Raw genomic sequence first — 288,358 nt, 5'->3', positions numbered from 1 at the left:
TACTTAAGAAATACTTTATAATATACTCTATTAATTTTTATCGCGAATTCAGGATTTCTTAAATGATTTTGCTAGCATAAGTGTAACACGTACAAGATGCATAAGTAGCACGTATTTTATAATATTTATGTCAATCAAAAATTGATTTTTATCTGGAAGATTTTCTATTTAGTGGCTTGCAAAGAAAGTTTTTTTTATATAAATTTTAATAAACCAGAATTATCATGAAAAAAAACGCAATATACTTGACCAATTAAATCAAATGTAATTAATTATTCATGTTTCGGAAGCAAGTGTTATGATTTAAATAAAGACATTTAATTTTATAAGTATTGACATTATTGTACAAAATTAATATTAAATTTTATAGATTCTGTGACAAATTATACTCGAATTTTAAAATAAATTTTTATCTTTGCTTTTTTATGAAAATTTTTCAACCGAACAGGAATAAATGTAGTTTTAAGCGTTTATAGATTTTGTTCTTCAGCTGAGTTTTTATTGTACATGGATACAGGCGGATTCTGTGGTTTTTATATTTTATAATACTGTGCAGATTTGTTTCTATTTATATAATCGTTGGATTTCAAAACCGCAGTAATAAATAAAAGTTAATAGCACGGTTGAAACAATAAAAGTTGATAAGAGCGGAGTACTTTATATACCCCGCATCTTAGTAAAACAGTTTCTTACGCTTACAAATTGTTACCGATCACATTGTATATACAACAAGGTAGGCTAAGTGATGGCAACAAATTTTGCATATCGAGTTTTTGGTGGAAACGCACTTCTTCGTGGAAGGGAAGTTAAATAAACTATTTTTAGCCACCTGTTTTACATTGTTTTTGGACCTATTAACGGGTTTGTTTCATATTTTTGATCATTTTGAAGAAATCCGCGAAAGCTCATAACTTTTGGAAGAAATAAGGCGTCAGCAACTGGGCGTTTACTACGTTCCAAATATACATATTTCGTATATAAAGAGAAATAATCAACCGATTTCGTTGAAATTTAATATTTAAATTGAAGGTGTTAGAACAATAAATCTATAAATTTTTTGGAAACATCAGGGTTCGGAAACTGATCTGGAGACCGATTTTACATTTTTTAACTACGGATTTTTCTACGGAACGAATTAATGGAATTTCTTGAAATTTAATATTTGAGTTCTGGTTATTACCGAAACTAACTGGCGAGCATTTCAGGGAATTCGAGTGGCACAAAGCGAAACTGTACTAAGAGCCAAAAATACATTTTTCTAGGTGTTAAACTAAAAGCGTATTAGTGTTCTTAAAATTGTAAAGAGACGCATTTTCATAATCTTATACAATACTTTTACTAATCTAGACAATATAAATTGCGGTCCACATCAGATTTTTTTTTTGCCATCGACGGTTGCTATAAATTGTAATTGAACCAATTTATTCAATGGGTAGCTGCCATGCAAACCTTAAAGCTTTGGCAGTCCTGTGTGCAATTACAGCTCATTATATCCTTAAACGTTTTGTGGTATGCAGCAACATATTTGGTAGGTAACAAAAAAAGCCAATTTGAAATATTTCGAAAACCAGTTTTTATATTATATAATTATCAACTGTCCATCACGGTCATGTGATTTCATGCTTATCTTTGTTATTTTTGTTGAAGCCTCTTTTGTTGATTTTGTTAGGGCCTATTTTTGTGTACTTACATCTCTTTCTTCATTTCGATTTTAGTTTCGGAAAACAATACTTATTGCTCATGTATTTCGTGATATTTATAATTTATCGATTATTTTTTTTTGTTTTAATCAAAATAATTTAAATTTTAAATCGAACGCTTAAAAAATCAGTCATTGCATTTATTTTCAATTTCGAAATCACGTTGCACCTGCTTTTTTTTTGCAAACTCTGTTATATTTGAAGTCTTAAAATGTAATTAAATTATGTATAGTCACTTGCACATTTTAATGTTTTAAATTAAGTTAAACATTTTAAAATAGCATTTTAACCATACCTTGCAAGCTGGTAAGAATTTCGATGAAAAAAGAAAATGTAATTCTAAATATAAATTTAAAATTCAAGTTTTGTGTTGCAAAAGTAAATGTGTATTTTTTATTCTAATAATATTGCGGTAATTCCGTATAACAGATTTAATTTTAAATGATTCAATTTCATGTTTCCTTTACTTATTCTTTAATAATCCTCATAGCAATAATATTGTATTTTATAAATTAAACTCAAGTAATATTGAATTTCGTGTGTTATAAAAAAATTTGAATGAGAAATTAACATAAATACGCATTTACCTACGCATACACATATAAATTTGAATAATAAGAAAATTTCTAAAATCAGTGTTATATAGTGGTTAATTGATTTATGAAATTAACTCATACTTTTTTGATTACTTTTATATTAGCAACAAACTGAACTGATAAAAAGATTTTAGATTTATAATTCTAATTGAGATAATACCGTAAATCAAAATAGATTTAGTATCAATTTTTTCCTTTATTAAATTCTTATAGTGTGAAGGGGTTGGATTGTTGCAATAAGAAACCGGATTTTTATTTGAAAAGTTAAAGAGAATTGTAAAGTAAACGCAGTGTGATTTAACCTTTTTTATGTAAAACTCTCTTATCCCGACTACAAATATTCGGACGAACAAAACATTGATTATATAGGTAAACAGTGAACTTGTTTAGGTACGTGCTTATCAAATAACTTTTTTTTTGTTTTGTAATATTCAAAATCTTTGAATATTACAAACCATTAATTCTAAGAATTAATTTCATTATTGCTAATGAGATTTTTGGATCATTTCCTTTCATTTCTTGCCTAATTATGATAACAATTGTCTTTAATTTATTGCTCCCGGTGACGTAAATATTTTATTTATGTATACAATACATTTATATAGATATGTATGTATAGGTATAAGAATTTATTTTTATTTTTTTTTTAATCATTTAACATAATTAATATTGGGTTTAGGATTTTTGTTTTTGCGATTAAAGTTGCGAAAAATATCCCTATAACTAGGCAAATGATTTTGTATGTTCTTCTTAGATTTAAATTCAAAGAAGGTTAATAAGTATTATGTCGAATTTGTTTTTTGATAATTGAGCTTTTTGAATTTTGCCATATTTTTAGAAATGTTAGTCAAAAGTAATCAAAACTAATGAATGAAATTAATGGTTCCACGTTTTTCACTGTGGAGCGTTGAATTTCCTAATTTTTATTATTGAATTCTTATATTGAAGAAGTTTGAATAAAAACGAAATTATTCACATTTCCTGTACCCCTATACAAATTTGACAGATTTCTATTAAATATATACATATAACATATACATTAAATATACACATAAGTATACGTATAAAAATATACTGAAAAGTAGAACATTTAAAGTGAAAAATTTTAGAACAAACAGCTCAATTTTTTTGTTTTTTTTTTTGTGGTTTCTTTGAAAATTTTGTTTACTTACATACTTATTTTTTTAATTAATTTATTCAAGTTTGAAAATTAATCACGATTAACGGCATAAATCATGAAAAGAAAACTAATTTTGTACTTAAATTTGTGCAATACTTCTTCGTAAAATTTCTCTTTTAGTACAATTTGCGTCTTGATTATCATTCGCTGCTAATTTATGACAGATGGCATTTAAACATGTCACAGATTTTGAAGTTTCTGGAGAGCTTTTAATAATATGTGGCCAAACCATAACCATTTAGTTAAATTCCGAAGTTTTTTTCCAGACATTTTGCTAGATCCAGACATTGATAGGATACCGTGTGAAATCAATTTAAAAAAAAAATTCAAATAATAGTTGGGGATAATTCCAAGAGCTTTTCAACAGCATGCTGTATAACCATATTAATGAATTTAATATTTTTAAGCTATTGCAGCGCTGAATTTTAGAAAATTCTCGAGAAATATATGAAGAAATTTCCGAGTCATTTTCATCAATAAAACTCATGACATTATTTGTTTAATTTTTCAAGGATCTTAGCGTTGTGCATTTAATAAAAATAAGGCGGATGAGAATTTCTTGATCAATTTGAAATTTGCTCGCTAGCAAGAATATATTAATATATTCTTGAATCTGAAAATGCAGTCAATCCAAACAATTTTCTAGTTTTCTCGACATTTCATTCTGCAATATGCTAAAATTTTACCCTTCCTGCTTTAGCGGTTGGCTAAGAGATAAAATATAAAATGTTTTAGAAGATTGTTATTCATAATTACATTAGTGATTCCTCATGTACATACAGTATTATGCATGTATGTACGTGCTTTTGGCTGTAAACAAATTGACATTTTTCGTACAGTGTCACATGTTTTTGCTATTGCAAGATGTTTTTCTGTTCTGCAACACTTTAAAATTTTTATTATTAAAATTTGTAAACTTTATTTAGTTTTTTGTATAAAAGAAAAACAAAATTTTTTTAAAGAAAAATAAAATTAAGTGTAATTTCTTGCGAAAGAGGACATCTCTGCCTTGCTTCTTTTGTATTTTTGAAAAGAAATATTAGTTAATGAACTTTGAAAATTGGGTCATTTAGAATATAAAAGAAATGAAATGAAAGAATTTTTTTCTCTTTTTTTCATTTTTTTGTGACATTTGTGAAAAATCATTTTCTTGTGACATAAGTATTCCATTTTGCAAATGGATGAATTTTTAGTTTTTTTTTTAAATTCTCAAATTTTTGATACAATATGGACTCAATTTTAAATATTTTTTAATATTTGTTTTCTAATATTATATTTTTAATTTCTTAAATGTTTCTCTTTCCCAATTAATGTCTAAATTATTATCAATATAATTTTAAGCATTTACAAATTAAAAATGTATTTTAAAACAAGCATAACAATTAGAAGAAAATGTGTTAAAGTTTTTGAGTATTTTTGAGTTAATTGAAATAAAATACTAAATTATACATATTTGTATACATATATAGTATTATACATAAATACATTTGTATTTACTATAGATGTACACTAATAGTTGACATAATAGTTTTAAAGTATAAAATATCAGGTAAAATTTAAAATTAAGCTTTGTAGTTAATTTTGTATTACATTTAATTGCGGTTTCGAAAAATTATTTCTAGTCTCATTGATATATTGGTTCGATTGCATGATAAAATTTAATTTTAGATTTTCATTGTGGTTATCATTTTTCCATTTGTCATTGATATATATCAAGACGGTCTGGTCTCGACTTGCATCTATTTTCAAAGATCATAAGATTCTTATTTTTTAATACATTGTACCGTCATATAGATATCATATTTAATGGCAGAAGATATTCCGATGTTATTCAATTGCAAAATTAATAGGTTGTAGGTACATACTCTTATTATAAGTAAGCATGCAATCTGAAATTAAAGTGTAAAGATATTAAATATTTGTTTACCTACAAACGAAAATAAATTTAATCGTTCACCTCGAAGTTTTGATATCAATTTGAAATTTTAAGTTCATCGTTAAATGAAATTTTAATCTTTAATGAAAATATTTTTGTCCTACAGTAATATTATTTTTTTATTATAAATTTAAATATAAAAATAAATTTATTTTTAAATTAATATATATGTATGTATATATGCATACATTCATATGTATGCATATATGTACATTAATAAAGTGAATTTTTTTTATACACGCAATTTTATGTGTATTTGTATTAAATTTTCAGTTTACTGCCAAAAACTAATTAGCTAGTTGTAGTAAAATGAAACAAAAAAAAATATGAGTTTTTGACACTTCAAATCAAAAATTGAATTAAACATTAAAAAACAATATGTCGTCTGTTCAATGGTTCTGGCATAATCTATAAAACAATGTAGCAACATTGTAACAAAATATAAGCAAGTAATGATCGACACAAAAATGCAATTCGACATTAAAAACATCATCTTCATATTTTCGACATTATTTACTGAAATTTTTTAGAAATTTTATTTGAATTTTTCTTCTAAATATATTTTTTTTGTTATTCTAAACAAATTTTCAACACATTTTTTTTATTCATGTACCTCGATTGTACCTCGACTTTTTTATTCATGCCTCGATTACATAATAATTTCATATATTTACCGGTTGTATTGCAGATTATGTGATGATGCAGATTGTATGATGATAGCATCAAATTTTGCACACCAAGTTTTCGGTGTGAACGCACTTCTCCATGATTGGCAAGTGTAAATAAACTATTGTTACAGATATGTCGATCTGTCGGTCTGTGTGTGTACGCGTTTATCTATAGTTCGGCTGAATCAATTTTGTTGAAAATATACATACATGAGTTAATTTCGGCTATATCATGGATTAATCAACTTTTGAGATATGTCAGGTTTCTGAAACTGGGCCTTTTTGCGGGCCGATTTTACATTATTGCGCGCATAAAGGCAAATAGTCAACAAATTTCGGGATGTTAAAACAATGATCATGTAAATTTTTTAGAAAGATGAGAGCTCGGAAATCAAACTAGGGTCCGATTTAACATTTTTCACTAATAGATGGAATCTCTTGAAGTTTAATATTTGAATTCTTGTGGTTACCGAAATTGACATACTTTTTCTAAGACCAAAATTTACATTTTTCTACGTATGTTAAATAAAAGCTTACCAGCGTCTTCAAAATTGGAAAAAAGTGTTTAAAAAGCATTTTCACAATCTTCTCGATTGTAAAAATGCTTTTTAAACACTTGTAGTCGATTATGTGTTAATCACATTGGAGTTTTTTTTATGTATGTTCTTAGAGTTTTCGTTGTTGTCTTACACGATTTGAGTTTGTAAGACATATTCGTTTGGAAAGAAAATTAAATCGAGCATTCAAAAAATTCTAGAGTTTTTTGAAAAATTTCGCCAAAATTCATTTTTTTCTGTTTTTTATATTTTTTGAAATTGTTTTTTGAAAAATAGGAAAAAGTTTTGTTGAGAAATGAAAACGGAGAAATTATTTTAGTATGTACGTGTGTGCATGTGTTTTTTGTTTTTTTCAATTAAAGTATGATATTGAACGGCGTTTAAATATGAGGAAGACTCTCATCGATCAATATCAGGTTAAATTTTAAATTTCGGGTTTCTGACAACAACATAAGCACCTTTAATGTTTTTTTGTCAAGAAGACAAATTTTCTGATGTAACGACTTTCGGTATGTTTAATTTGTATGCGTTTTTACTTTTCTAATCACTCTATAAAAACCAATAAAATGATAAAAAAACACGTTGTAACAAATAAAGAAAATTCTCTATCTTTTAACTTTCAATATTTTTAAATGAATAACAACAACAAATTTTTTTTATCTATAAAACTATTTCTTTTTTCATGCCTACTTTAAGTGCTTATTGTTTAGTTGGTCATTTAATGTTTTTTTTTTTTTGTAACCTCTCATGATTCAAAATTTTGCATAAAATATGTGGGACTAGATATAAATATATACGCATTAGCAACATTTTGGCAACGAACATAATGTGCATTTTTTTAAAAAGTCGAATAGATTAAAATTAGAAAGCTTTTAAATAACCGCATTGTATACAATAAGGGAGGTGATATGATAGTACCGTAATTTCTCTATAATAGAGAGACGTAATTAAACTGCTTTCGCAGAAATGCCGATCTGTGGGTCTCACCATTTACATGCATTCGTATTCGCAATATATTGATAAACTTTTAAGGATGTATATATCAGATCCTAAGAAAGGTCGGTTTTATATTTTTGTCTTATAGAAAATAATCAAGGAATTAAATTCAATATTTGAACTTTGATTTTTGAAACAATGAATAATTGACACAATTTTTCGAGATCGGCATTTTAAATCGATTTCCTCTAGTGGCCGATCTTATATTTTTGTAGCTTATTTAATACATATAATGAATTTTGAAGGTAAACGATTGCATTTCAGAAAGTGAAGTTCTACGATGAACCAAATTAACATTTTTCTAGGTATAATAACTATAAGGTTGGTAGCTTTCTTAGAACTTTCAAAAAATGTTTAAAAAACATTTTCATAGTCTTGTGTAACACTTTCTAACCTAAAATATATACTGTGTGATCGAATATGTGCCGATCGTATCCGATTTTATCACATTATAATAATTTTAATGAACTAGTGTTGACGACACTTAGAGTTATGAATTTCTTGGAAATTTTCACAGTATAAAAGGAAGAAAAATCGTTTTTTTCTTTAACTTTTAAATTGAAAAGTAAAAAGAGGTTTATTTCTCAAAGAACTTTAATAAATTCATATAAAGTACATTATTTTAAAATACGTGAATCATAAAATAATTTTATAGCTGTAGTAAAAATTTTTTTTATTATGTATAAATTAAAACTTTAGTGAAAAAAGAAAATAGCCTATTGTGAATCAAAATTTTTTTAAGAAATATTTTTGTATTTTGATTATTTTTATTTGATTTATCATTTGTGTATATGTATGTATATATGTATATGTGCAAATCTATGTTAATTAAAATTTTAATAAATAATATTAATTGAAAATTGAAATTTTTGTGAATGATTTAATATTTATAATAAACTCAATAAAGTACCTTTTGATTTATATTTCGAAAATTTGAAATGCTTTTACTCTTTTGTACTTTTCAAAATAATTTATTAGAGACTGTTTTTATTTATTTACTTTTCATTTTTAACAATGTAGTGGTATGTTCGCATTTTACTATTTACTTAATTATGATAACTTAAATATACTACAACTGATAAATTACAGACTTGTCTTTAATTCTGCAGTAAGAATTGCAACAAAGTATTTTTTTTTTCTTTGCTATCTTTTGTGCAATTAGTAAGTGAACGTAATTAGTATTTATATAAAAAGCATCTATTTGATCTGGTAAATATCATTTGTAAATAAAAATTTTTAGTTATAGAATTTTTAATATTAGCACACTTTTGAAGAATGCCATGTGCTTTACACAAAAATATTCTTTATATTAGTTATCTATTGACGTGAAGTTCTGAAAAATATGGTTTCAGAATTAATTTTTATAAAAATATTTTTTTATTAATTTAAAACAATAGTACTTAATGATTATATCGTAATCAATTATTACAAATTTACATAAGTAGGCTCATGAAATTTATTCGATTAATCAACATAGTAATAGTGTTCCAATTAACTTACAGTACATACTCGTTACTTAAGTAAACATGTAGCGGTCATTACTATAATTAAAATAAAACTTATCCTGCCGCCTATTCTAAATTTTTATTATAAATGCAATATGTTTCTATTTTCACTGTTTCATTATTAGTGCAACAATTAAATAGTGTGAACTGTGATGTGCCACTAGGTATAATATTAATTAATTAAGCTTGATATAATATCTAATTTTATTATTTAACGTAAATTTTACAATACATATAGTAATTAATGTAATTTAATAAGCGAATTTTATTAATTTATTTTAATAGACGAATTCTACATAGTAAATAATTTGTGAATTTTGAATGAATAATAATTATGTGGTGATATAAGAGCTAACGTTTGGAGTAGTTTTCAAATTATGTACATAATTTTTGGATAATCAAATTTATAAGAAAGAATATTCGAAGTCATCTCAAATTTCGAGATTATACAATATAATAGAAAAATTTCTATTCAACTATTATGTAGGGGGTAACATGTAAGTGTTGGACTTACAAGTGTCATGATAAATTCATGTATCAGGCTACCAAATTTATAGGAAAATTGCAAGGGTTCTTGTAAATTATTTGCGTTAGTCAAATTGATTAATATGTTCTTAACTCAGCTGATTCTACATATTATTTGAATATTAGACATTCAAGTTTTTAAAAAAAATTAATTTCAAATTTTGACGCATCCGAACTGTTTTTAAATGGAAGGGCACTAGATTACACAGAAATTCAAAGCAACTTAAATTTTTCACACTTTACTTCTGTATATAAAACTTAGGAATATAACACTTTGAAATATAAAACATTAACCATTGTTCCTGTAAATTATTTTACTTCGAAATACTTTGGAAAATAATTTCGGCTTGGTGCTCTGATAGATATACTTATACGCGGCAGATGTTTATGCAAATAAGGTGCATCATAGAAGTATTACGAGCCATCTGACATTTTTCAATTCGAATATAGAAATAAAATTTTTATTAATGGGGGAGTCATTTTTATATTAGTAGATCAGAAATCCACATTTATTCAAGGCCCAGTTAATAATTTTATTAATGTTTTAAATTAATTTCTAAGTTTCTGCTCCTCCAATTATATACATCATTTAAACGCCAGAGTATTTTTTTTAAATTTTTCTAATTTAAGCTCATATTCTATATAATCGTTTAATTTTCAATTGTAAAAATCACGACTAAGTACGTGTTAGTAGTTAGATTAAAAAAAAGTTAATAAAGTTATCTTGTTATCACATAATATTGCATACATTTAGGGGTAATATTCAAACAATATTTACAAATAATCATCTAAAGATAATATAAATTTGATTGCTTATAAACTTTGCTCTTGTGATCATATTTTTAAATTATAAAATTCGATTACTGACACATTATAGCTTTAGTAGAGGAGTAGAAGGTTTTACAGGTTTCGGAAGTTAGAGGTTGATGTATTATTAAACTATTCAAACAAGTTGTCGTATAGAAAGAACTCTAAAAATTAAAGCAAAACTAGTTTAAGATAACGGTTAGTTTTAAGGATTATTCAAATATTCGGAAATTTACTTGTGATTTTTTGGAATACAGGAAGTAGTGAAGAGTTATGGTTTTTGTTGAACTATCAAATTATTTTTGGCTTGTTACCAAAAGTTATGATAAATTTATCAAATTATCGAAAATGATTAATTGATTTAAATTAATAAACTATAAGTTATTCGGGCAATAAAAAAATTCTGAACGTCTTATTAAGTAAATGAATCTCCTGACGAATTTTCTGGTATATGTGTTAGTTCGCTTCTATACGAGTATACAAAAGCATCCAGATTCAAAAAGTAAATAAATAGTAAATTTGTATATACTCGTATGTATGCATATAACTGCATGCAAAATTTTTGAACGAATGTGGAATCAAAATCATTAAGTGTGATTATATTTTAATTTTTTTGTACACTTTCGTAATAATACTCTCCTTGTTCTTATTAAATTTTCTGTTGTTTTAAAAATAGTAACCTAAAATACTTTTTTGTGTGTGCATTCATTGATTAACACCATCAAATTTCATTCATAAACAAAATCTTTTTACATACATACGTATGCGTGCATATATACAATAAGTTTATTTATTTACAAAATTAAATTTATAAAATATTTGAAAATTATAACCAGAAACATTTAATTTTTAATAAGTAATAAGAATAACATGAATTGTATTTGAAATAATATTAAATTATAACTAAGTATGTAATTTATTGCAAAACAATTCAATTTATTATTTTGTGATCCAAATACAAAAATAATTTCTTAATTCAATGGAATTTTTTGTTGTAATTAAATAACAAACACACGCCATCTATATTTGAATTATTTAATTTCTTGGAAAATATTATACGAATATGAAAGTTGATATTTGGAAGAAGTAGGTGGTATTCCTATTTTAAATTAAATAATTATGTTTAACAATAAATCACGTAAGAAAATTTTAATATGATCTAATTTTAATATTTTTGTAAATGTTCATGTACAAGTACGTGTGTATATTTGACTAATTCCTAAATAACAAAATATAATAAAACTAAGTAATCCCTAAGTATAACAACTTACTTTAGGGTTGGCAGGCGTTCAACATAAAGAAGCAATTGAATTAAAGATTTTGGGTATTTATGAGGCTTCCAAAAAATTTTCTGAACAGTTAAAATATGCAATTATAACAATTATTATAACTTTCATAACTAACTTATTTCGCATTTTGAATTTTTTAAATTAATATTTAAAACTGCTAGAGAAAAACTAATTGGCATAGCCAAAAACGCCAAAGTCATTAAAGCATTTTAAAAACGCCTTTATATCTATTTTGGTCAGTAAATTTTTTTTAAGGTCAAATATCAATGAAATTTTTTATAGTTTAATCATTTAGATAAAATAGAATTATTGAAGTATTAAACAACAATAACGGATTTTGTACTTACTTCCCAAAGAATACTAAAACATTAATAATCCTCTAGACTGGCAATATATCGTGGTGTATGGGGAATACACCTCTATTTAACACCAAAAAAAAATTTAAAATATTTTACAAGTAATAGAAAAAATCTACCAAATTCATATTACTAGTTAAAAAATAATCAGCCTTTTGAAATGTCAGAATGGCTTTTGAAAATAGTCTACATTATTTGCAATTGATAGTAGTGAAATAGCATTTTTTGAATTTCTTTGCAAATTATTACAAAATTTCGAAAATGTAGATGATGCAGGGTTCAAGGAGTCTCGATAATTTGTAAATTTTAAAAAACCTTAATCAATTGTGTTAAATATCTTGACAATGCGGATGAATGAATAATATTTGTGTTATAAGGCGATTACTCTAATTCATGACGTGTAAGCACGTGAAATGGTTACTCAGAAAAACTTCCATTCTAATTAAAAAAATTTATAATCTTATTGATTTTTATATTTACAAAAATTTTTGAATGAATTTCCTTCCGTTTTGTAATAAAAATTAGTGGATGTACATGAATATGAAACATTTTGAATAAAATTTTGAAAAAAGTGATGGAGTATAAAAAATTTTCCCTTAAAAAAAAAGAACATGTTTGCATTGAGTACGGTTGACAAGGCTAGCATAATGCATATGCATCTTTAAATTTCTGAATGGAATCTGTTATTTTCGTGTTCCTTAATAAGGGAAGCTAATAATTTTTATTTAAATATAAATAAAATCAAGAAACAGAAAGAGAAGAGAAAAAAAAAATTATATTATTAACACGAGTGAGTACCTTAATTGCCAAAAAATTATAATAAAATTGTATTCAGTACGTCAAGAATTTAGAGTAATGACCACACAGAAATAATTCAACATAGAAATATGAATCCTTTAAAGAAAGAAAAAAAAAAACATAAAATTTACATAAACACTTATACATACATGGTAATATATATTTATAATTTTTAACTCATTCCTAATAAATTAATACTGATACTTAAATAATACCGTCTACATTCATATAATATAAAAGCATTTTAATACGGAGTATTAATAATTGTGTATTTATAGTTTTTATACGAATTGTATTGTCTGGCTTGTAATTTGATACCCTAGCAAACGTACAATTTTCTGTTTTTATTTCAAGATACAATAAAAAAAAAGAGGCAAAATAAAAAAGTGAACGAGTGATTCGTAAGAGCATTAAACGATAATATTTTGATTGTATATTCTCTACGGTTACAATTTATGACCTTACGTTGAGTAGGTATACTTTATATGATGATGTTTTTAAAAGTATAAAAATTTAGCGCGTGTGGGTCATGGTATTGTTACAATAGTTTTAGAGTATAAATACTTTTAATATTCGTTAAAAAAAATACAAAAGAAAAAACATTTTGATGTTATCAATAAAATATGTAGTGCAACCCGTTCATAATGAATTCTCTTGTGTTTTCTTACGATTACACTCGATGTATAACTACACAACACACATAAATAATTATATATATATAAATTTACATGCACATATACAAAAATGTATACAAATAAAAATATAAAGAATATGTAAATAAAATTAAATCCTTCTCAAAATAAAAAATGTGTGCACAATACTAAAATATGTTCCAAAGGTATTTGAAATTAATCACTTCTTCCGTAACGCTAACAAATAAATTTATTATTATTGCTTGGTATCGAATCCTAAAATGATTTGTTTATATTTGTCCGAAAACTTATGCAAGCAACGATTTGAAAACGCATTAATCTATAGTTAAATAATATTTTAACGGAAAGTTTTTCCTTTGTATAAGCTTTTACCCGCATAGCTCACAAGACTTACGAAATAAATTATTGTGTGTCTTGTTTTTGTAATACTGGAAGACCTATTAAAATCAAAATGCTAAAATTTCATACGAACAAGTTTATTTACAAGGTCCAAATTCTGAAATAGAATTTAGTGCGATTCTATGAAACATTCGTATGGGCGGCATTACAAAAGGTTCATTCAGTCCAAAATAAAGAATTCATTATATAGGTACTGCATTATAATGAAAAAAGTTCGAGATAGAGAGGTGACAGCACAATATTTAGAAAAATACGTCCCGCGAGCATATCTTTCCAAATTTATTTAATAATTATTTACGGAATTATGTAACAACTTATTTGTTTATAAATGACATAAAGAAAGTCTGATAAATGATTATATCAAACAATTAGTAGCTTCAAATACTTTAACACGTATCACCGTTTCTTTTGATTCATAATTTTATTATACAATCGCATGTTCAAAATAAATCCATGTAAGATGAGTAATTGAAAGTACCATTTCTTACAGGAGAATTTCACATCTTCAATGGACTTAAAGTTGACACGATCAACTCTACTTTTTCCCATTTAAATGTAAAAATAATAATTTAAATACATAACTTTATACATTTGCAAACATAAGTATACGCAATTTATTTTTAAAATTATTATTATTAGTAAAAAAAAAAACAAATCTACTTTTTAGTTCTAATTTGAAATGTAAATTTTAATAACACCAAAACGTCGCGTTGTATTACGTAGTAAATGCACCTATGTATTGCCAATTTTTATGCGTGTCATCATATTTTCATTCTTTAATCTAAAAATTCTTAGTAACTTAAGTACTTTTAAATTGTACTCATATGTATTTGAATTAAATTTTCTTGAATGGTACTTTTTCTAAACAATTATTGAAATGTTAAAGAGGTACCTATAGAGGAAATTTCAATTTGAATATGAATTAGTTTTTTTTCTACATATGTGTTTTTTGTTTTGTTTTTTGGTACACACTTATGTAGGTTATAAAACACAGTGAACGCTTATATAAAAAGACTTTTATGCTTTGTAAGGTGCCCTTTCGATTGGCGTTAAATGGTGGCGTAAGATATTTGATGACAGATTTTAAATTTGACAGAAAAAAATTTTGTGGGCAATTGACGTTTTGTTCTTTTTATTAATTTTTTTAAGCATTTACATACGTACATACCTGTAGCACAAATTTCTTATTTTTTATGTAAATTATTTTTAAATTCAATTTTAAAGGTTGTTTTAATAGCAAATTAAAAAAAAAAGACAGTATTTGGATGATCATTTCATCAAATCATCTTAAAATGTTTCCTTTTAGACAATTTTGATTCACCACTTTGAAATATCTGAAAGTTCCGGTTTCCACTTGGATTAGATTACGCATAGCTTAAACTGTATCCTGCTTTAATTTATCGTTCCTTTGGTCCAAAACTTGCAGAATACGAAAATATTTCGAAATTTCAGTTTCAAAATTTTCAAAATTTCTTAAAAAAATGATAATTCTTATTTGACGCCAATTATCTTTGTATAGTACTAAAATTTGTGGAGTTGATAAAACGAAATGACTTTTAGCGTAATCGGGCTCTGTTAACTTTTCATTAAATTAAATACATAGTTCTAGATTGCTATACTATGAGTTTTTGAAAATATTTTCATTGGAGTCTTGCCTTATTACTTTATTATTTGCTTAATGTAACCACAAAATATATTTTTATTCAAATATTTTACAATTAAAAAACTTGTAGATTTAATATAAATTGGTTAACTAATATTTTTAATATAGTTAATGAAGAGTTGGTGCTTTCATACGTTTCTCAAAATTTTTTACATAATAGCACAGTTAGAGAGCGCATATTTCGGAGCTTTGGAATAAATTTTTCGGATAATTTATCTGTTGTTTTAGTAAATTACATTGTATGTACAATTGTGTTTCAACGTAATTCATTATACTGGAACTTGATATATGAATGTTGTCATTAAATAAAGTTAACAATATAAAATTTAAATCTCAATAATACAAACGACCTAAACTGATGAATGCTTAACTTTTACAGAAATTTTGAAATTAAGTATTTATTTTAAGGTCTAATTGCAGTGAAAGTCTTCTTTTATTTTTTTCTTGTTTCAAGTTTAATTTATTGATATTATTTAATTTTATAATATGAAATAAATTATAATTGTAATTGAATATATTACAATTGGTTCGAAATTTAATAATTTGTATTGAGAAAACTGTTATAATCTCGTATCAAGGTTGAATCGTATAAGCAATAAGTGGTGTATATTGCAAAATTTGCCAACAAAATTTGGAAAATTTCATTTATTATGCAATCTTAAACGATAAATGTAAAAGATAAGTAAGACACAAATTCATTTAAAATCTAAAATCCAAAGTATAGAGGCAATGTATGTGTACTTGTGCACATTGTGTTTCTCTTTAACAATAAAAATGATAAATTAAAAGTGATTTACAAAATATAAATTGAAAAAAATAACTAAATAATTGAATAATGTAAAGACATGATGCTTTTGTAAAATTATTTTTAAGATTTGATGGTGAATTTATGGGCAGTGAAAAGTTTTATTGAATTTGATTTAATTGCGTACGTATATTTTTAAGTGTTTTGCATACAATTGTAATTAAAAGAATATGCAATTCATTTGATGAGAATTTTGAGGGCACTTTCAGTAATTTGTGTAGTAGGATGAAGAAAATTGAAACTGAAACCTTTCGATTAAGTTAATTTAAAGTTCAAGTTGAAAAAAATTATTTTTTTTTTTGAAAAAGCATGTAAAATTCAAATTTGAGAGAGTAATTGAAAAAAATAGTAATTTTAAACTAATTAATTTTGTCTTTCACATACAAAAAAAAAATACGTGGACGTCTTTATTACAAAAATTTACAAAATTTTCATAAAAGCCGTTTATTAAGCTTGCGTACAATAATTGAAACTTTTCTCTATCCCTTTCTAGTACAAATAAAGCGGCGCTTGTCAATGCAGTCAAGTGTACATTTGGTCTGTCTTAATGTTGACTTGGATTCATGTCTAAGTATATATCAGGTCCATTTTTTACAATTTACAAAGAAATATGTGAAAAATCAGACAGTAATTGCTAAAAACAGTTATAAAAACTTTTGAAATTTTAAAACATGAAAACAATAATTTTAAAAAAAACAGAGCTGTCTTCATGCCACTCATTTTTCTTAATATACGCAACATCATTTTGCCAATCAGTTCATTCTAGTTCACATCAATTTACTTCTCTATCATCTGTTAATTTGACACTGTTAAAAGTAATAGGATAACCCCCCACAATTGCTTTGCTACTTCGTTACGTCAAAACCCGAATAATAAGAGGATAATGGTGCTTATAGCTTATCACTACAAAAGAGTAAAAATTAAAAATTAATTTTGTATAACAAACTAATTATTGCTCTAAAAAATTTGCATGTTATCGTTAAAATAGAAAATAATTTACTATTAAAAGAACTTAAGAGGAGATTAAAACAGCCTCATGAAATTTTATTTATTTTGCCTAAAAATAATTTTTAACTTCAATTAATTCGATAATAATTACTTTAAGTACTCCGACTTGTTAAATTCACTTACTTATTTTTTTAATATTACCTGTTTTATTTAGAAATCACTCAATGAAATAATTCAGCGCCAGCTGATTACATACATACAAATTAGATGATTTGCCATCAGCAAATTAAGATAAGAAACAGTCACTTAGGCGCATGCATTATTTAAAGAAAATCATTAATTGTTTCATTTGAAAAATGGGCTACATATACAATTATAGACACATATAATGTGAGTGTATGTATAACTTTATTTTACTTAAATGAAAAAGTTAAAATATTGTGAATTAGTTCTTTATTGAATACGGCTGCTTATGGCGCTTATCTTAAGAGTTTAGATACACAAAGTCATTAAAACGGCTTTTTCTATTTTAATAAAAGTAATTTTTTTTTTCTTCAAATAAACTAGTTAAGTGGATATTTTTATGATTGATACGGGAAGAAAGTTCGTATATATAATTAAGTGTATGCCGCATCTCATTACATCATTACTCACATTATATTATTGTTTGATAAAATTACATAGCAGGTACGTACAATATCAGCGTGGTTATTTTATACTGCTGACGAAAATTGTTTTAAAATATTATTGATTCTGGGCTAATAAAAATAGAAATATTATGGGATTTGTATTATTTACAAAATGCATAAAAACAATGAAAACAAATACGGAATGCCAAATTTTAAAATTCGCATTAACTTTATACACGTTTCCATATAATTTTTTTGAATTTTACTGAATAAAGGTAAAGTTCAAAGATATTCCAACGAGATTTGAAGTTATTTCTTTAAAGGTGTTAAGGAGTGATATGTTCTAAATTTAAAATATTTGCATTGACATTGGAAATTTTAAAATATTCTACTTTTTTTTATAAAAATTAGTGCAAATGTTGATGCCAATGAACCAAGAAATGTTGCTGGAATTTGAAAAATTGCGAAGCTCTATATAAAACTATTAAAATTTGTTTTATTTTCTGAATCTGTTCCAATTTTAATAAAGAAAAATATTTATATATATTTACATACATAGTTAGGAAATACCATCGACTTTTTACTTTAACCACATTAGTGACCCTTACATCTGATACTTCACCAAGCCAACCTCAATAATTATTTTATAAAATGCATAAATGTTTGTTTGTTTTTTTCTTTTTTTGTGATACAAATCGTTATTTTTTCGTGCTGTGCACAGATACGCAAATGCAAAACCAAAATGTTATAGCTTGTAGGATAAGTATAATAAATTTTTGGTTTCTCTTACAATCATGGGAAGACCTTTGAGATTTTCATGTAAGTTAAAATTCTCAGTAGCTTTGAGATTTAAAATTGGTTTTGGTCATTTTTGTTTGCTCGTTCATTTATACGGCTATAATAGAACAATAAATTTTTTGAAAAAAAAAATCAAAAAGTATAAATTTTATTAAAATATATTGACTTTGATACTTTTCTAATATAAATCAGTTTCTAGTCTCTGCAGATCAATGCCTTTATAGACAAGACTTGAATTAATTAGGTTGCTTCTTGATAATTTCGAAGTTTACTTCTGACTTATGATCGAAACTTTTATTCAATTTGTATCAATTTAATTCAAAGTTAGTTTTAAGTTTAAAAAAATTCAGTCAATTACTTTATAAATTTCAGTATAAACTAATTTTTTTTTTATTTTAACATACTCGTTTCGTTTTAATAAAAAAATTTTAATATTTCAAGTTAAAAATACCAACTAAGTTAATGGAAAGAATTTCATTATTTTTTAAACTAGCATACTGTCGGTCGTATGAGTACCCTATAATTTACCGGACCAACTGAGAAATTTTTTATTAGACATTTTGCATTTGTTTTGCATTATCTATCTGTGTGTATCGTTGTATATTTTGAAATTTATTTTTAACTAATTTAGATTTGTAAACGGTAAAACATAATTGAGTTGATATTTTTTGTGTTTCGGTGAAATCGTCAATAAGAAATCACTTTGAATATTTTCAATTAAAACATTTTAGTGATCTTGATCCATAAATTTTGAAATTTGTAAAATTTTTATTCAAAAATTAAAAATAAAATATTAAAATTTTCAAGAAAAAAATTATTTTCCTGAAAAATATTTTTTATATTTTCTCAATGATAGTTTGAATAGCTATAGGGGAACAGTAACTAAAGTTGGGAAGATCAAAGAATTTTGAGGAATGCCACAATATTCAAATGAATTTTTTATGTATATTTTTTGTTACAACTTTTTTTTTAATTAAGTATAATTTATTCCAGAAAAATATTTCGAAATAACTAGTACATTATTTGTGCAAAATTTTATTTTTATAGGCCTATTATGTATGGAGAAATCTGGCGAATGTGAAAGTTTGATATTATGTATGCCAAATTTTTTGACGAATTCGAACAAATTCAATCGTCATACGTAATATACCATGCTGACTTGTTTGTCAACCTAAGAAAATTCGACATAGGAGCGAATTGATTCTTATAGAGAAGTTGTAACTCAACTTAAAAAAATTGACTTTTACATTCGAGTTTGTACTTTAATGAAAGTGAGTAAAAAACATAATTTTTGCTATAAAAAAAAAATTGAATATTGACAATGTCATTTCTATGAAACACACACATAAAAAACTTTTACCTCCCGTAAATAAAAAAGCAATATCAAAATCAGTACTTTTGTCATATCGAGATTTTAGTTGGCAAGTTGGCTTTATATTTGTTTTTCTACTGTGAGTAGTAATGAATTTATGAATTTACTTGCTGATTAATCGAACTAGAGTTACGATTAGCGCTGTTAACGAAAATGTTCTTCTACGAAATGCCGAAATTCGGTCTTTTAAAATAATAATTTGTGGGAAAGCGTTGTGGAAGTAAATATATTAGAGGGTAATAAATGTTGTAATGTTTTCCTTGGCAGCAAGTCGAAACTGATATTAACAAAATTTCGACTTTTTAATTGAATACGAAAAATAATATAAGAAAGCTTTTTTAAACTGAGTGAAAGAATATCGAATTCTAAATCGTTGATTTTATGTAAATGTAAATGAAATTAATAAGAAAAAAAATATTCTTTAAAAAATAACAACTATGCAATAAAGGTTTTTTGTCATCTAAAATTTTATAAAAATTTCAATAAAATATTTTTAAAAATTCTTTATTAGAATATGTTGAATAAAATCTACATTGGGAGAAAAGAATTTTTAAATTATTAAACTTTAAAAGTATGAAGTTTTATTATACTTAGAGAAATGGAATGCTCTAGAAATGTAATTAGAAAATTTCATAAATAAAATGCCTTTTTACGCATGTAGTTATATAAGGGCAACATAACGATATTCAACTTAAGTATGAAGCTATTTAAAGCGAATAAAGCTATTGAACTTTTATAACCTATTCATTTAATATATAGAATGACTAAATTTGTTTTGTAAATTTATTTGAATATATTTTTTAGTACAATAATAAAAAACATAAATTTTAGCGACTAATCGTTGAAAATTTTAAGATTTTTCTTAAAATAATTTTTTATTCTTTGTGTTTTTCATATATGAATATGTAAGAAATAGAGGAACTAATTTTTGTTGGAATTCTCACTAATTCTATATGTCATATTTTTTTTTTCTTTTGGTTTTTATATATTATTATAAATATTTCGAAATTATCTATTTTTAAATTACAGATTTTGTATTTTTCTTTTTTGTTCTAAATGAATTCATAAAAAAGGTGTTAAGAGACTCATTTTGGTTTTATATATAGGTAGCGCATAATAGAAATTTAAAAAAAAAAATAATTTTTTTTTTTTGTAATTTTATAATTTTTGTTAAAACTTATAAAATGTTGTAAAATTCATTTGAAGATTTAAGAAATAAGAAATAAATCTGTCAAATGTATGTGATTATGTACACATGTCAATATTTATCAGCTTTCAATATGACGAAATTGGCAGCATTGGACTTATGATTGTGGTGTGAACTTTTAAAATTATTTATAAGTACTTAATATTAGATTTTTTAATTTTTTAAAATGAATAACATTATTATGAATAATTTAAATAGTTTTTCATTTTGTAATGATTAAAAATTTTTAAACTATCTGATTATTTTATATTAATATTTAATTTAAAAAGCCACCGACCCTGATAAACACCAGATTCATAATAACACCTTAATAATTATGTTATTCATCTTGAAACTTAAAAACCAATCAACCTTAAAATATTGATGTAATCGAAATCAATTAGATTTAATTAAAAAATTGACCAGCACTACGTTATTATTTGTTTTAAGCTTCAGATAATAATAAATTCATTTTCATATTATGACGAAATTGTAACACTATCTATCACTTGTAAAAAAAAAACCATTTACTTTTGTTAAAACTTTTTTTTTTTAATGTTGTTTTGAATTTTAAGTGTTAATTCATGAAAGAGGAAGAGAGAGGGAGAGAGAAACAGCAAAAATTTACTATAAAAAAAAGGTATGAATAAAGAAACAGCAACGGTTCAAAAATTTTCTATGTTAAAGTTTTTATGTATATGTATATAAAAATGTCAGTACAGTCTGCACTCATTTATAAGCACTAGACGTTTTATTTTCGTTACTTACATATATCTATCCCATTTTTTTAATATAAGCAAGTTCAATTTGTAAAAGCAAAAGTTGTTTCTAAACGAGCTTATTTTAGTCTAATTGGCGTTCAAATCGGGATATCTCAAAAATTTTTCTTTACAATAAAGCACTCTTTGGATTTGTTGAAATTTCATTCTTTATAAACTAGATTAAAATTTTAAATAACAAAAATATTAATATTAGTGCAAATAAAAACAGTTTTGTGTGAACTTTTTTTTATAAGTTAAATTACTCAAAAAACAACACTCTTCAATCAGTTAAATTTAAAAAAAAAAAGAATTTTGGAGCGTGCAAGCACATAGAATTCACGCATAGAATTATAAAATATTAAAAAGGGCATAATGGCATCACTGATCAAGTGAGTTAAAGTTACTTAATTTTTTCTTATTTTGGAACATTTTTAAAATATTTTACATAAATTTTTATAAAATTTTTGATTTTTTACCTTTAAGTGCATAAGTTTTTATTTTATCAAATTTCGTTTAAATGCAATTTCCGATTGAATGTCAACAAATTGTCATTTACTCTTTAATTCGATAAGTAAATATTATTTGTTTATTTTCTATAATATGTAAAATATTTGATAAATTTAATTGAGCGCGAAATGCACTATTAATTTCGAAAATACAAGTACAAATAAAAATATTTGCGAGTAATTCAATGAAAAGTTTTTCATTTGACATTTTTAAATACTTTTGTATTGAAATAACTAAAAAATAAAATTAGATCCAATAAAAATCAATGTTTGTAAAGAAGCAGTTTTTCCTTGAGATAGTGAAAATACTGCTTTTAAAATCAGTCTATAACAACGGTCGACAAACTTTTGTGGATTGTGGGCAAGCAAGTGTTATATGAGTATGAGCAGTGCTCGAAGTGAGGCGGGATGGAGTGGGATGCCATCTCAGTACTTTTAAATAATTGGAAATCCATCCCACTACTTAATAGGAGAGAAAAATGCGTTCCGGAACATGTTTTTTAAAATTTAAGAAAATTTTCTAATTAATTTTAAAAATCTTTTTAACAAAAAATTAAATATATGTAATTTTAAATAAGACCAATTTCAAATCGTAACGTATAATTTTTTTCTATTAATGAAATTTTCGTTACTACATAGTAGTCTATGCATTTCTTTGGTAACAGTTTGCACAGTTTTTGATTCAATTTTTAGTTGATTTAATGTTGAATATAAATATTCTCGTTAGTTTTCTCCAAAGTTTGGTAAATTTTGTTTAGTTATTTTTTTAAAAAACAATACTTTTTTTTTTTTTTTACCATCCCACCACTTTGCGTATCCCACTTCGACCACTGAGTATGAGTATGGGTTGCCTACAAGAAGAAATGATATTTTCAACTGATTTTGTTAATTGTTTTGCTTTGACAAATAATAAATTTGTACGGAATTCTATGTACTTATGTCTATTATCTATTATTAGGTTCTATGAAACTTTTTTGAAAAATTTTAATATTCACGCTTGCTGTCCATAGGTCACACTTTGCCGACTGCTGGTGTACGATGTTCAAATTATTTTTACATATAAACGAAAATATATCAATTAATTGCATACTTTTAGGATTATCGAAAGAAGAAAATTTAAAGAAGTGTTAATTAAATTATTGTTGAATCATAAATTCGGAAAAAACTTGTCTTAAGGGTAACATTTTATTTTAACTGCCCTTCTGTTTTTTAAAATTTAATTGTGTTATGCCGTTTTAGAAGAAGCATGTTCTTTCCTGAGCTTACGGACAAATACGCAGAGTAAAACCAATAAGAACGTTTTTCAAATTTTTTTTTTTACAAAGTGTCTTAAGGCTGTGTTTTATAACCACTGTGTTTTGTTCAAGAACAGTCTTTCCCTCAAACAAGATATAAACTGACAAAATTTCAAGTAAATTTTAAGCCAACAACAAATTTAACATAATTTAATTTAGATTAATTTTTATAATAGTTTTAAGTTTTTATTTGTATAAATATCATAATTAATTTAAATTTTTTTTTTTTTATTTTTCAGAGTATTTACTAACGAAAATTATCGTATTTGAAAAGCCTAATTTGATAAATAAGTGTAAGAAGAAAGTGTAATTTCATATGGAAGCTAATTTGTGTAAACGACTTTTAAACCACCATGCTTGGGAAAGAGAAACAACGAAATATTATAAAACACATGAATTTTTAACAACTGGACAAGACAACATTTTTAAAAAAACGAAAATAAAATTTTGTCTAACCTTTTTTCAGCCGAAAATCATAAGTCATCAATAATTGTAAATAAATGGAGTAATTCTTCTTATATTTTATTCATAAAAAATACGAATATTATTTGAAAGGAAGAAAAATTTCATTATTATTTTTCATTAATAAATCTATGTTATATGTTTATTGTACATGCTGAAAACTCAACGGTTAAAATTGAGGGTCCTAGCTTTTATTGGCTGGGCCCTCTTAATTATGACGATAACAAGTATAAAACGTCCAGTTCTATCTATACCAATGCCTTTGGTGCAAACTGTAAATTCAAATCTTACTAATGATACTTTAAAATTAATACCTGCATTAAAAGTTCCAAAATTATATAATTTATTAAAAAAATCATCTATATTCTCACAAGATTTATCATCATTATATGAAACATCATCGTCATTTACATTATCATCATATGTTAATAAAACATTATTATTACCTCCATTACAACCATCCCAAAATTTTTTATATTTATCTGGAAATAATAGTTGTAAATATTTATCAAATAATTGTAGTCATTCAAATAATTTAACTAAACAAATTATTAATATTAATGATTATGAAATGAATTCAAAAAATTTTTCATCAAAATTTGATATAATTGAAAAAAATTTAACAAATCAAAATATTAAAAATAATAATAATAATAGTAATAATAATTCAACAATATTAACTAAAAGTGATAGCAGAGAAAAACAAAATAAAAATGATGAAATGAATTCTTTAGGAATTGTTAATAAAAATAATACAAAAGTAATAATTAAAAAAATAAAATTTAGATCTAAAAAATTAATGTATAATAAGAGAAAGAGAAAAAAATTTTCAAAAAAACTTAATGATTTAAATTTAAATTTAAATAATACTAATAATAATAATCTTAATATTACTATTAATAATAATGATAATGATAATACAATTGACAATATAACAATAACAGCAACAGCAAAAGAAAATATTTTAAATGATAGTTACAATAATAATAATAATACAAATAGCAATATTGTTTTTAAAAGAAGTTATGAAATGTTAAATATTTTAACTATGTTTAATAAAACATTATTAGATTATAATAAAAATAGTAGTATTGTTTTTGATAAAACGGAAAACGTTGACTTTTTAAATAAATATTTTAATAGTAGTTCTAGAACTTTTAAAACTCCAATTGAATTCATATCAAAAAATGATTCAGATAATTTAGATTATCAATTAAATAAAATAAAAAATAATTTAAATAATAATAATCTTGAAAATGGATATTGGAAAGAACAGAATATTACCACACATAGTACTCATTTAAAAAAATCTATTAATAGTAAGAAACATAAAAGACTGAATAATCATAATAATTTAGGACGCAATGTACGATCTGCCAATTTATCGGTTAGTGGTTCAACAAAAAAGATTCAGCTATTTATTAAAAATCGTTTCATACAATTAATGCCAGATGGGATTGTCAATGGAACTCAAGATGAAACGAGTGATTTCAGTAAGTAACAAAAATGAAATTTATAATTTTTTTTTAATTAGAATCACTTAAACTTTCCCCAAAGCCAAATATTAATGTTTGAGTGAAGAATCTGAAAATATTCGATTACATTTACTCAATATTTAAGTATATTAAGGTATAACTTTTATATATATATAGTGCTAGATTTTCGATATTCTAATATAAACTTTTATAATAAGATAAATTTTAAATTAATCTATTTTATTAAGATCAAGGGTTTATGCCGATATTATTATCTGAAACAATTGTATTCTTTTTTTAATTTTAATTTTTTTGTGTTGACTATTAAAACTTATTAGTTAAATTTGCTTTACCCATGGAAGCCATTATTCATGCGATTTAAGTTTGCATTATTTAATAGGATTAAAAGTAGAAAACTAAATCAATTATTAGAATTAGAATTTGCGGTTTGAGTTCTTAATACTCAAATATATGTATGTATTTATATTTCGCAACAGCTCCAAAAAGAATTGACATAAACTGAACAAAGGCTTATCTTAGATTAGATAACTTAAGGATTTATTTTATATATAAAGTAATTGTGTTTTTATTTTATTTTTCTGAAATCTTATTTGCAAAACTTGTATTATTCCATATCACATTAATATTTTTTAAATTTCTTTATATTGTTTCTCAGATTCTTACTAATTCACTTTATGTTGGATTTGCTTGTAAAATAGATATGTTTTTAGGTGTACAAAGTTGAAAAAATAGATATACCTATGTATTTTTTCCGCGCGTATGCTTACAAAATTTTTTTCTCACCTTTAAAGATAGAAAGCTGTTTTGCTTTACAAACAAATTTTGCATAGAAATGGATCTCGCCTATTAGAAACCGATTTCTCTACAGAAGAAAGAAAGTTTTCCCTTCTCTAAACGTTGAAATTTTTTAAGTCTCGGAAATATCTTTTTTTTACACTTAATAAAATGCAAAAAAATGCAACGATTTGTTTTATTTGACGTAAAACTATATAGGACACATAACAAGGAGAAAATTACAATGAGTAGGTTGATTTTAAAATTTATAACTTTTTGACATCTAAGATTTTAACAATTTAGATTTTAAAAATTTAATTAATAATAGATTATAACAATACTTGCAATTTTCAATGGCATTTAATTTAATTTTAGGAAAACATTCTGTATGAGTCTTCATAATAGTTTGTAAAACAGTAAAATAGGCAAATGTCACACATATCTATTGAATTGTCCGAACACACCCGGTTTTTTTAATTTTTCTTCTTATCTGAAAAGCATGCAAAAAGTATTTATTCCAAGATATTGATATGTTAGTGAGAGTAATTTAAGTACTTATAGGAAGTTATTTTCAAATAAATAAGTTGGTGATTTCAACTTGTTCAAAAAGGAATTGTGCTACTCTACAAACCGATAGTTTGATTTGAATTGATTTAATTAAATATTTTTTGCTGGCGATGAAGTGATAATTTAATTTTCATTTCTCACTATTTTTACATAGATACACGAACTTTAGTAATAAATCAAAGTTAAAATATTCAAAAATAATCAATTACTTTACAAATATGCGTAGGTATTTGGGTATTTGGTAATGAAACAAGAGAATTTAAAAAATTCATTTTTTTTTGTCATAAAAACAAAATTTCTTTGAAATTTTTTTTACCAATCATTTTGCAATTAATTTAGAAATTTTGATTAAATATCATGTTTTTTATTTTGATTCACTTATGAACATTTTCTCACTTTTTTACATTTCTAAATAAATATTTACATATATACATATATGTATAGGATTCAAACCATGTACGTATTCGAAATGTACGCTGGCATGAACTTAATTCCAAATTGCTATTTCCTGAAAGGGCGACTTAAATAATTGATAGCATACCAAATTTAGTATCGATAACGAAGTATTTATTAATGTTGCGTTTCATAAATCATTTTAATAAAATAAAAAAAAATACAAAATTGCAACCATAAAAAATTTTTCCTTCGTTACAATGTAAGAAAATATTATCATCGATCGACCTATGTGTACATGCACATAAATATTAATTTTTTTTTTTTGAAGTATACATACATATTTATCTTTCTAATTTGTTGGTGATGTTACTTTAAGACATTTAATTGGCATGAATATTATTTATATGTTCACAGAGAAAAATTTAGTATGACAAAATACACAGAGAAAAAATGTATTCAAATTAATATTTTTATTATCTTAGAACATAGAATATTATTAAAAAAGTATTTTTGAAATAGAAAAGTTAATTCATTAATTTGTTAATCGTTAATGTGTTTGTAGCTTTTTGGCCAAAAATTTAAGTTAAAATGTTAGGGATTGATTTCGGTTTTCTGTTAGGATTTTACATATTTTACTAACCACCGAATTCGTTTATTAATTTTTCTTTAAGTGAATTTCAAAAAATTTGTTCATTCGAATAACTAAAATATAAGTTACATACATATAATATAACAATTTGTTAACTGTAAATTAAATCAAATTTATTTTAGAATTATCAACAAAGTTTCAGATTTTATCTATATAAGTATGTATAATACATATATATTATTATTATGTATATGTATGTTAATTTTGTAATAATAAATTTATAATTTAAATAAACTAGACGTAATTATAAATATTTTTTTAATTATTAACAGACATGAATAGTTATATAAATAATAGAACTATTTAAGAAAAATAAAATAAATAAAATAAATAAACTTGAACATTTAATATACAAATTATTAAACACAAATACACGAACAAGCACACAAATTCAATTCTGAAGCTAGTTATTGCATGCTAAATGAATCGTAATTGTTGTTATTACACAGTTATTTATTAAAATATTACAAATGATTTTGTTTCTAATTGCTAATATGTTAATAATTAATATGAAATTAAAATAGCTACATGAATTTATAATTGAGACGAAAAATATTTGTGCAGATTTGATTTTAAAGTGATATTAATGATCTTATTTTTCTTAAATTCTATATTAAGCAAATTTTTACTCAATTTTTTATTTTATTTCAATCATTTTTATATATGTTGTTCTATATGTAAAATGTTTTAATGCTAATGAATTGTTTACATACGAGACAAGCCTGACTTTCATAAGCCTGATGAAAGTCGTATACGTATATACTTATCAGTAAAGAGTGTTTGATATTAGATTTTGTCTGACGACAATTGATAAAAGTTACTCTAATGACATTTGCTGTCATATTTTTTAAAAGCAAAATGGCGAAAAATTGAAGTTTTAAAAAGCAATCAGTTGATTTTTATTTTGGTTACATTTTTGAAATGAATGCAAAGAAAAACAATTAAATTTTAAAGTTTAAGCTCCATCAAATAATTTCAGTCTGATATTTAAATCTTCATTAGAATTTGTCGTAGATTCAATCATAAATTTTGCTGTATATATAAAAAGCGCCAAAAGTTTCAGAAAAATTTGTATTAAAATAACTTTTATTAACTAAATAGTCATGTTACGTTTCAATTTCAAATTTAACTGACATATTCGTAGCTAATTATATAAGTATACTGTCTATTTATTATGTCATTTACTATTTATAATTTTATTTGCAATTACTGCACATGTAGTAACTTTGCATTATTAAACCTTAAGATTTTTTTCACTTTCTTCACTTAAAATTTAAAATTTTGAATTTGGCCTTCCATAAAATTTTGGGAGCATTTGTTTTTCGATTTTGACCATGACTGTGACTTGAGTATTTCTGACATAAGAGTGCTAAAAAATTTTGACGTTTCGATTTTGCAGTGTTAGTTAATAATGAAATTTCATTGTTTTTTTTTCAGTACGCAATAATTGTAAGGAGAACCGAATTATAAAAATACCGTCACCGTGTTTTTTATTATTTTAATAAATAAAATCTTTTATCTTTCACTAATTTTAAACTTGAAAAGGTCAAAAAGGTCTTAAAAATGATAAACATAATACTACTATGGTAAAATACTGTAGAACGCAATAATTAACCATAGGAATTGTTTTCCATACTACAGGAAAGCATTGTAAAAAGCAGTAATATGTATAAATTTTGTTTTTATTTCCTAAAACTGTTGTACTTCCTTTACCAATTCGTGCCAAATCAATTTAAATATTTCTATTATCATTTTATGTTCAAAATTTTATTGGTCTACTTAAATTCCAAGAAAGTATTTTACCAATTTAATTGAAGTACTACTGTATATGTTACGTAATAAGTTGTCATTAAAATTAAAAGTTGCTCCTAATGGTCTGTTAAAAAACAAATAAAATTTCTATACTTATTATATATTTTACATAGGTTTGTATGCGTGCATGTATTTTATTTACTTTAGAAAAATAAAAAGTTTGTTCCGTGCAGTGTTTTTTTAAGTTTTATAATAGAAACAAACATTTTTTATGGGCTCCGATTATGATTGTTTTTTCTTATTTTTTGTATTTTCAAAATAGATAAATTGAGTGAGTGGTCAAGTTAAAAAGTAAATAAATAAAAACTCATCAAACTTTCAACCGCATAATTACTACGTATTTAAAATTTTTCTTCTTAATTTTATGCAATAATGCAATAATTTCCTCTGCCCAAATCCAAGAAAATAATATTCTATTAATAAATAGATAATGTGTGAGTTCACAAACACATGGTTATCTATAATTGTGTGTATTATCTATGTATAACGGTATTTCAATAGAAATTTTAAAACTTATTATTCGGAAAGAAAAAATTTAAATATTTGATCATTAATTTTTTTGAACTTTTTCTTAAGTAGGTTAATAATTAACATTTGAAATCACTTTGTTCTTATTTATTTTATATTTTTTGTTTTGTTTTCATAAGATTTCAATTAATTGTGTTAAATATTTGCAAAGAAAATTGATGGATTACATATTTGGTGCTCATCAAGCAAAATACCAAATAAACAATTTGAGTTGCTTGTACGCAGACGTATGCACAAATGAAAAATGTCAATTGAAAAATTGATTATTCCTGCAATGATCTGATGAATTTTTGATTTATAATCTTTGATTGATTTCTTTTGAATTGAAAAAATTTCGTGTGATTTATTTTTAAAACTTGTTTTTACTACTTTTTTTTGATTGATCGATATTTTTATTTTAAAGTGTCAAATGTGTAAGTAGCGTAGATTTGCTGAAGTTTTTAATTTATTTGTTTTGGCATTTTTTTATATTTGAAGTAGCTAATGTTGATTTAATTTGAAATATTGTTGCAACACTATATAAATATGTTATAAAGAGTACGTATGTGTGTATATGTACATCTGATATGCGTTTGATTTTGGGTTCCAATATACTTTTACATCTTATGGCAGTTACCTACGCAAGAGTCATAATTTGAAATTTCGGTATAAAAAGATCATAGTAAAGTTCATTAATTTCTGTAAGTGTTTCTGTACAAAATTATTGAATTGACTTTTACATTTGATTTTTCGGTAGAATTGTTGATAATGGATAAATTTTTAATTTCAGCTACAAAACATACGTGTACATAATATATTAAATTTACAAATTTTTTTTTAGTTTTTTAGAGAGTGCTTAATTCAAGTGTTAGATCCTCCAGATTTATTTTTTTTCTAAGATATTGAAAGGTCGAGCAGCATTCATGATAAGTAATAAAATTATCTTACCACTTTGGTACTTAAATGAATTTCTTAATAATTATACTTTTTTTATACTTCGTTTACTCATAGACCTTTTCAAATTACTATACGTACTTTTGCATATTCTTATACACGTTCTTAAAATTGTTCTTAAGTGGGTTAATTTATAAAATCAGATACACATTTTTTTTGCTTTTTATTTAATTTTTTTTTGTTTTAAATAGAAACGTGATTTCTTTTATAATTCCGCTGTTAATAGATGAAATGTTAAAAGAAAGTTCCGATTCTATAATTTTTATTCTATTGTGCTTTAAATCTATTTTTTTCTTTTTCTATTATTCGAAAAATACTTTTAATGTATTTCAAATCATTTTGTCACTTTGAAGTTCTTAAGTGTGTAGGAATTCCACATAATCCGATTATTTTATGAATCAATTTAATTTAATTCTCGGCAATATTTATTGTGTCAACACAGAGTCATATACGTAGAAACAATTTCATTTTATGTCAGTCAAGCTCAGAGTACCTACTTTAATATACTTTTGTGAATAAGATGAAAATTGTTTTTTTTTTTTTTTTTTGAGTAATAGTGTAGATTAGAAATTATTGTTATTGTAAATATGGAAATAATTTTATCAATAATGTAATTTGAGGATAAATGAATGGTGGGTACTTGAATAAAGAATAAATTTTCTAAATAATATTAATTTTTTTGGAAAGTTTAAGATGGCGAAATAGCTATGTATTACTTTATGTGCAAGGGAATAGTTTTGTATATTTGAATTCAAATAATTGAATTTTATATTCGCAACAAGGAAAATTTTGATTTTTTTTTAGCAAGGAATATTGAGTATAAGGGAGGTCTTACTTCACTTTTACTACACTATTTTGCGAATTAAAAAATTTTATATGCTAAAACTGTATTTGTTCCACAGTTGTAAACTTAAATTTTAATCATTACCTGTAACAATACCTTGATTTATTGCTCTTATTCGGCTCTATGGTTCAAATGTAGCAAAATTTCCGATAGAATATTCATATATACTTTTTTCTGCAAAATTCTTGATTTTTGTATACACATATATGGAAAAAATTATAGAAAAAAAAGCTTTCTTTTTTGTGTTTTCTCCCGAAATTTTAAATAAAAAATTCGATTCAAATCAATGTAAAATACTACATGCACTTGAATATACTAAAAAGAGAGGGGGGACAAAAATTTTCTTGTAAAAAAATGGGTTTCTCAAATAAATCTATTTGAATGTGCAATTTTAGCTTTTTATTTTAAACGATGTAGAAGTTTTGTATAAACACCGGGTTGCAACACCGGATTGCTATATATACAAAGTAAAAGTTTAAAATGAGCGCTAAAAATAATAAAATTTTTTTCCAATTTTTCCCATTAAGTGTTTTCCAAAAAATCCTCTATATATATCTATGTATATACAAACATGCAAACAAAAAAGCTAAAGGTTCCAAGCTTTAATTCTATAACTAATCTTGCGATCTTAGAAACCCAGTAGGGTGCCGAATAAGTGAAAACCGGGCCTGAACCGTTGAACGAACGAATAAACAGAGTGAGCACATTTTTTTGTTCAAATGTTTGAAATCTGTTAAAAATTAATATTTTGTTTCGATGCCATCCATTACTTATTATGGATTTGGTTATAAACTTAAAATAGTGGGAACTCTAAAAATTGTTATAATTTGAAGTAATTTTTTAATATAAATTACCGTTTTATTTAATAATACATGAATACATGAGTAAATCCATGCATATACTCTCATTAACTTTTAAATTATGTTTAATATTTGATATGTGTATGTTTATTTGTAACATATTTATACAATAAAATTTAATTCAAATGCCTTTAAAAATATGTACTGTGAATTTGTTGAAGGTTTTGGTGCTCTGCTAATATAATGAATCGCTCATTTAATTTTACAATTGTTTCTTCTCATCTAAAGGTTCTTCCAAAATCATTAATGAGGAAGAAGACAAAAAATAGTTGCATCAAGCGTATTTTTTATATTTTAAAGTGGAACGTTTAGGTTATTTTTACATTTCTGTAATTTTTGTATCTTTTATTTTATTTGCTGTTTTTTTTCTGCTTTTTGTTTTGTTGCCTTTTTGTTTTTATTGTTTTTGTAATAGATAAACAAAAATGTGCATGACACATTTTTGGAAACTCTAAAACAATTTGCTTGTATTATTGAATTGAAACATGATCTTTTATTTTGGTCTGCATAGTTGAAAAGTGTATAAAGGGGGAAAAAAATCAAATGTAATATAGAATAAAATAAGTAATAAAAATTCAATTGTTTTTTTTTATTTATTAAAAGCTGTTTAAGCGACCTGAATTTTGATTTGCAGTCTGACCTTTCGTCATTTAGTTATTTTGATGTATAGCAGACACTATAAGTAATTCAAAAACGAATACTAATAATAATATTAGTTTAAAAATAAAATTGAATGCCATAATAATAATAAAGAATTAAAAATAATAAAAACAAGAAAAATAAAAAATATGATAAATGTCAAAACAAAAAAGACATAAGGCCGCCTTGTGAGATTCTCTTAATATAGTTGTTCTCACGTGCTTTTGATTCTTAATCAATTTTGTGCATTTAGTTAGATCCTTTTTCTTTTTCTCATAAACTGCTTACTTAATATTCCACAACATTCTCTTAACTCATAACACAAACATATTTAATATATTGAGACATACTTAATATGTAGATTTGTATATTAATAAGCCAAATTTTTAAAAACAGAAAGTTTTCCATTAACATTCTTTTGATATATTTTTTAAGGTATTTACCATCTTTTCATATACATACAAGTGAAACTTTATTTTAATGGAGCAACAGATTATAATATAAATCACAGGTTCAAATAAATTTTTTTCTTCTTATTTCATAAAGTATGTGCATATATATGAGCTTATGTATGTATAATAAACATAAATTACAGAAATTTACAAAAAAAACTTGATTTGCGAATTCGCATTATGATAATCAGTTGTCAAACTCAATTACGAAAATGAAACGTGATATTATCGTACATTTCGTTAAGAAGTTATTTTGTCTGGGTATACTTAGTGAGTGCAATTTAAAATATAATAAAAATGTGAAAATAAAGTAAATATTATATTAAATTAACTATTTATGTTGGGTTTTTTAAGAAAAATAAAATAAAATAAATTTATTCATTTAAAAAATTGTTTTTTAAAATGGTAAAATATGAAATTCTACCTTTTAGCCATCATTCGTCTACTACTTATACATACTTATGTACAAATTAATTTAAAATTTAAACAATTTATTTAAGTGTTATTATTTTTTTTTAAATAATAAAATTCTTTAAATTTTAAAGGAAGTCATATTTTAGAATTATTTGAAATAATACTGAATGAAAATAAAGCAGTTCATTCACATAAACGAAAACTTGTACTTAATTTCAAAAAAAATTATATATCTACATATACGAGTAATAACGTGATGTGTGTGTATGTACAATATATTTTTATATCGGTATTTATTTATGTATGTATTTACGTATTATATTATTTATAGCAAGAGAACAGTTTCATTAAAATAAAATTTTAAAAACGAAATGAAAAATAGAATAAATAAATTTATTTAACAAAAAAAAAAGTTCTACAAAAGCTTCTCAATTCTCATTTTATTTTTAGCAGCTTTACTGTATTGCTTCGGCGACTCTAATTTTGTATAACGTACATTATGGTTAGTTTTCTTCTTATGCTAAAATGTTTGATCATATAATAAGTATGACGTTTGTTGATTATTGTGTTTAGTGATGGGACCATCAATTGTGATAACGATAACGTAATAATATGCATTAATCGTCACTACTTACATAATTTTCGTATAACAATTTCAAGTTATACGAAACTTACTTCATTTTTTAAATTTTTTACGATTGTTTAAAAATAAGTAAATCATTTGTAAAAAAATTTCTTTATTTAAAAAAACAAAACATTTTTTTGTTTTTAATTTCTGCAAAATTAAACAATATAGGTATTTAGCAAATCTCATATAAGTATAACATCTTTGATGTTTCAGTCAAATTTAAAAAGTGCAAATGTTTATTATTAAAATGTTGGTACTTCATTATTGGAAAATCATGTTAAATTGCATTGAATTATTAACATTGAACCAAATTAATCAAAGATTCCATATTTTTGGCCCGACATCGGCCATATATATAATATTATACATGGATTTGTATTATAGTCATTTTGTAGTGTAATTGTAATACATAAGTAATATGTTCTGTTTTTGGTAGTGTTTAATTGACATTTCTATAAAATGTTAAAAACAATTGCAAAAATTCTAACAATGATAAAATTCTAACAACTCAATCACACAAACGCCTATGTCATAAATAATGCTAAACATTTTTTTATATTTTGTTTGCAATTTAAATGCAAAACTAAATATTTGCCGATTTCTTTATAAATTTGCTTTAAACAGGAAATTTAAAGGTGTTAGATGAATACGGGGAAAATATGTGAAATTATCCTTGGTTTTTGACATACAATAACACGCTGGTTTTTAGTAGAGAAAAACCTTTTTTTTTTAAACTTGAAATACAATTGAATAATACAAGTAAATATGTACATGTATGTATGCGTATATTTATCATTCCGTAATCATCAGTAATATGGAAATTATAACCCGAACATTGTTCCAATTTTCAAATGTTGTGAAAATTAGATAAAAATTCTAAACATTTAAGTATACAAAAAACAAAAAAAAAAATTAAATCGTTATGACCGTTATGATTTACCTGCTGTGATTTCATAAACAGAAAAATTTTCTCTGAATATATTAATTTGCTTATATGTATGGTTTATTTTTTTAATTAATTACATAAAATTGCAATTACGTTTGTAATATTTAAAAGAGAGAGTGAAACAATTAATTCAAATAAAAAGAATTATGTTTTCTCTTAATATTTTCACCAATTTACATACATATGTACATATGAAATATGAATTGACAACTCCAAATTTAAGATTTTGAGTAAATGTCAATCAAAAAATTTATGTTATAAAATATATTTCTAATATACTCGTAATGTTATAAAATCACTGTAATAGCTGAAAAAAAAATATGAAAAGTGTATTAAATTACTAACGTAATGAAAACTAAAATTTGAATAGATTTTTAATTTAATTAATTTTCATTAAGTAATTAAAATTTTTTGAACTGCATTTGGATCAAAAGACAAAAAGTATTTATTTTGCAAATTTATCTGCCCTTAAATTTGTAATAAGTTCTCTCTAGTCACTAACGCTTTTAGAAAAATTACGAAACCTACATACATACATATATGTAAATCATCAATTCTGAATAGGCAAATGACAAGTGCAATACAACAAAAAATAGCGTCACCGTTTCACAATGCGTAGAAAAAATTTGGAGAAATATGAAAAAATTTGAAGAAATATGACTGTGGTGAAAATTATTGTACTACAAAAGTTCACATAGAAACCTTTTAAAAATGGTTGTTAAGTTTTATATGGCGCTCTTTTCTGTTCGAAAATTATTTTGTGAAAAGGAAAGAATGTAAGTCGAATAATTATTTTCTCTAATATTTCAATTAATTTTCATATATTTTAAATTTTTTATTTGGTTATTTATAAGTGAAATATTGAAAAGTTCTGAAGATCAAAATAAGATATTTAGAATAAACTTAATAATGCACACTAGGTCAACATTAAAGCAAAAATTAGCAAGAAAATATTTAGAGTTCGCACTTCCATTGTCAATATATAGATTTACTTAAATTTTTATAGCAGATTTCTTTAAAATGTTTGAAATATTTTTGTTTTATTAAATATTTGCAATTTTTATAAATTCCTTACTTACCTAATTCCATTTTAAGTAATGATTTTATTTAAAATTAAAATACTCGTCGACATATAAGAAACATATTTTGTCTCTTTCTAATTTAAATTAATAAGTATAATCAAAAAAAATTATTACGAATTCCTTCATAGTTTGATTATCTTAAAATTGAACAGGTCAACTGCATTTTTTTTTTGCTTTCAATCTAATTTTTGCTACATGTTTAAAAAAATATATTCTTATTGCATTTTAAGTATTTAATCGTGTAAAGTGTATGTATGTGTGTATATCAGAAATGTGTACACTCATAAGGAAATAATATCGACCTAAACATGGACGATGGATGATCTATCGAATGTTTTTACATATTTTTTTTCTAGATGTGTTTTGATCTCATTTTTTTTTTTGACGTATCAATCGTAAAAGCAATAATACGAGTTGAATTCTTTTCTTTTTTAGAATTATTAGATAATAAAATTCTTTCGAAGGAATAAATAATTTTTTGATGTTTAATATTATAAGGAAGTTTAACCAGTTGGAAAAGTTTTGAATAAATACTAAAATGATGATGAAGAAGAAGAAGAAGAAGAATAACAAGAAGAACAGGAAGGAAAATTTGTACTTTAATGTACTTTGAGTGTTGCCACTATTGATTTCTTTTCTGTTTTCCTTTTCTTTTTTTGATTTTTTTTTCGATAACAGTGTAATTTTCATAGTTTTACCTCCTCTCCTGTCATCATAAATTAAAAAAATGCGGCAATATAGTAAAAAAAATATTTTTTTCTTTTTTTTGTTTTTTTTTTTTTCTTAAATCTTGTGTATGCTTATTTTTTTTTTTTAATTTTTTTGTATTTGTTAAAAAAAAATTTTTTTTTTTCAATCAGGGACTAACAAAACAATTTTTGTATTTTTATTTTTTATTTTTATCACACCACTGATAGAGAAATTGATTCATAATGAGTTGACGTTACCAATTAGTCTACGTGCTTTATATTGCATAACGTCAACGAATTAAATAGTAAGGGTAAAATCTCTATGGCATTTTAATTTTTTCTTCTTTACTTAGAGGCAATTTGATTTTTATCTCTGATTTTCAATAATTTTAATATAAAAAAATTCTTATATTATTGACGTAAGAGTCGCAAAAGTAATCATCATCGTTTGTTAGGCAATTATAGGGGATACATGTATATACATTATTGTATTAAATTCTTTACAAGCCAATTTATTTCTATAGAAGAATATTGCAAAGATTCGTATCAAATATAATTGTATAGTGTAAATTATTTATTTTAGCCTGTTTTTAATAAAATTTTAAAGGAAACAAGTAATGAAACAAAATACATAAGTATATGAAATGAGAATAATTAACAATATTTTTTATAATAAAATATTTAAATTGCTTGACAAGTTAATTGAACTTTTTATTAATAATATGTTGGCATCGAATTTCCAAAATAATTGCGTTAAAAGTGTAATAAAAGAAATAAAAATAAATTTTCTTTTTTTATCACATCATTAAAAATGTTTATGTATGTATGTATGTACATTTAAGTATGCAATGGTGATGATGATTTCAAATTAATTAACGATTTAGTCATAATTAACTTGCCATATGAAAATTTAATTTGTGCGTTTTTTTTTTTTTTAAATGATCGAGTGACAAAAATATTTTGTGTTTTTATGAATTTCTGCTTTTTTTTCCATAAAAATTATTTATATAAATGTTAAACTCATATTATAATAGTCTCATCAATTATATTTAATAATTTGAAATGAAATGTACATATATCATTTTTTTTATCAAGTTCAATTGAGATATGAGGCAGAGTAATTTTCTTTAATATTTTCTTAAAAAAAAAATACAAATCAAAAATTATTATGTATAAAAATTTCTATAGATACAAAAATATGTAAGTATATAGAAGTATTTTTCTTAGGTCGTTGTACCTAATCTGATCGGCGTTTTGTATTATCTATATTTTTTTTTTTTTAAATTTATCATCGAGAAAATCCTTCAAAATAGCTGTTCTGAACTTTTGTGACAAACAAAACATTGGTATTTGTATTCTTGTCATAGAAATAATTTTCATTTATATATGTACATTTTGAAACATACATATGTACATACGTATATACGTAGTGCTTGTAGTTTATATATAAACTATGTATGTCATAAACACATGTGTGAGTATTGTAAATTTGTGGAGAGAAAAAAATTATAAAACACTTATGCTTTTTAAGTGTTTTTTCTTTTTCAATATTATATTTTAAATGTATCAAAATAAAAATAAAAATAAAACAAAAAAAGAAGACTAAAAAATAAGTGAAAAATTTTTTTTTTTTTATTTTTTTGGTGAAGAAAGCAAATTAAAATCTGCCAGAGCAGTGATGAACAACATTTTTTTTACAGGTTGCAGAAGCAATCGAATTTTTGAAATTCACAGAATATTTTTGGAATCAATTTTTTTTTTTGATTTCCTTTTTATTTCTTTATTTTTATAATGTTATATAAGTAAATATATTTTACATACAAGCGTAAGAATGCATGTAAAGCACATACTTGTAATTTTTAACAGTTTGTTTGGATTTTTTAAAAATATAATTTCCATTTAATAAGTGTGTAATAAATTAAAATTTTTATTGTATTGGAAAATTCCGTATAACAATGTTGAAAAGAAAAAGAGAACGCTTATATTGTTTATAAGTAACATTGTATGTATGTGTGTATGTATGTATTTATAGTGAGTTTCAATAAATTAATCAAAATATTAAATACAAATAAAAAAAAAACTATTTAAATAACATAATAAATTATTAATAAAACATAAAATTGGGAATTCCAATAATTTTTTTTTCAGCATATTTGTGCAAAATTTAAAATTAGTAAAATAGAAAATTTAAAGTTTAAAAGGAAAAAAAGTGGAAGTAAATAGCTATTTTGTGCAAATTTATAGTGGCTATTAAAATGTGTGCGATTTTTTATTTTTAAATATTACAACAACTTTATTGTATAAATTTAAAGTTTGTTTATTCAGACATCTGTTGTTTTTTTTTTAATATTTATGTTAAATAATTTTTATTGTTATATTTTGTGTACATACTTAGCTATCAACTTTTTATTCAGGTTAGATTAATAATTTTGTGATATACATATGTATGTATGTATGTATGCATACAAACAAGTATGATGTTGTGATGATAGTTTTATTTTGTCAAAATTTTTTTCGCAGTAATGCGGAAGGCGATGATATTTGTATGTATATATATATGTGTATGTATGTTCATATATAATAATTATTATGACTTTTTTGTGTATTTTAGTTGTTTGAACTTCCTCAAAGCTTGACGTATAAAAGATTCTTTGAGGGCATATTGACTTGGTATAATATTTGATAATTTTTGATATACAGTGCAAGTCGTTTATAATCACTACGACTTATTATCATAATTCGTATAAAATTGTCAACATATTTTTTATTATATTTTTTTGTATTTTTAATTGTTTATAGTCACAAACGTTTATAATCACAAACGATTATTAGCTTACATTTTTTGTGAATAATTTTCTTTACTTCATATATTTGGTATCGTATAAGTATAGTCAAATACTGCGATCGCTACTTTTTTTTAAAGCGGTAAGTAGTTTAAATAAAAAACTTTCTGGCAAATAGTTTAAATACAATACTTATAGTGAAAGATTGTAAATTCGAATTTTCAGCGGCAGCGGAATTTTCAGTAAATAGTGTAACAATATAAGTATTAATCACACAAGTTCTTCATTTATGGTATTGAGTTTTTTTATTCACAATTTTTTTTTTTGTTTTTTGAAATTTTAATTTTCTGAGGAAAAATAAAAAATATAAGTGCTTGGATTTTAGTGTATTTTAAACTCATCAAAATGTAATTGCGTAAACATTTAGTAAAAACGAAAAGGTTTTTAACCAATTTTTTTTTTTGTTAGCTCATTTTCGTCATATAGTCTTCATTATATTTCCCGGTAAACTACATTTTGAACATTAAATTTCAAGCCTCTCAAAAGCGGCAATTTTTCTCATTTAATAACTCGCTCAAGCGAAAATTTATAAAAATGTGTTAATTAAATGTATGTATGATGTGATAATTGCAGCCTATAAATAAATTCGATTGTCAACAAATTTTTGACGCAAAATTTATGCAATATTGTAACATTATAAAAGTATTATTGTATTCAAATCGATTTTTTAGAGACTGATAACGAATTTCAAAAAAGTAACATAGTGTGCAGTTACCCCTTTCATAAGTTCTAAAAAAACAACCAATATTTTTCTTTTATAAAATTCATTACACATACTTTAAACTTTTGTTAAATTAAAATATGAAAATTTATGGCACACTGATCATAAAAATTATGATGATATTTATACAAATATATTGGGTCGCTTTAAAAACTACTGAATTACCTCTGGCAAAATAAGTTATCAAAATCAAACAGAAGTAAATAACGGTAAGAATTGAAAAAATATTAATGCACTATTTGTGGTTTGATTTTCTATATGCAAATAATTCAATTACTATTAGATTAGTCTGAAAAATGAAATGGGAAAAGAAATCGGTTTATTTAATAAATAAAATTTCATATTTCCAAAACAATTTATTTTTCCTCTCTTTCACATGATGACTTGATGTGTAAGATATTAGCTTACTTTGAAATTTTATAAAAAAAATTTATAACTGTTATCGATATTTAGATTATGTCAAATGTCTTAACTTTTGTGTTTATGTACAAAATACGTTTTTGTTCGGAATCGTTCGTGCTCCTTATTTTCATGTTGGTTTTGGTTTTTTTAGCTAAAAATAAAAAATTACAAAAATTTTTGTTTTTTTTTTTTAGTAGAAAATTAATTGTAATGTTGTCATATTAGAGTTATTTGAATTTTATTTTATGCCTGGTGTTTAATTATTATGATTTGTGCGTTTGTGTTGAAAATTTTAATTTGCTTTTTATAGTTTTTTTCTTTATGTATGATTTTCGCAATTTATGTGTGAACATTGTACTAATTTGTCAGGATGAGGAATTGAGAGCTAAACGAGTGAATATAGGCCTAATATGATGGATTAGACTTAAAATATGTACTTATAGGAAATAAATAAAGACAGGGTATTTAATAAATAAGATAAAAGTTAATTTTTTTTAATTAAGAAGTAATGAGAAATTTTTTTATGGTCTAATAATAAAAAGAAAGCCATTATGTTAGAAGAAGAAACATATTTTGTCATAATATGTGTAAGAAAACAATAAAGATCTTTCAAAAAACATTAAGTTTTTTTCAAAAATAAAATTCAAGAATTCTTATCCGCACCTTACTGGTATTAAGAGAACCATTATAAGTGTTACCGAATATATACGAGTATGTACAAATGCCGAATAAAATAAATTATAACAATAATATAGAAAATAATTCATCAAATAAAATAATCTTTAAAATTTAATAGCAATGAAATATAATTTAAATAAAAAAATTGAAAAATATGAAAACTTTGAGAACATTTCATTAATATAAGTGTTTAGATAACAATATAACAAATGATTCGAATAAAATTATCTAAGACTATTTACATAACCAGACGACTTCACTTGTCTCCTAAGAACACTACTTAATGTTGGAGATTTGCCTAGTATGTAATGGGAATTCATTATAAATTGTAAAATATGTCGGTTCAATTATGTTCTATAGGATTTTATTTTGAAGCATGTGAAGGAGTAGAAATTTAATTTTTGACTTTAAAAATTATGCCATTGAAAATATGTATTTAATAGTTGATCTTTTCTCTGAGTACTTAATTTAAGATTACTATTAAATATGATAGGAGTACTTAAATATTTAACCACATTCACTAAACCACACAAATAACGTGCCATTAACATGGATATTATTATGACCAGTGAAGTGAATGCGTTGGCGAATCGAATGAACTAAGCGAGACGAAAACACTTCAAATTACGATCGGTGTATGCACACAAAATTCATATTTGCTTAAAATTTGGCCGATCATAATATGGTAAACTCATATACGGCAAAAATTTTATTTGCTTTAAAAGGGTAAAAATTCTGAACACATCGATAACGAAAATTAAAATTTATAAGTGTCATTTACATAGATCAAGAATAACAATGGCCAAAGAGTAGAATCTTGCGGTACCCCAATATTTGATTTTCTTTTACTACACTGCACATTATCAATACAAAGAAATTTTTGCATAATATTGAAATAGTTTTGCATGAGTTGTATAGCTGCAGTAGAAAAGCCAAGGAATGATAATTAGTTTTCAGTTTACTTAAGTCAATAAAAAGTCCCGTTACCATATTGCATTTTGAAAGCCAAGCCTGGTTTCACACATCATCTCAACGAAACTAATTAATGCATCCTGTGCAGCAAAGAGGTATGGAAACTCAATTGTTAACGAAGTTTATTATTATTGTTTTGGTAAATACAGTGTATGCCCTGTGATTTTCGAAAAAGGTAATATTTAACTATTAACTATTTTCTTTAAGCAAATATTTTAAAAAAAAGTGTTTATACTTTACAATTAAAAAAGAACTATGTGATTTAAAATATTTTGAAAGTTGGTTTCTATAGAAAGATCAAAGCAAAATATGTGAAATATTAAAAAAAAACAACAGTCACACGTCTGAAAGACATATGTATGCGAAATTACGATAATGTCACGTCATCATACAACAGTAAAAATTTTTCGTAAAAAAATTATGCTTTAGCTACTACATATTAGTTGTCTCACACACATATTTAAGCACATTCATACAAATACTTTGAATATTTCATACAAATATGTTTGTGTAATGTTAAAGCGTTTCGAATAAAAAATAGGTGAAATTTTTTTTAACTAATTTTTATAGTTGAAATAGTCTAGTTACTGTTTTTTGAAATATGTAAATGAAGTTCAAGAAAGATTTATAATGTTAATTTTTACTTTATCACAAATTTTTAATCTATGCGTGGATCAATTTTGCAGCCGTTGTCCTTTAAATGCGGTTGCCTTTGTTGTATGTACATACATTTTTACGTGCATATAAAATATTTGCGGAATAAACACTGATTAGAATAAATTTTACTGACATGCAAAACTTTTATTTTCTTTGACATTATTCAAGTTATAATATTGATTACGATCCTTAGTTAAGTAACGGTGAGATTTTTTGTCAGTCAAGTCTCTATATTAGGTGACAACAATATGCAGTAATGTATGTACATAAATATATGCCGTAATAGATTGATTTGAATATGAGCACAAGACAGAATTTTTTTATTTTTATTTGACTTCTATGTATAATTTCTAGCGACGCGTTTCATGAATTGACAAGGTACTAACAATAATATTGAAATCTTGATTTTGCGGTCGTGACTTGCAATTTTAATTAAGATAATTTTTGCAGGTTTTAAGATTAAATCAGTTGACAGTGAAAATATTAAAGGAAATAAGTATTTAAGGTACAAAAATTATTTACATACGTCCGCGCTTATGACTGCTTATTTTAGCGTTTTATTCTTATATAAAGCGAAAACATTATAAAAAATTTGAAGTATTCTATTTCAAACAAAATAATTATTTTGGTGCATATTTTAAGTCCAAGCTTTTGTTAATGAATACAAGAAGATTGTCAAAATTTACGGCTGCAAAATAATTTAAATCATCTACTTTGCCAAATGAGCTAATTATTCGGCATTTGTTTTTTAAAATGTTTTTACATTTGATTTTGAACTTTGCATGACAACTAAAAACTACTTATTTTTTATACGCTAAATTATTTGAAGGATGAAATATCGCGCTATTTCTCTACAATATTGCCTTTAAACGGAACTTTTAAAAGTGTTGCAGTTTGACTATTATTAGTTTTTCCTTCTCTCACAAAAATTCTAAGAATTTAAAAGATATTCCAAATTATAGCAATAAAACCACCATATGATTTATAAATGTAATATTTGTTCTACTGGTTAAGTCTCCGTTTAGTTTGCAATAAGCATACGTTTTTAGCAATTTAGCTTGTTTAACGTATCTAATTTATTGAATTGTTTCCTTAATAAACCTTCTTACGTAATTATTGTTCACTGATCCAAAAAATATTAGGAATATTATCCACAAACTTATTGGCCTATCTTAGTAATTATAATTACAATTTGACAGAATCCTGAACTTGGTAAGTAAGTACTGGTTCAAAATATAGAAAAAAGGATACCAATTGTTACTCTTCGAATTTTTAGAAAAAAATATGGTTTTAACGTTTAACTATTTATGTTCTATTTATTGTTTCAAGAATTCGTAATGATTAAAATAATGAAAGTAATAAATTTAGAGAAAATATGACATACTTATTTAGAGCAAAAATAGTTTTTATATACTCGAAAGAATTTCGTGTTTTGTAAAAATAATTTTGCAATATTGTGCGTGATGAATCGCTTAACATCAAAATACTTTTATAAATTTATAACCGTCAGGAATATTAGCAGAAATTTATTTTTATGATATTTGCTTTCTGTTGGCATGTTATTCAAAAATCAAAAGTAAAAGTTATTAAATACAAATAAAATGTTTGTTAAATTGTTTAAGTGAAAATCAATATAGAATAAGGAAAATTTCTGAAAACATACACTGCTTTGATGTACTCGTATGTTTAACGTGTACCTAAACGTAACATAAAATGTACATACACATATGCCAATGTATTACTTAAATGTTAAAGATAAAATCTAAATGTGTTTAATTTTAGTATGTATAATTTGCATACAATAACAATTGATTAAAACAACAGATGACAAAATGAATGAAGTTCACAACTTTATTTCCAACGACATTGTTGACAGAAGAAACTACATAAATTGCTTAAAGGACTTCAAATTTAATATTTTGCGTAGTTTTATAAAAAGTTTTAAAGTGTACTTTTAATTGAAGATTAATGTTTGTGAGTTTATTTTTCAAAAAACAGTTTTCAAAAAGAGGCCCTCTGCAAAAAAATGTAGATACTCAATAAACTTATAATTATTGCAGTTCCAATATCAAATGTGTCATTTACCATATAATTGCCGAAGTAAGAAAGAAGAAAAATTTAATAATTATATTAGTTTGAGGAATTATTACTCTGAATCTATTGGCATTGCTTCTAAGAAGGTCATTTTCTTTACATAACAATTTTGAATAATCAAAGTGTTTTCATTTGACAAACTTGTTACACACAAATTCACTTATTGTAAAACCAAAAATGTCATTTGTTGCATGTGAAAACGCGATATTCGTGTTTATGTTCTTGCCAATTCACCCAAAATAAATCAAAATAAAGTTAGGTCAAATCAATGGTTTGAAAAGTGCATAGAACTTTTCTCTTCAAAAAGTGAAACTACTGCTTTTAAAGGTAATCTACTCGTACTACATTATTTAAGTTTAGTCTCATTGTTCTACTATTGAATACATATTTGCTCATCTTAAACATATATAAAATTATTGCATACATTTAGGATGAGCAAAAGGAAAAAAACAAAGAATCATTAACATAATGGTTGAATTGGACTAAGCAAGTGAGTTAAGAACAATAATTATGTATTTTGATGGGATGACAGGGCGATAATTTGAAAGGAGAGTAGAAGTTGTAAACAGATATATATACGAAGAAAGTGAACTTTATAACCATTTTTTTTTCTATTTTTTTCTTAAAGTGCTGAAAAAAACCGTCTTTATATTATAATAAACATTTTTACCATATCTTATTTGATGAAAACAAAATTTAGCCTTAACAAAACTTAAATTTAAGTTTTTAATATTAAAAACTCGTGACGAGTTAAATGACGTTTTACGAAAACTCTTATACTTATTACTTTACATTTGTTTGGATCTCAAAATTTTATTTACAGTAAAACCTATGCATTCATGAATTTAAAAATCATAATTTCATCAAATTTTTTTTCAATCAAACAGAATTCGTGTACAATGGTTGATGTGTAAACGTACCTTAATAATACCAAATATCCAATTCCACGCACATTATTTACCTAATTTGTATTAAATTTTATGAAAATTATGTAAAAAAGCCCAGAGAACATAATTTTTTAAATTTATCACACACATTTAATGTTAAATAATGTGCATTCATATATGTACATATACGTTTAATGCACTCTTACTTTTCTCTTTTATAAAAAAATTAAGTTGTAATCAAGATATGAGGAAACTGATTAAGTGATGTTCCATTATTATAAAAATGTCATAAATATTCATAATATTTTTTGGTAAGAATTTTTTATGTGAGCAGCTCATAAATTAAAATAAGATGTTTATACATACAGAGAAGAGTGAGAAATTGAATGAGCCTTTGAAGTTAAATTAGGGAAACTAAATGCATTGAAAATTATGTGTAATATTTAATAAATGCATTATGATTTACTTTTAAAGTGTTTCCTGGTTTTTTTTTCCCTCTTTTGAATAAATTAATTCCCCAATTGCATAGCCAAAAAACCTTGTTTGTCCAATGAATAATACAAGTTATTATATATGTACATATTACGTATTTTTTTTTTCATTTTTCCTTTTTAAATAACATCAAGACAATTTATGTCCAGTTTTGTTAAAAATAAAGTGCTATTCTATGCAAATTTCCGGATAATTTCTGCTATAATTAAACATCAAAAGTGTTTCTTGTTTTCTTTTGATTTTCTAGTGACTCAAATTCTTTTCCGCAGTTCAAAAGGTGATTATGTATTTTATATAATATGTAAATGAGGGGGGGGGGAAATATGATCGGTTCACTGGTATTTACATATGTTTAAGCGTATATGGACGAATACTAGTCTGGTAGAATTTACATACATGGGTTTCTCTTTCCTAATTCAATAACAAATCTTGAGAATAATATAAGCTTATTCCATCTTGTTATTCCTTTAAGACTAACAATAATATGAAATGCAATTTTTATTATTTTTGCTTTTAATCTTCTTTGGTCTGATATTTTATCCTTCTTCTCTATAAAGTGTATTGGTATAGTATGGAATGATAAATATTTTTTTGTGTGACCATTTAAAACGGGTTTTCACTTTTGTTGAACTGGAATGAATTATATTCAATATTTCTTATTTTAATTTGTATTCTTGTTCTTAAAATAAATTTTGTAAATTTTGTCTCTAGATACACCTTCTATGTATCATTCTTCATTTATAATGCATCAATGTAATTGAGTACTTAGTTAACCTTAGAAAAAAAATATTATTTTACCCTTCGGTTTTAAGAAATTTTCGTTATTGGAATTCGTTTAAAGACAATTAAATTAAGTTTTTAATTGTAGCTCTGATTAACAACAAACCAGCGGTCAAATTCTTTTAAATTTGTAGACGAATTCAAATGTTAAAACCATGCGCTTGTCCTTTATTTCATTTAAGTGGTTTGTTTTTGTTTGAGTGCCTGAATTCACTTATTTCATTGGTATGTAAAACGAAAATATTTTAATAAAATTATTATTTAACTATATTATTAAAGTTCCTATCCTAGAACATATTCCTATATATTTGACTTAGTTCTAAAAAATATGTCAATTATATAATTTCCAAATTTGATTTTTTCTTTACATTGGTTCATTTTCACTGCATTTCACTCACATACCTTCAATATACACACATATATATATACATATGTATACATGTGCATTAATTGTTAAGATTTATTTACCTATTCACCTTTTGAATGGTTTTAATAAGGTGTCTGCTTTAACACCATTTGTACTTAAATATATACATGTTTGTGTATGTGTATATTTACGAATATAAAATAAGAATGCTTGTTTTTTGTTTTATTTTGCTAATACTATTAGATAAAGCGCGTACATGTGTGCGAAATTTCTCACAATTGATATTCAATTAGTAATCGGTTCCATAAATAATAAAAAAAAAAAATAATGAAAAACGGGAAAAAGAACAAACTTTTGAATACAGTGAACTTTTTACTGCCCTTCAACTCTAAAGAATGAAAGATTTTAATTTTTTAGCATTCAGGATTTTAATTTTATTATTCAGTCACACTTTTATTAGTTTTAAAGATTCAAAGGGCATTTTCTTTTTTTTTTTCAAGCAAAATATCAGAATTAGAATTCGTTAAAATTTTTTTATTTTAGTGTTCGTTTATAATTTTTGTATATACTTTGTTAGAGTTTCCAAATCAAAATGTGTAGAATAACTTGGTTGCTTTTTATTAACGTACAAACGTACATAAAAGCGTTCTGTAACTATAAATGCAAATTGAGTTGTCGTTCTTTTTTCTCTTATATTAATGAAAATTATTTTTAGGTTCGTTTTCAGGAGTTTTATTTTTTTTTTTTGAAATCTTGATTTGATTAAGTATATTTTCAGTTCTTATTTATAGTGATACCATAGTACGAGTAATAATAAAAAAAATATATATAATTTCGATATTCTCGATTTGCATAAAATTAATTTGAAAACCTTGGGATAGGATTAAGATTTTGCTTGATGAAATTGCGTGTATTGTAGTTAAGAAGTGTACGTGTAAGAAGTTTGTGAGTTGAAGCAATGCAAATGAACAAAATTGTACTTTATTATAACAAGTGTAAATTACAAGAAAACTGAATGTTTTTCTTTTTCTTGTTGTTGTCATAAATTTAATTTATTTTTATTAAACAGTTGATAAGCAGTTATAAACAAAATTGATGAAAACTACACGTATTCTTAGTTTTCGCGTTTCTTTTTTATTCTTTTGTATTAATTTAAAGGAAAGGTAACCAACCAACCACCACCCGTAGAGGTTCATTTTTTTGTTTGTTTTCTTGTTATTTTTATTAACACTCGAAAATAAAAGTTGAAATGCAATGCTTTTTGGTTGTAATTAAGTTTTTTTTCTCTTACTTTAGTGGAAATTCATTAAATTTTGGTTTGGCGTATTTAGCCTTAATGAACGTCAATTGTCATGTGCGAATATATTAAATTTTTTCTTTATTTTAGAGCTTTTTGAATATTTTTTTTATCTATTATTATTTTAGTTAAATATTCTAATGCCCACATAAATTTAACCACGTCTCTGCCCAAAGGTTTTACCTACTTAAACACGATATCTTTAATTACTTTTTTCCATTTAATAACTGCTTTGTAGTTCTGAATTCCAATAAATTTTGTTACCGAACTTTGTTATGTCTACTATCTTAAAAATGAAAGTACTTATAGCGCAAAAACCTTATGTAGAATGTTATGAATAAAATATTAATGTTGAATATTTGTGTCTGGATTTGAATAAAACTCCATTTTAAAATTTATCATTTACCGTATCATTAAATTAGTTCATACCGTTTCCCACTTGTGGGAATTGAAGAGATAAGTGGACAAAGGGGTTAATTTACATTTGCATTGTGACAAATTTTTTCATTAACAAATTGTAAAACTATTAATGTTTTTGTTATTTATCTCATGTGCACTGTCAATCTCGTCTTCTATTAAGTTTCTAGCTATACGAGTAATCACATAGTTGAAAATATATGAAATTTAATGATGTTCTATCCGAAAAGCTCGATTTTCGTCAAAATGTTAGTTAACCCCTTTGTCCACTTAATACTTCAATTGTCTTCATTTATTGTTACAGTAGAATTTATTGTATAACAAATTTAGATTTTTCGGTTGCTTTTTTTGTTATGACCTACATTATTATTGGCCATTAGCTAAAAATTTATTTGGACAGCACCGTTATACCACCAATTTGTAGTTTGGTACATGTACTTTATTAAGCACAGTTATCTTTCGGATATTGAATAAGTATCATACATTTAGGGTTATTGTTATAATTATAGGTGTTTAAATTATAAACCACCTGACAGATGATCATCTGAACGTAAATTCCATAGAAAATTATCTATATTAAAATTTACTAAAACAAAGTATACGTATTTACATACACATATATGTGCATATATGTATGTATGTGTTGTGCACTGAACGTTATTTTTAAGCTAAAATATTTTCGGTATAAAAAAAGACATGTTAGTAAATTCAACCACTCTTGTACATATTTACATACATATGCCTATATTTTTTAAGATATTCAAAATAAATGCAAGAACACGGGACTCTTAACAATAAAATGTCCCCAATTTTTTTTTTTTTTTTTCTTCTTTCGTATTGAATATTTGTTTTGAGAATCAATGTTAATTTTATTAAGGTGATGTATGTATGCTCAAATATACACACTTTAAGGTGTAAATGTGCCGCACTGGATTTTTTTTTTATCTTTTCCATAGATTTTGTTTTTTTTTTCGAAATATTTTGTTAGTATCCTCTTATGTTTAAAAAATTTAACTTTTTTTGAGTACAAAAAATTTTAATATACAATGAAGTACTAAACTAGAACAGCGTATATTGAGGCGTGATATTCACGGATGTACTTTAAATGTTAGTTATGAAAGTTAAGCACTACAAATGCGCCTTGGAGGACATGTGTGAGGCATATAAAGAATCAAATACATGTATTTAACTATTCAGGTGTGCAAAATATTGCAAAATTATGTCAATTGACGATTGTAAAATATTATTGATAATATTGAGTACTGTCGAAGAGATTTTCAAGAATCCTTTAAATTTTAAGAGATTTGTTTAAAATCTATGCAACGGCACTTCATACCGTTGAACTTATCCTCTGAGGCAAACAAAAATTTTCTGAAAATGGTCCGAAAAGTATGTCATCCAGTCTTGTTATGTTAAAGTTGTTCATGTTTAGTTTCCGAATACGTTCGAGGAAAATCTTTGTAAAAGTTGTTGTGTATGTGTAACATAAAATCAATTTCCAATAAATGCTTATATTTCGTCAACTTGTCTTGAAGTATTTCCGGCTAAAACGTATTATTGATTAAAAAATCATGGTTTCTTTATAGAGATCAACTTGTGCCCACCTTAAAAATTATTGTTTTTATAGCAGTGGTCCGATTTATTTTTTGATTCACTGTATTTGCATACCATACATACATGTACTAAATTTATAACACTTTTATTTAGTTGAATTATTAAAATGATGGGAAAAAGTTGTGTAAAAATAAACCTTTAGCTTATAAAATGAAGCTACCAATTTTCAAAATAAAATAAAAAAAAAACCCGTGCAAACAACAAAATTGAAATACCGTTAAAAATTAATTTGATATTTTTTATGAAAAATATTTAAGCGCGTGTTAGTTTTCTGATATTTTGTAAGAAATAAAATCTTATTTAAGTGACACATTTGAACTTTTTATTTTCTTTTTCTCTACTTTGCACTAATTTAAGATTCATTTATTCATTCATTCGTAAAATTATTAATGGGGGTACACAGTATTTCTAGATACATATTTACATACATAGTTGCATATAAATGTATAATATGTTAATAAGTACATACAAACATACAAAAATTTATTTTCCTATGCCATATTAGAAAATAATCGGGGAAATGTGTTTATTTTTTGTGCCATTTGTATGTAAATCTGCAAAGAAAACAAAAAATAGAAATATAAAATTTTTGTATATAATTATGCAGATACATACGTATATGAACATTTTATTTAAATACATATATGCATATGTATATGTACATATTGTGTATAACAGTTTAACTAAAAAATGTGTATTATTTTTGAATATTTAAAAAGTTTCTTCAATTCATTTTAGTTTTGTTTCATAGTTTTAAAGTTTCATTTATTATAATTTTATTTTAATCGCGGTAAAGATTGAAAGGTACCTACTTATGCTTACGTAGTTAGTATAAATTTTGTTTTTTTTTTCAATAAAACAATTATCATAAATAAAATTTCAATCGTATAACAAAAAAAAAACCAAAAATAATATTAAAGAAATCTTAAAAACAAAATAAAAAAATAAAAAACACGAACAGAAAATCAATACGAAATTTAGATTTGAAAAAAAAAAATGAATTTCATTAATCAAATTTCTAATGAAGGTAACCGTAGTAGCAATAGTAACATGACAGTGTTGCATACGTTCATACGTAATAGTGTCTTTCATTCGTAAAAGAATAAATTCCAAACGCGATAGATGGAAAAAAATTTATAAATGAATGTTTGTATTTGTTTTTTACTCTTACTCCCTATAATTTCAAAATAAATTTTTATTAGTTTTTCGCTCTTATACACAAATATGAATATATTTTGAGCCTTAGAGATGATGTCGAACTTATCAGCATTATTCCTGTCTTTGCTATTTGTCATTTGCAGGTAAATAATAAAGAAAATCGTGGAGGTTTACAACCAAAAATTAATTTGTCATATCTTTAGAGACTTTTTCCTTTTCAAAATTAATGTTATATACAAACTTACATATTATTATTATATTTATATACATATTTATATGTATACAGATGTACATAAGTGTATCATACACAAGTAATATTATGATGAAACTAAAGATGTTATTACAGTAAATTCTTTTTTTAATTCTCTTAATAAATGTCAGAAAATTTGTAAAGATTTTTGAACAAATTAAATAAAAGATTGACACAGTAGCACTGGTATGGTAAAATACTTATATTGCATACGAACTGTATTTAGGTCAGCATATTTAGTTTTGTGTAAAATAAAATTCACTTGTCAAATATTATGCTCTAAATTTTTTTACAATTAAAATTTAAAATAAAAAGATTGAAAATATGCATTTACACACAAATTTATATTTAACAGATTTGTCAAAAAAAAAATGTTACAAAAGAATTGTCAATAAAGTGTTGCAGCCATTAAAGCCACTAATAGTTTGTCATAGTTACTCGTATAAGAAGTTTCTTTACGTTACCTTTGAACCAATAATTTTTTACATATATTTTTCGTCTGCTAGGAATTATTAAATCAAGAGTAAAATATTTTTCTCAATTTTGTGCTATCACTTTTTTATCTTCAATGTCTTTCATTCTAGCGCAATAATTACTTGTCTTAGATTAGATAGACTTATAATAATTTCAATTGACATAGAAAAGCTCAACTGAAACTTAAAAAAATTAACTAGTATATAATGGAATGTCAAAAAAATGCAATGAGCAGAAGATACTCAACCGAACTTTACTGTACCATTGTTGGAAAGAAATAAAGAAGAGCCTAATTTGAGAGAATTTTTTACATGGATTGAATTTTTTTTTAATTCAATCTATTTTTTCGTAATTAGATAATCAATTTTCTCTTCATTAATTTCAAATTATTTTATTAAAGTTATGCAATAAGGAATTTGAAAATTTCTAAGGAATTTTTAGTTTTTTTTTTTCAATAAGGGTTCGTTTGCTTTCTAATCTAGATATAAGAAATTGGATCACGATCATTTAAAATTTCATTGTACAATGTACAAAAACAACAATCAAGAAAAAAAACTAATATTCATAATGAAGAAGAATGCGGGTGTTCTTAGAATAGAATAAGTAATTGTACAATTTGGTTTAAAGTATTCGTATTGGTATTTGTATTGGTTTTTTCGTTTTGCATGTACAAATAAATAGGTGTACGTGTTTGTATATGCATACTCGTATACTTATTTATAAAAAATTTTATGCTGTTATTTCCGATATTTACACCTTATATATATATTTAAAATTTTGAAATTAGAATGCGGCTTGAATATTATTACATATACATACATAAATATTTATGTATTATTTGCATAATAAACATTTACATAATATTAATTTAAAATCTATAAAACAATGTGTTAAAATTAAAAATAATGTATAAGTATATATAATTTTATATTATTATACACATACATATTTACTACATTATATGCATTATTGCTCAGTTTGTTGAAATTAATTGAACGTGTGTTTAAAGAGCGTATTGCTGGGCGGGCAGTTAAAATCTTTTGAGTTGTCAAAATCTCTAAAAAATGTTATACAAAACATAATTTTGAATTTAGTGAAACAATATTTAAATAAATAGAATTTAATAAAAAAAATAAAGAATATCTAATAAATTTTAATTACAATACATACTTCTAATGCAGGAGAGGAAATTTGATAATAAAAGCTTATATAGGTATATTAAAAGTAAAAAAACATACGTATGCAATATTGCGTCTGCATTTCGTTTAGAATAGTATACAACTGCTATTTGTAAATGGAATGCTACTTTGTATAAAACTATTTTTATAAATAGGAGTAAAAATTTATACTTATGAATTTTATTAATTAATTATGATTAATGACGTTTATGATTTAAATATGCAAATGAAACCAAAAAGCAAAACCATCTGGCGGAATAAATGTGCGTAAATGCTCTTCTCAATCATATTAAATACTCCTTTATTACAACTATCTACATAATTTAAGAAGACTGAAGTGGAAACTGTGACAAAAAATTTTGATTGTTCTATTCAATTTTATTTACATATTCGTACATGTGCTAAAAATGTTTAAAAATATTAATTAAAACCACTCATTAATCTATATTAAGCATTAAAAGATATTAATTACATCAAAGACAATATTTTTTTTTTTTAACTTTCACAAATTAACAAAATCAGCGAAGCATAAACTACTCATTTTTTATAAATATGTCGTCAAATTTTACACATAAAATTACAAAAATTCACAATTTGAAGTAAATGTGTACATATTAAGACAATATTGGTATGTGCATATGTGCGTGTTTATCTATTTTGATTCAACAATTTTTATAGTAAAATATTTTTATTTTAAATAATATACATATGTATGTATTCGAAATGGTTAATTATGTTGTTTTCTTCGAAAAATTGGATTTTTGATTACATTTTGAATTGACGTTATATTTATTATATATTGACGTATTACTTATTAGGTACATGATCCCTTAAGCCTTTTGGCAGCCGCAATGAATTTCAGATATAAGTATGTATGTGTATCTTTGTACCAGTGTGGACACACATTAACTTAATTATAGACAATATTACTGATTTGTTAAATTCTATTACGTTTTTAACACTTGTATATTTGCTTGTATGTGTTGTAGGCTAATGAAAACTCTTAAAACATACGTACATATCTGGCTTTAATGTGTCCAACATAATTTTTACTCTCAATAAAAATTAAATAAAAATATTTTTTTCTGATTTAAAAATTCAATTATAAAAACAATTTTTTGGCACATCTCTGAATCTATTTTAGTCATTTATGGACTTTTATAAATAAAGAAAGAAAGTAAATTTTAAAAACTAAGAAGATTAGAAGAGCTAGTAATAAAATCTTTGTTTTTTTATTTTTTTCTCATAAAAGAGGAACAACAAAATAATTTCATTAACACAAGTTAACAGTCGCGGTAAAATATTTTTTTTAAATTATCAAAATTTAACACTGTCAAGTAGGTGCACTTAAGTGCTATCACTACAAACTGTTTTTTTAACAAAGTGTGTACTCTTTTGTTGAAAGTCAAATTAGTAGCTTGTGTAAGAAATTTTTTTTATAATTTCATAAAATATTTATTTTATTTTTCTTTATTTTTAATTTTGTCATTCATCATGAATTATTTAATTGTTGCCGCCTTAACTTTTTTCACGTGAATACATTTAGCTACATTCGTATAACAAATACAAAATCATCTTGTATTTAATTTTTTTTTGTTTTGGTTTTATAATATATTTAAAATATTTTACAAATTAATTATTTTTTATTTTTTTTTTTGTGATAATTAACAAGTTTTATTGAGTGGAAATACGGATTCACTGATTTGTTTACAGTTTCAATTATGACGTGAATTGTGACATTAAAAAATTTACGGAAATATAAATTAAGAGTTTTAATAGTTTTTGGAATAGAATAGACAACGGTATTATTGTGTTTCAGGACAGAAAAGTACTAATATAAATGTAGGTCATTTTTTAAAGTTTAAATTTTAGGGTGTTTATGTTTGTAATTAAAAAATTATTATGTTTTAGTTTTATTTATGAAAAATGTAGTCAACAAATCCGTGGTTTGCAAAACAGCACAATTTAAGTCTTTTTACAATTTAATTCTTGAAAGCGTATATTTGTATAACTTAAGATCTAAATAATAAAAACGATTTGGTGAAAATAATTTTCTTATTGCCATACCATATAATTTTGCATTTAGGGGAAATATTAGAGTAAAAACTCCAAAATTTGTTTAAATGTATAGGTGGAATTTGTTTTGCTAATTAATTTAGTTAAAGCATAAGATGTCAGTTTCTGTTACATTCGGATTTAACAGAAATTCGATATTACTGGCAATGTCCGATAAATAGGAAACCAAAAGAAGATTTAAATTGTACACGTAGTAGTAATCTTATTTTATTTTCTCGACTTTGAAGAGCTATAACTTTTTGAAAATGGAGAACATGAAAATAATTTGCTGTAGGGAAATATTATCTTCATAAGGATTTATTTGCGTATAAAATTTATTTTTTTTTGTTTATATTGAAAGGTGTAAAAATTTTTTTAACAAACGGACAGATAGACGGAAGGAAAAGTAACTAAAATTTTTTGAAAATATTCCAAAAAGTAATGAAATTATAAATTTAACTTTAAAATTATTGGTTCTTTGTGCAGTAACCAAAACATTTATTCTTATATCTTACTTGAATCTATTAGAAATAAATTAACACAGTCACGCATATTCTTTCACCATTTTATGATTGTTAATTTTTGATTATTTGGCGTTTTTAAATGCAATGCTTTCAAAATATTTTGTTTTTAGGAATAACTGATTTTGTTTTCGAAAATGTTTTTGATTGTCAACTCGGTAAGAACCAGTTTTAAAGTTTGTATATTGTTTTTTACTTTTTTTATAAAAATTTATTTAATTAATTTTATAATTAATTTACAAGCACACGCTTCTTAAAATTAAATTTTGTTTATAATAATGAATTGAGCGGTTCTTTTATATTGAATTTATTGCTTAAAAAAATCCAACTATAAAAAATTCTTTTTGTAATTTTTAATAATTTTTATACCCGCCTCTAACATACACTGTTTTATTGTTTTACGCGTATGTAACACCAAGAATGAAAAATTCTTTCTTGATGCGACTTCAAGTACTATATACTCGTACATATATACATATGTGCTTGTTCAGAATCAAATTCCAAGTCGATATAACTATACCCGTCCGCTCATCTTTGTGTTAATTTGGAAACACAAAGAGCTGGAAATTTGGAATTTGGCATATCAAGAAATACGAGTATGCACATTTTTATTGCACGCACTTCGGTATTGGAAATGAACAAAATGTACACCCACACTCGGTAGTGGTTTTAAAAAATTAACAAAATATGGTCATGCAACGTATTATTGAAAAGCTTTTGGAAGACTCAACAAGTTTTGTTGGAAAATTTTTTTGAAGATCAATACTAAAAGATCACGATTTCTGAAAAGTCTAATACATTTACCGATTGTAATAGTTCTTAAGTTTTGAGTTAAGAAAGAAAAGTCAATGTTGAATAGGCGATTATAAAACTTCACCCAAATTGAACGTTTTTACTCGGTTTTTTTGAATAAATAAATACGTACACCTTCTAATAATAACTAAACTCGCAACGGCTACATGATAAAGTCAAAATGATAGTACATTTTATTTATATATTTGCTGGCTATGTAGCCATATTTTTTTTATAATAAAAATTGAAAAAAATTTAAAAATTTTAAAACTAAATTTATTTTTAGTTTTCGAATCAAAAAGCATGCCATGCCTCTTTATTTTTTTATTCCAAATTAAAAAAATTGAATTTAATTAGCATTTTAAATACAAATTTGTTGTCATTGAATAAATTTTTATATCAAATTTATAAAATTTTAAAATTGATTTTATTATAAAACAATTTCCCCCAGATGGATTAAAATCCAAATTTTGTAAAACTTTACGTTTGCAACATTTGTGTAATGAAGCGAATGAGCACGATGGATCTTTATGTTGCTGTGAAAAATGAATACTATGAAATTAAGTTGAAAAACTACAGAAATTCGAAAAATAAAATTATGAATTTATGAATTGTTAGATCTAGAAGCTTCTAAGAAAAGAAAAATATTTCATTCAAACAAATCAAAACCCATTGATTATATTGTTGGTCGGTCATTCCGCCCGGTTGGTATTTTTAGTTTTAAAATCATACTATTTCTTATAGACAATTTTTGGACACTGTTGCACTGAAACAAAAACAATCATAATAAATTTTCAATTATTAAAAGTTGATTATAAATTTAGAATTTTAAAGAATATTTTAAAAATCGTGTATGTGCAATAAGTTCCATTGCTCCCTATAGTTTTAAATGATTTGAAGTGACAAGTTATTAAAATTTTTTACAATTTTAATGTTTATTTATAAATTTTCTTATGCTTTTTTCCTTTGATAAACCAAAAAAAAAAAACAAAAAAAAATTAATGCTTGAAATGAAAAATTGTGCATAATAAGTTTTATTTGAATGTGTGATACTTTCAAATTTTTTTATTTTTCAAGAAATCCCATTAAAATAGTAATACATTTTGGTATTTGTGACATGGCAAGTACAAAAATAAATTTATTACACATTAAAACATCTTCAAGAGTGCAGTATTACAAATAAAATTTTCATATATTATGCATAAATATTAAAATATTCATGTTCACACACATCTAATGTAGCAAGTATGATAATAGTTTATAGCAATAAATTATTTTATTAGAGATTAGAAATTTATTTGTTGAATCAAAATTTTAAGAAAAAAATAAATATGTTATTTTCCATAATTATATAATTTATTCGGAGGAATAGTAAATTATGTCTATATGTCATGTGTTCCCAAAATGATTCAGATCCTAAAAAATATTTTGCTAGATTAATAAATTAAAAAATGTTAAAAAAAACTGCATTTTATAAGCTAGGGGATTCAAAATTACTTTGACGAATAGTAGAAGATTTTATATTTATAAAAAATCTTAAATTATAAGTATGTGTTTTTATTTTTTTTTTTGGTTTGACCAAAGTTCAAGTATTTTTTGATAGACTGGCGTATATTAATTTGTCATAACAAAATTTGGCATTTCAAAGATTTGTATTTAGATGCTTTTGAGGGCCTTTGATTTGACAATTGAGTAAAAATTTCTTTTTAAAATATATAGTTATACAAAAGCTTGTTGAAATTACACATTTTTGTTTAAAAAATCACAAAAGAAATTTTAAAGCCAAGTACGCCAAATTATGCAGTATTATAAAATAAAGTTGGGTCAAACCAATGGTTTGTATTGTAGCACTTTTCCCTTCAACAAGTGAAAATACTGCTTTTAAAAACAGTCTATGTATATCCACCACACTATTAAAATTATTTTCATTTATAAACGAAACTATTTCTAGGATTGCATGTATTTAGGATGAACCATTTATGCAGTCTTTGAAATAAAGCAAAAATTAATATAAACAGGGGTTAACATAACGTTCGATTTTGAGGGTTAATTGTATGAGTTAAGAAAAATAATTATATTTTTTAATGTCATGGAATTTACCGTTAACTTTTTGCGTTTATACAAATTTGAAAAAGCTTGCGGTTTCAGAAATATAAGGTGCCAAAAATGCAAATTTTACAAATTTCAAGAGGCCATAACTTGAGAGGCGGTGGAGATGGAAAAAAATTTTCTTCTAACGAAATGAACTACTTGTTAATGTCTAAAAGCCCCTAAAATTTCAAGCTTGTACAGGCTGGGGTCTAGAAGAAAAACGACATCAAAAATTTGGAAAAAAAGGATTTTAGATAACGGTAAATTTGAACGGCCATTTTGTTTTTCTAAAGTTTAACTATAGTATACCGCGGTAGGGGAAGCAAGCTACTGCCTTTCTGCGTTGGCAAAATTTCAAAAATGCTTATGGTTTCATTGCGACAAATAGTTAAAATAGGCCATTTTTAGTGCTTTGGGGGGGTATAACTTATAGAGGGGGGGAGATAGGTAAAAATTTTGTTCTACGAAAATAAGTTTCTAGTAAAGATCTATGTACGTATTAAATTTCAGCTTTCTATCTTTAAGAATGTAGAAGTTTTGTAAACAGACACACGGACAGACGGACGGACGGACGGACGGACGGACAGAGTGAAACTAATAAGCACTTTTTTTCAAAATTTTTTTGGAAAAGTGCTAAAAACATGTAGGTAGATCATAGACTGCCTGTCATATATTATTTGCAAATGCGTCATAAGAATTTTTAAAACGCGTACTTAACATTCGTTAACATTTCGTAATTAATTTATTAATATTTATTAAGTTTTTATAGAGACAAGTTCATTACATTCGGATTTGAAAATTGTGGGAATTTTCAAATAAAAATTTATAGGAAATTTAAATATGTAAAATAAAATTTTTATTTTACTGCAAATATTAATGATTGCTATTATCATTGATTAATTGACTTTTTAATGTAGATAATAAAAATTTTGAGGTTAAGTAAGTTGGGAGTTAATGGGATAACTTTTGATAAATTTTTTTCTTGTTATAAAACTGAAGAAAACATTAGTGTTTGAGTAATAAATCTCATAAAATCACGCTAATATTTGGAAAGTTTTCCGTTTATTATTTAAAGATACAAAGCAATCAATTTGAATTTATTATACAATAAAGTAAAAAGTTGTTTTTGAAATTTAAAATTTACTTCTAAAAAATTTGAAACTAAATATAAAATTTTGTTATTGGAGTTTGAATACATTTTATTTTTTTATTTGTCAAATAAAATTTCTATCTTCTAATAATCTAATGTATTTACATCGCTTTTTAAAACCATAAAATAAATTTAATATAAAATGCGTAGTGTTGTCGCACTGCGATGAAAAGTATTTTGTATTAATTTTTGAGGGTCATGTTATTATAAAAATTAAAGATTTTCTACAACTTGTACATTTTTACCATAAAAAATCTTAAAAATTAACTTAATATTATCTGAATTTCATACATAACCTTAAATTTAAAGAAAGAAAAAAAAATAAAAAAAAAAATTAATTGTTTTATATTAAGACAACATCAATCAACTATCAATCAATATAAATCGAAAACATGATAAATTTATTTTGTAATTAGAAAAACCGCGTAACGTACGCGAAATGTACATAATTTTGTACTTAGTTACTTTTTATTTTGTATTGCAATTAACGCGTTTTCTGTCGAATTCTTAATTATTTTTAAATAACAATACTTAAGTCAAAAATTTAAAATCTTAAAAACATATTAAGACATCTTAAAATTGCAAAATGTTGAACAAATACGCTATGTCAATGATGTCAAATAATATGTAATAAAATTACGTTTGCATCCACATATATATGAAGGCGAAGAATCGATATTATAAATATATAGATTGTAATTCACATGGATTATATTCTTAAAAACGTCAAATTTATTGCACAGAACGCAGACTATTTAAATTTTAAGTCTTATGCAAAAGGAAAAAAATATACTGCAATTTAAAATTTAACGCAAATGTCAAATCACTTTAGCATTAAGCACAAAACATTTTTTTTTTGTATTCAAAAATTAATGGTAGTTTTCGAAATTGCAAATCTTTTTTAATGTTTTATTTTATTTCTGATTTAATATTTAGAAAATATGAATATTAATGGTAAAATTCACAACTTAACTTACGCCATACCAAACGCAATTAAATGTCATATTAAGAACATAAACAAAACTGTTAATAGGCAAAATTATTTATAAGTAATTTATCGTGTTTTTTTTTCTATTTTCTTAAATTTTTAATTTAAAAATAAAATTGAATATGAATTTTTCTTTTTTTTTTTGGTTCTTTTTAGCCATACTACAACGCACCACAGTTGAAATCGGACAAATAAAGTTTCAAGGAGTTGCTACATGCTTATATTTATGCATGGATAAATGTGGTAATGTTTTTGGATCGGTAAGTAAAGGTTAAATATAAAATTAGTATAATATAAAAGAATATATTGTGGGTAATTCACTTTATAGGAATAAACAGAAGTTGAATTTAAATAGATTCAGAAGTTGTTAATCCTTTATTTTCTAATTATTTCGTTTTGAATGGAATGTTTTTTCGCATTTTTAATTTTTACACTTCATAACCGATTTATTAGAATTTCCAATTTATGATTGACTTACACAGATTATGTACAATTACGGAAAAATTTACATAAATTCTCGAAAACTTATGCAACTTTGCTTAAAAAGCAATTCTATATTTCTTTCGAACATCAAATTTTTGTCCCATCAATTTCATTTTAAATTTTTTGTCAAAACTTAAACAAACAGAGATATATTTAAGTCTGCTAATCCGCTATGGGGACACTCATGCTCAAAATACAATTTCGAACTTTGTTATTATTTAATAAATAAGAATGCGATTCGAGGAATACCTTATTTCACCTTTTCGGTCTTTGAATTCTGATGTTTTCTTTCGATTTAAATACAGAACATTTGAGAAATCACTTATTATTATTAAGGCTTTATATGTATGTATGCTATTAAGGCTTTATATAGTAATGCTTTACGTAAATCAAATTTGGCGTTAGTTTCGATTTGTTTTAAAAACAAAATTAATTATTGCTAATTATTGCGTATATTTTTTTGATAAATTTAACAAAAAATATAATTAATTTCTGTATATACACATAATGTCGAATTAAAATAAATTTTAATCCTTTTAGAATGAATTTTATATAGAGTTCATTTATTATATTAATATTTAAAATAAAATAAATAATAAATTAAATACTTAGTGAAAGGATTAAGATTAATTTTTCTATAAATCAATAAGTATTTATAAATAGATTATGCAAGTTTAACTAGAAAACTATAATAATTCAATTAATGTTATAAAAGAATTTGAGTAATTTAATGTAGCCATTTGTCATTGATAATCAGCTTTAACATTTAGAATTGCCATAACAAATTGTTATTAATTGAACTTCCTGCGTTACAAGTATGTTAATTGTGTTTTTCTTTTTATTTTTTAAATATCAGACAACTTTTGATAAGTTAATGCATTATTAGGCATTTTCGTATATTTAAATGATTTATTAAATAGTAATTAAGCAAATGTTTAAATTTATTATTATAACATCAACTTTATTTTATCTACATTACAGTTTTATATTTTATAATAATGCAAATAAAATTAATGATTTAAACTTTTAAAGTAACAATAATTAGGAATTTTATTTTATTTAAGAAATCAGTCGCCATTTGAGTCACAGTACATTTATTTTAATTAGAATTATAAATTTTAAAGTAATGGAATGTGATTGTACAATGATTATAAATAGGTTAGAATGACATAAATAGGATTAAATTTAAACATGAGATTCTAAAAGATTTTTATTTTTTTTTTCTATGTTATGTTTTTGTTATACTCTTTGAGTTTGAAGTTAATTATAGTGTTATAAAAATTTTAATTTTAATTGATTCAAAAATTTCCTGGAAAAATATATTAAAAAGAGCAATAATTCTAAAAATCTTGTTTTTTATTATTAAATATTTTAGCTCCAGTGAAATATGTAATTCAATTACAACTTTTGAAGTAAAACAAATAAAATAAAAATGATTAGTTAAAACAAACACGTGTTTTTCTAAATATTATCGTTTATACTCAATTACTTTTGGTTATTTATTGAAAAATGGGATGAAATTGCACTCATATTTCAGTTGCAGTCGATTGAAATTGCACTCGCGTAAATTACTTTTGTTTACACTTACATAAATTATTTGTTATAACACTTTATATTTGATATAAACATGTAACTGCCAACTTGTCAAAAATTTTTAATTGCTATTATATTTCTAAAAATGACTAATATTAATTTATGTAGCTACTTTTTATTAAATAAATGTCAACATTGACTTTTATTTTATTTAGTATGTGTGTTTTTTTTACACCTAAATTGTTGTTACTAATTAAATATGTTGTAAATTACAATCAAATCTTGTTGACATGCTATTGAGACAAGAAATGAAGGTCGTTTAAGGTGAAAAACTAATTTATTATTATTTGTTGTGATTTAAATTTAATTTATTCATTTTTAATTTATCAATAAATATATTACATTGAATTTATAATATATACGAGTTAAATTTTGTATTATGCAATTTTATCAAATAAATTTAAATCAAGTTACCATTTTTGGATTCAATATCAGTTAAAATTAAATAAGAGAAATTTCAAAAATAATTTGAAGAATAAAACGGAATTAGTTTCTGAAAAATTGTTTAGCAACGAATATTTTATTAATATTAATTTTGGAGTCGGTTTTGACCTCTATAGTTGAATATCGACACTTACAATTGGTTACATGAGTCAATTAGTTTTTGGAAATAAAACTTTTCTTTATTCAATTAATCAACTGTTACTAAATTGGACCCTTTAATATAAATTTTGAGAAACTTTCAGATTTTTTAATTTTCTATTTCTCATAAACAGAAAGTATTAATAAGACAATACTCGTATTCACTGCATGTTCAGAAATTTCAAAAAAATATTTTTATTAAGATCCAGCGTCCTCTCTACTTTTCTGTGATTCAAGTGATGAGTACACACATATAAATAGACAGAATATTGATTTGTTTTGAAAACATCGGGTACTTGTTTTAATTTTGACTAGCGGGTTGTTCACACAAATTAGAAGTGTAGATGGAGTATGTAAGTGTGTGTTCGAAATTCTGTAACATATTTTTGCTTTTTATTTGAAATTATGTTGGATCCATGTGAACCCGATTGAGGGTTAATACATTAAAAAATGTAAAAACCTTAATATATGCATATTTTAAAAAGATATTTATGATAGCTAGAAACAAAAATTTTTAATTGCGAAATTAATAAATAATTTAAATAAGAAAAAAAATTTGTAGTTTATAATACAAAAATATTTCGAAAATTTTTGTTGTGAAATACAAATAGTAAAATTTTTTGTTTTATCCGAATTTATTTTTATTTCTAAAATTTATATTATAGTGATTTGAAATTGTATGTTTAATATCAAACTCCGCAACGTAATATGAAAGTTGTGCGTTATATATGAGATGCGCATACTTTTAACTCGATAAAATTTGTACCACCAAATTCCAGATATTAGGGTAGATAAAAATATAAATAAAGTTGGTTCAAACCAATGGTTTGTATTCTAGCACTTTTTTCTTCAACAAGTGAAAATACTGCTTCGAAAAACAATATATACGATAACCACACTGAAAATAAATTTTCATTCATATACGAAACTATTTCTAGGATTGCATATATTTAGGATGAGAGGTTTATGCAGTTTTTGAAATAAAGAAAAAATTAATTTTAAGAGGAAATTAATTTTAAGAAAAATAATTATATTTTTAATAGCATAGGATTTACCGTTACCTTTCTGCATTTATAGAAATTTGAAAAATCTTGCGGTTTTGCTTATATAAAGTGCCAAATATTCAAATTTTACAAATTTCGAGTGGCGATAACTTGAGAGGGGGAGTAGGGGGAAAAAAATTTTCTTCCAACGAAATGAACTATTTATTAATGTCTGAAAGCTGTTAAAATTTCAGACTTTTACAACCTGGGGCTTAGGAGAAAAACGACATCAAAAATTTGGAAAACATGAATTTTATATTACGGTAAATTTTAACAGCCATTTTGTTTTTTTAAAGTTCAAGTATAGTATGCCGTGATAGAAGAAGTAACCCTCAACTTTTCTGCGTTTGTAAAATTTGAAAAATGCGTATGGTACTACTACAATAAATAGTGTTGAAAAATGGCATTTTCAGGGTTTTGGGGGGGTATAACTTTTAGGGGTGGAGGGAGGGGGTAAAAAATTGTTGTTTACGAAAATGTTTCTCGTAAAGATCTATGTACATATAAAATTTCAGGTTTCTATCTTCAAGGGTGTAGAAGTTTTGTAAACAGACACACGGACGGACGGACGGACAGACGGACAGAGTGAAACTAATAAGCACTTTTTTTCAAAAATTTTTTTTGAAAAGTGTTAAAAATGAATTTTTAGAACAAATCAATACAAAAGTTATATTGACAAGAAAAATGTATATTTGTATACCTAATACTTATAGATTAAAAATTTGTACTCTTAATTTTGTAATAATTACATAAACCAGTTAAATATATTAATTTTCTGTCAAAATAGTTGAGGTGCATATTCAATTTAATAGGTCCTAAATATAAAGAAAATTATTGAGTGCTAATATATGCCTTGTTTATTTCAAATACAATACTTGAACCAACTCGGATTCACTTTACCATCCACTTCATACACCACCAATACGATACGTTACGAATGTGAAAATATGAGGGTTATCACAAATACTGATAGATTTTCTAATATCAAATTTTGTAACAAAAAATGTTTCGAAATCTTAAAATTATAATCTAAAAATTTTAAAATAAAATTTTCCCGTATTTTCGAATTTGCTGTTTACAAAACCTTAAAAAATCATGTTTTGGAAAACTGATTCCGCCGAAAATAAAAAAATTTTGATAGATTAAAAACAATTGATAAATATTTGACATTGACACTTTCCTAATTTAATTTTGAAACTCAAAGACTTGTAAACATCATCGTATGAATCGTACACCTACATACGTATGTACGTGCCTTATTTAAACACACCCAAGTTTTTAAAATTGAATTGCAATTTTTTACTTTCACAAAAACGGAGAAATTTAAATTGTTCAAAGAAGACGAAAATTATTTCTATTTAAAATTATAACAAAACTTTATTTACTCAAGAACTATAATAAGTTTGCTTCTATATGTAAGTATATATGACTAAAAATATATGTAAACAAATACAATTCTATAATGTCAGCATGGCGCTATCGTTTTAGCTTTTTCTTTTTTTTTTGAAATTGAAAAATTTTGTCAATTTAAAACTGAATTATAGCTTTAAGTGGTCGCGGTACTTCTGTTAGACTACTAACATTTATTCACTGGTGACTAGATATAAATGTTTAAATATTTTATTTGTAAAATTAATAATAAACTTCTATAATATTGGCTATTATCTTGAGTGTGTCTCATACCCAGGCTATAAAAAGAAATGTAATATTTTTTATATTATTACTATTTTCTTTTCTTTGGGATTGTATAACAACTCCTTGAGATTTTAGAGTCATGCATAAATAATAATAGTGTACATTTTTCATAAAGAAACTCTGTGGTATAGTGATGACTTTAAAAATATTTCTAAATCTCACATACTTTTAATAAAATACCAATGATAATTTTAATTCGATTTTAAGAAATAGTTTAAATTCTGCTACATATGTAAAAACGATTCGATATTATCGATATGAGCTTTAAATTTTTTTTTTAGTATTTCAACGATTCGGGATAGAAGAAGCTATTGAGAAAGAAATGGTACATGTATTTTATGTGTTTGTGTGTGGTTTTTTGAAAAGAGAAATAGAAAAATTTGATTGCATAAGCATAAGTTGTAATTTTTTAACATATTTTTTCTTTTTCTTTCTTTTAAAATCTCTTTTAAATGCATTATTTTTTTTTATCTTTTCTATTAAAATTCTTCAGATAGCTTCTTCATACTTTAATATAACTGCCAGCTATAAATTCGAATTCATTCAATTTTTATCTTTGAATGGTGAAGAGGGGAACCGCTTTTATGAATCTTTATACGTATGTTTCATTAAATTATGACATAATAACGTATAATTATAATAATTAATATTAAATCAATTATAAACTCTTCTTATCGAATCTTAATAATAATATTAAAATAATAAAATTAATATAAATCGAGATTGTTGTTATTCTATTAAAAAAATTAATTCATGTTTCTCATTTTCATTGGGTTCTTTTTTTTATTAATGAATTAAAAATATTTAATAGAAAAGATTTGAAATGATTTGGATGGAAAACAATTTATTGAAAAAATTGATGTTGATCTATAGAAATTATAATTAAGCATATAAGATTGAAAAATAGATTGAAAAATTTTAAGCATGCATGCAATTCGTAAAATAAAGTGTTTATGAAAAAAATCTGATGTGGTCAACAAATAACTGAGCGCAATGTAAATTGCTTAGTTTAGTAAAAGTGTTACAGAATATTATGAAAATGCATTTTGAATACTTCCTTGCAATTTCAAGGGCACTAGTTAGCTCTTAGATAACATAACTAGAAAAATGTAAATTTGGCTTTAGTAGAATTTCGCTTTGCGCCACCCGAGTTCCCTGAAAAGAATCACAAGTTAATTTAACAAGTAGAACTCAAATATCAAATTTCATTCGAAACCGGAATATCATCATATTCCGATTATTCGAAAAAATATTATAGATTCATTGTTGTGACACCCCGAAATTAAATATTAAATTCCATGGAAATTGGTTAATTATTTTTTTTGTATACGCAAAAATGTAAAATTGGCCCGTAAAAAAGTTCGGTTATCGAGGTCTGATATATCCCAAAAGTTGCTCAATCCGTGCCATAGAGGATAAACTCACATATAAAATCATCAAAATCAGTTCAGCCGAACAGACCGAACTGTCTATAAAAGTAGTGTATTTACGCTTCCCTACTATAGAGAAGCGCGTTCCCACCGAAAGCTCGACAATTTTGACAAAGCTCCAAAATTTGGTGCCATCATATAAATTATCTTATTGTATACTCGTATACAATGCGATTGGTAAAAATTTAGTTAAAAAAAGTTAGTTTGAGTGAAGATTGAATTTGAATGAAAATTTGAGCTAGAATATTAATGTTTACTGTTAAAAGATCAGGATCTGTGTAGTTGCAAGTTTGTTTAGGACGGGTTTTATTTTGAAACGAAATTGAACTGAAGCATTCTATATGTTAGCATTTGAAATTTTGACATAAAAATATTTTTTAATTCTGTTCATGCAAAGCTTTTCAACCTATTGCTATAAAACACAATTGTTATAATGCACAATTTTTATAATATCTACCATAACCTTTTTGATCCAAGTTTTTCCAACTAAGGCTGTCAGTTAAAGTAGTATATGCAACATGAAAAGAGGTGATCATAAAACCTGAATATTTTAATAGATCATTTGATTAATTCAATGATCATAAACTCGAAATTTTCAACAAAATTTTAACAAAAAATTTTGTTAGTTTTTGTAATCGTTTTACAAAAAAAAAAAACGCAGGTTCAGCCAGCCAAATTACTTTTTCAATTATTCAATCAATTTATAAAAATTTAAATAAATTAATTTAACCCGCAATTTTGTTTAACTAATTGATGTCGGCGTATAAGACTCATTGTCGATTAAATAATTACTCTCTTTTTTTTTTACTGAACCCTCTATAATTTAAAAGTAATTTTTTTATTTTTTCTTAAAAAAATCAGAATAAAAAACTGTGAAAATCGTTTTTTAACATAATACAATTACAAGTAAAATGCAATTTCAAATAAAAATTAATTATTATAATTAAATTTTGATAAAAACAACCTTTTCTTATACAATTTATATGCTTTCACTATTAGAGTTATGCGTTTTTAGTGTGAATGAGTTTCCTTCATATTTCTAGCTTTTGCAAAATTGTAAGCCTTTAATTCAATCTTATGCAGTGATGAATTTAAGAAATTGTTTTTTAAGTCTATGAAAAGTAAATTTGTATGAAAAAAATTACGTATTCGAAAAAAATTCCTGTTTCATGATCTATTTTAGGTCATGGTTTGAATACAAAAATTTTTTTAAATTTTCTATTTTAGTTTAATAAATCGACATTTAATAAATTGCATCTTTGTATGTCAAAGCTATTTCTCTAAAAGAAAACTTTTATGTACCCCTTCCACTTTAAAAATTCTAGTTTGCTTCTTAGAGTCGTAAAAATTATATTTTATGTTTTACCATTCTGTAAAATTACATTAATCAGTTTTTTAAAATCAGCAAACGCAAAAAAATAGTAAGTTACTTATTCTACCACGAAACAGTAGAGAAAAATATTACAATGAAAAAATGACAATTTTTGACATCCATTTTCTTTTAGGCGGTAAGTTGTGGCCAGTAAACAAAAATTTTCCCGTCTCAAGTTATCGCCAAGTTATCAAAATTTGGAAAATTTCAATTTTTGCATAATAATTTTTGTTGTAATGGTAAGCATTTCAAATCCTAAAAATATAATCATTTATATTAACTTATTTAAATAGCCGCCGCCAAATTCGACTAGTACATTAATGCTTTTCTTGCTAAGTTTTTTTCTCATCTTGAAAGTATGCAATATTTTTTATTGCATATTGTTTTCCTCTTTTAAACAAGATTCTTGTTGTTAGATCTTCGAAAACCATTAGGTTTTTCTCAATTTATTAACAAAATCTTCTTTGTGGTTTAAGTTAATTTTTGACAAATAGCTTTGCCATACAATTGCTGCATTAATTAATATAAAAAGTATATACCTAATATAGTGCAGTATTGTATTTTTTTGTAAAACCTCTACCATATTTGAAATACTCAAGTAAAATTTATTTAATTGCCATTAAATTGTATTTGGTGTATGCGTGTATGAATTTTTTATTAATTTTTGTTTTATAATTTTTGAAATTTCGATTAAAATATTTATGTAGGTATATACACAATATTCAACCACAAATATTTATTTTAAAAATATTAGATACAATTTGTGAATTACGTAAATTTGTTTAATCTCAGGCCAAAAATCTGTTGTATATGAGCATAATTTTTAAATTAAATAAAAGCGGTTTTAAGTTTTCATTTTTTTGTTTGACCGTCATGCAAATAATAAAAACAAAAAATGACAAATAAACAAAAATTATGCCAGAAATCTTGAAATTTGATTACAATTTCTTGAATGTTATTTTTACTGTTACTAACACTAAATATACTCATTGTTATTAATATTAAATATTTTGACATTTTAGTCGGAATATTGTAATAATTTTTAATTTATTCTTCTTTTTTAACTATACAAATAATTTAAAAAGTTAATGTGAATATATTTGTTTTGACATTTAAACTACGTCAAAAAGATTTTTTGTAAACTTTATCAAAATTATCATGTACACTTACATGTTGAAATACATACATACATGTATACATATATGTATTATTGAAATAGACGGTCATTTTAGTCATTTGACTGTCAATTTTAGTTATTTGACTGTTAATTTTAAAATTTAAGACCCCAGGCAGACTTACAAATTTTGGTTTTGCCACTGTTTGATTTTGTATTGCATATTCAAGTTTTTTTTTTTTTTTTTTTTTTTTTTTTTTATTAATTTTTATATTACAATCTAGTCCTAATATGACTAATGAGTAATTTAATTTTAACCTAATTTACTATAAAATTTATTGATAGATTATCTAAAGTGACATCTACCCCCCGTTTTAATATGTTAATAATACATACTCGTTTTTATAAATTATTTTAGTTCATAAGGTTTAGTTCTTTGTAGTCGTCGTGTTATGTTTGTGTTGTCCAATAGTTGTTGTACCTCGACGTTCACATGCCGGACAAGCCTTTCTTCATGTCTTCTTGCTCTACTTTTTATTTCTTCAGCAACAGAGTTTATTTGAAGGTCTCTTTGTAGATCTTTGACTCTAACGTACCATGGAGCATTTACTGCATTTTTTATTATTTTGTTTTGCAACCGTTGTATTATTGCAACATTACTCTTTTTGGTGCATCCCCAGAGCTGGCAACCATATGTCCAAACAGGTTTCAAAACTTGTTTGTACAATAAAAGTTTGTTTTGTACGGACAGAGGTGAGTATTTTCCAATCAACCAGTACATTTTTTTATATTTGATTTCAAGCTCTTCCTTTTTCTTTTTTACGTGTGCTTTCCATCTTAATTTTGTATCTAAAGTGAAACCAAGATATTTTGCAGTATTTGCGTAAGGAATTGCTTCCATATTAATATATACTGGTCTATATACTATTTTTTTGTTCGTAAAAATTATGTGCACAGACTTAGATTCGTTCAGTTTTATTTTCCATTTTTTTGTCCAGGCTTGAATTTTATCCAGTGATGTTTGTAACATCATTGCTGATTCTTCACAATTTTTAGCAACAGCCATGACAGCAGTATCATCCGCAAATGTTCCAATTGTACCATTTTCTAATTCTGGTATATCAGAAGTATACAACAGATACAATATAGGGCCCAGGACACTTCCTTGTGGGACACCAGCCCGAATTTCTCTCAAAGTAGTATAAGAATCCTCTACTCTAACACGAAAGCACCTCTCAGTTATATATGATTCTATTATATCGGCAAATTGTTTCGGGAACATTGCATATTCAAGTGCGCACACATGCAAATGTATGATCGAATTTAATTTATTAATCAGATAGTTTGTATTTTTTTTACTAAATGACTGTAATTTAGTTATTTTAAATAGTTTAGTTACTTAAGCATGTTCGCAAATAACTTGCAATCTAACTGTGATTGCAAAGTTATGTAATTTTTAATCTGAAACATTTAAAATTAAATTACGATGGTTTAATCAAAATGACCATTAATTTGCCATTCTTTTATTGAAAATTTATTTTCGACTGGTAAATTTTATTAACTCTAATAGAATCGTCTTTTGGTTGTTAAAATTTGAGTAAAAAATTAAAATTCTTTAGAAAGAGTAGTTAAGATGATAAGTTGTAAAAATTTACAGAACAACGAACAATATTTTGCAAAACAAACTTTTTTAAAGCCTTCAAATTAACGAAAGACGCGCAGTGTTTACACGTCAAACATGTTGTTCATGGATTTTGTTTGCTAAAATTCAGGAAAAAATAGCCTTCCATTAAAATCAACAAACATTTACAAATTACACTTGCATCAAATTTTCGTCAAATCAAACCATTAACAATATTTGATGTGAAAACCCTTGCTTACATTTTATTCTTCTAATCCCAAGGATCCTGGAGCTAATTGTCTGAACACTAATCATAAATCTATGTGTTTATGTTACATACAACAATATTGGGAAAAATTATTCAAGGTCAAAATACTTTTACTTCAGAGAAACAAGCAGGAAATGGAACTTTTTAAATTTTCTTATGTTTTTAATTTCAATTCAAAAAGTGCAAGATAAAGAATTCTTTTATCATTAATTTTTTTTCAAATTCATTCTTTGTGGCTAAACATATTTATTGATTATTTTAGGTTAGAAAAGGAAAAAAAATATCTTTAAGAAAAAATTGTATCAGACAAGTCACAGTATATTAATGTCATAAAACTCACTCGAAGATTGTTGCCTTTTAATCTTAAGAGTTTGTTTTCTTCCTCTTTTTCTTTTATATTAATTTAAAGAAAAAAAAATAAAAAAAAGCAAACCAGAAAACTCTTTCATAATAACTTATTTTGGAATGATTTCAACAAAGCGCATAGCTGGCGCCTTATGATATTTAAATGAAAATACCGGTTAATATATAAGGTAAATCTACTGTAACCTAGTCTTTGACTTAAATTTTAGTTAAGATGCCGATTGAGATTGATATTTTTTTTAATATAGAAAATTAAATAAATGTTAAATGTTATTCGATCAATTAATAGATAAAACAATCAAATTAATTTGAAAGTCAACGTTTGTTATTCAAATCACGCGGTAGCTACATAATTATGATTTTGATAAATATTAAAATTAAATTTGTTTAAAGCTTCAATTTTTATAATATGCAGGAAAAATGTAACAATCTAATACCACTAACTAAAATTTTAAACTAACAACTGAAGTTAATCTAAAACTAAAGTTATTTAGGGAACGTCTTTTAAGTCAAAATATGTACGTAATTTGGAAGGGAAAATTTAAAGCGAAAAAAAAATTTATAAACTATGAATGTTTTGGTAAATGATTTTGTTCTTAAGAACCTGGTTTTCAATTATCATCATTTTCATTTGGCGAGTTTTTTAACCCAACCTCAGCAGTATTCGAATTTTGTGTAAAATATTTACAATTACAAAACATATCCAAAATTAAAACTTAATCTACTGAATTTATGCGTTAACAATTAAGAGCAGTGTGAATAAGAAACTCGAGGAATCGTTTTTCAAAAACGTCCAATTTTTCAATATGAAAGCAAATCCATAAGCCAATCCGATTTCAATAAAATTATTACTTATAGAAATAAAATTTAATAAAAATGATTTGCATCTACAAATAAATTTAAAACCATAACTTGTTATCAACATTTTTTCCTTATAATAATTTTACGTTTTAGGTTTCATAATTAATTATTTTTTGCTAAGAAGCAATCTTTTTAAATACCCAATATCTGACAGAATAATTACTATGTGGATAAACGTCTATATACTCTAACTATATAGTCTTTACGTCATTTATATTTTTTTATACATACATAAATAGTGTTAGTAGAATTTAAAAGCTAATAATACGTTAAGGAAGGGTAAAGTATAAGACATATTAGTTCCAATATAACAATAACTCTTGCGCTTATTAATAACTTTTTTCTTCAATTTGATTTAGATACTTATACAGAAAAAGGGTAAACCTACCTTACAACAGCTAATGAAAATATCCGAACGGAAATGTATAATTTGTATTCCTAATGATTTATGTATGTTTTTAAGTGTAGATTGAATTCATGAATGTGGTGTCTGGTACGTGTAATATAAGCCTAAACGTATATTTAAAGCATTTCACAACTTAATACAATTTTAGTAATTATCTCTTTCCTAAACAAGCAGACTTTCAATTTTTATTCAATTTTATTTAAAAGTAACTAGGTAATTTAATTTTCGTTGCATTTGTACATGTGTTTACACAAAAATTTCATATTATATTTTCTGTTTAATGTAAAATAAAAGTAAAATAAAAAAATTCTAACGCCAAAAAAATTAAGTTCATTTTCGTTTTAAAAAATTTACTTGTAAAATTTTGTTCATGTTCGCGATCCATTGATAAATAATCTTACTCCAAATTACGCCTCTCTTACACTTAAGTACACCTATATAAAAGAGTTAAATATCAGGAATAGTTATACGCACATTTTTTCCTACAGATGACCTTAATAAAATATTTTACAATAGATGGATTTTTTTCTATTCCTGCTTTCAAATCGCAGATACTTTCACTTGATTTTAAAGGTTTGACATCTGTATAGTTAAAGCATAAATGCCAAAAATTTAACTTAATTTAGCTAAAATAGCTGATGATTTTAACCTCGAGCTAAATTTAAATTAAGCTACATAAGAATTGTATAAATGTAAATACTCGTATATGAAACTTATGAAACAAATTTATTTTGACGTGTAGTTTGTAAATGACGTGTAAGTTGTTATTAAAAGTTGGAAAAATTTAAAATATTTCAAAATCAATTTTAGTAAACGACGGTAAGAAAACAAATTGCAAACGTCAGAACGCTTATAAATTTTCTAATAAAATAGTTAGATTTTCAAATGTCAATATAATTACAAAATGTGAAATCTTTGAGACAAAACTTTGTAGGCTAGTTTTTACATCAGAATGGCACTGTTTGTATATACGATGAACTCTAAGATTCGCCTAAGTCTGATGAAAGTCATACATATGTGTAAACACTAATTGACATCAGACTTTGTCTGAGGGCAAAAAATAGAAATTAGTGTATTCTTATTTCAAATTTGATCTTAGACTTTTTTAAATAAAAATGGCAACAATTAATATTTTGCAAAAAGTTTTAAAAAGCGATCAGCTGATGATTATTTTGGTTATAATTTTCGTAGTATATTGTTAAATTTTGACGAAAAGTCTGGTAATGTCAGTCTGATACGTAAACAGCCATCTTGAGTCAGCGTTTGTCGTAGATATACATATGTAAACAGTACCTAGAATTTTATTGTGTAAATAATCTTTAAAAAATATAAAAAACAATTGAAATTTTAATATCTTGCAAAAATTTGATCTTTTAGTGCAAATTAATGAAACAATTTTAAATGAATTTTATGAAGCACTCGTTACTAAGTACTAGTACTAATTTTTTCAATAGAGTGGCGTCAAAATCTATTTGGGGGGGAAATATTTTATTTGTCAAAATTTTACGGTTATACAAATATAAACTTCATATTATTATATAGTATACTACAACTAATTACTTAATAAGTTGGAAACAAATATAAATATTGTACTACTTCATTAAGCAAATATATATGTACATATGTATGTGTACAAGAAAATATACATACATGTAACAAATATACAAGATCTATTGTTGTCGAATAGAGAGAGTTTTCATAATACATAAATGTATTGATTTTGACACTGTTTATGGTATTTGTTACGTACATATTGAGTGTATTCATTAACAGTTTAATTAACACTTCGTAAACTAAAATTTATACTTGAAGTCATAAAAATAACTTAATGTCAAAACATAAAAAATGCCATTAAAAATCTTAATGTTGTATGTGTAATCGATAATGAAGTGGATCGAAATTTTATTATGGCAGCATAATTGTTGTAATAATAATTATTCAAGTTTTATAGTATTACCATATAGTATAATATACCAGTCGTCTAAACCTAATTATAACGAGCGTTACTGATGAATAAATGAAATGAAAGCATAAACTTATTTTTTTTTACTCCATCCAATAAAAATTCTGTATTAGTGGGATGAAAATAGGGCAACTTTTTAAATTAGGAATCGAATTACGCAATATGAAAAAATAATATGCTTCATCTATACGAAAACTTAAAATGTGATTATTTTGTATAGATGCGCGTATCGCAATTTAATCGGCAATAATTTTGTTTAACTCATAGATTATATACCCTTGTAAGGAAACTGAAACCTTATTGAATTTACAAAATAATGTTAAACAATAATGAACAATAATAAACTCTTACGTAAAAAATCTTATCTAGGAATAATTTTTGGCAGGGCTGTACGAACTCGTTAATAAAGAATAAAAAAAAAAAGATTTTCATTTTTTTTCTAAAAATCTAAAAAATTTGCTTTCAATTAGTCGCGAAAGAGAATATATATGCGTGTTGCTTATTCTTATGTTCGTAGAGTATTATGAATTTACCATGTCGTTTTTAATGTTGCGAAAGAATGATTTTTAACGCTCCGAAGAAATGTATATCGCATATGTCTTTTTTAATTATCGCATATTCCAACAATAACTCAAACAGTAATAGGGCTAACTTCAAGCTAAGGATGTTTGGCCTCATATTAAAACCTTTGGAATTTAATAATGGTAATTAAATTTAGCAGAGATGAACATACAAATTAAGATGTTCGGAATTGTTATGATAGTTGCCATATAACTTTCATCAAATGTTACAAAATATTTGGGTCATAATATCGATAACTTATTATTGACAAAATCTTATTGGTAACCTCGATTGTAACGACTGTGAAAAGGACGATAGCAACAGCATATTTGGTTTTGATATAACAACCATAGAAACTGATACTCGTATTTGAATGATAACATCTCAAATATTAAAAAGAGATGTAGTTGAGAAAATTAAACTTTCATAACCAGATTCGAAACTGAGAAAATTTTATTTTTCAATTGCAATATTGTTGTTATTGGATACGAATAAAATTTTGTACATTATTGGTGATGTTGCTTCGGAATATGTTACTCTCTTAGACTCGATAATATTGTCACTATTGTTACCAATATGATGTTATTTATAGCTTAAAATGGTAATTTTTCTTACAACTTCATATCAACAATAATTCATATTCATCCGTACAAATACAACATAGTTGATTCGTTCAACTTTACTTATTCTTAACATGAATATGTTTTGAAATTTATGCATACGCATACATACTTGTATTATATATCGTTTGTTAAGAGTCGCATTAGCGTTGTATAAATGTTTAAAGAGTCATGGACGATATGCCGGAAGGAAAACAAAAACCTTCTTTGAACATTATGTGGCGATTAGAATTTGATTTTTATTTAATACCTTAAAGAAATTTTGTTACAACTACATTATTTGTTTTATTTATTTTAAAAATATTATGAATATAATTAGTTTTATTGCATGTAAAAATAGATTATTATAATGAAATAATTTTAAGATTTCGTCAACAAAATTTTTTCAAGAATTGAGGGGGATACGAAATTGGATTTTGGCAAAGAATTGAGATCTTTTAGTTTTATGTTCTTTTTTTTCAGAAATGGGCACACACCTTCTATACACAAATTTGTAAAATATCTTTGAAATTAAAAAAGAATGACATTTCATTCAAAAAAGTTGGATTATGATTTTATACAATAAAATGAACTATGTATGTATTTTCGCTTATTATAGTGGTTCAAAAATTTACAATTAAAAGCGACTCTTTAATTGGATGAATAAATAAAAACGTAACTGCTCCTAGACAACTTGTCTAACTTTTACTCATATTATTAGTTAATTAATTTGATTATATATATACATATGTCTGTGACGTATGTTTAAGTACGTGCAAGAACTTTGACAAATAGGAAAATGTATACAGAAATATTTAAGTTTAATTAAAACTCTTAATTTGAAGTGTCGAAGTTTGAAAATTGACACTGTGCAAAGTGTCAAAAAATTTTTTTTTTCATTCAATCTGTTTGTCAATATTAAGAATGTTCCAGTTTGTACATGTTTTTTTCATTTAATTTAATTTTTTTTTAATTGCAGAAAGAATTCACTGATGATTGCATCTTTAATGAATCCATGGAAGAACATCATTATAATACATACTCATCAACATATAATTCTAATTCAAGACATACTTTATATCTAGCTTTAAATAGACACGGTGAACCTCGCAAATTACAAATACCGCCATCACGAAGCTTAGGTAAATTAGCAACATATACAAAATCATTAACGGAAAGTGTTTCAGATGATAGAGCTCAAAAATTAATTAGTAAATTATTTGGACCAAATCGAGTGAAACACGGTGTTCATCATCTTTGTGATGCTGGTAAACCATTAGTTAATTTAACTAAAGCTATGTTGAAACGTCCTCCAAAATGTAAAGAGGATAGTGCAACAACAGTGACAACTTTATCAACATCTACAGAGCATAACAAAAAACGTAGAATAAGCGCTTATAAAGAAAATAATAATAGACGTAGTAATAATAATAATAATAACAATAATAATAATAATAATAGTACCATAAACGGAAATTTTACAAATACTATTGTAAACAGTAGTTTTAGTAGGACTATGACCAATATTAAAAAGACAGATAATATTAATAGAAATGAAAACAAAAAGCATTGTGGTGGCAACGGAAATGCTCCTAAAAAGAAAAAACGAAAACAAAATGAACAGGGTAATAATCGATGCAACAAGGGACCTCAAAACTCCTCTAAAAAACATAATTCAGGCCAGAATAAAAAATTAAAACACCAAACTACAACGACAACCACAGTCGCATCAATAACGATAAACACAACGGAAAGCAATAATAATCAAACAACTATTAAAAAAATCTAGGAAACAGAAAAATAATGTGATCAGATACTCCTTATTAAGAAAAGGACACTAACAATAACAAGGCGCTCAGTAAATGCTTTTTAGATGTCAAAATCAAACAAAAAAAAGCGTAGGCAAACCGCCATTGTAGGAATATCCGTCATAGCTAATTTGCAGCAGAAGTTAATCTTCTCAATACAATTAAGTTATATCGAATTAGAGTTCATAAAATAAGGACAGCTTTAAAAGAAAAATCAAAAAAGTAATGAAATGTCATCGTTTCAATGAACAGATTAGCGCACATTATTATTGAATTGAACTTCTGCTAAGCGATGACAGCCGTATATTATCGGTACGTTTAATATGTTGTACCGTATGGTGATTATCATTGACGACGGAAAACTGTTACAGAAATGACAGATATTAAATTTGAGAGTTATGCTTTTGGAATTGAAAGAAAATTCATTCTTTTGATCTTGAATTTAAGATTTGTTCTGTATGTCGGAAATAATTATAACGATTGGGTGTTTTATATTAATTTTTATATTCAAAGAGCTGATTATTGTTAATTCTGTGTACAATGGTTATAAAATAAAATTTTGACAATAATTAAATTTGAATATTTACAAAACAAAAAAAAAAGAGAGTGTGAAATAAGTTTCTTTTTTAAGCGAAGCTTTTTTTCCCTTATTTCAAATTGTTAAAATATACTCGAAAATTTTAAGAGAGTAATAAAATTTTATTTAACTTGACGAATAATTTTTGAATAAAAAATTAAGTTTTTTTATTCCAAAATATAACGAATCGAATAAAAATAGTTTTAAAAATTAGAAAATGTTGTTTCTTACCAAATGCTTCCACGTTCTTAAACAAGATTGATTGTTGGTTCCAAAACTTCCAATCAACGTTTTTTTTCTCTTTATGTTGTTAGAAAGTCAAAGTTTCTGAATTTAGTTATAGCGTTTTACAGTAAAATTACTTCTAAAAATCTGTTAAAATTTTAAAATCTTAATTGGTTTGAGTTGGTTGATTGAAAATGTTGTGACGAAGACTTGAATTTGTCAATTTAATAGTCTTTTAATTATCAAGCATTTTGCATTACAAAAACCTTGAAATTGCTAAATTCCAACGATAACGTAAGTGTTTTCAATATGCGGCTTTTCTAACAAATTTCCTAAAAATTTTATTAAAAAAGTTTAAAAATTACATAAAATTTCTTCAGAGTTTCGCTTACATATTCCTCAATATTTTATTAAAAAATTTTGAAAATTACCACATAAAATTTCTTCATAGACACCGATTTCTAAGAATTTCCTGGCAAATTGTTCTTCACGTTGTTTTTTACAGTCGTTATAGTTACCTACATATGTACATGTATTGCTTAATTATACGATTAATTCAAACTTTGACTTTTATGTAAGTTTAATTTCGATTTCTGAAAAAATATCTTTTTGCAGATAGTTCAATCTTCTTTTCCGTCGATGACTTATTTTCAAAAATTGTCTAATAATATACAACTTCTTTTAAGTTTTTCTCTATTATTTCGCAGTTTTGTAATTTACAAAGATTTTACAGATTTTGCCGAGAGATAAATTTTAAAATACATATTATTTTTTTCTTAATTATTTTGTTAGAACCAAAAAGTTAAAGTGATTAATGTCAATTCAGATTAATTAAAAAATTAAAAATAAAAAAATTGAAAAACTTGTATGTAAAATCGCTGATATTTAATTTGATATAAATTATCGAATTAACAAGTTTGTACTTCTTTTCTGCTTTTATGTGATATTGAATGAAATTTCTCTAGGCTCCTATATTAAATAAATATGTATAACATGCAATTATTATCTTGACATTTTTCATAAGGCATACAAAATGTTTGGCGAATAGTAATTATTGTAAGTAAAAACATTATAATTTTTTTTGCGCAAACATTTGTGTATTCAATGACAAAATTCACTTTAAAAATATTTCTGATACATAATTTTTTAAGTGACTTTTGACTCATTTATGTCTCATATGTAGTAATTCACTATGTAGCTACGAATATTTGTGCTTCACAGTGCTTCATTTTTAATAAAGTTCTTATAATAATCCGCAAGACTCTTTATATGTTCATATATAGCATTTCCATATCCTTAGACTGTTTCCGCACCATTCGCTCTAGCTCTTGTTTCTACAACTAACTACTTACATTTTCTGAACGTTCCATACGTATTGGAATGTATATTAGGGTTCTAAATGTATTTTTGACGTTTTGAGTACGTAGTAAATGGTAAGTAGCACATCCAAACAGATTTTAATTAATTATTTTTTTATTTTTCTGAACAATTTCTATGAGTATTTTTATTCTTTATTTTCATTTTATAAAAATAAATGGTTGTTTTTTAAAAAATGACTTAAGTAAAATGAAAAGAAAAATTGTAGGCTTTTACATACAAACAAAAAACGACAATACTAAGCAAAAAGAATTCTTACATACGTATTGCTCTAAAACTGTACTCACCCATACTCAATTATCACAATATTTTACACACTTTAGTTTTTTCCGAAGCTAATAATAACATTTACCAAATTTTTAGGAGCAAAAGAAGTTTTTTTCAGAATGTGCTCGTAAATGATGTAGAGGTTGAATTTATCTTAGTAGATTGATTAAATTAAGTGCCGCAATTAAATGTAGATTTTATAACTGATAGATTTAGATTTCTCATTTAAATAAGTTAAAGTTTACCACATAAAAAGATACCCTATGACACACAGAAATGTGTTTTCGTTGAGAGATATTCTCCTATTTCTGCCTGAATCTACAATGCAGTCGGCAATGATAAATTTCTGACAGATAATTTAATTTGTGGAATGCGATTTGGCCCGGTAATGGATTTTATATTTTTCGGGAAAACTATAGTAGAATAAGCTAGTATTTTAATGCAGAGTAGACATGCCCGTAGGTTCGTAAAAGGTCTTAAAATATAAATAATAACAATAACAGTGATAAATAAATTATTTTTATTCCTGTATCTAATTGATCTTCAAGTTTAATTTAATTAAATGTTAATCTATGTAGGCAATACCACGTGGAATTAGAAAAAGTTTATTCATCAATTATTATTTTTTCAATATTTTTAAATTACCAATGCGTACCCACATTATTTTAAAATTTCACTTAAATAGATTTGTTAATTTTTAAAATGCCAATAAAATTATCTGTTAATATTTATTTAAATAATAAATGTGAAACGACAGGAGAAATTCTATAATGAACAACTATGAAATTTAGAAATGGAAAGATGATTTCAAAACTTACACTATACACAAAATATTCGTTGCCATGAAATGTGATATGTTAATTTCCGTGTTTTATTTTACTTGTGTCTGGGAAATTATTCTAGATGATTGAATTCAATATGAGGGCACAAATGTATTTTGTTATTTTTTTTGCTTTGTTTTATCTTTTAATAATAATTTTAAGGTTATTGCCCAACTTTTCCGATCATATTTAAAAAAAAAAATAATAAAAAAATGAGGAAACATAAAGTCAACTTGGTTAACTCTTTGATGTTATAATTATCTGCAAAAAATGTTAAAAAAATTGATTAAATATAGAAAAATAACATACCGAATAACACGATGGGAATTAAAGGTACATATGTATGTACATATATTATTAAATAATAAATATTTTATGCATTCAAACCCAAATTGTTCAAACTTCTTGAAAATTAATTGTAAAAATATATGCAGCTTTTATTTTGTATATAATCTACATACAAGCAATTGCTAACAGCAAGTGCAGCTTTTGTACTTTATTCGATCGATTATTACAATAAAATCGCTTAAAATTAGGTTTAAAATTAATTTTTCAATAAATGAGATGTGAACACAAGCTTCTAATTTAAATAATTACAAATATATTTTTTTGCATAATTGTAAATTTTCCAAAACTAAAAAATTTAGTTTGCACATTTATAAGGTTCCAATACTCTCTTCGATATGTTATATTTTGTTCTCTTTGGTTAATGGCTCCCAGAAATATGCAAAATTTTTGATTCAATCAAGCGAGTACATAAAGCAATTAAAAAAATCCGTATAATTGGACAATCGGCGTAACGCAAATTTACATCACTTGACATGACATAACTACTTAAACTCTTCCAGTTAATTTTACACAATCATAGTGTATTATTACTCCTTTATGGAGCGATTTCCGGTGAAAAACATTACTTTTTTTATTAAATTTGCTTCTTGATTTAGTGAAAGTTTTTTTTTCTTATTGCGTCACTTTTTAGTTTTACTTCGTTTTTTTAGTCAACGTTCTTTAAAAACGTAATATTTAGATTAAATTAATAGTACATACTTTTACAATGTGTTTATTCGATTTGGCTGGAAACTCAATTAATATAACCGGAGTTTGAATACTATTTTATAGTTTATTTTATTACTAAATGGAGCTAAATTCATTTCTAGATTTATAAATTTAAAATTTACCCTAATATTAAATCTAACCACAAACAAAAACTCTTATCTCACCTTAAATTTAAATTTTATTCAACTAGTTGCGTATATGAAGCGTATATGAATGCGTTAATTAGAATGCGTACGTAATGTCATCAGAATGACAATAGAATAAAACTTTCGCTTTTAAGATAAATTTAGAATAACAATATTTGATTTTAAAATTCATAGTATAGCCTGATATTTACCTGAATACGTAATAGAATTTACCTGTAATGATTTTTCAAAATTCAAACGTATAATATAATAAAAAAGAAATTAATAAAAACAAATCAAAAAATGACATTTTATTTCAATTGTAGTTTGTCTTATCTTCAAATCAAAATGCATAATGAAAATGTATGACGAGTTAGTAAGTATGTACGGGTTTTTATTCAAAATTATTGCATAATTATTATAAATATATTCATGTATAAGAGGTAACATAAAAATAGCACGTGCTTTTGTAAAATTTAAAATCCAAAAGCGTAACATGGGAAGTGTGTAAGTATATAATAAGTATTTAAAAAGTAAGTAAGTAGCTACAACGTTAACATATTATTATAATTTATAATGACATGTTAATACATTTTTGCTGTATGGAATGTTAAATATGTTAGAAATTAAATTTTAGGGTATAAAGAAGAAGTAATGACGATAATATTTACGTCAAGTGACTTGGTATAACATAAATTATAACTGTGTTTGTATTTTTATAATTTAATCCTATTCATTTTAGTGTGTCTTATTAAATGAGAAATTTTTCATAATAAATGATGATATGTATGTAATCTTCTTATGTATGTAAGTATGTATATATATTTGTGGTTACATTTTGTACGAAAAACAAATATTTTCGCTGTAGATCTAGTTTAAAATAAGTACATATGTGTAAGGTATGTATTTTGTCTATTTTTTCTACTATTGTATGGTAAAAATCATACATTTTAGTTAAAACTTGAATTTTCCATTGGGATATTAAAAATATTAAACAATGTAATTATGCACTTACATACTTATTACATTTGTAAGTATCTTAGTAAAAATATTGAAATTAATGTAAATTTTCGCAAAAATGAAAATTTTTTCATGTAGAAAAATAATTTGAACTTTATTTAAAAAAATCTGTTGTGGTCAGCACAAACCCGATCACAAGGTATTGTCTTGTTTTGCAAAAATGTTACTTAGAATTAGTAGAGTAGATCTTAGTAAACATGCACTATCTGCCATCGAAAACCCTTGAAAAATTCATCAGCTAGTTCCGGCAGCGAACAGAACTCAAATATTAAATTTCCAAAAATTCTAGTAATTATTTCCTTAGACATGGTAAAAAATGTAAAATGTGAGGGTCCGGAATTCACAGAAAATTTGAAAGATCATTACTTTAACATAGTAAATTAAAATATTAAATTTTAAGAAAATTGGTAGATTATTGCTCTGCGTAAGACCAAAAATGTAAATTTTCGCCATAATAAAAGTTCAGCTACTGATAACGGCGACAAGTTAGGTACTGTCAGAAGAAGATCATATATGAAATTGAAGTAAATCTGTTCTAAAATATTTTCCTAAAAATAATACAAAATGTAAAATCGGCCCGTAATAAAGATCCAGCACCAGAGACCTGACATAGCCAAAAAAGTGAATAAACTGAGTTAGATAGCCAATGGAAACTCGGATATAAATTTTTATGAAAATCAGTTCAGCTGAAATTGAGATACGGATCTGCACAGACTGACTGACAGACAAACGGACAGATAGACAGGCAGACATGTATCTAAAAATATTTTATTTACGCTTTCTTATTATGGAGTAGTGCGATTCCACTAAAAACTCGACATGGGAAAACAAAAAAAAAATCATAAAAAGTCGTTAAAAAAACGACTTATAAACGATGTATAAGTACATATATGCATATTTGAGTTAACGGATAATTAACTATTTATTTTTGTTGTCATTTAAAATTTCATTTAGAAAACTTAAACATGCGTCAAATTTATAGATTCTATTTTTTGTATGCGCATAATTTCAAGAAGTAAGCAAAGACATTTTGAACAGTAAGGAAACAACTAGTGTCCCAAATCTTATGCGATGGAAATACTAAAAAATCGAGCATTGTTTTTGAAAATTTTGTTACTTCGGAATTCTTCGAAAAATAATTTCAATTTGCTGGCCTAGTCGATGTATTTTCTGCAAGTACGTGTCAACCAAGAGTGCCTATTTATTATGCCTAATTATGTTGAAAAAACACTGAGTCTCTTACCCCGAATAAGTCTTTATTATGCTATGTTGCTATTAAACAGGGCTTAAGAATTGTTTTTATTATTGTTAAAACTTTTTTAGTTTATTATTTATAAAGCCAAAAAGTTGTTAAAAGATTTCAAAATTTACGATAAAGTATTTTTCGAGCGCATGTAACAAAACATTTATTAAGCAAAATATTTATAAAATGACCTGGATTGATGAAGTCAGTTTTTATCTTCGAAATTATATATAAAACTTGTTGGATTGCATTAAATTAGAATTCGTATAATTTTTTGAATGTTTTATTGAAAATTAACGATTTTTTTTTAATAACAGAAAAGCTTGAAAATTTCGGTTGAGTTCAAGTTTGCAGATCTTAAAAAGTAGTTCTTATGTTTTCAGCGCTATTCTGCAAAAGAAAATTCAAAAACTGACAAAAAAAGTTCTGAAAATAAAAACGTCCCACTGCAACCATCTGTTTTTGACATGTCAATTTTATTTTGTCATTTTAGTTTTAAACCTTGGTGTTGGTATGTTAATATTATTAATTTATTTTTTAAAAAAAATTAATAAAAAATGGATACGGATGGCAAAAAAAAGATAAAGGAAAGTAATTTTCTCTTAAACAACATCTTACTAAGCAGCTTCCAAAAAAAACTTAACAGAATAAAAAAACATCGAAATTTTTTACAACAATCTACTTTTACTACCCCCCAAATTTTTTACTACTCCCCACATCACACTCCTCTTTCTACGCCCCGAGCAGGAGTCGTTTTCTAATTTCAGTCTTTCAGTTATGAGGACTTTGGTTTCTGCACTGGACCATCTTTTTATGCTATTTTCTTCATCCTCAAATCTCCATAATAAGAAAATCATTTCAAATTTATTGAAAAATTTAATTTTGATAATGTAGATATGTACTTACATGTCCTCACTAGTCTCGAGTGTTTCAGACATTATACAATTTTGAAAATTAGCAAGTTTTTTTTTTTAGAAGAAACTATTGAATTTTGTTTTAGAAAAAACTATTGAAATTTATTGAAAATTTTTGAACAAAGTTAAATTTTTTTAAAGAAATTAAAAATTTTTAAGCGGTCTTATTACGCGGTCTTATTTCATACTATAAAAATTTAAGGTTATATTTTTTTCTTATGACAGCACAAATCTAATGCTGCAAATGCTGCTGAAGTTCTTTTCAAGTTCTACAAAAACGCGCTACTTTTTGCAGTATAAATACAAGAACGCACTGCATTTGTAGAACTTCATAAGATCTGCAAACTTGAATTCAACCTTCCTATGATTATAATAAATTTTTTAAGGGTTTTCCCACAAATCTGTCTTGAATTCCTTTGTATTTAATTCCACAATAAAATTGTTTTACAAATTTAACACGAGTATTTGCAAACAAATTGTTTGAAGTTACAAAATTTCATTAAATTATTGTTTGAAAACAATCGAGCTACATAAGTTATTTTTGAGGGTACATTTAAGGTATAAATTTAATGCTGTGGTAACACTTATTATAGAACATTTAAAAGAGTCTGTTAAACCTAGTAGACTATTACCCTAATGATATCGAAAATTTAGAATTGATATTTGAAATATTCGATTGTTTTATCGTAGAAAGTTTTCGAAAATTTAACCAAAAAGGGAAAACCCTTGGCAGAGAATCAAACGAGGAGCGCTCTCATGTGAAGTATTAAACAGAAAGAAGTTTCCCGAATCCTAAAACTGATTAATTAGTTGTATTAAATACGTTTTAGCCGGAGATGCGGAAACTGAAATATTATCAAAGGATGCAGTTAACATTTTTTACATAATTTGAAATTGATATTAAATTGTTGAACAACCTACGTTTTCATTCACTATTAGATGAAACACAGTTGAATTTTAATTGCTTTAACTTTGTACTGTAGTTGTCAAATTTCCGTCAATATGTTATTCAATTCTGTTTGACTAGCAATCTTGTATTCTGCTACTATAATTTTTTTTTCTGCGATCCAGCAAATAACTAATCCGTAGAAATTAAATTTGTAAAATAATTCATGTATGTTAGTATGATGCGTTTTTATTATTAAGGCCAATGGTCAAATTATTTTATTTAATTGTTCTTATTTAAAATAGACGGAAAAAGTAGACAAGACATTACGTAGTGAGAGGGAAATAAAAATTTTATTGCCTAGATGATTTTTCTCACCCACAGCGCCTTTAATTTTTGTGCCATAAAAAAACAATTATTAAGTGTGCTCGTTAAAAATCGAAATGTCACTCAATAGAATGTAAAATATGAAATACGATATGTGCTTAAATATGGAAAGAGAGAGGCATAAATATGCAACTAAAGACGTTAAATTCTTTGTACACTATACATTTAAGTGGCAGGGTCATCAACTTTCTATAGTAATAAAAGATAAATTTCTCTTGTTAAAAGCAATTATATGACATTAGCTTATTTTTTTCGTGTATTATAAATACCATCCTATGATGGTAGTAAAAATTAAATTATGACAATATGAAATTTCAAATGTTAATTTTGATCTTCTCGTAATCTTATAAATCATAACATTGTATTATTGTAAAGCTAATTTTATTTTTTGTGAGATTCAAGTTTTTCTAATGCATTCAAATCAATTTAAGCTATGCCTAAATGCATGAACGGTAAAGATGTTTGTAAAAATTTTTTTAACGAAATAATCAGGTAGGTTTACAAATCGCGTAAAGTATGGGAAAACGAGGGCAATCATCTGAATTCGAACGAATTTATTCTATTTAGGAACTAATTTTATGATTTGTGAATAATATAAGTTAATATTAGATCTACATTTTGATTTATGTCCAAAGTAAGTGACTGAAGAATTTAATGAATATAATTGCATATTTATAAATTGCAATTTTGCATATTTATCGGGGCATTGCCAAAATTATATTTTATTACAAGAACAATATTTCTTAGGACATGAACTTTTGCAAAATTTTTTAAACGTTTATTATGTCAAATTTTTTAACATGTCAAATTTATGGCATCTATTGAAGGTGTAACAATCGAAACTAAACATAAATTCTCTAAAATTAGAATTTTACAAATTGTACCTAATAAGCTTCACCTAAGTTAAAATTCAAATTGTGTGCATACTCGTATCTTTATGTTTCAGTATGCTTTGGCATAAGAATAAACATAAAAAAAAAACAAATGAATAAGTAAGTAAGCTAAGGGGCGTTTAACTGAAGAACAACTAAACAGATCTATCTTCAATTTTACTCTTTTAGCAATCGGATATGCTTTGTGATATAAACACGTCAAGTTGGAATTATGTCTCTATACTTAATTAGACGCCTAAAGTTCACCTTGTTCACATTCGGCTTTATTTATTTGTCAAACTCTAATGTTATTACTGCTATTGGTTTTTATGTTTTATAAAAGTAAAACAATTAACAATAATATATTTTTGTCATTTCACAATTCACATTTAAAAGTTCTATGTTTAATTTTGGATTATTATTAATTAATTACATTGCCGATGAACAAATTAATTAAAGCGTTTAAAACTTTATAATTTAAGTGCTTAGTTCTGTCATGTACATACATACGAGTATACGTCATGTGTAATTAATATAGTGAAAAATGGCATGCAAATAAATTTACTTATCCAATATGTTTTGTGTCCGTACGATATATATACACATATTTATGTGACATAAAAATTTGGACAAAAATGATCGCGTTCATTGACCAAGTTTAATACAATAAAAAACTGACGATACATTTGAATTAAGAAATGTTGTGTATGCTTATGTTATAACAGCATGTGTATAAAATTGTATACACTAACGAAGATATGTTTAATAATTTAGGCCATTTATGAATGAACACCATATGTTTGAAATTAATAGAATAGAAATTTTATACGTACAATTCGAAAATAAAAAGTTGAATGGTGAAAAAATTATAACAAACCGCCTAAACATTTTCCCTGTACTTTTTTCTTTTTGGTGATATTTTAGAAAAAAAAAACTCATAGGAGGACAATGGCATATGGAATTAGATATTTGTAGAGAAGTAAGTTTGAATATTTATATTTAATATTTTGCAGGCACAGCATGAATATATTGTAGGATTTTATTCACATTATTTGAAAACAAGATTCTGCAGCAAATGTACACATGGGTATAAAGAAGTCGAATGGTAAAACTTTTACGACATTTATCAATTGTATTAATTTTTATTAATTCAGAAATTTTATTAACGTTGGTTAAAAAGATGTATGATAATGATGCACAAAATAAGAAGAATAAGTTGTTAAATTTATAAATTTAAAGCTTTCTATATTTTAATACGACATAAAGTGAATTGTTTAAGATTTATTTTCTAATAAAATTTGCTAAGTAGCTTTTCGCAATTTTCAAATAACATTGTTACTCTAAGGTACTCAAATTCCGGGTAGAGATTAAGAAATCTTTAATTATGTTAAAAACTTTACGTTGTTCACAAGTGTAAACTACTCCGTGCTAAAAAAAAAAAGTATAAATAAAATTTTAGTCATATTTATATAATGAATTCTTTTTGCATACTTATAGGGGGCGAATATAATTTCAAATTGTAAATTGTAATTCATCCACTTCGGTTGCTTCATTGTCGTCTGCCGAATCGCTTTCATTTTCCCAATTGATTTTAATATTGTTATTATATTCATTATAGACACATTTTTGTACTTACTAAAAGTGAGAGTACAAACAATGAGAAATCTTGTCATAATTGAAAATTTTACAAAATATAATATGCACAATGCCACAATGAAGTTCAACATCAAACTAATTAATAAATCATCACTTCAAATTAAAGTTAATTCAAATTTAAGCCTACTGAGAATTATTAATTAAAATTTATAGTTAGACTCAGTTTTAACTCAGTGATAACTTAAACTTCTAGCCAAAAGCTGTTTAGTAGAGTAATATACTAACTACATCAACTTTCTAAAAATTAATTTTAGTTTCATACTTATTCAGAAAATATTTTATTTAACAGTGCAAATAATAGACTTAAACTGTGTTAATTCTGGTTCTGACTGAAATTTGTAATGTTTTAAAGCAGATTTTATGAAATTTTGATAGTTTTTGCCGGTACCAAAGAGTACCATGCCTTTGTAATTTAATGTCCATCGAGTGTGTCGATTGATCTAAACTATAGTAATCACAACTTAATGATTTGGTAATTTTGTTGCAGATTTTTTAATAGTGTAATTTTTAAAATTTTCAACCAATTTTTTTAGTTGTTCATTTAGTGTTTAGTCAAATACTGTTTTTAAACGACTGATGACATTTGTATTACTGACATAAGCTTAATTCCCCTATGAGGGTGTTCAAATTTGCGCAAAATTTTTGTTTCCCTAAACTCTCCAAGTTTTTTTTTATTTTCAATTCTATATTAATTGTTGCAGACATTGCTACTAAATATTTGTAAAACCTTATTTACATTACTTAGATTGTTATTTCAGTATTGCATTATTAAGATAACTATAATTAAATTTTAAATTGTGCTATAAAATATACTTTTACATAATCATTTAAAGACAATCTCTCACTCTCATATACTAAATATTCCCAAAAAAAAAAATTCAACGTTTAATTTGAAAGAAGAATTTACGATCACAATATTTCAAAAAGTTTATTTAAGGGCTCTGTGTTTGTATATTTCAAAATTCATTTTGATTTTACACCACCTAATATAAATTTAAGTTACAAATGACATTTAAAATGAGTATCAGAATAAAAAATATAGTGAATGAGGTTAATGTCGTGAAATAATAAAATTCTAAAGTATAAAAGATTATAATAATCTTAAATTCTTTAAAAAATTCTTTTTAGTAATCATAATGCTATTAAGTTTCTAATCTTATATTTTAAAAAAAGTATTAAAGATAAATTTTTGTATTAATGTACATAGCAACAAACTATTGCTGTAAATATTGTACGGAGCTGTAGCCCTTTATTTAATTATGTATTTAAAGTTTCGAAATTAAATTTTTGATTATTAAGGCTAGTTAGGAATGTGGAAAGCCAACCGTGAAAATAAAACTTTTTTTTTCATATATTATTTATGTTTTGTAATAAAGTACATGACACGTGAATTAAAAGTTCAAATTATTGACGCGTTTATGAGACGTCTAAATCATGAATGAAAATCATAAAATATAGCAACTATCAAGCACGTTCATTTTTTTTTGTACTAATTGCTAGTGGCACATTTATTCGACCGATTCCTAGTGTTAATGAAAAAAAATGATAAATTTTGATGCTTTTGATTATGACTTTCCTATTTTCATAAAATACCGTTGACATTTGACATTCTCAGTAAGTGAATGCGTTAATTGGTTAATGGTTATTAATTGTTGATTGACAGCGCAAGTTCGTAGTGGCAATTTTTTTAAGTTTGTAGCAATTTTTTTTTATTATAGTTACAAATAAAAAAATTATTATGTTTTTATTGATCTTGTATCAAATATATTATTTATAACAGCAATATTACGAAATATTTCATGTATTTGTAAAGGAATTGAAAATGGTGTACGTACATATATACAAGTACAATATTTCTTTTATATTATTTTAAACGAATGACCGTGATTAAGTTTCAAAATGTGAAAGCAATTATGGTTTTTCGTCAGAAATTAGAAAAATTTGTTAATTACAGCATTTTAAATTAATGAAAAATTTTGTTAATTTTATTTGCAGTCAGATTTGATTGAAATCACGAAATTCTATTATAAGTGATTGGTCATAAATAAAAATAATCCAAAAAAGTAATTGAATTGAAGTATAAACTTGGACAAATCAAAAAAGTTTAAAATTATTCACATATTTCGTAAATAATATTAAAAAATATATAAGATTCTTGCAAATATATTGACTCTATTAAAAAATTAAAAAGGTTTATAGTTGAAAAGACTCAATAATTATCATGCATTGACTTGTCAAAAATTCCACATTACTGAATAAACCAATTACTTTTCTTCTTTACAATCGCATCCTATATACTGCGTTACTTTGAGTCGTAGCATAAATTCTATAACAGAGAGATCTTAATTTTGAAAAACATACATGAATTTTTATGAAAATAATTACTATGTCTATTTGCTCATTAATTTCTATTGTAAAAATTTATTAGTATACAAAAGTGTAAAAGGTAACTTTTTTCAAAAATTGAATTTCGAGCATAATTTGTTCGGAATAGTTGAATTTTTTCGATTTTTAAAAAGAATTTCACAAAATCAATTGGAAATTTTCCGAAGCTTCAAAAATTTTTTCTCTACTTGATAAGCTTTTTATTTTAAAAACTTCAGAACTAATTTAAAGGTTTCACAAAATGTTATAGTAAAAAGTATAAAATGATATCTACAATAACTCCTTACTGGCATTTTAAGACCAATTCATATTTATTTTAAATATTATTTTTAATTACAAAATTCTTGTTTGATAAGAATTTTTATAGTATAAGAAAAATTTTATGTCTTCTTAACATTCCTGAAAAATTACGACAGTGAGAGTCGTGCCAGACATCGCAGAAATCTCGTTGCTACGATTCAGTTTACATCCAGGGCTAGTGAAGTTAATCTCAATATTTTACCAATTTTTATATTTGCAATCTAATTCTTTGTATTTTTATTTCAAAATTTTTTTCAAAATAAAAATGATGCTTGTCATTCAATTGTAACCACATTTTGGAGGGAAAAATATTAAATTTCTCGAAATTTTGCAGGTGTCTGAGTCACATACTAGAGCAATATAACATTACAAATTTACATTGAATAATGTGAATGGCTCACCAGTTTTACATTTTCAATGTTGATTTATGTGCCAATATTTGCTATGTGCCAACTCCCACACAAAATTATTAGATTTAAAATGGAATCTAATATGATTTTGCTAAATACCTACGAAAATTTGTCCTTAAGATGTTAATGATCATAATGTTTAGAAGATTGCCAAAATCTTTATTATGTTATTTTTATTGAAATTTTTTAAAATTTTTAGAATTCGCATTCTATGGAATTATTAAAATCTTTTTGTTTTATATTATTTTTGATATTGTTAAATTTTCTTTAATTTCGTGTACAAATATCTAAAATATTTCATTATGATTTTACTAAAACAAGAAAGATGATGTATTGTACGTTTTCTTTACATTTCTCAATGAAAACTTTTAAAATATCTTCATCACCATATTATACAATTATTGTATTGTATCTCTATTAATTTCCAGATACAATATAAACCCCTATGTATTTGAAGTTGTATAAAATTCTAGAATGAAATTAAAGATTTGTTTAAATTATTATTTCTAAAAATATTAAAATCTTGAAATATCTAATAAATTAAGTTTAGCGGCTGCCTATATTATAATATAGGCATAAATATACAGACACATAGATACATATTTATTTTAAATTGTTGTCGGCAAACAAACCTATTATATAAAATTAATGAAGATTAATTTATAAGGCTATGAAAAGAGGTTTTTAAGATTTTTTAAAAGTAATAAATTTTCATAAAATGATCATAGCATTTTCTATATAGTAGCACATTTAAATTTTTAACATAATTATTTAAAATTAAGAATTTGGTTTTTTGTTTTATTAATATCTTAGAATAAATGTTTCCGCCTTTAGGTGTGTTATGAAGAGCCTTAATAAGCATTGCTATTGAAAACCTATTTGATTAAATGAAAATGGAAAAAAACATGGTAAAATTAAATTAAATATTTCTTAAAAATTCATTAAAACATTAATAATGTTATTAAAAATCAAAAATTGGTTTTAACAATATATTTTAATTGAAAACCATACCTAAATTGGTATTTTATCATTTGACATAACATTTTGGACGCAAAAATTTGTTAAAATTAATTGCTAAGATTACCTGTTGTGCGCTTGTTTAAAACTTGTGACAAAAAACTTGTGCAATAATTGATTCTTATGTGTATGTCAAAAAGACCTTGGCTAAGATTTGAAAAATTATAAAGAGTAAAGCTTTTATCAAACAAGAATATGAAAAGATTAATTGTTGAATATAAAACCATAAGAAGATTATTTAATTGATTATGTTTGACAGCTTTTATGATTTGATACCCACTCTCAACTCATCCGTAAAAGTGAATAAGTTTTGTGTGTTTTGTGGTAAATGACATTGACAATCAATTGTCATTTGGTTTTTAGTATTTCGCCATTTTATTTTCTGTTTTCTTTCAACATAAAAAAAATTTTTGTTCTGTGCAACCAGAAATATATACTTATTGTATTCTTAAGGTTTTGGCTACTAAATAAAATTTCATCAATTAAATTTACATTTATTTCAAGTGTACGTGATTTTCAAATTATTTTGGAGTATAGCTATAAATAAATTTAGTTTTATTCATTAAATGTGACAGATTTATGCTACAAGATACTTTTAATATTTCAGTCATATATTTTAATTCATAATTGAATTTTATAATTATGCGATTTTAAAAAAAAAATTTGAATTAATTTGAATTTAGTTTAATTAAGAGTTTAGCTTAAAAATAAACCTTTGACTTAATTAATAAAATGCGCAATTTATTAAAACAAGCTAATAAACAATTGACAAATATGAGCATTTGTCAAAATTAAAAAATAAAAAGGTAGCTATAAAAACGTCAGATCAAGCCAGTATGATTTACAAAAAACAAAATTTCCCTTGAACAATAATGAAAATATTTTTCTAAAAAAAAACGTAATAACCCTCCTCACTTTCAGTACAAAATTATTGCATACTTTTTGGATGTCAACAAAAACTGAAAGAAGCCTTAACGTAATGGTCGAATTCGAGGTATAGTAAAATAAATAATTTAATTACCTAATAACCAGACATGTATTGTTCCTTTTTTGGGTTTACCGAAATATGGACAAGCTTCGGAAAAGCTCGAAATTAATCATTTTTATTTTCTACCAACTGTTAAAGTGGTGGACTTCTACATTTTGCCATTTAAAACAAAAACACTGTTAAAAATTAAAAAAAAAGAACCGGGTTTAACATAACAGCCGCATCTTACCAATGTAGTGTTTATATAGTGTTTACACATGCTGTTCTGATCGTAGAAAAAGTACGTTGTGTTATATGTTTGCGTTAGCGGAATTTGCAAAATGTTTTTGGTTTCGCTCTAATTAATTGTTGAAACGCTTTTACGGTTTTGAGTTGGGCAATAACATAAAAAAAGTCAGGTTAAAAATAATTTGAGTATTTTACTTAAAGAGTGTAGAAGCTTTGGAAATTAACAAATTTTAAAGAGAATTTTTGGAAGTTTCAAAAAAATCATAAGAATTTGTAGGGACAAAATAAATAAAAAAACAAAAGATAAACAAAATTGAAATTTTCCTAAAGTTCGAACGCTTGAATTTCTGAAAAAACATGAAAACCAATAAGCCGCTATTCTTTATTTTCAGCTCTCTTAAAGCTCTCTTAAAACTATTTGTTTGAAACTTCTATCCATTTTGGAACAGCAGTTACAAGCAGAAAAAATTAATTATATTGAAATTTCGCCAAATTTTCTTAAAATCTCTGTAGCTCGGAAACGGTTCTCATTTTGCATTATGTTCCGTACAAAAATTTTACTCATTTTCGACCCTCTACCAGATGGTATATGGCTCCTAACTTGTTAATGAATCACCCTGTATACCAACTGTCGGACGTATACAGAAGAAAACTATTAAGTACATTTTTGTTCAATTCTATTGGCAATTGACTAAAAAGGAAATTAAATATTTCATATTTATCGGAAAAATTATTTATTCTAATAATAAAATAGTGATTGACAATGGTTGTTATTATGCAATAGATGTTGTAATTTATTTAGAAGACTTAAGGAAACCTTTGCATTTACTTTCTCATGTAAACAAGAAAAAATTAAAAGAGCGCATTAAAAATTAATTGAATTCTATTGAACTACTAATGCCAATTTCTATTTATTTCGCATTTATCTAAAAAATTTATTATTAATTCTCTTTATTCTTCTTAACCAATAAAACCAATTTCTATTTTGTATCATCATTGGGTTTTTTTTTTATTCTCTAAGAATCCAGAAAAAGCCAATAGTATGATTTATGGTACATGGTTATGTCTTGTTCTATTAATCTGATTTAATTTGCTTTCATATTATTTAAATTTTCTATTTTCATCAAGTTCATTTCTGTTTTTATTAATCTGCAGCAAGTTTCTTTTGTTAACGTAAATTGAAAATTTCTTTAATTTGATTTAAAACAATAAAAATTAATTCTTTCTCTATTGTCATAGAATTTGTGGCGTTTCGAATTATTTATTGCACAATTTCTTTTCCTTACATATATTTTTATTATGAGGAAAACAAAATAAAATTAAGAAATGACGTCTCAGCTGGCAATAACATTAAGTAAAAGTTCAAAAAAGTCCCATTTGTCATAAATGATTTTTTACACTGTTGAATTCATAAATATTAATTGTTAAGTCTTTTTATTATTATTTTTTCTGTATAAAATGTGAGTACACTGGTCCCTAAACGAATAAGTTTTTATAGTCACATAGGTTAAAATTACTATAATTGAAAATTGTCTGTTTAAAATATTTGTAACTCTGCATAGTAGCAATATTAAATGTTGTTTTTTTTCAAAAAAATTTTTGGAATTACGTTATTGTTGAATATTAGACCATGAAATATCGTTTTTATTTACATCATATACAAAGTATTTGTAATTTTTTTTTAAGAATCGAAAATGACAATTCGTAATCGATTCTCAAATGCTATTATCACTCCTCTTTTAGTCATAAAAGATGTTTAACACCTCACTCAGTTGTTCTACATAATAATAAAGTATTTTTATGACGAAATGATCAAATGTTCAAGATGCTCAAGATTGTATTGTGTAATTGAGTACTTTTTGTTATATAACACTACAGCTGTATTGTTTTTGTGGTTAATTACAACTTTATTAAAACAAAATATATCTACCTAAGCGATTTGAAATAGTTCAAAAACTTTCAGAATTGATTCCGGTAGACATCCTAACCACAAAATTTATACCAAGTATATATTATGTATAAATATATATGTTTATATATATAGTTGTAAATTAACAAATTGAAAAATAAAATGTAAAAGATTATTGTAGATTGTAGATAATGAAACATAAGAAAGCGAAAATAAAAGTGTAAAATAGTTCACCATTAAAAAAATGTATGGTATAAAGTTATAATAAAACTAATTAAAATTTTATGTTTACTTCCAAAAAAAGGGAATTGCGTTGCGTTACGACTTAAATTACACAATTTTGATTATTTTTTAATGAATGTATTATAAATATACATAAGAAATTGTAACCTAAAATATTATATTTGAATTGAAGTGTTGAATCGAAAATTCTTTGTTTATTCATCCATAATTATGAAGTTTTTATGTTTGACTGCCATTTAAAAGTGGTCAAACTATGTAAATATATGCGGTATACTAACACCGTAACGTAATGAAAATTCACAATTATCACAACTATCACAAGTTCGATGAATCGAAATCGTGCCGCGCGGAACAATTTCCTTTTGAAAACCGCATACCATATTCATGTTGACAACAGTTCTATATCCAAATTTCTACAAAGTTGCCTATTACAAGTTTTGCTATACAATGTCAACTGTCAAATTGTCAAAGGAATTATTTGACAATGACATATTTGACAATGACGATGTGATCTTAGTTTTAAAAAACCTTTAAGAATTAAATTCAATACCATTAAAAAATTTTTAAAATTAAGAGGGATTTGTAATCAAACTTCATTCACCTTCGTTATATTGCAGTATAAGAGCATTAATACGTTATCTATGTATGTGTGTGTATAGCAAAAAATTTAATGTTTCATTTTCAGAATATTCCTATTAAATATAGAGAAAAATTTACCCAAATTTATAATGAAATTAAAAACTATTATAAATTATAACATTTTTATTTGAAAACACCCAATATTAAAGTAATTAATAATATTGCACCCGATATATTTATAACATTGATTTTCAAGCCTACAACAAAATATCATCTCTACATTTTTAACTATTGAATTTCTATTTTTATATAACAAACATAAATATAAGTTAGTTTAGTATTATAAAATTTAAATATGGTTAAATCTAATTTACATTATAAATTGTTATACGCTTTGCAATAGCAACTGATTCAATCCTCTTCTTCTTCTTCTTTTTATAGCACTTCAATAGTTAGTCAGTATGTCAATTTACCGTAACATAAATATTTTGATTAATCAAGATCTTTTATACAATTTATTTATTTTACGTTTACTTCACTATACATACAAACAACTTAATATAAAAGAATGTGTCGCTTATATTTGTAAATTCAAAGTGTGTGTATAAAATATGAAGCTGTAAAAAAAAACTTGAATTCAGTAGCAATCATAGAAAATAAAAAAACTATTTTTTATTAAAATGTTTAATCACAAAAGGGCTGAAACGCTGATTAATTGGAATAAAGCGAAATGTCATGTTTTGAAAACTGCTTTATTACAATTATAAATTCAGTTTGATTGATTAATTGATCGATTGAATAAACTCACAATTTTTTGCATAAATTAAATAGAGATACCAGATCGTAGAGAAATTTTTTTTAACACTTAATTATGGAAGACTTCAGAAATTAATTGAATTAATCGATTTTCTTTTTAATATTTAGCAAATAGAGAATTGAGGTCAAATTATTTTTTAAACATAACAACTTGTGTTTTGTGTGAAATTTTTGTGAGTCTGGAATTTTGATATGCACATGCATGTAGACGCCTCACAAGTCATTTACTGTTAGTGACTCTTTTCAATCAAAAATGAGTTATTAAAGTAATTTGTCTTTTATAAGCCCTTTGTTTGACAAAAGCGCTTAGTTAAAGCGTAAATTTTATAGTAAATATTCTGTTTAAGTTTCTGTTTTAATTTTAAAAGTTTTCTGTTGCTGACTTATACAATTTTCATTCACAAAAATAATGGTTTTCAAAGTTAGCACTTTTCTCTGCAACAAACAAGTGAAAAAAATTGATTCGGATCAAATCAATGGTTTACCTAGTTAGGTAGTTAAATTATTTTTATTAACCTCCCAAAATCCATATACATATTAAAAAATTGCATACATTTAGGATAAGACAAAAAACATTGAAAGAAGTCTTTACATATTGGTCGAATTCTACGGTTAAGTAAATGGTTTGTAATGGCAATGCAGTAATTATATTTTGTAATGGCATGTCATATGAATGACTTGTAATGGCAGCTTGATGCTTTTATAGAAATTTGGAAAAGCTTGCAGTTCCGGACATATATCAGTCGTTGAAAATTCCAATTTTACAAATTTCGTGAGGCGATAACTTGGGAGGGGGAAAAATTTGATTCTAAAGAAATAAACTATTTACTAGTGTCTAAAAACTGTTAAAATTTTAAATTCCTCGGATGGACAAACGGGCAGAGAGACTAAATCACTTTTTTACAATTCTTTTTTGGAAAAATGCTAAAAATCAAACATTATGCGCATTTTACCATATAAATGAAATATAATTTATATTTCTTTCAATATACCTACATTCCGATGTTTTCTGAAACAGCGTGCACTCAACACCCAATGCATTACGCATATTTATTAACTATAATGTTAATAGATAAACTACCATGACCGGATATGTAAAGTTCAAGGTCAATCTAAAACTGGATAAATTTTTTTCTTGTAATAGAGGTTATGTGACCATGTAATGTAAAAGTAACCTATAAATTAACAAAACTTTGATTATGCAAAACGGTATTGAAAATTTTATTTAATTAATTTCCAAAACCAAAACTTAAATATTTTATACAAATTTTCTTACATTTGTTTGTAGGCTTAATTTTCTTACATTTGTTTGTATTGTTTCCAAAAAAAATTTTTTTTTTATCATAATATTTTAGATTTTAATTTATATTTATGCATTTTATACAAAAAGCTTTCATTTCAGTTATTTTTAGTGAAAGTCAAGTTTTTTCCTTTAGTTAAGTAAAGAGTTGAGCACTAAATGTACGATTTGATCGAGGAATCCAATTAGAAATTGATTACTTGTCCAATTTCTTATCAATTTATTGATAATTAGTAAACTTGGTCTTAAACCAGAATTATGCAATTTTACAATAATTAAATGGTTTCCTACAAAGAGAAAGTGTTGCCGACAGTAAAAATAATTTGAGATATAATCAAAATTTTTTATAATTGAAAGAGTATAAGCATATTCTAACTATTTGATCCCAAGCTTTTTAGTGTAAAGTAGTTGGGCTTACAAACGGTCTACCCAAAATAAATTGTTTTCTTTTTTGATAATATTAAAGTTACTAAACATGAATACTACTGAAAATCAATAGTAATGAAATATTTTTTTTTCGCACATTTCCAAAAAATTCAGCAAAAATTTGCATATTAGTTTCTTTAACATGATGGGGAGGGAGGGAGGGTATTATTTATGAATATGATAAAGATTTTGCTATATGTTCTATTTGGATACAAGATTTAATCTTTTTTTTCTTGTATGATTTATAGAAAGTTTTTTGAACAGGCGAACAGAGAGAAGTGTAAATTTATTTTCGAAATAAAAATTTTATAATTCACAATATAATCTGTCAATTACAAATTTTCAATTGCTTTAAATTACTTAACCTATAAAATAATTTTCAAAATTCATTTTAATTAATCGCGATAATTAAAATTAATTTTGTACTACTGTCTCAGAGCTTTCAATACCTTTACTTTGTAAAAAAAACTGCTAAAGCTTTTGATACATTTTGGAATACAATTTTTACAATATTAATACATACTTCGACGTTTGTTTGAAAATTTCAATTTAAGGTCCCGTGCAAATGTTAATTTTTAGCAAACGTTACCACATCATTAAAAATATAGCATTTTTATATAAAAATGCTATATTATTATTGCTGAAAATATATGCAAGTTTATTTAATTGGTTATTTCTGGCAACATTTATATGACATGTATAAGAAAAGCGTGCACGATTTTTCCGGTACTCGATTTATTTTTATTATACGTACGCACTACGTATAGAACTCATTTAATAAAAGTTTACAATGTCAAGAGTTTCTACTGAACTTATTGGAATGTGATGCTTTGTAAAGTTTACGTTGTAAGCGCATTATTGAAGTTACGAGTTGTAAACAAATCAATTTTAAAATTTAGCTTTAAAGAAGAGTTGCATCATGAGTTTAACTACTTTTAACCTCTGTTACTAATTGTAAAAAGTTTATTGAAACCATTTTCGAATATAAGAAAACTTTCGGCTGAAATGAAACAAAACTTTATTTGATTGAAACTATTTTTTATTTCAATTGAAACCAAATTTTTCTTGTTCAAATATTTATTCACAATATTTCTCATTTTAGTGTAAAATGTTAGAATAGCCAATAATATTTTTTGTGCGCAATCAATAATGAACTTAATGTTTAAATAATGAGATACTTTGTCTATTAAAAGATTAACGGGATTAACCCGTTAGAGATTGTAATCTTCCAGCGTTTTTACCAATTATCTCGAATATTTTGTATATATGTAATATACCTATGTACATATTTGACCTTTATCAATGTTTCCGATTTAAAACAAATTTTGTGTTAAACTGCTACAATTGTACACCTTCAACGGGACTTGAACAAGCATGACATTGTTCGAATTATATTATATAAAATTTATTTTCATTTTTCATTTCATTATTCACTAATTTTTATTAATAATAACAATTTTACCCTCTAATTGACAAAAATTGTATCAAATATAATTTGAAATGGTCTTATAGTTTTAAATTTGAAAATCAACTTATTTTTAAATTCAATTTCACTTTTTTTTGTTTTTTTAATAATAGCAATGTATTAAAATTTATGAATAGAAGAAGAACACTTTTATTCTAATTATATTATCGAATAATCATCCGTACTGCAGAATATTGTAAATAAATATACATAACTATATGTTCATAATGTTCTGTCAGATATATACAGTGAGTACATTGTTACATTTGCGCATTTTATTTTTTGGTTCTCTAAACAAATGTAAACAAAAGTTGTCAACCTAAATGCAAATTTAATTTCAACTTCATTCAACAACATAAAAAATATTTGATTATGCGGAATAATTGAGGTTAATTTTTTATTATGGCTTCCTATGTAAGCATAAATTTCGTTAAATAGTAACAGTGAAATCAGAGCAAAAGAAAACATAATATAAAACAGCGGGTTTAAAAATAGCAAGTAAAAATATAGATGTGTTTGCCTTTTTAACACTTTTATAAAGCTTAGCTTTTGTTATTCTTAATTTGATTTAATCTTTGTATATTAGTCTGCAAATTTAGGCAGTCTAAGCGAAACAATATTGTTTAATAAATAATTGCCAGTATTCTAAGATTTTATTGATTTATTTGCGGATCAAATTCATTCAATTGTCAAAATCATTCGAAATCTATTTCGTATAGATTTAACTAATCTATTATTTTTTGTTGTTCACTGTATATAGTACATATAAAAATATTCATTTCAAGTGATTCTAGGTCGATAGATTTTGCTGGCAAAATTCCATTAAGGGATCAAACTGAAAAGCACTTTCATTTTATTTAAGTTAAAGAAGGAAAATAAAGTAAAATAATTTTGTTTTGGTTTATAGTTACTAATTGAATTTATAGCTTTTCACTTTTTAGCCTATCGCAAAGAATCTAATGTGAAATATTTTTGTAATTGTTTACAATTGTTTTTTAATTTTCAAATACTTAAATTACTTTTTTGTTATTAATAAAAATTATTCGACCGTATCAGAATTAATTGCAAGGGTAAAATATTGTTTGTTCTTAAACATTTAAACTCTAGTTGCTGTTAGAACTGAACTTGAATTCAATAATATCAATTTTAATAGCTTGGTTATAGATTTCATATTTACAAAAGGCATTTAGCCTGAGTTAATTAGACTTATAGAAAAGGTACGTACAGATTTCTAAGCACGATTACATTTGCAAGTTAATGTGATAAAATTCAATTAAATTTAAATGTAACAATTAAAATTGTACCATACTATCGTCTAAAGACTACTATATTTTGTATTTTTAAGAAACAAAGACAAAAAGAAAGTGACTGATTTATATTCTACACACTTATTGAAAAATATTACACTTGTTATCACATTTATATGTATAATGTTTGAAATAACCATAAATTCATGTACTAATCAACATTCTCTGAATGTGCATTAAGTCACCATTCACTGTTATAATCATTCTTATTATTTCAATAAATTATTAAACGGGTTTTCATATATTCTAGTTTTTACAACTTACAAATATGAATAACAAACAAAAAATAGAATACATTCCAAATGTTACTCGAATGTTACCACTGAGATTTCTGATTAAAATTTCAAAGATTTATCAAACATTATGATGTTATGTATGAACAAATTTTAAGAACTTACATCTTTGTCAGTGTTCTATTAACATGTTCAAAATTAACATATTATTATGAGAGTTATATGAGTAATTTGGAACCACCAGAATTTATTGAGATAGTTGAACAAAATCTTTTAAACTTATATGTAATCTTGATAAATACCTAAAAAATTTCATGAAATTACCTCAACTAAATTTCAAAATATTAAAAATTAACTATTCGAGTTGTATGGCAGTTACCCGAATCGGTAGTTTATTTACAATAGCAGTTGTACTTAATGGTAAAGAAACGATTTTCGGAAGTTTATTTGCGGTTGCTTTTTTTTTATTTTCAGTTACCATGCGATCTGAGAGACGACTATATCTAAATCAGCGCAGAATTTTACATTAAACAAGAATATATTCATTTTTACAAGCTCATTTTGCAAAAACGACTCCTTTTCTTCATGTGGTTATAAACTTCAAACCAAATTCAATAAATTATCCTTCACTAGGGTGTAGAATTTATTCATACCAACTTAAATATTGAATTATAAGTTTCTAATTAAGTATAATATATTATATAAAGATACATTTTTCAATAAAAAATTATATATTTATATCATGAGGAAATTCTGTTGGATACCCAAATAGGTAATCAGAAATGTCAATTAGAATTGAAATTTAGGCAGAAATTGAAATTTGACAAATTTTAAGGGAAAAAATTTTAGGATAAGGAGAGGGGAAGGAGGGACGGACTTAATTCACTTCTATAAGTTGGTTTTAAAACTGATCCCTATGGTATTTGACAACTGATAAGTTGTCAAATACCATAGATGAAGAAGTCTTTCAAAATATAACCAAAAACTGGCAATTTCTTCTATCCAAAAACTGGATAGAAGAAATAAGTCTCGATTTTCATGCAATTAGCAGAAGTTACGAATTAATTAATGCTAAATTTTGACATATAGTCAAACGTCAAAAACTTTGATTTACATGACTTTGATTAAGAAAAATTTCCCCCAAAATTTTTTTTTGGGAATTTGCCTCAAAACCAAAAGAAAATTTTTAAAATTTATAATTAATTTTTAAATTTTAAATTAGTTTTTAAATTATTTTTTAATTTGTATTGTTGGCTGTAAAAAAAATTTATTAAAAGTTAAGAAAGGAAAGAGACAAAACTGCATAATTTTTTTTTTTAGTTTTTTCATTTTTTTTTCTTTTGTTTTATTAATTTTTTTCCACGTAATTATTTATTAACTTCCATTTTTATTTTCTTTAAATTTCAATAATTAAATAACTTCTTGGTTTCTTTGATCATTATTTTTTTTTATTTTTGTAATTAAAATTTGCATCATTTTTTTTTTCTTTTGTTTTTCATATTTAATTTGTTCTAATTATAAAGGATTGCGTTTTTTTGTTTTTAATTAATTTAGAACAAATTTTTTATTATTATTTTTGTTTTTTTTTTTTCATATAATTAAATTTTGATTTTGTTTCATTAATAATCCCAATATTTTAATATAGTAATTACAAATTTTAATTGCTTTTTACTAAATTTTAATTAGAATTACAATTTTTATGTACTAAAATTACTTTTGATGCGCGTTTGTTTTTTTTTCTTAATTTCTTTTTATTTATTTCTTCATTTTGTTTGTATTTTAATAACATTTTGTTTACTTAATTATATTTTTTACAATATTTGTTTTTACTAAAAGTAAAATTTAATTTTACTCTGTTATATTTTTTGATATTTAATTGTTTTCTATTTTGAAATCTCAGTAATTTCATCTTTTTTTTTTTTGATATTTTTTCGGTCAAAGTTTTTGAATTGTTCGTCTGTTTTACTTGTTGTGGTTGTTTTCAATTTTGTCTAGTTTTATTATTTTGTTTTTTTTTCTTCTTTTTTATTATAATATAGAATATAGCTAAAAATTTGGCTAAGATTTTAAATTTGTTTTCTTTTTATTTATTAATTTTTATTTGTTTAATTTCTACAAATATGGAATTTCAACTTTTTTAAAATATTTTGTTTTTATTTGTTTGTATCTTTTATATTTTAGCTTTTATTTATTTTTATTGTATATCATATTGTTTAATTTGTAATTAAATGCAAGCAATAAAGGTTTAAGAATGATTTGAAATTAAAAAAAGATTTCACAAAAAAAAAATATTTTCTTTAATTTTATTTAATTTCTTTTCTATTTAAATATACGTGTATATGTAAACATACAAGTATATAGCTTGTATACGCACATATATACGTATATATATGTTACATAAGTTATTCTTTAATATATTTTTGATAATTTATAATTAATTGTTTTTTTTTTAAATAAAAATATTTGTTTTTTTTTTTTTCTTCTTTTGTGTTTGCTTGTTTTGTATTGAGTAAACGCAATATTTGAATATTTTTTAATAATATATAATCTTCATTTAATAATTTATATTTAGTTTTTTTTGTTGGAATTATAATTGGAAATATTCGAGGAATTATATATAATAATGAAAATAGTCAGAACCTTTATTAAAATATTAATTTATTTTTAATTGTTTTTGTTTTATTTTTCTTTTTTGAGATTATTTAATATTTTTTTCAGTTATTAATTTTTTTGTAAATATAAGAAATAAATTTTATTGAAGTTTTTATTGCTTTGTTTGCTTTATTTTTTTTGTTTGTTTGTTTTGGAAAAGAATAAAAATTACGAATTTAAGAATATCGAAAAATGAAAGATAGTTTGTTTTGTTTGGTTTTGTTGTTTTCTATTGTGTTCCCTGTGGATTACACAATTATTTTAATAATAATGGGGAAATTTAAATTCTATATATATATAGATAAATTTATTACAATGTAAATTTATAAATTAATTTTCTTTTATTAATGTGTGTTTTGTTTTCGATAATTTTATTTATTTTTTTATTGGTTAACTATTAAATTTCTCTTTTAATACTTTTAAATAATACTTTTACATTTCATTTTTATAATTATTTTTTTTTTTGTTAATTTTTTAGTTTTTTTCCAATTTTTTTTTTGTTTTTTTTTTTCTTTTTTCAATATTTAATTTCCAACTCCTAAGTACATACAGTAATTTTTGTTTGTAACTATATATAAAATAATATTTTATAAAACTTTTGTTGGTGTGTTACCAAAAGTTGTTGGTTTGTGTATAAGTTGTTCATTTGCAATTTTATTTGATGGAATTTTAATTTTTACCATTTACCATACAGGTTATTATAATATTTGGAGTTTTATATATTTTTTTTTTTGGAATTTTTCAGACAATTTTGATAGTGTTATATAAAATTTAATTTTTAAATTGATAAATAAATAAATAATAAAAATGTTAGAATAATTTTATTTTTATTTTTTTTGTTTTTTAATTTAAACTTTTATGTGTAATAATAAGAATTTTTATTTTCTAATTGAATTATTTGTTTTTCTTTTAATTTATTTATATTATTATATACTAATATTAATCGTATTTATTTAGTAGCAATAATAATAACTGTTATACAAATATTAACCGATTTTCTTTTTTTAATTCTTTATTTTTTGGTGTTATTTTGTTTTTTTTTTTGTTAATTATTTATTTTTATATTTATTTTTTTTATTTATTTTTTTTTGTTTTTAGTTTTCCAATATTTTTATCTATACATTTATTTTTAATTGATTTTTGTTTTGTTTTATTAATTTTATTAATATATATATATAGAGCAAGAGAGAGAAGGCAGTTTATATTTTGTTAATATTTATATAAACCTATATTATTATACACATGTATTTTTATATAATTATATAATTTATTGATATATATGTATTTTATGTATAAATATATGTATATGTGCTTAAATATTTTATATATATATATGTATTGTATATTTTTTATACAAATATAGTATTTTTTTCACGGATTCAACCAAAGATTGTGTAATAATTAATTAATTATTAAATTCGGACATATTTAAAATTAATTAAATTAGACAATAATTGGTATTTTTTGTTTTTGTTTTTTTTCTTTGTATATATAGATATTTAAGTATAATGTGTATAGGTATGTAATGCTAATAAATTTATAATAATATAAATATAAAATAGGTTTATCGACGGTTTCATTTATTTAGGATATTTATTAATATTTTATTTATTTTTTAATTATTTGCTTTTATTTTATAATTGTTTTTTTTTGGAATTTGCTATTACAAATAACATTTTTTTTAATTGTTTGTTTCTTTCTTTTTTATTATTAAAATAGTTATTATTTGTATTTGTTGTTGTTGTTGTTGTTGTTAATTTAATATTAAATAATTTGGATTTAATGTTATTGTTGCGGCGATTACTACTCATATTGTTACTATGTTTATTTTTTAATAAAATTATTGTTATATTCGTTATTTTTAATACTATTACTGTTATATTTTACTAAAATCAAAAGTTTCGTCTGTTTATGAATTTATTATTTTTTTTGTTTTTTTTTTATTTTTTTTTTTTTTGATTTTTTGTTTTTTTTTGTTTTAATATTTTTTTTTATTTTTTTTATTTTTTGTTTTTATCCTTTTTTTGGGTCATGTATAGCATTCTCCTATCTTTTTTTTGATTTAATTATTTCAATTTAATTATATACGCACAAAAGAATCTTAGACGGAAATTAAAGGGTACACAATTTCAAGTATGCCAAATATTTTAGATTTTTTATACAAACATTAATTTTGAAAAATATCATGTTGTTATTTGATTTTCCTAGAGCAAGAGAGAGAAGGCAGTTTTTAACATTAATATTTATATAAAAAGAAAAAAAAAGAATAAATTTTTATTTTTTATTCAAATTTTAATTTGGTTTATTTGAAACTGTGTAACGCCCACCATACTAATGTTGTACTTTGATTCTCTTTTGGTTTTTGATTTTCTTCATTGTTATTTTATACGTATTCATTGTTATATTTAAGCCTATCAAGATTGTCTGAATGTCATTTTTGTTTTGCTGTCATTGCATTTTCATATTGTTAATATTGTAATTTAATAATTTGTATATATTAATTTGTTTGTAGTGTACTAGAAAGGTACACAACAAAGAAATAAATTTTTTAATTTTCTTTACGTGTAGGTACTAATTAATTTTGAATTTTCATTTTGTGAATTTTTAATTGCAATGTTCCTACATAATGAATGTTTTGATTTGGATTAATTTTTTTATATATAATATGTATGTATACTGAAATATTATATGTAAGACTCCAATTATTAATGTGAACAACTGTGAACATTTAAGAATAAATTCTATGATGTTTCTTTTTGTTAATTTTGTCGTTAATGATTTTTAATTTATATTTAATTTAATAACATAATAATTATATATAATATTTTTAATCTACATTAATTAATATTATATAAATCTATATATAATTACTTAGTAAAACCTTATGTTTAATTAGAAAAAAAAATAATAAATAAAATTATATCTTTCTTTTTATTTACAGGTAACAATGAACTAAATAAAAACATATTTTATTTTCTAATTATAATTAATTTTTAACTATTTTTCTTTTCTATTTAATTATTATAATATATTAATTATAATTATATGTTTTAATTATTTTTTTAATACTTTATCAAGGTACACGATGAAAAAATTATACCAGACGATGGTTCATATGTGAAAAAGCACCGAACAGTTAAAAAGATGCCGTTTTAAAGCAAATTTTTAAGACTATTTTTGATATATATATACATATATAATGTATTTATGTATATTTATATATATATACATTAATATTTATATACATATATATATATAAAAACGCAAAAAAACGTTCAATATAATTTTGTTTGTTGTAATTATAGTGAAAATCTTTTATAATAAGGACGCTTAAACTTTTTTCTTCTTTATTTTATGTGTAATTATGTAACATGTATTTTTCTTTTTTTGTTTGTTAAATAAATATAAATTTCAATTTATAATTTTCACCATTTATATCACAAGAAATAAAATATTCGGTTTATTTATTTGTTGAATAAAAATAGCATTAGAGCATATTTTTATAGTGCTTTTTTGATTTGTGAGGAATATACACGTTTTTCATTTAATTTTTATTGTTTTTTTTTATTTATGTTTCCAAAATTTTGAATGATTTGAGATTTGGGTTTGAACTCCAGATGCATATTAATAAAACAATTCAATAAAATGTTTTATGATATAGAAAATCTTGATTAATTTTAATTAAAAAAAAAATCTTTAAAATAATTATTAAAAAAAAATAAATGAATACTCTAAAAGAGTTGTGTCAACCATTTTTTTTATTGGAGAATTACTGGTAAAATAAATTTTTACGATGATTTCTTCTTATTATAAACTTTCAACCAATTAGGGTGTAAAATTGGTGTTGAATTATATTGACGACTGAAAATATACGATAAAGTTATACGAATACAAGATATACGAAAAATATCTGATGTTTGTATATGCAACCACCTTTATGTAATAGGTATGTGGTAACACTATTGTACATTGTTATACGACATTCATAATCATTATATTTGACTTAATTGCAAATATTCTGCTCAATTGCACAGATATAAATGTATATACTGCAAAACACAATAAAAAAAAACAGGAATTGTATGTACACTATGAATGTATGTGTCATATAGATTATTAATTGAATTTATTTGTAACAAGTTTCCATTAAGAAAGTTTTAATTCTTCGGATTACTTCAAAATAATTTCTTAATAATGGCGGAATTATTGACATTCTAATTATATATTTTGTCAATTTTTGACATTTTAAATTTTTTTTTCTTAATGTGTGTCAATTGTACCTGTCAATTACTCATCTCATTTTCTTACCGCATATGATTTATTTAATCTTACTTTTAATGCGTATACTACACATATGAGATAATTATATTTGCAATATTTGCAAATTTAAAATACGATGGCATAAAAAATGCATACATACATACATATATGTACATATTTTTTTTTAAATATCAGATGTTTCTTTATACAAGCAAATTATTTTGAATAAAATATTGAATAAATTCAGTAAATTGAGAAAATATATATGGTAATTAAGAAAATGCGTGCTTGTTTCATTAAACTCATATACGTATATATATATATATATATACATATATATATAACAATAATTTGCAACTATATATACATATTTATGTAGTTTAAAATAATTTCAATATAAATTTAAAATAGTTATGTATTGAGGTTATTATCGGATCAAAAATCAATAACCATATACTAAGTATGTATATTAATTTTATGACACAATTATTGTATTCAAAGTTTAAATATTTATGCAATAGTAGATAATAATATATTTATTATATACGAATATATTTATAACGAATACAAAATAACACAAACACACACACACAATTAGATATAAATTTTAATTTTTCTTATGAATTTTCACAATTCATATATGGTACATACAAGTATACACACAATATATAAGTTTAAGGATATTTAAAAAAAAATACACATACATTTATGCAGATATTTTTTCTTGTTTTTGTCTTTTTTTTAATATTCAAATTGAATTTTGTTTACTTATGCATGTTTGTGATAACAACAAAAAACAAATATAACAAAAAAAAATTTTTTCTTTTAAATTAAAACAGTTTTGGTTTTTTGATAATTGAGAGGAAAAATTAATAACGAATATTTTTTTAATATAAAAAATGTTTGTAAGTGTTGGTTTCTGAATATGTAAGTAAATTGGTAAATGTATATATAGGAAAATTTAAAAGAAATTTAAAAAAATTTTTAATCTTTTAAATTAACAAAAAATAAAATATGTTGAACAATGTATTCAAACCGTTTATATGAGAACTACAAATTTATTACAAACAGATTACGATTTTCACGAAAAATAAGCGTTTTTATATACTTTTAAAGTGCTGCTATATATAGTTTACTACGAATTGTTATATAGCTAAAGACAAATTCTCATGCTTCTACTACAGTAAATAATTGCTAAAAATATACACGTAAATTAACATATACAATGATATTTATATATATATATATATATATATATATATATAAAACAAATTATATAAAATATTTAATTTTTCAAATCTAAGATTTTACTTAAAAATTTAATATTTATATATATAATATTTTATATACATATATATATATAATATATATAATATAATATATATAAAATATATTTTATATATATATAAATATAATATAATCAAGTTATACATAATATATCATTTGATTATATATCATTTGAAATGCAAATTCATATATAATATAATATATTTATATTATACATCAATTTGCATTTCAATTAATAAAAATATTCTTATATTGTTTTTACATTTAAAAATATTAATATTAATTTATTCTTTATAATAATTTATATTATATGCGCACTTTAAAATATATATAAATTATATATGTATGTATGTTATATAACAATAATATAATGAATTTATATAATTTTGATAATTGTTTTATTCAAATCGTATTATGTTAATTATATGCGTATATATATATTTTTATGTTAAAATTATGTAATTAAACTAAATATACTTACTAAATAAGATATGATATTTCATATATATATATATATATATGTTTCGTCTACTATTATATAAACACTACATAACAACAATAATAATAAAAATTTTCATTACTTAGAATATTATATAAATATTAAATAAAATTCTAAAAATATTTTAACGAATTTTAAATGAAACAACAACTATGTATAATTAATTACTGTATGTATATGTAAATACAGTATATATGTATGTGTATTATTTAAGAACAATAAAAATTGTGTTGAAAATTAAATTATTTCAAGAAAATAAAAATTATCTATATATTATAATATATTAATAACAGTACAAAACAAAAACTAAATTGAATAAAATATTAAAGTGTTATACAACTTCACAATACATATGTATATGTAATCATATGAATACATATTATATAATAATATTATGTAAGAAAAAAAATAACAACATAAAAATAAAATTTCCATGCCGCATGCAATTTTATATTTAGTACATTTATTTCAAAAATTTCGTATACAGAAAACGGATTTTTTTTTTAATTTTTGTTAATATTTAAATAATTTTATTTTTTATGTTTTTAACATTGTATATAATGGTATTGTAGTTTTGAAATTAATAATACAAAAATTTTTATACACAATTTTGATAGTGGTCAAATAATATTTTTTAAATATTATTTTTATTTGAAAACAAAAATATATTTTACAATAATCTCGTATTATTTTTATTTCAAATATGAACTTTTTTTATATAATATCAATAATTTTAGAATTAAAAGTGAATGTTTCACAAAAATTTTTACTTTATTTATATTAATTTTTAAAATTAATTTCATAAATTTGAAAATTTTACAATGAAAATATTCTTTTGTTCAATTTTTTTTTATATTTTATTCTATATGTACACATTATTATTTTTATTCAAATTAAAAATATATTAATTAAAATATTTTATATATATATTTTACAAAATTGCAATATTCTATATAATTAATAATTATAATACAATATAAATAAATAAATGGTTTAAAATGTTCATTAAATTTTGATGTGATTGAGTTTTTCACAACAATGCAAGATGAAAAATATTTATTTGATTCTACTCTCTGTTTCTAAATTTTGACAACTAATTGATTAAATGTCAATACAATGGCAATTTAAGAAATCAAATAATTAAGAATTGAAAGTAGTATTATGGCGCTGTAATATCTAATAAAGTAATTTTTCAATGCGATAATTAAAATAATATTAAAAATTAAAATATTCAAGATTTTTTTAATATTATAAAATATTTATATGTATATACGTTTCTTTTTCATATTATAATTTTAATTGTAATTTTTTGATAATTGTTAAAATAACATAAAATTGAAAAAAAATTCAAATATTTTGATATGCTCAATTTTTATATTAACGTAAAAATTAAAAAAAAAATCATGTTATCCATCTCCATTTTTAGTGTGTCCTTATTGTATCGCATCAATTTCATTACCCGGATATATCCAACCCAACATGTCTGACAACATGTTATTTCCTCTATTTTTTTTTTGCGTTAATATTTATTAGTTTATTAATATAGTGTTATAAATAAATTCTTATATATCTGTATATGTAATACTAATAATTATAAATTAAATACAAGTATAAGCATCATAGTTAGATATTAAAATAAATTTCTGAAATATTTTAATTAATCACAAGTATAACATTTATAGTATATGAAAATTGATTTTATAGTTTAATATTTTTAGTTTAACTATATATGATTTTGTATAAATTTTGCAGTTCGTAAATATAAATTCATATTTCTTTTTATAGCTATTTAGAATTTATAAAAATAAAATTTATGACAAATGCATAAATGAATGAGAGTTTAAATTAATTAAATAATTATTATTTTGCCGGTATTTTAATAGTAAATATTAAAAATTCTTTCTATTTTAGAACTAATTCGTAAATAATTTTTTCATATATCTTATAATTTTTCATTTAATTTCTATTTTAAGTTTTAAGTTAAATTAAATTAAAAAGGACGCATATTAATTTTTATCACAATATCTGTTTATACCAGTGAGAAATCACTTTCATTACTATGACCGTAATCTGTACGCAAGGAATCGAATCATTATGTTTTTTCAATAATAATCCATAAAATACTTGTAAGTAGAAGGATTAAAGATATTTACTTTAAAAGTAATCACTTTTTACGAATTTATTTGCTGTATAATTAAATTTTATTTATTAGAGCAAGTGTATTTTTAATTAGAAATTTCATAATATTAATTATAAGAGCCCTGAATATTAATTATAAGACCCCTGATCACAATATAATGATCGAAATATTTGGTTAAAATACTTTAAGAATTTCACAAAAAAGTATATCATTAAAATAAATTTTTGTTATACAACCTATGTTAAAGAAGTATATAATATGTGTATGTAATAAATTATATTGAGTCATTTATATATAATTATGAATATTGTAATTACTGATTTTTATGCCATTTATTCGAGTTGTTTAAGTTTTTATTTATTAATTAATTTTCAAGAATTGTGGTTTTTCAATATAACAATTTAAGTAATTTATTTTAATGAAATAAAAGAAAATAAAAAATGAACAAAAAAAAAATAAATAATTTTTTAATTTTAATTTTATTTATTTATTTTATATTTTAATTTGTTCATTTATTTTATATATGTATGTATGTAATGAAATATTTGTTTCAAGTTTTAATATTATTATATAAAGCTTTTTGTTAGTCTCCTTGCTTGCATAAGGTTTAGTTCATATATAATTATTTTAATTATATTTTTTTTTTATTTAATTTTATTATTAAGATAAGTTTGTAATTAAATTTTATTAAATATTATTTTTTACATATAAACATAAAACCTACATTTATTTTGTTTTTTTTTTATTTTTTAATTTTTTATTTTAATAAATATTTCTAATTACAGTTATAATTTTTTTTTTTGGTTTTTTAAAGTTCATTATTATAAAAATATTTTTTTAAAGGTAAAAGTTTTGCTGCCAGAAAAATAAAAAGCCATTTTAATTTTAAAATTTTGTTGATTATTTTTAGTTTTTTTCTTTTTTTGTTATAATTTTTATGTTTTATGTTTTTGGTCGAACATTTCTTTAAATGTGTTTTCATTTTCGTTTTATTTCATTATCTGCCAAGTATGACATTTGAGTTTCGATAGTATAATTTTGTGAAACTTTTCCAAAGCGCGTATTTCATCTTCAAAATTAATTTAATAATGTTTAAGTATTTTAAGACTTAATAATGAAATTTTACTAGACATAGATTGTTGCCGACAAAAAAAAAAATTAAAATTAAAAAAATTTAATTTATTGAACGATTTTTTTTGGCATTTGGAAAATGTTTAATATATACATATAGATAATATTTATAGTTGTATATGTATAATAAAAGTTATTAGAATATTGGCCTATTTAATTTCAGTACATGATAGAGTCTGATTTACGTATGTACATATATTTGAATTTGGGCCAGAAAAGTTTGTTGTGTTGTGTATTCCATAAAATTATTAAAAATAATTTATTCTTTTTGCAAAAAGTATATGTTTTATACATATTTGCATATATTTCATGTATCTTAATTATGCAGATTATAAAAAATCTTAAAATATTTTATTGTTTGAATCTAGTTAAAAGACAAAATATGCAAAAAGAATTTCATATTTTCATATATACATAGATTATGGTTTGTTTCACAAAAATTTGGAATGTGGAAATACGCAAATACATTACAAACAACACAATATTATGTCAATGTACATATATACGTGTATGTATGTGTAACTCACTTTTTTTTTACGAAAAAGGTAAGATATTTGTTTTACAAAACAATTTATTATTTTCAATTTCTAGTTAAGAGTAAATTATATTTTTTCCTAATTTTTTGAATTTTAAGTATAATAGACTTAATTTTAGTGGTAAAAGAAGTCACAATGTTTTTAGCAATTTATAATGTTAAAAGGAAAAATTTTAATAATTTCGGTCACATACAAACTCATGAAGTTCTTTAATAAATTTCTGGATAAAATTTAATTGTTTCTCAATTAACCTCTTTTTTAGGGGGTTATTGTAAAAAGGGTGCACATTATTTACAATATTACTATTTATTCCTTTGATTGACAATTTCGAGTTTTAATATTTTATTTTATTAATTTTCGTCTCGTTTTATTCACAAATTTAGAAATATCAATGATTTTATTAATATATACTGTTTGCTAATCTATAATAAATGCGTTTTGCGTTTAACACGGCAAGTGCAGTATTAAAGAGAAGTTAAAATATGATTTTAAATCTACCATGTATGTATTTAATTTTTATAGTGTGATCAATGCAAAGAGCGTAAATACCAACATGAATTATAATAATAGATTAATAATTGTCATTTATATGATTAGCAATTGGACATATGACTAATGATTTATTAATGTCATTTTAAATAGCAATCATTCTAATTATTACTATATTTTGGTTAATGATGAATTGAACTTTTGATTGTGGTGAACGTAAAACGATTTGAAGTTTTGAATTACATAAAATGTGCCAAAATTGTTACTTACAGTACTGGGCTTATTAATATCATTTTAAAATCATAACCCCAGGTTCCTTTTTATATTTATAAAAAATATTTTCTATACAAATCCGTAATTAATTTTAATTTAATTTTAATCAAAATTTTCTATCATTGGTTTGGAATAAATTTTGAAGATATTTACTCTTTTTTATAAATTGTTCTTTTAAATAAATAAATTGTTTTGTTTAAAATTTTTGTTTTTAGGCTGTTGCAAATTTTTTTTTTAGCTATTCATTTTTATTGTCTTTTCCCTCATTACAACATTATATTTCAAAAAGTTTGTATATATGTAGTTTATTTTATTAAAGATTAATTTATTTATTTATTATTTTGAATTATAACTTCATTTTTACCTGTGTTTTTTGAATAGATATAATTGTGTTAGTGTTATTGTACGTATATTAAAAAATGTTTTTTTGCAATGTAATGTATAAGCATAATTGTTTCCGTAAATTTTATTGTATAATTATTTAATTAAAATAAGTTCGATATTGTGTTTCTTTTATTAAATCAAATTAGTTTTAGAATTATTTTTGGTATTTTTATACTAATTAGATATTAGATTTATTTTCATATCTTAAATATAATTTGCATATGTGTTTAGATAATAAAATTTCATATTAATTTAATTTTAGTATTATTAAAAGAAACTAATTATACAAAAACAAAAAAAAAATTAAATATTTTTAATTAAAATTATTAATATAAATTAAATAGAATTTATTGACTAATAAAGCTTTTTTTTTGTTTTTTGTTATAAGTTTTAAAAATATTTTAATTTTATATTTTTCGTTTTGCTACTTTCGCGAAATTAATTTTTATTTTAACTCCGTATCACTTTAATTTTGAAATTAAATTTAATTTTTATAATTATATACATATATATATATATTTATATACATAAATTTGAAAGATTTAATATTTCTTTTAATATGTGGTTTGTAATTTACTAAACTTTATCTCTGATTCTCTGTCTATACTTTAAAATGACTAGTTCAACATTATTAGTTAAGATGACATTAAGATTCACAATAATTATTCACTATTTAGATTTAGTATATTAAATACGGTAGTATTATATATACGAAAAATGACACTTAAATTTTGTTTACATTTTGACAGTGACAAAATTTGTTTTACATTTTAGAATTTAAATGTTTTAAAAAACATATTTTGAATGAGTACATTTTTTTAATTTAATTTTTAAAAAATTCAATTGTAAAATAAATTTTTTCCCTTTGAATTGTACTCTATATAGAATGCATTCATAAATACGATCGCCATATGTATGTAGTTGTTTTTTTACACATTATTCAGATTATATAAATACATACAATTTAATTATAAGTTTATAAATGTGTCGAATTCTATTAGAAGTAATCATCAAAGAAAGAGAAAAACAGAATATACATACATATATTCATTTATATATTTTAGTCATTTGACAAAAGGTCAGAGTAAAATCTTTTGTAGATTTAAAAATAATTTTCTATTCTTGTGTTCTGGAAAGTAAACTACTCTTTTCTAGTATATTCTAATGTGTTATTGGAATGAAAGTGTAATTCCAAACCTATAAATTTCTGTTTTATTTTGAAAGCAGATTAAAGTGAATAATTTAATTTTTGAAAATGAATTAAAATAAAAAAATAATGTACATATTTATATATATGTTAATAAATAATTATTTATAATCAAAAATTTTTGTTTATTCTCATATAAAGATACATATAAATACTTCATATGTATATATATATATATATATATATATATATATATATATATATGTATATCATCAAAAAGAAGATTAACTATTGAAATGAATTTTTTTAACTTTGTTTCATGTTTTTAATTAATTGATTTTGTATTGATTAAAATTGTTTAATTTTTTTTTCTTTTTCGATTTATTTCAAATCTCATAAATTTTCCATTACTATACCGTGTTATTAAGACGAGCAAAATAAATTTTCCATTTTGTGTTTTGTATTTGAAGTTTTCCATTGAATTCATTCACAATATTGAATTAAGTACAATTGCTCAAAATTATCGCATAAAACTGTACTAAAATATTGTAAATAATTTTGAATATAGTACGAATTTTGTTTTACCGCTTCAATTTTTTTTTTAATTTTTACCGTTTGTTTGTTATTTTGCTCGATATTTTATCCCGTAACTCTTGTTAATTCATTTCGATTAAATTACCTTATTGTTATTATTAACATTTATTTTATTACATTTATTTGTTTTTAAATTACAATGATATGAGTACTTATTTTAAATTTATTTTATTTTTTTTTTCAAAATATTTGAATAATTTTGGAATTTCGAAAAACAGATTATGAAAGTGCATTTTAATGTTTGTTTTATTTTACTTAATTGTTTTTTTTATTTTTAATTTTTAATATATTTTATATATCGCTATTTATATATATATAATAATTTTGTCCTTAAAATATCAATAAAGTTTTGTTTTCTTTTTTTTCTCTATTGCAAATATTTAAATGGCAAATATTTAAAGTTTATTTAGAATTTTCATAATAAAGTTAAATTATTTTAATAATATTTTTTCATTTTTTCTGTATTTTTATTTACATTTTATAAAATAATACTAATTTAATTCATTATTAAAATAAAAATTATTTAAATTTTCTTTTTTCAAAAATTTAAAGTGAAATCAAAATATATAGATTTATTTTATTACACATAGAGTTCCTACTAAGCGTTTTATATTTAACATTATTATTTTATTTTGTTTTGCATAATCTACCGTAAAAAAAAGAGAATTTTTTTTTTAAAAAAGGCTTTTATTTAATTATTTTAGATATAAAAAGCATTTAAATTGTGAATTTATTTTTAAAATTTTTCAAAACAGAATGACTAAAAATAAAATAGCAAGTGTTTTTCTTTAATTATTCAGTAATCAGTATAATTATTTTTTATAGTTTTGAATTGAAAATATTGAAATCAATAATAGAAAAATAAATAAAAAATATATAAATATTTTTTATATAGCTATGTATATAAGTGTTAGGACTATATGTACAAAATGTAATCATATCTGATCTAAATTACGATTACAGTAATTTATCTACGCATATGAAAATAAATTTCTTTTTTATTATTGTTAATTTAAAAATTTCTGAATATTTTTGATGGTTATTCATAAATTGTAACTTTTTCAAATAACTTCCATTTTGTTCATAGCTCATATACAGTACCACAATATTTAGTAATATTTCAATGCAATATTATAATTGAACGAAGAAAGGAAAATATCTTCGAAAATAATCAAAATATTATTAAAAAGTAAAATATTAAATTTATTTCATTTTAAATTTTGAAATATGTATGTAAGTAATTGAAAATTCGATTTTAATAAAATTATATTGCACTCAGAAAATTATATTCTTGTTATATCACATATATATATTAAAGAATCAATTATTCCTTTTTTTAGCTAAACAATTTATTCACCTTTATTTTCTTTTTTGTTTAAATTATTTAATTTTTGTCTTTATAATCATTCAATTAAATGAAGTTGTTTTTAATACCAAATTATTTTCTGAGTGTGACAAACATTTGGTTTTGTTGTTCTTTTCTTTAAATATTTATTTTAAATAACACAAATTTATAAATTTATTTTTTATTATTTTTATTTTAATGCTCTGATAGATTCTATCCATATTTCTTTTTTTTTTTCTTCTAGTGTATATGATTTTTTTAAGGTTTTGAATAAATATAATTACAATTATTAAAATTGAATAATTAAATTCATTCAAAATATTAAATAAAATATAATATAAATTTATAATATATATGTACATGTATAAACATATTTTTATTGATATTATATTTGTTTTCCATTTTCAAATATAACAGTTTTTAACTATATTTTTAACTTTTATAACACATGCTTTAAAACAACATGCAATTTATATTCTAATTCTATATTTTTTTCTTTTTTTTAAAAGGAATGGTGTTTTGAATTTATAATAATTATCAAATTTGAAAAAAAAATCAAAATTATATTTTTATAAAAATTATTTATACTGAAAAATTAAAGAGAATTTCATTTCTTTTCATTTAACTAAATTAACAATTCTATGTATGCTCGGGGGGAGGGAGAGGAACTAAACTATGATAAAATGATTACAATAAATTCAATTTTAAATTAAGTACAATAGTACTGATTTAAAATTTGTTAATTTCTTTATTTTTTTTTATTTATTGAGAATAGAATTTTTATTTTGTTGAATAAAATTTCCTAGTTATTATGTTAAAAAAGATACACGTTTTTTTTAAAACAGTCAGTGTCAAAAGAGTCAACTCAATTCATTCACAATTTACATACATTGGAATGGAAAATTATTTTGAATATAGTTGTTTATGTCATATTTTGAAAAGCGTGTTGGTATAAGAAAATATTTATATTTAATTCTTGTAATGGAATTACTAATGAATGAATTATTGTCAAATTCAAAATTGATTTCCTATTTAATATTGATTTAATTGCACATTTATGGTACAAAACATCATATTTATTTGGATAAAAAGGAACATAACTGATGGGACAACAAATGATTTTGTGAAACCGCACTTAATCTTGTAGAAATTTAATGAGCAGAATGGGAATAAATATTGAAAAAAAGGTAATTTTTGAAACCTTAAATGCTTTTTTGAATAAATTTTGTTTTTTTCGTAGATTTTGCAAAAGGAAATTTAACACTTGAAATATTTTACATTTCTGCAATGTTTCTTTAAAATAAATACTCAATCGTATGTACAATAAATATCGTCTATATGATTGATGACTTAACTCTGCGAATTGGTAAAGTAATGTATATCGTAAACATTATTAACATAATTGGGGATTAAAAACAATCGTAGATTGAATTTTTAATAATTAGTTTCAACATTCAATAATTTTAAATTCACTTAATTTTCAGGTTCCAGAAATGATAATAATGCGTTTTTATCAAATTCTAATACAATGGAGTTTGTATTAAAAAAGGAAATATTTATGGTATATTTTATTAGTACTCATTTCTGTTTCATATAAATCTATTTATTCTAGAATATATCAAATCAAGATCAATTATTTAATAGCACGATTAAGGATTTGAAATTAAATTTAAATTTTTTTGCTTCTATTCTCAAATGATTTTAATTTACTATTAATTAACTATATAAATTATTTATTATGTATTCCAAAATTCGAATACTTTATATTTCTTAATTTAAAATTGAATATTATAGACTCAAATTAATTTAATTATTTTTGTTGTTTTGCAGAATTTATTTCATTTTTTTATAACAAAATTATAATAGAAATAATATAAAAGCAAAAAATGTTATAAGAATTGTTTTATTTGCAGTTCTGTAAATTTTAATATAAAAATTAAAATTAATGAAAAAAGAAAAGTTAATAAAATAAAATATAATTAAAATGTGAATCAATATACTTTTTTTTAGTATTTGTTAATTTTAGTTAATTATTTTGCTCTTAGAATTTTGAAAATTTGAAAAAATAAATAATATTTGTGTATCAATAATATACGGAATTAATGAATAGATTAATTTTATAAGATTTTTATATAAGATTTGTATTTGTAAAAAGAATAAAAATTATTTAAGTTAAAATGTGTGTTTGTTAATTTAAGTATTATGTAAATATTCCAAAAGCTTTTTGTTTTTATCTTCATTTATATAAGGGGGACTTATAATTTTTTTCTATATAGTTAGTTTTTTATTTTCTCGTTGATACTTTTTTTCTTCACATGTGATTAATTTTAAATTTTTAATTTTAATTATATATAGATCTAAAAAGTATTTTTTTTTTGTTGTTTACTTTATAAATAACAAAGCGTTTATTTCCAGCTAAAATTATTCTTTATTTTTTTGTTTTTTCAATAATATTTTTTGTATATTTAAGACTTTAATTTTTTGGTTTTATTTTTGTAATTTTTTTAAATTTAAATTATTCATTTTTTCGATCTTGAATTTTATTTAATTTTTTTACTTAGAAAGCTTTTCGAATAAGTTTTAAAATACTATATTTTAGTGCTATGAGATTATAAATGAAAAGAAATTAAAAAAAAACTAATTGAGAAAAAATTAAACCAAAATAAAGGGATTCTTAATTTAGAATAGAGGGTTAAGATTCTTTGAAAACTATATATTCAAATTATTACTAATATAACTAGGTATATGTATTTTAATTTACTATATATAATAAGGTAAAAGTATTAGTTTTCGTTTTTTTCTATAAAAAAAAAGAAAAGCGTGCTTTAAATATTCAATAAAAGAAATTTAATTTTGAAAATTTTAAAAAATGAAATATTTTAAAATATTTTTATCAAATTGATTCATTCAAAAAAATTATGTTCAAAATTCATTTTATTTGCTAAGAAGTTAACAAAAAAAAAAAGAAAACTAATTTTTATACGTTGAAATTTTTCTATTATGGTCTATGATCAAGAATTAATATTGGATACTAAAATAAATATTTTAAATGCTGAATCTGTATAACTTTAAATAAGTTTACTATTTTTAATTTTTAATGTTTTTTTTGTACTGACTGAGATTTTATATAAGTCACATATAATATATAGGTTTTCAATTGTATATATAAATGTTCTTATGTGTTGGGAAGACATTTATGTATTTTAAAAATTTTATCGTCTTTAAAGGTTTATGTTTTGTTTTTTTTTTTCAAAGCGGCCTTTATGTAATCGTATATAATAATTTTATATATGGTAAAAATATGAAAAAATATTTATTTAATCCAACATAAATTCTTGAAATCTGTGATTTTCAACAAGATGGAAAATGATGTGTATATTATATAATATGAAAAATAAAATTAAAATAAAAAAAAAATATAAAAGAAAAAAATTATAACAAAATCAAAAATTTATTAGTCATTAAAATGTTGTATAAAATGTATGTTTTATTTTATTTCTGTTTGTTTCTTTTTTTTATGTTTCTTTTTAAATTCTCTATCTGATCATGTGTATATGTAAGATATTTTGCAATTGATCGATTACTAATACCAAAAATATTATGAAAAATGGTAATTTTAAACCATCGATATTAGTATATAAGCGTTTGCTAGAGTTACACATATCTTCCTCACAAAAGCACATATGTCCATTGCCTGAACTTTCCATCATGCACACATGATCTACCATAAATAGATTTATTTGTAATTGTGATGTACACATTCGACGAACAACTTCATATGCTAAAATTGATAAAAATTTAGAATGAAGAGAAAAAAAAAGTGTATAACAATTAGTTAATTTAAGTTTTTTAAAAATTATATTTAATATATGTACATGTAAAAAAAATATTAAAAATATTTCTAATTTTAAATTTTTAAATAAATTTTTGTTTTTTAAATATTAATTGTTACTCTATACCAATTAATCCATACGTCTGCTTTTTTCTTTATCTTTATAGAAATTTTGTTTTTTTATGTTTTAAATTGATTAACACAGTATACTTACGAGACTTTGAGTGACGAACCATCTTAACACAACATCCGTTACAGGTCATTAAAGGAGGTTGATCCCTTGGTAAAGCTGTATAATTAAATGGATCCTTACACCGTGCATCAGTCCAAGAATCACATTCATAACAATAAATTGATCGTGCTACATTTTTTATATAAATTATAATTAAAAAAATAAAAAAGATCAATATACGGAATTTTTTAAAATGAGAGCAAAATGCTGAAGCTTGAATTTTTTTTTTTATTTCTATATTTTATTTTCATTATATACGAGTATTAAATATTATGTTTTATTATATATTATGTAATTATTCTCCTCACTATTTTCCATTATGTAGTTAAATAATACGAAATTTCTGTATTCTATAAAATTGTTCATATTTTATTAAAGGTAAGAGCACAAATGGAAGTATAGTAGTTTATAAATTGAAATTATTTAAATAGAAATTCTGTCATACAGAATGGAAAATTGTCATCTAAATTTAACGTATTTGAAATGTTTTCAATATAAAAATATTTGAGCAATCTACCGAATAAATGTGTAAAACTAAGAATGTTGAATATTGAATTAAATTTTAATATTATTTAATTCCTTTCAATTCATACATAAAATTGTTACGCTTTCATGAGATCATAACAATTTTTTATATATGTGAATTGGTACATAAAGTGTACAATTTTTGCTCCTGGACAATATAAAAGTGAATAAATAAATTTCAAGTTTATATACTTAAAATCCAATAAAATACATATGTACATGTGTATGTACAAGTCACATTATATGATGCATTCCCCAAAATAACCATAATCCACTATTTTATGTATACACAAAGTATCTTCTTTCAAATAACTTTTAATGTATAAAAGTTGTGAACATTACATAATGGCATGTCATATAAAAAATGTTTTAATATAATAAAATCTCGAATTCTTCAATTTCTCGATAACATTTCAATTTAAATTAAATACAAGTAAATTTAATTTTGTATATAATATTTTTATCCAATATTCTACTGTTTTATTTTACACATGATCGAAAAATTGATGACATAAGAGAAATTTTTGAATTTGATTACTTATGTCAAAAGGATTTTTTCTTTTTATCAATACTTGACAGACATTTTGCTCTATTATTAGAAATGAAATATTTAAAAAATGAATTTTAAAATAGATTTTCTTAACGTTAATTAATATTTAAATTAATAAATTAATTAAAAAGAAAAAAATTTCAATGAGGTGCAATTAAAGAAAGTATAAAAAACAAAGAATATTCATGTCGAAAGCTATCATAGTAAGCAGATTAGTAAATTTGAACGTGCTACTAGTTTCAAAACTAACTCTATATTTGTTACCAAAACCTAAAAGCTAATTTTTTGCAATTTCATGCAATTAATCTTCAACAAAAAAAAAATTAATATTTGGTTATTCCAAAAACATGGTATTTGAAGTTTGCGATGCCATTAATTAACTTTTTTTTTTCTTTTTGGTTAAAGATGTTTTTAAAAACAAGAAAATTTTCTTTTCAAATGAAGAATATGTTTTTGATATAATAGTTTATAACAATAACCGATGGTATTTAAATTTTATATATATATACAAACGACAGATTCAATTGATTTTAATGACAGCTGAAATTTTTATTCAATTACAAGGCGAGGCTGAATACACTGCTTCGTCGTGTTTAGGTCGAATAAAATACCTTATATAAAGATGAATTAATACAACAGATGGAATAATGGGTAGCAAACTTTTAAGAATTAAAAAACACGCCACATGAGTGGAACTGCAGCACATTCTCACTTCTAGAGAAATGTTTCAATTTAGGCCATAAACACGTTCAAAAATAGTAACACAGAAAGTGCAGGTTGCTCAGAAGATGAAATTATGAAGTTTTATCCTTCACGTTACAGTTTTACTAATAGAACACTTTAACAAAACGAGGATTGTTAAAATGCAAAGAAAAGTAGAAAAGAAATTTAATAAATAAGCTGTCCAAAACGAGAGACTTAAGTTTTGGTTGTTGTAACGGGTGAGACTCGTATCCGGGTTGACGATCCTTGGCCTAGGTTCCAGTTGCAGCTGCGAGCTGAGGGCTCTCCGGTAGGAAGGAGCGATCGTCGTTGGAGAGGGAGACTAAAGTCGATGTGACAACTGATGCAACATAACATTATCACACAGTCAGTAAACAGAGTCAATAAAATTCTGTCTCTAATCATACAAAACAAAATTGGAGACGACATCAAAAAAAGAACAAGCAGAAATTAAAAATAATAATAGTTACCAATGTGTTCTGTCAGAAAACAAATATAAAATAAGCAAACGAACACTGATCTCTCTGTACATTACTATCACAGATTTCAAGACGTATTCGAAATGTATAGAAGGGAAGGTAATATGAAAAAGTTAAAAACCCATCTGAATATGCAGATTGAGTTAGAAACCCATCTAAATTACTAAGTTACGAGTACACAAGTACAAAATTAAAATTATGTGAATCAATTCAATCAGAACTCTGCACATCATAAAATTCGAAATAATAAAAGTGAACAGATTCAATTATCCATATGGAACATTATTATTTATATTGCAGTAAAGTAAGAGTATGCAACGTTTGTGTAAAATCCACGTTGCTGTATGGCGGTGAAACCTGGCTGGCAAATATAAGTTAAAAATTAATACGTTGCAGGTGTTCACCAACAAATATCCTTGTATTATGGAAGGTACAATCTGTCTAAACAGAATCTATAATAATAATTAGCTGTGAGTCTCGAAAATCTAAACTAAATGCAAACAAAGAAAGCAAAACTGTGAACCCGGCATATATTATGAACGCTAAAAAAATATATGTACGAGTAGAATGTAATGAAGCCCGTTGGAACTTCCAATATTTGAAAATAGACAGAATGCCAATTTCGATTCAGACACGACCAAACAGTAAATCCAGCTCAAGCAATTTTTCAAAATAATTTTAATTATGATTTCTTTTTATAAAATTTTAGGGAATTCTTTTTCTATAATTTTAGGGAAATTAATTCAAATTTCCTTAAAATTCTATGAATTAGCAAAATGAATATTCCTGTTTTTTTTTTTTAATATTATAAAATACGCGAGAATTAATATGTTTTTATATTAAATGTAAACTATATGTATAAATTAATAAAAAAATAAATAAAATTATATATTCGTATGTATTTATGTGCTATATAGAACAAGCTTTTTTATTAAAATGTTTTTTATGTGCATATGATATTTAAAATTTAATGTTTTTTTTTTAATTCTTTTTAAAATTTTCTTTTTTTTTTTTAATGGAAAAAAGGGAATTATTGCAATTTAAATCTATAAAACTAATAATTTCTTTTATACTAAATATGAATTAATGAAAAAATTAGTTAATAATTTTTTTATTTATGATATTTTTAATTATTCGATTAGTTTATATTGCAAAGTAACTTTTAATTGAATAATAAATGATTCGATTAATCGCTACAAAGCTGTTTTTCAAATTTTAAGACTACAATTTTTATATTGGCTTTTTGCTTCTTTTTGTTGTTTTTACTTTTGAATTATACAAACACAATCCACAATAAAATGTTTTTTTTTTTTTATTTTTTAAATGATTAATGATGGATGAGAGGGTGTATATACAAAATACTTTAAAATAAATTTATGCGAACTCTAAATTAGTTAAAAAGAAAAGGAAAAAAGAAATAAACGAAATGAAAACAGTATTATGGAATTAGTGTATACCAGAGTATTTTTATAAAATATCAATAAAAATTCATTTGAAAATTAAATATTTAAAAATGAAAGAAGAAAAAAAATGATAAAAATAAATACAAAGAAGTTCATTTAAAAAAAAATCTTCTATTTAATAGAAAAGAAATTTTAAAAAAATAAAAAGAAATATTTTTACAAATTTTATTTTAAATAATAATTGTGATATTTTTTATATAAAAAATATAATTATTCTATATATGTATATTTCCTTCGGAATAATAGAATCACTCAATTTTACCATAATATTATAAATTTACCCCTTAAAAGTCTTAAAACAGGAAAATAATAAACAAAAATCAAAAATAATAAATCCTTTTGTCTTCTTTTACCATTGTAAATTTAAAGTATTTAGGTTACAGATAATTCTAATTTAATTCTAATTTTTATTTTAAAATTACCTGAATAATTAAAAGATGATTGGCATATTCAACTTTTGTTTAATATATGTAGAAACAATGGAATTAAGTATTTAAAATTTATGTTACATGCAAAATAATTTATAATTAGCATATTACCTATCAAATGTTGCTACTCAAAAATCTAAAAATAATTTAATTTTTTGTTTGCATAAAGAATAGTTTCTCATTTGATCTTAATTTGCTTTTTGGGTATGAGAAAGACACACTACAGATATAAATTTTAATTATAAATTTGTGGAGTAAAAATTTCTTATGTCAAAGGTTATAAAAATATTATATGTACATACATTGTAGATAATCTACAACCTACAATATGTACATACATACATAATAACAAAACTTTTTAATGTCATGTAAATTGCGTTTACATTACATTATGTGTATATGTGTGTGCACATATGGAAAAAGTCTAGTGGATTGTACATTATTATAACTTATTGTGTTGAAAAAAAATTATAGAAATATAACAATTATGTTGAGCAATATTATATAACAAAATTATGCCAAAAATTATCTTTTATTTAAAAAATCAATAGGATTTTATAAAAATTATTGGTCAATATATATGTATTATCCACATATTAGAGTATCGAAAAAAAAATTTTTGCCGAGAAATTAAAATTATATAGATCTTCATAAACGCAATACTGCAAAAACTTAAAGTGATTAGTATACAACAGTTTTTTTATAATTCTATAGAAACAAAATAGTTTAACTGCGCTACTCATAACATTTTCTCTGTATTGCTGATAATTAAGCAATGTTTACCAAAAAATATGATTTGCAACATTTGTTTGGGAACACAAATTTAACGCAGCTTTCGGTTCAAATATAGGTTTTGATAAAAATTCATAAACAAACAAATCTACAAATCTAGTTCAACCCTTATTGACAAGTATTATGTTGAAAATTGAATTTTCTTCCTTTGTTGATAAAACCCTAATACTGACAGTAGTTATTCATTATAACACGTATGATCAATTTAATTATAACCTTTCTTTAAAAAATCATTTTTACTCCTGTTTTTATTAAATTACATTTTAATATACTATATACATATATGTACATAATATGTATATGTTTATATGGTTTAAATAATATTATAATGAAAAAAAAAATATGGGAGGATTTTTTCATTCTACCATGTGAAATTCGCACTATACAAAAAACCATTCTACATATATTTATAATGTTGGCGGAAAATGAAACAAATTTGAATGACAAGTGATTTTTACCTTATATAGAATTATTTATTTTGAAAATTAATTTACTTACTATATACTTGTTTTTATTGTAACCCTTTCTAGAACAAACCATCAAATGTATATACAAGAAATTTATTATACTATATGTATTACATATAAATGACTACTATATTGAAATAAAATATGTATGAATAGTTTACAGAGATTGAAGGAAATATTATATGATTCTATATATTTTCTCATTATAATTCATAAGTACCTACATAATATTTTATACATTTTTCCATTGATATAATATTATGTATATGAATTTTGATTTTTGAATTAAACTTAAAATATTTAACAAAAAATGAAAATATAATATGGTGATGAATAAATAAATAGTGGTCCATATATAATATATAATTAAAATTATGTACAAAATAAGTTAAGCAATGAATAAATATATATATATATATATATATGCATATATATATATATTGTAAAGGAGGCGGGGGGTGGTGGTTTTTAAAAAATTTTATTATGTAAAGGAACAAACAACGAAACACAAATATAAAGTCTTTTTTCATGTTATTTTAAAATACTAAACATTATATGATTTGGAAATAAAAGATTTGGATGGCATTAAAAGGAAATTTAATTCTTTATATAAGAAAACAAATCGAACTAAAATCCCAAATTTTGTTCTAATTATTTAGTAATCTTTTTTGATTTTAATTTTCAAACTTAATTATTTTTTAAACGTTTTATTCTTATTTTATTTAATTCGGTTTCAGTTTTCTAAGAAAATTACTTATAAAATGTTTTAAACTTTAACAAAATTTTAATATTTTATAATAAAAACAAATTAAAAATAAAAAATTTATGTAAATTAAATTATTTTATATTTTAAAATATAAATTTTAATAATTAATAAGAAAAATATAAAATTTGTTAATGTTTGTGTTCATGTTTTGGGCAAATTTAATATAAAATTAGCATTTAATTCTTAAGTATACTGAAATGAGAAGGTTTTTTCTTTACAACTTGGATAGAAAATATTGAGTGAATGACTTACACAATTTTTGATTATTATCGATCTACATTATCGATACATAGTAATACTTAAGTAATATGTTTGTTCAATAATGTGTGCAAATCAGTTTTAAATTGTGATTGTTTTTTTGGTAAAAAAATGAATGCAATCTCAATTAAAATCAAAATTTTTAATTGAAATGAATAGGTATTATTTAAAATATGTATCTTTGATGGAGAACGAAAAATGCGAATTTGAAAAATTTGTAATAACGTGTCAAAAAACAATTCCGTAAGGCGCCAATTAAAGCATAATAATATTTCGATTGGATTTAATTTTCTAAAAAATCATAACTTTTGGATTTTATTTTTTGCATGTTAAATAATTTTATTTTAAAATGTAATTTGTATTAATAGAATTTTTATGTAAAAGTCTAGTGACTTTTAAGGTTTTTACATTTCATAAACATGGGTGAATGTAAACTTATTTCTATCGATTTTAAAAGTAAATCGTATCAATATCGTCAGCAAAATTAAATGATTTTCTGATTTTATGAACAACAAGTACTAATTTTTTAATTTTAATGAAGTTTTTTCTTATCAAAAAAATTTTTTTGAATACGTAAATGAAATGTGATTGTAATCTTGTTTTTACAATAAAATTTTTTGTATCTACGTTACTCTAAATCAGCAAAGTTAGAAAAATAAAATATTTAAAATACTTAAGGCTTAAATATTTTATGAAAGTGATATTAAGTAACGTTAAAATTAAGACAAAAGAAACTCATAAGGATTGTTTAATTTTTGTGTCATTCAATAAAATAATTTAAAGAAAAAATACATAATAAATTATTTTTACTGAAGGTAAAAGAAAAACGCTCATCAATTATACATAATTACTATAATTGTAATCGTAAATAAAATTATACGAATACACTGTATTTAAAAACTAATATAATATAAAAATATAAAATTATAATTAAATAATAAATTTTTATTATAAATATGTTGAAAATTTATATATTCAATTAATTTTCAAAAAGCGTTTAAAAACAGCCCCTATTTCTTTGTAATTGATTCTTCTTGTATAAATTTCATATTAAATATATATATACAAAATTAATAATAATAATATATTACTCAAACTTCAGAATTTGTTTTTTTTTTGTAAGAATATTCTTTAATTATTACGATTTGAATAAGCACAAAAAAAACTCAACTTTAATAAATTAAATTAACTAATAAACAAACACAATATTTGTAATTCATAAAAATTTTAATAACCTTAAAAATATAAGTTCAAACACGGAAACACGGAAGGTAATCGATATTAAAAATCGATTCGATTATTAAAGCGATAAATAATTTTCTAATTAAAATAGAGATGGAGTATAACAAAAGTTGGGGAACAACAAAAAATAAATTGTACTTGGAATGTATTCGGTTGTAAAAAACATAAGAAAAATTCTTATAAAGTTTTGTTTCGTAAATATTTTTGAAATTTTCTAGAATAGATGTTTTTTGGTAATCACTTTCAATTTTAACCTGTGTAATTTTCATGGAAAAATAAAAAAGCAAAATTTCTCAATTTATTCAAAAGAATATGGACTAGACGGCACTATTATAAAACAAAAAGTAATTTTTGAAATTAGAGAAATTTAAAAGATTTTTATTGTTTTAAGTTACAGACGAATCTGTTAAGTTAAGAAGAATCTGTAATAGATTTTTTAATCCAAGTAAAACATTTTAATAATTATCAAATCTATTTATGTGCACTATAATAGCCATGCTACAAAATCAGATATTAGATTACAAATTGAATATCAAAATTTGAGTATCTGAATTATTAAATGAATTTAATTTGGAATAGTTAATAGAATTGAGAACTTTTATTGAGCAAAATACCTATAGAGGCACTTCACGCATAAATTGACATTTTATTAAAGGAAGTTTCAGAATGTTACCAATTTTTAATATTTTGTTTGAAGCACAAAATATAGAGATGCAGACTTAAAGTATTAAGTAATATTAAATTGAATTGAGGTCTTTCTCTATATACCTATATAATTATGGTATATATCTATATAGATAAAATTTATTTTATATATATAAACAAAATTTGAACATAAATCAAAATTATAATTATATATACAATTAAGCAAATTAATTATGTACTAAAAGAGTTAATATTATATTTATTATATATGAAATTAAAAATTTTAATAATTTTGTATTTTGCTGTATATAACCAACTCCTTCATCATTATCAAACATTTTAATATTTTATTTATGTAAATTGTTTTTTTTTTTTGTTTCTTTTCTTTTTTTTTTGCCATAAATATAATTATGATATTATATAGGAATTATATACTTTATTATAAAATTTAAATAAATATAAACATTATATTACAATTAAAATAGTTTTACTATATAATAAGAGTGAATGCATACACTAACCAGTCAGTGTAGAGAAAATGCTTTTCTATATATATATAATATTATATAACCAACAAAGCTATGTTTTTATGTTTGTGTAATGTTAAAATATTTAATTTATTATTCAATTGTGTTTTAAATGCAATTTATTAGAGTGTATATGGCATTGTTTAATTGAAATGTTCTTTATGTTTAAATGTTTTATGTATATAATGTATGCACTTGCTAAATAGCTATACTTTAATTGTACTGTATGTATATGTGTAAGTGCATAAACTTTCTTAAAAAAAAATCTATGTGAATATAATTAAATTTATATGCACTGCTGTCTAGTTAGCTTACGCATTTCAAATATTATTATTATGTAAGTATATATTATTAAATTTTAATGTATATAATATTTGTATACATATGTATATAATATTGAAAAAGAAAAAAAAACAAAAGCATTGACCAGAATAATTATTTATTGTAAATTTGTATGTTTTGTATATTTAAAAAATTGTATCAGTTTTTTTTTCTTTAAATTATGCAATATGCAAATATTTAAGAAATTATATAATACGATATATATTTATAAGTATATATAAATACATATAACAAAAGAAAAACATATTACTGGTTCGTAAAGAAAAATAAATTATTACAAAAAAACAAAAAAAAAAAAATCTTTGAGTATTTAATAGAAAAGTAAAGTTTAATGAGCTCATACTTTGGCATTCGGCTGATACTTGAGGGATCCAAAGCCAAAATAACACTCCAAATGTTGCTGTAAGAAAAAAAAGAAAACACAGATATGGAAGAAAACAATAGTTTTTTTTTTTTTTTCAAAACTTTTTTGATTTTATGAATTTTTTTTTATGATAGAGAACAGAATAATTTTTTCCTTTTGTTTCTTCTTAATAAAAATTTCAAAATTTAGACAAAAATTCTGCAAAAATCTTACTTATTTTTTATTTTTTAATTAAATACAAAATTACATTGTATATAAATTATTATAAAAACTTTACATTTGGGGTTAAGTTAAGTTTGCCCAAATATAACTAACCTTAATATTGCTCTAACTTTAATTGTTCTTTAACAATATCCTAAAAATTTGTATTAATTAGTTAACTCAATTCTCCGACATCTTAAAATTAAATACCGAACATAAATTGTTTATTTTTATTGCTTGATTAAACAAAAAAAAATTCGATTAGATCAGTTCTGTCGATAACTGTAGGAATGTCTTCCGAAAACTATTTCACAGTTGACAAAACAAATTCACTACTGAAATTTCAATGGTAAGTTTTTCGAGTGAATTTTGAATATAAGTTCCTATTTTCTTTTGTATGAGTTCAACACGACAAATTATTTTTTAAATTGTGTGTCAGTTTTTGTAAGAATTTATACAACTACAACAAAATTTTACATGAACAGTGGCCCTGCAATTTCTTTCATTTATGCGACATTTTAATACTATAATAAGATTTGATTGGTTTCGAAAAATGTACAAGTTGTTTTTAGAGTTATATGGCAGCTACTTAAACCACTACTTTAATTGAACTTCAATTAATAAGGATTTTTTAGTAACAACTTTTAGTATTGTTCGAACAACATTCGAAATTCGACAAATCTCTTACAATATGCAACAAGAAGTTTTTTTAATCTACGACCGTGTATTTACTTGAATCAATTCTTTTTTGTGTATAATTTCTTAATATAAACATTATTATGATAAAATTCATGATGTCTAAATTCGCCTAGTAGTTTTTATTAAACAGTTGTTAAATAAAAAATTAAATTTACTTATTAACACGCATTTAAATTTATTATAAATATATCAAATTCAAAAGTGTTTAACGTATAAAAAACCTAATCAAAAAGAGAAAATTTCCGGAATGAATCAAATAATTGATTTTAGCAATCATTGACTCTTTATAGGCCCTTTTAAAACTTAATTTTAGCAAATTAGAAAATAATTATTTTTAAAAGAGTGACAACTAATTGAAATCGCAATTTTATTACAAAATCTTTCACAGTTATTAAATTATAATTTCTAAAGATAGCCAAAGACTGTGAAACAAAATGATCTCAAGTTAAAAATTCATAATCATAATTTATTTTATTGCATTCTTTTCGAATTTATTACTTAAATTTTAAAATTCTGGAATAAATTTAAAACCATAACCACGAATTTTCAAAAGGATTTTTCCAATAACCTTAAACTTTGATAATAACTTTCAAAAATATTTTATTCTGTAGTTTAGTATATCATAATCTAAAAACTACATATTCTTTCGCTTAAACGCAATGTACAATTCACTTATGTATTTTGATTTTATAATGCCTTTTAAAAAGAAAACATACTCTTACGATGTGTTAGAGCGCTACCATTTAATAAAATCAAAAAATTTTATCTAATATTCCCATTCTTAATTATTTGTACTTTCAAGTTCAACAAAGCATATGTTAATTTAGTATAAAATGATATACATATTTATAGATTTGTATGTTCATTTATGCCAAATCACATATGTATATATAAGAAATTATCTTATAACACAAAACACTTTTAATAAAATATACCAAAATTATAATCTCATTTTAATGAACTCATTTTGGCAAAAACAAAGCGTTTGAAATAAGACACTCCACTTGTTGTACCTACCATTAAAACTCAATTTTTCTAAATCTTATTACTATTATATTAAATGTTGTAATTACAATTAATTGTAATTGTATATTTTAAAGCTATTTATAGCTACCAATATTGAAAACAGATTACATTATTAATTTGTGAATAATCGGATTTTGCAACTATATTATGTAGGTATTTATACATACAATAAAACATTATTATTGCATTTTAACGAGTACAAAATATACATATGTGAATAAAATTAGAAAAACAAATATGGTAAAACTGCGGTTATGATCACTAAATATACTAAATATGCTACTACTTAAAAAAAATAAGAACAAAACCACAGATTTATTTGATTTTTTGCTTTTTTTTGATAATATACACATATACATAATAGATCATCCCCAAGAAGCATTTTGGCAGTAACTAACTATTCAATTACAATTATTAAATTCGAATTTGTTCATTTCATTTTGAAATTAGTCATACTTATAATACGAATTAAATAATTATTATAATGAAATTATAAATTGACTTAAAAAATCTAATTTAATATTTAACAACATTATCGAATTGTTAAACAATTATGCTTCAAAAATAATTATATGAAAATTTTATAATATATAATTTACTAATTTACTTTTAAAATTAAACAATTTAATCTGAAAAATTACAAAATATTTTATTTTTTATATATATATATTTTCAAATATAAGTGTTCAATTACTACGACGATATTTCAAAGTTTATAAAATTAAAAACTTATATACTATAAAAATTCTATTTGTTCCTTCTTTTCTCCCATTGACTAACTATACTACTTATGCTATAAAAGAAAAATATTTAAAATTTTGAAATATTTTCTATAAAATAATCACAATATGCTTATTTGTTACTGAAATATTTTCAGTTCTAATGATTGAGGAATAAAAACTACAATTACTTTCATGTGAAAAAATATCTTTATCGAAAATGAATCGATTTATGTATGTATGTATATCTATACCTAGTGATTTTTACTATATATGTCAATTTGAGTCTCGAAATTTAATATGCAGTTAGCTCAAATAGTGAAAAAAAATTTCTATATGTTTACAATTTTTTATAATTAATTTACACACATTCTGTAAATAAAAAATTTCTAATAAAACAAAAAAAAAGTTTAATTGATTAAGTAAAACAAAAATAAAATTAATATTTTAATTTCATTCACTAAAATAATATTTGAGTAAAATTTTCATCTATTGTCGCTATAGAGAATCAAAAATGCAATTTTTTTATTTTAACATTGAATATGGTAATGCAGACACCACTTACAAAATTCTCCGCTAATTATTTTGCTTTTATGCTCATTACTCGTATTTGACCACAATTGTGTTTTAATAGATTTTTACTTACCAAAATTTATAATTACTTTAGTTACATTTATTTGGACTGGTAAAATAGTATTTTAATATTGTCTATGACAGTCAATTTAAAAGATTAACATTGTTTTTATTTTCCCCAAAACACCTCATACTTTGTAATTCTGTCAATATAATTTGAGATATGTAGATAAATTACATAAACGTATACAACAAAATTCCATGAAATTCGATTTTTTAAATAAGTTTCTACCGCTTTACAAAATTATGCACTAAAAACCAGAAGTTGACGGTCTGAAGTTCGAACTAAATTCTTTTCTTTGTCAAAAATATTACCTTGTACAACGCCGTTAAAAGCAATTAATCTCAAATAATGAATCGACAGTATATTAAGTTTATTCGACAGTATTGTAAGAAATTATTTCATATTAAAAATTTTTTAAGTTGAATTTTAGGAAAACGTCCAATCTGGTAATTATAGTCAGTCTAGCTTATAAGAATATCGAAAATTCATCATATTTTCGTTATTTATATCAATTGGACGCATAATTTATTAATGTGTGTATATTATTTAACTGTCTTTGAAAATTCAGTGCTAAGCTGACACTTTTAAGTTAAAACGAAAATATTTTATATGAGTCAAAACTGAGGAAAAATCTAATGTGACAGAAAATCTTTTGCATATCATTCATTGTTGTTTACCTTATTCAAAAAAAGTACAGCTTAGTGCAAGAAAAACACCAAGGCCATTTTTTCGTATTTCTTAAATTTACTGGCAGTACTCGATTTTCTAAAATTGTATACTAAGTCAGCCTTTTTTTTTCAACAATGCTTGATTGACATTATTAAAGTAACACACTGCTGATAAGATCTTACTAATAGAAAGATTGAAACTGGAATTTTCAAAAACGCGGTTTAGAAATAAAAAAAAAATTAATTTTCTTCAACGCGGCATAATTTATTTTTCTCTTTAACACAGGGACATACATATGCACAGCCGAAATACATACATAACAATGAATTGTTCAAATCAAAATATTTTACAACGACAATCAAATATGGTGTATGTCCCAAATTCAGATTGCTATCATACTATAATTACAACAAATTTTAGGTTATAATTGCCGAATTTTTTACATACACATTTTAGAAAGTGCTTAACAAATAATTATTAGTAATTCTACAGACTCACCATTTGTACAACATTTTTGTTGCGTGAACTTATGCTAGCACATAAAATTTTTAGCGTTGTTTATAAAAAAAATTCACCCGCAATGTAATTTTTGCAACAATCAAATTAAATACAGTAGTATTTTGGTATAACAGTTATACCATATTATATAATTTAAATTTGTAACATTTATTATATTATTATATATATATATGTATATACAAACCTACGGAAATTATAAATTTCACTAGTGTTATATTTGATTAAATTAAAATAAAATAATTTCTTAATTTTATTATAATATTTAAGAAAAAATCAAAAATTCTGTAAAATAAATTTAATAAATTTTTAGGAAAAAAAAAAATCTTATTACATATAAATGTAATTATTTTTTGTGTAAAATTAAAATTATAGCAAAAATTAAAAAAAAAATAAGATTAAAATTAAAAGCTTTTATTTATTTGCTTTACAATTTTTCAACAATGTAATACCGACTTATCAAATGAAATTTGGGCTAAAATTTGGTTCGTTTTGTTTTAATTTCATACAAAATAAAAATGAAATCGATTTAATAAATATGAATAATTGAAAAACAAAAAGAAAATAAATTGAAAAGATATTTTTAATTTATGAAATTCATTTTTTATATCCTGCTTTATTTGTTCATAATTATATTACATATAAATATATAAATATTTTTTTTTAGTTTTTATTAAGTCTATGGTAATTTCAGTCTAAAATATTTTCTTAATTATTAATGAATTGAAATTCTTTTAGACCATTATAAATAAATGAATTAGATTACAAATAAGTGAATTTTGAAAATGTCAACTAATAAATATTTTAAAATTATCAATTAAAATTATTATGAGCATGCAAATCATAAGTTAACACTTCTTTTTTATAACTTGAAAATAAAATTATAACAACTAAAACAAAAAAATATATAAATTTTGAAAATAAAATTTCTCACTGAGAAAATTTTGAAAATTTCTTAAGCTTTAATTAATAAAAGTAAAAAAAAATAAAATTTAGAAATTAATTTTTTTCCTTTAATTTAGTGAATACACGTTTTATCTATTTTTGATATTTTTAATAAAAGAAACGTTTGAAAATGTCAATTGAAACATCAGTTTTATCAATCTTGGTAATCTTTATTTCAATTATTAAAAATTATTGCTCTTTAATGTGCTCACAATTCATACAATGATACAAATTGAAAATATCAATCGAAAAAAACAGTAAACAAATACCTAAATGAGTAAAGAAATGTTATTTTAAAAAATCGGCAACAAAGATTTCGATTATTTCGAATTAATTGATTTATGTTGATTAAATGATTTATGTTGAACAACAAAAATACTTTTAATAGAAATGACGGTCATTTTCTTATTTTTGTTGTGAACACTCAAATGAATTCGCAAAAATTTACAGCTTATTAAATCTTAAAAACTTTATTTAAATCAAATAAGTGTTATGAGCATTCACACATTATTATAGCTCATTGTTTACAAAATTTTTAATGCAAGACTATTTTGAAAGATATTTAAAATTTAATTCTTGAATAATAACACTTAACCCGCGTGACTGTTTTCATTGAATTTAGTGTTCAATAGTAACAAAATAACCAAAGAAGAATTTTGAAATAGTAAACAGAAGACAATAACGTAACATGTACACAATTGTTAGACGATTGCCGTACGATTTGTGTTTGTCAAACATTTTAGAATTGTTGACGTGAAGTGTCCACTCATATCGAGAACACAACCGTATCAAATAAATATTTTAACATTAAAAAATTTGTATGATAGATTAAAACGAATATCCACATAGTTTTAATAAATTTTATAAATAATATCATACAATTAATAAAAATAAAAAAAATCAATAAAAGAAATTTTCATATATTTTTGTTCTAGGGATTATAATATGTATTATAATATGTAATCAAAATAATAGAATAATGAAACACACTATTTGAAAAACATTTTCCACTATGTATATATATATATATATATTTATATGTATATATATATATCTATACATATATTAGGTGAAATATAATATTATGTTGAAGGTAATAAAAAACAATAAACATAATGAATTTGAGAAAACTAAAACTTACATGGAAAACAATTATCGGCCAAGGCAATTTTTGCAGAGAGCAGCAATATAACTGGATAATATTCAAGAATAAAAGAAAAAATAATTAATATAATTTTATATTTATTAATAAATATGTAGATGTTTAAAAATAAATAATAAAATTTAATTTAATTTATAATTATAGTTATTCATAAAGTTAATAAATATAAATTCTTGGAACAGCATAGAAAAACTATTAAGCTAAAATCTTCATCGTATTTTAATCAAACTCAAAATTTTATAAGAAAATTAGCTCAAATAAAAATTATTTCAAATTAAATTTACAATAAAATAGAGATTACTGCAAAATTCTAGAGCGGATCTTTACTATCTAATCCAGAATATGCAATTAGTTTTACCTAAAGGTAATTGTGATCACAAACACTATAATTTTTATACAAAATAATGCGATTGACTTTTTCCTTATATTAAGAACTTACTTTTAAAATTTTTAAATTTGACTAGATCAATTTAAACTTTATACTTTTTTATTGAAGTATTATAAAAATTTATAATTTTTGTGAATTTATTTCAAAACATTTGTTTGTCTTAAATTTGTTTCCCAAATTAAATTTAATTTAACTTAAGTATATTTTAATTATAATAGAGAAAAATCAATTATTCTTAACAAAAATATACCTTTCTTTATACTTTACAATATTAAAAAGAAAACAAAAAATATACAAAAAAAAATTTATAAAAAACTAACACGCAACCATTTTTCAACAGTACAAATTTATCGCACCATTTTAATAAAATACACAAAGCAAAAGAGAAATAATGAGAAAAAAATAATATTTCCCTTATCCTTTTCCATCTTTTAAAAGTAATTCAAAGCAAATCATTAATTTTAGCTTTGCGTTTTGTTATACTCGTATATATTATACTTTACTACATTCCTTACACCAACTGAAAGTGCTTCAATTTTATTATCATCACTAATTCTGAGACATTAAGGAAAACAAACAAAAAATAACTATTCCATCAACTTTAGGGTAAGTTTTTTCCCCTAAGCAAATCAAAATTTTTTTAACATTATTTTTTGTTTTGTTATAGTGTGAATAAACTGTGATTACGACAGGATTTTGATTTATAAAACGTAAAATTTTTACTTTGTTTCACATCAGTTTTAAATTAAAATTAATATTTAAGTTATTTATAGATTTAAGATTTAAATTTAAGATTTTTGAAGTTTATTATAAAAAAAATATAAATTGTTGAAATTTTGTTTATAAAAAGGCAGAAATTAACGAATTTAATATTTAGAAATTCATAATACGTCTGAAAAAAAATTAAATTCTAGCATTCGTACACAAGGATTATCCTTTCTATTAAGAAAACTTGTTAAAGAAAAAAATCTCATTAAGGTAGAAAAAACAAACAAAAAATATTTTATTCAATGATAACAAAAACTGTACTGAAAGTTTATATTTTAAATTACTGGTTTTTTTAAGGTTTATTTCTTTAATACTGATTAAATGTATCCCGTTCAATTATTGTAAATCCTTGAATGTTTTTAAAAACATAAAGGTATATGAAAGTGTGCTTTTAAGATATGTCAGGGCGTTGATTTGAAAGTAAAAGGCACGGGAAAATGTAACAGAAATTAAAAGATTAAAATAAAAGCACACTTTTATTCACAAATTCAGTATATATACCGCATTGGCATAGGTATACCACGTTTTTTGTAAACAAAAGACGTATTGGTTAAAGATGAAAACTTATTTCACATGTCAAAATATCATCTTGTTCAATTTACTGAACGAATTACCCTTTGATTAACTTTTAAAAGGCTGAACATTCAACAAATTTTTTATTATCCAATAAAATTAGCATAATTCCTTATTTCTTCAAAAGTCAATAAACTTTTATATAAAGTACGAATGTACCAGGAATTTTCCTCTCATGATTCAGCTCCCGTGATTCTTTGTTTTTTGTTCCCTCACTTAATCAATTAGTAAACAAATTCATTTTAGCTATGTACTAGCATGTGTAATTTTTTTGAATAATAATCATTAAAAATTTTAGGTTTTCTCCCAAATTTATGCAAAATTATATGATAATAAGAAAATTATTTTATTGGAAAATTCTCAGTAGCTATTTAAAAATCTAAACCTACATAAAAAATAAAATAAAATCAATGACGCAATACATTCGCAATAGCAGAATTATATACAAATGAAAGCGAAACAATATACAAATGACTTAACTGCGCTAGACATAACAATTTAACTATATTAGTGATATTTTAGCAATGTTTTTGATAAAACTTGATCTGCAACATTTTTGTTAGTGAATGAAGCTCGGTATCTGTTTATAAAAACTCTTAAATAGTTAAAAAAATGTGGAAGCATCTATTTTCTATTGTTAACCGTAGGTGTGATCGAGAAAATTTTTTTGAAATCTTCTAAGAATTTACCGTGAAATTTTATTTTTTCCTTATCAATTTGGAATTAAAAATCATTAACGCCATTAGCTCTTAAATGTTGTACAAGTCTAAAAACGAGGAAAACATTAGTCGTAAGCTCTTTAGATCCTCTATTTAAACAATTGAGTAAAAAACACGAAATATAAAAGATATTCACAATCACGTTTTCTTGTATAAATTAAATTTGGAAGAAAAAAATAAATTTTTTAAAAAGGAATTTTGCAAAATATTTCCCTTTCGTTAAAATTTTAATGAATTTAAAAAGGGGGTAAACAAAAGAGCAAGTATAGGGTAAGTATTTTTCTTATCATTAACGTACATTAAAAGTATCTAAATAAATAATTTCTAATGTTGGAACGTTTTCTGTTTGTTACTAAAAATAGATTTTTCTTTTCGAATTGTATAGAAAATAAATTTTAATGTTTATATTAAATTTATACACGCATGAATAGATTTTAAGTGTTGGTACGATATTTTGAAGAAAAATTGACATTTCATAGATAAAATCATAATATGAAGAATGTTGACATATTTGAAAATACAACTTTGAATATTGGCAAATATATGAAATTTAAATAACCTAGAAATATTCATACGTAGACGCAGCATGCTGATTATATTTTTGAAAATTCATTGTTCATAGAACATTTAATCAAACCAAAGAATTATAAACCAAAGTTAATAGCGATTTTCGATAAATTTTTCAATACATACATATGTACATATATTAAAACAAAGAAGAATACTTTCTACCATTTCCAAACAAACTTAAAAAGAATTATTAATCGATAATAATTTAAGCATAGCAAATTTCTCGACTCTTCTAAATTCAATTAAATTGCAAATTTCATTTTATTTCATGTACCAATAATTTTACTTTTTGGAATTTATAAAATTATATTTTTAATGTAAATAAATTCAAGAAATGAACAAGCATTTAACTGAATTAAAAATTTATTTAGTTTACATTGAACAAAATTCAAAAATGACAATTGAAAATGTAAAGTCATAGTTGTACAAAATTTCTTTTCGATTTAATATTCAATAGAATTAAAAAAATTTATTCAAAATTATTATTTATTTACAAAAAAAGTCAATCGCAGTTTGCTTTTTTTCTTCTCCAATTATTCGAAAAGCCTAACAAAACTTCTACAAAACCTATAATTTAAACGAAAAAAAAAAGTAAGAAACTTTACATAAAACATATTTTCCAGCTAAAACCGCATTTATTAGATTTTAAGTTAAAAAGTTTATTTCCGTCAACTAAATTTCTCCAATAATTTGAAAATAATTTTTTCCGGAACTATAAAAAAGAGAAGAAAATTTCAACTTCAACTTTTTTGTTTTCTTTTTTTTTCAAAATCATGTAATTTTTTTGTATCCGCAAAAAAATCATTTAATTATATTGCAAGTGACCATGTTACATATTTTAAAATAAATTGTATGCCATTTTAATCCGACCCAACAATCCTAATAAATCCCTGAGATTAAATTAAATTATAACCAGTGAAAATTACTTAGAAGAAATATATTGAAAGAGAGTTGATTTTTCTACAAATAATTTCTTACTTTTTATTAATACGAGTACTTTTCTTATTGCTTTTTTATCGGCTCTCGAAAATATAAACGCTGTAAGTGACAAAATAGGCAAAATCAAGCTAAGAATATAGAAATAGATTCTTTTAGTTCATAGATATACTAAATAAACATAGTCTATAAAAAATATAGTTTTTGGAGTTAAAGCAGACTTTTAAAATATTAATACCGCTTGTGTTAAGATTTTAGTTTTTTATAGTATTATAATATTAAATATATATGTAATTTTTTATGTAAAATACGAAAACTATAACTTTGACAAAGTGTTTACTGAGCGCGCGAAATGGCTATAATCACATATAAAGCACTTTATTTAAATTAAAATCCTTTGTTTTACAATACTTAAATCATTTCACTCAATTATTAAAATAATATGGTCACTTCAATAAATTATGTACTTTAACTCGAAAAGTACTGTACACATATACAAATATGAATTTCTATATAATTATAATAAAATTAATGTGCTTACAACCCTTACTTATTATTTCTCTGTCCCTATTAGCATATTCCAAGTAATTCACCTACATATAAAAATACCATTTAAAAATAATCCACATCTATAAGGTAAGTATACTCCTATATTACTATGCACATAAATATGCAAATTTCAGCATACATTTACATAACATTATAAAATATTAAATAAAACAAAATATTAAGTTAATAAATATATATATATATATATAAATGTATATAGGACATACTTATATACGGTTAGTATATAATAAATATATAAAAAAAATAAATCAATAAAATTTTCTCCATTTTTATTTTATTCTATATACTAAAATACTATATATGTATAATGTATACTAACCAGTGATGGTAATAATCCATTTAACAGAAAATATATCACCTATTGGTATACCATAATATCGTGTTGTAATATTTGATGAAACATATTTTTTATTGTTATCATAATATTTTTGAATTTTACTGTCATTTTTCCTGTTATTTCTATGATAATTTTCATTTTTATTCTGTCTATTACCATCACCATTATATATATTATTTTTTAAATCATCACTATCGATATTGGTAGTGCCGCCATCATTATCTATTCCATATCCACCACCACCACTACCACCACTTTCATCATCATCATCGTCTTTATGCACGAAATGCCCGTCAATATTATTACTACAATTTTTATCAATAATTTTGATATTATTGCCTCCACCACGAACCCCTTTATCCGAGGTCATGGTGAAGTAAAATTATCCACCTCTTATATTATAGATGCAGTAGCAGGTTAGTAGTTTAAGTACTTCCAAAGGCGAATACATGTAAAATACAAAAATAAAATAAAATTATGTTGTTTGAAGGAGAGAACCTTCAAGTGTTTTTTTAACCACTTTGTATAATCCTTTTATGTCTTGATTTTATTTCTTGTTTTTATATATATATTCTGCTTGTTGAATTTTAATATAGTGTTTTTTTTTTATTTGTGTTCTGAGATGTACTTTAGATAAGATGATGTAATTTACGCTTTAGGTTATTGAACATACTTTCTTACTTACTGTTGCTGCTTTGTTTTTGATTTCTTTTTTTTTATTTTATTCAATTTTCTTTCAATTTTTTCTCATTATTTTGTAAATTTAATGAATTTTTCAAAATTCCTCTTTATATAATTTCAGAAGAGCGTATCTATATGCTTATGTTCTGTAATTATGTTTTTATTTAGTCCTTTACTGTTAAAAAATTATCATTATACATTGAACTTTTAATATAACCTTTTGCTTTGTATCCTTGCAGTATATCAGTATGTTCGATATATATCTGAAATGAGATATGTGAATATATATATTTTAGTAAAATATAATGAAATACATTGATTATAATAAGTTGAAATTATAAAAGTAATGTTTAAACAAATTGTAATAAAAAAAATTGCTTTAAAAATTTCTTATTGAAGAGATTTACAGGTTAATTAAGTTTTAAAACAATTTTTTAATTTTGTTCAATAAATTTTTTTGTTCCTTAATTTTGAAATACAAAAATAATTATTTTATTATTGTTTAGTTATAAAAATTATAAATAAGAGTAAAAAGCGAATCTGTTACAGCACTAGAATAAAAACAGGCTTGAATCTCAGGCGGAGGCGGAGACACATTTCCCGATACACACTCAAATTTCCCGGCCTTTAAAGTTTTCATACGTTTTTCTCTGTGTGTTAATAAATCAAAAGAATAATGACAATTCTTTTAATTAAACTCAAACAATACCAAAAACTTTTAAATCATAAAAACGAAAATGTTCAAATTCTACTAAATTTTCCAAGAAATTTCTAAAGTGATTAGTTAAATATTTTTGAATTTTTACCACCATGTCGCATTTTCACCGGAAATGAATTTCCACGCATGCCGCATTTTCACCGGAAACGCATTCATAATAGAGAAACGGAATAGTTTACTTTTTCGTAGTCTCTTAGCAAAATGTCGGTCTACCTAATTTCTTTAAATCGGAAAGAAATGTACATTATTAAATAATCATAAATAGTACCTATAAATTTTTTACAAATGAATAAAAAATAAATTAAATTATTGGCAAGAATGAATTTTGTAACTCTGTAAGTATTAAGGTAAATCTAGCTTTTAAAAAGTTTTAAATTTTTTATCTTTAAATGTCCTAAATGTCTTTCAAGGACATTTTGGCCAAAAAAAGAATACAGAAATTAGAGCGGAAGTTTTTTGTCCCATTTTATAGGCTATGAGGATACAAAGTATGACGCCAAGTATCAGGAACCACCTATCTGGAGATTAATAAATCTATGCAATTCCCAAAATTTCTATTTAAATCAACTTTTTCTAGTTAAAAATTTTACATTTCCTATACATGAAGAAATACAACCTCTACTCTAAAATTCCACTACTACTTTTTACAAAAATTATGATGTTGTTAGAATAATAGAGAGGGCTATTTTTATAGCGATAATATATATATATTTAATTACACAATTCGTTACAACAATTTCACATACAATATAAGTTTACACAATAGAATTTGTTCCAAAAATCTAATCACTAAAGGATATCGTAAACGATACTCAGAGTATACTGTCAACTCAATAATACCCAGTAGTGCCAATGTTAGCATATATTATTTACCCCATATACAAATTTTTTTTCTAAATAGCAGCCTTTTTACTAAACTTTTCCCTTTCGGTTTAAATAAGTTTTTGGATATTACAAAATTATTCTTAAAGCAAAAAGACGGATTGATAGTCATACTTAAACTGACTTAGAAATCGACGCAAATCAAAAACATACGCTTGTATCTATATCTCAGACGGCTTCTTAGCGTAAAAGAGTCACAAATATTATAAATTTAACATAGTGTTAAATTTATAATATCTTTCTAACACTCGTTCTTCCGTGCGCATATTACAAATAATTGTATAATTATTCTTTTAAACACAAACCAATTCATACAATGGTTTGTGTCTGTAATTAAATCCGTATTGCTTAGTAATTGGTCTCGAATCCCTAATATCTTATGAACATTAATCTCGATTGAAAATTAATAAACTTAAATTTCAATTGGCAAACCAAATCTTACGACGGTTTTAATTGGAATTTTTACAAATCATAAAAAACAAAAAAAAAATTAATTAAATAAAATTAACTGAAGTTGAAGATTTAGTTTAGAGTTGAAATTTTAGTTTAGTTGCTAATTTTATAAATTAAAATTTGTTTTGTTTTTTCAACCATATTAAAAAAGTTTCTTCAATTCATCCCATATTCTAAAATTTTATTTTTAAGTCATAAAGATTAATTTTGACCTTCAAATGTTTTATATAAAAGAATTATTTTAAAATTTCTTAAGTCGTCCTGAACTGTTATTCATAAAACTGTTATTCATAAATTATGTTTTGTTAATTAAAGGAAACGGAATGGAAAATATTTTTTGAAGTATATTACAGAAACATCATTAAACTCTCATTATATTTTGTCATGACATTAAAGTGGAATAAAGTCTTCTTAGTATATTTAAATATTAGTGTTACCAGCAGTTCTGTATTTTAAATTGCTTACACTAAACTGAAGTAATAATATTAACTGAAATGCTTAATAATTTCAAAGTTTAATTAGTGATTCAGTCTGTATAACTTTGAAAACATATAGTAGTGATCTATATTTTTCTCTTAATAAAATGTTTTTCAACTAAAATAATTGCAAATTTTATTTTTCCATCGGCGTTTAATAAAAATATTATGCTGTTTTATGAGATAATAAAATTCAAGTTGGTGGACATGATTCGATTTTCAAAATGACACGGAAATTTCTATATTTAAATCTCTAAATATACATACTCACATATTAGACAATTTTATAAGTACAATATATCGCGATGTACATACATATAGTCTGAATCAAAACTGCGCCATTTTATTAGCAAATTCTGTCAATCAATTTTGTGCATAAAAATTTGGAACACGTTTCATAAACATAGAACAGTTAAATTATCTTTTGTACTTTTTTTGTTACACAACTTTCAAGATTCTATTGTGTGAATATCACGTTGTACCTGCATACTTCGTACTTGAATTAAAACTTTTATTGCTTTTGTGTTGCAAGACTTCTATTGTTTTGGGTCAGCGCCACATACATTTGCGCATAAGCAATTAAATCAGGATATTAATACACTTTATTTTAAAATAAGACTTAGAAAACTAGACCGAGTTCAAATATTTAATATTAATAGTTTTCTTCAAAAATTTCTTAAATTTTTAAGGTTCTTCGGTATCATGAAAATTTGCTTGTAAGTGAATTTCGTTTTATTTTATAGGCAAGCGGCTACTCGGATGTAAATATTAACTGCTATATAATTTATATTTTTTGGATTCATTCAGCAATAAAAATATATATGTTTTTTCTCTTTCCTTTTGTTTTTATATCTTTATCATCTTCATCCTTTCATTCACATGACTAAACGTTTTTCATTTTATTGTACATGGTTCCTTTCTTTTTCTCTATAGCAACTTTATGATTTCCTTCATATCCTTTTAATGAGCTACACATACACAATAAATATATATAGGGATAAAATTCTATATAAATAAAATATCTATTTTATATTTCATTTATTTATAGAAAATTTTCAACTTAAGGACAAAAGAAAGTATAATAAACCAATCAAAATTATTTGATGTAAGTAAAACATTTCTCATAAAATATTTATTCAATGAATTTTACAATTCAATATTAATAAATAAATTGGGATCAAAATGACCTAGAACCCAAATCAAAAACAACTTCTTTTCTTTTGTTTTTGAATTTTTATTTTTGAAAATGATGTTATAATAGCATTTGACATTCCAATATATTAAATTATTCAAGAGTTTTAATTTAATCCAACGCAAATGGAAGTACTTTAAATATATTATATACATAGTATGCGTGCATGCGTGTTTGCGTCTAAAATAGCTATAAATTTATTATAAAAAGAAAATTTTCAAATGTTGTAAATGAAGCATTCACATAAAATATTTAAAATAATTAACATTTGATTAGGTTTGATAATAAATACTCTTAAGAGATACTAAAATTAAAAATTTAAATTGAAGGAAAATGTTGAAAAATTGAAAATTAATAATTTTGCTTATCCTAAAAGTAGGCAATATTTTCAATTAATGCAATTTATAGTTAAAAATTCATTCTAACAGCATAGTGGACTCAGTAAATTATTTTGTTGAAGTTTTATCGTAACTTTTGTCGAAGCGAATTATTTTTTTTATTATTTGCTATAAAATAACTTGAAATACCCATTTCTGATACATTCTTTCAACCACCGTTGATATCACATGTTCTATTTTTTTTAAAATATCTTATTTTCTTCTCCGTAATTCTTGTTGTAATTAAATCTGCTCTCTGATAATTTTATAAATAAAGTATTTACACATTTAATTTCAATTTCGGTAGAAAAATTTGAATTGCATAACGATTTGGCAATCTAACGCAATTCTAACTACTTTTATGAGTATAGTTGTTAATCAATCTTTCGACATCTATCATCGAAAATAGGATTTTACGTCAAGTTGGCTTTTTTGAATTTTGGTACAATCTTCAAAATGTAAAACAGATTTCAGTTAAAAAATTCAAATTCAAGTCAATTCCATAAATTTTTAGTATGCACTTAGTCCACATGAAAGAAAAAAAATTATTTTAAGAACTTTTATAAAAAAAAGTATACATGTGTAAATTCATGCTGCATTGTTTTATTTTTTTAAAATATTGGCATTTGTAAGAATAACCTTTGTTTCTTTCCGAAATTCAGAATAAAAGTAGGATCTGGCTTTAGTAAACAATTTTATTTATCAAAATTTACCAAAGTAAACAATAAAATGAAAACGTGAAGTAAAAAAGTTTGCATTTTGGTAGACGCTCTTTGTGTACATTTGTAAATGAAGTCAATTTAAAAATAATTAAAAAAATCGATTGACAAACTCAAAATAGATTGCAGAACCAGAGAATTTTCATAATTATTGAAGAAGTTTAAACGTTCTAATTTAATAGCGTCGGAAATCTAAGCGAAAAAATAAAAAACATTTATTTTTTAAATTTGTGCACGAAGTTTTAAACACAGCAATTAGCTATGATTACAGACTTAAAATGCAATAGCTTAAATTCTACGGTTTGAAAGGAAAGCCTATGCTTTTAACGATGTAGGCAAATCCATGTCCCTTATGATCCATGAGCATGAGTAAGATATTCAGATAGAAGAAATAATTCAGAATTTAATTGTAAACTTTCTTAAGACATCAATAATAATAGAGGTCCCGAATGCATCCATGACCACAAATCATAAAAAAATGTTTTTTTTATAGCTATGTTAAAATCGAACAAAAATGCTTTCTAAAATGCATTTTCCACCAATCAAGTATTTTAAAGTGAATTTTCAGGCGTTACAAAAACAAAATTTCATTGACATTTTCTTAATAAAAATCGCTTAGCTATATAAATATTAATAAATATTAATATCCAAAGAAATAGCAAATTCTACTTTAAATAATATTCTTTACAATGATATCGAATCATGTAGAAAATGCAATACAACTACTGAATTTTCAGTCTTATCTTGTTAAACATACATGGAGCGGAACGTCTTTCAAAAATAAATATTTTTGATATCTAAAACAGCCCTTGTACCTTTTTAAATAGACGTATAGAATACATATTTTTATCCTATTTAAAAATAGATTTTATTATTTCCATTTATATTAATAATACATGTACAAAAGATTAAAGAAAACATCATTTTAGAAAGAATATTACACAATTTCAAAGCTTTCGCAATTGAATCCTTGAAAGCTTTTCTGCATTTTCAACTATAATTTATGTGTAAAAGCAATTCTTTTGCATAAACACGTTCGCATACAAGGATTTCAAGGATATCAACTTGTCTATAAAAGAATTTTTTCAAGCACTTTTTTTAAATGTAAGGAATTTATACATATTCTTTCTATATACGAGTATTAGACATACATATGTATTGACCGAATATGTGTTTACATATTTGTATGTATAAATATATGTATGTGTATAAGGATGTCGTTTACTCTCTTGTATTCTAATGCACAATTTTCTTTTTCTATTATTTTCTATTATTCTTCACTTTTTTTCTCAAAAGAGTTAAAGCTATAGTTGTTGCCATAGTTTAACATTTTATAAAAATATGCGAATAAAAAATTAGCAAAAATTTTAAGTTTCTATTACGATTAGAAACCATTATACTCGTAAATAGAAGATGAATTTATAACAAAAAAAATGACATTTTAAAAATAGGAAAAACCACTTAAAATTCGAGTATACTTAAAGATGTTAGCCCTAAAGGCATCATATGGAATGTAAATAGCGTAGAAATTTGTTAATTTAAAAGTAAAATGAAAACAAAAGTCAATTTAAAAATAACGTCATCAAGTATTATGAGTTCTCAGGGTTAAAATGTCCAACACGTAAGTGTGATGCTTTCACCAAACGTACGTACATATATAAAAAAATTTCAAATATAAAATAATGACAATTTCTGTTCTATTGTACTTTGAAAACATTAATGAACAATTTATAAACAATCTATGTAGTAAACTTAAGCCCCCCATTTTGAACTTTTGACTTTTATGAATTTTTCTACAAAGCAAATGTGCAAATAAACATTTAGTAAAAATTACAAAAACGTTTTATAAGAATATTGTAAACGTGAAAAATAATAATTTCATTCTAAATTTCGTGATCACTTTTCCCGTATGAAATGAAGAAAATAAATTTCTTAAAATTTCAAATAAAGCTAAGAGATTGAATTTCAATTTTAAAGTTGTCACGAATATTTTAACAAGAAGTAATCTTTTGACAAATGAAAAACAACCAAAGCAAAACTTTCATTATGATGCATTTGCTTATAATAGTTGGGTAACGCGTAGTGCTCGTGTGAAAATGTTCTCATACCACTGTTCTCATAAATCAGAATTTTCGATTTTGACAATGCGTATTGATATATTTTTTTACTGTTTTTTTATTATAATGTCAAATTTATTTCCGCGAACTTGAGATTTAACAGTAGACTTACTCTAAGCATCGAATCACTAAGTGATAGTAAAATTTATTACAAAGTGAATCATTTCTATAAATTGGTTTTGTGTTTACAATAATAACATCGAACTTTTTAGGATAACTATCGCTGTAGGATAACTTTATGATTTAGTGATTCGATACTTAGAGTAAACCACAATATAAACTGCCGGAAAATAATTTTGAATTTTCATGAAAAGTCAATAATTTTATACTCACGTAAAATTAAACATAACAAGTTTTTGAAAATAAATGTCAGACTACGCTGTTACCTTATGTCCATATGTCTGTCTCAATAAGAAGGTGTCAAAAACGAAAAAAATCCTTTGTCCAATAAAATTTCGCAAAAATCGCAGCAATTCATTTACTAACAATAGTTAAAGATCTATAAAATTACATTTAGGAAATTATCATTAGCTCAGCAGTAACTTTTATTTACGTCCCTATTTTTACTTTCCCTTCTATTTTATTTAAATTAGAAAACAAAAACTTCAAAACTTTCTTATTTTTCAAAGTTTTTTCAAAGTTATTTGGATTTTGTATAGAGAAAACTTTTCGAATATTGTGTAGATTTATATAGAATTTCTCCTTTTGAACTATACAAAAAAAACCTAAAACATAAACTTGTGTTCACACACACACACACACATACATTTATATCAACTGCATTAGATATCCTTATGACAAGCTTAGCGTATTTCTGTTTTTCTTTTCTCTTGTATTTTCCAACTATAAATTTTCTTTTTTTTTGATGGTGTAACATAGTGACATAATTTTTAACACAGACTGTTTGTCACCATTAAATTTATTTTATAGATTTTTTTTTTATATAAAAGCATAATTTTTTTTATATAGAAATTTGTTTGATTTTTTTTTTCTGTTTTCGAAAAGAAGAAGTAGCAATAGAAGTATTGAAGAAAAGCTTGCATGTAATTACGTGTAACAATTTTTATGGAAAAAATAAATAATTTATTATGAACGCAGTTACGATAAAGTAAAATCTAAATAACAATTTCAATAGTCAATTTCATAAAATCAATGAAAATCAATTAAGCGTACAGGTATTGTTTTACAGAGGAGCTTCATATCAACTATGTATTTGAATTTTTGTTTCTATTTGTAACTGAAAATTTCATATATAATATTTTGAATAGTCAAAAACTGCGGCATTAATTCAATTTGAATATTTCTAAAGAGTTTTAAAAAAATTCTTAATTTTAGGAACACAATTGAATACAAAATGAATTTACAAAAACATTTTATCTAACTTAAATGTCATTTATGTCATTATCGAACGTCTGATTAGTAAGAAGATTCAGAATTTGCACACTGCTTAAACATAAAAATCTATCTGAAGTTTTTGCATACTTTTAACAAAGTGGCTTAGAAATTTAAGTTCTAGTGTAGAACTTTACACGCAGCGTGCATAAATGAAAACCCCTCAATAGTGTTTCTCCCTTCAGAATTTTACATTATCATATTGAATACGTACATGTATATGTACATATCTAAATTTTTATTCACTTGAAGTTTTTTTTTGCATTAGCAGCAGGGAAAACTGCAAAACAGTGAATTTTGTTTTGGATAACTTGTTTTTTTTTTAATATCAAACTGCACATTTTTTTTTATTAAACGTATCTGTTTTAAAATAATTAGATATAAGTATTCGTGATATATTTCTTCTGTCAATTACCCAATTTTTTATCATATAAAAAAATTTTACAAATAAAATTTTCGCTTTTACAGTTTAACGTCCGTTCAATGTGGAAAAAAAAGACATTGTGATGAAGCTTGTATATTTTTGTAAAATTTTAATAACTATTGAAATTTTTAATCAAAGCAATAAATATACAAGAATCGCCATATGTATACTAAGTATTAAAATTCTCACAGGAGAACTACTAATATTAATTTCAGTGCCTCGAAACGGAACTGAACCTGAAACATCAAAATAAGAAAACAAATCCGAGGATCAGTTAATGACTATTTTAGGTAAGTTTCAAATTTTAATTGCAATCATGTTTGCAGATGCTTAAAAATCCAAGTTTTATTTTGTTTAATGACGTCATATATACATGGATCTTTTTGATAATCTTTATTTATCTTCAAATTTTTTAAATTTTCAAGACTCGAAACACTGCGGTTTAAATTTTATTCTTGGGACTCCGTATGTAAAATATTTTATAAAATTAAAATATTTAAACTGTTTTAAGGCATAAAACTAGGTATAAAATAAAAGTAAAAATTCTACACAATTAACATGCACAATGCTCATAGCATGTGAACCTCTCTAAGCATTTTGTATACTTATATTACCCATGCTTACCCATTACAGTTATATTTATAAAACCTTATATGAAAATACAAGTAAAAAACTATAAATGAACTTATGAAATGTTTAAAAAAAAATTTTACTTAACAAAGTGTATTTTTACTGGGCTATAAATAAACAAAATATCGATTTACATAGGTAAAGACATGCTAAATTTATAATATGCCTACATATATATATAAAAAGTACTTAAATATTATACCTGAAAGTGTTATACAGAATACCAAAATAGAAATTGTATTAAGTTTTCTATTCAGTAGACATTTTTATTGAAATTGACACTTTGTTGACATTTTACAATTTCTTTGTTATGCTCATCAAATCTTTTGTCGTTTTAAATGTTTGAGGTAGATATAGTCTTTGTAAACGAACCTTTCCAAAGAACCGCCCAACCGATTAAAATATTTTCTATTCCGGAATGGTTTGGAAAAAAAAAACAAAATTTTGAAAGAATTGGTAGTTAGAAAATTTCAGCAAATTTTTCGACTCCATTTCAATCTTTCTGTATTAAAATTGAGAGTTGTCAAATTTACGGTGTCTTGTTGCAGAAGTCTTGACAAAATGTACAACTATTGTTTCGAGAGATTTTTGGAAATATTTAAATATCATTCTATACTTAGTACAGCTTAACTAATATTTGATAGGTTTTAGTAAATTCAAAAAAAATTGATGAGGAGGATATTTGCAATCATGAATGGGGTTTTAAGGTCTCTGGAAATATTTGACATAAACAAAATTTGAATATAATGTAGTAAAAATAATATGCATCAAGAAAAAGAGCTTAATGAATAAATTTAAAAAAAAACGCACTTCTTTCCTTCTGAAGTCACAGCAACTTGCAACCGGTTAAATAAGAGCTATATAATTGCTGATTCTTGTTTTACAAATTCGCCTAAAGGTATGCAATTTTTATGTTAATTGTATTTATTTCAGTTTAAAAAATCTGATGTGGTCAGCACATAACCGACCGCATTGTATATTGTCTAGTTAAGTGAAAGGGTTACAGAATATTATAAAAATGTCTTTTAAATACTTCTTGCCAGTTAACCAGAACTCAAATATTAAATTTCAAGAAATTCCATAGATATGATGAAAAGGATAAAGATTCCGTAGATATAGTGAAAAATATAAAATCGGCCCGCAAATCAGTTTTCGAGCCCTGATCTTTCCAAAAAAATTTATATGTTCATTGTTTTAATACGAGGAATTCAAATATTAAACTTCAATGAAATCGGTCAATTATATCCCTTTATATACGCAAAAATGTATATTTGGCCCGTAGTAAACGTCCAGTTGCTGATGCCTGATTTCTTCCAAAAGCTAGGAATTTTTGAAAAAATTACAATTAGCATAAAATTCAAAAGATTAAGGTAAAATAAATATTAAATAAATGTAAACGTATAGCTAGCCGGTAAAGTAAATTTATAAAATATTTGGTATATACATAAGTATAAAGATGTCTTACATAAATTTATTAAAAAGTTATATAAAATCATTTTTTTTTAAATAACTTTTTATTAAGTACTACGTAAGGCACCACTGGGCCTTGATTTTAAAAGATTATAAAATAGCCATGTGATTAATTTTTAAAATTCAAAATATCGAAATATAATCAAATTTTTGTTTAATTTTTGAAAAAAATTTTAAGATTTGCCACCCTTTTCGGAATACATAATCTTTTTCTTTCTTTTCTTCTTTCATCTCTTTTCGGAACATCTTTTATCTTTTGGAATTTAATGAGGTTTATGCATAAACAATTGACCAACTGGACTCGATGGTTTTCACTTACGGTAGAAATTTCCAACAATTAATTATTTAGTTAAATATTTTCAAAATTAAAATAATAAGACTAGTTTAGTTAACAACCACATAATTGAAATTATGCGTTTGTATCAAAAAATTTGTACTTTAACTTTAAGTAATTCGTCAATCTCTGCTATCAATTTCCTTAAGCTTAAAAAACACAATCATTGATCTCATTATTATAATTAGACCAGAAATTAAATGTTTTTTCTATTCTACACAACTTTTTTTTAATACTAACTATTGAGATTAAATATATTTTAATTAATGGCAAAAAACTACAATCATTTGTTTCCTATAACAGCAATACACAATATACATATATAAATCTCGTCTATAATTTTCGCCACAATATATAGTACACTTATGTAGTTCTTTTAAAACCCGGAAATTTAAACTGCCAATGTCCCATTGTCTGTTCTCGAAATTAATTTATAGAAAAGCATTACACATGTAGCATTACATATAACAAAATGAAAGAGGAAATATAAACTGTTCTCAAAATAAAAATTGAAAAAGGAAAAGAATTACATTAGGCTTTTCGGTTTGACTTTGAAATTAAACAATATAAACAAAATAGGTAATAAATTTTTCTCTTTTTTATATTTTAAAAAATAAATTATTTAAAGACCTTGTTTTGTGTCTTTTATTATAATACGAGTATAGCAAATTGTACCTAATAAAAGTACTTATTAATTTCACAATGTTCGTCACTCTGTCCAATAAAAGTTTTAGGTAAAAAGTCAAAATTTATTATATGCAAGCAAATAGGTCTAGTTTAACAAATTGTTTATCTAGATTAAAGTTTATACTTAAAGTTCCAAAAATTCCAATTTTCATTTCAAGAACTTTTTATGTTGAAACGAAAGGAAATTTTTAATTCAGCAAAGAATTGCCGCAATTCTTTTTTTTAAAAGAATTAGAGCAAATTGCTATAATATCAAATTACCTTCTCAAATGTAAAGCAACTCGCTCTTATACTTTTAAATGTAAATGCTTTTATTTCTTTCACCTTTTTTTTAATGGTATTTCTTGTACGTGGCGTAACCCAAATGTTTAAAACTACTTCTATACCCTTCTTCAGTTCGATAATTCTCTTGCCAAATTTACAAAAATTTCAATTCTTAACCCAATTTTTTGCATCTAGACAAAAATACTGACACAAAATTTTCCAATGATAATTTAAGATTACATTTCCAAGCTGATTTACCTATCTGTGTAATTATTAAAGTTAACTTGCGTGGAACTTCTTATAAGCTTATTATTTTTAACCAATGTCCTACCTGAAAGTATGCAATTAAATTTGGTAATAAGTTATTAACAGTATTAAAAATTTTTTCTTACGTTTCTGCCTTTCAAGTTTTAAGTACGTGAGTTTTTAACTCAAATCATGGTAATAAAATATCCTCAACAAATCGTACATCTTATCGATTCAATTCTTATAAAAATGATAATTATAAAGATTAGTAAAACATAGTGGTAGTTGTATTTACAGACCAGTTTGTTAATTTTCATTTGTTAATTGATCAATTTTTAATGCATCCGCAAAAGCTTCTTTGTAAAAATGCATTGAAAATAAAAGAAAAAAAAGTTTATTAATTTCTACAAACTGTCAAAATTATTGACTTTTAGAACTTACTTTCAAAAAACAGCGTAAAAAATTACAAAAAAAAATGTAATTTAAGATAACGGTTAAATTCAGCGACTATTTTGTCGTTGTTACATTTATTTATGGCACGTTTCATAGTGTTAAAAGCTTGACATTTTTTTGCGTTTGTAAAATTTTAAAAATTTTAGTGGTTCCGATGCAATAAATTCTTTCAAAGTATAAAAAAGATCAAGAGATATAGGTAAAGAGTTTCTTTTAGAGAAAAATTTTCTCAACAAGGTTTATTTGCGTATAAAATTCTAGCCTTCTTAAAATAGGTTAAAAGTTTTTTTTACAGACGCAAAAAAAGAACGGATCGGGACAGAGTTGAAAATTGTTTGTTCAAGTTTTGTAGGAAATCAACAAGAACATTTCGTTAACTAATCATTTTGCACTTGTTATTCGTAATAATAAAAGGAGGCCGAAACACCAACCTACATAAAGATGTGCGTATATAATTAATAGATATTTTTGCTTTACAAAATCTTCAAACTACAAAAAAAAATTTTACGAAAAAAAAGTTATAAAAATTTGCAAAAGGTGGACATTTGTTAGAAGCAACAAAAATGCTTTTTATAAATTGCTTCAAAAACAAGTACTAAAACTCTTAAATTGTTTGTCATTTTCAATATGCGCTAAATTCAATCACTCGTGAAATTTTTAATACTCATTAATTGAAACAGAAGAAAATTTTTATTTCGAATAAGAAAAATTCATAATTTTGCGCCTAATTTGAAATAAAATCTCTACAAGAATATTATAGAGGTGCCATGTGTGCGCATTCATTCATAACTGCATATGTTAAGTACGCATTATTCACTATTTGCATATGTTCAAATAAAATAGAAAAAAAACTTATAAAAATCACGTGAAAGAAAAACCCCTCAATAGTTCAAAAAAAAAAAAGAAAAAAAAAGACAATTTCTGCAATTTTATTTGAATCGATAATGAATTTTACACAAAAAGAGAAAACGTGGACATTTTTCTCTTGACCTTTGAAAAAACAAATGCGTGTAGTCGTTTGTCATTACAAATGTCATGTAATCTGTTAATATGACAGAATTTATTTGAAAATAGAGGCAAAAAAAAACAAGGTAGACAAATGATCACAAATCTAATTACTCAATAATCGTTTATTTTCCGCATCAAAAATTTCATGTTTGATTATTGAATCGGAATATCAAATACAAGTTTAGAAAAATATTATTATTTAAATTTATTACGCTAGTTTGCCTAAAATAAATTTTATATCTTTGTATAATAATACCACGCATTCGACATTTAATAATTTTATAAAGTCTTACAACGCAATATGAAAGAAGACGCACTTTGTCATATTTAAACAAATAAGAGCGACTTTATTTGGTTTTTAATCATCTTAAGAAACATCTTAAGAAAAGAGTGACAACAGAATTTATTAGGATCGCGGACACGCAATAGTCATCCGAGCCACACTATCACAGAATACATTTCGCAATGAGTATGAAAAAACTTCAAAAAATGTTTATGAATCTAAAATTCTAATAAATTTTTTTACCGACTGCATTGTGTATACAATAAGGTTGGCCATGTGATGGCAACAAATTTTGAATGTCGAGTTTTCGGTGGGAACGCACTTCTCAGTAGTAGGGAGGCAAAATTAAACTATTTTTAGAGACATGTCGGTCTGTCTGCGTGTGCACGCGTGCACGAACCGATGAAATTTTATATGAAAGTTTATTTTGACTATGTCACGGATTGATTAACTTTTGGGAAATATTAGACCTCAGGAACTGGATCTTTAAGAGGGCCTGTTTTACATTTTTGATCATTTTGAAGAAAATATTCAACAAATTTTCATATGTAAGCTTCATCCGCCCGTCCGTGAAACGGACGTCGTGACTATGCTGACGTCCTAACTTTTAAAAGTAATCAGGCGTCAGCAACCGGACGTTTACTACGAGCCAAATATACATTTTTGAGGAAAAAAGAGAAATAATCAACTGATTTCATTGAAATTTTATATTTAAGTTCGAGGCGTTAAAGGAATGAATTAATAAATATTTTGGAAAAATCAGACCTCGGAAACTGATTTGGGAACCAATTTTACATTTTTTACCATATCTGCGGAACGAATTCATTCAATTTCAAGGTTGTTACCAGAAGTTACTAAGGAACTTTTCGTATAATTCGGACGGCACGAAATGAAACTCTGCTAAGAATCAAATTTACATGTTTCTAGGTATGTTAACCAAAAGCTTATTAGTGTTCTTAAAATCGTAAAGAAGTGTTTAAAACGCATCTTTATAATACTCTGGAATACTTTTACTAAACTAGACTAATCGATACTAAACTAATCGGTTGTGCTGATCACATCAGATTTTTTCTTTTGTTTTCTTAAAGTCATTGTTATAGCAACCGTCTGATCGTGTATAAGTTCATTAAAATTATCCATTTAAATTTGTAAAATTATTTCACTATGACATTAATTCCAAATAAAAATTTATTTTAATTTGGAATTGCCTATACATAAAATAGTTAGGCCATTCTCTTTAAATGTACTACAATTTCTAATGCTAAATTTACGAATTTCATTAAAAAATCATGCTCTAAAAATAAATTTTACATAAGTATATGTAACAATGTAATTATGTACATAATTTTTTTTGGTATACATATATAAAACATAAATTTCCTGTAATAAAAAATTATTTTTATAATGCTGTTCATAATTTTACTCCTAATATCAAGAATAATTCTTTACGAATTTAAAAAAGGAAAAAAACATAAGGTACACATAATTATAAATTTATAGAATAGATATGTTTGTATATAAAGTATGTACATATGTACATATAAAGTATAAAATTTCATGATGATTACTTTCATAACAAGAACCCGTATATTAAAAATCTATATACAAATACAAGTTTTTGTTGGTATGTATATTAATTATACATTTCTATACTATTTTCAATATAACATTTCATATTTTACAAAAAAAAAAACAAAAAATTTACATTATCAATTTTAGCTGTAAAAAATAATTTTGTTCCCAAAAAATTTCTTTTCAATTTCCTTTGCCTTAAAAAAAAAATTATTTTCGTGTATTTACGTAAACCAAATTTCTATAATATAAAAAATAGATGAAATTTCACCTGTCTCAATAAACAATCCTATTTATATAAAATCGTTATCCTATATATATATATATATATGTATATATATATATTATATGTATATTATCCTGCCGGATACAGATACAAACATACAAAGTATTAATAATATGAAAATATACGCATGATGGTTCACAACGTTATCACTTGGATATTTTAAAAACGTTTAGGTGTAAAAAAGATCCTATACTCAAGCTCCCGCTATATGAGAGACTCAAAAAAAAAAATATTTTTACACTTCAATACATTTATGAAACAAAAAAGAGAAAAAAAGCAAAATAATTTTTTTAATGGTTTTCTGTAGTATATGAGCTAGTAATCATCTTACATTTTATATTTGTAATTTGTGTTCTATTACCAAACCAATTTTGAAAATTATTTCCTAAAATATTAAAACGTGCATACATACATGCACATATGAATTGAAAACGCAAACAAAATTTCTAAATAAATAATAGCTCATACTTTATTAGCTCATATATGAACACTCATATATGCATATGTACATTAGTATATATTGTATCTAAGTATATAATATATGTATGTACCTTGTAAACTTTTGTTGCAAGGTAATAAGTTTAATAGCTTCCTATCTTAATAAAGGTTGTCAATGAAATTAGGCGGAAATAAATTATTACAGTATTTTGCTGAAAACATAATAAAAAATTTTTATTAATTTTCTTTTTTGTTTTTGTATTTTAACAATATTTTATATCGCTGTAAAACAGAATGAGATTAAATATTAAAAAAGTAAAGATTTTGAAGAGAATTTATGAAACCTTTTATTGACTTTTGAATTCAATTTTAGAAAATATTAAAAAAAACAAGGATATTTGATTCCTGTTAAAAGGAATATTTTTTAGTAACTTAATAAAAAACTCTGAAAAAAGTATATGTGGAAATTCGGAACAATCCGTTAAGTGATATTGTTGATCCCAACACTCATGACATTATATTTTAAATAAAAATCGCTTTCCAGAAAATTTGCATAAAAAAATTTTTATAAACTTATTGGAAATTCTTAATTTGTATGTAAATACTTCTTTAAAAGAATTGTAAATTTAGTCAATATTTAATACAATTTTTTTTCAAACATTTTTCGTATTTAAAAAAGACTCGGATATTTACTATAATAAACTCTTTGCAAAAAATTTGATATAGGTCTTAGCTCTATCGATTTTTAAGTTATCACTAAGCCGACTGTTAATATCACGGACTGTAGGTTAAAATTTCTGTGAGTAAAATTTTGAAAAAATTTAAAAGATATTTAGTAATAGCCACTCCTAATTATCGTGGTGTACAAAGAATTTAAATATTCAAAAAATATATTGTAAGGCACCGAATGGTTCTTTAAGTTTAATCAACGAAAATGGTTTATAACTCATATCTGTTTTGTTTTCGTTTTTTTTATATAGATATGCTTTATTTTGCAATTTAAAAGGTTTAAAAATAAATTATATAAATGTTTTTCTGTAATATTCAACAATAATGAACTGATAACGACAAATAAGAGAATTTTAAATTTTTTTTTAAAACTAACAGGTTTACAATCATACAAAAATGTACCTTCTATCTATGCACATATAAATATATATGTACATTGTAAATAATCTTAATAATTAGAGACTATGTTTAACATAGCCTAAAAGTAGGCAATTTTAAAACGAAAAATTTTTATACTTCATATTGATACAGAAAACGCAAAAGAAATTTCTAACTTTAAATTATGAAAACTCAAAAAAATGTGAAAAAATATCAATATTAACTGCATAAGAGCCTTACTAAATTATTTTGGAAGACATTTTCGTTATATCCTTGCAATTAGAATATTTTGAATGTAAAAATAATTGCATGTGAATAATTTCAACTATCTATAATTTATTTTTTTGAAATATAAAAAAAACATAACCTAATATTTGTAATTTTGTTAAACATTAGCTAAACTTGATGACTCATTGTAAATTTAAAGTGATTGAAATACAAAAGAAATCTAAGACAAAAACACCGAAATTTTATTGCAAGAATAAAATTAGAAGTGACAATAAAAGTTTACAAAAACCAAAAACCATTAAAAAAAAATACTTTTTAGTTATGCATTTGAGAAAAAAATTATGAAAAAAAATTTCTCCCAAAAAATTGAATCCTTTTTTTCTTTTTGAACCCTCCTATTTTAAGTATTTTACAAAATTTTTTCTAAAGCGATTCCACTTTTAGATATGAGTACAACTATACTGCAATATGATTCATATTTGACCTTTTTATATGTACACATGTGTACAGTATATATGTAGTACATACTTGAAAAAATGTAAATTAAATGAAACATACATATATATACATATTATGCGTGTACAAGTGTGCATGTTTATGTATAAGAATTGCTCTATTTATTTTTAAAACATAAAAGTAATAGAAAATTCATATAGATAATGTGTCGCAACGAAAAAATCATAATTCATTTCATTTCCTATGGCACCGAAGTGACCATTTTCATTTAAAAATATACATACATTTATATATAACATATAAATGTATAAAAGATTTTCAAATTTAAACAATACGTCTTTAAAGTTTAAATTTCTAAACATCAATTAAATTTTGTGAACAAATCAAATGAGGAAGAATCAATTTTTAAACTCTATTTTAATTTAGTAATTAAATTGATAACTTAAAATTAAAGAAGAATTGACATTTATTGCTCTTCTCAAAACGGTACTGTAATTTTTTTTAATAATCATAATAAAGTGGTAACACTAACTACCATTTTATCGATTGACAGTTAAAAATTTTTTAATATTTACAGTAAATGTTATACCTGGTTATATTGTAAGTTTGAGTTTACATTAAAAAACAAAAGCTGTTTACATCTGACTAGATGTTACTCATTAAACCTACTGCCTTAATTTGATATTAATTAAGTTGGGACAAACCAAGAAGCAAGGTTTATAAAGAAGCGCCTGTCTGTTTTAAAAGCCGCCCGCGCTATTAATGAAATTAGGGAAAACGATATCGAAAATTTGAAAAAAAAAGCTTGTTTTAGGTTAATTTTAACGGCCATTTTGCCTTTTCCATAATTAATTATGCTGTACCACGATAGAGGAAGCATGTCGCTATTACTCTGTGTTTGCGAAATTTAAAAAATGTTTGTGCTTTCGTTGCAATCAATTGCAAAAAAATGATATTTTGTGGGATTTTAAGGGGTAATAAATTTTAGAGGAGAGGAGATAGGAAAAAATTTTCAAAAATAAATTTTCATTAAAGATCTATTTGGGATTTTATCTCAAAACGAGCAGAACTTTTTTAAACAGATACACGGTCAGACGGACGGACGGATATATTGAAACTAATAAACACTTTTCTTCTTGTTTTTTTTTTAAGTTTTAAAAATAATCAATATTATAAAATTCTACAGATTTCAACCTTTTTAATGACTCAAAATTAGAATAATGATCTTGGGCCAGTATTAACACAATAATTTCTCCTTTAAATTAACGTACACAACCAGAATACATAAATTCTATACTAAAGAACAAAATTGTTTAATAGTAAACATAAAAAGGTAATCGTTACATATCTTCAATTCTTCCTTGAACAATATACAAACAATATTTCTCAAACTACTTATGTATATACGAAGCCAAATATATTTTATATTTGTATATATCATTTACAAAATATTTCGTTGGGATTCTAAAAAATTTACCGAGCCAATTATATTGTCACCATTCCTCGGTACTTAATTCAATTATTTTTATATCAGATTGCATTCATATATCTCAGAATTTTTTGTCACTCTTTTTAATTATTGTTAAAAATTTTCATTTCATTGGAAATGAGCCAGAGCGGAAAAAAAAATGAATAGAAATTAAAAAAAAAACAATTAAACGAATGTTAAGCAAACAAAAAAAAACAAATTTATTTTTTGCATTTTGATTTTTAATTATCAATGAGATAAAAGTGAAATTGAAATTATATTCAATTTTAGTATGAGGGTATGTCTTTAATATGTTGTATATTTATATACATACATATATGTTATAAATTCATAAATTTTAATTCAATAAGAAATTTAAAGAAATTGAAAAATTGAGTTTTGATGTAGAAAAATCCTATTGCGGCAGGAATAATTTTTTAAAACATGATATGAAAAATTTGAACCATTAATTATTTCCAAGAAAAAAAAAAACAAAAAATATAAAGAATTATAGAGTAAGGTTTAAGAAATTTTAGAGTAAATTCCTTTAATGATAAAATTTTATAATTAGAAATAAATTAAAAATAAATACTTATGCATTCAAAAATTTATCAGAATGGTGCGCGGATTTAGAATAAATCTAGTGGATGCATATTAAATATGTATATAAAAAAGATAATCTATACTAAGCCAAAACTCGTTTTTCTAAGAAACCATTTAAGTATTTAGAATGTTATAAAAATTCAAGTTCTTGTTTAAATAATCTTGGGGTTTTATACTCATGGTTGCTCATCAACATTTTGCAAATTTATCAATATCACCAAATTTTTTGAAAAAAATTATATAAAGAAAGAAGTATCTCAGGTTATAAACGTATTTTTTAAAGAACGTAAGGCAAGTCTAAGGCAGAATTTTCAAATTATTTATTAATTAATTATTATTTTCCATGAACTTTCATGAAAGTACACATACAACATGAATGCCATTTTTATAAGCATGCTATTAACTTATACATAATAAGTATGTAAACTTGGCCATATTTAAAACAAAATTTGGAACGTATATATGCAGTTGCGAATTCGCGTTTTATAAAACTAATTTATAAAACATGTATATAATGTATATATGTACGTATATGTGTATTTAAAACTATATTAAACTCAATATATAATTCAATTGTACTTATTATTAAAATTATTCTAATGGAGTTGTTTACTTTTACGTAATATAATACTTCAAATCGCACCCTTTATTCAAACACACATTCATATATTTATATATGTATGTACTTAAGTAATTGGCCTTAATTTTTATTAAGATATAATTTTTTCACATATGTACATAAGTATGTAACTTAAAAGATTTTTCAAAGAAAGGACAAATAATTTAATTCAGAATTATGAACTTTTATTTTTTTTTTTGGAAAAAATTGATTTTTTTATTTAAACCAATCTTACACACATATGCCTTATACATTTATAATAATTGTACATAAAATTTGGTAAAAGAATGCCGCATCAAGGTTTTTTTTATACTCAACATAAATTTTATTGTCTTATAAGAATGAAATTAAAAATTTTTCTCTTTTCCTATTGATTTATGCATTTTTACTAACACCACACACACACATTAAAAATTTTGAATAATACATATATATACAAAATATAGTAAAATATCTACAATATGCAAGCTCACACAATATGTAGGTTATTGTTTTCACTAATGACGTTTTTCTCATAAATAATTTGCTAGCTTCACTATAGTTTTTTTTTATTTTTCTTTTTTTTTTCTTACTCTCCTTAATCTAAAAATCTGAATTGCACGTAAATCATTTAATTGGGTCAAAGGCGTGATATGCAAGCATTATTAAGCTACTTAAAATTTGTTTTTTTTTTGTTCTTTTTTTTCTCTTTTTATAGTTTTTAAAGAACTCGTTGTCATTGAATATTTTCTTATTATTATTTTAATTTTTTGCTTTTTTTTTTTTGAATGACGTAGATTCACACAAGTAGATGCACACATTTTGAATTTTCATAAAGGAAATAAAATTAAAATTCATAATTTTATGTACATAGCTATTTCTATAATACATAAATACATACATATATAATAAAACGACAAAAATCAAACTATACACATAAAATTATATATGTAAATAATATTATATATGTATCTACAAGTCAATTTATGAACATACTCACTTGATAAGTGCAATGAAATAATGTTAGTACAGAATTATATTTTGTTTATTTCAATTAAATTAAAGAAATTTGAAATTTTTTTTTAGAGATCTGCAAAATTTATATACATATATAATATGTATAGAACTATTTTATATTATAACTCCAATTTTCAACAATTTCAATCCAAAATTTGGCAAGTTTGACTTGGTTAGTGTTGATTACTAATTGAAAGCCAAGTAAAGCTCATTTTATTTTTGTTGTAAGAAAAAAAGCAATTGTTAACCTTTAATCCATAATATTTTCATATAGACTGTACAAAATAATCTCAATTAAAGTCAGAAATAAAGAATTATTGCTGGATTTATTTTAGTTTGTAATGTTTTTAAAAAAATTTCAAAAATAATAAATGTTAGTAAAGATTTATTTTAAGCTGAAAGAAAATGAAAATATTTATCAAATCTATTTGAATATACTTTCATTTGTGTAGTTAATTATAAAATATAATCTGTGACCTTATGTTAATAAATTTTTGAGATTATTAAAATATTTAAATTTATTTTGCAATATAACTTTAAAAAAATTGAGTATTTCATTGATACGAACATATATTTAATTTTGAATTATCCGCAGTCGCAGTATATATGTATAGGGTATACAGGACAAAATGATCCATTTTTTAGTTTATAGTACGAAATTCAACATCAATTGCAGATATTCTCTATCATATAATATACCTACAATTATTATACAACTTTAAGTTTCTTTAAATTAGTAACACAAATATGATGCGAAATGTGTTTTTTCTATATCATTTATCGAATTCGATAAAAATAAAGTATAATTTATTAATAATTAAGGTATAATTTATATTTTTTAAATGTTTATAAACATTTTATTTCTAAGTAAGTTTGTATTGATAGCTATCCGAATAATTCTTTTGTTTTTGATATTTTTTTTTGACAAAAACCTTATAAAATATAATGTAATAAAAAAATTTAATAATTCATAATATTTAACAATAATACAAAAAACAGACATAGCTTTATTAATATATATATACGAGTATAATAACAAATAGAAGGATAAAAGTACAATAAATGTTTGTATATTATAATATGTATATAATAAAATATAATTTTATGTAGAATATACATATAAAAATTATAAACGTAAATAAATTGTAAGCTCTGGACAAATATATACATTCTTTTTTTTTGTATATTTTCAAACAAAGCTCTAAAATACCAAGTATTATAAATGAACAATACTGGAAATAAGTGAAAATCAAAAATTTTATAGGACGGCGGCAGAGTGGTGGTTTAAATATTTCGTGTATGTTTTATATATATGCATATGATTATTATGCTATGATAGAGAAAATATTTCAAGGAAACGATAGAAGGTAAAAAAAAATTCGTTTTCTATTTGGGAAATAAAAAAAATTTTTCTATACAATTATATTTTCCTGTTTCTTTTTTTTTTACCAATTATTTTAAGTATTTTCTAATAAGTCCAAATCATATTTTTGATTGCTTTCCATAAAATGTATAAAAAATTCTCGTGAAAATGAAAAGAGAAATAAAAAAGGAAAACAAAATAAATAAAAAAGAAAAATTAATGTGGAAAAGTGGAAAAGTTGAGCTTTAAATATTTTCTTTTAAATGCAATAAAAAACAATTAAATTTTTATATTAAAATAGTAAAAAATAAATTAATTTATTTAGATTAATTTCCACTTTCAGTTTTTATTCTTTTTAATTATATTTTTTTTAAATCAACCTTTCATACTAAATTTGACTCAAACGGAACGATGACAGCAAAATTCTTTCTTTTTTATTATTCTCTGTATGTTTTGTTTTTTTTTTTTGTTGTTTTCGCTCTTTTGTTTTTCATTTTGTTTTTGTTATTATTGCTTTTTACATTCTTATATATTTTATTTTTATCTGCAATGCGACGTCCGATTAGACGTTTTCGTTGTATTTTCAGCTCTACTTTGTACTACTGATAATTTTTTTTCTTTTCATTTTTAATTTTATTTTAATAATTTTTGATATTAATTCAAAGCTTGAACTTAAAAAAACTAAATTTCATATTAAATTAAAAAGAAATTGAATATACAATAGAATATTAAAAAAAAGGGAAAGGAAAGTAAGATTCAGCACTCATTTTTTTAACCAAAAAATCAAATAAAATGCTTTTCAAATTAACTTTTGTTTTTCATTTACGAATTCCAAATTTTTTTTTTGCAATAAAAATATTTTTAAATTCAACAATTTTACTAACTTTATTTTATTAAGCTTAAAAATTTATAAATATTTTGTTATATAAAAAAAATTCATGTACCTACTGATATTAAAAGATTTTCAGATACCAAATTTAATATTTGTCTGAAAATCCTCTATAGAATTTTATATTTTTCTTTTAAAAACCAAATTTGAACTTCTTTGTAAACATTTTTACAAAAAAAAAAAAAACAAAAGAAAAAATTTTGTTTTTTTTTTTTGTTTAATTTTCACATATAGTTTTTATTATTAATTTATTTTTTGTTTTTTTTTTTTATTAGTATCCTAAATGTATTTTATTTATTTTGTGGTTTTAATTTTTACTTTTAATTCAAATATAACTTTACACGACCCGATGAACTTCTCAACTGAAATTGAACAAAAAAATTAGAAATTTTTATTTAGGATTTTTATGAGAAACTTTCTTTGAAAAGTGCTTTTTATAATTGGTGAAATGAAAGCTTTGAAAAATACACAAAAAATTTTTTTATACACTATTTGTAGAATCCTACTAAATATTATCATGTATACACACTTGTATATAATATAGATGTGTAAGAAAAAACCATCCATAAAATGAACATATACATACAAACAAATCCATATATACAAGTAAAATTGGGAAAAAGGATTTTCTCAATATGATTTCTTTCGTGTCGGGAACAAAAGTTTACACAACATAAAAAAATAAATTGTATATGAAGTATTTGTATATACCTCTATTTATGTTTAACGGTAGCTTATAATTTAGAACATATAAATATGTATGTATATGTATATTCGTGTCTATGTTGCATAGAAGTTTTAATACAATTGAAATAAAAATGACAGCTACTTATTTAAAAGTCGCATGCCACATGTGTACTTATTTATTACTATATACATAAATAGATTAATATTATAAAACCGGTTGTTTTATGGCCTATAAATACGAATATAAACATGTATATATTTCAGCCAATTGTACATATACATATGTATTATGCATTATAACTATATTATGTCATATACATATGCGTGTGTAATATTTTCTATATATATACAGAATAATAACATTACATTTTATTTTTGAGTGCAGAATATAACAGTTACATTTTATTGCAAATTCTGTATAGTAGAGAACACGTTATCAATTTAAATATTATGTTTTATTTTTTTAGAATTGAATAGTTAAACTGTTTATTTCTTTTATTAAGATTTTATTGAAATTGATTAGATAGAAATACAAACAATTAATTAAAATCTTACAGTTTTTGAATATCAAAATAAAACATTACGACCTCATTTGAACTATAATAATAAGCAGTTTTCAACAATTTATTGTTTTTCATTGGGAGCTACAATTCTTATCAAAACGATAATACAAATGAGTAACTAACTGTGATTACAAAAAAACCCTTCGCCGTAATGTATGCAATATAAAGTAGACATTTTAAAATGCATATCTATATGCAAATATGCAGATAAAAATGAATACAAAATAAACAAATTTATTGAAAAAATGGTAAAAAAATATAATAGGTTTTCATATTAAATAAAATTGTTAATACAAATCATGTAATTTTCTTGAAAAAAGCTTATATAGATAATAATAAATAAAAGTAAATAAAAAAAAAAGTTGCTAAAATAATATAGACGAAAATCTCAGTTACTCAAAGTCAGACAATGCTCTATAATCAAAAAACCAAGCGTGCATTTTGTTTTACAATTATTTAATATTTGTATTAAATAATGATAACACAAAATATTCCATTTCACAACATCATAAAAGTTTTACGTATAGAATAAATTTTGAGGTACTGGTCATATTATGAGATATATCCTCGTATCGTAATTATAAAACGACAAAAATATTGAAATTTAAAATATGCAGGTTTTTAGAACTTTCTTAAATTATAATTTCTTGAAGAAAAACTGCAGGGTAATAGTAATAGTAGGGTAATAATGTAAAAGGGAAGAATTATTATTTTGCCATTAAACGTATTTCTCACTTGAACCCATTTCTAAAGCATTAAACAACGAAATAACTTGGACTTATTTTGCATCACCACTATCATTATTTGAAGTTTATGATACTACAAAATTGGAAAGATAACTTAAACGTTTTGTCGTTTTTTAACTGCTTTCAAGTATGTACTAAAACATATTTCTAATTAATTATTAAAACAGTTTTTTAAATTTATTAAAACAGTTCTTTGTAAATTCCTACAGAATATTTATTTTAAAATATATTCCATAACAGTCAGAATTGCAAGTTCGATCATTAAGATTTATTATACATGTTAAAGTACATCCATACATAAATACATATGTATTTTAATGGAACGTTAAAGCTTTTCTATGAAATTCCTATACCTTTTAACGCTTAGATACAATCTTAACATAACAAAAATATGACCCACATTTCTTTCAGCCGTGATTACAATACAAAACCGTATTCTTCTTATTCGAAAAGGGAAAAAAATTTTTTTAAGTTAATTTTCTTTTGAACTGCACAATAATTTTTAAAAAGCTTAATGGAAAACTAAAATATCCATTATGCCAAATTTGACAAATAAAAATGCAAATGTTCCAACACTGGTGACACGAAGAAAATAAATTATTGACTCTTAGCGACAGCTCTATTTTAAGTGGTGGAGTAATTTTTTGTTAAAATAGTAATATAATAAAAAAAAAACTTTAAAAAATGTTTGCTATTTGAGATTTCATGTTTATTTTAATTCTTAATTACTATTTATTAGAATAGAATAATTTCCGAGCTAATTCCAATCTGATATGTAAACACTCATCGGGCTTTATCGTATATGTTTACTTTGCTTTAGTTTTCTCGTTTTTTTAAGACATTGACAATAAGTTCTAGCTCATTACGCTATGTTTCACCAGCATGTTTTTTAATAGATTGACATCACTACAAAATTTTTAAAAGCAAAAAGAAACACTTATACGATAATATTGTTTATTCTCATAAGTAAAACAAACATACATTAATAATATGTACTAAATGTGTGATTTTAGAGGGCATCTGATACATAAAACAACTCGAAATTAAAAATTCACATCCCTGAAGTGATGGTAGAATCTGACAGTTAACATTTATGTCATTTAATTTGTTTGTATGTTCATATTCAGCATTCATTAATCATTTCAATTAAATAATATCAATCTGTCATGTGTTATTGAATTCTTAACTTTGTTATGGCTTTTAATCGTCTTTTCTTGGGTGTTCGTCCTTTATTTAACAATGTTAATATAAAACGAAATTTCAGTAATGGTTGGAATTATAAAAATTACAGAAGTAATAAAATCAAAATTTTTTATGCTGTTGGAGGCACCTGTATTTTAGCAGGCTACTGTACAGGAATTCTAAAATCCAAATTTAATGTAGTTCATGCGCTAAATTTGAGAAAAGATAAGGTGAGAGATTTCTATTTGCAACCGCATAAATCAATTGAAATTTCAATAATTTTGATATATATACATGCATAATGTATGAACTTATTTAAATTTTATTTAAATGAATATTCCTGGTTGAAGTTTAGTATATATAGTTTGTGTACCAGGTATGCATTGTATATACACATGTACATAATATGTAATATAATTTATGTATGGATATAATACATATATACATAGGTACTTATTGGAAATAAACTAAGATTTTTCAAAACCACATATTTTATATCCAAATTAACTTAATAAACTACGTACATACATATATGAATATATGCCAATGTATACGCAAAATATGTATATTAAATGAAAAAATTTATTAATTTCTTTTTAACAGGATGAAGAAAAAGTTATTAAACTAACACCTCGGGAGAGACGATTTATTAAATTTGCATCTGTTGAATTTGATGGGCAACTGTACATGACACCACAAGACTTTTTAGACAGTGTAGTTGAACAAGAGCCTCGGCGTAAGTAAAAATATAAGGAAAAGGAGTTTTCTTTTCTCCAGTCACCTTAATTTTTATTACACACACTTCATTTTAGCAAGATTAAAAAGAAGGAGCTTAACCGTAAACGATGTTAATAAAATTAAAGATTACACACCGCAATTGCACCAAGGATCTCAAAACTTATTCAGAAGTTTGCGTGATAAAGGTATTTATTCATTTTTCTTAATTATAATTCAAAATCTAAGTCAGTAAAGAACAAATTTTTCCGCTTATGTCGATTTTTGTTAAAATTACAAAAAATATTTTTTTTCGGTTTTTTTAAAATTTTACAAAAACGAAACATTATTTTTATAGTTCATTTTGCTAGATCTGTTCAGATTTCAAGCCTAAAAAAATTGGAAACCACCTAATTAAACTATAAAAAAATTAATTTAATTGCTTCACGATATTTTATTTGTGAACAAATCTCAGTATTGCGTTTCTTTTAAACAGATTTCTTTGTAACACAGTAAAATTGTACAATGTAATTCTTTGCAAAGAAATATAACTATCTCTACATTCTTTTCTAATAGTACACTTCAAAATATCGTAATAAACTACAAAATGGGAATTTTAATAATCTCTAAATTTTTAAATAAGTAAAACTTCAATATGAGAATAGTAAATTTCAATATAAGATTAACTTAGTTAATTTAAGCTCTTTTAAAAAATCTATAGTTAAAAGCCCAGAAAACTACCTACAAATACCGTTTTAAAACTACCTACCGTTTGAAAAGTGAATGAAAACTGACGTCAACTTGGAAAAACGACTAACATTTTACAACCAATAGCATGCATAGTACGATATCAGAGAAGGTACTGTAGACAATTGAGGAGAAAAGAGATTTCAAAAAATTAGACAATTTCATTAAGATTATTTTGTTGAAATGTTTAAGATTATTTTGTTGAAAAACGGCACTTAATTTTGTTAGCTTAAAAACAAGAATTTTAAGATTTTAATCCCAAAGCAAATTATGTATTTTGTTTACCGATAAAAGCAATTTATATACATATTCATGTGTCCAAAAACACAAGGGAGATCATTAAAGGGAGTAAGATACACAACTATATCTGCGGGTTCAAAACATGCTATTGTCATAGGCTACATAAGTACTGTGAGATTAATCATTACGAAATAAAGAATTCGATCAATAAACATCGTGTTTCTTCATGAGAATCATGAAGAGAAGTTTTTGTTTTCGTCAAACAATTTTTAGACATGGTGAATCAGGTGTTGTAATTGAGCGCACCTTGTTATAAAAATTCTGCTGGAGCAGGACAACCATATACTCAGATTTGACCTTATAGTGCAATGCTTAACCCCATTGAGAATGTTTGTTATGTTGAAAAGAGCTACGAGACCCCAAAAAAATTATAAAGAATTCTTAACAACAGAGACGGTTCATCCATTAGAAAACAGAGAGTCCTTACCTTAGAAAGTCTTTTCTGAGTTCTTAACTTAGGAAATATGTTATATTAATATGTATTATTAATATTAGTTTAAATAAAAAATCAAATATTAAGATTTATTATTTTCATATTAAAGCTTACTATTTTCAATATGAAGTTTGCTAATCTTATTTTGAAACTAAAATGGTATTTTAGAAATATATGTAGTATGTTTTACAAAATTTATTGAACATCCTAGGTGTAAACATTTTTATTGTTATACTTTTAAGGAATAAAAGATTTATACTTAATAAATGTATATAAATTTAAAAATACAAATGATACTTCATATAAAAAAATATCAGGCTTGTAGCTATAAAAATAATTACATAGTTACATTTTTATATTTGGCATGGAAAATAAATAATTATTATTTACAGGAATTATATCTTATACGGAGTACCTGTTTTTGCTTTCGATTTTAACTAGTAAGTACAAATATTTTTATTAAATGTGTTTTTCATTGCATTATTCCTTGAATTATTTTTAATGTATGTACAAAATATGTATATACATATATAAGATTTTAATTTTAAATATATTTTAAGTTTTAAGGCAAAGTTCCGTTATAAAAGAAATTTTGCTATAGCTTGAATGGTGAGCTTCGAACTATAGGAGTAGCATTAAGTATTTTTGTTTTTTACTTAAATATTAGTCGTTAAAAGTATATAAAATTGAACACGAATTAATTTATAAGAGAAAGAATAAAAAAGTATTAAAATTTCAGAGCCTCATTCTGGATTTCGTATCGCATTCAATATGTTTGATACAGATGGGAATCAACGCGTAGATAAAACAGAGTTCTTAGTTGTAAGTACAGAATTACTGCCAAATATGTACTTATGAATAACAAGGTCATTATTTTAAAAACAGATGCCATTTCAAAATCTCAATCATTCGCTTTCACATCATTTTTTAATTTTCAAAGCTTTTTCTTTATTTTATTTTTATTTATTTATTTTACTATTTTTGGTTTCGTAGATTCGAAGAATATTGGGAGGATCCATGAAATACCATGATATAGATGAGGCTACTCGTAAAGTTGTGAGGATTTTTATTTATTTGTATTTTTTTTTTCTGTACCAAAGATTTACCACCCACTGAAATTTTTTGCTAAAGTCATTATTGCAAAAAGTTTTTAAAAACTATACATTTTATTTAAAAATGATTATTCCTTAATATTAAACGCAAAGTTGGTGTCAAGCGAATTTTATTTATATAGGAAGAGACATTTGACATTCTGGTTTCAAGTTATTCTTTATTTTTTTTTTATTATTTCGATTTAGCAGACAGAAAAAACTATTGCTTTACAAAAAAAAACAATACGTACTTGCAAATGTTTTTTCATTATTAATTTATGAAAACTTGGTTTAAGAAAAATATTTTTGATAGATTTTTAGCGCAGTTTCACATTAATGTTAATTTTATAGCTCTTTAACTTATTATCAACTGATGAGCAAGCTAGAAACGTAAGAAAAATTGCAGCTAAGGAAAGAGGTTTTGTAAGTTGCTTAATATTATGACTATAGAACTTTGTGTTCCCGATTAATCTTTGTTAAATAATAAAAATAACATTTAGTTTGGGTTTATGTCTTTAAAATATGCTAATAAAAAAGTACTTACCTTGTCCGTTTTTTAGAGTTGTTTAATGGCGAAATTTTATTTTTTTTCATATAGCGTTTTAGATTACATTGCGAAAATATTAACTTTTTAATATTTTATATTTTGTTAATGAAACATATTATGTTTGAAAATCCTGTTCAGAACTATTTCAAATTTTATCCATAAACAAAATTCTAAAAAATTTTTGAAGTTTTAATTTTAATACATCTCTACAAAAATTCTTATGAATAAATTACACCATAAATAAAATCTTCGAATTTTTCACAAAGCTTAAATTTACGCGAAGGGTACCTTAGTCAAAAACAAGTTTCTTGAAGCTTTCTGGTCTTGTATATGTATATTTAAATAATGATTAATTTAACAAATACCAATTTCAAAAAGTAGAAATCTTATTCGAATGAACTATGTTCAGATAACCACATCGGAATGAAGCTCACATTTCATGGTGTTTGTATAATGTTTTAGCTATAATTTAAAAATCCACATATTAATATATGTGATCCACATATAAATATATAATAATATACTATTATTCTTTTGTATTTTCTCAAAATTTAGTATGTAAATTGTGAACATGAATATGATCTGAAATTATTTAAATTAGTAGTTTTTCTTTGGTATTTTATTTCTATCATATTTAATGATAATTATTGATAGATTTTAACAAACTGTGCAAGAAAAATTTAATAAAAACTAATTTAGTACTGTGTAGATGTAGTGATTTTATTAATCAAATAAATAATAAAGAGTTGTGTATAAGATATTTAACAGTCAGCGTAACGTTTATTTTATTCAATTATGAACATAGTTGGAAAATATTCGTGTGTTTTGGTTTGTTTTTATCAGTTTTTTAATGTTTTATGAGTTGAATTTTTTAATTTTGTTAATTTAATTTATTTATTTGAATATTGATTTGCTATTTACATATATAACTACTCTTAAAATTCATCAACAAAGTAAAGAATTATTGAAAATGTGCTTTTTATTTATAAAGTTTTTATATAAATGATCACAGCTCTAGTTCACGTTATCAGATTGATAATGTGAACTAAAGCAAATTGATTTGCGTTTGAAAACCTGTTTAGGATTTTTTAATATGATTAAAATATTATCGAAAAACTAACTAAACTTATTTTTATTTCGAAATTCTTCATAAAAGCAAATTTTAAATTAATAAAATGTTTATAATAAGCTTTTGAAAGTCATTAAAAAAAAACCTTATCAGCTGATAGGTTTTAGTAATGAATTAAATAAAAACCATGAGGCTACATTGTGCATTGCAATTTTTTATATTACGTAATATGATGACTAATTACATACATACATACATACATATCCCGAAACCATATTCAATTTCTTTTAAAATTGTAATTGATTGTTAAAAAATTATTGTCAAAATTTTTCCATAAATCTTATTTTAAAAGCAGTATACAGAATATTTCTTTCGAGTATGTTAAGTGATTTAAATAAAAATTAATTTTTCTAAATAATAAAGAAGTGTATTAAGAATGCTATTTAAAATAAACTAATATTTTGCTAATCTAAAATATTTATTTGTTTCTTAAGTAACTTAAGATGTATTTTTAAAAAAATAATTTAAATTCTAAACATTACGAAGGGGATATTCTTAATGTAGTCCTTGGTTTTCAACACATTCTAATTAAAAGTGTTATTATAATTTAAATGTAAATTCTGCATTAAAATATTAATTAATTAATGTTTTTCAAATAAATAAACTCAAATTATCTTTAAATCAGATGGAAAAGATTTTTAGTGGAGCCTGGAAAGATCGCCACGGTGAAACAGAAGAATCGGGAGAAAATGGCGAGGTATGTTAAATTAAATACCTAAAATTATCTAACGTATATTTAATAAAAAAAACTAAATGCAAGTGAAATGTGAACGTCAATATTTATTCAGTTAAGAGAGTACAATAGTTTAAGCAAATAAGATGAACAAATAAAAAACATAAATGTACATGCATATAAAAATACAATTCATAAATTTAAATTATTAAATAATAATAATAATAATAATAATTATCATATTATTATTTCATCGGAATTTATTCAGCGTAAAGAAATTGTAGAGGACAACGAAGGATTGCAACGAAAACATGTTGTCAACACAACTCTTCAAGTACATTTTTTTGGAAAGAAAGGTTCAAAAGATCTTTATTACGAGGGATTTCATAAATTCATGGATAATCTACAAACTGAAGTCCTAGAATTAGAATTTAGTGAATTTGCAAAAGGAAAACAATCTATAACTGAAGTTGATTTTGCAAAAATATTATTACGTTACACTTATTTAGACACTGATGAATACGACATGTATTTAGATAGGCTCTTAGACAGAGTTAAAGATGAAAAAGGAATTACATTTAACGAATTCAGAGATTTTTGCCGTTTTCTAAATAATTTGGAAGATTTTGCTATTGCTATGAGAATGTATACTTTAGCTGATCGATCTATATCTAAAGGTATAATTAATCTTTGTAGTTATTATGAAGGATAACGTATAATCAATTGAAATATTCGTATCATAACTAGATTCAAAAATCAATTAAAACTAACAAAGGTTTGTTAGTTAACTAACTAAGATGTACTACTTAAAATTTAATTAAGAAATAAAAAAAAAATGCAATAAAAAAGAAGTTGAATTAGAAAGCAACGTTCATAATAGAAAATGATTTGCTTCATTCTTTATTAATGAAACGTTTAAAATTCTCAATTTTCAATATCAAGAAAATTCTGACTAATTTTAACTCTTATTATAACAGAAAAAAATAAAAAAGTAAAGTCACTTTTTTAATCAAAATTCATTATTTTAAATTATACGTAATAATAAAAGTTATATTAAGTATTACTTAAAGGGTAATGATTATACTGAAATCCTTGTTTTAAGCTTCTTGAATAAAAACAAAAAGTATTTTTTTAGATGAATTTTCTCGGGCTGTCAAAATCTGCACAGGTTATACGCTTACTCCTCATTTGATAGAAACTGTGTTCGCCATTTTCGATGAGGATGGTGATGGTTTGCTTTCATATAAAGAATTCATTGCAATTATGAAGGATCGTCTACATCGAGGTTTTAAGGTAATACCATTATAACGAATTTAATGCTTAAATTGATTCTTTAGTTAATCAATTCTCAAATGATATTCCTAAATTTTCTTTTTATTTATATTTCTTTCATATTTTCTATATGTCATAAATAGATTTACATAAATCTTCAAACATCGAAGACAGAATATGCTGATATTTACAGATGTATCTTACCTAAGATATAGATTTTTTTCCCCTTTAATAATTTCCATTTAAGTCCTATATCTTTGATCTTGATTACAGTTTAGTATTATTATTTTTACACTTTAATTATCAATACTGACATTTATAAACCAAAAAAAATCCTTTTGTCATTTGGCAATATACAGCTTAATTGCCAGAACAAAATTTTCTGGTCCCATCAGGTATTATTTAAAAAAAATTATTTAAACTCGATTCGGTAAAATTTAAACTATTTTGCACGAAAACTGTGCTATTAATGACTAAGAAATAATTTTCTGATTATCTCAATCCATCTGAAACTGGCAACAAATAAACAAAAATTTTTAAATCTAAAAAAAAAAAATCTATTTTTTATTTAAAAAATAAATCACATAACTAAATATTTTGTTTTTTTTTTAATTTATGTAACACAATACTTTTTCCATCTTCTAAGATTTCGGGAAAATTAACTACATATATGATTATTAATAATTGAATTATATTTTTAGTGCAAAATAATTTATTAAAGTTCTTTTCATTTCCAGTCTGTAACTAAATCTGAAGGTTGGCCAGCTTTTAAAACTTGTTTAAGAAACGAAATGCGTCAAGGTGGAAAAGTTTAAAATGTGATTTTCTATAGCACAAAAAAAAAAACATTTTAAAGCACAAATTTATAAAGCAGAAACCAAATGAAAGTTTTACGTCAGCATAAATTACAACATTTGTCAACTTATCAAAGCTTAAAAAGTCTATTTATTATAATATATTTAATTGAAGTAATTTTTAAAGTTTGCCAAAGTATTTATATAACTAACATAAATAATATGTAAATTTGTAATATAATTTTTTTTTAAATAACATTTATTTGTTCCTTAAAATGTTTGTTGTTGTAAACTAACTAAACTATTAATAATACTATATAATATCTGTGTTAAGTTTTAAAAATAATAATTTTGTTAATTTATTTATATAATGTTTTAGTTAAATTTACATTATATTGTACTTGATTGTACGTTTATTAAAAAGTATTTGTTGTAAACTTGATATTTATTGTTATAAACAAAGCAATTAAAATATTTATTTGATTTTCTCAAAAGTTAAAAATCAAATAGCTATTTTGTTTTTTCATTTCTTGCATAATCTTTTTCTTTTTAGATAATTATTACCTTATTTTCTTCTATCTTAATTTTATCAGCTGGAACATGGATGTTTGCAGTTCGTGTAAACAATATGGGTAATTTATAAAGTCGCAAATGAATGAAAACTAAGCAAATAGATTTTCGCAAATGAAATAGCAAGAATTCCAAACACGGTGTACCTGAACTTACATCATATTGCATATTATCACAGTGTTCCTTTCTTCAACGTTTCTTTTTTCAATCTTATAATTTAAAATGCAAAACAAAAAATAAAATTTTGCTAAAAATTTGACCAATTCAGTAAAAAAATCCAACTTCGTCGGTGTATTTTAAATTGCAATACATTTACCGAAATCTGAATCTATAGAACAAAATCAACTTCGACAAAATGCGTTTGTAGTACACAAAATATGCATACATACATAACATATGTATAAATGCGTACATACATATGTATATATATTACCTCAAATAAAGTGTCTTTTTCGAATTAAATGGATTTTTTTTTCATTTCTCGGGAAATCAAGTAAAATTAATTAAATATAGTTTTAAAAAAGAAAAATTTTAGTGAATATTATTTTGTTAAATTAAAAATTTTTAATATTTCTTTCGGAAAAATAAATATTAAAATAATAATCATTATTAAAAAATTTAGTGAACTGATTATATCGCGATTTTGAACCAATTTATCTCAAATAATGAGATTTTTCAATGTTTAAATGAGTTTTAAAAAAAAAACTTGCTCCATGAGAAAAAAAAGTTGAAATCTAACTACATACCAACCAAACTTTTAGACGGATGTAAACAGTTCAACTGTTTTGTTACAAAATTAAAAACTTTTTCTGCTAGCTTTTGAATGCTATAGTTGAAATTTTAGAATAAGATAATGCAAATATGAATTCCTTCAATTTAATAAACAATACCACAAAATTTAAAATACATAATCAGAAATTTTGTTCGCAACTCTGAAAATCTGAAAAGTTAGAATGGTCGTAATTGATATGTTAATTACGAATTACTAAAATCCTGCTCCGAACATTCGTAATAGAAGAATGATACTGCCATTGGTGATTCATAATATCTACGAAAGAAATTCGTTTTCTACAAGTGGAATTCATGATAGGGCTGAATATATTTTTACGTATTGAAGGCCTTACTATCTGAACTTGCTGAAAATTAACATTATGGCATTATAGATCTTAATTGTAAGCTTGACTAAAACTATTATTTTTCAAGCTGGAAAAAATGCAAGTACCAAAACTTATTCAATGCCTTTTAGGTGGTTGAAAAGATTAGCCTTTTTTTCTGAAATATAAATATACAACCATGAAATTGAATATTTTTTAAAAAATATTTTCTTACAATAATTTTTATTATATTTAAAAAGAGTAGTACATACATAATATTTGGTTTAGTTTAGTAAAAATTTTTATTAAAATTAGAAAATTATTTTAATTATTTTTGAATTACCCTATTTACAAATGAAAACTATACAACTAATATTACTTACTTAAAATTACTTTTTATATATTCACATATATCTTACACAATCTTTTTACATTAGACGTTTACGTAATATTCACAATATGTTGATATCACAAATACAATAAAATATTTTTATATACAAATTTGTACTAATCATAAACTAAAAAACCAATGAAAAAATCTGTCTAATGGTCCCTAAACCGGAAATATAATTTTTAATTAACTTAGCACGACTAAATTTAAAAATAGTAAATTAAGATAAAAACAAATAAATCAATTTATATATCATTCAATATACGCACTCGGCTTATATTTTGACTATTGTTTTTTCAGGAAATTAAGTAAATTATATAACCGGGCTATAGGTGAACTTTGACAGTGGAGCTACCTTTTTATAAAGATGCCCTGCGTGAATATTTCGACAATTATAATACATATATTTATAAATTTAAAATTTATTTATTTGGAAAGTTCAGAGATAAAATGCTTTTTTGTTAATAATCAAAAAATTATGACATAAAAATTTAACAAAGAGTGGTATAGAGTAACAATATTTTGGTTATAGTTTCATATATTGTATTTCAACTGATAAATGCAACTACGTTTGCAATCATGCGATTTTTAATCTGCGTAGTTATACGATTTATTACTTTGTAATCTGCATTATTTTTTTTCTTTCTTATACAAGTAGAGTTGTATGTGTACATTAGTGCCTAGTTCTTCATAACAAACTTTGGGCTGTCAAAGGCTTCTAATAAAAACAGACAAACAATTAAAATTTTAATTTTGAATAAATTAAAATAAAAACAAGACTTTTTGAATCAAGACCAATAAGAGAAAGAGGATTTAAGTAATAAGAGAAAGATCAAGAGCGAAAGTAAGTTCTAAAATATTTTTACTGTACTTCACTTTTGAAAATTACATGCTGTTTTATAAATTGTTTATTTTTGGTAATTACGTATAAAAAAGGTTAGATTTTTTTTTACTTTACATATCAATTATGTGCAGGAAACATTTTTGAACAATGTATAACAAATTTAATGCAATACTATGCAAAGCTCATGTTTATGGGCGCATTTTCGAAGCCTTAATATATATTTTTTAATGAACTTTATTTGCCGGTATCAACAGTAATTTTAATCTTAAACTTATCGTAATATGAGCACACATACACTCACTAAATTCTATATGATGTATAGAGCATAATCGATCATTTAATATATAACGAAGTAAGAGGAAAAAAGCGAATAAGAAAATTGAATTTCAAAATTAGATTCATAATGGAAAAAAAGATAAACCTTTTTAAATTTAGTAATATTATCACTTCATTTTATATTAAAATTGTTATATTAAAAATAAATTGTGTGAGCTGAAGCACAAACTACTTTTCAGCAAATTATTTATCATTATCTATGAATAGAAAAACCTTCAAATGAAAAATTAATTTTTATAACGGAAGGTTGGGTCCGTTTTCTACAGCCTATATGATAAAAACTCCATACTGAATTCTCACAAAATTAAACGAAAGTTTCACACAATATTTCTCAAATTTTCTTTATAAAAAATACCTTATTTAAAATCAGTAATCTAATATCATTTTTTAAAGGTTTTTGTTTCAGTTTTGTATGTTTTCGATGTTTTTACTTTCCTCGCATGTGTCAATGTTTGATTTTATTGCATTTTGATTAATTTTAGAGTTTTTTTGTCCATTTTTATATTTTTTTGCAAAATTCCTTTTATTATTTCTATTAAGACCACGTGTGGGACATATCGCATTAGAATAAAATTTATTATTACTTGCTAATAAGAAGAAATCATTATCAGTTTTTTGATTGAAATAAGAAGGCTTTGAAAATGAAAATTTATGATTGTAATAGCACCTAAAGAGATTTTCATTAGAACAGAAACTTAAAGCGTGATAAGCATGTTGCAACAGATATGGAAATTTAGAAATCCAATATTTTGTAAATTCTTTCGGTAAACTTCCAAGCATTTGCTGAGCTTCAGGAGAAAGTTCATGATAATGATGTTTCTAAAATAAGATTTAAAAAACGGAAGAATTTAATATTTAATTATTTTTAGTTTATATGTAAATATATGTACATACATAAATATACATATGTATATGTGTATGTATGCCTTAAAAATCACTACCTTGTTTCTCAAAGCACGTAATAAGTCTCGTACGCTAACGCCAATATAACCTCGATATTTTCTTAAATCATTTATTATTTCTGGTTCTAAATACAAACTCCAATCGTTGTTAACAATCATGCAACCATTTTTTTCTAAATAACAAAGTGGTTCTACATCTACTGTAAGTTTCTCTACTCTGTCGCTAACATCTTGCAAGAATATCAAAATTTTTTCTTCACTCCAAAACAAAGGATGAGCATGTACTGCTTCAGCATCAGGCCTTTTTTCTGATTCATGCTGTATCATATCTTCAATAAGCTGCTCTGCTAAGATCTATATACCAAAAAATTTCGATGAGATTAATTAAAGATGAAAAAACAATATATGTACCAATTTGCTTTTTTCCAAGTTTTCACAGTTTTTGTTTTGTAATTCACACAAATTGTATTCGTTTGCTAGAATATTAGCCTGCCTTTTAAGTGTATCACCAAACAGGTGGTAACCTCTGGTTAAAACATAATAAAATACGCAGCCAAGCGAGAAAATATCCACCGCTGTTGTCTGAAAATTTAGTTAACACAATAAAAACTTTAATGCAATAAAATATTTGAAATTTTTACAGTTCTTTTTCCCAAAATCATTTCTGGTGCTATCCAACCTTCAGTTCCTGTTATACCTGATCGGCGCGAAAAACTTTTACTGTCATGATTCAACTTCTTACATAAGCCAAAATCAGAAATCATTGCCCGTACCATATTATTTGAGTCAGGAAATGATAGTAATACATTTTGAGGCTTTATATCTCGGTGTACTAAGATACAAGAATTTATTAAATCGCATTTGTGCATTTAATTAAGATCTTACCTATATTTAAAGAATGCAAGTGAGATAACCCAGATGTGGCTTGTTTTAATATATCCCACAAATCGATAACAGAACACAATTCATGACAACGGGAGCCTTCACTAATATCTTGCAATGTGGCAGCGCATAGTTCTAAAGCAATGTACCGGAATTGTCGATCTTGTTCAGTACAAAAGTATCTTATTACATTCTCGTGCGTATCACTTTCTCTCAACAGAGCAACTTCCCTGTCAGCAAAAGTAAAACATTCAGGAAGAAGTCTTTTGACTGCAACATTACGTTTCTCAAATGTTCCCCGAAAAACAAAAGTTCCTTCACATCCTTTGCCTAAAATTTTTTCCGGATCAAAAATTATTTTACCAACTCGAACTTGTCCATCCCCTAGTTCTTCCAAGGCTTTATAACTGAAAGGATGTTTACTACTTTTTCTAAAGCTAGAAGATTGCGAGCCACTCAAATATGTAAAATATACTTGCCGAGATGAGCAGCCAGCATACCACATTAAAGTTATACTCAGAAGAATTACTATTAACAATAATTGATAAACATTGTCATTACGTGAGTAAGGTAACCAAGCCTTGGCATCATATAAAAATTTTGTTATATGACTTGAATTGGAGAGTGCATTGTTGCTGTGATTAAAATAAAAACAACTATTTTCTGCTGCTTTGACAAAATCTTTGTTAAATTCTATTTGCTGAAAATTTGAGGAAACCTCCTTGCTATTATGCACTGAATCGTCAACAGTAACTAATAAGGAATTATAATTATAATTATTTTGCATTGTTATAGATAAAAAATTATGATTCATTGAATAATATGTAAAAAGATTGCTAAAAATTAAATTTCTTTAATATTGTTATAGAAATAAATAAATAAAACATATTGTCTTTTAAAAGTACAACAAAAATTTATAATGTACGTATAAAACAAATGGAAATCAAGCTTCTGTAGAGTAAGGATTTTATTGGTGTTAGCATTAGCTTTTAAAATTAAAAATGGCCTTTGCCCAAAGAATTTATTTGATACAATTTTATAGTGACATTCTTAGTTCTCCTTTGATTTATTTATAGACAAAATAATTATAAAACAAACTCCGCTCAGAACAAGCTGCGATAAATTGGTTTAAATTTTTTTAATGAAATGTTGAGCTTTAGAAAATTTAAAATATATTTTAGAAAATATTGGAAGTAAGATTAGATCCAAAAACTACCACGAATTGAAATAAGCTATCGCGTTATTTAATTACCCAATTTTTAATATTTACTTTGTTTTATAATTAATTTTTATTGTTTTGAGAAATTTTTATGTAAAAAAATATTAACGAATTCTGTTATGCATATTTTTTGCCATAAATCTGGATGGTTATTAAAATGAAATAATAGTAAAATTAACGATAAAATAAATCAAATAAGTTCAAAATTAAATTAGTTCAATATTAAATTATATAAAAAAAATAATTTTTAAAGAGTTTTTCATTTACCCTTCGAATGTATATCGTAGTGTCCTAAAATGGAGTAATCTGTAATATAGATGCTGTTTGGTTTAACGCGATCATCCTTTTTATCTGGTCCTTCAAGCAATTTTATGTTTGTTACCGATGTCAATCGGGCTGTATCTTCGTCGACTAATGATGGAAGAGCATAGAAACCATGAGAATGCTCTCCAATATAAATGGATTGTCTAAAAAGAAAACGTTATTTTAATTTAACTAATTTTTTGTTTTAACAATAAATTTATCAAACTAACGATAATTTTATTTCATTAATTGTATCATCCCTGGCATCTTGAACAATGCTCTCTAAGACATTATCTGCAACAGTTGTAAAAGGCACGCTCAATAATCCTTCTTTTCCAAGCAAATATGCTGAAATAATGGGACTACCTAAATCTTTTTTCCATAATAAGCTTCCTTGTTTATTTAAAGTAGCTACAACACCCGAAGAAGAAGCTGTTAAATGAATATATCCATAATCACTTGAAGATTCTGGTGCCATGACATGTGATAAATAATCATAAAACGTTATATTCCAAGGTTTCAAGTTTTTATTTTTTGATAAACTATCTAACATCATTACAGTATACTGCGTTCTACCTAAATAAACGGAACATGATGTTGTGCATCCTATTTTACCATACTCTAGTTTTTCAATATCTTCATCTTTATGACTGAAGCCCATTACTTTTTCGCGATCACCAGTTTTAGGGTCTACCAAATACCATGAATCACTTTTCTTTCCAGAATACAAAATACCATCCGAAGAACGACATGGGGCATTTGCAACAAGCTGTGGTACAGTAAAAGGCAGTTTTTTTAAATTTCCCAACATATCCAACTGGTATAAACTTCCATCTTTTGGATTTGGTAATATTCGTGGCAATGGAGAATGAGATTCACGCTCTGCTTTGATTGCCGGTTCTGCAAATTAAAATTTTTTTCAATTTCGTAAAAAATATATACATATGTATGTATTTATGTTGTATGTCTGTTAAGAATACAAATTAAAATTTTGTACAAAAATTAAATTAGAGATAAAAGTAAAAAAACATTATATTTCAAAATTTCCTTTTAATATTTAATTTTTTTTCATTATTGGAAATTTTAAAATACAAAAGCTTAAGACTTTTTTAAAAAAAAGAAGTTATGGCCTTTATCAAATTGATGTAGGTAATAATTAATAGCAACTTAAATTTTTTGTTGTAGCAAGGCTAATGTCCAAAAACCTTTTATGTAGCTAATTTTTTTTCACATTATGCATGTATCGTAAGTACTTTTTTATGTCTTTCGAATTGTGCAGCATTATACAAAACCTTATAACATAAAGAAAAATTATATACCTACATATATGGAGCGGACTTTGATGATTATTAATTGAAATATGTTCATCATTTTATTTTATTTGACGATATAAAACCTTACTTTTTAAGCTTTATAAAAATAATAAAAAAACGTACATAGGTACATATACATATGTACCTACCAATACGAAAAACAATTATCTTCTCGTTAAAACTGAAATAAATTTAAATAAATCGTCTAAAGTGCAACAAAATATTGTCCAAAATCTACGTAGTAATTTGTGAATTTTACAAGTTTAAAAATTGTGTTTGTAGTCTAAATAAGATTCAAATCTTTTACCTAACATTTACAGTATGGCATATCTAGCGTCTTGTATGGTATTCGTATATGTGTCTCATTTGACCGTTTTCAGATTTTTGCTAGAACAAGCCATTATTTTCCTAATTTTAAAATTATCGTTTTTCATTAGAAAATAATTTTTTTTCGTAAACCAATCTCATTTTCATAACATTTTCTGTTTTTTAAATAGTGTGCAACAAATAATAATTTCTCACAAAAATAACCTGAGTCACCAAATAACCTGAGTTATCAAAGATGCATAGGATGAATGTCCAAGTTTTCTGATCGGTTACAAAATAGATAACGAAATTTTATATACATTTGTTTAAAACTTTTTACATGTACTTTCAAGTGTAATAAACAGAACAAATTTTGAAAGTGTCGTTTTTGATATCGCCCATAAAAGTAAATTGTGGGCGTTATGCCACGCTTTAAGAAATTGTAACTACTTTATAACATCAATTTCATGTTACAAAATTTTTTTTTTGTTTTTTTAATAAACAAGAATCGTTTCTATTTAAAACTAAGAATTTATCTTAAATGAAAATAAATGTAAACTTACCATCCTCTATTGACCATTTTATTTCGCTTGTTATTGAATCGATAGCTATTAATCCGCCTCCCAATGTTGAAAACACTAGCAGTGTTATATCATCTCTAGCAAGAGCTGTACAATCCTAACAAGATAAACATAATTTTGAAACCTTAAGGATATGATCTTAAAGTTCTTTTAGAATTTTACCTTCGTGGATTGTTCCACAGAAAATCCTATTGAATCCAAAGGAATTGAAAATCGCCAATAAATAGCAAAAAAAATAAAAAATACGATATTCTTCATATTATCTCTTTCAAATTCATTTACAAATTTTTATAATTATATTTTTTATTATATTACACTTTATTGCATTAATATTACGAAATTTTCTTAAAAAACTAAACAACATAGCTTTCTTTATTTTTATTCAATCTTTTGACAGCTTTTCAGCCAACCAGATTTTTGTTTTATCACAGTTTGTCTTCAAAAAATGGTACTGCCATATAAATAAAATTTTAATATTTAGCTCATGAATTTTTGTCATTAAATTAGTGTAATAAGATTAGGTGTCGTTGTATTATTATTTACTAACAAATATATTTCAATAAAGAAGAACAGAACAAACGTGGTTATTGTAAAAAAAATTAATAAGTCTTTCACGTGAGAAAATTCAATTTTATTCCAGTTATCTTATTAAAAATAATAAGCTTTGTTTTTTTCCATTTTCCACTAAAAATTATTAAACATCGACCTATTCAAAGATACATATGACCAAAGAATTAGAAATATTAAAGAAGGCGAAGGAGTATCTTAAAAATTTGTCTCTTTCTTTGTTCTAAGAATTTTCAAAGTAGTAACAGGAGCGTACATATTTATTTTATTTTATTTAGGGCCTGATCGTCTATCGCACTATTTTACTCTATGTGACGCACGATCACATAAATTAAAAAAAAATGTTTTCAAAATTTTAAACCATTGCTAAGTAGCACTTTTTTATATAAACAGTAAACTTAAACAGTTGAATAAATTATGTATGTACAAAAAAATAGTTTTCAAGGAAGAAATTTTTTTTAAATTTAAGTAGGCGTAAGATTTTAAACCGTTGCTAGCTAGCACTTTATTCTGACTTGAATACATTGTTGAATAAATTATATGTACATATTTCAGTACATATTTCTTTTCGAAAGTGTAAAGTTTAAAAGAAAGCGTTCTTCAATCATAAATCACTGTTATATAAGATGATACAGAATGAACTTTTTAATTTTTGTTATTGCTTTTCAAATTACATATATGAACATTTTTAACTATTTTTTCTTGTTTTTCAAATAAAAATGAACTTTTTTTAAATTTTTGTTTGTTAGTTTATTCATAATAATAACACAAGTGATTATACAAAAATAAATAACATGGTTTCATTATTTCCTTTTGAGGAATATTTCCTGAATGGTCCATTGATATCATACCTATTGCGGATTTGTAAAATATGTATATCTCTAATTTTCAATATTAAAATAATGTGGATTCGGTTTGCACGATTTTCGATTTACACGGTAGTTTTGAGGAACCAATCTACCGTGCAAATCGAGGGTTGGGTGTAATTATTATATGTTTGATCATGTAATTTTAGAGCGAGAAGAATTATTTGGTATTGCGTATCTTGTTTTTTTTCTAAAATGTCGATAATTTGAGAAAAAATGCAAAAGTCCTATTAAAAAATTAGTAATCTTATTGAAATCCATTAGATATTTTATTATTCCAATTTTGACTTGAAAGTGAATAAAAAATTAGATGAAAAAACGAGATACGTGATTAGGCCGAGAGTCAGTGTTATATCTTTGGTTATTCGCCGCATTTTCGGGGCTCATTTTGCTCATTTTTACTTAGTAACAGTATGTTTGTTCAATTCTCTTCAGTTGGATATCAGATGTGATGTAAAAAACTTTTTTTGCATAATGAAAATTTTGGCTATTTGGTTACGATTACATTCCCATACAACCCATTTCAATTTCAAGAAATTAGCACAGTTAAAGTTCTTAGTTTAAGCAATGAAAAACCTAAGTACTTTAGCCCCAGTATTGAGAACATTGTATCTGAATTACCGGATACATCCCACGAAAATAAAATTCCGCCCAAAATTTAAATGGCTGTCAATCGTTTTTGCGAGATGTGACGATTCATCAAACAAAAAACTATTTATCGAATTAGTTTGAGCTACTTTGCACCAGATGGATGACCAAAATTATAAATTACTGACAAATATGGCATTCCGATATTTCGAAATCAGCAAACATTCAAGTTCTATTTTGATCTTCTATAATCAATTTCAGTTAAATATTATTCTTCATTCGTTTCTGTTATACTGGTAAAATCCAATAATGTTTTTATCAAAAAAAGCTTTTTATCAAATAATGTTTTAGCTCTCAAAATTGGATATCCACTCAAAATTAATTATTAGTATAATGCGATATAAAGAATTGAGATTAGAAATCCAATCTTAATGAAAAATTTTCATGTTTCTTTAGTTTGTTTTGAAATATTCAAGAAAATGGATAAAGTAACTAAAATGTGGACTGGACCTTTGCCGGTTGATTCTCCTTATATCAAAGCTAAAAGGCTATATTATATTCAAGACGGTAAAGAAAAAAATTGGGACTTGCTGCAGGTTCATGACTCGGTTTCAATAATAATATATAACAAAAGTAATAAAAGTCTAGTTTTCGTTAAACAATTCCGACCACGTAAGTAATCTTTCTAATTATTTACAATTATTTGGAAAAATAATTTTTTTTAAGCGGTATATTATGGAATTGTTAGCAATTGTGGCGACATTAATAATATTGATTTTGAAAAATTTCCACCAAAGTTAGCAATAACTCTTGAGTTATGTGCAGGAATTGTAGATAAAAATAAATCTTTTAAGGAAATAGCAAAGGAAGAAGTTTTGGAAGAATGTGGCTATGAAGTTCCGTTAGATAGTTTAGAAAGTGTTCTTAAGTTCAGGTTTGTATGTTTAATAATTCATACACAATAAATTAACGCTTATGCAAGTATGTACAAACATACATGTAGATATTATAATGAAAAATAAATATTGCAGAATCAAATCAGTCGATGGCCAAGTAGGCATATATAAATAAGTATATCATTATTGCAAAACATTGTTTTATTTATCAGATAATTTCATAAAACCTCATTCATTTTTCATTCGATCTCATTTTTTATTTGATCTTGTTTATGTACATCAGACGATTAAGTTATATAAAATATTGGACATGAAGTTATATCAAATATTGGACATGAAGTTAGATTAAATATTGGACATGAACTTCATGTCCAATATTTGATACCTAATTGATGAAGTTACAAAACCTAATTTTGTATCTTCATATAATCAAATTATATGAAGTTTTGGATATTATACATAAGTTTTACTTAACTTATTATATAATATGCGAATATAATTTAGCTATAATTTAAAAATCGATATTAAAATAAGAAATTGTTTGCTATTCTCCTTTTTGTTAAAATATAATTTAAATGCAGTGTTTAAGTAACCTCACTCTTGTTGCCATACTAATTGTTTTAATTAAAAAATCTGGAACTAACGTATACATTTTTATGGATATTATGTTTCTAGGTGCAACGTAGGAACTTCAGGTGCTGAACAAGAAATGTTCTTTTGTGAAGTTACTGAAGAACAAAAAGTAAACAAGGGAGGTGGCATTGACGATGAAATTATTGAAGTTGTTGAATATTCTATTCCTGAAGCAGCAGCTTTGATTCAAGGATCTGTCATTAATAGTCCTCCAAGTTTTCTATTTGGGGTTTTGTGGTTTTTAAATAACAAATGTACTAACAATGAATATAAAAACAATTGATGTTTTGTTTTTCAACTAGTAGTAAAATTATAATTCTTTAATAAAAAGTCGCTTATGTATGCACATTCGTTACTATATGTAGCTTTATTTATTTGTTATGGCTCAGTTTTATTATAGCTTACTTTTATGTTGCATAATATTGTAATATTTATTAAGTAATTATAGAAAAAAAGATATGGTAATTTTTACTTTTTTTCACATGACAAGTATTTTGCTTTTATTGGTGTAGACACATGTATTATACAAGTATTTTAATAAAACTTGATTCTTATTAATTCCAAAAAGATTTTTTCAAAAGCCAACTTTTCCCAATTTAGTATCAGTTTTTGGATCTGCTGTAACGTTTTGAACGGCCACTATAGCCTCATTGATTTTAGTTTGCAAGTCTCTCAATTTATAAATTTGGTTGAATCTCATGATTCTTACAGCTAAGTCAAGACGACGATCCTTAGACACAATATATTTCTCTTCAAACGATAAAGGTGAACCAGTAACTTGGGTACGTTTTCCAGCAAGGATGTCTTTATTTTTGTTTATAAAAATAGCTGCGGCTTCTAATAAAACTTCATGACTTAAATAGTTTACAAATCCAAGCTGACTAGCTAGTGTTCTCACCCCTTGTTCGAAATCCGGATGTGAATCTAAAATTAAATATCAAAATTAATCGCTGGTTTTGTAAGGTAAACTTGTATTGCGAATGCAACTTATAGTTCCTTATAAATTTATTTTATTCAATATTTAAAATTTAATTTTTGAATAAAGTATATTGATAGTAAACTTGAGCTACACCTAAATTAAAAATATCTTACAATCCATATTATCAAATACGTTTTTAGACTTCATATTTGGAACATTTGTGTTAGAGCTTTTTCGTTTGTTTTCTACATTAACAGAGGTGATGTCTTTGTATCGAGCAGGACAATCCAAATATTCCAAACGAACAGCGTGGCTAAGTAGCCAAGCCATTTCTTCAGCAGGTTTGTTAAAAACTGGCATACCCAAATTTGCTTTATACTTTGTGTATTCCTTTTCCCACTGCTGTAGATTGTCTATTTTTCTTAAGGCTTCACGGTTTTCAATTCGTAGATTACGTATTTTCATATCTTCTAACCACAAAACCATTGCAGCAAACTCCTTCCTATCTAAAATTGCAAACTAATAGTTCTTGTAAAAAAATTTAAAAAAATTCATAAATTACCATTGCAATCAAATTTTGAGGGAGTAACGTGCTCCAAAGCAGTAAGATTCGATTTAAACATTTCGATTTAAACACAGCTATTTAGTTTAAGTTTTTTTTTTAGTTAAACAAATTTTAAGCAAATTAAATAAGAAAATTCTTTACATTAAACCAATGAAAAATAAAGAAAATATTAATTCAATAAACAACTTTTTATTTATTATTCTTTCTATGAAATAAGTTTACATTCTAATGCAAAGGCATATTAATTTATTATGCTTGCAACTTATACTTGACATAAAAAATGCTGTCAGCCGTGGTCTACATATGTATAGTAAAATCTTGACATTACAAAAAATTAGATATTTCGGTCAGCCGTGAGTAAAATATTACACAGGCATCTTACAAAAAATCAAGGTCCGGACCCTGCTTTCCTTGTGAATGGGTTTGTAAAATTGCATATGTGTTTTTGACGAAATGGCATTTCCGAAGAATCACTTTTCACTTTTTGTTGTTTTTTTGGAAAAATTATGATTTTGCCTATTTTCATTTCGAGTTTTCTATACGAAAAGTTGACTAAAAAAACTTATATTAGAAAAGTGACCTAAAAGCTTTTATATTAAAATGAAATTTGGATTTTTCTGGACAACATACCAAAAATTCAAATTTCGGACAACATATCTGAGAGAATTGAAAGTAAAAAACGATAATACATACACTGAATAAAATAAAATTTGTGCTATATTTTTAGTCTAGAATACACGACTTAAAACAAAGTTAATAAAAATTTTGCTAGATTTAAATTTAGAATTTAAGTTTGTAATTATTTGATTTTAGGTTTTATTTTATATTTATTTATTATGATAGTGATTTTAAAATTTTATAATAATTTAAAATCCACAATGACTACCAGTGTCGCGTGGATTTACTAACGGATTACAGGAAGTGCCAGGATTGAACTTGCCCTTGTTCAAGAAGAAATATTTAAAAATATCTTCAACCAGCGAAATCAAAGCGTGAAGCCACAGTTTTTGAAAAGAAAAGAGATTCTCCGAGGATTTGAGCCTCCTGCTCAAACAATCGTTTGAAGGGAGTTGGCCGTCCCAAAAATTAAAAGCTAAGAAAAATGAATGCTGCCTGCGTAGAATGGTTAGCCGGTTTAAATGAAAAACGTCTAGCAACGTTATCATAGGGCCCTCATATATCAAAACAAAGAAATTTTGGCTTGACGAACTTTTTTCGAAGGAACTCAAAATGACCCCACAACTCCCGGAAATCGGCTTTCTAAGAAAGGATTATTGTTCTTGGGGAGTAAAATTATCGAACCGTCAATGGAGGTCAGGTATCCAGAGGTGATGCTGGATGGGCGACTGAACTACAGGCCTGATCTAAATTAGCACCACTCGAGTTTTATAGGCTTCAACGAGACTGTGTGAAGAAACATGAGATCAATCCAGAAAATAATTGTTTGAACATGTAAGTAGTATCATTGTTCGACCAATTGTTGCATGCTTCTCATATAATGGCGAAATAAATGAATATTGCCAGGACCTCTAATGTTATAAGATTTTTCCTTATGGAGGTAGTTTAAAAGAAATATGTAATATAAAGAGCCTATTACATCAAGAAAGCAAAGTAATAATGGATTCGAGTATAAGCAATTTAGAAAACTTGTGTAAGGAACTGAAAAATGAAATCTGCAAACTCATGGAAGAAAATTTAATTTTTATTTTTGGTATTAAATCGAAAATTATGGTTTATTATATAAATAGTACCGAGAATAAAAAAATTCATGTTGTGGTGTAAGAAATAAATAAGGAAGAATTGGCTAGGAAAACCGATTAGATCCTTAAAACCATGAGAAACTTAAAGAAGAGAAAATCCAAAAGTTTAACAGAAATATAACAGATCTCCGCCAATAAAAATATTGGGACATAAAACATGTAAATCTGCTCCAGTGGTAATAGTGGTAAAATAACAAATTACATGCAATTATTAAGCATCCTCAAAGACGTAAAACTTAAAAAAGAAGGATCAGACGTAAATGGCAAGAGTCGCGCCCCCCAAACAATAAAATAATTGTTGATCTCAGATGGAAAGAACAAATCAAGGATAGAATTATAAAACAGATGTAGAAAAAACTATTAGCCCAGGTCATAGGTCGTATATAACATACAACAAAGCGTTGATATATTATAACCAAATAATTAAGCAGTAATCAATAATATAGACGCATAGTATATATGTAGCTAGGTTGTTATTCCAAATAACTCCATATAAAGCAAATGTAAAATTGAACAAGATTCGCTGATATGTGCGCCATAGTGACACTAATAGGGATTTGGCTGTGCCATTAAACATAGAGCGCGCATTTGGAGCAGCGTGTAAATATTCAGGACAGAAAGACTGAAACAAACGAGACTTCTCGATTTACGCTCAAGGGCTAAGGCAGGACTTCCGTGCCTTTCTTTGGGGAATATTGACACAAAAACATGGTAGAACAACAATAACTTTTAGTCAATTATCATAAGTTAAGTATTAAGAAATACATGTATGTAATTTACTTTCGTATACACATATGTAGGTATATGTGTAGTCGGAATTTCTGATTTATTTAGCACCCCTCACAACACCTCTTATAAAACATTTGAAATTTGTTTAGTTTTGTTAGAATGCTAGCGCGAATTTTAACAAACCATTGACTTGCGTTTCCTTCTAAACGTTTGAAGAATTATGTAAATCATATGTGATATAGCATGTAAAAATTACTCAAGAAATTCTTTTTGATTTTCTACCGAGAAATGCTTTAAAAAAAAATAAAATACCGTATTCACGAAAAAATAACAGAGACAACTACATATGTACATATTTTGAAGAAATAGTGAAAAGGAGGTGCCAAATATTGTCGGACGATTTGGTTATGTGACAAATAAATCCTGCTAGTTCCGGTCAATCGAAAAAATTGATGACGAAATACAGAGATATTATTATAAAAGTGCTGGAACAAACACTGTAAATAGAATTTTGCGTTCTTATAACGGGGTATTTCCTCTTATAACGGGAAGAGAAATTGGAACGTTGATGTTTAACCGGCAATGACACGTAGTTATGGTAACGACAACGTGAGCGTGGACCCTGATCTTGTCAAAATACCCGAATTAAAAACTAGTTTTGAAGTCTGAGCCATCAGTTTAATATTTCTAACTTTAACACACGTAAGTAATATTAAGCAGCGAATGTTAAAATTAATAATATTCTACTTATCTCAAGTATATCTATTTATTTGTAGATATAGCTATTGTTTTATTTGAAGTGTCTATATATGAATAGACTTTATTTGATTTGTTATTTTGATATTAAGAGTTGATAACAGCTGAAATAGTGAAAGAGCTGCCAGAAATTGCTATAAAAAAGATGCTTTTTCTCTTCAATGCGTCGCTGAGGCTTAATCATGTCCCAGCTCAGTGGAAACTCGCAGAAATCATCATGGTACCCAAGCCTGGAAAACCTGCCAATGAAATGAAGTCGTATAGACCTATATCACTCCTACCGGTGTTGTCGAAGCTGTTTGAAAGGGTTTTATTGAATCGCCTGAAACCAATAATAGAAAATAGAGGTCTCATCTCTGACCATCAGTTTCGGTTTCGGTCTAAGAATTCCACTATCGACCAAGCACACAGACTAACGAACGCCATTGAAAACAAAAGAATATTGCTCAACTTACTTCTTGGACGTAGCCCAGACGTTCGACCGGGTTCGACAGGAGTTTCTGCCGGAGCCATTTCCAAAAATATTAAAGTCCTATCTCTCTAACAGAATATTCATAAAATTTGAGGAAGAGTACTCCATCTTTAAAAATTTGAGGGCTGGTGTGCCTCAGGGAAGTGTGCTGGGACCTCTTTTGTACTTGCTTTACACCGGAGATATCCCGCAAAGTGAAGAAACTTTCTTAGCAACTTTTGCAGACGATACGGAAATATTAGCGACCGGTAAAACTGTTGAAGAAGCTAATAAATTGCAAGTCTCATTCCAAAGAATCCAATTTGAAAATTATCCAAACTTTCCAAAACAATGTCCTCCGAATCATTGTAAATGCACCATGGTACGTAAGTAATGATACTCTATATCAAAATCTAAACGTGCCGACATCCAAAGATGAAATAAAGAAGTATGCAATCAATAATCAATCAAGATTACTCCCTCATGATAACCCCGAGATACGAGGTTGGTCAAGTACATAGACGACTAAAAAGGGTCAGACCACTTAAACTCATCGGCTAGACAAATACAATGTAGATGGAACTCATCAGTGGATGATATACCCGTAACCCCCATATTGAGCCAGAAAATTTGCTAGATAGGGATTATTTTCTTACAATATCACTTGATGAAATAAAATGATATTAGTATGATTCTTTTTTATTGACGAAATTACTGCTTCCCGCACGAACTCTGGTAATAAACGATTGAACAAAAAACATGAATTTAAAATGTTGCGATTAACTGATACTTTTTACATATGTACATAATTTGGTTTTCGGTTATTTTCAGATTAAATCTTTTAGATTTTTTCGTATAAATGTAAATAGTAACTAAAGCATAAACTTATTTTGTGATGCTTAAATGTCCAATTTAAATTAGATACATCGCAGAAAACTATCAGAAATTTTTCAAAAATGGAAAAAAAAAATTTAAATTCCCGTTGCAAGAGTAACCGTTTTTCTCGTAAAATGTTGCTAAGTGTCTAGGTTAGACAGATATGTACATATAATTGAAAAAAACTCTTTACTTCCGGCTACGCTCTTTTATTAAAACAAAACATTAAAATTATGTAATAAAATTATACAAAATATGTATGTATGTTGATTTTTGTTAATATATGTAATTCTGACAAGAGAACAATTAGGATAATCTTGCTACGTATAAATTGCTTAAAACTGAATAGCTGAAAGCTAGTTAGCAGAAAACACTGAAGACTAAATTAAATGGTTTGTGCAATCAAAACTAAAACTTTAATATAATTCTTTTTTACTTTTACCTGCTTTCAAGGAAATCTTAAACTCATATACTACTAGTTTAACAAATAATTAAAAAAAAGATATGAATAAAGTGTAGCTTAAAATTTCAATGACAGGCAAAACCTTTTTTTATGTATTATTCCATAAAAAGTACATTATGAATGTGTCCCATGTAGTGATAAAAAAGCATTTGCCGCCATTAATTTGCCCGTTGAAATTTTATGCGAAACTTTTATCCATATCTCGCACATCTGTGTTGAATATGTCATATAAAATCAATTACAATATATGTGCACATATTAAGTAGGTATCTATTAAATTGAACAAAAAATTTAAGGAAGACAGTAGTTTCAGTTTAATTTAACATAACCAATTCAAGTGCAATGATACCTATAATAATATATCATTCTTCACCTCATTAATAACATATCAGGTTTGTTTCTATTAAAACAAATCTTTTTAGTCATTCTTTTGTGAATTTTAGTTATACAAATTTGAAATTATTTTAAATTATTGTAATTAAAAAAAAAAACATAAATGAAAACAGGAAATATGGAAATTTGTGTATAACCCAACTCATGCAATTTGTTTTACAATGCATACGTTTTGAACAAATTTGCTTTTTCATTAATATGCTTCTATTATAATCTCTGCATAACGTACATATTTTCATACTTTCTAGTAGGAAAAAATGGCGATAATTGAAGTTAGGAATTAAAAGCTTGTGAAGCATAAGAATAACAAATTGAATTCAAGATCATATAGAAAAAATATCAAGTTTTTGATAAATTTGACAAATTTAAATAATAAGTTCCATTGTCATGTTGGTAATAAATATCAAGTCTATTATTTTAAACCAAATTAAAGAAATAATTTTCATAGTATTCTTTCCCCGTAATTTGGATGTTTCATAATAATAGATCAATAGTTATTTTTTATCGCACTACTTAATGCGAATCAGAACTCTCATTATTATGTACGGAGTTCTGTAAATCTATATAATATACATATTATAATATAATACTTTTTTTTGGTTACGATATAGTGCTAAAATGCTTAGAGTAAAGCTGTATCATCTTATACACATTCTTTAATAGCAAACGCTGCAACTCTTTTGAGAAATTAAAAGTCAAATTTATATCATCATGAGAATATTAAAAAAAAAAAAGTTTTGTGAAAATTTTCCTATTTGTTACACGAAATACTTAAACCATAATATTAAATTACAAATCTAAACTTTTGATTTTTTTTGTGGAGGTTCCTCAGAACAATTTCGATCTTTCGTATTATTTGGTACATTTTCATTTCTGTTTGTACCGTTTCCATCATCATATGTTCTTTCAGTGATCTTTGCAGAACTCTCTTCATTACTAGTTGTTTCATTATTGCTACCCTCGCTAGATTTTGTATTAGTGTGTTTTGGTAGCCACTTACGTAATTGTTCATCAAAAAAACTTTCCAAATACCTGGCCTTGGTAAATGTTTTTGAATCCTCCTTAAAAATAAACATAACTTTAATATTTATGCGTTAAATAGAAATTAAATTATGTTACAACGTACGAATGAACATTTTCAATTAACATGAGAAATGAATGCACTGATTATTAGCATTGAATTTTCATGGAGTTTGTTTACTTTAAGATTTTTGTTCTGTTAAAATCATATGGATTTGAAAATAAATGAAGATGTTGATGAAATACGTCAATTTAAAATCATCTTTAAAATGATACTTTTACTAAATTTTGCTAATACAAAAACATTAACACAAAAAAAATGTTAATTGAGAGGACGAAGTTGTCCATACTTGCGATATGTGTTATTTGTTTCTGGTTGGAATTAAGTTACTTAAATGTTTTATTCGTTTGCTGAACATTTGTTTTATCGCATTTTTAATTAAACTTTTATATATGTTTGATTTTTATTAATATCAATATTTAATTTTGTTCATTACGTATCGCAACACGAAATATGCAACTTATAAAGTTTAAAATATAAACAATACAAAACTTGCCTGATAAAAAAGATGAACGTTTTTAAATAACAACCTTACATCACGAACGAAAGATCCTATGTCCTTATAATGATTTGGTTTATGAGGGTCTAATCGACTTCGAATTTCGTCCAATGATATTGGGCTAAAATTTATTTAGAAAGTTCAGAAAAACTTATGGTATCCACATTTTAAATATTTCAATTACTTGCAAACAATTTCATAGTAACTTGTATTGCTTTGAGGTTCTGGCTCTCTAAATGGTAAGCTTTGTTCATATTGACAATATAACTCTAAGCAAATACGTTGAATAATTTTTAGTTCACAAGGTAAAAGCTCCCCTGTGTTATTTACTTTTTGTTCAGCTTGAGCAGTAAGTGCCTCCATATTTACACACAATAAACACTGCCAAGTTTCACTTTCATCTGGTAAAGAACTAATAGCGGGTATATGACAACTCTGGTGAAACACTTTCGGACATTTATCGCAACACATTAATTCTCCACCATCCAAACACACAGCACACCAGTCTTCATTAGGATCGTCTTTCATATCATGTTTTTCTTTATGTTTTTAATTTAAGAAAGAAAAAAGTTTTTTTTTTTAATTTTAAAGATTGGTTGCAAAAACAATAATGAACTATAATAAATTTTAAAAAAATTGCAGTTACTGTAACAGATCAAAACGGGACAACGCAGGTTGTACGAAAAGGGAGGGAGTTGCAAAAATAATGGAGATCAAACCCTATCATGACCCTTGTAAAGACCGTGGCGCGAACAATGAAAAGAAGAATGGTCGGAGCAAACCCTCTACATTCATAATAAAGCCTCCTTCCTGTTATATACTGTAGACCTCCCGTGAAGCAGTGAATCAGCAAGAGAGATGCATCGGTAGGAAACAGAAGAAAGGAGGAATGAGGGCTCCAGGGAGAATCAAAGTGAGCCTCTACCATGCCAGGATAGCATCCGTTCTACAAAGATGTTCAGCATTCTGTTCTAGCAATAAAAGCTGGTTGAGACATGTCATAATAAGACATGTGGCTGAAACGATTCTAATAACATATGCGAGTCATGGTTGAAATATAAAATTAAAGAAAACCTAGATATTCAATGTAATGAGTTCTTCAACTTTTATTACAAGAGTTTCACCTGAGGGTTTCGAGGAAGGTTTCTATATCGGATATTAGAATGCTCCGTTTTGGTGTGGGGTGGCTGATTGGGCACCTTCCTTTAGAAACCCTGGAGGGAATACCACGCTTACACGGTTCGCTTCCGAAGAAAGGTCTTGCGTCTACTTCTGCAACCTGGTCTGAAGCAGGTCTTGCATTTCTTTATAAAAATATTCGAAAGGAGTAAGCTTGACTCTCGAGTCTTTGGATTCTAGCGGATAGCAAGAGTGGTATTAATCTCCTTTCTATTATATATTATGGGGTAGATTTTTAGAACGATAGCGATGCCTATGTTAGCGCTCCTATCATAAAAGACGGTGGTTGCGTTTTTCGAGCGGAGGGTCTCGCCATTAGCATATGCATGCAGTTCAACCTTGAAAGAAAATATTACCGCCACCAAAGCGCTGAATTCATTTTCAGTTCGATCCGAATCAAAGGCCCGAAAGGTCAATGAATAAACCGTTCGTGGAGACTTACAAAAGGAATTGGAGAAGAGGCGTTTGGATTACTGGATGGATCTTCTGAGACTTCGACAGTCCAATGAAATTATTATAAATATAACATTCATCAAGTTGGGCAAGGACCAGTCGAGAATTCTGACCGTTGTGGGGATTGTGAAATTCTCACCCGCAGGATAAGGAAGATACTGACTAACTATATATTTGTTATGGGTATGGGTAGGGACGTGCCGCACTGTTGGAGAAGGGCATAATAGATTGTTATACGCTGATAGCGGTACACTGTTACCCCAACTATACAATTTACAATCTCGCGTCTTTTAAAAACAAAGTAGCATTAAAAGTAGTAAATAAGGCATATTTTCTATAAACTACCTTCTTGAGTATTTGTTAAATCAGTGGAACTGTGAACTTGTGGAGAAGTTGTTTTATTTCTTCCTTCAGCTAGAACTTGAACTCCATTTGAGTCTAATTTAGCGATTGTAGCCATCAAATCGTTGATTGAATCTTCTCTTACTTTATCTATTGGCTCTGTAAAATCCTTGGACGCCTAAAATCGAGTAAATATGTATATATATAAATTTCCCTGTAATTTTTAATCTTTAATGCCAAACATACATCATTGGTGCTCGGACTCGGTGTTTTTGGATTTGTAGAGGTTACATTGGGTAATATACTTGGCTGCACACTTGGATTAGGGGTTGTGGCTGGTGGTGTGGTATTTTTAATAGTATTTGGGGATTTCAAAGATATTTTAAAATTTTCTCTTTGTTGACCGTTAGGAAACTGTAGCAAAGGATTTTGTTGAATACACACTGCGCCTATTATAAATATTTGTACATTAATTGTCAAAATTTGATGAAATTTTTTTTTTACCACTATCTTGTTGCGCCGACTGAGGAATGTGCCATTTAGCTCCAACAGAGTGATTCGCTGTGTTTGGCATGCTTAGTCCCATTTGAACGTTAATCGGTTGATTTGTTTGACCCCCTTGGTTATATGTATTTTGTGGTACTCCATAACCCATTGACTAAAATTTTTTTACTATTTATTTTTCTAAATAAGAATTTTCTCAAGCTTACGTTTTGCATCATCGGGCGAATAGGTCCTGCAACATTATTGCTGATAGGACTTGTGCCTGACATGCCTTGAAGATGATTAGGAGTCATGCGTTGAAAATTTTGAAACCTAGGTCCACTATTCATAAATGCTCCAGGAGGTCCATTAGGTCCAACCTGGTTTTGCTGAAAATTTTGACATTGGTGATTTGGATTTTGAACAGGGTTTCCACTCATAAAATGCTGTCGCATCTGATGTTGAATATTTGGAGGCGATGGTCCGTTTTGTTGCATACTTGGATTACCAAAACCCATATGATTTGGATTTTGATTAACTTCAACAAAAAATAAAATATTTTATATTTATTCAAAACAAAATTAACTTTAACTATTTAGATAATAAATAAAATTGTTTACATACCTATATTTTGAGGATGTGTGGAAGAACTAACAAGCGGCTGCCCAGGTTGCCTTTGCATAGAACCAGGCCCCATTCCTGGATATCCATTCATTCCTGAAATTTAAATACATATTCATTCATAATATTCTATCATATATTGTATTTCATATTTCATAATTAGTTTGTTCCAAGTATATTAAAGAAACTTTAGTTTCTACCAAAAAAAATACAAACTTTGAGCATCATTTGGATATTGTCTGTTCATCTGCATGCTATTAAACGGTTGTGATGGGGCATTATGGTATGGTGATCCGTTTTGATAATTATTTGTAGGAACAGGAGGTTGGTGTCCAGAAGGAATTTGTTGCAAAGCCGGTGGTTGTAATCCAGGTCTTAGAGGCGGAGCCATGTTTGGACTAACAGCCTGTCGTGGTGGAACGTTCAGTTGCGGTTGCGAGGGGTATGGTTTTCCATCAACAAGAATTGTACCCATTTGAGATATAACTGAAAAAAAAAAAATTTAAATAGAAGTAAAAACCATACAAATAGTTAAAGACAACCTTTTTGCAACTCGCTCACTTGATTTAATTGAATATTTAATCGAACTGGAATTTCTGGGTTTGGAATATCAGCCCGTTGACATTTTAGCTTTTGTAAATGTCTTGACAACGATTTTTTACTATATAAAACTGCTCCATCACTCCCTTTTTCTAGGGCATTTGAAACAAAATCAATGCAATGGTCTGTATTGTCCGAGAGCAACTGTAAAGCCTCCTTTTTTTCACACAGTACCTTTAATTTAGCATCACAAACTTCATTTACTCTCATTGCCAACTGCTTGCCTCGAGCATTAACTGTGTTGGTTATTTTAACAACCATTGCTGTAATATCTTTGATCATATCTTTTTTTCGTTCCATAATTAAATTTTGACGGTCATCAATAACTTTTTTTGCACTAGTTAAAAGAAATCTTTTATAATTAATATCACTTAATAGTGAAGTGAGTTGATTTCTTGTTTCAGTAGCAATTTCATGTGCAAATTTATATTTATGATCCCGATGATTTGCCAACTGACAATCTCTACAAGTCAATTTATCACAAGTTTCGCAAAATAATGATAATTTTTCTTGTGGATGTGTTGAACACATTAAACTGCGATTGGCATTATTGTTATTGTTTTGCAAATCGCAATTAGCTTCATCTTTTGGCTTGATGGTATGATCTTTTGTTATTTTCAAACGAAGATGTGCTTGGACACAATTATCACAAATAAACTCTGAACAATCCACACACCAAGAAGTCGCTGTTGCTTCATCACTGCAATTGCTGCATTTTACCTGAGCCTGTAAAAAATACAAATTATTTTGAAAACCATAAATTTCATTTTCGATTAAATTTATCACTAATAATTCATTTTGTTCAGCTACATATGCAGCTAAAATCCAGAATATTTTCTTACCGATGATTTATCACCTTCTAGGGATTGATTATCATCACTGGAGTTAATTGATTCTATTAAAAACTGGTTATCAATAATAAAGTCATTTTGACTTGCCATATTGCATAATGGACAATGTATTATCGGTGGCATAGTACGATCCACTTCTGTGAACTTGGTGTTAATACATTGTCCACAAGCAACATGGAGACATTCTAAGAGTTTTGGATGATCATTTGGAGTGAGAACTTGTCCACACCAAACACATTTTGTTGGAATTGTTTCATTTGGAGTACTTGTTGCTTGTCCAACCTGAAATATACAATTAAAAATAAACTTTATTAAAGTTTAATTAAGTAAGTAGGTTTTAATTATAAAGATGCTATATGAAATTTTAACATTATTCTTGTTCCAAATGATTTTGATACTTTCATGTAAATTAAATTAATGAACTACAAATTAAACTTACGATAAAGGTTTTATTGTCTAAAAATATAAAAAAAAATTGGATGACTTACAAATTTTTTTAACTATTTCCAAACTTAATATTTAACAAGTTAATTTACAAAGGCAAAATTTCAAAATTTTTTTAGAAAATTGTAGTTATAACATTTTTGAAAAAATTATTTTGAAATTGGTATCTTTTTTTCTCAGTTTTGTTTTTTTATACTGGGACTGATCAAAATTGATTTAGCAAATTAGCAGCAAATTATAAACTGCTAATTCTACAAGTTATAATTGAACAATATCAATACATGTATATATATTTATTTTTTGCGAAAATCGCGAAATCAGAATTATGATCAAATTTATCGATACATTGATTGATCAAGGAATAAAAATGCGCGAATTTTTGGACAATAGAGTGCAAGAACTATTGTTTATCATTTTGAGCTAACAGATGTAGCAAAAGAGAAAAACTGTATACTTATAATTATGAAACGTTTCGAATTACTATAGTAGGTACGTATTTTGCATTTGCACGTGCATTTTAATTGCACAATAGTTTGGCTTTTAATTTTTTTTGGAAGTTATCTATTATATTTTTATTTTGAAAATAAATTTTCAAATAATTTTTGCTTTCTTTGCTGAAAATAATCTTTTGGTTTCTTTGATTAATCTATTTGCATTTTCCATATAAGTATGTGTGCTAAAGCAGGCAGGTATATCAATGACCAATTGAATTAAGAAAAATATTAAAACAGACACCAATTTAGTATATTACTTTAAATGTACCATCAAACGAAATGACATACAAACTCGACAGCTAATAAAATATAACCGAACCTGAAACAGTAGAAGAAACAACAATACCTAGCTGAACTAGCTGACACAAAATAGTGCTTTGGCCTTAATTAGGTATAGTTTCCAGATACTAGTGATTTTGAATTTCCTTCAACTACCTACTTCAAAATTTTTTAGTCATTTCCTTTTATAATAGGCAAATAAACCAAATAATTATTTTATTCTTAAAATAAAAAGATAAGGTGCAAATTTATAAAAAATTAATTTTTATAATAAAAATAAAAAATTTATTAAATGTAACAATACTGCTGGGATCTCATTAATGAATCGAATTCACATAAAATATCTATTAGTTTTCTCTAACTCTTGATAGGTACCTATGTACATACCAACTTATACCAATTCTAAAAACCTTTTTGCTCTTGGCAGAAAAAAATTTCCAAGAGGGAGAGAAAATTTACATAATGAAAGGAACCACGAGATACGTGTATATTTAGTTACGGCTATGAAAACGAACTGCACGTAGGTGGTAAGCAAACAAAAAAATGTCGCATGTATTAAATCATTAATCAAAGAGCTATCACGAAATATAATTATTATTTCTTTTAAATTAAGTTAAAGCAAATAGGAAGGCTCATCAGTAAAAGTTCCCATAAGTTTTGATAGCCAAGTAGGTATGCACCTTCATGCCTTCGAAACTTCAGAGTACAAATTGGTAGATAATAAATAGGTATCTAATTCATATAAAAAAAAGCTGATTCAATCTATATGTATTTATTCAACTTGCTTATTTAATATAAAAATATTATATAAATCTTAAATTTAAGTAAATATTATAAATTTAATAAAAGTAAAGTATAATAATGACAATGGAAAATAAAGTGTCACATCTGCCTCTCTAACAAATATAAAAATAATATAAAACTGATGTAGGTATGTAGTATAATACTTAACGCAGACAAAAATCAATGAATAAATAAATATGGTATTAGTAAATAATTTGGAAATGACTCGTTGTAAAGATCTCTTCCATTGTAAAAATAATTTATATTTTTTGATTATTTAATAATAAAATTAGATATTTAAGTATAATAGTAAATTTGCAAACCGAAAATAAAATTTAATACGAATTTGTTCTTCAATTTAAATTTTAAATTAATAGTATACATATTATGTATATGCTTCTATTTATAATACATTTATTGCTATTAATACTATTATACTTATAGCTATTAATATTTTATAATTAAATTATTTCATATCCTCCCATTTGAAATTTATCCTTATTTGTTATCTTTGATTTGTTTAACTTCGGAAAGGATAATTGAATAACTTACTTGTTTTTCTACACTGTCGCATGGATTAGCACTATTAGAGCTATTTTCATCCAAACGCTCTGATTGTTCCTGTTTTATAACAGGCACTGCAGGAAAGAAATCCAACTGATTTATGTTCTGTAAGTTCTCTAATTCCATATTAAAAATGATGACTTCAAAGTTTAGTATGTATTGTTATTCAAAATGAAAAAAAAACTACAACTTTAGACAAAAAATCAACTATCTTAGCACTATATTGAAATATTTGCAGTAGATGCTTATAGTTGTTAGTCAAATTAACAAAATTATTTTACACATTAATCTTTTTTAATCAAAGATGGAAGGGCGTTAAAATTTCAGACCCTTTTTTTTTAAATATACACTGTATTTTTCTTTTTAAATAAGAATTTTAAATAATTATCGCGCACGAAAAAATTTCCAAAAATCTTGCTCATTTAATAATATAATTTTGTAAATTACAAATTCACTTCAAAAATATATTTATGTATAACAGTCAGGCAGCCATATTTAAAAAAAATTTAATTGATTTAAAAAACAATAAAATACTACACTCTCTCTTTTCAAAACCTCAATAAAAGGCAAGTGGTAAGTCAATTATTATTTTCCTAAATTAAGTTTACACATAAAATGATATTCCGATCAAATGATTGAATATTGCATGACTCCGCCGGCTTTGACTCATTTACCATGATTGCTAATTCTGATATCTCAATACCAATTTGTTTTTTATAAAATGTCGTAAGTAGTTGAAGGAGCAATAAAATGAAAATAATCAAACCCAAAACTGTCAGAAAGAGAACCAAGAGTTTCTGACAAGAAAAAATTTGAGTTTTTTAACCCATATACAAATTTTAAAATTCACGTTCTTTATGTTTGCTTTTTATTTTACATGCTGGTTATTTTTGTTTTTGATAATTGATTTAAAAGATTAAATAAAAAAAATAAAAATACTCTTTTGCGATATTCAATAAAAATTTAATAGAGATGGTCGCTCATTGATGTATTGATTGAACAATTATTTTTATTGTTCAAAAGCCAATTTATTAAAAAAGGACCTTGCAAAACATATAAAAGTTAAATTCAAAAAACTCAGAATACGCAAAATCCATCTTTTGTAGGTTTGAAATACGAAGGTGCACAAATCATCGACGCATTTGTTCGAGGTTGTGTTTAGTTTTAGCTCCTCACGTAAATGGAACGCCAATAGTGTTGAGTAAGAAGTAACAAGTACTTACAAATCTAAAAAGTAACGAAAAAACTGATCATTGCTTTGCACTTTTTTCATATTTTTGTTTCCATATCAGTTGTGTTGTGCTCTTTTTTCATCTTTTTGGCTCTCACCACAGTAGTCTTCTTTCTTCTTTCACCTTTTTAATTTTGAATCTACTTTCTTTCCACACTATTCATTAAAAAGTAGATTCTTTTTTGCACGAGTTTTAAATAATATTTTGAAGTGACAGGAGCATAAAACAAAAGCAAATAATCTGAAAAGTAGACGACTATTTAAAAATAAGAAAATGCAATGAATACTTGTGTTTAAACGGCCAAATTGAAAAAAAAGCGAAAGGTTTTAACATTACATATGTACGTACATATTGATAATATATAAAAAGTTTGTTTATTTTTGAATTAAAATTCATAAAGTCTCAATTACTTATTTATTTTCAGTAACAGAAATACATTCTGGATTCAAAAGTAAATGGAAGGAAATGCATCTTTGTTGGCGTCACCTGCTGGATTATTGCTTTTAAAAAAGTCAAAAGAACGAAAAAAGAAATTCTAGATAAGATATTGCAAAAAAAGAAGAGAAAATATTGGAAATTAAAAAAAGTAAACAGAAAAATGTTTCTATGTTAATAGCTTGACATTATATCAAAATCTGGACCATGCTTTTTTGTGAATATATCTTAATTTACTTACAGTTTTTCCCATATTTTTTTAAGCAGTCACCATTTTAAGATGTCAGGCAATATATGGTAGAGAGTTGAAAGTAAAAATCGGTTTGTTGTTTTAAAATTTCAGTGTAAAATTGTGCAAATGGTTTTTAATTTCTAAATCAAGTTTTCGCGTAGTTGATACAATTAAAGTTATAAGAATTTTTTATATAAAAATAAAAGAATTCAAATTTTTAACTGGTAAAAAAACCAACATCCTAAAACAATAAAATATAGAAGTTTTGAAAAAAAACGTTCCAAAATTTTTACAAAAATAAGAATTTTTTGTACCATGAATAAAAAAATTATATTTTATGTATGTATACAACATTTTCAAATGTAATTTAATAAAAGCAAAATTTTTAAATTTTAATTAATTTTAAACAATTTTATTTTACTAAAAGATTAATTACGGGGTAATAAAGACAATATGATAATAATAAAATTTAGCTGGCATAAAAATATTACATATTATATTAAATTATTTATATTACAATAATTATTTATATTACAAATATTATTTACATTTACAAAACTATAAAAATGTTAGCACTAGTAAAATAGAAAAAGTTTAAATTTTACCTTTGTTTTGAAGAAAAACGAAACGTAGACTGAAAAATTCAAATGATGAAAGAGGAAAGCGACCAGTATGAAACTACAGAATAGTTTTGCATATTTTGCAGTCTAGGTGCAACTTACGTTTTTTATATTGTATGTATAATAGAACTTGATGTAGATAATCACAAAAAACTTTCAAAACTCTTGGAAATTCTATTAAAAACCAAATTGAAATTAATGTTTACTCTTATTTTTTATTGTAAAACACGAAATACATACATATGTATGTATGCTTCTATGTAACTTGCAGCTCTTGAAAGACAAAAAGTTGTAATTTTATACATGTATCCTTGATTTTGTATGAATTAGTATTAATGTAAGTATTCCTCACGTGAAGTATAAAATTTATTTACATTCCTCTAAGGATTAGTATAGCAAGTTATAGTAATATATAATCAGGTTTAATATTATTTACACAACACAATATTTTTTAGATTTACACACTGTAAACCCAAATGTAAATTCTATAACATACGAACTATTAGATAAAGCTCAATTTTTTTAATACGAGTACGTGCGAACGAAGGGGAATCGGAGTTTTACTTTTTTTTTTTCGAGGGTCAAAAATATCATCTATCAGTTGTAAGCGTGTAACAGTTTCAAAGCTGTTGAAGTTAGAGCAAAGTATTTTTCAGAACTTTTTTCTCGGTTAATAGATCCACATAAAGGTCAAGTGACTCTATTAGTTGATAACACCATCGTTTTGGAGTAATAGCTTCTTAAACATAAAATTTGGATCACAAAACTGAAAATTACAATCTCAAATGCAAAAATAGTTTTTTTTTTGGCAAATCAACTTAAACTTGATTATACCATATTTTCATCCCACTAAGTATTTGTCAGGTAAATGTTTTGCAGAGATCTATGTATGAATCCCGTTCCTTATAGCTTTTCGCCTGACTGAAACTTTTTTTGAGCTAAGTTTCTCTAATACCGCTATGTTTCTGTCGAAATCAAAGTAGCTTTTCAAGAAATTTTCAATTTTAAAAAAAAAAAGATTCTATTTGTGAATCGTACAATATGAAATCTTATTCTTTATAAAAAAGTCACCCTGTGTTTTCTTCGTTATTTTATTTTTGAATGTTATTAAAAAAGAATAATATTTGAAGACGGGTCTAAATATACTTCACTGGCATATTCACCCATATCCATATAACAAATATGTGGAATTAAAAAACTTAAAAGTTCATAATTTACCACAAAAATTGAGGATGCATACAAAAAACTCGCTTGACTGTTGATATAAATAGAATTACACAGTAAACCTTTTGAGCCTTTGAGGATGTAAAGCAATCATACTTGTTGAAATGTTTGGAAGTATTTACAATGCATTTATGTACATAATTTGTAAAGCTTATTCTTCTTCTTTTTGAAATTTTTATTCCGTTATTCAATTTTAATGAAATTTAAACAAAAAACATGAAAACTTCACTTGCAAAAGTGAACTGATATTTTTTAAATTGATTTTTGAGTCACTGAAACAGTCACTTACATATATTTTTTTAAAGTAGTCAGATTTTTAATGCTGCTAAAAAAGAAAATGACTTGATATTACATTGCCTATATCCCGAGTTGCCTTCCGGGTAATTTTTTTAATTTTGTTTTTAATTTAACAAGTAAAATTCAATTAAATGCGGGTACAAAGAATTGCAAAACTTCCAAATTTAAACTTAAAAGAACGTTATTCTCGAAATTTTCTAATATTCAAATAAATTTGCCTGATTTCATATCATGCTAAATACAAACACAAAGGAATAGCTGTAAAAATTAAAGACTAATAAAAGAATTATGATTATGATTTGCTAACTTTTTAAATTGGAATTTTGAGGAGAAATAAATTTTTATAATTACAGTTTATTCTTTTATGTGACAAATAAAAAATTACAAATAATTTTAAATTGAATTATTATAATTCATTAGATAGAAATGCTGTTTTACAAGTTATCCTTCATTTTATTTTATAAAAAACTCCTAATTCAAAAATAAAGGTTCTTCTGTTGTTTAATGTCATCCAATATTTTCATGTTTAAAATTAGCATAAATTTTTGTATTCAGATTCAATTTTCGCCTGCAGCTCCTTCTGTAAAAAAGAGTATGTTTTACATTTTTTACATTTCTATTTGTCTTTACAATATTCTCAAAATTCTAATGTATAACCAAAAATTTTTTTAAAGCACTCAAAAAAATACTATTTTCAAAATGGAAATTCCCAATTTAAAAATGGAACATATCAACATGTTATCTGACAAATTTCTTGGGACTTTGTCAGACAACATGTCAATACGGGGGAACATACAAAAGGAAAGTTATAAAATACATATTTTATTCAAAAAACAATTTCATTAGCTTATATTTGTTTTAATGTACTAACTCGTATGTAATTCTATGTATACATATATGCATTTTGTTCCTTTAAAAATATCTTATGAAAAAAATTCGATAATATAAATTATTGCAAAAATTACCGCAAATAAAGTTTTAATTTCACAAAAGTTATTTTAATATCTAAGAAAACGAGATTCTTTGGAATCGTTACGTTAGAAAAGAATTATAAACATAATTAATAGAAAAAGCATGATCCTGCTTGCATCCGGTAACTTACGGTAATGAAATTGAATTCAAATTAAATTTTGGTTCATTGCAAAAAAAAAAAAACGGACTATGTACGAGAATATTAAAATAAAATGGGTATTTTGGATATTCTAAGGTGATAATTTTTTTTTTTGACTTGTTTTTCTTTCCAAAATTAATCTTATTTGATTTATGTAGTACCAGGTCAAAGTAAAATATTTGAAAGCGTAATATTAAGTGATTTTTTTTCAAATTTCATTTAACAAAATTTTTATTAAATTTAGAAAACTATTTTCTTATTCTAAACTAGTTCCTTTTTCATTAAAATTAAGTGGATATTCGACGACGAATCAATTAGGTTTAGTATCGTCTCATTAGGTTTAATATTAGGTCTAATTTAATTTCGACGAGGTATTAAAACAATTACATAGTACCATTACATAGTAACAATTTATAGTGAAATAAATAGTTTTTTTTTTACAACTTATAAGCAATCTTTCCAATTTAATTAAAATTGATTTAAATTTTGACACTCGAATTAATTATTGTATTTCAAGTTAAAAATAAATGCTTTTAGAATCAATAAAAAATTGCTACACATACAATCAAAATGAACTAATTTACCTTCGTCCTCAAAATTTTCCTCATCCACAATTTCTTCTTCATTATCATCTTCGTCTTCATTATCTTCTTCCGGCTCAACCTCAATATCAGGCACTAAGTAATACTGCAGTGGGTTCGGCCATAAATCATCTTTAATTAACTCCGCAATCTCATCATTTACTGGATCGGTATTATCAGTGAACCAATCAAAAAATGTTTTAAATTCCATATTTCTTTTCTTTTTATTATTATAAGGTTTGTTGAGTAATTGTTTTAATAAATTCTTGCCTTCTTTCCACTGTATTACCGTACTTGTTGATGAAGGGCCTTCGCCGTCAGCTAAAATATGAATTTTGAAATAAAATTTTAAAACTTATTTTAATACAAACAATTATATGATGTTCCCAAATGAAAATCCTTTGTCAAAACTTTGTTTGTGAAGTACGGGTTTTCATCAAAACTAAAGTTAATGCGATAGCCAGATTTGATATCTTCAAACTCTTCGACTTCCAGTTTATTCAAAAAGTGCAAGCATTCTTCCTCTTCCTCATCCAAGATTCCCGACACTTGCGGATGATTAATGAACTATTTTTGGGTAGATTTTAATAATACATATTCAATAAAAAAAACATTAAGTCTCACCGCTGTTATCCAAAAATTTGGTATTTTTTTGACGAGTTCACTTCTTTTCTCGTAGAAAGGTTTCCTTAGTTTATTATATTTTTGCTCAACCTTCAGAATTTCTTCGCTGGCTTTTTCATTTAATGCGTCAATTTCATTTTGGCAGGCATCAATTTGCTCTAAAGCTTCTGCTTCGTTTTCATTTGGTATATCATCTACCTTTGCTCTTTTAGATAAACTTGACATTTTTTGTACGTAGAAAGATATTTGTTAGAAACAGATTTGTAAACTTATTTAATCTATTAATGTCGGCAAAAAATTTATTTCATTCGTACAAATCCTTATATACTTAAAACTTTGCAAAATAGCTTGCCGCAGACTTGCCGTCAATAACTTATTAAGAATAAATAGCATGCTGTAAAACGGCTTTCTAAGAACAAATTTTGATGGTCACTCTGAAATACCGAGTTGTCGTTTCATATTTGAGTTGTTTGATTGTGTAGAATGACTCTTTAAAATGACACTAAGAACATTTGCGTTTTAAACTTCGGGTCCTTTTACAAATCAGGTTAAATCGTAATCTGAAGTGTAATTACGATTTGCAATGAGACTGAATCTGATAGAAGAAATAGAAATTTGCGTTTTAGAGATTTTTAAAAATAATATGGTGCAACTAAGTAAAAAAAAAAATTTTGCCGCAACTAGTTAATTTTGGATTTTTTTTAATTCCAAATTGCCAGTTTATAGACCACAAACATCAGATATTATTTCATTTAGCTGATGTGTAACTAATACATAAAAAATAATTTTAATAAATAAGTTTGATTTAAATTGACAAGTTAACTGCGTCTTTGATTAATTGAAAAACTAATTCAAACGACGTATGATATTTATACTTACATTAATACATATTAACGGTTCTTTTGATTCATTGCTTGATCAATCTCATAAACGAACTTGCTACTTTCCTGTTTGTTAATTATACTCTGCACTTCGTAAAGAGTATATTTACTTTGGTATGGAGTTTGTGACCACTTGAAAGAGTCGTCTCCGGTATGAACATGTGTATATATTCTTGCTTAGCGTAAAATTCTGCGTTAATTTAGACATGTCCGTCCGTCCGATCGTACGACAACTCAAAAACGAATAAAACAAATACGACCAAACTTTCACAAGTTGATTCTTTTGTGACAACGACGGCTGCTATTGTAATTGGGCCAATTCGGACAACGGGTTCGGGTAGCTGCCATGCAACTCAAAGAGGTTTTTTTCAATATCTCAAAAAATAATAGAGATATAAATATCAAACTTTGCAAAGATTGATATTACACTTTACATATGTTCTGAAAATTTTAATGGCATGGATGTACTGGTTCGGGTAGCTGCTATACAACTCCGAAAGTTAATTTTAAATATTTGGAAAAATATTAAAGCTAGATTTATGAAACTCGGCAGTCGTGTGTCCAATTTTAGGTCAGACATATTTCTAGAGTTTTGGTGGAATTGCTTGACAGGTTCGGGTAGCTGCCATACAACTCCAAAAGCTAATTTTAAATATTTGGAAAAATATTAAAGATAGATTCATGAAACTCGGCAGTCGTGTGGGCAATTTGATGTCAGATATATTTTTTAAGTTTTGGTGGAATTGCTTGACTGGTTCAGGTAGCTGCCCTACAACTCCGAAAGTTAATTTTAAATAAAGTTAGGCATTTGTGTGTCCAATTATAGGTCTGACATAATATCCGTGATGTTTCTATTGAGTGGTTATTTCTAAATATTTCAAAAACAACATTTATTGCAAATGAACGTTTTTAATTGCGGTACATACCATTTTTTTGTTCTAGCGCAGCAAATTTTTCATATTTTCTAAATTCTAGTAATAGACCAACTGGCAGTATGGTCTATCTCTCCTTTTCTCTCTAATGGAATTTCCTATCTACCCATTTCCTCTAATAAATTTTTATAATTTGGGAATGTTCTAACAATTCCTTATTTTAGTAAAATAGAACGAAATAAATACATAAATGTTAAATAATTCGCATTTTACATTATCTATTACACTTAAAAATAAGAAAGTATTTTTATAAGCCATAAGATAATTCTAATTCTAAAATTAGTCTTATGTATATAGAAGTTCCGTTTTATTTTTGGTAAAATGAAGAAACTTTACCGTCAAATAATTTTCGATAATTAATTTATTACAAAATATCTGTGATTTTCCACAACGTCGCTTCTAATAAATATGTTTTTTAATATACGTACATACTTGCTTTTGAAATGCTTCTAAATGATGAAAATCTTTAGGGAATTCATAGGCATTTGACAAATATATATTTATAAACAAAACTGATTTGGAAGTTCAATTTATTATAATAATAAAAAAGTGATTTTATATTTTAACCTTTGTTAATTAATTTTTAATTAATACATACTCGATATCTGTTCGGTATAATCGTCACAATTTTATTTGACAGTTACATTACAATATAGTCTATTTCGGTTACGGTATAAATCATGGCTGACAAAATATGCACTCCTAATAAATGTAGAATTATTTTAAAGAAATGACGCCTGAAATATATGTAGTTTTCTTTTTTTTTCATTTATGTGATATGCATATTTTCCGTTTGTATTTGGACTTTTTTATTCACAAAGTAGTCTAAAACGTGAAAATTTTTTTCGTAAAAAGGTGAAGTGTCCGTTTTCGACTTTCATAACTCATAAAATTGCCATTTATTTCCGCTGATGAATTGACTCTCTAGTATCCAAACCTGCACTTTTGTCAGCCGTGTTATAAAAGCAGCGTTTTTAGAATTACACAATATGTATAAAGTCAGACAATACACGTAGCTAAGTATGATATATGTATGTAATATGCATACATTTAATTTTTTGAAACCATATCAAAAATTTCTGCTTTTTGTTGTATAATAATTTTAGGAATATTCAGCACCAAAGTTGAAGAGGGTATATGAATAATAGGAGTTGAACCTTTTAATGTTTCACTCAAATTTTCATTAGGACTTTTTTCTAATTGCTGTTTTGTCACATTACAGTTAGAATGCTGGGTAAAAAGTATATGTTGAAGTTGTTTAATTTGTTCTTTAAAAAATAGGTTTTCAGACAATAACTCAGACAAACGTTTTCTCAATTCACAAATTTCGTTATGTTTCTTGCTACGATATCGCATTGAAGCTGCTCTTTTTCTTTCCTTTGCACTTTTGTAAGCCAGGTTATTTTTATTTTCATTTATATCACTCTCATTCGTTTCCATTTTATCTACACTTTTACATTTTATAATAGATTTAAGTTTCTTTTTTATCAAATATGAAGATTTGCCATTACTTTCATTATTAATACTTGCTTTCCCTACAATGGTTTTTGAAGTTTTTATTGCGTTTTCAATTTGTCCTTGAAAATTCAAGGAAATAATTTGAGGTTGAATAGTTTTCACGTTAATTTGTTTAGGGTTCGGTAAAAGCATTCTTAGTTTCTTATGAGTAATTTTTCTATTGTTCTTTAGTGGAAGTTTGGAACTTTTTTTCATGTCCCTAGAATTTTCTGAAACTCTGTTTCTACAAGATGTTTTCAACGAAATTAATTGATCTTTATTCACTTCAAAATCTTTGTTAGTTGCATGTTTTGAGTTACTGTTGTCATCATAAATAATATGCGGCGTATGCAAAGTGTCTTCGCTGGAAGGTAAATTTAAATTGTTAGTATTCTTTTCATTAGTCAATACAGTGGATTCTTCTACAGCCCGTCTGAATGTTTCGTCAAACGGATTAACATGTTTTAGATCATCAAATAAGCCAACTTCTTCACAATTTTTTATCAATCTGGTTGTAGGAGTGGGAGTCTGGTCATCTGTAAAGGAAATACATATCAATAAAATTCCAAAAAAACTTTTAAGCGTAAAAAACTACCGTACTTAAAAAATTTGAATGTTTGCTTTCGATTTTCAAATTAATACCCGGTTTCAATGTTAGTGAGTTCATTATTGATGATTGTCAAGTTTCTCTTTCAGTAACAATTCTTAACTTACTTCGTACAATTGCATTGAATATACAGATTGATAATAAACAGAAGCTCAAATTTGAAATCATCGACCCTTCATTCAAAATGTTTAAATTGAATCTACATATTCACAAAGATTAAAGGCACTCGCGAACAATTTAATGCTATATGTAAAACTATTTAAATAATGTAATATTAAAGCTACTGCGTATAAGTATGTAGGTAGATAGGTAGTACTTATGTATTAAATTTTTTAGAAATATTTATATTTTAAACGTTAAGCGATTATAAAAAATATTTACAATGAATGTAAGAATTTTAAACTTTGCTTTTTAGTTTCATTAATACAAAACTAAACTACTATGTGTGTTGCTTCAAATATATTATTATTTGCATATGTTTAAAGTTATTTAATTCGTATATTATTGTTTATATCACTTTCTATTTGCTATGTGTACATAAATGTATATGTTTGGATATTTTATCCCGGCAAGCAATATAATGTTCCGTACAAAATTTTTGTCTTCAGTCCATTATCATTTTCCACGATTTCAATATTTTATATTATAATTTTAAGTAAAATAAAAGTATGTATGTATTTAGGTTTTGTACCGGAATTTGAATTTTTATCTTTTTGAAAAAGAAGATCTGACAAATATATATCTATCTTCTTGTTTTTGCCTTGGAGATATCGACTCCTATCATTCAAGAGGTAAAAATCAATAAATATGGGATATTTTTCTCGCCCTTTTTGAGCTATCACGTTTTTTTCGTGAAAAAAAATATACATGCATATATATGTAAATATGTATATCTATGCAAATACAATATTTTTTTTTTTAAATATCTGTTTATAAGTGCTTAGAATTTAATTGTTAAAATTTGGAAAATTGGAATCCTGTATGTATAAAATTATAAAAAGAACTGAATAAGTATAAGGAATAAAATTTATGTTAAAAGAATGAAGCAAAAATTATTATAGCGACATAAAATTATTTTCCCCTCCTTGCATGTCTTTTTATATGTATTTACACATTATGGTAAATTTGTTAATTCTATGTTTTTCTAAAAATGGATGATACAGACAGGTCCCGAGAGCTACATATTACTGCTTAAATTTTTGATGCCATCAAAATTTTTGCAAATCCGTGATAGAATTATGTTTGCAATTAATAAAAATTGCTTTCTGGGGCTTATTTCATTATCCTACGATCACACGAGACAATTATTCAATTCTTACTTATAAAAGTGTCAGTAAATCCGAACTGTCAACATTCTATTGTCAAATTTTTAAGAAAAATGTGTCTCCACACAATATGTAAAATAGTGACCACCAGTTAATAAATATACAATTAAATATTATTAAACAAGTAATCAATTACATGTTTTTAGATATTTTTAAATTAAGTATATATAAACATAACCAATTGTGTTGAAACACATTTTAAATTTTAGTTCAATTTTAATTATTATGCATTGAATTGTGAAATAATTCAAAATAAGCAGAATAATAATGGAAAAATTAACAAAGAATTGCAATTTATGCTGTAGAAAATGACAAAAATAGCATTTTTATTATCACTCACAAGTAATTGCAATTAATTATTCAATGAACCAGTTGTAAAATAATTAATGAAATGAAACAAGGTATCAAAATAAATGTATATTTCTTTAAACGTATTTATCCCCCTTTTAGTATTTATATTTTTATAGCATTTTCGTATAAAAATTATTCTAATACCATCTCTCTTGTACTAACTCTAAAAATATAGAGACACAGGATGTAGTTTTATTGTAAAAACAGAACCAAAGAAGTGAGCGGCAACGGTGGACGCTTTTCCTTCTTAACCCAGAACAACAGCGAAACTATAAAATGAAGCGTACCGTATTTTGCATGAAATGTTACTCAACTATAGAAACAGATAATGTAAAAAAATACTAGTCAGCAGCAAAAAAGAAATTTAAGCTATTACGCCGCCGGTTAAATTTGCAACAGTTACTTCGCTGAATTCTGTTTGGTCTCATTTAATATGTGTATTCTATATGAATTCTGACATTTTGCCGCGAAAAATCGCTCTTGTTAATTGTTCTGTTTTCATTTTACAAGCATTGTAATGCAACAATCTATCTTAAAAATCATCAGTGGTGGATCTGCAAAAAAGTTTTGGTTTACCAAAATTTATTTTGAAATAATATTTTGGTGTTCTTATGTACATACGTTTTTTTTTTTAAACATATGTATGTTTTGTTAAAATATAAGAGTACATACTTTTGTACTATTTAATTAAAAATTATGGTTGAATATATTATACAAGAGGTCGCTTACTTGGCCTTTAGTTTCTTCTATTTCATATTAAATGATTATATTTACATACATACATATGTATCCATGTTCTAAAGTTCTATTATATTTATTTTAAGAACTTGTTTTTACATTCATTGTTTATTTTAAAAAAATTCTGTTTAAGAATTTGATTTTAATATTAAAACAAGGGTTTTTTTTATCTATGTTGTTTATTTTTAACATACATACATAAAAATTAATATTTCCAAAAATTTAAAATTTTGTGAATTTAACAATTAAAACTCATTTAATTTCTAATTTACTTTGATTATGTTAATTTTCCCACACTTTGTCTTAAGTTTAATGGATACAATATGAATAATTTGAATTTATTCAAATTTAATCTGGTTCTTCATATGATGGACTGCTTGGAGAGTAGGCGGGGCTTGTTGGACTATATCGTTGAGAAGCTGGTGGGGAATACAATGTACTGCTTGGGGAATAGTGGTGAGGGGTAGGAGTATAAGTGGTTGGGCTTGTTGGGGAATATTTTGAACTGTTTGGCGAATAAGAAGATAAATTAGAAGAATAATGTGGACTTGTTGAAAAACTACCACTTGGACTATACTGAGTTGCCGGCGAATGTCGAGGAGAAGGTGGTGAATATATAGGACTTTCTGGAGAATATTTTGGAGAAGTAGGAGAATATTGTGGACTCCCGGGTGTATACTGGGGACTTCCATCATAAGTGGGAGAGGGTGGTGAATACGTGGGACTTGCAGGAGAATATTTTGGACTGGTCCTTGGGTAAGTTGGTGAAACCGGAGAATATCTTGGGGAAGCGGAATAGCTCGGAGAAGTGGGAGAATAAGATGGTGTTGCTGGAGTATATTTTGGAGAAGACGGCGAATATGATGGGGACGTTGGGGAGTACCCAGGCGACGTTGGAGAGTAGGATGGTGAAGACGGGGAAAAAGGTGAACTGGGTGAATATCTAGGAGAATTCGGAGAATAATTTGGTGAAGATGGAGAATACACACTATTTGTTGGCGAATACATATTGGAGGCCCCGCCCGCTCCTGAGGAGAAAGCCGGTGACGTCGCGAAATTCGATTTTGTAGAGTAAAGATTAGACGACGGTGAATATCCCGGGGAAGTACCAAGAAATGCAGGTGACGGATGATTATACGTTGGAGATGATGGAGAATATTTTGGACTAGCTGAATCAATTCTGCTTGCTGGAGAATATTGCGGTGATGCTGGAGAGTAATTAGGAGAAGCTGCACCTGGAGAACTAGTTGCATAATGTGGACTTGTTGGTGAATATGAAGGAGATGCACTTGGAGACATTGGTACAAAAGGTGACATCGAAAGTCCGGGAGAGCTTGGAGAGGATCCCGAATGCGCTGGAGAATAGTACGGTGACAAACCTGATGCATCCGAAGCTGCTGATGGTGAAAAACTTGGTCCACCAGGAGTCATACCACTCACTGAATAAATGTAATAATTTAACTTAAAAATATATTCAATTTACTATAAAAATTACTTGGTCCTAGTGGGGAGTACTTAGGTGTATTAAACGGACCCCATGGAGTAGCTGGAGGAGTCATAGAGGGTGTAGCTCCAGCTCCGAAAAACATTCCTGTGCCACCAATAAGAGAGGGGCCTAATGTACTTGGTATTTCAATGCCATGTTTACATTTTTCTGCGTCTAAGAGTAAGTCGAAGCAACCTTTAAAGAAAGCAGAAACAGATGATATTGATTAGATCGGATAATTTTCGTTTAAAATTACCTGTTCCCATTTTAGGCAGCTGACCCATTATAATATTTTCTGAGACACCCCTCATTGGATCATTTTCAGCATGCGCTGCTGCATCCATTAAAACATCAACCGTTTCTTCAAACGAACATCTCATAAGTGCGCCAGTATCCTGTCTGTTGATACCATGACGAGTGATAGCCATTAGATGTCCCTTAGCTGTCATTACGTCACATAAAAGAGCTAAATGTCGGTAATTTACGTAAAGTCCATAAAATTGAAGTACAGCATTCATTTCTTTTTCAACTGATTTACGAACAGCCTCTATACCCAATACTTGAAAAATTTCGCATATGTCATTGCTGTATGTTCGAACAGGATCTACATCTCTTTCGCTAAGAACTTTCATCATCGCTGTACCATCTGTTTCTAATAACCACTCTCCAATGGCTTTGAATTCCCCAGTTTCCGTTATAATAATCCTTTTTTTGCTGTCAGTTTGTGGCAAATGCATATATACTTTACCGATAGCTTCAATGCCTTGTAACGTCATGTCAGACAACATGTTAGCTTCAATACAACGCAAAAACATATCATCCTCCATTTTATCTACGGCTTCATCCTCATCTTGAAATTTGTTCTCTTCACTATTCATAATTCTTATACGAAGAACTAATTTATCTGCATTATCGTCGTTGAATATGCAATTCAAATCATCGCCAAAACCGGCATTGATTTTTTCTGCTATTTGTTCCATAGTTAATTTTTTATCGGTCATTCGCTTTCGATCCAATTCAATACGTAAAAGCCATGGTGAAATACGAGTCGGGTCGAAATCAGGCATTTCATAATATACATTCACAAACTCTTGATCTTCAGCAATGACTGTTCTTTGAGGATCAGGATCGTAATAAATTGCCGTATTTGCAGTAACTTTCCTTAAAGTAGTATGTTCTAAACGACATAAGACATTTTTAGCTTTCTCAGCATCACGAGCCGCACCCCCTGTAAGAAAGACTGTGAGCGATGGGGCTTTTGGTCGTTTAGATATATTTATTATTTCTTTGAGACGTGGTACACCTAAAGTTACATTTTTTGAAGATACACCGGCAAAATGGAAAGTATTTAAGGTCATTTGCGTAGCCGGCTCTCCTAATGATTGTGCAGCTAATGCTCCAACCATTTCACCTGGGTTTACTTGAGCTTGTTGAAATCGAGTTTCAATTTCACCTATTAACCATTCAAAAGCTTCACTTGTCAAACGAAATTCTTCTGCGACGTATTTTGTACATAAAGTAGATCTAATTAAGCACTGAAATAATAATGTAGCATTCTCGTTAGCTTGCTTTGAAATACGATCATTTCCGGTTACAATAATGCATTTTGAAAGAAGATCTCTAACACCTTGGGAAATAGAATAATTAATAAACAAAGCCTTTCTATAAAAATTACTTACTATAAAAGGTACTTACCTTGAATTACTTTCATAGGAGATAAATCTGTTGGAACTCTTTTGTTGATATGGAAAATTTTTTGCACATTCCAAATCATTCTCTGTAAATTGCATGGTAGTACAACTTTAGAGTCCCCGTTTGGAAATATTTGCCTTAAAGCTTCCCTATCTTTGCAAAGCTGTTCCCATTCGGCTTCAAGTTCTTGAATTGCATATCCAGATTCTGTCAAATCTTTAACCACATCTTCATTGAATATTTTTCTCATGTAGCGTTCATTAGACCAGTCAAATTTGAATCTTTTTTCAAATGCTTTATTTGACAGTTTGATAGTAGGTAAATTTTGAAATTCTACTAATTCACCACACAATCCGTCTTCTCCATAACGCAATTGGATAAGTTGTCCCACTGAATTTCTTACTGTACCATCATAATTTACCATCACAGATTCCATAGCTTTAATAAGACGACGTTGAATATAACCAGTTTCAGCAGTCTTTACAGCAGTATCGATTAGACCCTCGCGTCCACCCATAGCATGAAAGTAGAACTCAGAGGGAGTAAGGCCAGCCAAATATGAGTTTTCTACAAACCCTCTAGATTCAGGTCCGTAATCGTCTTTAATAAAGTGTGGCAGGGTTCGTTTTCTGAAACCGTAAGGAATGCGTTTACCTTCTACGTTTTGTTGACCTACGCAAGCAATAACCTGTGAAATGTTAATATTTGACCCTTTAGAGCCTGAAACTACCATAGCTTTAAGGTTGTTGTATTCAGTTAAAGATTTTTTTGCAGATCCACCAGTTTTGTCACGAGCGTCGTTTAAAATGCGATTTACTTGATTTTCGAAAGTTTGACGGAGAGTATTACCTAAAATTTAGAACGAATATAAAATTTGGTTTTTTAAACGAAAAATGTTTAAAAATCACCTGGAGTAGGTTCAAGTTCCATGTTGTGAGCTTTTTGGATAACACAAATGACATCATCTTTCGCTTTTTTAATAGCTATTTGAATTTCGTTATAAGTTTGGGGATCAGCAATTGTATCACCAATGCCTATACTGTGACCTTCTAATAACAACCAATTGTTTATAACGGTCTGAATGTTACCATAAAATCGACCGGCAATGTCATGTCCTAATTCCAAGAAGCAAATGTGTAACAAAGATCCGGCCGAAGTGCCCAGTGTCTTTTTGCATAATATACCCATGATAAGTTCACCGTGTTCAACCATAACTTTGGTGTCCCCAGGAGAAATCCATTTATATGGCCCATCATCTTCGTCATCCGGATGTGTAGAATGAGTACGAATCATATTGACATTTCCAGGTATAATTAGGGAAAACAACTGTTTTCCAGTCCAAAGAGGTTTTGGTTTAAGAATACATGGTTGGGGCATTTTGCCGTCCCATGTTGGTAAAAACATGAGCAAATTCATCATTTGCTCTCGATCTATGAAAACATCTCGTTTGGTCATTTTTCGAACAGCTGTAAGGGTATCTTGCACAATGCCCATAACAGGCTTATTTGCTTGCGGAGTTATAATTTGTCGAGGAGTAATGTGAATATTTTCAATTTCTGCACGAGTTTCCATTGATTGCGGTACGTGAAGATTCATTTCATCGCCATCAAAATCTGCATTGTATGGTGATGTGCAAGAAAGGTTCATACGAAAAGTTGACCATGGTAGAACTTTAACTCTGTGGCCCATCATACTCATTTTGTGAAGCGTAGGTTGACGATTGAAAATTACTAAATCACCGTCACGTAAATGTCTTTCAACTTTGTACCCACATTGCAAATGTAAATCTGATGGTTTTGGATGAAACCTTAAATCTATACGCTCGCCGTTATCTCTTACAATATATTTCGCACCTTAAATTTTTATACATATATTGTTATTAATATTGTTGAAGCGGTTAATAAACTTAACATACCTGGGTATTGAGAATTTCCACGCCTCACTAATTCCTGCATGCGATCTATGTTAAATGGAGTAACTAATTCAGGAAAGGTTAGATTTTGGGCTATTGATCTTGGTACACCTACTTGATCAATACGTAAGTTTGGATCTGGTGTAATAACAGTACGTGCTGAAAAATCTACACGTTTACCCATAAGATTACCTCGAATTCTTCCTTCCTTTCCTTTCAACCTTGCTTTAAGAGCCTTTAAGGGTTTTCCCGATTTTTGCATGGCTTTGGGCATACCTGGCATGTCATTATCGACCATAGTTGCAACATGAAATTGTAACATTTTAATATTCTCCTGGATAACATGAGGAGCAGCTCCCGTGCTTTCATTTTTTTTTAACTCGTTGTTTGCTTTAATTATATCTGCTAACTTATGTGTTAAATCGTCTTGATTTTTTGCAGCCCCAAACATTACAACTGCTGGTCGAACGGCTAACGGCGGAACGGGTAAAACTGTAACAATCATCCAATCTGGCCGAGCATATTTCGGATCCATACCCAAAACAAAGCATTCCTCGTCTGTAATGTGCTTGAATATCTCCCATACTCTTTCAGCAGTAACCTGAATTTTCTTTTCCTGTGAATCTTCATTTACATGTTTCCACTCAGCCATCAATTCTAATCCTGATCGTCTAAAATTTGGTTGATAATGACCGCAGCCTCCGTGACCTTGTTTTTTATTTGGATCTACTGGTTGCCCTTCCTTTGTTAAATCCATATCTTCACCACCTTCACAAATTGTTTTTCCTTTACATAAATCGTATACATATGCCAATCTTTTCCTTGGCTGACCTTTAGACTTTAAAACTATCTCTTTTATTTTAGGATTACTTGGTGAAACTAACATTTTGGAACAATAAAAACAAACACAACGCAAAATTTTAATGGTTTTAGTAATGAAACCGATATGAAAAACTGGTTTTGCTAAATCTATATGACCAAAATGGCCTGGACATTCAGTCATATTTCCTGCACAAGTTTGACAACGAGAACTTCGATCAATTACTCCTTGTCGTGGATCCATGAGCCCACCAAGTTTTGGTCGACCGCCTTCCATTGTTTCGGCGTATTGAATACCACCTTCTGTAACAGACATTCGACGCTGAAAATAAATATTATGATAAATGTTCAGTAAAAATAATTATTTTAAACTTACAATTTCATCTGGAGCTAGAATACCAAACTGAACTCGTTTTACAGTACGAACTGTAGCTTTAGAATCATTTGCAGCCATTTTGCTTAGAGAATTTTACTAAGCTAAAAAATATAAAATTGTGATAAACTTATGCATATAAAAAAACAGTATGGCGTTGAAATATGCATACTCAAAAATGTATTTTCTTTCTGCTGAATATTATATTTACCTTTGGCGAACAAAGAATTGAGAAAAATTTTTTATATTTATGTATATTCAGTTTTTTTTAATAAATCTTTGCTTAAATAAAATTTTAAAATTCTGTGTTTTCAAATTGCAATTGCTTACTTTGATGAAATATAGAATAATGTGTTTGCGTAAAAAGTATGTAAAAGTATTAAAATGAATCGTTTACATTTTGACAATTATCGGTAATTATTTTTTTTTTAATAATTAAGGGGTGGGTAACGTATTAGTGCTTGTTCAATCATTAGTTGTCAATCTAAATGAAGCAGTTTTTCTAAATTGATCTGCATGCGTGATTGATAAAAAAAATATTTCCAAGTACACACTTTATCAAACCTGATTTTCTTCTCCTTATCAAAGAAAAGATTAAAACTGATTATGAGAAGAAAATCAGCTTTGATAAAGTCAAAAGTGTGTATTCAAATTTCTAAGTCTAAAAAACAATCTAAATTTTTAAATAGTTGGATTGAAAATGTAAAACAATATTTTTGCTGAGCAGTTTTTTCTTCTCAAGTCTTTTTTAGTAGAAGAAAGTTCTCATTTAATGTAAAGGAATATAAAAAATAATGTAAATAAAGTGTAATCCCAAAGGATTTGATGATAACATTATCTACCCATAAAAACACAATGTTATTACAAAGTTTGATTTCAATTTGATATATACATATCATCTTTGAACCGAAACGGCAGATTTTTGTAACAAAATATTTTATTATGTTCCTTCACTATCTGCCGCTAGATGTCACAAAATTGACATTTTTATAGACTGTGTTGCTGTTTATATATAATGACAACTTTAGTGGCAGTTGAAAATTGACATTTTTTAAAATAGTATCATTTTCGTATTTAATTTTATTGCGCGAATTTAGAATTAAATTTTTGCTCAAGATTATATAAAAACATATTTTGAAATTTCTATTTTTAGTTATAATGGGAGATTTTATTCAGGTAGGACAAACATGCTTGTGTGGTCAATGCATTTAATTGGAGGAGATGGTATATTTTAGGGTTCCGATATTTTTAAAAAAATTGGCCTTGACGAGTCGAATCAGTGGGTTGTTTATGATGAATCTTATCAGATATTTTTTTCTTGGTTTACTGCTTCTGTTAAAAACAACAATACTCTTACCGAATTAGAAATACTTGAGTATGATAAAAAAATTTTGATGTATGATGCATTTTTTTAAAGCATATTTGCTTGCAGAATGAATGACTTGAGGAAAGATGGTGAATATATTCAAGGAAGTGAATTGGATAACAAAATGTCTGAGCTTGTTAAATCGTACCCAAATATCCTAAATTATGAGGACGTAGATGCACTGAATTTCAAAATAGAGTTGCAGAGTAAAAAGGAAATTTATGATATGTTTTACGATTTGAGCCAAGATATTGAGTATGTTTGTAAATTTTGAACTGTGTAGAAGTTAATTAAACCAAAAGTTTGTAGGAAAACTAAGTGTGCTTTAAACAGACGGGTAAGTAATGCAGAAATAAAAATTCAAGAAATTTCGAGCCAGGAAGATCTTTTGTATAAAAACTGTTTGCAAAAAGCCAGGAAATTACAAGAACTCCAAAAAGAAAATAGAAAATATTGTCTTGAATTAAACGAATGTATTGCTAAATTGGTATTTTTAAAAAAATTACATAATTTACGTATCTTATTATTATTCATGCGTTTTTTTTAGAATTCGCCACCGCTTTTTACACATCAATTCCCGCTAGAACAGTATCTATTGAAATGTGACTCTTTTATGCAATATTTCTCACTTTATCTCCAGGAAAATTTTACATTTCAGGTAGGTATCTGTCTATTAGATGTTACTCTATTTGAAATTAAAAAAAACTAAATTTTTACTTATAGAACTTTTCGGATACAGACAGATATGAACCTTTTTGTGATGCAAGTTCTTTGGAAAAATTAAAAAATTTGTAAGATGCCTGCAGCACACCACTTAGCATTTTTTTCATATATAATAATTTTTGGTTTTTTAGGATTTATTCCTATAATGAAAAATGTGTCCTTGCAAAAACAAAACTCATGGGTCTCCAACAAATGGTAGAGGATCAAGATAGTAGCAAAGTTCATATTATTAATATATCAAATTTGAAGTAGGTTGTAAAAAATTCATAACATAACTATATTTTAAACAAATTTGCATTATAGAAAAGAAATTAAAGATTTAGAAAATTTAAATGGAACTTCATTTGATATCACGTACGAAACTTTAGTAAATGATCTTAAATTGCATCTACAACAACTTGCACATCAGCAGATTGAATTTGTGCTGTATCAAAACACAAAAACAAAAATCGAGAGAGCTGCGAAAAGATTAGAAAATATAAATTTTGTATCAAAAATTATTTCTAATGTCTTAAAAAACTCAGAAATTATGTGGATTATGATGCAATTAGATGGAGAAAAATTAAAAAATCGTATAGACAATTCAGATGATATATTAGTTGAGTCCCAGAATTGTCTTAATCGTATAGATGCATTAAGGCATATTCAAGTTGCTGCCACGTTTAACATCAACGAAGAGCTGTTTCGAAAATTATCACCATTCGTTGGAAGTTATAAAAATTTTAAAATACCAGAAGGAATAATGGATTTTATTGATAAGTTCAACAAATCCTTGGAAGTAATTTTAGAAAACATTTCAAGTGGAGTCCGCTATAAAGAGTTCACAGATATTTTAAATAGTTTGTATGTTTTAGTATTGATAGTTTCATATGTATGTTTTTAAATATTTAAATTACAAACAGAAAATCTAGTGAAACCGATCTTTCAAAATATATTTTTGATGGACCTACGAATCGTCCAATGTTAGAAAACGTTAGTTTGCTTAAAAAAATATTTAAATCGAAAAATTTTCAAAACATATTTCAAATGTCCCTGCGGAAATTGCGGTCAGAGTTTCATGACAATATCTCTTTAATGGTATAACTCAATTATGTTATGTATCTGTACGTAGTTTTAATATTTTAAATTTTGTAATTGCAGAATTCCGATCGTTTTTTAAAAAATGCCAGACTTTTATGGATATGGTTTCTGACAGAGCCAAAAAAAGTTATTGATGCTTTGGAAGAAATTAGGAAAGCAGCTCAAAATGTTTCTAATTCAACTGGAATTAAAACATTAGTTGGAATAAAGAGACTTAAAGATTAAAAACAAAACTAGATTAGTTGTTATAAATGGTTTATTATTTTTAAGTACTTGTAAGTTAAATAACGATTCTACATTGCAGCAATAGGTTATTAACATGTAAAATTCAAAACTAAAAAAACTTTTTTGTTTTTAAATTTAAGCTAGGTACCTCATCTTTATATCTAAAAACGAGTTATACTTACAGGCTATGTGGCAATAGAAAATAGAAAGAAATAAAAATTGAAGACCTAAAACTTTTGTAACAATTTGTAAAAAATTTAAATGATCATATAAAAGCTTTTCTACCTATGTACATGTGGATATATTTTTATTTCTATTTTTTTTTTTTATTTTTTAATTATGAGTGCTTTTGAATTATACATATATCTTTATTATAAGGACTAACTAAAAAAGGAAGGAAAAATTTCTTACATCAAATACATATGTACATACCTAAAACATGAATAGTACTATAATCGATGGAATAAGCAAAAAGCTTCATTTATTGTATAAAAAGGACACATTTTGATTGCAAAATTTCACTCTGGTTAAGTTTATCTATTTGGTTGGAACAAAAATACTGCTACCGTAGAACTTCCGTATAAGTGTACAAAAAAATTTTTCAAAGGATCTTTTTGGGTTTTTATGTAATTTTTTGTAATTATTTTTAGGGGTGTTACTAAAGTAAAAAATATGTATTAAATTCTAAATGTGTATAAATTATTTAGCATTTTTCGTGAAAATAAAAAAAAATTTTAATTTTATAATCAAAAAAGTTTTGGAATTAAAATACAATTTTAATATTTTGGATAATATTTAGAACAATAAAATTTATCAATTAAAAAAATATACTTAGGTATTAATTACATATGTATATGAACCTTGATATTATTTAGGAATATTATGTAATTTATACTGTTAATAATGGTTAATATAAAATAACATGAGTTAAAAGGTTTTTGAATTTAATTACGAGTAACAATTGTATTATTTTAACAGTTTTAATTGAAAAATATAATTCTTCATAAATGGTTTTGTAAGCAATTTTTTAAAATGTGGATGTGGAATAAAGTCTAAGATATTTATAAATTACATCAAAATGAAACAGTGATGATAAGTGTTTTAACGCTAAATAATTAATAATTATTTTGCAGTTTTGATTATAGCTATGTGCAGTGATAAAAAGTAAAATCACGGGTAAAAAAAGTAATTGTCACATTTAAGAAGCTTTTCTCAGGATATTTTAACCTGAGAAAAGTTTTGGGTTAAAAAAATGAGTTTGGAATTGAAAATATAAGTAGTGATTTAAAATTTTAAAAATTTGGCGAATTGTTTAAAATTACTGAAAATATTTTAGAGAAGTAATGAAATAAATTAGAGAATTTCATTCACTATAACTTTTTTTAAAATATATTTTAAAAATTAATTAAAGGCAAGTAATAAAATTTTAATCTATTAAAATTGTGGATTTACTTTTAAATGAATATCTAGAACATTATTTTAGTCACTTATACATATGTACGTTTTTTGTACAATATAAAATATAAATGCACTAAAAATATTTAAAAGATCTATAAGCTTAAGAAAGAAATTAAATTTTCCATTTTCAAAAAAAAATTTGAAAATATTAAAAATTATCATTATGACGAAGAGTTACCAAAAAAAAATTAAAAATATTTAGTAATTTTATTCAAACTTGTTTAATCAATTTCAGTTAATATGTATTTACAAAGCGACCTAAAAATAACAGCTTTCCAATAATTTTTACTTTTTAAAAAATTTTTAACTTCTCCAGTTTTGAAATTAATTTTGTCCTCACTACAGACAGAAAAGTTTTTATTAATTATTTTCTATATAATATGTTTAAATATGCAATCACTGTGTTACTATTGAAACAAAGCAGAAGCAATTCAAAAGAATAACAAGCAACTAACTTTTTTATAATTTTTACCAATGTGTAAAATTAAAAGATGCTGCTTAAGCCTGCAATGAGTTTTGCATAAACACGTTGATCACAAATTTAGGTAAAAACTATACTTATGTAAATTAAATGTAAAAAAAAATAGCTTTAAAAGTTATTTACCGCAGTCCAACTATTAACTTGTTTTTAACTTTCATACGACACTCTCAATTCATTAAATACCTACTTCTTTTAAAGAAAAATTTAAGCAAATGAAATTTTATAGTCTTTTTATAATTTTTTTTTATTGTTTTATTAAATTTTTTTATTAAATTTTTTTACTTGCTGCCAGTCTCACAGAACCTAAAAAAAATTAAAGTGAAAAAAATGTAATTTTGTATTTTTAAATATTGAGCAAAAAAGGAAATTTGTATTTGGTTTTTAAGGCAATTAGCTAAAATTAACTAAAAGTTAAATTTGAATTCTTAGTTTGAACATGCAAAATTTCAATTTGAAATTAATTCCTAAAGAAAAATAAGTTACATGAATACTAAAGGAAATATATTTGAGTATATAATAAACATTTATTAAAAACAAAAAATCATTTAAAAATAAAATAGAAAGGAGTAAAATGCATCATCTGTTGGCAACTGTATTATTCTTGTTTGCAAAAATAAATGCTAATCATTTAATATCATCACTATATGAATTAAAAAGAGTTTACATAGAAGATGGCTATTGGGAAGATAGTTCAAGAAATAATCTATCCATGATGTTCACTTTTTATAACAGTAATAATATAAACAGTGTAGAAATGGTTGATAAAAATTCAAATAATTTCAAACGTGAAATTCATTTGATAGATGGTATAGAAACTGAAATGAAAGTTTATAATGTTGGTGTTTTGATGGCTTCACATTTAAGTAAGTATGAAATTTTAGACTTAATTTCATAAAAATCTGAGAACTAAAAAAAAATTGAATTAAAAAATATAAAATGTCGTCGCAAAAAATGCGAGCAATAGTGTTATTTGGTAAAGCAAAGCAAAAATTGTTTTATTCTTATTAATGTTTCTAAAAATTAAGACACTTGTTAGTAAATTGTGGTTTACTCACAAGTAAATAAAATTTAAATTGACTAACATTAGGTTCACTAAAATTAGGTTTTTGTCTATAGTTTATTATTAATACACTAATTTAAATGCCATTATAAAGGAAATTTAAAATTATTTGTACGACTAGCTAAGGGTCACTGGTTTATTAATTAAGAAACAAGTTAAAGAAAAACATTTTGTCAACTTAAAAAAGTAAATTTAGCCCATTTTTCAGAAAGTGAAATTTTGAAAATAAAAATTAATATCAAATTCATATAAATTGCAGATTTACATCATGTGTAAATCTGCAATGATATTTGCAAATAGGTTTGACAACTACCTAATTTTGAACTTATACAATATTAACGGAATAAGTTACTTATATTTTAAAATAAATAAATTGCTTTATAGGTAACATAATTGGATGAACTAAAAGTTCACAAAAGTTATTCATACTTATAAATTTATTCTAATTTGTAAGTTAAAATTCTTCATATTTAAATTCAAAATTCTTATTATTAGATTTACTGTTTGATATTTAAATTTACTAAGTAACGACAGTTCTAACTTGAATTTGCAACCTAGAAATTCCACAATATCAAGATTTATTTCAGAAAGATAATTTGACAAGATTACAGGTTAGGTTAAGTATAATTTTAATTAGTTACGAAATTTTAATTTTCGCAATGTAAAGCTGAGCCCAAGGAAACCCAAAAGCAGTTGGGGCTCTTAGATTTTATTGTTAATAAATAAATAAGTATAATTTTAAGCTCATTTATTTACATTAGGTATATACATAGGTACTACATGATTTTTTACATTATGTTATTTATATTTTATTATCTATAATTTTAAAAATTTATTCAATTGTAAAATATTTATTTCTTGTTGGTCAGTTTTTTACAAAAGAAATCAACGCTGGACTTCTACACATTTTGATAGTCTTTTAATTTTTTTTTGATTTCATTCAGTATGTTAACTTACATACTAAATATACATATAATATATTATTGTACATACTAAACATGTACATGTTTTTTTTAAAATTAATATACTTTATGCACAATTTTCACATTATTAAAGTAGATGTAGTAAAGAAAATTAAAGTAGAATTTTATATTAGGAAATCTTAATTACTATATTTTTGTTTAGCCTTAAACAAAGTTTAAATAATTGTCAGCTTTTTTAGTAATGTTATGCGTGTTACTGATTTAACAAAATAATTTTTTTTTCAGATTCCCCTTTTGATCTGGAGCGTTGTGGACCTGCTGTAGATATTGCATTAAGTGTCATCAATACTGAATTTTTAAATCCTCATAATATCACTTTAAAAAAAGTTCAAGCAAGGTAATTGTAACAAAATTACGATTCTTCGATATAGTTTCATCAAAGATGTGCTTTGATCAATTTAAATAAGAATGTGGTTGTAGAAAAATAGTATTTTTTACTTTAAATTCATATGCAATACTCAGACATAAGATTAAAATTGTTAGGTAACAAATTTCTTTGTTTTATTTCTGTTTACATATTTAGTTTATTATGTAGATTCGTATTGTGTTGTTTAAGCCATGAGATCTGTTATTTTTTAATATATGTATATGTGCATACATGAGTCTATAAAAGTGTCACAATTATTCAAAAATCGCTTAGCCCGTATAAATTTGCAGATATTTTAAATTCAGTGAGCTTGATTTTAAATAAATTAAATTTTTATTTATTTAATTATTTAAATTTTTAAAAATTCTACTATTTCTTGGAAGGATAAATTTTATGGCCAAAAATGAGTTTTGAAATTGAATATTGAATCATTTTTATTTAAAACTAAAAGTGCTTTGTTTTGTAACAAATCAAATAGATTTGAGTTATTTGACGGCACATTTTTAGTAAATACGTTTGTTCTCTAAAATTAAATAAAATTAAAAAATAATTTAATAATATGAAAATATTTGTAGGATTTAATTTTTTTTTTTTTGCTTAAAATACAAATTTATTACTTTAAAATGATGTCGATTTGTTCTGAAAATTTAATTTATACAAATTGTAGTTCAAGGATTCACTTTTGTCCTTTTTTGAAATAAAAAATTTAAATATTTTATTTTACTTTAAATTCATTTCTTCAATTATTGCTTTAAGGTTTTTAGAATACTGGTTTTGATCAGGGATAAATGAAATATTTTAGCTTTATATAAAATATTCTTAGATTTGCTTATTCTCTAAAAACTTGAATTTTATAAAATTTAGTAATTAAATATTTTTTATCCTCAAGTAATTCTGGGCAAATTTACTTTTGCTTATGTGGACTAATACGTTTAAATTAGGTATTTAAACGTTTTTAATCATTTCTAAAATTTTACTACATGAAATAGCATGAAATAATTAAAATACTTCAAATTACCGACTTAAAGTAAATAAACAATGATCTACATTTTTCGACATTAGAAGTTTCCTAAAAAGTAAAAGAACTTCTGGCGTACTTAGGCCTTATTTTGAACTTGACTAGTATTGGTAATTATATTTTCAATTCAGCCTGATTCCAAAAAATAAATTCTACAATTTTTTTGGTGAATTTTTATTTTAACTTAATTCAATAACTTATGCCTAGGTTGAGTCACGTCCAAATCCTATTTTACTGTAATATGGACTATAATAAGTTTTATTAAAAAAGAAAAATTTAAATAGTCGGTAAGACTGAATGAAAACTTCTAATCCTTTTTTTTAATTTTTTATATTTTTTTAGCTATGACAAACTGAACTACATTATTTTTCATAATTAACGCACAAAAGAGGAAAAAGGAAAAGAACGAAAAAATCAAATAAAATTCTTTTTATTGTCGTTGTCTTTGATTATTATATGCGATGTTCATTTAAACAATTTTTAATGCTAAAATATAATTTGTAAATGTCCTTAATAAGGACGTTAATATTTTGAATTTAATTGTTTGGAATTATAAGATTTTTTGAATTCAAATTTTGTGAAGAATATTATTCTTAGCAAATAATATTAAAAAATACACACGGCATAAAAATTAAAAGAATAATAATAATAAGAAAAGAAAATAAAATGAAATAGTCCTTAAGTTTATGTGCAAACATAGAACTTAAAGGGGAATTTTTCAATATGGTTAACTCAAATGCAAACTGAACGGAAGAATTAAAGTATATAATATAATATGTATATTAGAATTTAGTCATAACATAGTAAGATTCGTAAAGATTTTCTTTGTTCAATTTTTCTTTTTAAATTTTTTTATACTGAAAATTAAAGATATTAAATAAGAGGGAGGAACACTTATTTCTGTGTACTTGTTATGTGTGTATGCAAATTGATTATTAATATATGAAATATGGTAAACATAACTTAATAACTTGATTATATTCAGACTCAGATATGTTTGAGCACTTGCACGTGGATGTTTTTTTTTCTTTACAAAAGATATAGTCAATATTTTGCTAAACATATATTTATATATATATATATATAGAACTTTTTATGAATAATAATTTCCATAAATATATGTATCTGTGTATTATGTAAATATTGGTATGTAAAGATTTTTAGAATTGTGTGGATTGAAAATTTTTCTAACACACCATTCATAAGTGTTTTGATTGACACAATTTATCACTGCATGTTATATTTTATATGGCATTTGTTTAAATACATATATATATATATATATATATATATATATATATTATGTATTTATAAATTATATTATCAAAGTATGAGTCTTTTATCGCAGTACAATAATATATATGCATTTGGTATTATTTTATTTATCAGGCTTAATTTCTTTACAGCAATCCGATATAAAAAAAATAGTTTTTGTAAGAAAAAATTAAAGGTTCGATCAGTTTGAGGTCGACCATTTTCAAAAAATTTTTATTTTATCAAATTTTTGTTAAAATAGTTATAATATTCATTACTTTAATAAATTATTTTAAATTATTTACCTTATGTCTACAAAGCAAAAATGAAACGAATAAATTATAATTAATCTACATTAAGCACGGCTAATCCAAAGCAGACCGCAGTCCAATCTCGCTATATTTCTATTTACTTTAATCATTTTAAATCATATTTTTATTTTAGTTCTTTATTTTAAATTTTTTTTTTGTATTTCCGAATCTCTTGCACTTACGTATATGTATGTACATATATATTTGGCGTAACTTGCTATTACATTTTGCAAACGAAAACTAAGAGAAAATGCAGAACACAGTTGGAATTAAAAATTTTTAATTTTTCATCATTGATTCTCATTAATGAAATTGTAAACAAATTTCGTTCAACTTTTTTTTTTGATTTGGTTTAAATTAAATTTTTTTGTTGGGTCTTGAAAAAAAATCGGTGCCGGTTATAAAAAATATTTTAAGTTGTTTTTTTTAGCAGTTTTAGCTTATTACAAATGTTAAAAACCACAAATATTAAATTTGAGAGGTAAGAATAAAGAGAAAATATTCGTATTTTTTTGGAATTCAACTTCAATGCTATCGTTGACATGATTTTCCTTTTAAAAACGGTGCTGTGATGACGTATATGTATTTAAAATGTATTTTTTATTAATCCTCGAATATAAAATTTTTTAAATATTTTAAAGAAACTTTTAATTGTTTGCAAATAGGCACTCTATCAGAAGATTGTTATAACTTTGGTTAATATTTTTTCAGATATCCATCCTGTTCTGGATCATTAGCACCTGGATTAGCAGCCGATATGCAGTAAGTATTAAAAAATTAAATGTTTTATAAAAATTCACAATCTAGAAAATTTTAAATTTTGTTACCAAAAATAGTGTAAGTATGTATGTATGTATTTCAAAATAGGCATTTTGTTCTGAAACTATGTATGTATATTACAAAATTAATTTACATCCTTGCAAATTTGAAAACAAAAATTGTATTGACATCCAATATGTCTATATTTATATTCTAATCCTACTAATTCTGTTATTCAAAATCCTACAAATTAAACAAGATTTCAATTTTCTTGAACATTATTCCAATAAAATTATGCAACACCGCCATAAGAAATTTTAATAGAAAACAAAACTGGGATTTAAAATCTAAAAGGGCTCCTCTAATGCTCTAACATTTTAAGTTTCAATAAGATTAATTTCTATAAGAATAACGAATGAATGCATTCTCCAAGATTTTTATTAAAAAGTGCCTAAACGTTATTTTTTAAAGAAAATTCAAAATAAAAAAAAAATAAGAACAGTAAAATAAGAATATGTAGGTACTTCATAAAGAAAAATAAAAATTAATTTTTTTAACAAAATTGTTACTTTGCTGGAAATACTTTCACAATTTTGTGCTAACACATTTAAGATTTCTTTTTATGTCGAATTTTCGCTGAGCCACATACTTTAATTATTGTATATTACATACTTACATAATGAAATAAAATATCATGCTGTCAATATTTGGAAAAATTTAATAAACTTGTAAGTTAATCTTTACTGATACGTACAGGAGGTTTTTATTGATTTTCAAATATAATTTAATGAGTTTTAACCATTAAAAATTTATTTTATGATAAAATTTTTTTTTCCTAATTTTCTCAGAGGGTGAACAAATCACATTAAGATAACTTTACATTAAATATAAAAATTATATTGTAATATAAACGTTACGTTCCTATATCTACATACATACATTTAATATGGTGTTATATACAAAGCTATTTTCAATAAAATTTTCTAATTTTTGATTGACTGATTTTATTATAAAATAGAAATACTTTGATTTAATAAAATTTTTAAATAAATTTTGGAATGATTACTAAATTGAAATAAGAATTTCAAAAAACAGTGTTCACTGATAGCACACTTGCCTATATGGATTTAATTTATTAAACAAAGAGATTAAAACCATTAGTTTCCAATAGCAATTTTTTTATGTTAACAATAGTAAAATATGTTTTAAAAATTTAACCTATATCTTAACCTCAGTATATGTGCGAAAACCGTTTCGAAATATCAGAAATTGAGAAAAGGTCCAATCAATTGGATACTATTACATTAATATTGGAATTGGATAATCAACACTACAGCTTGTAAGATAGGCTTTGATTTTAACTTCAATGGTATATAGTGTGTTACGCTTAGCTTGTTATAGCTTATTTAATGTGTTTTGCAATATCTTCTAACCCTTGATCACTCATTTAAGAGAACTCTTCCACTACACATACTTTCCTGTATCAAATGATGACGTTTTTAATTAAATAATAATGATAGTGAATTAACCTGGTGTTTATTCAGACCCAACTTTTTCAGTTTTTTTCTGAAAAATGAAATTCTAAAATTATTTACATAATTTAAAGTTTTTGCAAAAATTTTTGCTGAATTTAAAATTAAAGAAAGTTTTTTCAGTGGACAAAAATGTACTAAAGTCGCTTTCAGCGTTTCAGGGAATTACTAATAAGAAATATAAAAAAAATCGTTAATTAAATTGTTAGAACGTTTTGCGAAGTTCGTTCTGAATTCCAGTCACGTTTATTATTTTAAAAATAGAAATGCTATAAATTAAAAAAAAAACAATTATTTTTTTTCAGTTTTAAAGATGATGTTATTGCTTTTATTGGGCCGGCTTGTGCATTTGCCTTGGAGCCTGTAGCACGTTTAGCAGCCTACTGGAATACGCCTATAATAACAGGAATGGGAGATCAGGTTAGAATTTATTTTTACTTACATTTAATTGCTTTTAATTTCAAATTTTAAGATATTTTCAATCTTTATTGAAAGTAATTACTTTTCTTGTGAAATTTTAATGTTGTGAAAGTGTATTGTTCATTCTTAAAAACTAGAAACTTTTGCAACTTTAGTTAAATAAAAAATTTAATATTATTTCTAGTTTTTGTAATTGTAAAAGTTTCTGATTTATTGAATGAAAATCCAATTTCTAAATTAATTTAAGGGGATTTCCATTCTATAAATAATTTTTCTCAGGAAAATTTTTCCCAGTAATATAATACACATACATATGCACGTATATAGTATTTTAACTGATAATTCTTATTAATTGAAATGAATTTTTCATTGCAGACACTTAGAAATAATTTTATCTTTAAAGTTAATATTTTTTGCTTTAATATTTGGGCTAAAACTTTTTAAACTCCAATATTAAATTAGGCTATTCTTCCTAGGTGATATTTTCCTATATTTAATGTTACTTTTTTGTATACTTATTATACTCTTACACATAAATATTAATAATATTGCCATCTTTCCACGAAAACGTGACTTGAAGCTAAAATTTATCAGAATTTTCCGAAATGAATTGTGCTGCAATTTTAAGTTTTGTAACATACAAAAAGTACAAATAAAAAAATTCTGTGGTGTTTGTGTTTCCACGAAACATAAATTTTCGCTTTCTTTCCAATACAAATTTGCAATTAAAATTTTGAGATATGAATTTATATTGATCCTCGTACATATTACACGTGCACAGTCTATATATCTATTAATATTTTCACATGTATGTGAAATTATTTAAATTTTAGAAAAAAATCTAAAAGTCAATTTTTTAAATTTAATAAAATGTTAAAATAATTCAATTACATAGAAATTTCCACTTTATATAAAGCACGAAGAAGAAAAAGTAAAAAACATGTTATCAGATTTAAAGTAATTATTATCACATTAAAGGACTAATTTATTTTTTGTTATTGCTCATCAAATTAAGTTTATGAGTTATTGTTATACAAAAGAATGAATTTTGATGAGTGAACAACATAAGGTGCTTACTTTTATTAATATTTAGAATTATAAAAAATATATGAAAAAAAAAATTAGGAATAATATTGAATTTGGAGTAGAGGAAGGCTCACAAAAACTTGATGAGTTAATAAACAGGACATTTATATAAAACCATTGTTTATAGAGCTTATAATGTTATACAGCAGTCAATTTTTGTAATTACACAATAGAAATACTTTTTTTTTGAGTTTTTACCCACTAGCGCCCCTCAGAAAAGTAGTTCGCTGTGTTATTACCAAAACTGTCTTCTGTATATCATTATAAATTACTGAATATTGAATTACAGTGAATACATCATTGTATATTCTCTCTGTACTCTATTTTGTAATCGTTGCCAAATATTACTGTAATTTTGGTTTAAATTATTATGGAAAATCAAATTTAATTATAGTAAATAGGTTTTCTTTTTAAATTTCCAGGAATAGAACTTGGCAAGATTTTTAATATTCTATAACTTAATTAATGAAGAAAATAAGCTAAAAACTAAAATTCATATCATTATTTTTTTATTAAGATCCTCTTTTTGCGAGATTTCAATGAATTTGTAAAAAAAGTTTTTTTGTACTCTAACTCTGTCCATCTATCTGAAAAATTCGAATTTGTCTTTGTGCAGAGAAAATAATGTTTCTTTATAAACAAATTTTGGTTATTGACCTCCTTTCTTGTTTAAGTTATAGCCCCTTAAAAAAAATTTAAAAAGCCCTTGTTTTGACAGTCAATTATGTTGAAACCATGCGGTTCTGATTCCAGAAGCAATCTTGCATCAAGATGATATAATATGTAAATTTTGGTTTAAATCAGCTAGTATATTGATTTTTTTTTTTCAGAAATATTTAAAAAATAATTTTTGTCTTAGACGGTAAGTGGCAAAAAGTTCAAATTTTACAATATTATGAAATATTATTTATGAATTTCAGTCTCTATTTTTTCACTACTGTTTCCCTTCCTCTTACTACTCAATTGAAACCCATTTTTAGCAATTTGAATCTCGCTACATTGTATAAATTTTATTTCTCTACAATATGGATTACAGATACAATGTATTTTCATTTTGGATATCAGAATAAATCTAATTTTTCATCTTGGTGAAAATTATATTTTTTGCAAATTATAATTGATGGAGAAATTTGGTTTTATTATAAAAGGTAATTATTAGGTCCTAATTGACATGGCCGAAAAATAATTAGTCGTTCATTTTGACCACTATATTAGAACTCTGCAGTACTTTTTTTCGTCCTCCGTACTCCTATAAGTATGCAAAAGGAGAAATCATGGATGTAATTTATGTATGTAAAATAAATTATTTTCCCAAAATAAAATCAATTTTTTATAACTGAAAGTTTTTAAGATAAATGCGCTATTTTTTTAACCATTGATTTCTTTCGACTTTATTACAATTTAATTTGTAATATTATAACCTAAAATATTAATTATCAATTAATCGAACACAAATCTCATCTACTTTATATAAAATACTTATAAATGTATTTATAAATCTAAATTGTTTCAATTTATTTTGAAGATTCAAACTTTTCGTAAAGTTTTCAACTTCAGTATTTTTGCCATCACTTATGAACACACTCATATTAATAAACATATATGTATGTGTTATATAGTATGTAATATAAAAAGAAATATATAGATACATATATATTCATTAACAAGGTCATTTTTTATATAAGTTAAGAAGTTTCATATTATATAAAAATGCGAAACGAGGGTTTCACTGTGTCTTCATTTACTTTTGAAGTGTGTATTTATAGACAAACAATAAGTTTTTTCGTACATTTTGTTCCATTATGTCTCCTTCAGTTTTACGTCGTACATTGTTGTTAAATATTATTCGTAAATATATATGAGTATAAGAGTCTTTTCAGAACATAACAACACGTATTTAGTCAATAAATATTTTTTAATTCTAAGACAAATATTAGAGATAATTTAATATATGTGTTAATTTCGTTATTCTTAAATGATCAGGAGACAGAATGATAGTTTTCTTTGCAGAATGTTAGTGTAAATAGGGTATTCTATTTATTTATTTTATTATGTATGTATACATATATGCCATGTGTATAAAGGTATAAATTACATCATTTTAATTCGATTTTTACACCTTAAACTAATGGTGAAATTTGTCATTTTGAAAGAGGAATTTTTATAGTTTCATGACATAGAGCGGAGAATATTCTTTTATATTTTAGATGCATAGTTTTAGTATATATATATATACTTACATTGAATTGTGTAAAATTTTATTTTGTCAACCATATTCTAAGACCCATTTTCCGGTGACGGCTTATTATTCAAAGCAACGTAAATTTTGTTTGTTATTAAATAAATGGTTACCTTAAAAGTAAATGGGAAGTATTTTATATTAGAAGTATTCTTACATTATGAAATTGATATAGTATATTATAGGATTTTGTAGTTCTCTTAGAATTATTATAATTTCTTATAGAGTCTTTTATAGAAAGACGCTCTTGCATTATATCTTAAAAATAAATTTATAATAAGATTTCTAAATCCGGATAGAATAGCAAAAATTATACATCATGTAGAAATATCTAAATATCTAACGTTAATTTGTTACCGTTACTCATACTCACCCAACATACTATAATTTTTTGCTTCAGACGTTGAGAAAGAAAATTTTTTCATCCATATGGGGCTAATGGATATCACAGATCACGTTTGTTTACACTCCATACGACTATGGGTCGTCTTTAAAAGTGGATATAGTAATTTTGAAATCGCGCTACCATTGGAGAGTAGTTCCTAAACAATGTGATAATATTTTAGAAAATTTGTTGAAAAAAATGTTTTCACGGGTCGCATAAAAAATAATAACGCGAACCGTGCACATTTTTCATCTAGTTATAGTAAAGAATCAGAAAGTAAAAATTGGATTAGAAATGCCTCTACTACTCGTATTCGTGTAAGTTCAATAGCTATTTGGAATTTTTGTAAGTTTCTTTAATCCTTTTAGAGCCTGGATAATATAGACGTTCATCTCGAATGTGTGATTTAGTTACTAATTCAAATTTAATTCGGAAAAAAAAAGTTTTTAATTTCTACGTCCCCGCGGTTTGGTTGCTATGTCAACTTCTTTTCTACTGCTACACACTATTTTTTGTAGTAGTATTTCTAATATAATAAATAAATCAAAAAATTTCCCTCATATATAATATTATAAAATTATTCTCAATATTAAACAGAATTTAACTCAATTTCCTTTATTATATATGTACATATATTACACATAATTGTTTACATTATAGAATTAAATAATTACTTAAAATACCCTGTATATAAAAGTACATATAGTACAGTACAATAATGTAACGACATTTCTAATTTAAATTAGAGATAGTCTTATATAGGCTTTTGTCGAACCGAGATTTAATTCAAATTTAACACGATTAAGAAATTTCTTTAATTGATAATTGACCAAAAAATCTCAAAGAGCGATTAAATAAACTAAATTCTCTTATATTTGTTTTCTCTTTGGAAATAACAGAAAAAAAATATAATTATAGTAAGTAGAAAAATAGATTAATTAAATGACCTAGACAGGAAAACTAAAATAAATATTATAATAAATAAGTAAAGAGAAAAATAGAAAAAATAGAGTAGAAATACAATACTGTCCTCATGTACAGAAGGTACATTTAAAGTACATACAATGGAGAAAAGAAATAAAAAATTTAAGAAGTTCAATGTCAAACAACCAAAGATCCACTGATGATTCTTCGTTTAATGATAATAATTGGAAAAATATACAAAGGACTACTGCAAATGTAATTAAAAACCTGATTGAATTGCTTTTTAATGATAATGATCTCTGTTGTGAGTTCATCTATTCTTTTCACAAATTATCCATACACACACATACAAACACATATATAAAATTAATTTTTATATAAAATTTAAAAATTCTACGATGAACCTATACATTCATTCATGTATAAAAAATATTTATATAAATAAATAAATGTATAAATAATATTTTTTTTGTTTTAAATTGTGTTATAAATGAGGGAGCAGCATTTAGTTATTGCTTCACTTTTAATTTATATATTTAAAAAATTATTTTTTTAGTATTAATCTACAAAGAGATGGTAGAAGTCATGCAATATCGGTTCGTAGCTATCGTATGTTCAATACATGTTAATTTACCTTAATTGTAGTGTATAAGATGTTTTTATTAAATTTAAAATTACAAAATAGATTGCATTAAAGCATTAGTCTTAAAAATCGCAGAGGGAAAAATTTCAACACGCGACAGCAATATGTGCAAAAACTTACAAAAAATTAATTGAAGAAAATAATTAGAAATTTTTCATTAAAGATTTTTTTATAAATTTGGACAACTAATTTTTTAATATTTAAATTTTTTTTGTATTAAAATTTTTATATATTTATTTTAATCATATTTTGATTTTAAATGATAATGTTAATTATGATCTGCATCGTTTATATACAGATTGTTAAAAGTTCATTGGTTCTCGTGAAGCAGAGTAATAAAATAAATTCAACCGACAAAAAATTTCTCGTTTCGTCCGAGTTATTCGAGTGTCGAATATTTTAAAGAATAATTATCTAGAAAAAGTTTTTGGAATAACAATTTTATGTTTATACATCAATATAAATTCCCTTATTATTCAGCTTCAAGATTGCCATTGATTTTCAAACACCCTGTGTATTAAAGCTTATTTTTAATATTGAATTTTTAATTTGACTTTTTTTCTTATATATTCAATTGTTAAGCCACCTACCGAAGATGATTTGACAGTTACTTCAGGAATCTTAGGAAAAATTCATAAATGGAAAAATGAAGATACGGTAAGTGATATTTACATATACAAATAACTCTCAAGTTAAGTAAACGTATTTAAAAAAAAAAAACAAAAGGTTTTTACCTTGCTTAAACTCACATATTTTTAAGGATGTTGTTAAATTTCTATTCACATCAAATGAACACGTACAAATGAACATATACTCGTATATATGTATATATAGAATATGTCAGAAGAAAATAGAAATTGAGTCACTTTTTCAAAATGATAAATTGTTTAAAATTTATTTAGTTTTCACTTTTGTTGATGTTTAACACTTTTATGAAAAAAAAATTGAAAAAAGTGCTTATTGGTTTGTTTCTGTCCGTCCGTCCGCTCGTCCGTGGACATGTTAAAAATTTAAAAGTTATATTTGATATCGTTTTTCTTCTAGATTTTATTGTCTAAATCTACAATTTTGGCAGCTTTTATATATTAATAAATAGTTCATTCCGTTAAAAGGAATTTTTTTCACCTCCACCCATTGTTAAATTATCACCTCTTAAATTTATAAAATTTGAAATTTCGTCACCTTACGTAAAAGCAAAAAGCTAACGGTAAATGCCACGACATTAAAAAATTTAATTATTTTTCTTAATTCACGGAAATAACCCTTGAATTCGATCATTATGTTAACGTCTTTTTCCATTATTTTTTTTGCATCATCCTAAATATACGCAATCTTTGAAATATTTGGATATATGAATGAAAACAATTTTAACAATGTAGAAGATTAGCAGTTTTTTCATCTGTTAAAGGGAAAAGTGCTACTAAGGAATAATGATTCCATTCGATTGTTTCTCTCCACAATTGAATTAAAGGAACTGGAAATAGAAAAAAAATAATAATTTTTCTTTATTTAAAGTAGTTCTTTTAGTGTATTCAGCTCACTTTTATGTCACTAAATGTTAGGATAATGAATTATTCATTAACAGTTAGGTGATAGATATGCCAAGCATATTGTTACAATTAATGACAATTTTAATTTTGTGATTTTTGTTTTGGTTTTTAACACATGTCCATAAAATTGAAATAAAGTGTGCCTTCAAGTTACATTCTGCATGTTTATTTATAAAACTTCAACACCGTTTAAGTTGAATCTTGAAAACATTTTTTTGTTATCCCAGCTTTCTTCCAGGGTAAAGCATTTGGGAAATGCAGGTTTTGGCAAACTATATACCATTAAAAAAGACATGGTTAACCATGCAATTGTTTTTAATTTCTTCCTTTTATTTTTTAATTTTCTTATAAGGTTTTCAACAACTTTTCTAATTTTTCATATCATTTGTATCCTGTTTTCTATTGAATTAGTTGTAGATTTTTGTCTTTAATATGAGCAAAAATTTTTTTTTTATTTCCTTTATTTTTGTTTTTTTTTTGCTTGTAATTCAATATGAAAGTAAATATTTAAGTTTTTATTATTAGATGTTATTTTTTTTTATTTATTTAAAAGCTTGTTATAAACATTTAATTGAGAAGTGAAGACAGTAAAAAGGGAAGTGTGCAGCATTGAGACTATGCACTTTTAGTTTTATATTCAATGAAATTGTAGAAGTTTTTGATTTCCTTCCGTTTAGTGTTTTGATTTTTCGTTTTTGATCATCAGGTATTTTCACTTGGAAATCATATTCGACGATTTCTTTGGTATTTCAAGTGGAAAGCATTATAGAATTCGTATACTTTATATATTCAAGATTTTGCAATGAAATTCTTTTGTTGAGGGCGGGTTGTTAAATCTTTTTCGTAATGAATGAGATAATTTTATTTTAATAAAAAATAGCTTTAATAAAAGATAGCTACTGTGCGTAATAAAGGATGTAATAAATCTGAACTTTGAAGGTGATTTTCTGCTTAATCATTTTTTGTTAAATCGAAAAATAATTTGTTAAATGTGTTAATATTTTAGTATTAATAAGACTTCTATGTCTAATTAAATTGACATCGAAAGTATTAACGAATTCATTACTAAAATTAAAATTTTTTAATTTAAGAGAAAAAATAAAATGAAACAGTAGTTCCTGCTTATTGAAACCAATTGGTACCGGAAATTATTACCAAAAATTTTATGTAAATATAAATTATGTAGTGCAAAAATGTCAAAAACATTTCGACAAATTGTGTTATTCTAAAATTTATTCCAAAAAGTTAATATATGACATGTAAAGTTGACATATCATTGCATTAAAGATCATAAAAAATTAAGAAACATACTTGAAAAAAAGTCAAAACTAATGTGTTTCCAAAAAAGAAGCTAGAATTTACGGAGTCCATCACTACAAGTGTTAGATAGCGGCACAGAATTTCCTGTCACAAAATTTCTTTTCTTTTGCGAATTAATCATTAACTTGAAAAGAATTTAGCATTTTAAAGCATAAGTTATATACATCAAAATTTACTCCATAATTTCAGTCAAAGTAAAATTCAAAGTAAAAATAAAGAAAGTTAATTCAAAAATAATTTTAAATCTTGTTGAAGATTAGCATAAATTTAAAGGATTTTAATTAATAAATAATAACAGAGATTCAATCATTCGTACTACGTCTTAATATTTAATTTTAACGCATGTTGAGAGATTTCATATTGAATCTTTTAATTCTTACGAGTATAGTGAATTCATTCGAACCATTGACTTACAGTGAATATTTTTATAAGTGGGAATTTTTCATTAATCGTTATAATTTACCCTTAAATTTCCATATTATATGAAATATATTGAAAAAATGAAAATTTGCAATTTAAATTTATACTTTTTGAAAAATTAAAATATTTTTATAAAATATTATAAAATTCAGTGTCCTTTATGGTGAGTGATGACTACAGTGTAAAAAAAACCACATGTTTAATTTCGTAGGCAAAAGCCGAGCACTTATACAATTCAATATACTCACACAAATAGATGCTCACGTGTATAATTTTATGTATATAATTAAAATAAAGTGGATAATTAAATATTCCAAGTGAATTGAAAATTATTTTAAACTTTTATATAATTTTCATATACGTTAATTTATGTGAAAGTACTTATGTGTGTATGTATTTAACAGGAATTGTGTACATAAAGACACAAACATGTTGTATTTTAATTGCAATTAATGACAGATTTAATTGATTCTCATAGGAAATTAATTCACATTGTCCACAGGATAATAATGCCTAGGTTCATTTCAAGGTTAAAACTATATTTTATTTCATATGTACATTTCTTGTTGATATTATGTGGAAAGTGTTACAAACACACACATTTAACACATACATGTAAACAATATTTTAGAATAAATAACATAAAATACCTTATATTATTTTATACAAAATATGCAAGTGTATAGTATGCAAGTTTACTCGCACAACGCTTTAAAATATGTTGAAAGAGCTACGATACTAATAATAGTTAATATCTTATAAATTATTTTAAAGGGTATGTTCAAAGATAAAACGAGGTATCCAACTTTAACTAGAATGTCTTATTGTCAATGCCGATTAAAATTAGTTTTTGCTAGTATATTTCGGCAATTCAATTGGAAACACATTGCTCTTCTTATAGATCGATCAGATTTATTTTCTTTAACAGTTGGTAAGTTAACATTTGAAATTATAAATATATTGAAATACATCTACGAGAATAAATAAACAGGAAAAAATTTGGAATACGGACTTCGTCAAGAGGGACTCTTAAGCTTTGTTAGAGAATTAAACGGAAATGAGGATGAAATCTATGAGAATTATCTAACAGATGCAAGCATGTACGCTAGAGGTAACTTTAATTTAAATTTTTGAATACTTAAACTAATTATGAATTTATATTTTGAAATATAGTTGTCATATTATCGGTTCGAGGGATTTTAATAAGAAAATTTATGTTAGCAGCACATAGTTTAGAAATGACAAAAGGTGATTGGACATTTTTGGATGTTGAAATATTTCAGGTAAAATTTTACTACTAGAATTTAGAATTTGATTCAAAAGCATCTTATATATTATAATTGGCGATTGTCGTGCTGTATAATTAATAGAGTTCTTATTGGGGAGATCATGATTGGAGAATGGAAGATGAATATGATTCAAAAGCTCGAAAAGCTTATGAAGCTTTATTAAGAGTTTCTTTATTACAGCCAACAAGTCCGAAATTTCAAGGATTTGCTGATGAAGTTAAAGAAAAAGCATTTCAAAATTATAATTACACATTTAGCAGAGATGAAGAAGTGAATTTCTTTATTGGTGCTTTTTATGATGGTGTCTATTTATTAGGTATGGCTTTAAATGAAACATTAGTAGATGGAGACGATATTCGTGATGGTATTAGCATAACGAAAAGAATGTGGAATCGTGATTTCCACGGTGAGATTTAGTTTGATTTTATTATAATTATGATAATTGTAAAAATATTCTTTTAGGAATTACAGGTCATGTTCGAATCGATGACAATGGTGATAGAGATGCTGACTACTCAATTTTAGATTTGGATCCTATAACAGGAAAATTTGAAGTAGTTGCACATTATTACGGCTTGCATAGGTAAGCTTAAAATTCTGAAATTCAATTAAGTATTTGAAAACAAAATATTTAGATCGCCTTTCCCTTTAGAAATTATTCAGCTGTACGTGGTAAAAAAATACATTGGCCTGGAGGACGTGAGGGTCCACCACCGGATATACCAAAGTAAATTATGTTTTTTCTGTCAATTAAATCCAAACTGAAATAAAGTTTTCTTTAATTGTTTTGAAATATTTTTTTATAGATGCGGATTTCTTGGCAATTCACCTGAATGTCATGGAAATGGTAAGAAGCTATAAAATTAGAAGTTGTCATAAATAATGATAAAACATTTATGGAAGTTTAATGTTGACTTAAAGTTTATAGCATTTTTCGTTTCAGAGATAGTTATAATTTATGCAACATTTGCTTCCACGATATTTTTGGCAGTTTCAATATTAGTTGCATACTTACTGTGCAAGTAAGTAACTTAAATGATGATTTTCCTACTTCTTTTTATACAATTCACTTTTTCATTTTAAAATTAAGACAAATGAAATTGAATAGCGAACTAAATAATATGTCATGGAGAGTTCGGCCTGATGATATACTTTTAGAAGTTGGTCGTATTTATGGCAGTAAATATGGGCTACAAAAATTAAATATTGAAGTAAATGCTTGAATTAAATAAAATTGAATTGAAATTGTATGACAACAATATTTTTTTTTAGAATTTCTCTTTACAACAATATGGTATTAATTCCGGTAGAGCTTCAATTACTAGTTGCACTTCACTTCCACCTGCACAAGTTTTTACAACGATTGGAATATTTAAAGGTGAACGTGTAGCTATTAAAAAAGTTGCTAAAAAGAAAGTTGATATTACTTCAACTTTATTGTGGGAAATAAAACAAGCACGTGATGTAAGTCATGAAAATACAGTGAGATTTGTTGGGGCATGTATTGATTTACCTAGACCAACTGTATTAATTTTAACGGAATACTGTCCAAAAGGTAGCCTTAAAGACGTATTGGAAAATGAAGCAATTCAATTAGATTGGAATTTTCGAATGTCATTAATACATGACATTGTAAAGGTACAATTCACGGCAATAATCCGCTTGTATTGAACTTCACTAAGTATGAAGTTGTGATATTTTTAGGGTATGGCGTATCTTCATAACAGTGATGTTTCCGTTCATGGAAAATTGAGATCTTGTAATTGTCTTATAGATGGTAGATTTGTATTAAAAATATCTGACTTTGGTTTAAGAACTTTAACAACACCTTCCGAATTTGTAAAGGACCAAAATTATTTTATGAGTATTCTTGTTAAAAAATTTTATAATAATGATGTTAAAGACTTATTAATTATTTAGAATTTTTATGGATAGCACCAGAATTACTTCCTTTAACTGTTTTACCTGGGAATCCAGCTACACAAAAAGGTGATGTTTATTCTTTTGCCATTATTTTAGAAGAAATCGTCGTTAGGGGAGGACCATATGAATCAGCTCGACAATTTTTAGATGTTCAAACAATAGTAAATAGAGTTGAAGCACATGAAGTACCTTCTTTTCGGCCATTTGTTAAACAACACGACTGTCCACCTGACGTCTTAGATTTAATGGAAAAATGCTGGGCAGATAACCCTGAAGATCGTCCAGCATTTATAGCTATTAGAGCAACAGTCCGAATGATAATGAAGTAAGTGCTTTTAATAATTACACAATTTAATTTTATGTACACTGAGGTAGAACATGATATTATCTGCGTTGAAATCGCCGCTTGCCACACTTAATATTTATAAGCTTTTTTAATGTAGAATAATTTTTTCCTGTTTCTATTTGGAAATCTATGTGCTATATACAAACTCTTTTTAGAGGTTTTTGCGAGAATCTGATGGACGATTTATTAAGACGCATGGAACAGTATGCTAACAATTTAGAAAGTTTAGTTGAGGAAAAGACTGAACAACTAAGTATGGAAAAACGACGAACAGAGGTATTTGCCATTTTTTTTCAGTTCTTATTTAAAAATCTTTACTTAAGTACATACTTTTTGTATTTTTAGGAACTTTTATATCAAGTTCTTCCAAGACCCGTTGCAACACAATTATTAGCTGGAGAAATGGTACAACCAGAACAATTTGAGAGTGTTACTATATATTTTAGTGATATAGTCGGTTTCACATCGCTGTGTGCTCAAAGTAGCCCTATGGAAGTTGTTGATTTTTTAAATGATTTATATAGTACATTTGACAGAATAATTGGATTTTATGATGTTTATAAAGTAATTTCATAAATGTATAACAATTTTGTAGATTTGAAAACTTTACATCTACCTTAAAATATATTAAATATATATGTATGTCCACAAATTTTTTTTAGGTAGAAACTATAGGCGATGCCTATATGGTAGTATCCGGTTTACCAGAACGAAATGGTGATGATCATGCTCGCGAAATTGGTTTAATGGCTTTAGCTATACTAGATGCTGTTAAATGTTTTGCTATAAAGCATAAACCAGAATCACAATTAAAGATTCGAATTGGTATTCATTCAGGTCCAGTATGCGCTGGAGTTGTTGGCCAAAAAATGCCTCATTATTGTCTTTTTGGTGATACTGTTAATACAGCATCACGTATGGAATCAACTGGATCTCGTAAAATATTTCAATGAAAATATAACAAAATAACAGTTATAATTTTATTTATATTTTAATTTTAGCTCTCAAAATTCATGTATCAGAAACAACAAAAAATATTTTCGATAAATTTGGAACATTTAAATTAGAATTACGTGGTGAAGTCGAATTAAAGGGTAAAGGTACAGTTACATCATATTGGTTATTAGGATGTTCAGAACCTGATCCAAGACCGCCAACACCATTAAAGAATAATGATAGTAACGATGTACCATTTCCTATTCTTTTTCCTGCAGTAGGAAAATGAAATTTTTTCATAAAAATTCTTATAAAATGAAAGCCTAAAATTTACAACAAAGAAACTATTTTTTTTTTTTTGTAATTGATGTACAAAATAATAATATCACAAATTTTAACAAGTATTTATTGTAGTAACTAAAAATTAAAAAGACTCATATAATTTCCTATAAGTGTTTTATGTAAAAAATATCAAAAAAAAAAGAAAAAAAAGGATTTACAGAAAATTTTTTGAAAAAATATGTTTACAGTAACAGAAATAAAAAATTAATGTGATACAACAGAAGTTTTTCAATTGTACCAATTTTTCTTTTTACATCAATGCAAAATTTTTCTTCTTTTTCCATTTTCTTAATGCAATAAATTTTCAATTTTGTCGAGTAATTCAATTTGTAATATTTTCAATTTTGTCGAGTAACTCAAACTTTACAGATATGTCTGCTCTATAAGTTTAATATTGTTTGCTCCAAAAATAATTTTTTGTTTATTTTTTCAAATTTAAGTTTTATTTTTCTTGATGTACCAATTATGGCTTGTTATGTATGGTGAATTCGTCAATTTTTCAATTAAGTAAACTTAATGGATTAAATTATTTTCGAGTATTTTGATTTCGAGAAACTGCCCATGTAATTTCAGTTTCTGTGTTTCTGGGTAAAATAAATACCAGAATTACAGTTGTTTTATTTATATTAGAAAAAGCTTTAGTTAGAATTAATACCGCCTATATATATATATATATATATAGCTATATGTAGAAGTTTTCCCGATATAAATAAACTGTTGCTATTTTGTTGACTAGTTTAAAAAAGCTTTTTTTGTTTTTCCCAACAAAAAATTTCTTTTTATTTTATTTTATTTTTTTTTTTTGGAAATGTGGTCTAATGAAACACTCATAAATTTTTTACTCTTGTGTGTGCTGTTAAATATGCGTGTGTGTATTACTATAAAAACGTGAAAAGGAATTATAAAAAGAAAACTTTAATAAAAACAAGAAGCTTTTTGATTTTATTTTGCACAAAATTTCCCTCATCAAAAAATTTCCTTTTTTATCCTGGAGTTTTGTTTTTGATTGTATTTCTTTTGACAAGCATTAATAGTTTTTTTTTTTCATTATTTTGAAATCTATAAAATAAAATGTAAGCACATTACGATTTTGTTTGTCCGTCTAATATTTTTTTAAAATTTTAATTTAAAACAAACTATTTAAACTTTTTATAAATTTTTTGCAAAAGTATTATTGATTTTGCAAATTCAATTTTAATAATATTTCTTGTTGATTTTAATCAGATTTAAAAATTTTTAATTTTAGTAAAAATTTTCAGACTGTGAATATTTTCGACTTCCGCATAGATTATTTTTTAAACTGTTTTAAATTTTGCTTCAAAAATCAGCTTCAATTATTCAACCTCACAGTTTTTAAAAAGAAGACGGTTCTTCTAAAATTCGGTTGACGGTAATTATTTTTACAATTTTTTTATTGCACAAATCTAATATTCCTACCTCAATAAAACGTATAATGTGAGAACCCCAGAGATTTCTTTTTTAGAAAAAAGCTTCTACACTTTCTTTTTTCCTTTAAACATCCTTTCGTATTTAATTTTTTAGTGTTCATAGTTACATTGCAAGGAATTTCAACAATTTTTTTTTGATTTTTGGAAATTCGGAGAAAAAGATATGCCAAAAATCTTGAAATTGAAATTTTAATTGAAAAAAAAAAATTTAATTTATCAATTGTTAAAAATAATTTTTTATAATATAAAATATTTACTACAAAATAAATAAATTTATTTAAAAGAAAATTTATAATTGCTAAGAAAAGGGAAAGAAAAGTGAAAATTTCCAAGAAAAATAATAAAAAAGAAAAAGTATAATAAAAAATATGGAAAACATATTATGGAAGTTTCTAATATGTGAATTCTATTTTGAAGAAAAAAATATAAAAAAAAGAATACCACAATTATTAAATCTTTAGAATACGCTTGTTAAATATTCGTATATTGTAAAATTATATAGATATATACATATATATATATATATATATATATATATATATATATATTTAATTGTGAAATTTTGTAAAAATGCGTTTTCGGCCTTCAAAATTATTAGTAGTTTTTATTATAATAATAAATATAATTCTATTTTATTATACATGGAAATCATTTATATGGAAGACCGTCCTTAATACATCGTCACCTTCAATATTATTTAGTCATAATCAAAATAATTTTAATTCAAATAATGATAAATTAAAATCAATAATTAATAAAGATAACAAAATAATTAAAACAAGTAAACACTTACGTAAATCAATAACAATAGTATTCAGAAATATTTATAATTTTGAAAATGATTTAAAGAGTTCAATAGATAGTATACTTGAAATAATACCAAATATGCCAATAATAATAATACAAGATAATATTCCGTATCCTCCGTTAATATATGAAAATAATATAACAACAATTCAATCTTTAAATAATAATAATAATAATGAAAATACTGTTAAATTTATTAATTTATCATTTGATATTAATAAAACATCAAAGGATTTATCAGCATTATTAGCAATCAAAACAAAATATGTCCTTTTTTTACCAGATAGTATTAGAATAACAAGTAAAAATTTATTACAAAAAATTCTTAAAGATATACAAAATATAGGTAATGTTAAAGCCAATAGCAACGGTATTATTAATAATAAAAATGGAAAAAATAATATGAAATATTCAAAGAAAAAGCATAGTGAATTAAATGCTATTGCTAGTTTAATGAGTGATGGTGGTGGTGGTGGTGTTGATGGTGCAAATAATATAATTGGCAGTGATGCAAGCAAAACAATTTTAAATAACCATAATAGCAACAATATTAATAATAATAATAACAATAATAATAGGTTCCATAGCAAAGATAGTAGTAATAATAAAAATATAAATGTAGATGAATTTCATGTCGATGGTAGTAATTCTAGGGTTAATGTCGAAGGTATTGTTGTAGGTGGTGGTATTAATGGTGGTAATGATGGTGGAGACGATGGCCGCAATATAGTCGATAACATTAATATAAATAATAACATTAATATGAAAAAGGATAATAATAATAATGATAGAAAACTTATAATTATACCATTTGCTGGAAATTTAAAAAGTTTTAGTAGTTGTACAGAAATTATTTTGAATTTCCGAAATTGGACTATAGAATACAATGCTGTTAATACAACTTCAATGAATTGTGATTTGGTAAAAATTATATATATATGTACATATGTAGTTTATTTATTTTTTATTTTATATTATTTTGTTTTTCTTAAATTATAAATGATTTTTCCATAACGTTGTGTAATTTTATAACTTTTTTAATTTATTTATATATGTCGATAATATTATGAAATAGTTGTTACGTATATGTTTTAGAGTTTGTGTGTTCTATAGCTCCATACGTCGAATTTTGAAAAGCAAAAGGAAAGAAAAGGAAAAGAAGAAGGAAAAAGAATTTTTAAAAAGTTATTTTAATTGTATGCCTTGAGGGTTAGAACGCCAATTGAGTTCATTCTAATAATATACTTTTGAAACTTTTTAATGAGAATGGAGAAAATTTCGATTCACTTATATTGGATGAATAATTGTTTTGAATTTTGAATTTTAGAATTGCGTTTTGGCATGAAGGACTTGTAGAAAGTTCATATTTTTTTTTTAACAGAAATAATTTTGTACTGAAAATCGTTTTGTTTTTATTTTTTTTAAATAATTACAGAAATTAAAAGATAAAATTAAAATTTTGAATACCTTAATTGAGTTCCGCGCTTCCATTTAGACAACAAAATATTTTAATTATATTTGAATTTATTTATCTAAGGAAGCGTTTAATGGTTTTAAAAGAAAAGAATTACAAAATTTAAAATGTTAGAAAAGTACGATTAAATACGTAAATAAATAAAAGCATTTTAAAATATTGTATGTACCAGATTGTGTGCATGGTTTGATTTTAAATTCATTTCTTCTGTAAATAAAAAGAGCTTACAAGTTTGGTTGTTAAGATGAACGAAAAACAGTAAGAGTGCCTTCCAAATACTCTCAAATACAAATGCAGGGTTTTTAAGGACACAGTTGTAACGGGAAGTTTGAATATAATTTTTCGATTTATATAAATTGTACACTAGCTAACAAATTTTAATAAAAAACGATAAAATAACATTAATGATGATCTTAAGAATCATAACTTAATTGTTTGTACAAGGGCTCAGACAGACATGCAATTTTTAATTTGCAATTGTTTGATTGCCTATACTTGTATTCCATAGGTTTATATTTATTGCAATACGAGTATTAAGCAATCAAACAGTTTGTAATTTTTTATAAACTGATTACAATTTTTAGTTGACGTAAGCGATTTGCATTGACGAATTGGTTTAGTTGCTTAGATGTACTCGCAACGATTTTACAATCAAGCATAGTAATCACAAAACTAAAAATCGCATGTTTGCTTAAACACTAAAAAATTGTATACTTATCGACAAAAAAGCCGTGCCCCAGAAAGTCGAGGCCTTCCCGAATATTATTTCTGATAGATTTGTTTCTAATGGCAGGTCCCATAAACTTATTTTCTTTCGATTTTTATGCAATTGACTGCTCAGTTTTTGCATTCATTTTACGTCACACACGTGTTTTTAAAATAAAATAAAGGGCATGGTGATCGCCCATCCTGAAAGAATTGATAAATTTCTTTAGGAAATGCTTGAAAGAAGATAAAATTAAAAGATAAAAGTGTTTATTTAATAATTTTCTCTCCTTAGTTTTGTTCCCAAAAGTTCCAACTAAAATGCGGATGTACATAATGTATATAAATATAACAATCTTTCCTATTACAGTACTATTAATTTAAGGGAACAATTTAAATTTCTAAAAATTCTAAATATCGAATTTTATTTCGAGTAAATTAATTTTTATATGCTTAACAAAAAATGTCACTTTTCAGAATTATTTCCACAACTTCCGGAATAATTGAAGGACATATACTAAGTTTTACAGAATGTTAATTAAATATGGAATAGTTCAAATTTTAAATAACGTTAAAAAGGAAAAACTGAGGTGATTTGCATTTTGAACTGTACAGGATGAATCGATTCTATAAATTACGCTATTCTCTCGTAAACTTGATTGGTCATGTTTTCAAATAAGCAAAACACATTTTTATTGCATAGTGTGCAAATGGTCTTAAAGCTCTCGGTGCTGCTAATTGTTTTGGAGTTTCTTAGGAAAAAAATTGCTCATGTAAGAGAGTGAACTTGGACATCTATAGTTAGGTTAGAAGAGTTAAAGAAATCAGTTTGTAAGAATTTTGTCTGACAATTACCCAAAACAATTTAGAGGCGTTTGATGTTACGTTTGGGTTTAGATTAACGTGGCCATGCCAAAGTATACTTAGCTCAATTAGGCCCGTCACATTCGTCAGGTCCGTAACTCTTTTGATGTTAGATGCTCGCAATATGTTTTTAGCAACTTTTCTTCTCAATTAACATACCTACGTAATAGTAATTTGTATGGTTGATATCAGCGGTTTACCGTTTTCAAGTAATATTTGCCTACATATGAACTATTGAGTAAGAAAAGTTTATTTCAAAACAGCTGGTTTTCTTTTTATATTCTGGGATGCTACAATATTCTAATTTATAAAAAAAAATATATTTTTAAAGAAAAATAGAATCATTGAATTTTGTGACAAAATCATCAAAGAAAAACCATGAATATTTCAGTTGCGAACAATATATGGGTCTAGCTCTAACTTCATCAGCTTCGAATCAGTTATTGATTTTTGTCAGACATATTTTTTTCAATCTGATTTTCTTTATAACGCCAAGGAATCTCCAGAAAGTATTCAAAACTCAAACGAATCCCCCCTGAGAATTTCAACACCAATTACCGATCTGGACTTAAGACAACTACACTCTGTACTTCTAAATTCGTTCTAAGTCTATCGTGACATCTAATTAAAATAATTCTATATATGAAGTTTCATTAGCAAACACATAATTTTGTAAAAGAGTGATCAAAATGGTAGTTACATTTTTTCTTCTTTAACTCATTCAATACAAGTACTACGGTGCTATTAAGTTGTATGAATTCACAATCAATTGTGATATTCGTAATAAACTTTTGAATTGTGAATTAATAAATTATGTATAATTGTTATGATTTATGAAAAGAGAATGCTTGTAAATGTTAGTGACTCCAATTAGTATACCAATTTTTAAATTTGTCATTAGAACAAAGAACTCTAAGAGATGTGGGTAGAAGGTATTTTTCAAAAAATAATTAACACAACACTAAATAGTAATTGTTTAAAGCCGACAAACTTTTCAACACTGATTCATTTTACACCTTTAATACTTTAAATTCAAAATATTTTTTTTTCAATTCATTTTTTATTTGTCTTAAACTTAATGTACGGCAATATCCAATGCCACAACAAATTATTTTCGATTTACTCGGTTCATATATTTTAATTTGTAAAAATTGAGACAAAATTTTGTATAATAGAAATTTTGTTATATAAGAAAATTTTTTAAAATGAAAATTATAACACAAAAGTTTATTTTTATATTTTGCAGTATTTGCAAAAACATGGAATATTCATAGATGTTGATATATTAAAAGAAATGCCGGATGCATTAGCTTCACCATTTCCGGAAATGTTTTATATTCAAGCAAAAATATTCAAAGTAAAGGTAAATGAATGTTAAATGATGTAGAAGGTGTTTTTATCTACTTTTTTTCTCTTTTTTTTCATTTTTTTTTCTATAAAATTTTTTATAATAGTTTTGATTAAGTACACGTCTCGTTTTCTTTTATATATAAATTTAAAGGATAAAAAGGCCGAAACGTGAGATTATGCGGGTTTGATATATAAAAAACTTTTTCAATGTGAACAAATCTTTTCTATATTCTTAATAATAATAGAATAAGAGAAAATAAAGAATCATATAGGGTAAACCATGCTTTTACAATATAAAAGTTGGTACATGTTGAAATATCAAATGTGTTAGAGCATAAAGCGAATAAAAAGGTTTATTTTGTTTATATGTATGTAATAAAAAATAATAATAGAAGATAATAAGAGAACTAACTATATAAAGGACATTCAGTACGTTATGATTAAAGTTGTTTTGTTCTCAAATATGTGCTCATTAAAAGAAAAAATGTTGATATAGAAAATGCTTTTCATATATGCAAAAAATAATTGGTGAATTGTGCATATTTTATTATTATAAAAAATAAAAACATTATAATTATAATAATGTTTTTGTAAAATAAATTAAAAGACTCAATTCTATTCAATAACCTTATAATGAATTTAATTTTTTTTAACCTATTGTGAATTTATTGTGTAAGGTTAAGTACTTTTTATTAAAAATGTCATTGTTTTATATGTAATTTGCTTCTAATCCTCTATATATGTAGTGGGTTAAGTACGTATATACAGAATGTATACTATGTGTAATCTTGTAATAATTATTATTTGCATAATTAAATTTCATTTCTTAATGCTTTTTAGCAACAACATTTTATGTAAGCATTTTTTTATGTAAAGGTTTTTTTTAATAAAAATGTAGGACATTTTTTATTTTTTTTTATTTATTATATAGAAAATGTTTGATGCTTCAAAAATGTTAAATAAATTTCTCAAGTATTTTTTTTACAACATCAAAGATATTTTGTTCTAAAATGTTGACACTTGAACCTGAACAAGAAGAAGAATGCTAGGGGAATAGATTAATCTATTTATATAGATTTTTTCACCTTATCCTGTTTCGGCGTTGTATGTTAATATAGAACCATATCGATGTGGTTTACACCAATTTTGCTTTCAACAAAGTATACATAGAATTTATAGACAAATTAATGCTATTAATATGTTAAAAATAATTGCACGAACAAAAAGCCGAAATACGTCATCCATCTGTTCTGCAGTTGCATGAAGAAATTTCCATTAAGTTAAATTATTAATGTAATAAGCACATACTTATTAATTTCACAACTATGATGTTGTATTAGTAAAATTCATAATATAAGCCGAAATAAATTATTTTCTGATTGACAGAAAAAAACACTTTTGCAGATAAATGCAAAAATGTTACGTTTTCTTAAGTAAAACTGTGAGAAATTTAGTGACCAAAGTTTACAAAAATCTGTTGTCATTTTATAGAACAATACAAATACATGAAGTGTAAAATTATTACAGAATCAAGAAACCGCAGGTAAATGATTTCTCTATGATAAGGTTTTATTTTTGTTTTATGTTTAATTAAATTCTAACTGAAAAAAATTAAAGAGAGTAATGGACTAAATTAAAATGAGATTCATAAAGAATACTCAAAAATTTCACAAAAAAAGTAAAAAAATATTTCAATTTGCATACTTCGAAAACATAAAACATTGAGAATTGTTTTTGTATTTTTTTTCCGATTCAAAATTTCGGAAAATATTTTCGCCTTGGAGGCCTGATAGAAATACTCATATATGGCATTAGAAATATCCTTTAAATTTATATTCGTTTTTGATAATAATTTAACATCAATTTCACTTGTTCAATTAAATTTGTAGATTAATGAGTGGCTTAAATTGATATTAGAACATATATTGATAATGCATATAGCAACTAGATTAACTAAATATTTTAAAAATGTGTACTAATTCTGTAATTTTTTTATTTAATATAGAAGAAAATTTTCCCAAGCGCATTTCAAGATGGTAAAAGATTGTTTACATCATACCATACAAAACAACGTCGTATGGAAATTCGTAGAAAACAATTTCGAGAAATGTATAGAAAACTTCAAATAAAACGAATTGTTAAACGTTCACATAAAATTGTCTCAAAAGTCGAAATAAAAGATCAAGCATTAATTAATCCAACTCATAATATAATTTTGGATAGTCAATTTTCTTCATCAAATTTCTCTTTACCATTACAAACAGAAATTGATTTGATTGGATGTGAAAGAACAACAAAATCATGTATTTTTCCAGTATATAATCGGAAACCATTTTATGTTTATTTAGAAAAGCATACACCACCATGTTGTTTAGAGAAATTAAAATCAGTATTTCATCATGTTTTAGATGAATTTGAAAATGTTGGTATTAGATATTGGTTGGATAATATTGCATTAAAATCAGCTATTGAAACTGGTCAATTATCACCAGATGCATACGAAATCGATATTAGTTTTATATCATTTGATTTAGATCGATCTAATTCATTGAAAAAATCACAAACAAGACCATTTACAGATTCAGATGGATTTTATTGGATAAAAGCAACTGATGGGCAATATTTTAGAGTACAATTTTCAAAAATCAATCAAATTGGTATAAATTTACTACCATTTGAAATCAATGCAAATCGAGTTAAACCAGCTGAATTTTTTGGTAAAAACAAAATTTCCCTTTTTCTTTTAAATCGATAAATTATTTTGTTTTTTTCTTTTAGGTTGGAAAGCCAAAGAATTTTCTTCAGAATTTCTGCATCCGATGTCAACGGTTAACTTTTTAGGAAAAAATGTAATGTGTCCGAATAACGTCCGAGAATATTTAGATAAAAAAAACATTAATTAAATGTATATGAAATGTTTTCATTTGCAAATTTTTATGGTTGAAATTGAATTTTTTATTGCATTGTTATTGTATTCGAAGTTTTAATTTTAAAAACAACTATAAAAAATGGAATTGTATAACAATTTATGTATTTCGAAAATATTCATATATTGTGTATTACAAATTGCAAGAGTAAATTAGAGTATAAATATTTTCAAATTTACAAAATGATCAAATTAAATTTATTTTAATCTTAGTTAGAATTAACCTTAAATATTGTAATTTTTATTTTTTAATGTGAAGAATTGCAATTTGTTTTTAGAGATTTTTTTTATTAACGTCAACTTTGAGCAAAAATAATCATTTTTTTTTTTCTGATAATTATTCTGTTAGATCCATCTCTTTGAAAGATGGTATGTTATTCAAGAGTATTAAGTTTTTCAATTTGGACCTTCTGCTAATGTATTTTGCCGTTTCAATCACCATTCATTTTACTTTTGAATAAGAATTATAGTTTTTTAAATTTGATTCATAATTCTTTCAATAGAATTACTCAATTACTCAATTAAAGTTTGTCATTTTTTATTAAAATATCAACTGAATTTCGAATTTTCCTTAAATATCCCACTGAACAAAGTGAAGAAATGGTAGCAAAATTTTGCATAGATTCTAGAAAGAAAAAACGAGAAAAAGAATACAAAAGAATTCTCGTTGGAAAATTATGTTATACGAAATTCGGGCTCAGAATTTCGAATTTTGAAAGTGATTTTCATTGGACAATTATAAAATTTTTTAATAATATACCAAATTATAAATTTGAAGTAAAATAAAGATGGAATCCTACATACATACTTGTAAAAATTTCATACATATATAGGGGGTTTTCGATAATTCAGGAGTGCACTTTGAGTTTTAACTTAAATTTTAAAAATCTATTTTTGCATCATTATAGATCTACAAAAACTAACTATTTTACTTTTTTAGATTTTTAATATCTTACATTTTTCTATGTGATTTATTACAAGTTTAAAATATTTTTCCATCATTTAAAAATATTTTCGAAGATGCTTTAGAAATTTTATCGTACTACAATTTTCGAATGTGTTTCTTTTATAACAAAGATTTATCGAACAAGCTACATTTCCAGCTTTGTAGTTTTAATTTATCGAACATGCTTTATATTAAATTCTTAAGTTAGAACTAATCTTAATTTCATTTAATATCAAGTTTTATCATTTCTAGTGTTTATACTTTATTAGAAACCATATAAATTTTTCAATATATGAAATTAATTCATTAAATACATAAATAAAATGAGAGTATTAATAATAAAATGAGTTTGTAGAAATTCAAATCAAATTTTCAAATGATATTAACCTGGATAATAGAAATACTGTTTTGTAATATTAGAAATTTTCTACAAAAACTATTTAATATTTGAAAAAATAAAATTAATTTAAATAACTATTTATATATATATATATATATATTAAAAGCATAAATATACTAACGAAACAATATATACTAAATTTTATAAAAATTTAAAATTAATAATCCGTACTACTTCTTCTGATCAAAGAAATTAAAAATTATGTACACTGACGGATGAAAGAAACTAAACACAAAAAAAACTATAATAAATCATAAATAATATACATACATATAAAAATTATTATGTATATATGAAAAAAATTCTTATTTTTTAGGGGATTATTTAAAAAAAAAAAAGATATTGTAAAATAGAGAATTGTATTTATAATAGATAATTTTAATTATTAATTTAATTAAATATTATTGCATAAAATAAATATTTTATTCTTTTCTTGTTAATTTATTAAATATTTTTAAGACTATAAATATATAATAGTTATATCGCTGCCTTGGTTAGTTACTAAGCAGGGCAGTGGTTGTATACAATTAAGACGTCAAACATTATTTTTGAGTTATATAAAATATGAATAACAGTCATAATTAACAAAAAACACTGAATTCAATAAACACTGAACGAACCATTGATTTAAAAGTTGTTTTATTTAATTAGAATGTGTCAAAATTAAAAAATATTAATTTAATGCCTTAAATCTTACCCAGAATTTTTTTCGATCTGACGATCATGTCAAATACGTCAAAAACTTTCATTTGCGAATGACAGTCATATACTCGCGTTTATTTTTTTTTAAATTTATAAATAATAATCTCTTTTCTCTTCCTTTGTGTTTCTTTTCTATATTGAAATTAGTTATTTTTAAAAATTAGTTTTCTTAAACGCAGCAACACATGATAAAATGGAAAAAACTGGAGGGGAAAAACTTTTTGACGATTGCGTCTAAAAGTTTTGGAAATTATGGTTTTTGCAATTTGTGTGAAAATGTCCAGTTCTGGGAAGTGGCCTATTTAATCTTTTAAGTAGTAAAAATTATTTTGAGTGAAATTTTGCACGTATTTTACAACGCAAAATTCTGTTTTTCTTAAAAAAATTAGATTTAACTTCATTTTATTTTAGAAAAGTTGTGGAAATTAAATTTTTATGATAATTCAAATAAAATTCATAATTTCTTATTACGTCATTTAAAATAGAGCCATAAATCAACCACCTTTTTTTCCTCTTGGATTTGTCAATTTAACTTTTGGATCAACTGTTCGTTGTGTTCAACTCCGAAAGGGATCGAAATTTTTTTCAAAATTTTTATATTGTTTTTAATAATAACTACAATATTAAGTTAAAATTTATTACACAATATACATATGTATATACATATAAATATAATGAAAAAAAAAGAACTTTTTATTTATATTAAAAGCGAAAATAAAGAAAAATTATGTGATACTAAAACAAAAAAAAAATTTATTACTTACATAAAACTATAACTAGATTTATTCATATTTAAATATTATGCGATATGTATACATGCATCTATACTTATACACACATTATATGCAAAACATACATACATCCACTATCTTTAATATCTTTATTCTGAATGTAAAATGTAAAAAAAAAATATTGATATTTGATTTTTATTTTTAAAGTAGAAAAATGTCTAATGTTATAAAATTGAAAACCGAAAAAAAAAACATATTTTTTTTTTTGTTTAAATAATTTGCGGAAATAAATCTATAATATATATTATATAACATGAATTTATTTAGCACAAATAAATTATTAAAAATGTATAATAAAAAAATAAAAATAATTATTATTAAATTATTAAATTAAATTTCGAATATAATATTTTTAGAGAAATTATTTTTAGCTTGCAGATAAAAGAAAATCTGATGTGGAAAGCACATAAGAGACGGCATTGTTAAAGTATTGCATAAGATTATGAAAATTTCGCTTAAATATTTATTTCAAATTTTATGAAAGATAGAAAAATGAAAATTTTGTATTATTCTTAGAACAGGTTAATTTTCCGTAATCTAATTTTCCTATCTCCAAGATAATTTCGCTAACAACCAGAATTCAAATATCAAACTTCAAGAAATTCCCTCGATATGGTAAAATATGTAAAATCGGCATCTAGTAAAAGTTCTGTTTTCAAATCCTAAAATTTTCGATTGATTTTTAATCTGTATATGGGCAAAACTTTAAATTTGTTCCGTAGTTGAAATCTACTTGCTGATTTCTTCAAAAAAGTTAAGTAATTTGTTGTGATGGCAGGCGATGTTTATATAAGTATGAAATATTAGAAAAATCCGATGATAATTTGTTTGAAAATATTCAAAAGCATAAAATCGACCTGTAGTAAAACTCCAGTTTCAGAGACTTGACATAAATCAAAAGTTGATCAAACCATCTAATCCTTAAAGTAAACTCAGATATAAATTTTAGTGAATATAAATTTCCGGTTCAGCGGAACTTGACATAGTGATCTGCACAGAAAGACTGACAAACCGACCGACAGATATCTCACTAAAAATAGTTTATTTACTCTTCCCAATCACGGAGAATTGCATTTTCGACAAAAACTCGACGTAAGATAAATTTCTCTTTAACGCTAATAGCTTTGAAGCATCTTGAACCATACATTTTTCAACCTTTCCCTCCTTTCGAATTCAACCATTATTGATGCTTCTTTTAATTTTTTTCGCCATTCATCCCAGCAGTATGCAATATTTTTTATTGTATATGTATATAATGTCATAATATCAGTATTAGTATATTAATGAGAATAATTTAAGTAAAAAATTATTGTTATTCAAAATAGGTAAGTTTTTTCACATGTTCAATTTCGAAAACGAATTTAAGGCTTTAATTTAAATTTTTTACAATATCTGTAAATTGGCGGAGAAGAACTACCTTAATACGAAATCTCCATAATTGTGAATAGAAAGCTAATGAAAAAATTTGTCGTCCAAAATGTACCCACAAATGCTTTAACAGTAAATAACTGGGAATGGAGAATTGAATAATTTTTTTTAATAGTAAAAAGATTAAAGTGAAAGTAACACATCAAATCTATTAAATAAAAATATCAATCTCGATTTATTTGTTATATAAAACGATATTTATACAAAAAATTCAAAATTTTTAACTCTTTTCAGAAACATCATCCTCTTCCTCTTTAGCACCTTCTGGCATTTCACGAACTAGAGAAAGTAATTTGTCCAATTTTTGTATTTGCATTGTGCTTTGATCTAACCACGGTTGTTTCTTTGGAGGTTTGCACATAATTCTTAAATTAGGTGAGAGTTTCAAAGATATTGTTGTGCCCCTAAAATTTGAAATAATCAAGTTATGAATTTTTGAATATAGAACAAAATAAACAAATTTTTACTTATCATCCCCAACTATAATAAATGGAAGTTTTTCATTAAATATTAATCTGGTCAGTTTATTTTTTCTCTGTGGTACAATTGATTGTATACAAATGGCTTTATATTTGTTAACATTTAAATCGAAAACAAACACTTTTCCAGCTAATGTAACCGCAGCAAAAACTGTGCTTGAATATGGTGCCCATTTAACATCTCCAACACTTGTACCAAGATCAAATACAAACAATGGATCCGGTCGCATATCTTCCCAAATTTTGACACGCCAATCACCGCTACATGAAGCAAATATATTACTATTATATTTATTGAAATCGATTCGATAAACTGACAGATGATGAGCATGATATGTCATTAAATATTTTGAACTATACGATATACTACATTTATAAATTAAACCTTCTTCTGTCCCAACCAAAAATATTTCTTTATCTTTAGGATGAAATGTTAAAGCTGTTCCACAAGATTTTAATTTTATTTGTACACCATCTGGTCCTTCAACAGATGGTACATCTAAGTACAGTGTAATTATTCTTGTTATAAACAATCGATTTTGCATAAGAACCCAATTAAAGACCATACCATCCGATGAAACAGTATAAAAATTTATTTCTCCATCTGGCATATCCAAGCCCCATTTAACCTAAAGCAAGTTAATAAGAAAATTTTAACATACCCTTATATAGTTTTAAAATCTAAACAATTTCAAATTTAGTGGAACTGAATTCGTACGTACCTCATTTACACTACCTGCATGTTTTCCATTAACACCTTGTGATGTATAAATTGGTGCTATACCCTGTTGAAGATTATAGACCCCAACATTTCCATCATACATACCGATTACAACTAAAAATGGATAAGTTGGATGAATGTCACAGCTCATGACACCGCTTTCGCACATTACTACAATTAAAATTTCCATTAATTGTTTAATTTCTTCTTATTTAATGAACATGTGATTTGTAAAATCAATTTTCATACTTATATAATCAGGATATGATGGATTTTTAATGGTAAACAAGCACAAAGCTCCTTCAGGATTTTGTTTCAAGAAGTCATCTATTGAAAAATGAAATATTAGTTTAAATAAAGATTGCCAAATATCTTACAGAAGTGTAATTTGTAAATTCGTCCGCAATCAAAAGTGTAATTTGTAAATTGCTTGCAATTGCAGCCTGTTACGTAAATGGACCACTTTAAATTTTATATAGATATGTGCATTTTAAGTTAATACTTAAGAATAGATCGTTTATAATAGTATAACGGCTTTTATAAATAATCAGTTAAAATAATAATTAAAGACTTGCATGGTTATATGTTTAGTAAAAACAGCAATTGTCATGATTACATGTTTTGTTTACGTCCGATCTATTCGGTCTTTATTCAAGCATACAACCACACGAATATATTATATATTGATATTGACTTTCACATTACATTGTTAAGAGTTTTATGAATACCTATGTCCTTATTAAACACTTAATAGAAATTTAGATTCTAATCAAATGTTAGAGCGAAATACGCGTATTTAATTCGAATAATTTGAAATCAATTTCCTCTTAATACTTACGTGACCCAAAACAAACTGCATACAAGTCATAATAATGGGGATTGAAAAACATATCGGTAACATTCATTTTCTTTGTTTTCTCATAACAGAATTTCCATAAGGGTAAAAGAGTTCCTTCACCATCGCGATATTCATCTGATGGATCCTCATATGTTCTGTAATCTTGTGCAATTTCATCATAAATATTTTGATTGATCATTCGTTCTAATATTTGCCAACATTTTAAATACTTTTTATTAAGTTCTTCAGCCTGTTGAGTTTTGTCAATTTTCTTTTTTTGATCATCCCTTTTAGGTGCTGTGCTTCCCTAACAATTAAATTTGAGCTTGCATATTGCAAATTTAAATTTTCATTTTTTATACCTTTTTATCCTTTTCTTTATCTTTTTGTTGTTTTTCAAAATCCTCATTATATGAATCAAATATTACCCATTGTAGAACAGTTCCACCAAATGTTGATCTTGGTGGTGGAATAGTTTGAGCTTCGATTGCCTATATATATAAAATGAAAACAATCTATCTATTGTTAAACGAATACAAATAATGTATGGGAGAATTTCAGTAACATTTCCTTAAATGTCATAGACGTTTTTCGATTTTGGGATATTTAATTATCCTAAAACCAAAAAATAGTGGCAGTACACAAAGAATAACTCCCAGATTTAAAATTATTATGTAAGATAAACAGTATGTATATATTATTTTCCATGGAAATTAGAACTAACTATGTTCCATATGACCTTTTTTTGTGTCAAAATCATCCCACTCGATAGAACTTCTCCTTACATTTAAATATTTAAAACATTCATGCTTTATTGTAATTTAATTTATACAAAATAGTTTTTCTTTGTTAATCAAGATTAACCCACGCAAACTGTTTTTATGTAATTTTCTTTTACCACCTACTCTGGCAAATGTTTAATGTTACAAAATTTTTTATTATTTCAACATTATAAATGCTTTAATTTTTAATATAGAAAAATTAATTTTATTTTTTCATTGTCATGCAAAAAAAAGAACAAAACTTACTCTGGTTGGATTTGAATATGTTAGTGCACCTCTTTCGCAATAGTTAAATTGATTAATGAGTTTCTTTTTTCTTCCTCCTCCAGCTCCCCCTGCTGCTGATTCTTCAGCTTTTTTATATGAAAAGAATTGGTTATTATAATATAAATGAGAGTTATATAATAAACACCTTATTATGCTTATAATAAATAAATTTTAATGGAAAATTAATTTTGATATTATGCAAAAGTCATCAATCTATTCTTAAAGAATAGAGAAAATTTTATTCATAATATATAACTATATATGCAATCAGTTCTGTAAATTATTCGTCCACACATATACGAGTACATGTATGTGTATTTGTTTACCTTGAGAAGCCGCTGCTGCAGCTTCTGCTGCACCTGCATCTTCTTCACCTTCACCTTCTTCTTCTTCCTCTTCTTCGTTTTCACCTTCCTCTTCATCCCCTTCAGGTTTTTGTTCTTCTTTAGCTTCTTTGTCTTCGTCATCCGCTTCTGCAGCTTCTGTATCTTTTGGGGCTAGAATTGATTTTGCTATGGATTTTTGGCGAGATTTTTCTGGCATTAAAAAAGCTATGTGGTGTTTTGAAGGTGTTTTTTTTTTTTATTGCGTTGTGATGATTTAAGACAAGCCAAATTTCAAATTTTCAATTTTGTTTGAATTTATTTGATATTTTTTATTTTGGTATTAGTATTGATTATACAATAAAAAATTGAAGTGATAAAAAAATTAAAAAATTATTTAAAGTGGAGTAAAAATAATTTAGTCTTATAAAAACTTTAGGAAAAGTAGGGTATATCACATAGATATATGTTTTTACACGTAGATTTTGTAGATAGAGCTTGGGAGTTTGAAAAATTTTTTACAAAAATATTAGAATTCCTAAAAACCAAGTTAACCAAAATTTGCTATAAATTTTCGCAATAGAAAATAATCTGGGTTTTTTTTTTACTAAATATTAATTAAGCAGTAGATAAACTGCGACTTTTTTTACAGAAGAATTTAAAATTTAACAAGAAAGGAATTAGTTATACGCACTTCAAAAATCCCTACATTTGGAGGTAGTTATTTTGGTACTCTGAAAAAAACTATCATTTAAAATAAAAGTTAAGGTAGCACAATTTCCATAATAAGTAAAATTTTGGAAGTATTTGGCGTAAATAATGCTATGCGGCAATAATCTCGAACCTAAAATTAAAAATAGTGTAATTTACATACGTTTTTATATAAAATATCTCTTGTTCCTGCAAAAATATACAATTATCCTCTTCAACTTTATAAATCTTTTAAAATAGAGTTATCAAACAACTTAACGATACTACGATTATTGACACTGTGATAATTTGGTACAATTCGATTTGGTAATTTTCGATTTGGATTTTCCAATTATTTGTAATTATTTGCTTCACAAATAAATGATTAATTCCAATTGTTTGATATTTTACATTCTTTATTTGTTCAAAAAATAATTTTCAAGCTTCCTGTGCTATTTTGAATGTAATTGTAGTGCTTCTTAAGTAAATAATAAGCGATACACTACAATACATTTTTTTTTTGTTTTCTTTTAATCATTATTACTCTAAGAGAATTTTTTTAAGATTTTTAATGCTTACGTCATTCCGAAAGTACAAAGGGAATGAAATGTCAGGAAATGTAGCGATTAGGTGATTCCGGATAATAATTTTATTAATAATGAGTTTTTTAACCCTAAACGATGGTTAAACAACTCATTATTGAAGCACTCTGTGAATTAATTTTCACATGTACATTCCCACAAATGCTCATTTTCCGATTTAATCACAAACTTTTTACATTTATAATATGCAGTAAGAAAATTTATGCGACATCCTTTGATGCATCATAACAGAAATAACACTGTAGTTGTTGGCTCAGTTTACTTCGAATAAGCTTTTTCTAACTTCAGAATTGATAAAAATTAAATGGGGTTAAATCTAACAAATACGAAAAAAATCGCATTTTATGCACTTATGTATATAGATAAAACAAATATTGCATACCATCCGCTTCGTTTACTTGTTCCAGTTGCATAATACATGTGATAATTAAGGTGAATTATATATTCACATTGCATTGCTTAATATTGTTTTCTAAAGAAGATCTGTGTCAAAAATTGTACGTTTAGGTATACCATGTCATTAGTTATACTTGAGTCTCAATAATATTTTAATATCAATGTTAAATATAAAATATTTGTATTCAATATTTAACAAAGTCTAGTAAATAATTACCAAAAACAAAATATTCAATTTATATTTTATTGATGCTCAAAAATTTCATCATTCTGAATAGAATTTTTTTTTTTTGGGAATTATGTTTAAGAGTGTCAATAATTGTACTATTTTAATTTCGATAATTTGAACTATAAAAAAGCTTAAAAATTTTGAAAAAAATTGCATATATTAGGGTGCAAAAAGCTATTAATTGTTTATAATACAAAAAAAGAAATACTTATGCGGCATAACGTTTTGTATTTTACCGCTTTGTTAGATCAATGTCATTTCAATGACATAAAAATTGAAATTCATTGTTTTTTTTAACTATAAGAAAAGAAAGTCTAATTTAATATTGTTTTTCTAAAACTTCTAGTAATAAAATTTTTCATATTAAAGCTGAAATATTATGGTAAATTTAATTATAGCAATTGAAGAACAAATGCATAAAAAATAATATGCAACGTTAGACTTACCATCTTCCCCATATTCCTCTATTTGTTTTTTAGCTTCTGCTGAATCTAAATGCAATGATGTACTTGGCAAATTATAAAGTGTAACAGTATTTCCCTCTTCTGGTAACTTTTAATTATTAAAAATTTAATTCTAGTTCGGTTACAACTAATACTAATTCCTTATTTCTTACCAATATGTATTCTTTGGCAGCATAACTATATACAGCCAAATTTTTGATAACATTCGTATTGGTTTGACTTAAAGTTCTTGGAATCTCCTCAGCTAATTCAATATCATTTAAATCAAGTTGATCATCTGGTTTTATAAGAGCTCTAGATTTCATCCATGCTTCGAAATCATCTAAATCTTCTTCGCCTGGTTTTTTTAAGATCGACTTTGTCGATTGTCTTAAAGTCTTTTGTGTATTTTTTAATTAATAATATTTAAAAAAAAAAGAACAAAATAATTTCTTTTCATATTAAAAATTTTAGTTAAAGAAAAAACTTAATATGTACAAGAAAAAACTAAGTAAATAAACATTAATTTTTGTATTTACAGTATGAGGGGGTAATCATGTTCGAACTTCATGAGTAAAGTTTGCCGATTTTAATTGAATAGGCTTAATATAAAGGGAATGAAATCGTGTAGATAGTTAGATATTTAGATATTTTAAAAAAGAAAAATTATAAATTTAAAAAATTTATCGCAAATCAGAAATATATTCGAATTTGATATTTCAATTACTTTAGCTTGTAGGAGGTATTCGTAATGATGAATTTTTATTAACATTCTAAAATTATATGAGAATGCAGATGAGCTTATTAAAAGATAAGCTCATGAATTCATTGACAGAAGTGACAGAACTTTAATAAATAAAATCTAGTAAATACAATCTTTAACACTACTTTCGGATCGTCATTTTTGATATTATAGAACTTCAGAAAATAATCTGATAAGATTCGTCTAACATGGCTTATTAAATCTTAACTTGACCTATTCAATAATTAAATTTTATTAGTTTAATAAGCTAAAGTGACGATAAATTTTCTTTCAGGTGTTCACTCTACTAAATTCACAATTTCCATTGTTCAGCGAATGAAATTTTTTGTTTACTTGAAGGCTTTTTCTTAATATTATTTATTTATTTTAAAGAAATTTTTTAATTTATGCTACTTATTAATTTTAATTTTTTTATTCAAATGAATACCCCCATTTCTTTCACAATCAAAATTCTATTTTAATTATAGTGTTTAATTTTACAAGTGTGTTATTTTTTACATATTTACAAATTCGATGTGCAAATTTGTAGATCTTTATATGACTATTATTTATAAAAATAGTTACAATTTTCCTTTAAAGCAAATTGAAAAAATCTTCTATTTTGCCATTAGATTTTGTAAAAAAAGAATTAAAAATTTATACACAAAAATGAATGATAATGAAAAATGCAAATGTTAAATGAAATTAGAAATAGAAATAGAAATAGAATAGGAAAAAGTGTATACTTTCTTTATACATTATCTACGTAGAATATTTACAAATGAAAAATGAGTACGTATTCTGATTATATACCTTCTCTTGTTTCTTATGCTAGATAGATTTAAAATAATAAAATATCTTCTAATTCTCAGAAAAACCAATCTAATTCTCAGCTTCTTCACGAAACAAAAATTAAAAAATAACTCTAATGACTAGTTTTAAAGTAAAAGTTATTCTTTTGACTACGTCAATGTACATATACATATATTAAAATTAATGCGACTTGCCCAAAAATTAAACAATGTAATTGTTGGTGAAAAAAAACACGCTCAGAAGAGAAAGCTTGTTATTTTTTAATAAAATAACTGTATTAAAATTTTCGAAGGTACCGAATCTAATTCCAATAAATGACAAAAGTTTGTTAATGTGCAATTCACGCGGCGACTTTTGTATGAACGGTTGATATACGTCACAAATTGGTTTAAGTGCAACGGTTTAACTTGATTTGAGGTGGCACAAATAATGTTTAATTTTTTGCAAATAAATATAGTTTTGTCAAACTGTCTTCAGAGTAAATTCCAATGAGCCTATTTAAACTTGTATGAGGATATGAGCCGCCCTTTTGTAAAGACAATATCTAAGTCGTATATGTTATATCACTATTTGAAAGTTAAAGTCGTATATATAAACACTATATGACACCAGACTTTGTCTAACGGTAAATAATAGAAATTACTCTATTACCATCAGATTTACTGTCAAATTTTGAGTTTTGAACAGGTGACGAAATGATTTTTATTTTGGTAACAGTTTTCAAATGAATACAAAAGCAAAATTATTAGTTTTTGGGTACAGCGTTTGCATATACAACAAAATCTGTGATCAAATCTGCGATAAAGTTTGATGATTATATGATTATTGATATCTGATTGGAGCTCTGATTACACGCTAAAAATTTAAAAATTTGCAACGAAAATTAAGACTAAGAAAATTAAAATCAGCTAGCTATAATTTATGCTTAAAACTGTCGCAAAAAAATAATTGTCGCCATTTTGCTTAAAAGATTATAATTTATATTGATAATGAATTATTTGTCGCCAGCCAAAATCTGATGTAAAACAGTGTTTATGTAAACGATTCTCATCAGAGTCAGAGTATATATTAAAGATTTTGTCGTATTATGTTAGTAATTCTTTATCGTAAAATCTCAATTCTATCTGATAATTTCAGTTTAATAAAAAATAAATCAGATTTTGTCATAGTTTTAATACTATAGATTTTGTCGTATACATGTAAATGGCACATTATATAGATTTGCAATCTCTTAGTTACGACGACCATTAAAGTTAAATTTCACGCATTTCTGTTAAAATTTATGACATTGAAAGTTTTGCTTTTACAATTTCTCATGTATAATTTGTTTTACAATGTTTATTACCGATTATTAACGATTATAAACTACAAATACTCGTATTATTGAAATTTTTTAAATTTTTACTATATACAACTTTTATAATTATAACATTTAAGAACTATGTTAGATTTTAAGTGCATATTATGTAAGTAAGAAAAAATATTCGAAAATATTTTAGATATTTTAATAATCATTGAATAAATGGTTAAAAAAATTAAAAACAAAGTTTATCATTACGCAAATTTAAGCTTCTAAATAAAATATATACAAAATTGACAACAAAGATTTTACATAAATTATGAATTTCAACATTGTAACACAGAGGTGAAATTGATTTATTGTATAAAAGTTTTAATTACTTCACTAACTATTCAATTTTCCTTATTTTTAATATTATTAATTTTAAATATATATTATGTATATATAGAAATAAACTCAAATAATTCTCACTTTTTTATTAATTGATTTGAAATCACAAAGATTATTGTTATTTACATTTATTCATGTACACCATTTTACATACATACATATACCGAATTTTGAATATCCGACATATTTTTTTACTTAATCGCCCTTAAAATTTCAACATTATTGATTTTTATATGAACTCTTGCAGTTCACAATGCACAAAACAAGAAAATAAAAACAAAAAAAACATTTAGTTTTTTTTTTTTGATAATTTTATACCTTTAAATTCTCATCACTCAATTCGTCAATATTTATTTCTTGATTTAATGGTGAATTTTCTTCACCATCTGTTTCAATTGTTGAACCATTCATCGTCAACTGACTGACAAAATGGTTTTAATTTTTCTGTTATTATCTTTGCTAATTTTTTTTTCTTTTAAGAACCGTAAGTACTTAATTTATTTAATGATTTTTTAATAAAGTAAAGAAAAATAAAATAAATTAACATAACCTTTATTAAATGTAATAAAAATTGAACTAAAAATAAAATTTAGCATGAATCTACAAAAAGAAATAAAATAATTTACTGTACTCTAGTTATTTAAAAATTGATAATATCTAAAGGCTGATCTTTACAAAAAAAAAAAATAAAAAAATGGAAACGTATTTTACAAAATTCTATTAAAGAACGAACATTAAATCAAGATTATTAAAGTAAAATCAACAAAAAAAAAAACTTCAGAATAACAAAGAACGGAAAATAAATTATAAAACTTTGAATTATTTACAATAATAACTGTACTAACTGTACTATGGTACAACATTGGACAAAAATTTCAAAACGTACATCGTTATTTTATTTATACATATGTATAATTTTTATTAGTTTTATAGCAGATTTATATTTCAATTGAATTCTAGATTAAATGTCAACACACAGTTAACAATAACAGTGTTGAAAACGTGCTTGCTTCTTGCTTAGGAAAATTGATTTGCAAATAACATTTATAGGAATTATTAAATAATTTTAATTATTATTTTCCAAGTTAAATGCAAATCAATTATCGTCACTTCTAATAACATCACAAACTATCCAGATAAGCAGCAAGTAATTACGAACTTTTGAATAGATACATTGACATTTATATGCCATATTATCAATAAATTTTTTAAATGACAAGCTGGTAGTAGAAACAAGGCAGACTGTCAGAGCCAAATAAATTTATTTGATAGATAGATTGTTTTTTTGTACCAATCTTTGTTTTCCATTTATTTTTTAAATTTTTTCGCCCTCATTAAGATGTTCTTATACTGTTGCTTTTGTTATTGTATTGGCCAGGATTTTTTTCCAATTTATTTAAATTTGCAGAGTTTATTTGTATAATTAGTTTTTACTGCTTATTAGAGGTACTCTATCCGCCAAGCAAAACTCTCTATTTATTATGGGTTACACCGACACAATAGAAGCATTCTACTGCGTTGCTTCATGTTTTTATAATTTCTCCTAAAGTATTTTTATAATTGATATAACACAAATTTTTTTGTCCAATATTGTATATGTATGTATTCAATAAAACAAATACATTCTTATTTTTATAAAGTAAGATATGTACATAATTCACTTTAAAAATTCAATACATCGTTATCACTACACTAAAAAATATAAACTAGGAATATTTTTGCAATAAAAAAAAACCAAAAATCAAAAAAAAGAAAAAAAACAATAAAGCTTTCATTAAAATCGTCGTAAATCTTTGTTAACTCTATTATCCTTTATATGATTTTATACCGTTATAGTTTTGGCTTTATGGAAAAACTTCCACATCTTGATAGTTAGTTTGTTAGAATGAAACTAAAAAAACATAATATTTTGAAAATATCGCTACTAATATATTTTGCATAAAATTTTTTATATTTTTTACATTTCAGTCTCTCTATATAGTTTATACCCATAACCTCATAATATTTATTTTATTCTTGTTTTGTTTGCATTTTGCGCGCTTTAATTTTATATTGTTTGTTTATTTTACAATAAATATGTACCTACCATCAATAAATATTTGAAATGAAATGACAATTTTAAAAAGGTTAATTCATGTCTATGATTTAACAGTCTTTAACAGATGGAACAATAAATGAGTAGTTTAATATGAGAATTATGAATATTGAAAATAAAATTGAAAATATAATGACAAATTTTAATGCGAAAAAACTTTTATTTCATTTCTGCCAAGAATATTAATTAATTGAAATAAAGGTGGAGGGATAAGAATAATTATTAAAAAGGAGGATAAAGTTCACAAAATTATTTCTAATTTTGTTTTTTTTTTTTAATTATTAAACAAGTAGAAATTTTTTTTGCTTTCATTTTATTAGCATTGAATTTGGCATTGAATGGAATTTGAAATTATAAAAATTTGTTGATTAATCAGTACCTACTAGGAAAATAAATTTTCTTAAATAAATAAATTTGTTAATGTTATATAAGCACTTGGCTTGCTCCTTTATTTTCTCAAATCAAGTATAACAATTAAAACAAAAACTCGTTAAGTAAAAAAAATATTACATAATTTATTGCAATATGACAAAGATGAAATTTTAAGTTTAAAAATGTACAAAAGAATAGACAACTTCCATTTTTTATCGAAGCCTTGCTTTCAAATATGATAATGAAAATTTTAAAACTCAATCAATTCAAATGAATATTTTCGAAAAACATTTTATTATAGAAGAGAGTAATTGCATTTCCCTGAAAAGTGTTCAAAAAATTATTTAAAAATGAAATGTATAGGCACACGTAAATCCTTGGTTCTCAAAACATGCAAAATTTAAAAAATATCTATATGCATTGTATGTACATATTGAAGTAGAACATATGAACAGTGGCGTGATACGTTGTATGTCGTTTTGATAGTAAGAGAATTTCAATATGAAAAAAATATGACATGTTTATGAGTTGGAAATAAATGAGTAAAGTTATATGAATATTAATTGAAAATTTTTTTCTAATTTATTTTTCCCTTTATTTAGTTCAGTCGATCATACCAATATTTGCCAAAGGTAAATTCAAGAACAAAATAAAATTTTGAATATTTTTTTCTAAATAAAATACTTTTTTATCTCAAATCAGTTGGTTTTTGGAAAGAGACAAGTCTAGCCAATAATTTGTTACATTATAGGTTCATATATGCCCACAGGATTATACTAAGACAGATTATGTTGAAATCAAACGTTATTTAGAAAAACATACATTCTTGCCAAGATCATAGTAAAGTTTAACAACAATTTTAATAATTTTTCCCATAACAGATAATTAAATAATTAAAATTTCTAAAGAATATTTTATATAACAGTTAACTACAATTTGAGAAGTGTTATAAACTAATATCGAATCTAATTTTAATTTTATTAAAATTAATTTGAATTCTAACAATCTTATTCCAAAATTAATTTTAAACTTGAATTTAATAGGCTTATTATTTATGGCAAATATAAGAATTTATCGAATTCTCGAGCTTATCTCGAGCTGGCAAATTTATTATAGCATTATACAATATTGGCAATGACCTTACAAATAAACTATCACGTAAAAATTCCTTAGACTTTTGACTAATTCTCGTATTTGTTATTGGTTACGGACAAAAAAATCAAGCGAAAGAAAATTTACAACACTGCACAAAATACATACATATATGTATAAGTACCGCAGAATTATGAAAGAAATAAAACTTATAAAATAAAAAAAAACAAATAACAGAAACCATTCAACTTTAAATGTTAAAGTAAAACTAAAACAATAATTTTAACTGAAAATAAGAAAAAAGAAAATCAAAAAGAAAAGTTTTATTTTTCCATTTAAAAGTTATAAATGAGAGAAGGAGATAGGAAATTCAAAACGCAAACAATAAGTTGCATGCTGTAATGGCATCAAAATAATTTTTTCGCCAACGCTTTGATTTGTGTATTCAAGGAAACTATAATAAATAACGGTATTTTATATAGGAACATTAATTTTTTTCACTACAATATGGTTGTATATATACATCTACCCACACAAACATATAAAATATACAATTTATTTATATATTGTATGTCTACATTTTTATACATATTATTATGAAAAAAGAATATATATAGAGAAAATTATTATTGACAATAATATACACTCAATTTACATATAAACAAAATTTGAATATTAAAAGTGAACGAATTTTTTATATATACATACAAATATATATTAAATTGGATGATTATAGCTAAAGATTCTAACAAGTATTTATGATATACACATTTTATATACATAATATAAATTTCATTATTTTATACTCTAATATAAAATCTCATCATCATTTAAATGATTGATTACCTTATTTCGATCTTTAATTCTAATAGGTATTGTTTTTCGCTTTGGGAGTTTTTTTGGTGCTACTAAAGAAATAGCTAGCTGAACAGGCTTAAAATGTTCATCAATAATCGCCTAAATAATAAATTTTGCCGTTAGTTAAGAATAATAAGAAAGATTTAAATTAATTTGGGAAAAATTTAACCACACATCAAATAAAAGTAATTATGGCTATGTAAAAAGCTCTTTCATTCAACTACCATGCACGCAGTTCAAATTCGGCGAAATGCATATAATATAGATTTACAACTACTCGTATTACAACGAGCTAAAAATAAAGCAATTTAATACGGTTACGAAAGTAGAAAACCAACTAGAGAAATACAAAAAAAAACACGAAATGACGAAAAACACGAATACCAACATTGAAACTACATTTAATAGCATTCACAGTTGAATTCACAGCTCACAAGAACAACTGGTAACATCAGAATGATATCATCTAATGTCAGGTTTAATAATTTGGACACAGTATATCCACCTGGTGAATTGAAATGTCATACACTATTAAATAGATTTAAACAACATCTTAGCACTTTAGTCAAAATAAATTATTATATACAATTGTCAGTTAAACCAAATATTACTCATTATTATTGTTATTGTTATGAATTAAATATTACATAATTTGAAAGATAAAACGTTGCACAGATATTTGACAGTTAATTACAAGAATTTTTTGTAATTATACTCTTTACAAGCTTAATGCTCATTTGAGATTGAATGAATAAACTGAATTAAATTGAATTGAATTTTATACAGTTAGGTAATTACTGACAATTTAAAAATAATTACTAAAAATTACTAATTACTAAAACCATACGACATAGCGTTGATTAATAGTAGTTCAATTTTTGATTTAACTACGATTAATTTGTTAAACTAAATATAACAAATAAACTAGTAAGGCTATAATATGTAGTTACAAATTCACTATACAAACAACTATTTAAGTGACTGAAAAGGTAAAAATGTTCAAACTACTAGACAGAGGAGTGAAAATTATTTTCTAAATATATTGAAAACAATTATTCCAATCACTGTATGTACTTTCGTATATCTATAAATAAATATAAAACAAACAAAACATTACACAAAGTACATATAGGTACACATGTCAAAAAAATTCTGAAAAAGCAAGTTCATGCATTGCTGTTATGTACTCATACCTTAATTACTTACTAAAAATAAAACTTCATTCAAAATATTTCAATTTTTTGACTCAATTGTCGGTGCCACATTACTTTTTCGCATTCCATTATCACGACAGCAAAATATTTTACATGATGTTTTACTTATTGTTGTTGTTGGAAAATTAAATTGCATAATATTTCATTGTTGAAAATTTTTAGATCAAGAATAAATTTAAATATATTTATGTCAACAATTTTTCTATATATACATATATTGCAGTTGTATAACAGGAAGAATATTGAATATCGGTACCCTATACATTAAATTTAAATTAAAAACGAAATTATTTTAAGGATTTTTTGTCACGATAATAAATATTCACTATAAAAATAATATTGAAAAGTAAAGTATATATACAGTTATTTAACTACTGTAAATATGTATATAAGATATATATATATATGTACATATAGATTTGTTTTACAATAACTGTAGGAAATTATTATGAAAAGAAAACCTAATGAAGTAGAAAAGAATCATTTGCTGATTTAGTCTTTATCGGTTAAACGGTGTTTCATTACTGCGCAGATAATTAAGGAAAATAAAATTTAATAAGCAAATTACGGATTAAAGAAGCCATCTATTAGGTATATAAAATTAAACTTATATAATAAATAATATTATTTGAAAAGTTAAAAAGTTAAATAAAATTGAACAATTAAATTTATGATCAAATTTAATGTCATGCAAGTAGTTAAACATCAAATTAAAATTTTTGAATTTCGGATTGCATACGTTCAGGGGTAACATTTGTTACTCTAAATTAATAATATTTCAATGCAACCAGAAAATGTTAACAATACGAGTACCAGCTTTTTATCAAAATTTCAAGCGCAACGCGTGAAGATTTCAAATCGTGACGAAATTAAATTTAATTTTATTAGAATGTTGTAACAAAGAATTTTACGGTAAAATTTAAAATTTTAAGCAAAAATTTTAGTATATTGTGTGTGACTCACTTTTAAGAAATATAAAATAAGAACATAAATTGGATATTTTGGATTACATCTATTCCAAATTGGAAGGTTTGCAAGCTACACAAAATAAAATTTGGATGCAAAGATGCACTTCAAAATATGACAACTGTAGAATTGTACGCTAAATGAAACTTAATCAAAGCAACATTGCAAAATTTTTTATAGAGAAATTTTTTAATAAGAGCGACTGTAAAGTAGTGTAAAACAAATGTACTCTAAATTGGTGTGTTTTGATAGGTAGCAGATTCAAAATTAGAACATAAACAAATGTGATTTGTTGCTTTGAAGTTGCGTCTATAAATTTGTGTGGAAGCAAATTTTTTTTTGCAGTAGTCAAGTTGTATGGCAAAAATAAATATACATATATTAGCATATTTTTTCCTCGTTTATGTGGCAGCTGGAGTACCTGACTTGAAATCATTTCGATTACACTGCGTTTTTACTATGTCAATTTGAAAACCCGAAAATGACGTTTAGCTTTTACATTTTAAGCCAAGTAAGCAAAATTTATTGATTGGATTGAGTAAAGCCAGTTTCAAGTCAATCAACGTTTATATAGACATAAAAAAGGCTTCTAGTACGCTTGAGGGTACCATAAAAGCGGGATATACATAGGTATATATACATTTTTATAAAAATTTTATATGTTTTTGATCTCCCGTTTAATAGTAATTCAAAATTCTATTATGTTCTTTTAATTTTTCATGCACAAGTAAGTCACAAACTTTCTGCGTTTACGAAATCCACAAGTCCTTTTTGTAAGCTGCCAAAAGCTGTTTCTACAATTGTTAGAATAATCCCTAACAACAATTGTTCTAATTGAAAATTTTATTCTACAGAAGTAGTTTTCTAAGTTAGATCTATTTTATTTCTTGTCCGAAATGAAAAACGCATTTCTTACCAGTGATTTGGAATAAGAAAAACTCGTATTTCTCCACAAAACGGTTTGTATAGCAGCGAAATAAAATTTATTTTGTTGGGATACTAATTAAAAGAGTAACGAATCAAAAACATGAAAGAAACAACATTTATTTTAAAAATAAATCTACTCTTGCTAAATTTTAAACTGGCATTGTTGATGCTAAAATGGGTTTAAAAAAATTTGAAATTTTTAATCTTAAGAGAAGCACAAAAATACAGTCCGTATCGAGTATTTATACCCGTACGAACGGATGTTCGAAGGGTATACTAAATTTGCCTTACCGTTTGTAACGTTAAGAGATAATGGTCTTAGATATAGACTCAAATGTATGTTTTTGATAAGCGTCGAATTCTGAGTCGGTTTAGCTTTGTCTGTCCGTCCCTCCGTCCATCCCAGCGATAACTCAAAAACCAATTGAGCTAAGTTCACCAAATTTTCATATACGATTTATTACAGTTAAGGCCAGAACTCTATTTAAATTGAATATGATCAAGGTACTAGTTCGGGTAGCTGCCATAAAACTTCAAAATTTATTTGACTATATCTAAGAAATTATAGAAGCTATAGTATTGAAATTTTGCACAAGCGAAAATATTATTAAGGCCATTAGTGTTTGATAAAAGTCATTGAAATTGCTTGACTCCGAAATTTTGCAAAAACTAGTGTAGTAAAATGGCATCTACATTTGTTAAAACTTGATGAGATCTCATGAGCACTTGTGGTAGCTGCCTTACAACTTCCATAGTAGTTTGGTCATACCTTAGAAAATATTGAAAGTATGGCAGTACTGAAATTTTGCATAAATAATATGAAAATACGGCAACATAAAATCATAGCTTGTCCTATAGTCATCTATGGCATATTTACTCGCACATAGGATAACAAATTCATACGGGTATCACAGACTATGACTAATGATTTGGGAAATCACGATTTTATTTGTAAAAATAAATTCTAATTATTTGTTACTATAACTAAATATGTACATTGTATTTTTTTCAAATATTCGTATAGCTATTTTAAAATTTTTTACTAATAAAAATACTCGATGTATACAAAATAAACGTATAAGTTAAATAAACGTATTAATGTTCTTGTTCGAATTATAGAAGCTTATTGTTATGAGCAAATAAAGATTGCTGCAAGAAACCTGCAAATAAACTTATTCTTAAAAGAAGTAAATGACACGACAATTGTTATCATAACATTTTTTAAATACTCCTGATTAATTTCCATACCTAAAAGTATAATTAAAAAAAATATAATTTTTTTATAAGAATACCTTTGTTTCTTGTTTTAATGGCATTTTGACTTTGAAATTGATGAAATTTATTTCCTTAAATTAATCTAGAACAAGTAATTATTATTAATATTGTTTTTTCCATAGGAATTTTAT

At 24.7% G+C, this 288,358-nt stretch overlaps 14 protein-coding genes across 30 annotated transcripts; 6 read left to right on the top strand and 8 right to left on the bottom strand.

Annotated features, from left to right (window-relative positions):
* Positions 1-25,351: 25,351 nt before the first annotated feature.
* Positions 25,352-81,426, top strand: LOC129609505 (uncharacterized protein DDB_G0287625). The gene is made up of 3 exons (XM_055521447.1): positions 25,352-25,883; positions 63,134-63,237; positions 79,911-81,426. The coding sequence occupies exons 1-3, from the start codon at positions 25,421-25,423 to the stop codon at positions 80,718-80,720; spliced, it is 1,377 nt and encodes a 458-aa protein (XP_055377422.1). The 5' UTR covers positions 25,352-25,420; the 3' UTR covers positions 80,721-81,426.
* A 39,591-nt stretch (positions 81,427-121,017) lies between these two features.
* LOC129610208 (protein quiver) lies at positions 121,018-179,435 on the bottom strand. 9 transcript variants are annotated; one of them, XM_055522729.1, is made up of 8 exons: positions 172,465-172,749; positions 148,477-148,522; positions 148,099-148,405; positions 147,561-148,010; positions 142,697-142,747; positions 136,123-136,179; positions 126,555-126,701; positions 121,018-126,289 (listed from the first exon to the last, which is right to left on the bottom strand). In XM_055522729.1, the coding sequence occupies exons 4-8, from the start codon at positions 147,946-147,948 to the stop codon at positions 126,045-126,047; spliced, it is 888 nt and encodes a 295-aa protein (XP_055378704.1). In that variant the 5' UTR covers positions 147,949-148,010; positions 148,099-148,405; positions 148,477-148,522; positions 172,465-172,749; the 3' UTR covers positions 121,018-126,044. The 9 variants fall into 9 exon arrangements, with proteins under 9 accessions (XP_055378704.1, XP_055378686.1, XP_055378641.1 ...); XM_055522711.1 differs by lacking the exon at positions 172,465-172,749 and adding an exon at positions 179,417-179,435 and having other exon boundaries at positions 147,561-148,405; XM_055522666.1 differs by having other exon boundaries at positions 147,561-148,405.
* On the top strand, positions 175,552-183,608 carry LOC129610191 (calcium uptake protein 3, mitochondrial). 3 transcript variants are annotated; one of them, XM_055522636.1, is made up of 11 exons: positions 175,552-175,817; positions 176,191-176,323; positions 176,400-176,510; positions 178,174-178,221; positions 178,521-178,603; positions 178,775-178,837; positions 179,224-179,295; positions 181,174-181,245; positions 181,490-181,898; positions 182,357-182,514; positions 183,231-183,608. In XM_055522636.1, exons 1-11 carry the CDS (start codon positions 175,599-175,601, stop codon positions 183,306-183,308), a joined length of 1,446 nt encoding a protein of 481 aa, XP_055378611.1. In that variant the 5' UTR covers positions 175,552-175,598; the 3' UTR covers positions 183,309-183,608. The 3 variants fall into 3 exon arrangements, with proteins under 3 accessions (XP_055378611.1, XP_055378620.1, XP_055378628.1); XM_055522645.1 differs by lacking the exon at positions 179,224-179,295; XM_055522653.1 differs by lacking the exons at positions 178,775-178,837; positions 179,224-179,295 and having other exon boundaries at positions 183,231-183,606.
* Positions 183,609-185,553: 1,945 nt separating this feature from the next.
* Positions 185,554-192,408, bottom strand: LOC129608155 (serine/threonine-protein kinase/endoribonuclease IRE1). Its single transcript, XM_055519489.1, has 9 exons — positions 192,191-192,408; positions 192,011-192,125; positions 190,059-190,728; positions 189,793-189,992; positions 188,310-189,059; positions 188,066-188,256; positions 187,836-188,006; positions 187,464-187,778; positions 185,554-187,341 (listed from the first exon to the last, which is right to left on the bottom strand). The coding sequence occupies exons 1-9, from the start codon at positions 192,284-192,286 to the stop codon at positions 186,925-186,927; spliced, it is 2,925 nt and encodes a 974-aa protein (XP_055375464.1). The 5' UTR covers positions 192,287-192,408; the 3' UTR covers positions 185,554-186,924.
* Positions 192,409-194,256: 1,848 nt separating this feature from the next.
* Positions 194,257-195,938, top strand: LOC129608741 (uridine diphosphate glucose pyrophosphatase NUDT14-like). 3 transcript variants are annotated; one of them, XM_055520440.1, is made up of 4 exons: positions 194,257-194,345; positions 194,506-194,721; positions 194,776-194,983; positions 195,621-195,938. In XM_055520440.1, exons 2-4 carry the CDS (start codon positions 194,529-194,531, stop codon positions 195,859-195,861), a joined length of 642 nt encoding a protein of 213 aa, XP_055376415.1. In that variant the 5' UTR covers positions 194,257-194,345; positions 194,506-194,528; the 3' UTR covers positions 195,862-195,938. The 3 variants fall into 3 exon arrangements, with proteins under 3 accessions (XP_055376415.1, XP_055376404.1, XP_055376395.1); XM_055520429.1 differs by having other exon boundaries at positions 194,322-194,437; XM_055520420.1 differs by lacking the exon at positions 194,257-194,345 and having other exon boundaries at positions 194,370-194,721.
* A 54-nt stretch (positions 195,939-195,992) lies between these two features.
* LOC129608732 (RNA transcription, translation and transport factor protein) lies at positions 195,993-197,346 on the bottom strand. Its single transcript, XM_055520410.1, has 3 exons — positions 197,060-197,346; positions 196,671-197,003; positions 195,993-196,502 (listed from the first exon to the last, which is right to left on the bottom strand). The coding sequence occupies exons 1-3, from the start codon at positions 197,118-197,120 to the stop codon at positions 196,153-196,155; spliced, it is 744 nt and encodes a 247-aa protein (XP_055376385.1). The 5' UTR covers positions 197,121-197,346; the 3' UTR covers positions 195,993-196,152.
* A 5,820-nt stretch (positions 197,347-203,166) lies between these two features.
* LOC129610392 (E3 ubiquitin-protein ligase TRIM33) lies at positions 203,167-211,691 on the bottom strand. The gene is made up of 12 exons (XM_055522961.1): positions 211,152-211,691; positions 208,591-208,881; positions 207,691-208,474; positions 207,365-207,634; positions 207,152-207,244; positions 206,755-207,065; positions 206,549-206,702; positions 206,291-206,493; positions 206,048-206,222; positions 204,255-204,609; positions 204,068-204,191; positions 203,167-203,551 (listed from the first exon to the last, which is right to left on the bottom strand). Exons 1-12 carry the CDS (start codon positions 211,287-211,289, stop codon positions 203,288-203,290), a joined length of 3,162 nt encoding a protein of 1,053 aa, XP_055378936.1. The 5' UTR covers positions 211,290-211,691; the 3' UTR covers positions 203,167-203,287.
* A 3,809-nt stretch (positions 211,692-215,500) lies between these two features.
* On the bottom strand, positions 215,501-217,882 carry LOC129611467 (protein SET). Of its 2 annotated transcripts, none has more exons than XM_055524650.1 (4): positions 217,520-217,882; positions 217,267-217,462; positions 216,899-217,216; positions 215,501-215,780 (listed from the first exon to the last, which is right to left on the bottom strand). In XM_055524650.1, exons 1-4 carry the CDS (start codon positions 217,742-217,744, stop codon positions 215,761-215,763), a joined length of 759 nt encoding a protein of 252 aa, XP_055380625.1. In that variant the 5' UTR covers positions 217,745-217,882; the 3' UTR covers positions 215,501-215,760. The 2 variants fall into 2 exon arrangements, with proteins under 2 accessions (XP_055380625.1, XP_055380621.1); XM_055524646.1 differs by having other exon boundaries at positions 215,504-215,783.
* A 1,963-nt stretch (positions 217,883-219,845) lies between these two features.
* Positions 219,846-221,823, bottom strand: LOC129611122 (uncharacterized). 2 transcript variants are annotated; one of them, XM_055524093.1, is made up of 2 exons: positions 221,544-221,823; positions 219,846-221,365 (listed from the first exon to the last, which is right to left on the bottom strand). In XM_055524093.1, exons 1-2 carry the CDS (start codon positions 221,602-221,604, stop codon positions 220,383-220,385), a joined length of 1,044 nt encoding a protein of 347 aa, XP_055380068.1. In that variant the 5' UTR covers positions 221,605-221,823; the 3' UTR covers positions 219,846-220,382. The 2 variants fall into 2 exon arrangements, with proteins under 2 accessions (XP_055380068.1, XP_055380060.1); XM_055524085.1 differs by having other exon boundaries at positions 221,430-221,821.
* Positions 221,824-224,019: 2,196 nt separating this feature from the next.
* Positions 224,020-230,492, bottom strand: LOC129613942 (DNA-directed RNA polymerase II subunit RPB1). The gene is made up of 8 exons (XM_055528295.1): positions 230,344-230,492; positions 230,136-230,236; positions 228,944-230,081; positions 227,937-228,881; positions 227,032-227,877; positions 225,593-226,963; positions 225,346-225,531; positions 224,020-225,289 (listed from the first exon to the last, which is right to left on the bottom strand). The coding sequence occupies exons 2-8, from the start codon at positions 230,211-230,213 to the stop codon at positions 224,199-224,201; spliced, it is 5,655 nt and encodes a 1,884-aa protein (XP_055384270.1). The 5' UTR covers positions 230,214-230,236; positions 230,344-230,492; the 3' UTR covers positions 224,020-224,198.
* A 675-nt stretch (positions 230,493-231,167) lies between these two features.
* On the top strand, positions 231,168-233,732 carry LOC129611883 (augmin complex subunit dgt3). Of its 2 annotated transcripts, XR_008697193.1 has the most exons (11): positions 231,168-231,308; positions 231,368-231,507; positions 231,565-231,753; positions 231,808-231,985; positions 232,046-232,156; positions 232,222-232,289; positions 232,353-232,469; positions 232,525-233,064; positions 233,124-233,298; positions 233,362-233,576; positions 233,671-233,722. XR_008697193.1 is itself a non-coding variant. In XM_055525303.1 (10 exons), the coding sequence occupies exons 1-10, from the start codon at positions 231,291-231,293 to the stop codon at positions 233,524-233,526; spliced, it is 1,701 nt and encodes a 566-aa protein (XP_055381278.1). In that variant the 5' UTR covers positions 231,168-231,290; the 3' UTR covers positions 233,527-233,732. The 2 variants fall into 2 exon arrangements, 1 of the variants encoding a protein (XP_055381278.1); XM_055525303.1 differs by having other exon boundaries at positions 233,362-233,732.
* Positions 233,733-236,018: 2,286 nt separating this feature from the next.
* Positions 236,019-256,661, top strand: LOC129608880 (atrial natriuretic peptide receptor 1). Of its 2 annotated transcripts, none has more exons than XM_055520660.1 (21): positions 236,019-236,328; positions 237,734-237,845; positions 241,170-241,220; positions 243,055-243,169; positions 249,029-249,103; positions 252,511-252,667; positions 252,728-252,847; positions 252,910-253,019; positions 253,107-253,431; positions 253,488-253,608; positions 253,678-253,752; positions 253,832-253,872; positions 253,969-254,047; positions 254,116-254,236; positions 254,298-254,663; positions 254,730-254,889; positions 254,946-255,273; positions 255,450-255,570; positions 255,640-255,858; positions 255,957-256,230; positions 256,296-256,661. In XM_055520660.1, the coding sequence occupies exons 1-21, from the start codon at positions 236,037-236,039 to the stop codon at positions 256,517-256,519; spliced, it is 3,486 nt and encodes a 1,161-aa protein (XP_055376635.1). In that variant the 5' UTR covers positions 236,019-236,036; the 3' UTR covers positions 256,520-256,661. The 2 variants fall into 2 exon arrangements, with proteins under 2 accessions (XP_055376635.1, XP_055376627.1); XM_055520652.1 differs by having other exon boundaries at positions 253,954-254,047.
* Positions 256,662-258,590: 1,929 nt separating this feature from the next.
* On the top strand, positions 258,591-266,285 carry LOC129611522 (MATH and LRR domain-containing protein PFE0570w). Its single transcript, XM_055524715.1, has 5 exons — positions 258,591-258,720; positions 258,781-259,748; positions 263,117-263,233; positions 265,226-265,937; positions 265,999-266,285. The coding sequence occupies exons 1-5, from the start codon at positions 258,591-258,593 to the stop codon at positions 266,121-266,123; spliced, it is 2,052 nt and encodes a 683-aa protein (XP_055380690.1). The 3' UTR covers positions 266,124-266,285.
* Positions 266,286-270,633: 4,348 nt separating this feature from the next.
* Positions 270,634-279,873, bottom strand: LOC129613442 (dynein intermediate chain 2, ciliary). The gene is made up of 11 exons (XM_055527501.1): positions 279,747-279,873; positions 276,357-276,581; positions 276,187-276,292; positions 273,827-274,051; positions 273,480-273,586; positions 272,814-272,942; positions 272,452-272,758; positions 271,863-271,940; positions 271,615-271,784; positions 270,881-271,521; positions 270,634-270,817 (listed from the first exon to the last, which is right to left on the bottom strand). The coding sequence occupies exons 1-11, from the start codon at positions 279,837-279,839 to the stop codon at positions 270,634-270,636; spliced, it is 2,265 nt and encodes a 754-aa protein (XP_055383476.1). The 5' UTR covers positions 279,840-279,873.
* Between the last annotated feature and the right edge of the window lie 8,485 nt (positions 279,874-288,358).

This window comes from Condylostylus longicornis, unplaced genomic scaffold (assembly GCF_029603195.1).
Source record: "Condylostylus longicornis isolate FDR11 unplaced genomic scaffold, ASM2960319v2 ptg000004l, whole genome shotgun sequence".
NCBI lineage: Eukaryota > Metazoa > Arthropoda > Insecta > Diptera > Dolichopodidae > Condylostylus > Condylostylus longicornis.
This window is presented reverse-complemented; position numbering and strand designations above follow the sequence as displayed.

Excerpts from the sequence above, each read along its gene's own strand:
- LOC129609505 (XM_055521447.1), top strand. The coding sequence starts at position 25,421 with ATGTTAAATATTTTAACTATGTTTAATAAAACATTATTAGATTATAAT. Across the intron at positions 25,884-63,133 it reads AGATGAAACGAGTGATTTCA|CCATACTACAACGCACCACA; the intron begins GTAAGTAACAAA and ends GGTTCTTTTTAG. Across the intron at positions 63,238-79,910 it reads GTGGTAATGTTTTTGGATCG|AAAGAATTCACTGATGATTG; the intron begins GTAAGTAAAGGT and ends TTTTAATTGCAG.
- LOC129610208 (XM_055522711.1), bottom strand. The coding sequence starts at position 147,948 with ATGACCTCGGATAAAGGGGTTCGTGGTGGAGGCAATAATATCAAAATT. Across the intron at positions 142,748-147,560 it reads ATGGATTATTACCATCACTG|TTATATTGCTGCTCTCTGCA; the intron begins GTTAGTATACAT and ends AATATTATCCAG. Across the intron at positions 126,290-126,554 it reads GGTTCGTCACTCAAAGTCTC|CATATGAAGTTGTTCGTCGA; the intron begins GTAAGTATACTG and ends TATCAATTTTAG.
- LOC129610191 (XM_055522636.1), top strand. The coding sequence starts at position 175,599 with ATGGCTTTTAATCGTCTTTTCTTGGGTGTTCGTCCTTTATTTAACAAT. Across the intron at positions 179,296-181,173 it reads CAGCTAAGGAAAGAGGTTTT|ATGGAAAAGATTTTTAGTGG; the intron begins GTAAGTTGCTTA and ends TCTTTAAATCAG. Across the intron at positions 181,899-182,356 it reads TGATCGATCTATATCTAAAG|ATGAATTTTCTCGGGCTGTC; the intron begins GTATAATTAATC and ends GTATTTTTTTAG.
- LOC129608155 (XM_055519489.1), bottom strand. The coding sequence starts at position 192,286 with ATGAAGAATATCGTATTTTTTATTTTTTTTGCTATTTATTGGCGATTT. Across the intron at positions 192,126-192,190 it reads CTGTGGAACAATCCACGAAG|GATTGTACAGCTCTTGCTAG; the intron begins GTAAAATTCTAA and ends TTATCTTGTTAG. Across the intron at positions 187,779-187,835 it reads ACTTGGAAAAAAGCAAATTG|ATCTTAGCAGAGCAGCTTAT; the intron begins GTACATATATTG and ends TTTGGTATATAG.
- LOC129608741 (XM_055520420.1), top strand. The coding sequence starts at position 194,481 with ATGAAAAATTTTCATGTTTCTTTAGTTTGTTTTGAAATATTCAAGAAA. Across the intron at positions 194,722-194,775 it reads CGTTAAACAATTCCGACCAC|CGGTATATTATGGAATTGTT; the intron begins GTAAGTAATCTT and ends ATTTTTTTTAAG. Across the intron at positions 194,984-195,620 it reads GAAAGTGTTCTTAAGTTCAG|GTGCAACGTAGGAACTTCAG; the intron begins GTTTGTATGTTT and ends TTATGTTTCTAG.
- LOC129608732 (XM_055520410.1), bottom strand. The coding sequence starts at position 197,120 with ATGTTTAAATCGAATCTTACTGCTTTGGAGCACGTTACTCCCTCAAAA. Across the intron at positions 197,004-197,059 it reads CTCAAAATTTGATTGCAATG|ATAGGAAGGAGTTTGCTGCA; the intron begins GTAATTTATGAA and ends TTGCAATTTTAG. Across the intron at positions 196,503-196,670 it reads CGTATTTGATAATATGGATT|ATTCACATCCGGATTTCGAA; the intron begins GTAAGATATTTT and ends ATTTAATTTTAG.
- LOC129610392 (XM_055522961.1), bottom strand. The coding sequence starts at position 211,289 with ATGGAATTAGAGAACTTACAGAACATAAATCAGTTGGATTTCTTTCCT. Across the intron at positions 208,475-208,590 it reads TAGAAGGTGATAAATCATCG|GCTCAGGTAAAATGCAGCAA; the intron begins GTAAGAAAATAT and ends TATTTTTTACAG. Across the intron at positions 204,610-206,047 it reads TTTAACAAATACTCAAGAAG|AAAAACATGATATGAAAGAC; the intron begins GTAGTTTATAGA and ends AAAAACATAAAG.
- LOC129611467 (XM_055524646.1), bottom strand. The coding sequence starts at position 217,744 with ATGTCAAGTTTATCTAAAAGAGCAAAGGTAGATGATATACCAAATGAA. Across the intron at positions 217,463-217,519 it reads CAAATTTTTGGATAACAGCG|TTCATTAATCATCCGCAAGT; the intron begins GTGAGACTTAAT and ends ACCCAAAAATAG. Across the intron at positions 217,217-217,266 it reads TTTGGGAACATCATATAATT|CTGACGGCGAAGGCCCTTCA; the intron begins GTTTGTATTAAA and ends TTCATATTTTAG.
- LOC129611122 (XM_055524085.1), bottom strand. The coding sequence starts at position 221,496 with ATGAACTCACTAACATTGAAACCGGGTATTAATTTGAAAATCGAAAGC. Across the intron at positions 221,366-221,429 it reads CAAACATTCAAATTTTTTAA|ATGACCAGACTCCCACTCCT; the intron begins GTACGGTAGTTT and ends TTTCCTTTACAG.
- LOC129613942 (XM_055528295.1), bottom strand. The coding sequence starts at position 230,213 with ATGGCTGCAAATGATTCTAAAGCTACAGTTCGTACTGTAAAACGAGTT. Across the intron at positions 227,878-227,936 it reads GGAACTTGAACCTACTCCAG|GTAATACTCTCCGTCAAACT; the intron begins GTGATTTTTAAA and ends TCTAAATTTTAG. Across the intron at positions 225,290-225,345 it reads GTACTCCCCACTAGGACCAA|TGAGTGGTATGACTCCTGGT; the intron begins GTAATTTTTATA and ends ACATTTATTCAG.
- LOC129611883 (XM_055525303.1), top strand. Across the intron at positions 231,754-231,807 it reads GATTTGAGCCAAGATATTGA|GAAAACTAAGTGTGCTTTAA; the intron begins GTATGTTTGTAA and ends AAAAGTTTGTAG. Across the intron at positions 231,986-232,045 it reads ACGAATGTATTGCTAAATTG|AATTCGCCACCGCTTTTTAC; the intron begins GTATTTTTAAAA and ends CGTTTTTTTTAG.
- LOC129608880 (XM_055520652.1), top strand. The coding sequence starts at position 236,037 with ATGCATCATCTGTTGGCAACTGTATTATTCTTGTTTGCAAAAATAAAT. Across the intron at positions 254,890-254,945 it reads GGACCAAAATTATTTTATGA|AATTTTTATGGATAGCACCA; the intron begins GTATTCTTGTTA and ends TTAATTATTTAG. Across the intron at positions 256,231-256,295 it reads TATGGAATCAACTGGATCTC|CTCTCAAAATTCATGTATCA; the intron begins GTAAAATATTTC and ends TTTTAATTTTAG.
- LOC129611522 (XM_055524715.1), top strand. The coding sequence starts at position 258,591 with ATGCGTTTTCGGCCTTCAAAATTATTAGTAGTTTTTATTATAATAATA. Across the intron at positions 259,749-263,116 it reads CTTCAATGAATTGTGATTTG|TATTTGCAAAAACATGGAAT; the intron begins GTAAAAATTATA and ends TATATTTTGCAG. Across the intron at positions 265,938-265,998 it reads TAAACCAGCTGAATTTTTTG|GTTGGAAAGCCAAAGAATTT; the intron begins GTAAAAACAAAA and ends TTTTTCTTTTAG.
- LOC129613442 (XM_055527501.1), bottom strand. The coding sequence starts at position 279,839 with ATGAATGGTTCAACAATTGAAACAGATGGTGAAGAAAATTCACCATTA. Across the intron at positions 273,587-273,826 it reads TGCAGCAGCGGCTTCTCAAG|CTGAAGAATCAGCAGCAGGG; the intron begins GTAAACAAATAC and ends CATATAAAAAAG. Across the intron at positions 272,943-273,479 it reads CATATTCAAATCCAACCAGA|GCAATCGAAGCTCAAACTAT; the intron begins GTAAGTTTTGTT and ends TTATATATATAG.